Here is a 288358-nt window from a genome sequence, read left to right on the forward strand (position 1 = left end):
CTGAATTCCCTGTCAATTCACTCCTCTGATTCAATTCCATATTAGATTAGTGTATGAACATATGTTCTCACAGTTGACATCGATGATTGTTTGGGAATATTCCCTGGAAAAGGAAATGGCAACCCACTCCAGTATTCTTGCCTGGAAAATTCCATGAACAGAGGAGCCTGGCAGGCTACATGTAGTCCATAGGGTCAAAAAGAGTCGGACACAACTGAGCACACACACACACAGGGTAGAGGGCAAGAGGATTCATAGGACTTGCTGACAAGCATCATACAAGTTCTTTGAGCTGACACGGTCTACTGTTGATTGGTCATCTGACACTATGACAAGCTGCAACAGAGGCATGGTTGCATGGTCTCTGATGAAAACAGCAGGATCCCACCTGAAGGCCAAGTTCTTATATTACTATGCTTATGGTTGAAAGCCACCTTCTTCTTCCATCTCTTAGAAAGCGAGTCATGCCTTTCTTTATACACAGAGTGAAAATGGGATAATGCAAAAGAATGCAGGCATTTACTGAACTTGCACTAGTGACTACAATAACCGGTAGCCTCTTGAGAATATTCAGATCTTCTGGATTAGTGTAAATGATTCAGCTCTAAATAAAATTTCAGCCTGCCAGTGTCAAACTGCTAATACTAAAGTGTTAGTCACTCAGTCGTGTCCAATTCTTTGCAATTCTAGGAACTGTAGCCCTCCAGACTCCTCTGTCCATAGAATTCTCCAAGCAAGAATACTTCAGTAGGTTGCCGTTTCCTTATCCAGAGGATCGTCCCATCCAGGGATTGAACCCAGTTCTCCTGCATAGCAGGTGGATTCTTTACCATCTGAGCCACCAGGGAATGCTAAAGTAGTTATTAAAATAGAACCAAGATACATACCAAATGAGGTGACTGTAACGTGAAATATGTGAAGCTATGGCTCAATCCCTTTTTGAGCATGAAATGAATGTCTTCTACAGATGCAATACATAGAGATCAAGAGGAAACTATCAATAAAGGGTCTATCACTAATAAATTACAAATTATTTCAGAAATAATTTGCAGACCTTTGAAATCAAAGTGTGTAGATTAGTGTGTGAAGTAACAAGGGGATGGGTAAGGAGTCAGTGGCCATGACCAGTGGGCATGGGCATGGGAGTCTGATATCAAGAGAAGGAGAAAACAAACTTTTTACAGGGTGAAGAGATGGAGAAACAATTACTTATAAATGTAAACTCTATGAACTTCAAGTTCTAAAATTCTATAAGAATATGATCATAAAGCAAGTAATAGATTTTAGTCTTCAAATCAACCCTCTCATATCTGTTTTAGGTATGAAAAATTCTGGATGGCTACTTCAATTTACAGTAAAGTTAATGTATACACTTCAGAACTTAAACAAAGCACCATCACTTTTACATGCTAAGAATTTATTGTTTTGCCATAAAATTGGGACTCTGATTTCTTAAGAATTTATTGAAGACATTTTTAAAATCCAACAAATGGTTAAAAGATGTGTCAATAGTCACTCTTGTTTTAATTAGTTTTTTATTTTAGCTGCTATACATTATTACTTTAATTAGAATTTTTACTACTAGTATTCACTTTAATGAATTGGATGTCATTCTTAATGGAAGAAAAGCGGTTTAATATCATCTGAAATTTGGTGGAGACTTTGTAAAGTTAATTTTTCTCCAAAGATGGATCTTAAAAGTGCTTCAACCTCATAAATTTGGAGCCAAAGTCATGTCAGTTTAACCTGAATGCTCAGTGACCCAAGAAGAAGCTTGCTAACAGCTTTATTAGGCAAAGGAATATTGCCGAGTCTAGTAAAATTCTCACTGTCCAATCAAGTCTTCAGCAACTGAGTTCATTCTCATTCTCTTCAACTTCACAGCAGAAAGAATAACCTTGAGATGCAGGTCTCCCGGGGCCTCAGCCTTCTGGATTCAGAGCCCAGCACCGCTGTGAAATTAGCACCATATTTCCATCCTCTGCAGAGGAATTCATGAGTGGCCGGAACTCCCACTCCGTATCACAGGTCACAGTTTGTAATCAAAGGCTGATGTGATTATTTAATTCATGTCTGTTCGTCCAATAGAACATTGGTGCCCACATGGTGGGCACAGGGCTTACTTTGCATACCTCACTGCCCTGCATGGTACCAAGCCCTCACTGGCACATGATGTATGTTTGTTGACTGAAGAAGTGACAATGTATGCTGGGAACAGACTAATGAACTTCATTATGTCTGCCTTACCTTTAATCTAAATGGGGGAAACAAAGAGAGATTTGGTTCTGAGTCTCATTTATACTTTAAGCTTTTCTAGTTATATTCTGTATAATAATTTAGTTAGACTATTTTAGTTTAAAAAGGATGTTTTGACTGATAGTCATTTCGTGTGTTCACCTTTATTTGGTAAACAACATATGAGTGAGTCGCTGTGTAATACACAGGAGGGTTCAGGGTGGCACAGAGCTAAGGGACAATGACAGAGAAGCTGCCCAGGACACAAGGGCCAAGAAGAGCTGAGGGCCTTTAGGAGACCATAGTCTTATAACCAAATTACTTCTACTTTTGGGAGAGTTGCTGTTCAGGATATGACTGTTCACAGTCTGGAGGCTGCCATAGACGCCAACATAGAATCTCTGATCTTCTCTCATCTCCTCGTCCTTCTCTCTCACTATCACCTCCTACACCCAAAGCTGGGGAGGGCTAAGAGATCCATGTTAGAATGACGAGATTATATTTTCCTATTTCCTGCCTTAAGCTTTTGACAGAAAATGTTGACATTTTTCTTTCTCTTTTAGATTGATTTTTTCCCCAGGATAGATTAAATTAGAATCTCCTCCCACCCCATCTTCAATCTTTTAATGCATGTGTGTGTGTGTGTGTGTGTGTGTGTGTGTGTATAGACAGATAGATGTGTGTACTTAGTCGCTCAGTCATGTCCAACCCTTTGGACTGTAGCCCACCAGGCTCCTCTGTCCATGGGAACTCTCTATGCAAGAATACTTGAGTCGATTGCCATGCCTTCCTCCAGGGGAATCTTCCCAACCCAGGTCTCCCACATTGCAGGCAGATTCTTTACCATCTGAGCCACCTAGGAAGCCCAAGAATAATGGAGTGGGTAGCCTTTCCCTTCTTCAGGGGATCTTCCCAACCTAGGAATTGGACCAGGGTCTCCTGCATTACAGGCAGATTCTTTACCAGCTGAACTACCAGATAGAGAAATAGATAGATAGATGATTAGGTTGTTAAGGGCATTAGAACTTTTTTTTTCACTCCAGGGAAACAAAAAATCCAGCGAGGTAGTCAGACAAGCACTGCTCACTCAACCACCACTGATCTAAAGGAGAAGGGCAGCCCACACTGGGTCAGGGATGGGCGGGGGGTGGGGAACGGGGTGGATTGTGAGGCAGGGTCACTCCTTCTGGTTGTCCCAGAAAGGGTTTCCTTTCTCAGTGCTCTTTGGTCAAACTCCAGGGTGCATCTGGCACTGAGTTCTTATGCTGATCCCAGCACCTTCTGCCTACTTTGCCCTTCACTTCCATGTGAAGAATTCCAGGTTCCCAAATTATCCTCTCCGTCCCACTCACCCCCACCCAGTCTCTCTGTACCCAGATCCAGGAAGCCAGGCGCCAGACCTACAATGCTGATACACTGGTAACAGTTGAAGCAATTACACTTTTTATATTATATTTATATTTATAATATATTAATATATGTAACCAGATGCAATGCCATAAGCAGTAATATATTTGTGTTTGAAACCAAATATAATGCCTTAAACAGAGAGAAGTGAATCTCTACAGGTGGCATTTGAAGGAGCACAAGGCAGAAAGATGCCCTGAGCCAGCAAAGGTGGGAGAATATTAAAGGCTAACAATGGTGACAACTGGATTAGGGGCTGTGGTTCCTGGAATACACAAATGCATATAAGCAGGTCAGCTTACTTGGTAATACGGGTAAAACTGGTGAGACAAACAATCAGACATAAGCATTTGGGAAATGATGGAAGCAAGCCAAAAAGAGCTGTTTAGTTGGTGACATTCCCTCCAGTTTGGGTCAGAGGGTCACTGTACAAATACACTGTGTTCACACTCCACCAGCCAAGCGTTCACCACTTGACCCCTCAACCACTGCTCCCTTAAATCTAGGTCACTAAAACAAATTCCTCTCCATGTATGCCTTTTCTGAAAACCTGGATCTTCATGTAGATGGTTTGAACTCTGTTTATCAACCTAAGCTACAGAGAAATGCCTTACTCTCCTGTCCTCTGAGGGCATGTAGACTTAGATTCCTTTTCCCCTTTAGCTTTCCTCAGTGAATTTTCCCAGTAATCCACAAAGAGAAGTAGAAGTCATTTTAAACAATTTTTTTTCAATTTTCATCTCTTGGTGACCTTGAGCCATAAAGTCAATCATTACTATTAAAGAAGCTCTCTATCACTTGCAATTGAGAACAGAACTGAACTTTTTCTCAAAAGCATCTTAACTCTTCAAACCCAGCCAATTTTTACAGCAATCAGAAAAAGCTTTCCCTTGGTCAGGGGAGAGGAACGGGCAAGCCCAGGTGAGGCCACAAGAAGCTAATGATGGGCCAAGCAATGTGGGGAAAAGCGGCGCCACCCTGACACCATGACCCCCAGTGGGTCTCGAGGCCAAATACTGCTATGGCAGCAGCTCTGTACTTCCCCTTTGCTGCCATTCCTCTATCTTACCTCTTCTTCCTCCTTGTCCTTTTCATTCAGAAGAAAAACAGCAGTGATGGCCCATCACACAGGATCTTATCTCCAGTATTTTAGTTTGCTAACTATGTAGGCTGAGCGCCTGGTCAGCATCCTGTGTGTCACATCTATTTCTCTCTCCCTGGTTTGGTCTCCCTGGGCTTCCCCGATGGCTCAGTGGGTAAAGAATCCACCTGAAATTTAGGAGACACAGGAGATCCATGTTCGATCCCTAGGTTGGGAAGATCCCCTGGAGAAGGGCATGGCAACCCACTCTAGTATTCTTGCCTGAAAAAAATCCCATGGAGAGACGAGCCTGGCAGGCTCGAGTCCTGGTGTCCCAAAGAGTTGGACACAACTGAGCCACTAAGCAAACACAAAACCTCAAATCTAATCTAATCTAGTCTTTTCCCTCCCAAATTCCTCATCTTCTCTTCTCCCCAACATGGAGACCTACTTATCCAGAGTCTAATCACATAACCTCCTTGGTTCCTAAGAGGATGAGTCTCATGAGGCCACATCCAATAGTTTTTAATAGTTTCAGAAAATCTGCAAAACAAGGTTGTCTGATGCAAACAGGGAGCAATTTAACGAAGAAATGTGCTTATGGAGACAGAGAAATCAAGAAGCTGTAGCCTTAGGCATCAATACGGGCAGAAGAGAAATCCAACTGTGAGAGCAAATGGCTACTGGAGCATAACCAGTCCACCTGCAGTTGTAAGATATTCAAGAAAGAGCAAGGACAGAAAAGGGGCCACCACCATAGGTCACGCATGCACTCGGTATTTTAAATATGTTAATTCAATTCCATTCCACAAATATTAAGAGCTGACAATGGACCAGGTGCTATGACACATGCCAGAGAAACAAAACATATGTTTGTCTTCAAAGAACCTGTAGCTTAATGGGCAAGAGACTTATTCTATGGGATGAAAAACATTCTGATGGGAGAAATGGATGAAATCAGGATCCCCAGGAGGATTCCTACAGAGCCGAGGTCCTGGAAGCTTCTGTATACCTTAACATCTCAGCTGGGAACTGAAAGCTGAGCAGGAATTACCCAAGCAAGACTGAAAGTTTTGTCTTGGCCACAGTCCTGTGAGATGGGTTCTACTTTCCCAGGAAGATAACCAAGCCTTGCAGGGTTAAATAGTTACTCAATCTCCCAAATCCAGTCAGGGGTGGATAAGGGCTGGGTCCTCAGGACACTCGAAGCCCAAGGCTGGGCTGGATCCTTGTACCACACCACATTTCTCACCGGACCTCACTTCTTTATCTCTTCTAGCCACCTGTCAGGATGAGACTATCTGGCGACAAAGGAAGTGAGGACGATGCTGACCTGTGGGTATCTTATCGCTAAGCAACCAGGTTCCCTGAAACAGCATCCATCCAATCACCTCAGAGTTCCTGAACATTCTCTCTCCCTAGGACAAGTTCAAGTGTTCAAGTAAACATGTTCCTGGAAAAGGGCATGCAGAGGGTTTCCAAAACCAAACAGAAGCTTTATTTGGGGCAGAATTATTCTGAGGCCCTTCAAAGCGAAGTCTTTTGCAAACACTGTAACATCTCCTTTCTTGTAAAAGGAGGTGCACCTGGATTATTGGGAACTGGCTTTTCACATCACAGCAAATCTCAGGAGATCAGAAACTGTTCAGAGACCAAAGGAGAAAAAAAACTCTTAAAATGTTGGCTTTCACTCTGACCTCATTCATAGGCTCAAGATCCCCTGAGAAGAACATAATAAGGTGATTGACGTAAATGCCCACTATTAAGTATATTTATTTAAAACCTGAGTGGCAAAAGGTAAACATTGTAAGATATTAATGAAGAAACAAAATAAATATTTGACTTTTTTATTCAGTGATATCAAGCTTGTTTGGAAACCTCCTTGCCAGATTTGAGCCCAACATCTTGTAGGTCACATGAAAGTCTGCTGAAGTAAAGAAAATTTTCTTTTGATGTGAATGAAGGTCAGAGGCAGGTAGCCTGTACTGGACACACACATGTAGAGAAGTCATCGCCACTGGAAGTCTGTTTGCTGTGCAGGTGACGAAAAGAAACACAGGCTTTACTTTGCACTCAGAGACCAAGATAGAAATAAATATCCTTGCAACCAGTCGAGGCAAGGAAGTCTTCCGAGGATGCTAGCTGAGCCTTCAAGGAGATTCATGTAAGCTGAGGATGTGCACAAAGCTCACATACCTGCTGGCTGGCCTGGATATCTCTGGCAGACACCTGAAAGCCTCATTTTGGTGAGATGCTTTTCTTTCTTAGCTCTCTGCCCTTCTTCACACAGCAAAGTTCAAAAAACCTTCTGTTGGGAGAAGCCTTTCTGGCTGCGGCCTTTTTAACCATTAGTGGGTTGCTACTGGGAGCCTGGCTCCAGGTGAATGCCAACTGATAGCTCTCTTTCTTTTTTAACACCAAAGACATTCACCCTGACCTAGTGCTCATCTCACACTTTTCTATCCCTACCAAAATCATCTCAAGTCGCCTAAAGATTAGTTCCAACTTTCTGAAGTCTAAAAAATATATTCTTTAGTTCTGCCATTCCACCTGAATTTCCCACATTTCCTGGATTCTTGAAGAGATCTGACCTGAATTCATCCCAATATCAGATATGAAAAGTAAGTTTAGTCACTCAGTCATGTCTGACTCTTGGCTCCCCTATGGGCTATAGCACACCATGCTCCTCTGTCCAAAGAATTCTCCAGGCAAGAATACTGGAGTGGATAGCCATTCCCTTCTCCAGGGGATCTTCCCAACCCAGGGATAGAACCGGGTCTCCCACATTGCAGCAGATTCTTTGTTGTTTGAGCCTCCAGGGAAGCCCCCCCACCCAGTATCAGATATCAGTTATTAATTCTCTCTCCCTGCCACTCTCTCTCTCTCATTGCATCCCTCCCCGCCACTGCCAGGGTGAACTTGGAAGTATTAATAAGTCAGAGATAGGTCAATGAGCTAAGAAGTGGGCCTGTAATTTATTACATTGTGAGAGCTCACACTTTATTGTCATAATCTGGGGTTCCCATTGAGTTAAATAGCTTCCTGTTCTCTGCCTTCACCCACTCTCTGCCTTTAGCTCCCAGTACATTCACACCCTAGAGCCCCTGACCAGAGAATACTAAGAACACTGTGTGTCATTTCAGTTCTTACATTTTATCTATAACTTGCTTCTCATGTTCAAAAGGCTGAGATAGTGATTGGAAATAGATCAAGACCTGAGAGGCAGAAGCCACTGGCTCATAACCACTCACTTTGGCCCTGTTGCTTCTTCTAATCTAGGGCAGTGGCCAAGAGTACGAATTCTGGAGCTGCATTATTCAAATTCATATGCCAAAACTGTACTTGCAAGCTTTGAGACCTTGGTCACTTTACCTGTCCTCTGTGCCTCTTTGTCCTCATCTGAAAAACAGGGAAAGAAACAGTGCTAATCTCTCAGGGTTGCTTCCAGGATTAAATGATTTAATAGGTGTGAAGCACTTAGCACCTTGTAAGCCACAAAAACACTAGCAATTGCTACACCAGGCAAGACAGCTCTGATCTTAGCCAGTAAAGGTTGATGCTTTCCAAATTTAAAAAAAGAAAAAAAAGGAGAGAGAATTTAAACAATTTGTTTTTTTAATTTTTCCTTGACACTGCTTCCAAGTGTTTAGCTTAATGTTACAAGGGAGGCCTGGGAGGTATTTTGAGGTAAAACTCATCATAGCATAGCATAGATACAGAAAAGCTTTGCATGATTGAAAGATTTCACAAAGTAAATATAAAGTGAGATGGATCCTCCCTCTGTGGATGTGGAGAAACTCAAAATGAGACAGATTCCTCTGAAATTTCTTTGTGAAGAGATGAATTGTGCAGCTGGATCATAAGCTCTGGTAACCTATAAATAAATCTCTTTCTTCAAATCACGTCGTTGGAAGACAGCTTTTTATGTTGTAGCTTTTCATAGAAATAATTGATGCTGTTATGTTTCTAAAATCCTTCATTCTAAGAAGAGAAGACTTCATCTGTAACTTGCCATCATATTTACATTCTGTCCCTGTCTAGATGGTATTAAATGTCTAGTCACCAGGAAACAATCAGTGCAAATGCAATCTTCAAGCACATGAAGGCACCATGCCTGCTGGACACGGTTAAATGCTGAGTGAATGAATGAAACAGTTTAACAGTAAAGCACTGAGCTGTTGTAGCAGAAAACCTATTTCTCTTGAGAATAATAAGAAATAATTTCCCAGACGATGCTAACCTAAGAGTTACCATTTCCACCCATAAAGCCTAGAAGTTATGGAAAAGCTCGCCCCGCCACAGCCATAGAATAATTTCACAGACATTCACAGACATTTTATAGCAGACATCTGAGCAAAAGTCTCCCATGGCACCAATTTGCATTGCAAAGAGTTGCCTTTGCAACCTTCCCAGGATTTGCTCAGTCAAGTGGTAGGACAACCATGGTCTTGTTAATCAGTAATTCTTTTTTTTCTAAAATAAAGAAAATTAAACTCTGACTTTTCTAAGCTAACGAGTATCTAAAAGCAAAACTCAAGGACCTCTGCTTAGATACGCTTTCCTTTCATCTTCAGTCTCTGCTGTTAACCCTTGGGATGTGGATAACCTATTTCCACATTTTTTATGTCTGAGCCTGACCCTGAAAAGTGTTTCTGCTATTCTGGCTACTGGCTAGGTCAATGGTTTGGCTCAATATATATTTATTACCTTATGATAGGCTCAGTTTCCCTCAAGCTGTCTTATTTGTATCCTCTCTGAGAAAAATTGCCTTTGGCTCTTTTCACCTAAAGACAAAATGTCAGGCCATCTGGCCAACCAAAAAGCCCCACCTTGGACTGGACTCCATAGGGTCAAAGTCTTCAGTGATCAACCTTCTCTTTCCTGTTGCTGACTCCCAGATGTTCTGGTTGAAATACACAGAAACCACACATTGATCCATTTCATTCCAGGACTTATCTTACATTGTTACCTTCCTCTGGTCTTGCAATTCCAATGGTCAGCACTGTCAGCAACAATTATCTTTCTCTAGAGTCTGGGTTCAATACCTGCTTGACCCTTGATAGCATAGGTAAAGGTGCTATTTATCTTGTCTCTGTGGATTTAAAGAAGGAAAAAATTGCTTCAGTTCACAATCTTCTTACAAAGATTATCTGCTCCTTTCTCAGTGGGATTTTTTATTCCCCCATTTCTTTTTACAAAATTTCTCCCTTTACTCTTATCTACCAGTGTAAATGAAAGGCCATCTCTGTCTGTTTCTAAAGACAGTCTGTCTCTAACTGAAGAAAAATCTAATGACACTTTTAATATCCATCAGCATAGTGCAGTCACATCCATTATTATGGATCACACATAAGAAGTTGGAACAGTTTTTGAAAGACATGCTTAGAACCAACCAATAAAAATGGAAGTATCTACAATATTTGACATTTTCCAGCCAAATAATAACTGATTCACAATCAAGAATGAAACAGTTTCTAGTCCATGTTCTGGATAAGCTTCCTGGTTTTTTTTTGTATGATTTTATGCAAGAGTGTAGAAGATCTCAAAAGTCAGAGAAATCTTCTAAAACCAGATGCTATCATCGGCCATTAATGTGCATAGAAGAAACTGAAATCAAATAGATTTTTCTTAGACTTGCAAATCGGACACCTCAAAGTGTACCTGAACTAATTTGAAAAGAGACTAGATTCAGCAACTAAAAGGCTAATGCTGTCTCTAAGATACTCCAACTGCAAATGAATCTTGCCCTTCCATTCCATTTTCCACTATTTTTTTTCCAGTTCTGAGAACCCTTAGGATACCAGTGTCAGTTTTGGAAGCCCAGTACCATGAAGAGTCTAAAGAGGAAAGATAGGTCATTCATTAATAACAGTGACTCTTTAAAAGTCAAATGCTTACTTAAAACATTCCACAAGAATGCAATGGAGTTCTCTTTTACATACTACTAGAAGTTTAATACTTAACCATACCATGGTCCAGTGCTTTCAGATCTGTCTTGCCCTGCAGCATGTACCCAAGCTCCACAAGTTAATGGGTCATACATCTCAATGGATTTTTCTTAGCTCACCCATTTGCTTAGAATTCAGGATCTACTGCCAGCATTTCACTCTTTCACAAAATTAATACAGCGCTATTACGACTTGGTGTACTATGAAAACATCTAGCAATCTTAATTCCACATTCAAACCTTTGAATCCAATAAATTTATCAAAAAGATAAGAAGCAGAGCAAAGGAGAACACTGCGTATAGTTCCAGTTAATCAATTTTAACTGTTTTCCATTTACAGAAATTTAAAGACAGTGACTCAATATAAATTAAAGTATTAGAAGACTAAGAAAGAAATGACCTTTTAATGAAAGCTTGTCTAATTCCAGTGGCTTTGCTAAGTTATCCAATTTAATTCTCCCAACAAAACTGCAAGAAAGGCATTATTATCCTCACTTTACAGATAATGGAATTGAAGCTCAGAAAGGTTACCTGCCCCAACTTACATTTATTAAGTGGATATATAAGCATTAAAAGTTATATATGGAATCAGAATTCAAATCCAGGAACACCCACTAAACACATACTGCCTTCCTAAAATCAATAGATGGTGCCATTATTGGAACCATCAATCAATATTTTCTCTTTCATGTGAATAACAAAGTTAAATATACATTATTGAGAGTGGTCACTCTTAAAGAAGACATTTTCCAAGACCAGTGGTTCCAAATCTGGCTAATCACCTGGAAAGCATTAAAAGTAAATATTTCCTAGGTCCAACTACAGACCTACCGAGTCAGTAGTCTCCATAAACACCAAGTACAAGGCACTTTTTATAAACAGCCAATCAGGGAACTATTGACTCTGATGACAGTAATAATAAAAAAGAAAACCCTACCACCTGGAGACACAACATCAGTTTTTTCAAATTATAGCAGCAACTTTTGTTTCATTTCCTCCCCATGTCATGCACACTTGCTGGGCAGGCTGTGGGGTAAATGTTTTATCCTTAACGAATGTAAGCAGAAATCAAATCTGATGGGGGAGGGAAACTCGAAGGAGCTTCCCGCATTTTCTTAGGTAAATATGAACCACCTAGGAAAATGAAACCAGGTTTCTATAAACAGCATTAAGAATATAAATTTCACTCACGAGATGTTCCTCCTTCTCGCCTTTCTCCAGGATCACTCTTTGGAGAGTTTTAGGAGATGAATTGTCTCGACACAAAACTCATATCCTGATGTCCTAACCCCAGACTTCAGAATGTGACCTTATAGGTTGTTGCAGATGTCATGAGAAGATGAAGTCACACTAGAGCAGGGTGGACCCCTAATCGAATATGACTAGTGTTCTTACAGGAAGGAGAAATTTGGACACACATTCATGTACAGAAAATAACATATGAAGAGGAAGGCAGAGATTGGGGTGATCCAATAAACCAAGGAAATGCCAAAGACTGCCAGCAAACCACAGAAACAAGAGGAGTGGCGTGGAACAGAGACTCCCTCACTGCTTTCAGGAGGAACCGACTCTCGGACACGTTGATATCAGACTTCTTCCCTCCAAAACTATAAGACAATACATTTCTGTTGTTTAAACACCATCCTGTTTGTGGTACTTTGTTATGGCCGCCCTAGCAAACTAAGAGATAGGAAACATCCCCCACCTGATGACTAGATTGCTTTTTAGCATTTTCATCAGAGGAACAAAAAATTCAAAAAATCAATAAATACATTATCAATAGATTTCTGAAAGGCAGTTATGATAGTCATAGCTCTTAGGAGATACAAGTATCTTCCCTATAATGAATTAACTCAGAGAAATTGCTAACTTAGTCTAAATGTGTTTTTTGTTTTTGGTGGCGGAGGATGTTTTGGTGTTTTGAGGAAGAAAATACTAGCCAAAAAAATAATAAAATGGAAAAAAATGTCCTCACCCATCCAACCTTTAGGCTTTTTCTCCCCTCTAATTAGTAGATAAATACCAATTTGTATGACAGTCGTATAATATACAGCAAAGATAATCATGATCCAAAGCTTCATTCCACTTAGCCCCAAATGTTATGTCCTCACACTCCCAGGATTTTAGGATAAGGGGGCTTCACACTGTTTCCATCGTCTCCATGGGGTGTAGAAGTAGCTACTTTTCAATTATACAGTAAACATCATATGATGTCCCAAAGCCCATGTAGATATTGCAGAAAAAACTTGCTCCAAGATACAAATAATTTAAGGAAATAAAGTGAGCCTAACATGTCTTGGTCTTTCAAACAAAATTACTACAGAGTAAGAGCTACAGGGCTTGGTCATGTATTTACCAAGTTCTACCTCAGATAGTTCATGATGCATCCTGGCAGCCACACACCTGTTGTTTTGGTGGATAGGTCCTTTGGACTGGTTTTTCTTCAACTAATAAGCACACTTTCTAGTTTTGAATAAAAGATTTTATAAAACCAGTCATGTATACGTTCTGTGATTGTTCATATTACATAACCTATTTTAAAGGGCACATCTCATGAGTGATTTTTATGATGCAAAGATAAGGTATGTGACCAATTAAAAGTACTTACAAGAGTACAAAGATTATGTCAACATAACTAGTGTTCAGTCAGTTATGTAGTATTTCCAAATATCTGAATATTAGGCCACATATTGACCAAATATACGTGTGTCTTCTCTTAGTGTGACATATCAAGGTTATGCTGTATTTCAAAGGAACCCAGCATGAGTTACTAAATCAAACACACAGTCCATGCAATTCACCATTTGGTCTGAAATGGTGACCTTGAGAGAGGATACATAGGAGCCTGAGAGCTCAGCTGAAAGTCTGAACTCACTCCCCTATCTCCTTCAGCCCAAAGTGCATGGATAGTACTTCATGCTTTACACTTACCTGTGTAATAACAGATCAAGCCTAAATTAGGAGAACATGGAGAGGAAAAAACCAAAGAAATAATCTGGAATTAGGCCACAGATTTCACACGCAGTCGACTGAACAAGTAAAATTTTCCCATGGAGAAACGAAGGCTATGTGTATACAAGTGCAGCTAAATCAAACAGAATTACATTTTTGGGTTTTGGCTGATTCACTACTGCTTATCTACAAAGCCACAGGATGGCAATAGAGTAATTCCTGTTGTGCAACTATTGTCCAAATGGTTTTATGGAAAAAAAAGGGGGGGCCAAGTGCTTTGGTTCTAGTCCAACTTGCCTGAGATCTGGGCATAAGTGCGTTTTAGGGAAGCCCTTGCTCTTTCTGGCTACAAGTATACATAGCCACGGTCTTTCATGATCTGACTCTATCTTTTTAGCCCCCAATGCCACACCGACAATCACCCCACTCCTGTTCCAATCTATGGTCTTCCAAAACTAAAGAAAAACAAATACAAATATTCATTGGAGACCTACCTGAAGCCAAAAACCATTGTTGGTCCCAAAGTTACAAGAGGGAAAGAAACAGAAAGAGATCCCTTTTCCACAGAGCTTACATTCTAACAAACGGACACTGACACTAGACAAATAAACGGATAGTATGTGTGGCAGAGATGGCCTTCTGTCCAGAAATATTTCCACTGGCTGTTGACCCAGACGAAGATTACATTTCCTGGCTTCCCTTTCACCCAGCGGTGTCCATGTGACTAACTCTTGCCAATGTCATGTGAGCAGAACTGATGTCTGGCACTCCCAGAACAGAATTTTTAAGAATCTGGCATGCATTGGAAGGACTGATGCTGAAGTTGAAGCTCCAATACTTTGGCCACCTGATTCAAAGAGCCAACTCTTTGGAAAAGCCCTTGATGCAGGGCAAGATTGAGAGCAGGAGGAAAGAGTGTGACAGAGGATGAGATGGCTTGATGGCATCACTGACTCAATGGACATGAATTTGAGCAGGCTCCAAGAGATGGTGAAGGACAGAAAAGCCTGGTATGCTGCAGTCCATGGGGTCACAAAGAGTCGGACACAACTTAGTGACTGAACAACAACAGTGCCTTCTCCACTTATTATTCTTCTTCTGGTTCCTGTTGGATGCAGAAGACCCTGAAGTTCCAAAGGCAGAGCCCCGGGATAGAAGGATCTGGGTCCCTGCCTCCAACACGAAGGCGACTCTTTTCAGCTTCCTCTGATCCTCCAATTTAAGATTACTGCTTTATCTACTGTGTCCTCATAATGTGTTTTACTCACCTTTCCTATGAAACTTGACACATTGTATCATCATTCTCTATGTACAAGTCTGACCCCCCACAGCATGTGCTCTTGAAGAGATGAGATAATATTCCACTCACCTCCATGTCCCCAGTTTACAGCCAAGAGACTGGCTCCTGATAGTCTAATCACTGCCTCTCCAGGGCGGCAGGCACTCTTGCCTAATCTAATCCATTTTCCAGACTCCAGTCAAAGTAATTTTCTTAAAAGTGTAAATCGGATCATGTTATCCCCCGCTTAAAACCCTTAATAGACTTTCCAATTGCTCTTAAGATAAAGACCAAATTCTTTCCATGGACTCAGCTTGGGCTTTCCTCTTTACCTTCATGGCTCACCAGTCTCCCTTGGCCCTTGACCCTCCAGCTACCTGGCCTCCCTGTCCTTCCAGAGTGCCAGTTTTCTCCTTGAAATCAAACTCTTCTCTTTCCCTCATCTGACACTCTTCCTGACCTTCAGATATGACTTCAAATACCGTCTCCTCTGGGACACCTTCTTTGACCTCAAGCTACTTGGGAACAACTTATGAGAAGTTCTCAAAGGACCCAATCTTTTTTTTCATAGCACTTGTAGCATCTGTAATTACCTAGTCACATGCCTGGTTACTTAGTTAATGTTTGTTCCTATTTAAATCTGGAAAGCCCACAAAGACAGAGACCACTGCATAGCTTTGTCTTTACTGATTCACAATGGCAACCACAGCAGCTGACTCATAAGCGTACTCCATAAATATTTCTTCACTGAATGAATTTCTTAAATTAGTAATTTGATGGTTCAAAAGTTTTACTTAATATTCTGTAAAATATAACCAGTTTGGTTCCTCCATATACTTATATTTCCTGCACAAAAAGAGAACACTAACAAAAAAGAAAACAGAGAAACACACGAAGATATGTGCACACAAAACGAGACTTAATGAGTTTTCATACAGATCTTTAAAATACATAACCATACACATCAGGTTGTGGTTTGTAACTTCAAGCTATCATTAAAAAGAAGAAGATGTATATGTGGCTAAACCAAGGGCTATTTGCTCTTGAACATGAGTTATCAGGATATCTTGCTGCCCTGAATATTTCAGAGTGCACTGTGGGGCTGGAATCGATGCTCATTGAAAATTTCACCAGGACAGTGTTCTTGCCTGGAGAATCCCAGGGACGGGGGAGCCTGGTGGGCTGCCATCTATGGGGTCACACAGAGTCAGACACGACTGAAGTGACTTAGCAGCAGCAGTGAAAGGCAAGTGTGTGCACTTTTGTGTGTGGATTCAACTAAGAATCATTTCTTAAGCCTATCCCACAAAGTGAAAAGTGAACTCTAGCTGTCTACTTGCTATATCTTAATGGAGTTTTTTTGATATAAGTATCCTGGATGTTCATTGGAGGGACTGATGCTAAAGCTGAAACTGCAATACTTTGGCCACCTCATGCGACGAGTTGACTCACTGGAAAAGACTCTGATGCTGGGAAAGGTTGGGGGTGGGAGGAGAAGGGGACGACAGAGAATGAGATGGCTGGATGGCATCACCGACTCTGTGGACATGAGTTTGAGTGAACTCCGGGAGTTGGTGATGGACAGGGAGGCCTGGTGTGCTGTGATTCATGGGGTCGCGGAGAGTCGGACACGACTGAGCGACTGAACTGAACTGAACTGAACTGATTAGTGTGGTAAGGGAAAATATATAGTCTCTTTAGGGAAAACACCCACTTGCTCACTTTTCCTCTCTTACACATTAGAGAAAAAACAAATATAAATGTGCAAAATGGGCAAAATACTAGGCATATATAACTAAGCATGCATATTTCTCTTTTTTAAGTTGGTTTTCAGAAATTCCCTGGCAGATCAGCGGCTGTGATCAGCAGATTACGGCTCTGTGCTCTCACTGCCAAGGGCCTGGGTTCAATCACCGGTTGGGGAACTAAAATCCCACAAGCTCTACAGTGTGGCCCCAAAATAGTAATAATAATTAATTAATTAATTAAAGTTGGTTTTCATTAAGAAAACCAATAATACAAGAATTCCTTACATTATTTTCCTTTTACTAAAAAAAATGTATTTCTAGGATACACTTTGGAGAAGTATTGAGAGTCCCTTGGACTGCAAGGAGATCCAACCAGTCCATTCTAAAGGAGATCAACCCTGGGTGTTCATTGGAAGGACTGATGCTAAAGCTGAAACTCCAATACTTTGGCCACCTCATGCGACGAGTTGACTCACTGGAAAAGAGTCTGATGCTGGGAGGGATTGGGGGTGGGAGGAGGCGGGGACGACAGAGAATGAGATGGCTGGATGGCATCACCGACTCGATGGACATGAGTTTGAGTGAACTCCAGGAGTTGGTGATGGACAGGGAGGCCTGGCGTGCTGTGGTTCATGGGGTCGCAAAGAGTCGGACATGACTGAGCAACTGAACTGAACTGAATAGACAATTTTAAACAAAAGTAAAGATAGTATAATGAACCCCCTGTTTCTACCATCAAACTTCAATAACTGTCACTATTCTACCATTATTCTTTCTTCAGAAGAAATTCAGGAGGGTATCAGTTCAGTTCAGTTCAGTCGCTCAGTCGTGTCCGACTCTCCGCGACCCCATGAATCACAGCACTCCAGGCCTCCCTGTCCATCACCAACTCCCGGAGCTCACTCAAACTCATGTCCACAGAGTCGGTGATGCCATCCAGGAGGGTATAATACACGTCAAATTCAAGTTGTCCACCAGATTTGCCCCAATTGCCTCACCATCTGCACTCTCCACTCCTAGCACTTCTCTGGTCCAACCAGAGATTACTTGCTTTTTGTGATCTAGGGTAAGCTGTACTGCTGTCATCATGGCAAATGGTAGAGAATTTTTCAGTGACCTACTCAAGAGGAGTCCCTAATTAGACCATCTCCTGGAAAAGACTCTGATGCTGGGAAGGATTGGGGGCGGGAGGAGAAGGGGACGACAGAGAATGAGATAGCTGGATGGCATCACCAGCTTGATGGACATGAGTTTGAGTGAACTCCGGGAGTTGGTGTGGGACAGGTAGGCCTGGCGTGCTGTGATTCATGGGGTCGCAAAGAGTTGGACACGATTGAGTGAGCGAACTGAACTGAAAGTAATCCCACTCTTCAGTACTAGGCTCACATCAGAAGCATCCTGAGATGACGCTGACATGAACATACTCAGGATCAATTTTTAGAAATCAATGTGCCACTCGGAATCTGACACAAACATGCTCATGACTCATAATCTCTTTTTGCACAGGCTGCTTTACAAATCCATGCAAAATGCAGTTCAGTCACAGCTATCAAAATTTATAATTAGACTTCTTTTTTATGATGTTGGGTTTGGACTTACACTGGTATACTATTCCTTGTTTTTCTGTTCAAGGAGCAGTCTATTATTTTTATACTTTATCTTGTATTTTAGAAATTACCTTGAACCTGGCTATCATCCTGGTTTTTCAATAGGTTTGAGCCAAGCACATGAAAAATTTGGCTTGACTAAAGGAAGACAGAAATGAATATTTGAGTCATCCACCATTAAAGTAACCTAGGAAATAAACGGATTTTCTGCCTTGATGAAAGAGAGAAGAAAGGTCTTTGGGTCTCATCTTGAACTTGGTCTAGTAATCTTAATAAAATTGTTTCTGCTCTGAACTTGGAGTCCACAGCCACTAATGGCTTTGAACCCTGCACTGTCTCCTAATGAGTGATCTTGCTGGCAGAAACAAAGTTTCAGCTTGCTGCTGAAAGATGGAGTTGCATTCCAAACCCCACCGTCTCCCAGCCTCTCTGCCTCCTGTACTTTAAACATGTCTACAGAGATGACCTGCACTGATTCCCACTTAGACATACCTTCAGTTGGTACTATTATATCAGATTTGCTTATGTACACATGTCCTTACCTATTAGAAAGTATGGATATGATATCTACTCTCTTGAGGTTCTATCCAAATTTTCTACTTTTTAAAATACTTACCACATACAAAGCTGAGCTTTATTACCTCATGATGTCTCCTTGGACTTGACAGATACAGTCAATTCCACCAGCTTCCTAGTCTTGGATAACAGGAAGCTCAGAAAGTCCTAGGTCCTTATAAGGCCCTTCGAATCCCTGCTCATTAATTCCTTCAATTAATGGTAATATATTCAAAGCACTAGATGTTAGTTGTTCTCCACCTGACTTTCCTTCAGTGACAAGGCCTCTTTCCCAAGGACCTTTCTTCCTATAGCTTTCTGAGTAAGGCCTGGCAGTGTCACTTTGTCTAGAAATAATTGACTGTTCCTGTCTCAGATAGCTCTAATTCATCAAGTATAAAGCTCAAGAAATGACACCTGAAGTAGCAGGTGTCCCTCCACCTAGCATCCCCAGGAATGTCATAAACACCCATCTTGCCCTGAAATCGCTCCTCCCAAATGTTCAAATGTCTGCTTGTGCTGTGCTGTGCTGTGCTTAGTCACTCAGTCATGTCTGACTCTTCGTGACCCCATGGACTGTAGTCCACCAGGCTCTTCTGTCCATGGGATTTTCCAGGCAAGAATACTGGAGTGGGTTGCCATGCCCTCCTCCAGGGGATCTTCCCAACCCAGAGATTGAACCCAGGTCTCCCACACTGAAGGCAGATTCTTTACTGTCTCAGCCACCAGAGAAGCTCAAGAATACTGGAGGGGGTAGCCTGTCCCTTCTCCTCAAATGTCTGCTTAGTCTTAGAGAACTCAGGCATGTCCTAAATTTCCCTGAACCTCAGGAAGCAGGCATACATCTTCCCATACCCACAAGACAAGCAGGGTGTGATGAATGAAACAGCCAGTGCAGAGTGTCCCCTGGATTTCAGAGAGGCGGTGAAGCTGCCTTCCTGACAATGACCTTGGTCCGAGTGAGACAGGAGCATCAAAAAAAATTCAAGGCAGATTCTGAGAAGCAACATTCTTTAACCTCTACTCAAGACTGTGAAGGATGCACTAACCACACTAAACTCTGCGCCTAGAATGTGAGTGGAAGACCAGCCTCTAAACCCTCTCCCCTTCTGGGCTTGAACGCTCCCCCAGCCATAGCAGTCATTGTCCCCAAAACTCCCTATGCTCCCTGTTGAGGCATGGAACCGAGCAGCAAAGCAGGTGACAGGTTTTCTAGAGCTGCTAAGCCTGGGCTAAAACAATCTCTGTCACCTTAAGGGCCCTCTCTAGTTCACACACTTAGAAAAACACTGCCAAGTGCACACAGAGCTCTTGGATCATTTTCAATTACTAAGGGAAGGTAACAATAGTTAAAGAAAACTAAAAAATACCCAGGGTGACTGTGAAATCTTTTCCTTCCCCATTCTTTTGGTAATTTGTTCTGATTGCAACCATTTCAAAAGACAAGATTACACACCAGGGAATCAAAAAGATAAAAAAGAGAAAGCTATTCCCTGCTGGAGCCCTATCAGAGCTCAACTTATGTTTGGAAGCAAAGGCAAAGTGTTTTTTCATCCCTAATGAAACCTTGTTAACTATGAACACAGAGCCTGAATGGATCTAGTAAGAGGATCTTTTTGGGTCACAGGGAGGCTGTAAAGGGGGTCATTGGTAGATTTATGAGTCACTGCGTTCATGTTTCTTTCTTATTAAATATTTACTAAAAACTTCTTCATTAAGACATATAAACAAAATGGAAGAATAAAATTGAAATCCATCATCTTTCTCAGGTAGAAAGCTATTTCACTGATATTTATAAGACAGAGACTAAAACATCTGAGTTTTCAAACCTTGTTTCATTTGCCCTAGTTTGCCAATTCTCTTTCACAGTCAGCAACTCCCTTGTCCTACTGGGATCATGTTTTAACAGCAGTATGTAGGTTAAGGGTATGCTATTTTGTTTACAAGAGATAAATTGTTGTTACAATTACTATAGGAAACAGCAGACCAATGAAAAGTGAGCCCTTCTGTGCATTAAAATGATCTGGGTTCCACTTATGGTAAACAGAGACAAAGCCATGGAGCTGGGCACTTCCTCTGGGTTTGGGGAAAAGGGATGGACACAGTTATAGCACTTGACCCACCACAATCTTCTGGACTTGCAGTTTAATTTCCACCTAACTGAACACCTGTGAAGCAAACACAGAGCAAAGCACTGCTTTACAGAACCCTGTTCCAAGAGTAGGCAAGGAAAGAAGCTCAAACACAATAGCTAGGTGCTCTGTGTCATTCATTTTATTCCATGACCCAGCAAGTTCTAGCAGAGCTTCAAAATCCATGTACGATACTGGATAGACTACGTAAGAGAATGCAGTTCAGAGTTGACCTGGAAAATAGGTACCTACATCCAGAGCTACAGCCCCTAAAAGGACTGATAATGAGGAAGATTACAATTCCACCATTCTCTCCCCCAGAGAAATTTATGCTTCGACATTAGACATGAAAAGTAAAGGCTAGAAATGTCCACCCTCTAAGATTCTTTCTAGCTCTATAAGTCTTTGAGTATAGAAATAAGCTTAAGCAGGAGAAATGTTGTCTGGGCCCAGGAAGGCTCCCAATCCACACAGGTGCACCACTGTTTATTTGATTTCTGTCCCATATCTTTTACAGAGTTTAAGCATATAAATGAGATTTAGTTAAGGAGAAACTGGTATGTCTGTTCAACGAGTATGTTTACATAAAGGCATCACTGAGGCTTGAATTTTAAAAATGAAAAATTTTTAAAGTAATTGGAGAGACTTCAGACATCACCCAATCCAGGATTTTTTTGTTTTACAAATGAGAGATCCCGGCCGGACTCAGAAGTCTATTCCTTCCAGGCCTCATTCTCCTGAGAGGCCGAGCTGGAAGCAGATTCCTGGCGCTAAGGCCAGCACTCTTGCCTCTGTGGTGCAGGACGCCCGAGTGACAAATCCCATTTGCCTAATGAGGAAACAGCGCCATCTAGTGGCAATTTGTCCTTTTTCTGGGTGAGCTGCACTTCAGCTCTTATACAAGGGGATGAAAAAGTCTCCCTCTTCTATCGCTGCTGTCCTTGATTGCCCAGGACAATATTTCTAGATCTTTTGCCTTCCCTATGTTTTCCAATAACCAAGAATTTCCCAGTGAACTGACATATATACACTACCATGTATTAATATAAGATAGATAACTAATGTTCTTCAGTTGCTAAGTCGTGCCCAACTCCTTGCAACTCCATGGACTGCAGCACACCAGGCTTCCCTGTCCTTTCCCATCTCCTGGAGCTTGCTCAAACACATGTCCATTGAGTCGATGATGCCATCCAACCGTCTCATCCTCTGCCATCCCCTTCTCCTCCTGCCTTTAATCCTTCCAAGCGTCAAGGTCTTTTCTAATGAGTCGGCTCTTCTCATCAGGTGGCAAAAGTACTGGAGCTTCAGCATCAGCATCAGTGCTTCCAATGAAGATTCAGGGTTGATTTCCTTTAGGATTGGCTAGATAGTTAATAAGAACACACTATATAGCACAGGGAACTCTACTCAGTGCTCTGTAGTGACCTTAATGGAAAGGAAATATAAAAAAGAGTGAATGTATGCATATGTGTGACTGATTTACTTTGCTTTACAGCAAGAAACTGACACAATATTGTAAAGCAACTATGCTCCAATAAAGTGCTCACTTTGACACCACATATACAATGCTCCAATAAAAATTAATTTTTAAAAAGCTACACAAACAAGAAAACACTGGACTTGAGTTTTGAAGGTAGGTAGGCCTTTGGTTTGGGAAGAAAGAGAGGTGGGTGTGGGAACAGCAAGAACAAGGGCCCAGAGTCAAGAAAGTACATGGTATGATAAAGAGTCTACAGTATTCACAAAATGAAAGGTCCAAGAAGACAATGAGAAGTGATGTAGAAAAGCACTTTAGGATTAGAATACAAAGATGCTTAGATGCCATCCTAGAGAATTTGGACTTTATATGCAATAAGATACCATCAGAGTATCTGCTATACACAGCAAAAAGATAGTGTTCTGCTAATCTCCAGGAAATAAAGTACTTTATTCATTCCAGCTATTTTGAAGCTGTCTTCCTCATAAAAAATAAAGAGTTCCCTCACTGAACAGCAGGCTGGTGGAATGGAGACCCTGCACAAGAACTATTTGCCAGTGTTGGGACAGAACTCAGATCTGTTGGCTCCTGATCTATTTCTCTGTAATAAAGACAGCTAAGAGCATGAAGTATTTATCGAAAGGAAAAATAATTTTAAATTAGAAACTTTTGGAGTTTTCTTTCAATTTTGTTCCTCTATAAATTCTCTGAAAAGTACATTTAAATATTCACATTCATCCATTTTAATCACCTCATTCTCATTCAACAAGGGGCCTGCTTTGTAAGTGGGGAAATAACTTGATAAGCATTCTATTTCAAAGCACTCAGAAGAAATAGGCAGAAACCTTTCGGACTACAAGATGTAATAAAGCAGAATAAGGCACTTGTAAATTGCCATAGGCTGAAGAATAAAGGAGTGAGAAAGGGCACCATAAGAAGCATCATAAAAATACAGATGTATAAAGATTTCTAGAAAAGTCCATCAGCTTTGTGAAGACATCAGCCTTATTGGTATAAGAGGAGAAGATAATATACTAGCAGGTGTTACTGAAAGACAGCTTTGGTAACCCTTTCTAACTTGTAAGCTAGAGACCAATGTTTCTTTTCAAGAATTTTCTGTTTTTGAACATGGATTAGTGTTTTCTATTTCTACTTTGCTTACACAGTTAGAGAATCTACCTACCAAATATTGCTTCAAAAGATGCAACTGCTGGTATTTCTGCTTTGAACTACATTCATTCAAATATCAGGTCTTACAAAGCTCTACCCCTTTATCCGTGTCTTTGCCTTAGATAATATAAGATATATGTCTGAGCTGGCATTTCTCTCCCAGTGAATGCCAGACATTTCACATAAAGCTAAAAGCCAAAATCGTATGATACAATGGTTGGTTAATGCCATTATCATAGTTATTTTATGTCAAGACTGACATTCCATTCATCAGGTGAACGACCAATGGGATGGAGAACAAAACGGACAGTCATGCTTCGGGAGCTGCCAGACCACAAAGGGTAATTAGACGTAAACGCAGCTTCACCTTGGCCCAGCTGAACAGTCAGCTTATAGATGCCGGTGTGTCATTTCTAAATTCCCCTCTCAGAAGAATGGCAACAGGGTGGACCACAAGAAGGTGAGAATGACCCAGGGCCGCCGGGAGCTGCCACCAAGACTTCCTACTCTCACACAGCCAGCTCCCTTGGCACTCCGCTCTGCTGGGAGCTGCCTCGAGGCCTGGAGCTTTCAGAAGGTGGATTATGTAGCTGTCAGCCTGAGGCCCTGTTGGCTTACCTCTGTCAGTGTAAACAGAGCCATATGTCCACTGATGCCTCAGCTGGAGAATTTCCTCCCCATATCTAGCCTTCTGTAAAAGAATGCCAACTTTGTGATTATCGTATTAAAAAGCAGAGACATTATTTTGCCAACAAAGATCCGTCTAGTCAAGGCTATGGTTTTTCCTGTGGTCATGTATGGATGTGAGAGTTGGACTGTGAAGAAAGCTGATCGCCAAAGAATTGATGCTTTTGAACTGTGGTGCTGGAGAAGACTCTTGAGAGTCCCTTGGACTGCAAGGAGATCCAACCAGTCCATTCTAAAGGAGATCAATCCTGGGTGTTCATTGGAAGGACTGATGCTGAAGCTGAAACTCCAATACTTTGGCTACCTCATGCGAAGAGTTGACTCATTGGAAAAGACTCTGATGCTGGGAAGGATTGGGGGCAGGAGGAGACGGGGATGACAGAGAGTGAGATGGCTGGATGGCATCACCGACTCGATGGACATGAGTTTGAGTGAACTCCGGGAGTTGGTGATGGACAGGGAGGCCTGACGTGCTATGATTCATGGGGTTGCAAAGAGTCGGACACGACTGAGCGACTGAACTGAACTGAACAATAAAAAATGAAAATTCTAAGCATTCAAAAAAGAGGGCAGAACTGAGGAGATTGAGAGTCTGTGTCTGTGGAGAGCCCTGGCTCCTGATGCCAGCACACCAAAGGCAGAGCCTCCAGACCTCAAGGGGGCCTGTGACAAGGTGGGTGCCACCGCTAAGTAGAATTGCTCGCACTCACTGGGGCCAACATTTGTGAGAAGAAAGAGTTCCCCCAACTCTTTAGACTCTCTCTATACACTGACAACTATGTCTCTCTATGTATAGATAACCCTCTACACATACTCTCACAGGTATAGAGAAAGAGTTCAACTGAACAAATGTAAAAAAACTCAAAGCATAAATGGCCACCAACTCCAAGCCTAGCACTGGGCTATGGAATGATCTAGTTCCCCTCTTATGGAACTTACGGGGACACAAGGCAAAGAGAGCTCGTCAACCCCTGGGTCTGAATCAGTAAGGGGCTCCCAGAAGAACTGGTATTTAAACAGATTAAGAGAAAGAGGTAAAGGAAACCAGAGATCTTAAGGCATAGAAGTAAAGAACTAAAGTTCAGAAACAACTGAATGTCTTTGATCTATGTGGGAAGGACTGCCCCTCTGAAGGGGCTTCCCAGGCAGTTTGGCTCAGTTGCTCAGTCGTGTCCAACTCTTTCACCCCATGGACTGCAGCACGCCAGGCCTCCCTGTCCATCAGCAACTCCTGGAGCTTACTGTAACTCATGTCCATTGAGTCGGTGATGCCATCCAACCATCTCATCCTCCGTTGCCCCCTTCTCCTCCCGCATTCAATCTTTCCAAGCATCAGGGTCTTTTCAAATGAGTCAGTTCTTCCCACAATATGGCCAAAGTATAGGAGTTTCAGCTTCAACATCAGTCCTTCCAATGAATATTCAAGACTGATTTCCTTTAGGATGGACTGGTTGGATCTCCTTGCTGTCCAAGGGACTCTCAAGAATCTTCTCCAACACCATAGTTCAAAAGCATCAATTCTTCAGCACTCAGCTTTCTTTATAGTCCAACTCTCACATCCATACATGACAACTGGAGAAACTATAGCCTTGACTAGACGGACATTTGTGGGCAAAGTAATATCTCTGCATTTTAATATGGTGTCTAGATTGGTCATAACTAGTCTCCCAAGGAGCAAGCATCTTTTAATTTCACGGCTGCAGTCACCATCTACAGTGATTTTGGAGAGCAAAAAATTAAAGTCTGTCACTGGTTTCCATTGTTGCCCCATCTATTTGACATGAAGTGATGGGACCAGATGCCATGATCTTAGTTTTCTGAATGTTGAGCTTTATGCCAACTTTTTCACTCTCCTCTTTCACTTTCATCAAGAGGCTCTTTAGTTCTTCTTCGATTTCTGCCATAAGGTTGGTGTCATCTGCTTGGCCGAGGTTACTGATATTTCTCCCGGCAATCTTGATTCCGGCTTGTGCTTCCTCCAGCCTGGCATTTCTCATGATGTACTCTGCATATAACTTAAAGAAGCAGGGTGACAATATACAGTCTTGACATCCTCCCTTCCTGATTTGCAACCAGTCTGTTGTTTCATGTCCAGTTTTAACTGTTGCTTCATGACCTGCATACAGATTTCTCAGGAGACAGGTAAGGTGATCTGGTATTCCCATCTCTTGAAGAATTTTCCACAGTTTGCTGTGTTCCTCCCAAAAGCTTTGGCATAGTCAATAAAGCAGAAATAGATGTTTTTCTGGAACTCTCTTGCTATTTCAATGATCCAATGGATATTGGCAATTTGATCTCTGGTTCCTCTGCCTTTTCTAAATCCAGCTTGAACATCTGGAAGTTCACAGTTCATGTACTGTTGAAGCCTGGCTTGGAGAATTTTGAGCATTACTTTGCTAACATGTGAGATGAGTGCAATTGTGCAGTAGTTTGAGCAATCCTTGGCATTGACTTTCTTTGGGATTGGAATGAAAACTGACCTTTTCCAGTCCTGTGGCCACTGCTGAGTTTTTCAAATTTGCTGGCATATTGAGTGCAGTTCTTTCACAGCATCATCTTTTAGGATTTGAATAGCTCAACTGGAATTCCATCACCTCTACTAGCTTTTTTTGTAGTGATACCTCCTAAGGCCCACCTGACTTTGCATTCCAGGATGTCTGGCTCTAGGTGACTTAATCACACCATCACGGTTATCTGGGTCATGACGATCTTTTTTGTATAGTTCTTCTGTGTATTCTTGCCACCTCTTCTTAATACTTCTGCTTCTATTAGCATTTCTGTCCTTTATTATGCATATCTTTGCATGAAATGCTCCCTTGGTATCTCTAATATTCTTGAAGAGATCTCTAGTCTTTCCCATTCTATTGTTTTCCTCTATTTCTTTGCATTGATCACTGAGGAAGGCTTTCTTATCTCTCTTTGCTATTCTTTGGAACTCTGCATTCAAATGGGTATATCTTTCCTTTTCTCCTTTGCCTTTCACTTCTCTTCTTTCCACAGCTATTTCCCAGGCCACTGGAGAAGGGCATGGCAACCCACTCCATTATTCTTGCCTGGAGAATCCCATGGATAGAGGACCCTGGTGGGCTACAGTCCAAAGGGTGGAACAGAGTAGGACACAACTGAAGCCAGTTAGCACACACCCCCTTCCAGGAAAGTTGATATCCTCTCTTTCTGCCATGACATGGCCTGTTCAACTTTACAAAACACAGCCTGAGACCCTATTCAAGTCTGACTAGCACATTTCTCAGAGCAGCCTGGAAGGGATACTGCAGTATCTCAGCAATCTGTAAACACTGGCTCACCACCTGAGTTTGTAAATAAGTTTTACAGGAACACAGCCACACCCAACTTTTCATGTATACTCTATGGCTGCTTCTGTTCTCTAGCATCAGAACTGAATAGTTGCAAGAAAGTATGGCCCATAAAGACTAAAATATTTACTCTGGTTCTTTATAGAAAAAGTATGCCAGTGTCTGCAATGGCTCATCCACACTAAATTTGTGAACTAAATTTGTGAACTAATAGTCAGGGATTCCCAAGAAGACCACCACCTTTCAAACTGGGAGCTCACATGCCAAACATTAAGCTTAAGACAGTCAAGGATGAGCAAGAGTTGTATGTTGGCTCTAAGAGACAGACAGCCTGATGAACCCCCTCCATGAGCTAGCATCCACATACCAGTGGAGGCCATTCATATCAGATATGGAAGAGTACATTCCACTCAGCAGAAAAATAGCCTATAACACCAGTGTGATTTCACAATGTCACAGTGTGATTTCAGTGTCACTTCTGACAATGAATCGATTTTCCTTCCTCTACAACGGGAAATGATATTTTGTGAGGGACACGCTTAACTGGAATCCCTGGCATGATAGCTTCAGAAAGGGTGGAAGTGGCCTGGAGACAGAAGCACCACTGATGACAAAAGGTGACAGTATGATAAGATAGCTGGGTCATCAGAGGTATCAAAGAAAAACACAGGCAGCTCATGACAAAACACTGTGCCGTCGTCCTCCTGCAGGCCACTGGTTTCCTCAAGCAAGAAGCAATGGGGTCCATGCTGACCAGGAGCCAGGAAGCTGTCTGACTGACCAGACCTTGGTTGATGACACCACCCAAGTCTCACACTTCAGTGCAGTGGGACACACTGTTTTCCCAGGTTAAGAACTAGGGTATGATCAGGACAGGAGCCAATGGGGTGGGGAAACTGCCAAGGGCTAACGATGAAGAAAGACCCCTTACCCAGCCGAGGCCGGCCAGCCAGCATGGCGATGGGTCCCTACACTGTGTGTTGGAAAGCTGTGGACACTTAGAGCCAGGAAGAAATCCCCTCCCTGTAAGAGAGAAAGGAGCAGGGAATCACCATGTCTGTAGAGGATAGATCAAGAGGGTCAAGTGGGGCCTTTATTCACTAAATATGAGCTTTGGAAAGGCTGCAAAGTCCATGGTGTTGGGCTACTCTCCACATTTTTCTGAGGTCTTTCCAGGGCTTTCCCTGTGGTCCCAGCTTGTACTCAGTTCTTACTTCAAGGCTTGATGCCATGGTAGTGCATCCACACAGCCCCTGATGGAGCCTGTGGATGATACTGTTGGCCTTCTCTTACCAGGTGGAGCCATGGCATTTTGCAGTCCTAGGGAGAAGCTGGCTGCCCGGTAACTGAAGGCACTGGTAAACCCCTGACAGCATGAGTCCCATCCTCATCTCTGGCTGACAGTGGCTGCTATGAGAAAAGCACAGTGGGGACCATGTCCACCCTGTTCCCTTGAGCTTAGAATACTCAGCCATGTGGGGCATCAGCCAGGGTAGCAGCTGGACCCCAGGGAAGGAATGCCATAACAGCCCAGGGGCAACATTCCAGCCACAGTCAAAACACGGGCAGTAAGTTATAATAAATTCATACAAACGGTGATTCAGGGGTTGACTGTCTTCCAAGACAAATAAGGATCTGGATTGTCTGACACAGGCCAGGTGGGGTTAGCAGTGATTTGGGATTGGCCCACAAATTGGGGAGCTGAGGATGACCCTGGGGCAAAATGAACACTAAGCAGATGGTCCACATGAAACGGCAACTGAAATAGACAAGGAAGAAGCATGACCCTTAAATATCTGAGGCCAAAGTTTAGAAAGCAGAGAAGCTAGACAAGTGCTAGAGGAGAGACCTGGGAGAGAGCCCCAGGGCTGCAGTGCACACCCGTGGCCTTCTCTAGAGGTGAATGGGCAGGCTATAGGAGCAGGGCAAATCAGAGACCTGGGTGAACCATGATCTGCTAATCCCACCTGACATCATGAGTGTTAGTGAGTGGCTAAACTACAGTTTACAGATGAGTATGTTGGGCAATGTTGGACAGAGATCTGGGCTGTGAATTGGGCTATCTGAGACCTTTCTCTACTTACCAGAGACAGTGTCTCACTGAAAAATTTCTGAACCCAATCTTAATGGTCGCTGACCTAGAGATTCAGCCTTATTGGTGAAACTTCATAGAAGATGCTGCCAAGAATATCTGAAGGACACCTGTAGTGAGCTGCTTGGGGAAATGTTTTCTCTTATTGACCTGTCAGATTTTCACATCTGTATCTGAGATTCAGATTCTGTTGATGAAAGATTCCATGTACGTTTAGTGGAAGGCTTTGCAGGAGTCAGAACAACTGACCCTGGCTGTGCCACTGATGAGGTCCTCCAACTTCCAATCTGTGGTCACTTCCAAATCTACTATCCTACAATTATTCAGAAATCAAGCAGTATTATTGCGATGAAGCATGCTGGCAAAACACAGATCCATGTGGACTTGTACAATCCCGCTAAAATCAATTATTAATGAAGTCTTTGGCTTGCAGGCTCTGTATACAAGGACTGGTCTGGTGCCCACAATGTAATCATCTGTACCCGTGTACAAATCAAGGCTATTGTGATCAATAAAGCCTTGTTAAACATTACTGAAGGAGTGGACAAACAGCACAGAATTAATAACCTATTACCCATGCTATTGTTTTCCTCTTGATCCAAAATGTCCCTTTTCCCTTGTGCTTGTAATACATGCTTACACTAAACATATTCTGATCCATTTAGCTCTAAAATCCAGCACTATTTATTGATTTATGTAAAAATTCAGAGAGAGAGAGTCATTTCACACTGATTTCCTGATCTTGACTCAGTTTCATAACTGAAATTATAGTGAGAGTTTAGCCAACACGAGTAAATTGGAAAACCTGACATTTTAGTTAAGACCTAGAAATGCTAACTAAGCTGCTTATGAGCTTCTTGTGAAAGCAATTATTTGAGTAAAAACATCATGTATTTCGGTATTTGTTTAGTCAGAAAAATCACCATCAACAAATAGTATAAAAAATTCTCACATTAGGTGTTCTGTATTCAGTCACAGACAGCTGAGGATTAACTTGGATCAGCCTTCGCAGTAGACCCTCATTCATCAGGACTCCTCAATATGAATATGTGGTTATTTTAATGCAGTTAAGATACTGTTAACTTAGCACCACGGGCTCTCTGAATCCGTGGATGCAGAACTCGTGGATAGGGAGAACTGGGTGTATTGCACCATTTTACTCAAGGGATATGAGCATCCTTGAGTATTGGTGTCCATGGGGTATGCTGGAGCTAATCCCCCGTGGATACTGAGGGATAGCTGTCCAACCAAGTGCCCAGCTGATAACAGTAACAGCTAACCAACCTAGAGGGCTTACTTCTATCAGGCCCTGGTCTAACATCTTTACATTATTACCTCATTTAATCCTTATAATAACCCTATGAGAGGCATTCTACTACACTCTACGCATGTGAAAATTGAAAGTATATTGTCTCATAAATAGGAAATCCAGGCAGCCTAGTTCCAGAACCACAAAATTACTCCACGTGCCTCTGTTATGCGCACCTCAACTGTTTTTGTAGGGAGTCCATTATAAGTGAATCTTGGCATAATTAGATATATAGAGAATGTATTCCTTTTTACTACCAGAAGCAGAGGATCTTGATGTTGAAAGGTTCTGCCAAGACTGTCCAGTTCAATCCCTATGGAGTCTGCCAATGCGAGCAGCCACCCTTTCTCTGCTCACTCCCAGAGACAGGGAGTCACCTCACCTTGTAGCAGTCCCCTCACACTTCAGACAGCCTAGACCATTGGAAGGTTTCCTTTCCTTAAGGCCAAATGTACTTTTCTATAAATCCACCTGCTGCACAGAACTCTGCTGTCTGAAGCCAAGGTAGCAACGTATATCCCCTTCTTCTCCCAGTAGGGCTGGCGAACGTCTGGAAGAGTAACTATGCACCAGCCCAGATGGCATCCTTCCTTCCCACCTTCTTGCTCAGCACTCAGGAGCCACTATTTCAAGTTCCAATCATCCTTCGCATTCCACAGTGGGTTTTCTAAGTTTGGGGCAAATTCCATTTGAACTGTGTGTGTGTGTGTGTGTGTGTGTGCTCTGCTGCTGCTGCTGCTAAGTCACTTCTGTCGTGTCCGACTCTGTGTGACCCCATAGACGGAAGCCCACCAGGCTCCCCCGTCCCTGGGATTCTCCAGGCAAGAACACTGGAGTGGGTTACCATTTCCTTCTCCAACGTGTGAAAGTGAAAAGTGAAAGTGAAGTCTCTTAGTCGTGTCCAACCCTTAGCAACCCCACGGACTGCAGCCTACCAGGCTCCTCCATCCATGGGATTTTCTAGGCAAGAGTACTGGAGTGGCTTACCATTGCCTTCTCTGGTGTATGTGCTCAGTTGTAGCCAACTATTTGCAACCCTGTAGACTGTAGCCCGCCAGGCTCCTCTGTCCATGGGATTTTCCAGACAAGTATACTGGGGTGGGTTGCCAATTCTGTAGGGCCTGGCAACAAAGACAGTTGTAAGAAAGCCTGAAGATGCCACAATGATCTCCCTGAGACACACCTGCAGGCCAATAGCACTCCCGACAGTTCACTCCCAACTGGCTTGTAGCCCACCACAAATCCAGAAGGACAATTTTTCCCCATGAAGTTCATAAATCAAATCTTCCCCATTGTATACTTTTTGCTACTTTCTTAAACATAAGTTTCGTATTTAATATTTTTCACTAATGAGTTGTACCCCTCCAAGAGTCCACAGACAGAGAGAAATAGAGATTACCTGGTATTCATTCCACTCCACAGATTATTTCTATGGACAATAAAGAAATTCAAAAGGCCTGTTAATTAGCTCACTAGACATGAGTTATTTTGGAAGAAAAAAGAGGGGAAAAAAGGTGATATTAGCACAGAGTTAAGATAAAATATAAAAATATTTTATACTCTAAAATATATAAAAGCCAAACCAAAAAAAAACTAAAGAGAAAGCTTCAAGAGTGTTCATCCAGGGGTTTCTGCTTCCCTTGATGGAAAAGTTACCAATCAAATGCTACAATTTCGTTTACTGAAGCAAGAGTCAGGCCAAACGTCATAGAGGCTGTTTGTGGCATGTGGAGAATGTCACATGTGACACTGTTTCCATGAACAACAGGTTGAACCTGGGGAAACTTACTAATTGACTGTCAATTTCAGCCAAAATTCTAACCAAAAAGCAAAACAGAACAATAGGCTTTAAGTGAATAAAGGATTCCTTCATCATATCCACAGCACCAGTGACTTTACAGCACCGAAGGAAGAAAATGATTGTTTATATTTTCAGACAATTGTTCTTTATGTTGCATAAACTTTGTTTAAATAATTCATAACCACAGAATCAAGATCCCACACACAAACTCAATAGATTTTATCTGTGCATACCAAAGGGGTTTAAAATATTTGGAGTAGTGTGTTCAAAGATGCTTTTCTTTTTCCTTCCAAATCTCTTCATATTCTTTAGCACAAAACATATTTCAAGTTTAAAAGTCAACAAAGGAAAAATTGAACACAGACTTCAATAAGAAATAAACTGTCTAACATGAAGAACAGCCACCCCCCCCTCCATTTTTTGTTGCAGGATGGACCTGGTTTGTCGCAAACTGGAGAGCAAATGATTATATTGGTTATATTTTGGTGTTAGTGGGTATTGGGCTTCCCAGGTGGCTCAGAGGTTAAAGCGTCTGCCCCCAGTGGGGGAGACCCGGGTTCGATCCCTGGGTCGGGAAGATCCCCTGGCGAAGGAAACAGTAACCCACTCCGGTATTCTTGCCTGGAGAATCCCATGGACGGAGAAGCCTGGTAGGCTACAGTCCACGGGGTCACAAAGAGTCGGACAGGACTGAGCAACGGAACGGAACGGAAGTGGGTATTATTCAATGTTTTGAAATTCAATGAAATGACAGGAAAAGTGAAAGAGACTTTATAGAAAAGATCTTCCTATTGTGTTGCCTGAGGTTATCAAAGACATCTAGGCCTCCCTGTCCTTAGGTCTCCATAACACTTACTATCTCCCCAAACAAAAAGGAAACTGACTCAAATACAGTAGCATTTTCCAAGGACATTTAAAAGTTTTGTGGAAGAATTATAATGAGAATCTATTATTTTCTGACGCCTCACTCCCTTTCTTCAAGGGCATTTTGAATAAGGAGTTAAGAAAGCTTAACATTTCCTTGATATAATAATAAAAGAAATGAGATCACAACCACTGGTTAGCTGGTAATCAGGATGGAGTTGTGGGGCAGGGGAGAGGCAGTTTTTCCCATGTGTCCCACAGTGATATTGACTAAGACATCAATCTCTTTGGCAAAGATGGACAACCTCTGTTTTCTATTTCCCCAGGGCACAAAAGCATCCATATCTATGCCATCCCATTGGTCAAGGAATAAAAGAAAGAAAATGAGATTAGTACTTAACACACATGATTTATTGTAATCAATTTTAATGCTGTACCCCACAAATGGAGGGAGGAAAAAGGAAAACTGTCTTGGTATTATCTAGAGAATTTAATGATCATTATGTGGGAGAAAAGACATGCTAAAAACTCATGGTATTCAACAAAGGGCTATAAGCAGACTTCTTTCATGAATAATCTGTCCATGGACAGACAATAAATATATCTTCCAGTTAAACAGCAGTGTGTTTATGTGTACCTTCTATTTAAGGTTACCCAAGCTTCTGTCCTGTTTTGTTCTATCCATCCTTTCTTCAACTTCTATATCTACTAATTCCACAGGGCTGTGATTTTCATTTTATATACAATTTGAGTATCCAAATACTATCTTAAAGATGCAAATCAGAAGTAGTCTACAAGTTCAACTAGCACAGTCTTATTTTTTTAATGTTTGTGAACCCCCAAATAGTAAAAAAAAAAAAAAAAGTGTATTCTACTCATCTTCTTGTATTTAGCAAACATATCTCCTTGAGATTAATGACCTACAAGAAGTTTTGTTTGCTGTTCACATGAGTTAGCAACCCAGGAAGGAATGACATTGGGGGAGGTTTTGGCAAGGATTTTTAGTACAAAACATAAAAATACACAATGGAAGTCTGAAAATATTTGGAAAAGTCAAAAACAACAGCTTGTGCTAATTCTCAGTTGATTTGTGGCTAGCATTCACTTTTCACCTCTGAGACTGATGGCAAAAGAGCAAGCCAGACCCCGTGCAGCTTTGGCTGCAGATGTTTTATTCTAATTCCATTGTTAAGAGAAACATGGACCATTGTAGGTGTAATGTATGTTTCTTGGGAAACAGAAATCTGTGACAATGAAAACAATCCTATCTGCAGTTAAAAACAATTGGGCTCAATATACTAGATTTATGAACAAGGGTCCCCTGACATGATCTCCATTTTTCAAGATAGAAGCAAACAATAAACAAGAACAAAACAGAACAGAGACTGCAGCCAAGCACTTACATTTAAGAAAACAGATTGTATGAGTTACTGATCTTTAGACTTGAGGTTTCAGAGGTAATTAAAGCTCTTTCCCCAGTGGAAGCCAGTGTTAGGACAAGTAAGGGTGCTGCTGCTGCTTTGGGTGCAGCTGAGAGTTGTCCAGACATCTGCCAGACCAGGCCTTCCTTGTTCCTAGGAGAGGACTCAGTCCATAAGACTCTGAAGAACCTGGGTCAAAGAAACAGAAGCTTGGAGAGTTTGACTCCATCAAAAGGATTTTTTGGAACATATCTCTGATGCCAAAGTGTTTAAATATTTAGAAGGCAATACACGCCAAAAAATGAAATTTTTAAGGGAATGATTTTATTTAATTCAATGACTACATAAAAAGAAAATTCTTTAGCCTACTGTTGTACCCGGATCATTATTTCTCCAAAGTGGGTAGAACTATTTACCCCAAGCTCAATCAATGGCACAAGCCTTCACTTATCTTCTTCTGTATCTCTGTTCAGTGATGGCCTCTCAAATACTCAATCATGAAGTTCTGTCTGTTCTACCCTTGAGGATCCATCAGATCCATCCCTTCTTCGTTCACTCAGCAACTGTCTTAACTCAGTCTCTCATCAGTTCTCTTTCTAAATCTTAGTAATCATTCTAAAAGCCAACAATACTGATGACTTTATTCATCTGCTCAAACTCATCTACTAGCGCTTCAGTGTTATTCAGTAAAGCCCACACTTACTTCTGGAGTACCCCCAAATCTGTCCGGACCTGGACGTTTGCTGCTTCTCCAATTCTCCCCCACTGGGAACCATCACTCCACACCTTGTTCCCCTGCCTCTGTGCCTTTGCACCTATGTGTTTGTTGCTTCAAATGCCCTTCATTCTAAACATTTCCACAACTCTGAAATCATTCCCCATCTTACCTTTTCTGCTTGGCCTCTATGCTTCCTTCAAGATCCAGCTCCTACATCCTCTTGTAAATTCCTCCCTGGTATCCTTAAATGGAGTAGAAACTCCCTTCTTTATACTGCCTTCCTATATTACATAAAACCCTTTTATAGCATATATCTCAACATATTATGATCATCTACTGACATGTATTCATTATACATCTATATTGTGACCTCTTCAAGGATAAGAATTATTTGTATTCACCTTTGAAGTCACAGAATTTAGCTGGGACTTAGTAGCAGTCAAGGCATGCTTGAAGAATGAATGAATGAGGGAGTGAATGATACACGTGCTGGGAAATCCAAGGAGGAAGTTTACCAGGTAAGAGGTGAAGATCTGTGTCAACTCATTTTGGTGAAGCTGATGGGTCTGTTCAGCCCTGACCCTGTTCCCACACTTGATTTGTTCATTTGCGTACTCATTCATTGATTGAACAAACATTGGTAGAGTATCCACCAAGTTTCAGGTACTAGACCAGACACTGTAGGTCATAAATAATAAAACATACTTCTGCTTTCAAAAACTATATTGCCCACAGCAGGCATCAGGTGTGTAAAACATAAGTGCCATCAAGACCTATGGGAGCTACAACAGAAAAGTGGAGCAGGATAGAAGTTGAAAAAGTGCCTGGTGTATCTGACCGGGGCAGGTTTCCTCATGGAAGTGCTTCCTGAGAAGTGCCCTGAGAGGCGAGCATGGGGATGAGGCCGAAGACACAGCCAACAAAAGAAGACAGTTTCTGCAAATATCGGGGAGGTAAAGAAGGGTGATATAATTACGTGAAACGGACAGAATGCAAGGCAAACCCAGACTCTAGAAAGCAACCTGTGAGAAAATTTCAATTCTGTACCTGTGTGACCTTGGGAACACTCCACCTGCTGTCAAGTGAAATAGTGAACACTCCACCTGCTGTCAAGTGAAATAGTGAACACTCCACCTGCTGTCAAGTGAAATAGTGAACACTCCACCTGCTGTCAAGTGAAATAGTATCTACCTGGTAGGAGAGCTGTGAAAATTAAGGCAAATCAAGCGAAAAGCAGGTGAAACAGTTGGCACAGTGTCCGGGGCTTGATGACAAGGATGCTGATTGTTGGTGCTACAGCACAGAAGAACCGAGTAGGATGAGTCTGAACAGCGAGAAAGGCCCAGCTAAGGAGAGTTGCCTACAACATACCACAGAGTGGACCTGAATCCATAGCAGCTGACGGAAAACCATGCAAGAATTTTAAGGAATAAAGTGCTTAATCATCAGCTTTGCATTTTAAGATCTCTTGAGTAGCTGTATGGAGTGAAAGTGAAAGTGTTAGTCGTGTTCCGACTCTTGCGACCCCATGGACTGTAGCCCGCCAGACTCCTCTGTCCATGGAATTCTCCAGGCAAGAATACTTGAGTAGGTTGCCACTTCCTCCTCCAGGGGTCTTCCCAACCTAGGGATCGAACCCAGGTCTCCTGCATTACAGGCATATTCTTAACCATCTGAGCCACCAGGGAAGCCCCCAGCTGTATGAAGACAAAATTAAAAGTAGCACAAGATGACCAGTGAGGGCTGGATTAAGACAATGGTAGGGGGGGATGGTGAAGAGAGGACAGACTATAGAGATGTTATAGATCCAACTAGACTTGGTCACAGACAGTCGATGGGAAAAAAGAAAGATAAAGGGTGGAAAATAACCCTTAGATTTCTGGCTGAAGTAAACAAAGTGGAAGTGCCATTGGCCAGGAAAGGAAGCACAAGAATCAGAACCAAACTGAGGAGGAAATACAAGTTTCACTTTAGATGTCAAGTCTCCCAGGATATGGAAGATCCAAGCGGGGCTGCATGACAGGCTATTTGGTAGATAAATCTGGTGCCAGCTGCCCTTATAGATGAGAAAAGCAATAGCATATTATTAACTGCTACTTGCAGCTACAGAAATAGACATATTCATCTGAAAAAAAGAAAACAAGTAAAAAGCCTAAAGAGAGGAGAAGTTTAGTTTCCCAGTGAGTAAAAGAAGTTTACATTATACTGTATTTTACTAATTATGCATTAGCACAATGTCTAAAAAACAATGTACAGACCTTAATTAAAAATACTTTATTGCTAAAAATTGTTCATCATCATTGGATGCTTCAGCAAATTGTAGTAGTAATGTGAAAAAACCACAGACCACCATACCAATATAATAACAAATGGAGAAGTTTGAAATATTGTGAGAATTACCAAAATGTGACTCAGACACACACTGAGTAAATGCTGTTGAGAAAATAGTGCTGGTAGACTGGCTGGCTGAATAACTGCCACAAATCTTCAATTTATCATTTAAAAATGCAATATTTGCAAAGCACAATGTCACAAAGTATGTCTGTACTTTTATTGCCATTTATATGTCTTAACTATTTTTTCCATTCACTAGAAGATACAGATTTCAGAGACAGGATAAGGTCCCCATGAAATCCAGCCCAACACTATAGAGCCATCAGTTCTGATTTAACTTTATTCATGGAAGATCTCGCTTTGTTGAAACATTTTTTCAGTCAGGCCTAATCAAAGAAGACTCAAGGAATAATTGAAATATTAGTGTCATTGGACCTTACTTGTTTTGTCTCAAATGAAGTTTGTGTCTCCACAATAGTTACCTGATGTGTCCATTCTTAACCAAATCTTTTGTGTCCCAGAGGGGCAAACTTGTTCAGAAAAAAATAGACATAACTTCTGAGATAACATTATTCAAGTACTATATGGTAAATAGCTCTCTTAAGTGTCACAACACACTTTTGAGGTAGGTTCTTTAGGTTCTTATTTTTAATCCTTCATTTTACAGATGAGGAAACTGAGGCTCAGAGAAATTAAATAACTTACCCCAGGTCACACTGCTAGTAAATAGCAAGGTCAGGGCTCTTGAGAGTCCCTTGGACTGCAAGGAGATCCAACCAGTCCATTCTAGAGGAGATCAGTCCTGGGTGTTCATTTGAAGGACTGATGCTGAAACTGAAGCTCCACTACTTTGGCCACCTCATGCGACAAGTTGACTCGCTGGAAAAGAGTCTGATGCTAGGAGGGATTGGGGGTGGGAGGAGATGGGGACGACAGAGAATGAGATGGCTGGATGGCATCACCGACTCGATGGACATGAGTTTGAGTGAACTCCGGGAGTTGGTGATGGACAGGGAGGCCTGGCGTACTGTGATTCATGGGGTCGCAAAGAGTCGGACACGACTGAGCGACTGAACTGAACTGAACTGAACTGAACTGAGTCTTTTGGCATCAGAGTTGCAAATGTAAACTATCAAACTTAATGCTCTGTGTAATATCATTAATGCTCATCGGTTAACAGTCATTTTGCCTTGTGCTCACAATTCCTAACTGTCCCCTCTGTGGCTCTGATCAATTGGTAGGAACAGTAAAAGGATGGAAGAAAGAAGACAGCATGTGAAGTAATGAAATAAATTTCCCAGCCTCCAGCTCCTGGATTTCCAATAAGAACTTGCACAACCCTGTGCGCTTCAAAATGAGGGGTGGTTTATCTCCCAATTTACTTGCTCTTCACATTAGTAACTCACCTAATTTGTAAAATCATTGTTTTAAAGTGGCCACTGCAGATTAAGTCTCCTGAATGAGTCCGAGATAAAACTCAGGCACTCATCTCTAGAGACAGAAGGCAGTTGCAGCCAGGAACAGGTTCAGGATAAACTGGTCAGATGAATTCACATACTTGGAATAGAAAACACATTTGTGCAGCAAGAGAAGAAACAGTCAGTTTTTGTTTCCCTGGAGAGACCTTGAACGACATTGTAGCCTCTGCCTGAACCTGCTGACTGAGGCTGAGATGTATCTGGACCAAACAAATGTAAGCATCACAAACTGCTGGGGCTCTTGATACTGACACGTGCAGTCAGCCGAGCAACCCCGCAGTACATCTTTCTGGAGCCCCTTCTATGCACACAGCACTATGCTCAGAGTTGGGAATTCCATGGTGAACAAAAATAGACAAGAACTTCCCCTTTCTATCATAATCATTTTGTGTCAGAGACAGAAATTTCATTAAATAATCTCACACATGAATGACTAATCCAAATAAGTGCTATGAGGCAAAGAAGCAGGGCTTTGTGAGAAAATGAAACAAATACCCTATGAAAGAATTGACACTTCAATAGAAACATGAACAGAAATAAATCAAAGGACATTGAACTTCCAGGAGGAGGGAACAGCATGTGCAAAAGCCTCATGACAATAAGGCCGCCACTGTCTGAGAAACATTTTTGCACAAATTAGAAAAAAGGTACCACTTCCTCCAGACCTTTGGCCGCAGGTGGAAAATTGTTCTAATTCACTGATTTTGTTAGAACAAGCCTCTTTATTGATCAACTTCCAGAAATCTTGTTTATACAATGCTACATGGTCTGGAATGCCAATGGTACAATTCCTAATATCATAGTAACTAGTCACATTTGGCTACTGAGCACTTAAAATATAGCTAGTCTAAGTCAAGATGAGATGTAAATACAAAATACTCTGGGTTTTGAAGAATCCATGTGAAACTATATAGAGAGAGTACCTCAATTATTTTTATTTGATTACATTCAAATGGTATTATTTGGGCCTACTGGGTTCAATAAACGGAGAAGGCAATGGCAAGCCACTCCAGTACTCTTGCCTAGAAAATCCCATGGATGGAGCAGCCTGGTAGGCTGCAGTCCGTGGGGTCGCTAAGGGTCGGACACGACTGAGCGACTTCACTTTCACTTTTCACTTTCATACATTGGAGAAGGAAATGGCAACCCACTCCAGTGTTCTTGCCTGGAGAATCCCAGGGACGGGGGACCCTGGTGGGCTTCCGTCTATGGGGTCGCACAGAGTCGGACACGACTGAAGTGACGCAGCAGCAGCAGCAGGGTTCAATAAAATATTTGTATTAATTTCACTTGCTTCTTTTAATTTTTTAACATAGCCACAAAAAAATTTAAAATTCCATGTGTGACTCAAGTCTGTGGTTCATGTGGCATTCTTACTGGCAGCTCTGGCAAAGTCTTTGGTGGAGCGGCTTTGTGTACTGCACAACCTGGCAAACCACATCATGTGCCCTGAGTGGCGGGAATGGACCTGTTGAGCATGGGAAATGAAAGGACAACAGGGTCATTGTCACCCAGAGGCCAAAGAGGAGTGTGACACAAGATAAGACAGAGGCCAAATCGTGCCAAACCCTGCCTTCAAAGACTAGAAAGTTCAGTAAGGTTCATCCTTTGCTTCATATTCATGGATGCCTCCCTTGCTATGAAGTTGATCTCAGCAGTACTTCATTTTAAAAGCATTTACTGAGCACCTGTTGTGTCAGGAAGATCTCCCAGAGGAGGAAATGGCAACCCACGCAAGTATTCTTGCCTGGGAAATCCCATAGACAGAGGAGCCTGGTGGACTCCAGCCCCTGGGGTTACGAAGAGTCAGACATGACTGTACACACAGTTGTATGCTGAGCACTGTGATTGGAGTTATAGACGTAAAGGTAAACATTAAAATCTCTACTGACATGGGGCCTACAGTTTGTGGGAGACACAGGCAAGCAAGAAGACCATTCAGGAGTGCGGAAGTCTTGTTTACTGTGCTGAGCCCTGAATGCTACATAACTGGGTGCTGCTGATGAAATGCTGGGCAAGCGAATGTGGAGAATTCATCCAAGGCTGAGGAAAGCATATGCCCAACTGCTCATGTGCTCCACATCCAGAGTGCAGCTCAAGGAAGAGTGTGGCCAAGAGAAACAGACCCTTATCCTGTTCTGGTTCCTGGGGCTCTCTCAGTGTCCACATGGGGATGCTCCCTTTCAAAAGGAGGTGCACAACTCTCTTTAGTATTCTAGATGAGTATAATTTATGCCTATCATTGTATCTTCTAATGAGAGAAGAAATGAAACCAGTGACTTTAGGAATTCAGCAAGAGGAGGCTAGTGAAATTTTCACCTGAGAATACTGAGGACTAGAGTTGGGTAAACCAGAAAGGAAGGATTCTGGAGACCCAAGACCATGGGATGTGGTGTCTGTGTGTTCTCAGTCGCTCAGTCATGTCCAACTCATTGCGACCCCAAGGACTGTAGCTCACCAGGCTCCTCTGTCCATTGGATTTTCCAGGAAGCAAATCCTTGTCCCCAGTGCTATCCCCAAGTGTTTCCACTCATATTAAAAGGAGTCCAGGGACTTTCCTAGTGGTCCAGTGGTTGAGTATCTGCTTTCCAACGCAGGGGACACAGGTTTGATCCCTGGTCAGGGGAACTAGATTCCACATGCCACCAAAACAGACCCTGCACACTGCAACTAAGATTTGATGCACTCAGGGGGAAAAAAACTGAAGAGCAGTAATAATAATAGCGCTGTCAACTATACTAACTATACACCAGACATGAGATTAGATGTATTTGTTTGCTCATTCCATCCTCTTAAAAACCTTATGAAATGGGTAGAATTGTACTTATTTTATAAGTGGGGAAACTGATTCACTGAGAAGTTAATTGATTTGTCTAGTCTGCTGTAGATGGCAGAAAAGATGCAACAAAAAACTTGAATATAGCAGAGAGACAGCTTAGCTGTAATCCCAGAGAGGAGGGCAGTTTGTGTGCTCTTTATGAACCTCTGGCTTTATAAAGCACTGCAGGGGACTGCTTCATTCCATGCCCCCTTCCCCCATACCTGGAGAGGTCTTTCTAAGGGGCCACTTAAAGAGCAGGGAGAGGAATAGTCTATTACTTGGTTCTGATATAGTCTTGGGAGCACTCGAAGTGAGTCTTCACCTGTGAAGCAGAATTGGTTTAACTAGAAAGATGACCAGACTTGAAATTAAACCAATATATTAGATTCTTAGGTTTTAAATTTACTTCTTTAGCAGAATTAATAGTCATACCAGCTCTCTGGAAATGTTTCCTAATCCCTAAAATGAAGGATTAATATTGATTATCCTTAATATTCCTATTACCTCAAACAAAGGCTTCACTTGTGGCTCAGATGGTATAGAATTTGCTTGCAATGCAGGAGATTCGGATTTGATCCCTGGGTCAGAAAGATCCCCTGGAGAAGCAAATGGCTACCCACTCCAATATTCTTGCCTAGAGAATCCTATGGATAGATGAGCTTGTTGACCTACAGTCCACGGGATCGTAAAGAATGAGACACGACTGAATGACTAACACACATTTTTTTTTACCTTAAACAATCTGTAATCCATAACAAACACAACAGAACAAGAGCTGGAAGCTGTGGAACTAACTAGAAAATGGACTCTGGCCTCAGCTTCTTTTTCTCAAATAATGCATCTTTATTATTTTGTCTTTAAATATTATTCAATCTTAAAACATATCTTCATTTTTTTAGAATTTCTCACTAAAAATTAGTGATAAATTATATAGAAAAATTATTTTCAAAAATAAATAAAACTGGTTTAAGAATAAGGAGAATGAGTTCTAGACCAAATTAAGATATTAATTCCTTGTGGAATCCTAAAGAGATACTTTGCATTTCCCTTTGTGTCAAATGGGGACCATATTAGCATCCAAGAGACAGCAAAGGAAGCATGCTCTGAAGCTGGCCAGGACTGGTACAAATACATGACTTCCTGAAGCCTTGTTAATCATTAATGTATCAGACTGAAGTTCCCAGATTTCATATAAGTAAGCACAGTACATACCTTGTACTGTCTCCTGTCTATGTGCTTTGTACTGGTTAGGTCATTGAAACCTCATGCCACCAGTATGGGGTAGGTGGTACGATTGTCCCATTGCATGCAGGAAACAGAAACACAGAGATGCTAAACATATCTGGGCGGGCGACTGCTACAAGACCAGGCAAAACTTCCAACCCAGACAGGGAGTTTTTATCCAAATCTACAAATCTTCGAGCTCTAGGCGCCAAATATCTACTTTCTCTGCTCAGTTGCTCAGTCATGTCTGACTCTTTGTGACCCCATGGACTCTAGCCCTCCAGGGTCCTCTCTCCATGGAATTTTCCAGGCAAGAATACAGGAGTGGGTTGCCATTTTCTTCTAAAAAGGAATCTTCCCAACCCAGGGATTGAACTCCCATCTCCTGTGTCTCCTGCATTGTCAGACAGATTCACTACCACCGCATCACATATCTACATTTTCACTTACTAGAAAAAAAAATACTTCTAAAGATATAGTAAAACACTAAAGTTACATGTTTTAAGTATTCAACAAAATAGAAATAACTAGATCCTTATGTCTAATGTATTATTGACTTAAAATGAGGACCATTCTAAGATATCCAAAGTGACTCATTTTTTTCTTCATTGACAGATCAGTATGCCTGACTTTGAAAGCATAAAATAGCAGGGACTTCCCTGGTGGTCCTGTGGTTAACACTCTGCATTTCCACTGCAGGGGATATGTGTTCAAGCCCTGGTAGGGAAATTAAGATCCCACATGCCACTCAGCAAGTGCAAAAAAAAAAAAAAATGCATAAGTCAGTATGCAAATTTGCTTTAATAGTTATTTCTTACCAAAGACCTAAGTTGGATGTTATTGTGTGCACACATTAACACTCAGAGTCACAAGTTTTGAGACAGTTGACAGTATTGCATCAGAAGCAAGCTCCAAGCTTCCTCCATCTCGCCCATTGGGAGGTCTCTGGAAGAGGACAGACAAGGTGTGTCCACACAGGCCAATCTACAGCAAGTGACGCCTGTGTCCTTTGGGTCTGAACAAACAGAAGCCAGAGGGGGCTGACGTCAGTTCACAAGGTTGGCACGACAGCCAGATGAACTAATCTGTTTGTGCAAATAACCTCTGCTGGAGGCCCCTCGTGCCAACATTCAGACTGGGCCACCCTGGGCTCCTGCACATGCACGTGGCCTCTCTGATTGTCTGCTGTTTCAGTGCCCTGCAGTGACTTTGCTAGAAACCAGGCAGGAGCAAAGCACTGGGATACAGGCTGCAGAGCCAGACTGTCTGGTGGGGAGACTGGCTCTGCCATGCCCCAACTGTGTGACCTTGAACAAGTCACCTGTCCTCCCTGCACCTCCACTGCCCCATCTGCAGAGGGTGGGTGACGACAGCACCGTCTCAGGGCCTGCTGTGAGGATGACATGGGTGACCAGTCGTCGGTCCCCCAGAAGAGAGGCTAGTGCCTAGCAAGCATGAGGTGCAGCTATCACCAGAGCACGGCAGGATCTGCCACCCCCTCGTCACTTTCCACCAACCCTCATCTTAAGATGACACACTGTATGCTTTTTATTGAGACACAATTCACCTAACATACCATTTCAGAGTAGACAATCAGTGTCTGTAGTATATTTGCCATGCTGTGCCATCATCATTCCACCCGATCTGGGATGTTTATCAGCCCAGAAAGAAACCCTCCCCAAAGGGCTGTGTGTTCAGTCGCCTCAGTTGTGTCCGACTCTTTGCGACCCCATGGACTGTAGCCCACCAGGCTCCTCTGTCCATAGCATTTTCCAAGCAAGAGTACTGGACTAGGTTGCCATTTTCTCCTCCAAGGGATCTTCTCAACCCAGGGATTGAACTTGCGTATCCTGTGTCCCCTGCATTGCAGGCGGATTCTTTACCCACTGAGCCACCTCTCCTTAAACCCCTTCCCCATCCCCTCATACCCACAAACCCACTTTCTGTCTCTCTGGATTTGCCTTTTCGTGATATTTCATATAAAAGGAATCTTAAAATATGTGGCCCATTGTGAAGATGACACACTCTAAAAGAAGTCCGTACACTTCAGAAGCAAAATAATAGGATCCCACCAACCTCCCTGCACAAGACAATGTAATGTCAACCACATTTCCTTGTTGTAACAGCCTCTCAGTGGTCTGCCAGGAGGCGGCACAGCTTGATGTGGGCTTTTGAAATGGTTTAAGCTCTGAAGTTCGTTTCCTATTCCACATCACACAACACAGATGCAGAGCAGTGGATCTATTGTTCCAGCCTCCTTTTTCCCTGGTTCCTCTACAAAGATCAGCAGAGTAGCCTAAATTTCACTGCCAATCAATTATCTCGCCTGGCAGGAGACTTCAGACTTCCACAACTGACCGACAGGAGGAGACTGATGACAAAGTTTCTTAAGATGACAAATTCTTCCTTAAACTCACAGAAGCCTAGGCTAAGAAGCCCCCTGGGCTTAAATCACATCAGCAATGTCTCTTGCTTTAAAATATACTGAGGTCGCCCTTTGGCCTGAGAGGTGCTACTTAACTGTCTACAAGGAAGAAAACTCCGACACTGCTCTAGAGAATAATCCAGAATAGCTCATACTGGCTGACTCATACTCATTCCCAGTTTGAGAAGAAAACAAAGGTACATTTTATTCATTTCTCAAATCTCTTTAGATTTTATGGCATATATTGCTGGCAGATGGAGAGGAGGAAGTAGATTAACATACCCAGCCATAACGTCACAGAAAAAGGCAGCATCAACCTCTGGACTCTCTTGGTGGCCAGTGAGCCTCAAAGAGCCGTGAGGAGCAGCCCACCAACCCAGGCATTGAAATCAACTAAGTGGTCTGGTTTGAGGAAAACCCATTAAAGATGTATGTTCATGGAAACCATGCTAAACTACATTTCGATTTTGTAGCTGAGTCTTTGGGACACTTGGGTATAACTTACTGTTAATAATGACTGCATTATGATGATTGCATTGTCCACCCATGGGACTAGATAATTTCATTCAGAACAGCTTAGTAAAAAGAGCTGCGAACCTGGCCCAAAACACCTCAAGCGAATCTCTTTTTAAGTTGCTGTTCATCTCTATTGCTATATCTCTTTCTTTGAAAGGATCTGTGCTTTTGCATATTTTATTGGACTATATAACTTTATTGTTGAATTGACGGAGTTATTTCTATATTCTGGATACGAATCTTCCGGCAAATCCATTAATTGTAAATGCAGTCTCTCAGCCAGTGCTCATCTTCTTATTTCCTTTTTCTTTTTAAAGCTTTTATTGTTGTACTCCTTAACTTTACACAGTGTCATATGTCAAACAGATATCAATAAAGCTGTGGGAAAAAAAGATTTTCAAAAAAGAAAGCATTGTTTGGAGAAACGGGAGGAAAAGTTTTATTGAGTGAGGTATGAAAGCGAAAGACAATTGGGTCTGACTCTTTGGTGACCCCATGGACTGAAACCCACCAGGCTCCTCTGTCCATGGAATTCTCCAGGCAAGAATATTGGAGTGAGTTTCCATTTCCTTCTTCAGGGGATCTTCCCTACCCAGGGATCGAACTCCGGTCTCCTACATTGTAGGAAGATTGTTTACCATCTGAGCCACCGAGGAAGCCCGTTATTGATGTATAACTGGTATACAAAATTTGCACACATTCAATGTACACATCTTGATGAGTTTGGACTTATGCATACTCCCATGATACTTTTCAAGGTACTAAATATCTCCATCACATCCAAAAATGTCCTTGTGTCACTTTGTGAGTAGCTTGGAGTGGGTTGGGTTTTCTGTGGTTCTTTTTGTGTGTGGCTTGGGTTTTTTGTGCAGTAAAAACACTTAAGATGAGCTCTATCCTCTTAACATATTTTAAACTGCAAATCTTACTCTCCTGCATTCAATATCCTTGTGATTTTAGACAACCACTCCTATTTCTTTGTCCTGGACTTCTTCAAATATAAAACAGTGATGACCCCAAGACCTCTCCAGCTCTCAGGATCTGACAAAGTTTCTCTCAGTAATCCAGTAACATGAGAGTGACGCAAAGACACCATCAAGATAGCTCCAGAACTAAGCGCTTTCTCATAGTCAGACTGAATTTCAAGGAAGGAAAGGCAAGTGGAAACTTCTGGCTCACTGAGCTCCTGCTCATCAGTAAGGGGTTTGAGAACTGGATAAAAATTCTGGACCGTCACTGGTCTTCAGTCAAGCAAAGGTATGATTAAAACAGAAAGTATTGTTTTGAATGTCACAATGGGAATAAAGAACACAGGTGTCTTTATCACTCTTGCTTTTAAACTGTGGCTCGTGAAAATGTTCTAACATCTCTTATAGAAAAACCAACATCCTAGTGAAGGTGTTAAGCTCCAAGCTGGCTAACAGTCAAGCAGCAGGAAAGAGCACAGTACATCAGTGGGGGAATAAGCCCCTGAGTAACAGAGTGCTAATTATAATTATATAATACACCCAGTGTTGGGCCCCACTGTTAAGGGTTACTCGCTGCCTTCCCTATTGGATGACCTGGTAAAGACTGCTTTGTTACCGGAGTGGATTCTGCCTTCTATGCCAGCAGCTAAGTATCCCAGTGCCCGTGTGGTTTCTCTGATTACTTGATTTTTCAAGCTGACTGCGATTTCTTTCTTCTAGATCAGTTCTTTTTATCAAAGGACCCAACGATGATCTCTAAACATTCATTCCTTTAAGGTACCAAGGTATCAAAGCAGTGAGATCACATTACACTCTGGCCAGTCTGAAATGAGAGGTCTACTGTATGTACTGTACCTACTTCCGTGGCTGGGAGTTGTCTTGTTTTGTAAATTTTCTAGAACTGAGACTCAAAAATGCACTGTAAAAATTCAGGAACAGATCTGTAAATCACACATATGCTAAAACCACCTTTTGGAATTAAGGCAGCTTGCATTTCCAGTTTATACACAGTTACCTGTATCAATAGAACTCACAAATTAAAAGCACATCCTAATCCATTTGTACTTCTTTTCTAGCCCCAAGATTTTCACATGGTTTTATTTCCCAACCCACTTGAGCCAAACAGGGTAGATCAGCTTTCACTGTAGTCAAAACATTTTGCAGGAGCTGACAAAAAATTATCATGAGGCAGATAAGAGGGTCCACATGATGTCAAAACAAGGTCAAGCAAACTTCAAGTTAAGCACATACGCCTCCTGTTTTGAACATCCCTTCTTGCTAAGTTTAAGAAATACAGTTTTCAGTGCTCTGTGACAGCCCAGAGGGGTGGGATGGGATGGGAGGTGGGAGGGAGGTTCAAGAGAGATGGGACATATGCATCCCTATGATTACTTAATGCCGATTTATGGCAGAAACCAAAACATTGTAAAGCAATTATCCTTCAACTAAAAACAAATAAATCTTTAAAAAGAAACATGGTTTTTAATTTTCTAATTTTTAACTTTTTTTTCTAATTTTCAGTTTTTAATTCTCCTCCTGAAAATTTTTCTAACCTGAATGTCTTCTTTTCTTTGTTTCTGTTTATAAGCTTCTTGCTATTGGAGCAGCCCAGGTGGACCAGGAGAAAATGCAGAACATGATTAGAGTAAAGGGAATGGGGGAGTCAGGGAAGAAAGTCTGCCTGAAGGCAGTCCTTCAACAATACTTACCGATCACCCACCAAATGACACCTTATTTGCCATCTGCAGGGAGGCTGTGGCTACCACTGCTGGAATAACAGCACAAAGGTTCTCCTTGAATCCCCGAAGGACAGGGCTTGTGGGTGGGTGTTACCGTTTACACTGGAGCAGGTGGTGGGATTTTATGTAAACTGGCCTCTGTTTTTCAAAGAATCAAGGTGATCACTTTTTATTAAGTATCAGATGAACACTGTCAACAGTGCCACAGTAAAGGTCAATGGAGGAAAAATGTGAAGCCCCAAATAGCTTTTTATCATGGTATCCATGAATCTGTCATTCTCACTGTTTAGAAATGCCTTGATCAGTATTTTCTGCAGTCCTTGGGGTCTCAAAGAGTCAGACATCACTGAGCAACTGAACTGAACTGATCAGTGTTTTCCCTTCCTGAGAAAAGTTAATTTCAATATTTTAAGAATATTTTCAAGAGAGGCAGCATTTATCACTCGAAACTAGCCTATATACTTGCCTGAAAATTTCTCTGCTGAGGTTGTGGAGGCTATTTCTCCTATTTTCAAAGCAAAGACGGCATTGGAAGATGGACAGCCCAATAGACACCAAATGCAAAATCAGACCGGATCGATCTATTTTGAGCAGGATTTCTCAACCTCAGAACTGTTGTTATTTGTTGTTGTTCAGTCACTAAGTCATATCTGACTCTTCAGTCCCAAGGACTGTAGCAAACCAGTCTTCCCTGTCCTTCACTATCTCCCGAGTTTGCTCAAACATATGTCCACTGAGTCAGTGATACTACACAACCGTCTCATCCTCTGTTACCTCCCTCTCCTCCTGCCTTCAATCTTTCCCAGCATCAGGTCTTTTTCAGTGAGTCACGTGGCCAGAGTATTGGTGCTTCAGCTTCATTTGGGGCCAGACAATATGTTGTTGAAGAGAAATCCCCTGTGCATTGTTAAGCTGTTTAGCAGCATTCCTATCTCTCCTCTAGATGCCAGGAGCAGTCCTCCAGTTGTAACAAACAAATGTCTCCAGACACTGACGAATATTCCCTAGGGGGCAGAATCACCCCTGGGTCACAGCTACTGACTCATCTAGATGAAAAAAGATTGGGGTTTTCTTTGTTGGTTTTTTCTGGGGATGGAAGGAGGGACAGTATGGTGATTAAGTCTGCTAAAGGATCTAAAACGGATTTCTAGCAATCAAAATGACATTCTAAATTATACAAACAAAAGGATGCATAAGTTTGTATAGAAAGCTAGGAGTTTTCAACCTGAAGCCTCTGTTAACACACCTCAGTCTTGTTTGGCAAGCTCCTGAGGAAGCGATTGACTTATCCAAAAGAGTGAAATAAATTGTACATACTCTTTAGAAGATATATTGTTTTCTAGACTAAAGAATCAAGTAAATAATAATTAAAACTAAATTATAAACTAAATAGTCAAGCTGGTGCAACTTTTGCTTCTGATGTTCTAGATCATATTGCAGATAGAAATGAGAAATATTAAAGCATTAATTTCTGAGGTTTCTGCTTTAAGCCCAACAAGTTGATGGCTAGTTTGTGACTTTCTGAGAATCTATACAACTTATACAACTGCGTTTCATTTTGTGGATTACAGATACAATAGATAAGATTCTGTAAGCAAATACGGTGCAAATCAAATGATCTGTTTATATCACCTCTCTCTTCTTCCTTCTTCCCCCACCCCCAAAACACAAGCTCTCACACACATTCTGAACTTTTGTAATCTAAATTGGATTTTCTCTTTGACTAGTCATTTTAACCTATGACAGTAATTTTCTTTATTTAAAAAAAAAAAAATCAGGGAACCTCTTTCTTCCAACAACTTTTAGGCAGAAACTCAACTCATGAAACAAGACACCTCCCTTTCTCTCCCTCTGGAGCTATTCTTGAAGCTTCAGACTGACCTAGGGAAAAAAATTAAATTGGTCAGTTCTTACTTATTATGGACAACGTGGGGCATAATGACATAAGTAAGGTTCATGAGCATTTTAAGGTTATGAACTGCCTTTATATGTGGCAAATTTTCAATCAACCTCAAAAAAAATTTTGTAGTTTCCAAAGACAGACATAGATGAATGTTATAAACGAAGAGCAATTCTCTCAAGTTCTTATAAGAGCAAAAAGTACTGCAGTGAAATTTTTTTTTTTTTTTTTTTTACAAATGCAAAGAAATGAACAGAGGAAAATTTATGCGTCGAACCTGGACTCCAGTGTTCTTGCCGGGAGAATTCCAGGGACGGGGGAGCCTGGTGGGCTTCTGTCTATGGGGTCACACAGAGTCGGACACGACTGAAGTGACTTAGCAGCAGCAGCAGCAGCCTCCAAAATTGGAGAAGGAAGTGGCAATCCACTCCAGTGTCCTTGCCTGGGGAATCCCAGGGACGGGTGAGCCTGGTGGGCTGCCCCCTATGGGGTCGCACAGAGTCGGACACAACTGAAGCGACTTAGCAGCAGTAGAAGCAGCAGCAGCAGCCTCCAAAATAGGCTTCCCTGGTGGCTCAGAAGTTAAAGTGTCTGCCCCCAATGCGGGAGACCCGGGTTCGATTCCTGGGTCGGGAAGATCCCCTGGAGAAGGAAACGGTAACCCACTCCAGTATTCTTGCCTGGAGAATCCCATGGCCGGAGAAGCCTGGCTACAGTCCACGGGGTCGCAAAGAGTCGGACACGACTGAGCGACGGGACGGAATGGAGCCTCCAAAATGACATGAGTCAATTCCTTATAATCAATCAATTTCCTATTGGTCAGTTTCTCTGAAGAACACTGCGTAATACACAGAGAAAACTACAGAACTGTTAACAATTATCACAGGGCCCTATCTGAGCACGAAAGGTCTGTCAGCCTAACCCAGCTCCCAAGAAAGGAGCAAGACTAACAGAATGCATGACAGGTCTCAGCTTCCTAGGTCAGGGAGGCTGGCAGTATTGTGGAAGGAAAAACGACACACGGTCCAGGGTCACCCACATAGCCACAGGGGCAGAGACAGACTCAGGGTTTGTGGGACTTGAATTTTAGATCATGGTGTGTTTTGGAAAAGAGGGAGGAAAGGATGCTTTTTAAGAAACAGAATATGAAATTAGAAAATTTCGGAAATATGTAAATTCAGGAGAACATGTGAACTTCTAACAACATTGGGAAGATTGGACCCTAAAGCTTAAGCTTCGTTTACTTATCGGTAATTTTTACAGTAGTCTTGTAGAGATGTGAGAGTTGGACCATAAAGAAGGCTGAGCACTAAAGATTGCTTTCGAACTGTGGTGCTGGAGAAGACTCTTGAGAGGCCCTTGGTCAGCAAGGAAATCAAACCAGTCAATCCTAAAGGAAATCAACCCTGTATATTCATTGGAAGGACTGATGCTGAAGCTGAAGCTCCAATACTCTGACCACCTGATGAAAAGAGCTGACTCATTGGAAAAGATTCTGAAGCTGGGAAAGATAGAAGGCAAGAGAAGGAAATAACAGAGGATGAGATGGTTGGATGGCATCACTGACTCAATGGACATAAGTTTGAGCAAACTCCAGAAGATAGTGAAGGAAGCCAGGCATGCTGCAGTCCATGGGGTCGCAAAGAGTTGAACATGACTTAGTTGAACAAAACCCAAATCTTCAGCAGAAAACTCAGCTAAATGATCCAGAATCACCCTCTATCTGAAGGTTCTGGTTCAGTGTTCACCCAACTTTAAAAGTGTTGAGACAGAAAAAAAAAAAGACAAACAGAAGGGAGAATGAGGGCTGCTGACAAATTTGACAACTAACTTTTGAAATTATTTCCAGATTGGAAGTAGCAGATGCCCTCCTAAAATAAAAACAATTCAGAAGTAAAAAAGATGCAAGCATTTTACAAAGAAAAAATTCCCTCAGTAAATAAAATATGGTCAGTAGAAACAAATGAAATAGCAGCTGCTTACAATCCTGGCACTGGGTCAGTCTGCAGTCAAATGAATGCTGAGGGTACACGGAGTGAGCGCATCTCAAATCTGAGACAAGGGCACTCAAATTGGCTCACTTCAGAGTTGCTCAAGCAAGCATAACCATTCATGCTGGTGGAGTGTTGATAGATGCAAGCTGCATGGGGAGAGAATGCTAGCTTTTTTTTTTATAAAGCTTGAAATGAAGAGAACGGGTTGGTTTTCTGGAACGTCTTCAGGGCTAATAAATTTCGTGCTTATACAGATGAAAGATAGTTTTACACTGGGAGTTAATTTTGGTGAAAATTGACCATACCTCTTGAAGAAGCAGCAAGCTTCTATCCAAATCTCTAACTTAACACAGGTTACTTAGTGTGAAGGGGAAATCTGCTACAGTCATACAGATTATATGATTACAGATTCCATTTCTTTATTTCAGTCTTCAGAATCTTACTGTGTGAATAAAAAATTCACAACTGCCAAAGCCAGTCTTGATTCTTGACTTTATTCCTCTCAAAGATGAGGTACTCTGAGACAGATAGAAATGACAGCCTGGCTTATTCCGGGGGACCTGTCTCCCCTATCCTGGCTGCTGAGCTAATTCACAGAACTGAAGACCACTGGGTCCTCGGCTCATTTGCTCTCAACTAGCACAACCATAATTACTGAAAGAAGAGCAGGCAAGTCCTACCTCCTCCCCCAGAGAATGTAAAAAACGGCAGTACTCTGTTGGAAAAGGTAATACCATTGAGGAGTGATATGTTTAGCTTTGTTATAAATCTCACTGGGGAACTTCCCTGGTAGTCCAGTGTTTAAGAATCCACTTTCCAATGCAGTTGACACAGGTTTGATCCCTAGTCTGGGAACCTAGATCCCACAGGCCTTGGGGCAACTAAACCCACGTGCCACAACTACTGAGCCGGAATGTCACAACTAGAGGAGCCCACAAGCCACAATGAAGACACATCGGAGTCAAAATTTAGAAACAAATAAATCTCACTGGGATCAACCTAAGTTACAGATGGCTGGCCATGCGTCTGTATTTAGTAAGCATGCTCAGGTATACTTTCGAAGTATACACTATCAGAGAATGTGAGAGAAAAGAACTAGTGTGCACAGCTGGAGCCCAGAAGCCTGAAAGGAAAGAAGACATATACAAATGAAATTTACAGCAGTGATCACAAGGCCAGGAGAAAAGGTGACTTAACTTCCACTAGAATCTCCCCTCGCTTCAGCACTACTACACATCGCCTACTAAAATCAGTCCTTCCCCTGCCTCAGATAACAGGCATGGTGGACTTGTAAAGTGAAGAACTTGCTCATACACAACACAGATTTTCTATACACACATTCACAGATTTTATATACACATTCATGCCTATATATACTACACATATGTGCAAGCATATGCAATTGATTCCCATTATTCATGATAGTTACGTAGCTCAGTCAGTAAAGAATCTGCCTGCAGTGCAGGAGACCCAGGTTCGATTCCTGGGTTGGGAAGATCCCCTGGAGAAGGAAATGGCAACCCACTCCAGTATCCTTGCCTGGAAAATCTCATGGACACAGGAGCCTGGTGGGCTGCAGTCCATGGGGTCGCAAAGTCAGGCACGACTGAGCGACTAACACTTACTTACTTATAATCTATAAAGTCATAGTGAGCAATGAATTAGTGAATACTGAAGCACTGCTCCTGAGGAGAAAGACAAGAGTTTACAGGGTTGGGTTCCCACAAGCCTCAGGTTACATTTCATTGATTGATCAACATAGAACCTTGTTTTATGTGTGTATCTATTTAAAGATGCCTTATTTAATATTTACTGTTGACTCATTAACACTGAACCCACAGCCAACAGCACTATAACTCACAGTTAATTCCATGAAGCTTATCTGACTCATATATCTACTCTGTAAGGCACATTAGCCTTCTTGCACCTTAAAACACTAAACATTTTAGCACTAACATTTCACTGTTTTAAACAGTGAGATCACCAACAAAAAGCACAAAAACATGAAAAATATAGCTGTAAGTAGACCAAGCAAAGGACCCTGAATATAGCATGAGAGCTGAAGCTAGAAGGCAGAATTTGGCCTTGTTCCCTCTCATCGTGCACGATGGGCAAACTTAAATTTGTCAGCATCCTCTGCAGTCCACAATGGAAGCACTGGGAGTGCTGAGCTGGGGATTACAAAGTTTACTGAGTGGGTAAATTCATAAATACAGAGAATCTGCAAATAATGAGGATTAAATATGTATGTGTGTGTGCATCTGTGTGTATCAGTGTCACGACTTTACAGGCTGTGATTCAGTCAATACTTATTGATGCTTACTATTGGGTACACATACATACACTGTGGTAAATGCTTAAAGAATGCAAAAAAATATAATTCACAATAGCTTCCCTCAAAGGAATGCATAGATTATTGGGAAATCAGAGAATTTGCATATAACCAGTAAAGCCAGGAGAGAGCCAGTGTTAACTGAGTGATGGAGATAGTGCATGTTATATAAAAGCTGCTGCTGCTGCTGCTAAGTCACTTCAGTCGTGTCCGACTCTGTGCGACCCCATAGATGGCAGCCCACCAGGCTCCCCCGTCCCTGGGATTCTCCAGGCAAGAACACTGGAATGGGTTGCCATTTCCTTCTTCAATGTATGAAAGTGAAAAGTGAAAGTGAAGTTCGCTATTCAGATTTTATTCCTGTTGTGGATATTTAATGAGTTATTTTCTACATCGTTTAGAAGGAAATAAATTGAGTTTAGACCTGCACTGTCCAACTGTTGTAGACACTAGCCACCGGTGGCGATTAAAATTAAATCAAACTAAATTAAAAATTCAGTCTCATAAGCCACATTTCAAGTGCTTAATAGTGACATGTGACTAGTGGTTACTAAACTGGACAGTATAGATATAGAACACTTCCATCAATGAGGAAAACTCCACTGGACAATGCTGATCTAGATTCTCTTATTTATATGTGTGGAAAACAATGGCAAAAAAAACTCCCATTTACAGTACTAAACTATAGATTACATAGAATATTTTAGGTATAACTTGCGCAACTTGAAAACGAGAGTTTTAAGCTTATCATCTTTTATATGCTAACACTATTGTATGGTAACAGCCCCCAAACACCATAAACATTCCACAAATTCTTCAGATAACAATGATATATGATAGACAGCTATCTTCTGACATTGTGTGCTCAATGAAGATTTATTACATCAAAAATATATTTATTCTATTTTTCTATTTCCCATTTGTGCTCTTTAATTCTCTCGGAGAGGCACTAAAAGTTCACCTGTACTGATAAGCCCTGTAGAACAAAGCAGAAGACAGGAGTCTGATCACAATTCTGTCACTTACTATGTTAACTTTAAAATACAAGAATCAAGAACCTGGATTGGAGCTGTGCTTTCATTCACTTCTGTAGAGCTACACAAGTGCCCCAGAAACTTGCAAATGTCTTCCCACCCACTCTGCATCTCCAGGAACCTTGGTAGCTTCTCCAGCTTAGAGTCCCCCTGCCACCAGCTCTACGGACAGATGGCAGTGGGAGAAAGGGGTTGGGGGGGAGTTTCCCACAAGGTCTGTGGTGTCCAGGATTCAGCCATAAAGTAAAGAATAGATCCTCTCGATTTTCAGAATTCCAAACAGATAAAAGTATTCCATAATATGCCAATTCCCACTTCACATTTTCATTTCCAAATTCTCCCCCCATTCACATTTCAGCTTAGGACGCATTGCTCCTGTCTGAAGAGACAGGGCAAAGAAACAGCTCTGGAAAGTCAACACAACAGTCTACTTTAGCTGTCTTTCTAAATCTTGCACTTGGACCTGTTAACATTTAAGCCTAGAAGATCAAGAACTTGCTGACTTTGTTCTCAAGTACAGTCCTGACGAATTCCCCAAATCTCCCAGCCCCGCTGAGGAATGGTCACAAGAAAAAACAAATATCCAGTTTGATTCTTAAAGTTTATTAACCCAGCACAGACACCAATCTATTTGAAACAATCACATCACTTATCAGTCTTACTTGAACTGGTATATCAGGTTGTTCCAATACCTGAACAATTTCCTACCCATTATCATCAGAAGCCATAAAAGCTATAAAGGAACTAACTTGAATCCAGGTGTGCACATTTGATCAGACCAGCACAAAAAACACACTTATGACCGAGTGGTTCTACTTTGGATACTTCCTTTAACATTACTTTAGTGTTGAATTTCTAAGTTTACATTCAGAGACTGCTTAAAAAGAAAACCAGAAAAATGGAGATTGTATTCCCTGAAACTTGTGATAAATGCTCCTGTCTCCTACTCCCTGCTTTAAAAAATAATCTGACACAACAAGGAATTCATTTTTTTCATAAACTCTGTCATGCAAGAGTTGTTGCCAACCTCAGATAGATTTAATTTTTATAAAGAAAATAGCATAGATTCCATGCTAAATCTGTGTGATTAAATTAAAACATGTTAAGTTAGGGGCTCAGGAGAACTTGCCTCAACTAGTACCATGAATTCAACACACCGTCCTAGAAACAAATGTCTTTCAAAAGAAAGAACAAATAAAAAAATCAGGGAATTTCCTTTCAGTCCAGTGATTATAACTTGGCGCTATCACTGCTGGTGCCCTGGGTTCAATCCCTGGTCAGGGAACTAAAATCCCATAAGCCAAGTGGTGTAGCCAGAAAAAAAAATAATAAACAAAAATTTTTATTGTAAGCATTTATGAATATGCAGTTTTTGTATGGAAAATGCTTTTTAGCACAACCAGCAATTTTCCAGTAACCGAACAAAGCTGCACAACTGCCTGTCCCCACCTAGAACATGAAAGGTGATTTTTATTTAAAAAATATAAGATAGCAAATTAAGTAGGCAAATTTTAAATATGACAGTGCAACTGTTTTACTTTATTGGTTCCTGGTAAGAAATTCCAAGGATGAATTCCATCTCCAGACATGATATTTTGCAGGAAACAGTGGTTTGAGGTTTGATAAGTAGTTGTGGTAATGAGACATTTTGACTCCTCGTATCATTCACTTGTGAATTACAGATGGGCCGAGGTCACATTGAGTGACAGTACTGTCAAAGGAGGTAAAGATGCTGTCTTACCAAAGTGTGATCATGTGTGTGTGCACCTGTGTCCATGCGTGCATACAGCAATAGGCCTCCAAGGACATTTTCATCTGCTTGTTTTGCTCTTAGACTCTGACTACATAGCATTGTTTTCAGGAATACTCAGTCTCTGACTCCTTGGCGACAACTGTGTGACGCAGCAATGTGCTCAGGGCTCCTCCTCCACAGACTCCTGGGGGCAGATATTGTCTCTACGTCTGTGTCATGGAATCTATTATACCTGGCATCCTTTAGATTAGGATCTTAAGGCTTACTATGGATGATTTTCTTTAAAAGAATGGGTAAACCATTCCAATAATAAGGCAGGCCTGATAGGGGACAATTACACCACTTATACAAGTCTCATATTCACTTATGTACATACCTAGTGTATTTATCACATGGAACATAGCATTTTTTACTCTTCTCCTTTTTGGAGGTAAAATTACCTTACGTACAAATATGAAATGAAATAAATAATAATCGCAAGTAAATACAAACAGTTACCATTTTCTCTTATGAATTTTATATATCATGGCAATAAAATTAATAAGTGATTTTAAAATAGCTGAAACATCCACAAAAGTTAAAATTTAGTTGCCTTCTAAATCATATCATTAATGTAATATGTTGTTTTCTTCATTTTTTCTTTTAGTTTTAAACAATTAACAATTTAAAAGAATAAAATTCTATTTTAAAGATATTAATCAAATTCAGAAAACTATGTTCTTCAGGAATTAAATTTGTACTAACCAATCAAAAATATTACATCTTGTAGCTGACATTGCTTCACTGCTTCTAATTTAAATACAAATAAAACAAAATTGCTACTGGAGATCAGTGGAGAAACAAACAAAAGGAGAGAAAGAATTAAATAACTCAAGCTCTGTTTCTGCCTCTTTATAACCTTTGTACTATCATTGTTTATATCAAACCTACCAAGTACTTCGTGAGGATCGCTGGGCTGGAGGAAGCACAAACTGGAATCAAGATTGCCGGGAGAAATATCAATAACCTCAGATATGCAGATGACAGCACCCTTATGGCAGAAAGTAAAGAGGAACTAAAGAGCCTCTTGATGAAAGTGAAAGAGGAGAGTGAAAAAGTTGGCTTAAAGCTCAACATTCAAAAGCTAAGATCATGGCATCCGGTTCCATCTCTTCATGGCAAATAGATGGGGAAACAGTGGAAACAGTGGCTGACTTTATTTTTATGGGCTCCAAAATCACTGCAGATGGTGACTGCAGCCATGAAATTAAAAGATGCTTACTCCTTGGAAGAAAATTTATGACCAACCTAAACAGCATATTAAAAAGCAGAGACATTACTTTGTCAATAAAGGTCTGTTTAGTCGAAGTTATGGTTTTTCCAGTAGTCATGTATGGATGTGAGAGTTGGACTATAAAGAAAGCTGAGTGCCAAAGAATTGATGTTTTTGAACCTGTAGTGTTGGAGAAGACTCTTGAGAGTCCCTTGGACTGCAAGGAGATCAACCCAGTCCATCCTAAAGGAGATCAGTCTTGAGTGTTCATTGGATGGACTGATGTTGAAGCTGAAACTCCAATACTTTGGCCACCTGATGCGAAGGGCTGACTCATTGGAAAAGACCCTGATGCTGGGGAAGATTGAGGGCAGGAGGAGAAGGGGACGACAGAGGATGAGATGGTTGGATGGCATCACCGACTCAATGCATTTGGGTGAACTCCGAGAGTTGGTGATAGACAGGGAAGCCTGGCGTGCCATGGTTCATGCGGTCGCAAAGAGTCAGACATGACAGAGCAACTGATCTGCTTCAGTGCAGGATATGTAGCATCCTAGGACATGGGGATGTGAACTTGTCAGAAACCAGCTAGAACTCCAAACCATTATGAACTCACTATAGAAACACATATTTGTAGCTAAATCCACATGCGTTAGAGCCAGGAAAATAACTGGGAATTCTCTACATTGACTTCTTTGTAAAATACAATGTTTACTAAAGGACAAATAATAATACAAACAAATTTGCACCTAATATGTAATTAAAACTTGGCCATAACTATAAAATTTAGAACTTAAATCAACAACTTTTTTTCAAGATTCATCATTGACATTGCTTAGAATTACTAGCACATGATTGTGACTAAAAGAAAATTAACCTGTAGTCATTTTAATCATTGTTTTTAAGTTCTCTATAGATAATGCACTTCTGTACTGCTACACAGAGGGCTGTCTATTCCTAGCGACCCATCATCAGGACACTACTGACTTCTAATAAAGTATCTAAAACAGCATGTAATTGCAGAAACCCAATTTGCACACACGTTTTAAAATATCAAAATAAATTCCCAAAGTCCTATCCATTCTTCCTTTGGACTTTTGACAATTTCATTTAATGATACAACATGCAGGAGATCGAGGCTGGCACCTATTTCACTTCAAGATTTTTGGTCTTAACTTGAAAATACAGTTAGTTTTCCATAATAACTTTGGTACTCCCTTCATCCCAGGATTTTTCTGAACATTTTTGTAACCTATTTATATTTTTATCATGGTCCATGTTAGGGGTTTATACATATTGTCATTTTAATACTTTCTATTTACTACTTCTATGTATCGTTCTCTTTAAAGTTATTATTTTAAGCTTTAAAGGCTGTCACCTGGGTTCTGGATTCCAAGATTCAGTTATGTTATTTTGGTCATATTTCTAGCATACATTCAGAGAACTTCAAATGAAACTATGCTGGTTGTTCTATTATCTTCAGATAATTTCACCCTCCCACCTCATGTTGCTAATTAAAAATTAAACATAAAACTGGTTTAAGAAAGAAGACAGGTAAACCTTCTTTTTTTTTTTTTCACTTACAAATTTTATTTTTCTCTCAATGATTTAAAATCTTTTCATCTTGATTTTGGGGGAGGGGTGCAGCTAAACTAGACAATTAGTCTTCCTCCTAAAAAAATGCAGTGATGTTCTTATAAATTGGCCTCTCTGATTTTCTTGTCAGCCTGCTTCAAGGAAATCCATGTGTTTAATACACTTGCTCGCAGTCGGGCCCAGATCAAATGGTTATTTAATCCGAATATTTGAGCAGCAAACTGAGCTGATCCTTCTGGAGAAAGGATGGTTGAACAGCCAAGACCACTGGGTAATCGAAGAGAAGACCACACGTCCTGAGCTCCCCAGTCTGGAGTGAGGGGAGGACAGCTGATAACTGGATATGCAGTGTTACCAGACAACACCGGCCCTAAACCATTGCTTCTGCCTGCCACTGCCACAAATAGAGAAGCTTGATTTGCAATAGTAAGCCAGCACATTCAATAATTTAGAGACCATGACACTATACCAGGATCCTGGAACCACGAGGCTGCCTTCATCTGCATTTGAAACCTGCAAGGCTTGAATGGCACTGTACCCTCCATTGGGAGGGTACACAAACACACCTGTGCTTCCTATTTATGTTCACCTGCTAACTAATTAACACTCCCTTTTTGACTTACAATAACTTTCCTGAAAAACTACTTTACTATAATGTTTTAATCTGTTAAATTCCTGCTGTCATATAAATGTGTTCATCCCAATTTGCCTATGGCTGGATAGAAACAGTAGGGTGCTGGAGCTGGCTTCTGCCAGCTTGCTAGAGATGATATTTAGGTGGCATGCATGCATGTTAAGTTCCTTCAGTGTGTCTGACTCTTTGCAACCTCATGGACTATAGCCCGTCAGGCTCCTCTGTCCAAGGGATTCTCCATGCAAGAATACTGGGTTGTCGTGTCCTTCTCCAGGGTACCTTCCCCATGCACAGATCTCTTAAGTTTCCTGCATTCTCAGGCAGGTTCTTTACCATTAGCACCACCTGGGAAGCCTTACTCAGTCATGTCCAACTCTTTGCGACCCCATGGACTGTAGCCTACCAGGCTCCTCGGTCCATGGGATTTTCCAGGCAAGAGTACTGGAGTGGGTTGACATTTGCTTCTCCAGGGTACTGAGATGGCATCTCCTCCCAATTTTTATTCAAGGATGTCACACTGTTGTTTTGAAACTGGCCCTGGCAGAAACATTCACATCACAGAAAATGGCAAATGCCAAAAGTTTGGACTCCCCCCAACAAGACAGCTGGCTTTTAAACATTTCCCAGCACAACTAACTGTTATTACTTCACACAGGTAACTTTATTCTCTTTCCTTCTAGTCTGCCATTTCCTCCTCCAGGGGATCTTCCCACCCCAGGGATCGAACCCAAGTCTCTTATGTCTCCTACTTTGACAAGTGGGTTCTTAACCACTAGCGCCACCTGGGAGACTCCAAAAATGCATGCATATACATGAATGATTAAAAAGGAGCAAGCATTCACTTCGAGATCAGTGAAGATGTCCATCCCCTCTCAATACGGTATGCTGAAGGAAAAAGGACGTCACAGTTCATCAGAATACATGATACTGTTTTAAACATATAATATAAGAGAGAAAATGTGCTCTGACCCATGAGTCTGTATCAGCCAGGGTCTTAGCACTGGCATACTTAAATGCTTACCTGAGAACAATGCAATGGAAAAACTATTTGCTCGAGAGAGATATACATATATTTAGAGCCGATTCACATTATTGTACAGCAGAAACAAACACAACATTGTAAAGCAGTTATCCTCCAGTTAAAAATAAATTTAAAAAAGAAAGCTGTTCGTGGAGGGGTATCTTGTCTTCTTCCGCTCTTTTCCTGGTGCTCTTTTTGTCAGTGGGGTGTGGGTAATAGAACAGTCATAGGCTTTTGAAGACTTTTAACTGTTTTGTTTATTCCTTTTCACTTATAAAAACACTGAACATTCCATTTCAAAGAACCAGTAATCCCATGCTCTCAAATTCTTTCACACCCCTCCACTGGGACTCACAGTCCTTGACTGCTTCAACCAATTGAGAATGACACACGTGATGCTATATGATTTCTGAGGCAAGGCCAGAAAAGGCCATGAAGCTTCCTCCCAGTTCTCAGGATGTCTGCTGAGGGAGGGCGTGGGAGTAGGGGTATCAACCACCAAGTAAGAAGTTCAGCTTCTCCCAGACCACCATACTTAGGTACTTTGGTCAACAGTCCGGCTGAGTTCCTATCTGACAGCCAGCCTCAACAGCCAGACACGTGAGTGAGACATCGTAGATATTCAGCCTCAACCAGCTGTTATGAGGTGAATAGTGTCCCTCCAAAAGGAATGTCAAGTCCTAACCTCTGGAACTTGTGAACGTAACCATATTTGGAAAGATGGTCTTTGCAGACATAGCCAAGTTAAGATGAAGGCATACTGAACCAGAATGGTTCCTCCCATCCAAGTACTAACCAGGCCTGACCCTGCTTAACTTCCAAAACCAGAGGAGATTGGGCATGTTCAGGGTGGCATGGCTGTAGACCAGAGGGGTTCCTAATCTAATAACTGGTGTCTTTACTAGAAGAGGGAAATACGGACACAGTGACAAACAGAAGGAGAAGCCTGCCCTGCAAAGAGACAGACAGGGAGAAGTTCGCCTGACAAGAAGGCAGAGACTGACGAGGTTCATCTGTGCGGCAAAGACTACCGGCAACCGCTGGAGGAATCGGTGAAGAATCTGTCTGCCATGCAAGAGACTGCCTGCAGTGCAAGAGACCAGGTTTCGACCCTTGGGTTGGGAAGATGCCCTGGAGAAGGTGATGGCAACCCACTACAGATTTTTGCCTGGGAAATCCCATGGACAGAGGAGCCTGGTGGGTCATAGCCCATGGGGTTGCAAAAGAGTCGGATATGACTTAGCAACTAAACCACCACAAAAAGCTAGGAAGAGGCAAGGAATAATCCGCTTTTAGAGTCTTCAAGCAGAGTATGGCCCTGCTGACACCTTGATTTTGGACTTCTAGCTCCAAATTGGTGAGCTATAAATCTCTGTCCTTTAAAGCACCTAGTTTTTGATACATGGCTACAGAAACCCTGGAAAACTAAGGCAGTAGCTTTCAGGTGACTGCAGCCAGTTGTTATCTGGCTGAAAACACAGGTGAACCTCCAAGTAAGAAATGCCCAACCAAGACCCTCCCCTGGTGGTCCACTGGTTAAGATGCCACACTCCCAGTGCAGGGGGCAGAAGTTTGATCCCTGGTGTGTGAAGACCCCTCACGCTATGTAGTGTGGCCATAAAAATAAAATTTAAAGAGTTAAAAAAAAGAGTCCCTGCTGATTTCCTGACCTTCCCAATTGTGAGCAAAATGAAATGGTTGTTTTAAGACTTTAAGTTTTGAGGTAATTTGTTACATAGTAATGATAACTGGAACACTTGGATCACTCCCATTCACCCTTCAAGTTTCAACTCAGCTTCCACAGTCTTAGGAAGCCTTCTCTGACCTCCTCCTATCTGAGTTGCATGTCCCTCCTCCAAAATTCCACAGTATCTATGAGTACACACCTTGTTACTCTGCACTGTCCATGGAACCCATATGTCAGTTCAGCTCACTTCATTCGCTCAGTCATGTCCGATTCTTTGCGACCGCGTGAACCACGGCACACCAGGCCTCCCTTTCTTCACCAACTCTCCGAGTTCACCCAAACCTGTGTTCATTGAGTCGGTGATGCCATCTAACCATCTCATCCTCTGTTGTCCCCTTCTCCTCCTGCCCTCAATCTTCCCCAGCATCAGGGTCTTTTCCAATGAGTCAGCTCTTCGCATCAGGTGGCCAAAGTATTGGAGTTTCAGCTTCAACATCAGTCCTACCAATGAACAGCCAGGACTGATCTTTAGGATGGACTGAGTGGATCTCCTTGCAGTCCAAGGGACTCTCAAGAGTCTTCTCCAACACCACAGTTCAAAAGCATCAATTCTGTGGTGCTCAGCTTTCTTTATAGTCCAACTCTCCCATCCATACATGACCAATGGAAAAACGATAACTTTGACTAAACAGACCTTTATTGACAAAGTAATGTCTCTGCTTTTTAATATGCTATCTAGATTGGTCATAACTTTCCTTCCAAAGAGCAAGCATCTTTTAATTTCATGGCTGCGTTCACCATCTGCAGTGATTTTGGAGCCCATAAAAATAAAGTCAGCCACTGTTTCCCCATCTATTTGCCATGAAGTGATGGGACTGGATGCTATGATCTTAGTTTTCTGAATGTTGAGCTTTACCCACCTTGTTACTCTGCATTGTCCCTGGAACCCATATGCCAGCTATCACCCAAAGTCAGTCTTTCCTTTTGCCATACACTCAACTACTTCTTCACATTCACCCAAAACATGAACCTACCCTCTTCATCTCAAAGTTTTAGTAAGGATTTTGTAGAGGAGACAGAAGAGAAAGATGGTAATACATACTCACAGAGCAGATAACTGAAACACTCACCATTAGATATCTGTTTGTTTGTTATGTTTGTTTGTTTAATCTGAAGTTTTCCAGGGGTTCTTTACTGCAGAAGTTCTCAGAATTCATCAGATGTCAATGACACCCTGTAAGGAAAAGAAAGTATTAAGAGTGGTCTCCCAAACTGATGAAATCACAAAACTCTTTTCATGGAGTAGTTTCAAAGGCATGGGCTATTCCTAAACATGATTCAACTATAAACATTCATGGTTATTGTACATTCCTTCCAAATAATATATTATTCTTTCTTCAAAGTTATGGACTCTTTGAAAAAGGAGCACGACCCTGGGCATGTTACTTTGATTTCTTTATCATCATTAAGAAGTCTCAGAATGAGTTTCTGTAGAGATACTTGAAGATTCCCATCACTCTGGCTCATGTTTAATGAGCTTTACAGAGTTTTACAGAACAGCTAAAAAAACTCCCATCTCTGGTGTCCAAAGTCAAGTAGAAAGCCATTTGGGGCACACTGAATACTTAATTTTCTTGCTATTTTTTATTTTTTTGAGTCATAATACTAACAGACTATTAAGTTCATGGCTTCTACATACATGGAACAGAGATGGTCAAATCGAGCCAGAAGTTTTGACGGTGCTGCAAACACCTTCAAATACAGTTCTCTCAGCTCCCAAATGACTGTAAGGGCCAAAGTCTTTGACTGTGTAGATCACAACAAACTGTGGAAAACTCTTCAAGAGATGGTGATACCAGACCACTTTGCCTGCCTCCTGAGAAATCTGTATGCAGGTCAAGAAGCAATAGTTAGAACCAGACATGGAACAACAGACTGGTTCCAAATCGGGAAAGGAATACATCAAGGCTGTATATTGTCACCCTGCTTATTTAACTTATATGCAGAACACATCATGCTAACTGTCGGGCTGGATGAAGTGCAAGCTGAAATCAATATAGCCGGGAGAAATATCAATAACATCAGATATACAGATGACACCACTCTTATGGCAGAAAGTGAAGAGGAACTAAAGAGCCTCTTGATGAAAGTGAAAGAAGAGAGTGAAAAAGTTGGCTTAAAACTAAACGTTCAGAAAACTAAGATCATGGATAGCATCCAGTCCCCTCACTCCACGGCGAATAGATGAAGAAACAATGGAAACAGTGACAGATTTTACTTTCTTGGGCTCCAAAATCACTGCAGATGGTGACTGCAGCCATGAAATTAAAAGATGCTTGCCCTTTGGAAGAAAAGCTATGACCAACCTAACACCATATTAAAAAGCAAAGACATTACTTTGCCAACAAAATTCTGTATAGTCAAAGCTATGGTTTTTCCAGTAGACATGTACGGATGTGAGAGTTGGACTATAAAGAAAGCTGAGCGCTGAAGACTTGATGCTTTTGAACTGTGGTGTTGGAGGAGACTCTTGAAAGTCCCTTGGACTGCAAGGAGATCAAACCCTAAGGGAAATCAGTCCTGAATACTCATTGGAAAGACTGATGTTGAAGCTGAACCTCCAATACTTTGGCCACCTGATGCAAAGAACTGACTGACTGGAAAAGACACTAATGCTGGGAAAGATTGAAGGCAGGAGGAGAAGGGGATGACAGAGGATGAGATGATTGGATGGCAAAACCAACTGGATGGACATGAGTTTAAGCAAGCTCTGGGAGTTGATGATGGACAGGGAAACCTGGCGTGCTGCAGTCCATGGGGTCACAAAGAGTTAGACACACGGAGCGACTGAACTGAACTGAAAGAGTTTTCTTGTGGAGAACAAAGCAGGTGACATCATTTTCTAGCCACTGACAAGCGCGGGTGAATTATGTGTGCAAGCAGCAGGACAGCATGTTTGTGAGCCCAGGGCCTAGGGATGGATGATGCCAAGGACAGAGGAAGGATCCTGATAGGCAACTCACATATCCTGTTATTCAGTGTTGCAGCTCCGCGTGATCCATGATCTCCGTCTGTACAGTTTTCCTTAATCATAAGAGCTTGAAATGCAAGAACTGTGCATACTTGACCTCCTACAGGATCAAAAGAAAACCAAGCACACCCTTTTAATAATTGAAATTTTGCAACTATAAATAAAGATTTTGGCATGCAGTCAACAAAGGCAGGGACAGTCAGGGGGCCTCAGTGTGCAGGCACCGAAAGGCTGAGGGCAGGGCTGGGGCGGGACTGCGCTCAAGGATTGGGCGTGGCTGGGCATGGTTGGGCGTGGCTGGGCGTGGCTGGGGCGGGGCCATGGACGGGAGCCAGCTGCAGGACCTCGGGCTGTGGACGTTGGCCGCTACGGACGTTGGCCTCTGCGGCCCCACAAAATACTTAGGATTTCGAGCTTTTGCTGAACTTGTAAAAGAAGTACTTGGGTAATGGATTAATAAGAACACTGAAATTCCGTGGAAGGTTTCAAATTGGGGAATCTTGAACTTTCATCCTCATCCAGCAGTTCCACTGTTCACGTAACTTCAGACAAATGAAGTCTTCGTTAAGGAAGACAGCTGACCAGTGGTCCAGAGCTGATGCAGGTATCACTGGTGTATCTGCTAGCCTTATGAAGAAAAGGACGACTCACACAAAACATCGGAGCAGTGTGGGACCCAGCTCATTTGTTTCTCAGCCGGAACAGAGTATCATAGGCTGCAGGATTCGCCACGGGTGGAAAGAAGGTAACAGCCCTGCCACCCAGTGGAAAGGAACCATTCTGGACCAGGTGCCTGTAAATCCTTCTTTGTATCTTATAAAATACGATGGATTTGACTGTGTCTATGGACTAGAACTTAATAAAGATGAAAGAATTTGTGCACTTGAAGTCCTCCCTGATAGAGTTGCAACATCTCAAATCTGTAATGCACACCCAGCGGATATGGTGATTAGCAAAGCAATGAAGCACCTGTTTGAAACGGAGGATGGCTCTAAAGATGAGTGGAGGGGAATGATCCTAGCAGGCGTCCCTGTAATGAACACGTGGTTTTATACCACCTATGAAGAAGATCCTATCTTGTATACGTACCAGCTCTTAGATGATTATAAAGAAGGTGACCTTCTCATTATGCCTTATTCTACTGATTCACTTGCAGTACAAAGGGAACGAGGAGAAGTGGTAGATGTCTTGGTGGGCAAACGAGTGGAATGTGCCAAAAAAGATGGCTCTGAAAAGAATGGCATGATCATCCATCAAGTTGAGGTCAAACCGTCTATCTGCTTCATCAAATTTGATGATGATTTCTATATTTATGTCTACAATTTGGTGAAAGCATTCTAGATGTCTTCACGAATTTTGCCAAATTTGTGAAACTATTAAATGTGTCACCTGTAGATGTAAAGGTTTGATTGCTTTCCATTTTAATGAGAGCTTAAATGTCCCTGTGAGCCCACAATTTGCCGGCAGAACTGTATAGATGTATCTGAAAACAGTATTTTTTGTAAAGAACTCTTTCTGCTTAAAAGAAGTCTGTCTATTTGGAGGGGAGTTATAGATAAGTTTGGTAAAAAGTTGAGCTAGGATCATAGTTACATAAAACTATAAGATTTTATCTGCTTTCCCCTTCACTCTTAATATTCTCTTATTGTGCTGTCATAGTGCAAGCATGGTTGGGCGCTTTTGCCTCTTTCTATCTCTACACAGATATACTGTGTGAACACAGTATATACACAGATGCCTCTCTGTATCTGTGTGATACATATATATGTGCAGGCACAGATCTGTGTACACACACATACACACACACTTCATTGGCAGTCCTTTATGGATTGGAGTGGGGGCTAAATAATTTTCTCCAATTCAGCAGGAATTTTTGAAGGAAGTCAGTCATATTTGGTATATGACTGCTGCTTTGTTTAAAATTAAATTTGGGCACAGAAAGCACATCGGGACATTCAGCTTGTTTTGAAAGCCAAAAGTGCAAAGCACCTTTTCAGTCTGGAAATCCAAACAAGAATAAATTGTGAACCATTAATGACCCACATTAGAGTTTAACTGTTAGAAATCTGGGTAAAATGTTGGCTTTGATTCTAAGCTTTGCAAAATGTTTATTTACATTTTTGGTTATATTTTACTCTTTCTGGGGGTTGGGGTCAGAGCCCGGATATTTTAATTTGGTCCACACAGTGTAACGCAGGTGTATTCTGGTCAGTACTTTTCATCCATTATTTGTACAAATCAGTAATTTGGATTTTAGTACATGATTTAAAATTCAATAGTGCATCAGTGGTTTGTGTGTATGTGGTAAGTTCCTGGGAGAACACAAATATTAGAAATGTAACTGCAGTCATGAAATTAAAAGACGCTTACTCCTTGGAAGGAAAGTTATGACCAACCTAGATAGCATATTAAAAAGCAAAGACATTACTTTGCCAACAAAGGTGCATCTAGTCAGGGCTATGGTTTTTCCCGTGGCCATGTATGGATGTGAGAGTTGGACTGTGAAGAAAGCTGGTCACCGAAGAATTGATGCTTTTGAGCTGTGGTGCTAGAGAAGACTCTTGAGAGTCCCTTGGACTGCAAGGAGATCCAACCAGTCCATCCTAAAGGAGATCAGTCCTAGGTGTTCATTGGAAGGACTGATGCTAAAGCTGAAACTGCAATACTTTGGCCACCTCATGCGACGAGTTGACTCACTGGAAAAGACTCTGATGCTGGGAAAGGTTGGGGGAGGGAGGAGAAGGGGATGACAGAGAATGAGATGGCTGGATGGCATCACTGACTAGATGGACATGAGTTTGAGTGAACTCCGGGAGTTGGTGATGGACCGGGAGGCCTGGTGTGCTGTGATTCATGGGGTCGCAGAGTCGGACGCGACTGAGCGACTGAACTGAACTGAACTTTAAGAATAGTTTTGTTGCTTTTTAACACATCCTCTGGGACACTTTTTTATTTTTATTCCTATTTTAGTGATGGTATGATTATGGTCAGAAGGCTTTTTCTCCTGGGCTTGTCCAGACAAAGAGTGTCTGGGCAATTAACAGCAGAAACCCTCTGATATCTTCGTGGCACTGCGCCTTCTTGCTGCCTCTGTGCAGCTGGTGTGGATCTATTCCACAGAGTGGACCCTGCCTTGTCAGGGTCAGTCACCTGCACTGGCTCATGGATGTAACTGACACCAGCCTCCAGCTGCAGGCTCCTTATGTGGCTTATTCTGCAAGGTTGTTTTAACCAAAATAGAACTGCAAAAGTGGTTGGTCTCACAGCAAAATGGCCATCTGTCACTTTGTTTTGGAGGAGTCCTGGCATTTTGAAAGCTAAGAGAAAGGCAGTATGTGGAACCAGTCTCCTGGGGAGATTAGAAATCTGACCTGAGATTTGGTTGGAAGGTGAAATGCCTACATAGGCTGTCAATCAAATATCAGAGGTTCCTACAGCCTCCACTGGAGCTGTTCCTGGTGTTAGAGATTCTGTAGTTTCAAGGCCTGGCTGTGGGTGGTTCGCATGATGCACATTTCTGCCTGCAGGAAAACTGTGTCTTGAGCTTTTGGCTGGTAACCCCTTGCACCCCGTAAATACAGCACCCCATTTTCTGCAGTGTGCCCAGTGCCTCCTGGGTTTCAGCCAGGGGAGAGCTTCTCCACGCAGTGAGAACACAACCCAGGTCTGAGATGCTCCTCCCTGCTTGAACAAGGTCATGCTGCACATCCGTCATCTGCTTTCCTGGTGGCCCTTGTAATAACCCCTCCATGTGAATCTCAAGGCTGAACCTGGCTCCCAGAGCCCAAGTAGACATGTGACCCAGAGAGTGAGTGTCCCGCATTCACTACACAAACAAGATACAGTGACTTCAGGATGGAAAATCAAGTTCTTTGGAAGCACCCAGAAAGTTGGGTCAGTTAGAACATCTCTGTCATCACTGAAGGACTTGAACTGTGGTTTTTCTGCAAATACCTTTAGCAACTTTAATACCTTGTAATTGGCCAGTCTCTCAAATGTGACATGTGATTATTATTATTTTAATCAGTTTCCTTTCTTGCCTTTAGGGTAAAGGAAGAGGAAAGAGGGTGTTGTTTTTCCATTTTTTCCCCCATCTTTTATTCTTTTGGTGGATTAAACCACACTTCCTGATTCCATGACTAACTCTGCTCCACAGCCGAGTATTTCAGGCTTCATTTAGGCTTGTGTTTCAGATCTCCATGCATGGCCTGCCTTTTCCTGATATCTAAACATTGGTTTCTTGTTCTTGGAATCCAATGTGAGTTTCCAACATCATCATCATGGGACTTAACAAAAGACATCTCTGTATAGAAGAATCTCTGTAAAAAATCTATTGGCCTTTCTCATCGACCTGCTAGAGTATTGTTGTGTTGTGTGTGTGCACACCTGTCTGAGATGTCTGGGTGCTCATAAAGCTTCAAAGGAAAACCGTACAAGCAGACCATCCTTTTTTGCATGCTATTCCAAGTAGAATGTTCAATGTTACTAACTAAAATTACATGTTAAGGATATTTAGGGTTTTTTATTTTGCGTTTTGTTTTTCTTTGTTTTCAGTTTTCTATTTGCCTACTGTGCAGTTTTAGTGGTTGTAAGATAAAATGCACTATTGAAGCAAACAGTGCCAACAGAAGGTGGTTTTCCAGTTGTATGTGCCATGAAGTGTTTGAAGGGACTGCAAATTCTGAGAACAATCACAGTCACTTCTCAACCAGATTTCATTCCTATTACTGTTTTACAGTAACTGTAAAATGCCAGGCTGCATGAAGCACAAGCTGGAATCAAGATTGCCAGGAGAAACATCAATAACCTGAGATACACAGTTGACACCACTCTTATGGCAGAAAGCGAAGAACTAAAGAGCCTTTTGATGAAAGTGACAGAGGAGAGGGAAAAAGTTGGCTTAAAGCTCAACTTTCGGAAAACTAGGATCATGGCATCCAGTCCCATCACTTCATGGCAATATGTGGAGATACAACAGAAACAGTGGCTGACTTTATTTTTTGGGGCTCCAAAATCACTGCAAATGGTGACTGCAGCCATGAAATGAAAAGACACTTGTTCCTTGGAAGAAAAGCTATAACCAACCTAGACACCATATTAAAAAACAAAGACATTACTTTACAAACAAAAGTCCATGTAGTCAAAGCTATGGTTTTTCCAGTAGTCTTATATGCATGTGAGAGTTGGACTATAAAGAAAGCTGAGCGCTGAAGAACTGATGCTTTTGAACTGTGGTGTTGGAGAATACTCTTGAGAGTCCCTTGGACTGCAAGGAGATCAAACCCATCAACTCTAAAGGAAATCAGTCCTGAATATTCACTAGAAGGACTGATGCTGAGGCTGAAACTCCAATACTTTGGCCACCTGATGCGAAGAGCTGACTCACTGGAAAAGACCCTGATGCTGGGAAAAATTGAAAGCAGGAGGAGAAGAGGATGACAGAATGAGATGGTTGGATGACATCACCGTCTGAATGGACATGAGTTTGAGCAAGTTCTGGGAGTTGGTGATGCACAAGGAAGTCTGGCGTGCTGCAGTCCATGGTGTCACAAAGAGTCAGACATGACTGAGTGACTGAACTGATTGACTGACTGTTCTACATGCCAAACACCAAAGTGTCTTGAGCTTGAATCTCTGAACACTGTGGACCCGTTAGAAGACTATTTTGATGGTCATAAATTGTAGTGTCTGAAAACATTCTTAAGTTACAAGTCTTTTAAAACATGAAGGTTCTCAAAAATATAGAAACAATGATTATAACAGAAAATAATTATGGCCAATATGCCTGTGTTTTTTTTTGAAATACTGCACTATTTGTGTTTTCCATCATGAGTACAGTTTGCATGAATGTGTGCAGTTTAAGAGGCCTTTGTGCCTGCATTTTGAGATTAGGTAAATGACCTCATCTTTCAAGCTTGAATTTATTTTTATTTTAATTTTAGGCAATGTGTAAATGGTTCCCCGGTCTCTTCATTTAGAAGTATAAGCAATATAAATCTGTTCATTCTGTATGTAACTTTTATAATTATGGTGAAACTCTGTCCTTAAGATGTTTAAAATAAACCCTACATGTGCCAGAAAAAAAAAACGAAAGTTGTAGCATGTATTGTACTCCTTGGTAACAGTGAGGTCACCTGAAGCTTGCCTGTCTTTGGGCTCAAAGCCCTCCTACACTGAAAATATACCATCCTCATTCCTCAACACACTCAGATTTTCTTATACACACACTTTTGTGTAACTGTGGCTCCCCTGTGACTACACTCCCTTGTACACTTCATTCTACCTACTGAGTTTCTAAAATAAAACTAGAAGTCACTTTTGATTCCTTCCCTTCTCTGTCCTTCAGCCTGGGCAGCTGCCACTGGCTGCAGTCTATCTTTTTACCAACCCTGAACACCACCCTCTCCCCTGACACCTCCCACAGATTTCCTGCAGCACTCAGTCCTCTGCATGTGCAAAGACACAGACCCCTTGCCTGTGTCTTCTCTAAAGACACAGACACACCTTCCCGTGGCCTTGTGACTTGGTCATGACAACATCAGTTCAGTCACTCAGTCATGTCTGACTCTTTGCGACCCCATGGATGGCAGCACACCAGCTTCCCTGTCCATCACCAACTTACGGAGCCTGCTCAAAGTCCATCAAGTCAGCAATGCCATCCAACCATCTCATCCTCTGTTTTCCCCTTCTCCTGTTGCCTTCGATCTTTCCCAGCATCAGGGTCTTTTCCAGTGAGTCAGTTCTTTGCATCAGGTGGCCAAATTACTCGGGTTTCAGCCTCAGCATCAGTCCTTCCAATGAATAGTCAGGACCGATTTCCTTTAGGATGAACTGGTTGGATCTCCTTGCAGTCCAAGTGACTCCCAAGAGTCTTCTCCAACACCACAGTTCAAAAGCATCAATTCTTCAGCGCTCAGCTTTCTTTATAGTCCAACTCTCACATCGACAATTGACCATGGGAAACACCATAGCTTTGACTAGATGGACTTTTGTTGGCAAAGTAATGTCTCTGTTTTTTAATATGTTGCCTACGTTGGTCTCCATGACAACACACACGACACACCTTCCCATGGTCTTTGTGACTTGGTCCATGACAACATAGCACCTGGCAAGTCACATTATCATATTAAGTGAAGAGATTGTCATATTAAGTGAAGTAAGTCCAATGGAGAAAGATAAATATCATAGGATATCGCTTATATGTGGAAACTTAAAAAATGATACAAATGAACTTAGTGACAAAACAGACTCAAAAACATAGAAAACAAACTTATGGTTACCATAGGGGAAACAAAAAAGAGGGATAAATTAGGAGTTTGGTATTAAAATATACTCTATGTAGAATAGATGGCAAAGACCTACTGTATAGCACAGGGAGCTACATTCAATTATCTTGTAATAACCTATAATGGAAAAGAATCAGAAAAATAATATTAACTTGTTCACATACATAACTGATTATACATAATTGATTCAGTTTATACATATACATATATATATATAATCTAAATCACTTTAGTGTGTTCCCAAAACTAACATAATATTGTAAACAACCTGTATTTTAATAAAAATATTTTTTAAATGACATGTGTCCTCTAAGATAAGAATTATCACTTCAGATTAATTTGTTTAGTCAACTAGCAGGATTAAGAATGGAACACAGGATAGATGAGTTTTGATGGCTGACCAGGTCAAGTGAGATATATATCATAAAACAAAATCCCTACGGAGAGGCTGGGTCTAAAGGAAAAAAATCATAGAAATAAAACTCAAGGAATTTAGTCTTTGCCTCTAGAATGAGATAAATCACAAGAAAGAAAAGCGAATACTTCATATTTGAGTCAGAAATAGGAGAGGCTGTGTTTCCTGTCTTGGGCCACAGCTCTTATGCTCTGCTTGCATGTAGAGCGATAATTCTCGTTTTAGAAGTGAATTTAATAAAACCATGTGTTTGGGTGTCCTGGAATTTTTCTGACTTTGAGTATGGACTTGTTCCCCAAATCTTCCACGTCCCATCTGCTCTCATGAATGGGCAGTTTCCGTGATGTCAGCAGAGGGGACTCAGGGAGCAGCCTAATGGCTGCTGTGGCTGCTGGATGTGACACAGCGGCTGGTGGAGATTTATCCTCCCTGAGATCTACACGCCGCTGAATTCACCTTTTAATTTATTGCTCGCAGCAAAACAGAATGAAATAAGAGCTAATAAAATAACCCAGTTGGCCAGAAAATGTTCTCCATCCTCTTTCTTCAGAGTGCTCTAGACGAGCGTGAATCACCTCCACATCTGTCAGGCGCAGCGGGTGGGTAGCGATGCTGCGAGTCTCTGGGCTCCCCCTCCAGCCCCTCCGTCCCCCCTCCTGTTTCCTCTCCCCTGCTTCTTTCTGTGCTTTCCTTCCTTTCCTCCCTTCCCTTTCCTGTAGCTCTCCTTCCTTTCTTTCGTCACTTCCTTCCATCCTTCATTCATTCAAAAAAAAGTTGGGCTTACCCCAGGTCAGGTGCTGCAAAGAGAGTAATAAAATTATTGCACAGACTCCTTTTCCCGCTCTCTCTCTCTCACACACACACAGAGACACACACACTCCTATTTGGGTACGCCCGTGGTAACTCCTCGGCATGAAGTGGATATTGACTTTGTCACGTTTCACTTGGTGGTGAGGCATAGCTGATGCATACTAATGGCCTGGGCAGGATGGGACAGCAAAGGGGACTGACAGGAGATCTGGGTTTGCCTCCTGGCTCTGCCTTTGCCTCTGAGTGAGGATCTGGGCCGTAAGATCCTAGATGGTCTTCTCAAGTCCTCTCGGTCTCCTCAGCTGGTTACAAGATCTGAAAGACCTGAAGTGTTTGAGGATAATAATGAGGAAACTGGTCTTTCAAGGTCATAAATGTTGGAGCCTATTATACAGAGTGAAGTAAGCCAGAAAGAAAAACACCAATACAGTATACTAACGCATATATATGGAATTTAGAAAGATGGTAACCTTAACCCTGTATACGAGACAGCAAAAGAGACACAGGTGTATAGAACAGTCTTTTGGACTCTGTGGGAGAGGGCGAGGGTGGGATGATTTTGGAGAATGGCATTGAAACATGTATATTATCATATGTGAAATGAATCATCAGTCCAGGTTCAACGCATGATATAGGATGCTCAGGGCTGATGCACAGGGATGACCCAGAGGGAGGATAAGGGGAGGAGGGAGGTGGGAGGGGGGTTCAAGAAGGGGAACTCATGTACACCTGGGGCAGATTCATGTCAATGTATGGCAAAACCAACCAATATAATATTGTAAAGTAATTAGCCTCCAATAAAAAAATAATAAAAAAAAAAAACCTGACTTTTTGATACCCTTGTTTATCAGGGATTATATAAGAAACGGAAGCAATTCCTATTTCCACTAAGGTTGTTGTTGTTTGGTCACTGAGTCATATCTGACTCTCTTCAAACCAATGGACTGTAGCCCACAAAACTCCTGTCCATGGAATTTCCCAGGCAAGAATATTGGAGTGGGTTGCCATTTCCTTCTCCAGAGGATCTTCCCAACCCAGGGATCAAACCCATGTCACCTGCATTGGCAGGCAGATTCTCTACTGCTGAGCCACCAGGAAAGCCCCTGCATTAAGGGAAAATATTCAAATTGTTTCTTGAGGTCTGGCCTTAGAAGTAGCAATGTCAGTGAGAGGGAGGCTGATGAACCCATCAAAAAAATTTTTCTGCAGAGAAGCAGCGCCACCTGCTGGGATAATATGGTGCTGCATGTGGTAACACAAATCATGAGGAATCCTGGAGTCTGAGGTTTCACTGAATACACAGTCAGGAGCAGTCTTAATCAGAAGCTGAACATTTAAACTTCGACAAGACCATCAGACTGTGGAAAGATTTCTCCACAGGTTAGTTTTAGCCATGTCTTATATAGACTTCCCTGGAGGAGGAAATGGCAACCCACTCCAATATTCTTGCCTGGGAAATCCCATGGACAGAGGAGCCTGGCGGGCTACAGTCCATGGGGTCGCAAAGAATCGGACACAACTGAGTGACTTTCACTTCATTTAGATAAACTTCTGTATCAAACTGTTCCTGCATGCTATACATCTTTCTTTATAAATCAACCTCAATAATAGATCACCGACTCTGTGGACATGAGTTTGAGTGTACTCCGGGAGTTGGTGATGGACAGGGAGGCCTGGCGTGCTGTGATTCATGGGGTCGCGGAGAGTCGGACACGACTGAGCGACTGAACTGAACTGAACTGAACTGAACTGAATAAAGCCACTTAGTCAAAATTGATTATTTTGAGTATATAGCTAGGTTCAAAAGTTTAAAGTGGTCTTTAGTTCAGACTCCATTAATTGATCACCCAACTTGTCAGGTCTCCAAATCTCCATCCAGCTCCAGAATTCCACCACATGAAGAAAACCCCGTGTCTGATGAGTGCAATTTCACACAAGGCATTTGCAATACTGAGGGGTATAAACAGTGTAAGACAGGCTTCCCAGGGGGCTCAGTGTGTGAGGAATGCACCTGCAATGCAGGAGTCACAGGTTTAATCCCTGGGATGGGAAGATCCCCTGGAGGAGGGCATAGCCACCCACTCCAGTATTCTTGCCTGAGAAGCCTATGAACAGAAGAGTCCAGCAGGCTATGGTCCGTGGGGTAGCAAAGAGTCGGACATGGCTGAAGCAACACAGACATGCACAGTGTAATATGCATTCCTGATCCCTCATTGTGGAGAACTGGCATGGAAACACACAAACATAAATAGCAGCTATAAAAAATAAATAATCGGGCTAATCAGCAAACAGCGTAGGCCCCAGAGTGAAAAGGACCTGATTGCTTTCAGAACCAGGGCTGCAGGCAGGGGACCAGAGAGGGTTTCATGGAAAAAAGATTTCTGGAGATACATCTGGAAAAATTGCTAGAATTCAGATTAACATTCAAGGATGATGGGGGGAAATGGAGCAAACATAAAAAAATAGAGGCAGAAAACATGTTAAAATTCTTTATTTTTAAAGAAAATGAAATGCAATGTGCTGATAAACAACAGGAAGATCAACTTAACCTGAGTAAGGCTTTTTAGGAGAATACAGTGAGATAAGGCAGGAAAGGGAAGTTGAGACGTGATTAAATGATTTCATGAATGCAAGAATAAGGAGTCTGAGCTTGTTCCTGTAAGCCAATGAAAAGCACTGAAGATTCCTGGGAAGGAAAATAAAATGATAAGAACTGGGTTTTAAGATGACTCACCTGGCAATCAGACACAGGACAAAATGACACTAAGATGTGAGAAGATGGCCCGAATGCACAAATGAAACATAAGTTAAAAAGAAGGGTTTTCAAGATCACAAAGGTATACACAGAACCCGAAGAGGAATCTGGCTCTGCAATACTTTTCTGAATCAAATCTAAGATAACTTAAAATAATTCTGAATGTTAAACCAAGAGAGGCCCACAATATAGGAAAGATTAAAATAAAAAAAAAAGGATATACACCCCATCTCCACCAAAAAGAAGGTACTTTAGAGGAAAGAAAGTGATCCTGACCCAAAGTCTGAGGGAGGCAATAAAAGTGTTAAGGCCCCAGAGACATCTAGATTAACAAGAATTGAGAAACGAATCCATTAGACATGGTTCCACGATGTAGACAATGCATAAATAATAAATGGGTTAACTGATTGATTCATTGTTTAATATGTGGCTGGAGCTGAAGCTCCAATACTTTGACCACCTGATGTGAAGAGCTGATTCACTGGAAAAGATGCTGATACTGGAAAACATTAAAGGCAAAAGGAGAAAGGGGTGGTAGAGGATTAGATTATTAGATAGCATCACCTGCTCAGTGGGCTTCCCTCGTAGCTCAGTCAATAAAGAATCTTCCTCCAATGCAAGAAACTCGAGTTCGTTTCCTGGGTTGAGAAGATCCCCTGGAGAATGAAATGGTAACCTATGCTAGTATTCTTGCCTGGAGAATGCCATAGACAGAGGAGCCTGGCAGGCTACAGTCCATGGAATTGCAAGAGTTGGACACAACTTAGCGACTAAACCACCACCACTCAGTGGACATGAGTTTGAGCAAACTCCGGGAGATAGTGAAGAACAGGGAAGCCAGCATGCTGGAGTCTATGGGGTCACAGAGAGTCAATTTACCTGTGCATCCATACAGTGGAATATAATTTAACAGAAAAATAAGAGTAAAATATATGTACTGTGACATGGATGAACAGCAAAACCATTATGCTCAATTTTAAAAAAAAACAGATACAACAGACAATATGCTATGTGATTCTATTTCTATGAACTGGAATAGTGTGCTTGAAAGCCCCGCCCCCTCATTCCGTCTCTTTCCCTCTGTCTCTATCACGTTTGTTTCCTCTCCTTTCCCACTTTGGGTTCCATTATAAGAACTCTCTTCTGTCACGCTTTGTATGTACCCTGCCTCTCTTAGGAGACAGAAATGCTTTAGGAAGGGAAAACTGGGGAGGAAAACCCCCAAACCATCAGGCCACCAAAAATGTCGATTTACGATGTTGTTAAAAACAAAATGCAACCAAGTAAAAATTGAAAATGAAATTGGCTTAATTCAACAATTCATGAATGAAGCAGTATCCCATTGAGCAACTGGAACAGCTCTCTGAGAAGCTGTACAAACTGGAACATTTGTAAAGAGAGAAGGGTAGGACAGGGAGCTATTAGAAAAAGAAAGGATTATTTGTGGGCCAGGACTTTTTTGCAGGGAGAAGAAAATGGCAAGGGTTTTAACTTACTAACAAATAGCAAGTAAGAGTTCTGCTCAGAAGTAATCACATTGGACAGAGTAAAGATCTGTTTTTATTGTCTCTGGGGGGATGTCTGTTGCACTTTCTTTCAGTCAAAACTAGTCAGGACTGTGTCTCTTATTTCTCAGGAGCCACAGCATTAGCTAGCAAATCTGGCACAGAAGCCAGTTGGTGTGCTCACGGGAAGGCCTGTGGTAAGACAGGGAGTACACCCAGGGAGTGTTTTAGAATTTTCCATCATTGTAACACATTTACTGTTAATCTGCATGGCCCACCGTGTCCTCTCCCCTCCACCCTGCCCACCACTAATCTTTTTGTTCTTAGAGCTTTGCCTTTTCTGGATATTTCATATAAATAGAATCACATAACATGTCGTCTTTTGTATCTGGCTTTATTTTTTTTAATTGAGCATAATGTTTTTGCTGTTCATCCATGTGACACTACATATATTTTACTCTTTTTTTTCTGTTAAATTGTATTTCACTGTATGGATACACAGGCAAATTGACTCTCTGCAACCCCATAGACTGCAGCATGCTAGTTGCCTGCCAGTTGCCTCTTCTTCCTCTGAGTGGAGGTGGGGAGGTTAATGGAGAAGACTTGCATGACAGATCACCTCATTAGTGCTGACCAGAACATTCCAGATTGGTTGATTAAGATGACGTTCCTGGAGAAGATGGAAGCTGCAATAAGGGCAAATATTAATGTGGTTTTCTCTTTAACAGTGTTCACACTGCTTCATTGCCTTTTTGTTGTTTCCTATGATACCACAACGGAGAAGGCAATGGCAAGCCACTCCAGTACTCTTGCCTAGAAAATCCCATGGATGGAGGAGACTGGTTGGCTGCAGTCCGTGGGGTCGCTAAGGGTCGGACACGACTGAGTGACTTCACTTTCACACATTAGAGAAGGAAATGGCAACCCACTCCAGTGTTCTTGCCTGGAGAATCCCAGGGATGGGGGAGCCTGGTGGGCTGCCATCTATGGGGTCACACAGAGTCGGACACGACTGAAGTGACTTAGCAGCAGCAGCATGATACCACAAACATCTTATGCTGTATTAAAATCCATCTTTTGTTCTAGCAGTAGCTCTCACATCTAGTATTCACTCCACTGTGCTTTTCTGGTTGGAAAAGGATGTGACAGGCTAGGAACCCCCACCCTCATCCTTCATAAGACAATAGCATGAGACTCCCTGGGCCGTACAGAGCAGGGTTGGAAGGGCAGTAATCACAACATTCGTTTTAATGGTTGAGTTGCATTTTATAAATTATGGTTCAACATTCAAAAAACGAAGATCATGGCATCTGGTCCCATCACTTCATGGAAAATAGATGGGCAAACAACAGAAAGAGTGACAGATTTTATCATTTGGGGCTCCAAAATCACTGCAGATGGTGACTGCAGCCATGAAATTAAGACACTTGCTCCTTGAAAGAAAAGCTATGACCAACCTAGACACCATATTAAAAAACAAAGACATTACTTTACCAGCAAAGGTCCATCTAGTCAAAGCTATGGTTTTTCCCATGGTCATGTATGGATGTGAGAGTTGGACTATAAAGAAAGCTGAGTGCCGAAATATTGATGCTTTTGAACTGTTGTGCTGGAGAAGACTCTTGAGAGTCCCTTGGACTGCAAGGAGATCCAATCAGTCAATCCTAAAGGAAATCAGTTCTGAATATTCATTGAAAGGACTGATGCTGAGACTGAAACTCCAGTACTTCGGCCACCTGATGCGAAGAACTGACTCACTGGAAAAGACCCTGATGCTAGGAGAGATTGAAGGTGGGAGGAGAAGGGGATGACAGAGAATGAGATGGTTGGATGGCATCACCGATCGATGGACATGAGTTTGAGCTAGCTCCAGGAGGTTGTGATGGACAAGGAAGCCTGGCATGCTGAAGTCCATGGGATCGTAGAGTCGGACACGACTGAGCGACTGAACTGAACTGAACCAATAGCTTATGTGTAAGTTTTCATTCTTTTAAATAAGGCTGTATGAAGCAGCATGTAGCTAAATCATTGTGCGTATTTAAGGCATTTTCTGAAATAAGCTAACATGTTACGGCTGATTCAAACTTATGCACACATGTATATAGATTGAAAAATTACACTCTAAAAATTTTGTCCCAATTAAACCATAGCAGTAGTATATAAGGAGGCTTGATCCCTTAGTCATCGGATTTTGTTCTTTTTTTCTTTTAATATGCATTAGGCTTATAGACGGCAAGCTGTATTCCTTGTTTAAATTTGCAAATCTATGAATACTCGTGCAGTTGCATAATATTTCTATTTTTATTAGACATGTATGTTGTATGTTGTTCTGCGCTCATTAACTCTTGGTTTTTAAATTCACAGTTCAGTTAAATTCTTTGAGAAGAAAGCCTTAGAACATCAGCTTTCCTGGAGTTCAGGCTCAAAGGAGAGTATGAACCCCAGACCAGCCAGCAAAACAAAGTCCAGGACTGGATTCCAGGCCAGAAGTCTGCAGTTCTGGATCTCTCTCTGCCACTCTCAAACTCTTGACCAGCTCTTGAAGTATAATAGATGGTTTGGATACAGATAGCCCTTGTTCATAATTTCATAATAAAACCTCAAAGAGTTCTCTGTGCTACCTCTGAGGAGACAGACAAGCTCAGAGGTCTTGGAGACTTTAATCAGATCGGTGCTTCCTTATTGAACTAAGAATCTGGCTTGCAACAGACTCTTTGCAAAATAAATTTAAATAACTCTAAACTCTTTAGTGTAAAGTTAACGAGGAGAATGAGACCCAGTTCACCTCTGCTCAGTCCTCAGGGTCCCATTGTCATTAATTAGTAATTCCTATCCTGCTTTCCTTCCTTTCTTCCTTCCCCATGCCCACTCCCTCCTACCTTCCCTTTCTTCACACCCCCTTCCTCCCTCCTTCCTTTCTTCTTTCCTTCCTTCCTTTCTGTCTTCTTGCCTTCCTGCCTTTAGCATGTCCTATTTGGGAACAGGTACAAGGCAGCCAGGAAATTAAAAGACGCTTACTCCTTGGAAGGAAAGTTATGACCAACCTTGATAGTATATTAAAAAGCAGAGACATTACTTTGCCAACCAAGGTCCGTCTAGTCAAGGCTATGGTTTTTCCCGTGGTCATGTATGGATGTGAGAGTTGGACTGTGAAGAAATCTGATTGCCAAAGAATTAATGCTTTTGAACTGTGGTGTTGGAGAAGACTCTTGAGAGTCCCTTGGACTTCGAGGAGATCCAACCAGTCCATTCTAAAGGAGATCAGTCCTGGGTGTTCATTGGAAGGACTGATGCTAAAGCTGAAACTGCAATACTTTGGCCACCTCATGCGACGAGTTGACTCACTGGAAAAGACTCTGATGCTGGGAGGAGAAGGGGACGACGGAGAATGAGATGGCTGGATGGCATCACCGACTCTGTGGACATGAGTTTGAGTGAACTCCGAGAGTTGGTGATGGACAGGGAGGCCTGGCATGCTGTGATTCATGGGGTCGCAGAGAGTCAGACACGACTGAGTGACTGAACTGAACTGAACTGAACAAGGTATTTGGAATTTCAAAACAAAGAAAGTAAGATAATAGACTCTGTTCCAAAGGTATGCATAGAACACACATTCAGGAAATAATTTTTAAGTTGGGTGGGGAGGAGGTTTGAAAGGAAAAGTCTTTAGCTGTTTTGATACATTTGCTTTCCACAGTTTAGTAAAAGGGAGCTTCCCAGAGGAGAGTTATTCATGTTTAAATTTTTGTATGTAGAAAAGGTTGTTTTCAAAAGTTAAGCAGTATAAAGCTGTGTAAAGCAAAGAGTAAAAGTGATCCATGCATGTGCAGGGGGGATAGAAAAGAAGCCAAATGTTTCACTTCCCAGAGTAACAGTGTGAACATGCCCTTGAAGACATGTTTCCATGTCCCTGCACATTTGTGACGTATATGTAACAAAATGCTGCATGAATTTTCTTCGTTAGTCTTGAATGGCTAAAGTTCCAAAGACACACATTGTAAACACAGCACCAAGGAGCTGCCCCGACTCCCTTCAGCCTTCTAAAAGGTTGGCCTAAAAGAGCCCTGACCCTCAGCCCCACATCCATTCTCCAGAAACAGAAGGCAGGCTCATGGAAGGACAAAGGGAGTCATCCAGGTAATGAATGAGATCATATCCAATTAGGGTGGGTTCTTAATCCAATATGACTGGTGTTCTTATGAAAAGAGGAGAAAAGATACAAATACAGGGAAGTAATGGGTTCAGGGCTAGTTACCCAAGGTATGCTGCTCTAGAACGCACATTTCAAGCTGAAAATGATAGAGACCCAGAAGACTCAGGAAAAACCTTTGGAATTTTTCCTCCTTTGGAGGAATCCTAACTGCCTTAAAGAATGTAAGACAGGAGGCCTGTGCCAAGAGGAGCTTCGAGACCCTGTGGACTGTAGCCCACTAGGCTCCCCTGCCCATGGGATTCTCCAGACAAGAATACTGGAATAGGGTTGCCATTTCCTCCTCCAGGGATTGAACCCACATCTCCTGAGTCTCTTACATTTCAGACAGATTCTTTACCCACTGAGCCATCAGGGAAGTCCCCATAGACAACTACGGTAAAGTATTAATGTCAGGTGTGGGGAACAGGGAGGAACCTAGTGAAGCCCATTTGATCCAAGTCCTCTCCGTGCCTCATTGTCTTTGAAGGGCCCACAAACATTCGTTTACATTAACTCTTTTTATCTTCCTGTGAATTACTTTGTGAAAGTGAAAGTGTTAGTTGCTCAGTTCAGTTTAGTTCAGTAGCTCAGTCGTGTCTGATTCCTGCGACCCCATGGACTTCAGCATGCTAGGCTTCCCTGTCCATCATCAACTCCCAGAGCTTACTCAAACCCATGTCCATTGAGTCGGTGATGCCATCCAACCATCTCATCCTCTGTTGTCCCCTTCTCCTCCTGTCTTCAATCTTTCCTAGCATCAGGGTCTTTTCCAAAGTCAGTTCTTCTGACTCTTTCCAGAGTCAGTTCTTAGCGTCAGGTGAACAAAGTATTGTAGTTTCAGCCTCAGCATCAGTCCTTCCAATGAATATTCAGCCCTGATTTCCTTTAGGATTGACTATCTTCTTGCAGTCCAAGGGACTCTCAAGAGTCTTCTCCAACACCATAGTTCAAAAGCATCAATTCTTTGGCACTCAGCTTTCTTTATAGTCCAGCTCTCACAGCCATACATGACTACTGGAAAAACCATACTTTGACTAGACGGATCTTTGTTGGTAAATCTCTGCTTTTTAATATGGTGTCTAGGTTGGTCATAGCTTTTCTTCCAAAGAGCGAGTGTCTTTTAATTTCATGGCTGCAGTCACCATCCGCAGTGATTTTGGAGCCCAGAGACAGTAAAGTCTTTCACTGTTGGTTCCTCAGTTCAGTTCAGTTCAGTTCAGTCGCTCAGTCGTGTCCGACTCTCCGCGACCACATGAACCACAGCACGCCAGGCCTCCCTGTCCATCACCAACTCCCGGAGCTCACTCAAACTCATGTCCATCGAGTCGGTGATGCCATCCAGCCATCTCATTCTCTGTCGTCCCCGTCTCCTCCTGCCCCCAATCCCTCCCAGCATCAGAGTCTTTTCCAGTGAGTCAACTCGTCGCATGAGGTGGCCAAAGTATTGGAGTTTCAGCTTCAGCATCAGTCCTTCCAATGAACACCCAGGATTGATCTCCTTTAGAATAGACTGGTTGGATTTCCTTGCAGTCCAAGGGACTCTCAAGAGTCTTCTCCAGCACCACAGTTCTAAAGCATCAATTCTTCGGAGCTCAGCTTTCTTCACAGTCCAACTCTCACATCCATACATGACCACGGGAAAAACCATAGCCTTGACTAGACGGACCTTGTTTGGAAAAGTAATGTCTCTGCTTTTTAATATGCTATCTAGGCTGGTCATAACTTTCCTTCCAAGGAGCAAGCGTCTTTTAATTTCATGGCTGCAATCAGCATCTGAAGTGATTTTGGAGCTCAAAAAGTAAAGTGTGACACTGTTTCCACTGTTTCATTATAGGGGACTGGAATGCAAAAGTAGGAAGTCAAGAAACACCTGGAGTAACAGGCAAATTTGGCCTTGGAGCACGGAATGAAGCAGGGCAAAGGCTAATAGAGTTTTGTCAAGAGAACGCACTCGTCATAGCAAACACCCTCTTCCAACAATACAAGAGAAGACTCTACACATGGACATCACCAGATGGTCAACACTGAAATCAGATTGATTATATTCTTTGCAGCCAAAGATGGAGAAGCTCTATACAGTTAGCAAAAACAAGACCAGGAGCTGACTGTGGCTCAGATCATGAACTCCTTATTGCCAAATTCAGACTTAAATTGAAGAAAATAGGGAAAACCATTAGATCATTCAGATATGACCTAAATCAAATCCCTTATGATTATACAGTGGAAGTGAGAAATAGATTTAAGGGACTAGATCTGATAAATGGAATGCCTGATGAACTCTGGACGGAGGTTCGTGACATTGTACAGGAGACAGGGACCAAGACCATCCCCATGTTGGTTCCTCAGTCCTGTTCAACTCTTCACGATCTGTAGCCTGCCAGGCTCCCTATCCATGAAATCTTCCAAGCAAGAATACTGGATTGGGTAGCCATTTCTTTCTCCAGGGGATCTACTTCTGTTGCAGGGAGGAAGCAATTCTGATTCCATGTTGGAAACTGTTTCTTTGACTTGCTTTTATTATTATAATTATACTCCATGGCTTCCCTGGAGGACCTTGCCCCTCTGCTGACTGTAAACTGAAGTGCCTTTGTTCAGCTCATGGAGAGAGAGTTTGTCCCTGTCATCTGTAAATAGAAGAGATTAACACACCCCTTCTGAAGGCTGGTCATTCCCTTGGAGATGTTTTGCGAGACTGAAGACCCTTTCACTTTACTTCCCCACTGCATCTCCACCTTTATTCTGCCTTTTAACTTTAGTTCCTATTTGATTTGCTACTTTCTCTCTAATCTATAAAAGAGTCTGGCATCCAGGCCCCAATAAGGTGGTCATTTTGAAGCACTAGTCTGCCATCTTCTCTGTCTGCTGGCTCCCTGATTAAAGTCTCTTCCTTGCCTCAACACCTCGTCTCTCAGATTAACTGGTTTGTCATGTGGCGAGCAGAGCAAGCTTGGACTCAGTAACACTCAGACTCCTTTCTCCTTCGTCCAGAAAATACACTTTGCCTCACCTTGCTGTCATCGAAATTCTTCATAGTTATGCAAATTCTTCATGCATACATAATAAATTTGATTTTATTCCTATTAATCTGCCTTATGCCATTTTTATTGCCAGCAAAAGAACATGGAAGGAAAAGAGGGGAAGTTTGCCCCTCCCCACAAGAGAATGCCACATGGTGACAGAGGCAGAGAGTAGAGGGATACATCTGCCAGTCGAGGATGCCAAGGTGACCAGAAACTAAGAGAAAGTGTGAATAGATTCTCCCCTAGAACTAAGATCATGGCATCTGGTCCCATCGCTTCATGGGAAATAGATGGGGAAACAGTGGAAACAGCGTCAGACTTTATTTTGGGGGGCTCCAAAATCACTGAGGATGCTGATTGCAGCCATGAAATTAAAAGACACTTACTCCTTGGAAGGAAAGTTATGACCAACCTAGATAGCATATTAAAAAGCAAAGACATCACTTTGCCAACAAAGGTCCATCTAGTCAAGACTATGGTTTTTCCAGTGGTCATGTATGGATGTGAAATTTGGACTGAGAAGAAAGCTGAGCTCCAAAGAATTGGTGCTTTTGAACTGTGGTGTTGGAGAAGACTCTTGTGAGTCCCTTGGACTGCAAGGAGATCCAACCAGTCCATTCTAAAGGAGATCAATCCTGGGTGTTCATTGGAAGGACTGATGCTGAAGCTGAAGCTCCAGTACTTTGGCCACCTCATGCTAAGAGTTGACTCACTGGAAAAGAGTCTGATGCTGGGAGGGATTGGGGGCAGGAGGAGACGGGAACGACAGAGAATGAGATGGCTTGATGGCATCACCAACTCGATGGAGGTGGGTTTGAGTGAGCTCCGGGAGTTGGTGATGGACAGGGAGGCCTGGCGTGCTGTGATTCATGGGGTCGCAAAGAGTCGGACACGACTGAGCGACTGAACTGAACTGAACTAGAACTTCACAGAGAACACGGCCCTGATGACACTTTGATTTCAGACTTCTAATAAATCTCTGTTTCTTTAAGCTGCCTCGTTTGTAAGAGCAGGCTTGGAAACCTAACACAGAGGCCAATTGATATGTGGTCAAGAAGGAAAAGAGGGACTTCCTGGTGGTTCACTGGTTAAGACTACATGCTTCTGACACGGGGGGCACAAGTTTGAACCCCGCTCAAGGTACTAAGATCCCACATGCTATAGGGTGTAGCCAAATAAAGTTTAAAAATTAAAAGGACATCAAAGTGTTAGTCACTCAGTCATGTCTGACTCTTTGCGACCTCATGGACTATAGCCCACCAGGCTCCTCTGTCCAACGGATTTTCCAGGCAAGAATACTGGAGTGGATTGCCATTTCCTTCCCCACAGGATCTTCCCAACCCAGGGATCGAACCTGGGTCTCCTGCACTGCAGACAGATTCTTTACTATGTGAGTCACCAGGGAAGTCCCAAAGGACATCAAATCCATTACCAAACTGCACTGTTTGAAAAAAAAAAAAGAAGAAGAAGAAGAAGGCAACAGAGGGATCAAAAGTGACCTAGATATGCCTGGCTTGGACCAGGTATAGAGGCTAGAGGCTACTACTGGGTAGAAGCTAGTGCTATAAGCAGATAGGGTAGGGGGTCCCAGAAAGAGAATCAGGCAGGGCTTTCTTGCCTTAAGAGAAGCCACTTTTGGTGTAAGCCTCTTTGTGATGTAAGCCTCACTGTAACACTTGGCCTTTAACAGGTCTCAGTAATTAGCCATCTAAAAAGCAGAGACATTAATTTGCCAACAGAGGTCTGTCTAGTCAAGGCTATGGTTTTTTCAGTGGTCATGTATGGATGTGAGAGTTGGACTGTGAAGAGAGCTGAGCGCCAAAGAATTGATGCTTTTGAACTGTGGTATTGGAGAAGACTCTTGAGAGTCCCTTGGACTGCAAGGAGATCCAACTAGTCCATCCTAAAGGAGATCAATCCTGGGTGTTCACTGGAAGTACTGATGCTAAAGCTGAAACTCCAATACTTTGGCCACCTCATGCGATGAGTTGACTCACTGGAAAAGACTCTGATGCTGGGAAGGATTGAGGGCAGGAGCAGAAGGGGATGACAGAGGATGAGATGGCTGGATGGCATCACCGACTCAATGGACATGAGTTTGAGTGAACTCCGGGAGTTGGTGATGGACAGGGAGGCCTGGCATGCTGTGATTCATGGGGTCGCAAAGAGTCAGACAGACATGACTGAGAGACTGAACTGAACTGAACTGAACTGAACTTAATAGAATGAAAAAATGCAAGAACAAACTACTGTTTTCAGGCAAGAGAAGTAACAATAGCAAAGATATTTTTGCTACGTTAATCAAAGTCTTTAAAGACCCCCAGTTCTGATTCAATGTTAAAGATCAACTGAAACCTAAGGATGATGGTGCTGACCTTTCCTGACCCTCAGTGACATCAATCAACCTATGCTTGCACCCTGCCGGCCCTTGCCCCAACTCTATGCTGGAATCCCCTCTGCTTACTCCTCATCATGAACAGGCATACACCACGCACTCCCAGTCATGAATGGGCATCTACTCTTAGCTCAAAACGTCCTCCGATTTTGGAGGACACCACTTTGGGAAAGATTCCCAGCATTCTTCTTGCTTGCAGCAAGTAATAAGTCCTTCTTTCTCCCAGTTGATTTCTGGCTTGGCTGTCTTTTGGCTTAATATCCTGCAAGAAGTGAACCCAGATTTCGTCACAGTACCCTTACTGTAGTGATGGATATAGGAGATATACAAGGAGAGGCAGTCAGGTTGGGGCAGGGCATGAGCAATGATTCGGTGTCTGACATGGTTTAAGTCAGAGCCCCACGGTCCACCTATTTAGATATGCCCCGTCTGTGTTCAGAAGGAGAAGCTAAACTGATCACAAAGAGCCTAGAAGAACAGGTAATAATGGGAACTGTCAAAATCATTTGAAAAGCGTCTGTGTTCAAACTGGAAAGCCTTGGTTCAATTAAATTGACAGACTTTGCCTTGTGGTAGAGACACAAATTTCTTGGCAGATTTATACCAAGAACTGATTTGGTGAGTTCTGGGAACTAGCTTTCTTTCCCACCCAACAAGGATCCCTACTTTGAGCTGATAACTCTCTAGAGCTGATGTGGGACCGCGTGGGCTCTATCTGCCTCCAGATGACACAGGCAGCCCAGTGGCCCAGACTGAGTGGGACTCACTGCAGGAGGAGTGGGAGTGGGGGGCGGGGGGACCTGTCCCTGACCGCAGGGACGGCTCTGGCCAGGATGCCTAACGCTCAGAGCCCTGTTTCACAGTGGAAACCACGGTGGGACAACAGATAAAGGAGAGTGAGAACTGAAATCACCTCACAGTCAGTAAAAGCAGTTTTGTTTTGTTTTTTTACAGAGGAGGAAAATCAGACACAGAAAAGTTCAGTGGTTTATTCAAGGTCACCAACAATCAGATTTCCAAGCTGAAGCTGGAAAGCGTTCTTTTCATTACAGCATTTCTAAGGTCTCTTTCAGCCTTTAAAAATGTATGCTTTATAAAGGCAGTTTATAAATAGAATGGGGATGCTAGAAGTTTCTAAATAGCACCACACACCAAACACTGCTATTTAAAAGAGAGAACTAATTGGAATTCATCAATCTCACAATTCAGACGCCTCACATTAATTTTGTGCATTGGAGCAAAACTCAAATGGCAGATCATTTGAATGCAGGTCAGTCAGATAGACTGTATTTTCAGATCTTCCAGAACATTCAAGAGCTCTTTCACCCTTGTGGGATTTTCACTGATCTTCCCTGGGACACAGCAATGGGGCTGGTAAAAAAAAAAAAAATTTCCCCAAGACGTCCCCAGCTCAAAAAGTGAAAACTACTGTGGTGACAGCACACGTTTATAGACAGATAAAGCCATTGTCTAGAAATGGAGAAAAATAGCAACTGATGACTCCCCCGGCTGATGTACTCACTGAAAAGGGGCTTCCCTCAGGTCACAGCAAGCCAGGCTTCCGGAGCTGGACTTGGAGTGAATCAGAGAGATGAAGGGTGGGGTCTCGAGAGGACCAGGCTGAGAGGTTCTCACCTGCCAGCTGCCACCTGCAGATGCAATCACAGACCCAGACTCAGCTGTGGCTGGAAGCCGGCAGCTATAGACCAACAGTGAATCTCCCAGAGAACAGGAGACAGGAAGGCAATACGTCCCTCCTGATCCCATCTCGTTTCCTCTCACTCTTTTCTCCGTCTGGGGTCACCTAAATTTCCCCTCCATCCTTTTCCTTTGTCTCATTCTTATTCTTCCTTCTCTGCCCTTCTTTCCCTTTCTCTTCCCCTTCACCATGCCTCTTTATTCCAGTCTTCTACTGCATCCTCACGCTCAGTCCCTCAGTCATGTCTGACTCTTCGAAAGTCGACGGACTCCTATAGCCCGCCAGGCTCCTCTGTCCATGGAGTTTCCCAGACAAGAATACTGGAGTGGGTTGCCATGCCCTCCTCCAGGGGATCTTTCCAACCCAGGGATCGAACCCATATCTCTTGCATCCCCTGCATTGCCAGGTAGATTCTTTACCACTGCACCATCTGGAAAGCGCATCCTCTACTCCAACGCTGGTCTATTACTGGATGCATAGAAATGAAGTTGCTTTCAATCAATATAAGTCAATAACGTCAATGTCTTAAAAAGACTAGCTTTATGGTAATAAGTGGGACCTGTTCTTCCCTCCTAAAAGGCTCTAGTGACTCCAAGTGATCATGGACAGAGCCACCAAGGGATCAGGGACAACCAGCCCTAGGAGGACAACACACCAAGCTCCAGAAAGAGCATCATCTTGGCTCCCTGGTTGCCTGGATGGCCAAGCATCAAAATCTTCAGAAGTTACTAATATGGATTCCATGCTCCATTCTTAATTGAGATGGTAAACTGGACATATGCAGGAATTACTCCTTCCAACACATAGAATAGGTAGAAATACTGGATTTAAAAAATACATCTATTGTTTTTGTTTAGTAACTAAGTTGTGTCCAGCTCTTTGTGACCCCATGGACTACAGCCTGCCAGACTCCTCTGACCATGGGATTTCCCAGGCAAAAATACTGGAGGGGGTTGACATTCCCTTCATATATATATATATATATAATTTGCTATCTAACATATGTATATGCTGTATAATACAACCAGATTCAAAAGAAAGAAATAAAATCTTGAGAACAAGACCTCTAAGGACATAGCTGTGGAAAGATGTTTGACTCAGGTAATCCTCAGATGCTTTGGGAGGAGTTATGTGTCTCAGAACCATTGCTCTAGAGCTTTAGCCCCAAGCCATTATTCAACAGGTGGCTACAACTGGGCTCCTTGCATAAAGCCAAGAGTGAAAAAGCCAAGTGCCACCCCTGACGAGTGACCAGAAAATTCTACCCCAAAGTGATAAAGCTGCTAGTATTTCTTCCAATCACTTTTGAGGTTGATCAACCCATAACTCTAATAATGGGCCCTCTCTGAAAGTTTTAACCTATGCAGATGACAGAACCAGAAGAATCTTGCAATGAAACCTGCTTTAATTCTGTACTTTGCGTTGCATGGGCTTCCCAGGTGGTTCAGTAGTAAAGAGATGCAGGAAATGTGGGTTCCATCCCTGGGTTGGGAAGATCCCCTGGAGGAGGAAATGGTTACCCACTCCAGTATGGAAAATCCCATGGACAGAGGGGCCTAGTGGGCTACAGTCCATAAGGTCACAAAGAGTCGCAACTGAGCCCAGCACAGCAACATACAGCAGTCAGCAAATAAGCAGTTAGAGAAAGAGGAGCATGGATGTCTAGAGCCGTAGCCTTAGAATATCACCCGGGATCAATCACTCTTTCATTTGCCCAAACTCTGTACCAGACACAGGTCATATGGATCCAACAGGCACCCCTTATTGGATTTTATGGATGTTAATTAAGAGCTTTATTGTTGGCAGGCCATTCAGAGACACTCAGCTGGAAAGAGGCAGCTTCACTGAGGTTGTAAATGTGTCTGAACCTCCCACCGAGACTTAACGGAGCAGCAGCATGGTAGGATGACTCAGGCACATGTTGATTTTGCAGTATATCTGTGAATCCAGATCATCCAGGTCACTGAAATATGAATTTACAATGGGCTTTTCCATCCCCTCAGGTAGCAATGCCTTCGTGGTAGAATTTTATGAGTTCACTACAGACTTTCACAAGAGAAGCCAGTTCCTCTGAGGTAGAACATGGGGTCCTGGTTTCTAACCGCAGATGAGAAGAGGAGGACAAGGAGGTTTGGTGACTTGCTCACCAAGAGCTGGGCTTGGGTCCAGGATTCTGATTCACTACACCAGGTGCCCAGATGGCTTTTCCTTCCAATGACCATGACCTTCTACTATCCTTCTCTTGATACATTGACTTTAGCTATCCCACACTTGTTTTTTATTGTAGTAAAATATACACAGCAAATTTTAACCACTTTTAAATGTGCAGTAAAGTAATATTAAGTACATTTCCACTATTGTTCAACCAACAATACCATCCACCTCCAGAACATTTTTCTCATCCCAAACTGAAACTCTGTACCCATTAAATAATAATCCTCCACTGCCTCCTCTCCAAATCCCTGGTAACCACTGCTCTACTTTCCATCTCTATGAATTTGATGATTCTAGGTACCTCATATAAAATCATACACTGTCCTTTTGCATCTGGCTTATTTCACTTTACATCATGTTTTCAGTTTCATCCATACAGTAGCAATGATCAGAATTTCCATTATTTTTTAAGGCTGAATAATATTCCATTGTATGTATAGACCACATTTTATTTATTAATCTATTTAAGATACCCTGGTAGGATAGGCTGCTGCTGCTGCTGCTAAGTCACTCCAGTCGTGTCCGACTCTGTGTGACCCCATAGACGGCAGCCCACCAGGCTCCCCCGTCCCTGGGATTCTCCAGGCAAGAACACTGGAGTGGGTTGCCATTTCCTTCTCCAGGTAGGATAGGCACCCTACTACTTCCAGCTGTTTGCAGTGCCGCCCCCTTGTGGCCATTGCCACAATGGTGCTCTCACTTCCTACCCCAGCTCTGTAAGGCATCTGGCCCTTCAATGCCCGCCCCACTCTTTGGGGGACATCCAGTGCAGGGTCCTAGTTCTTTCTAGACTTTGACAATTAACCAGGCCATGCCTCAGCCATACCTGATCCTGGCTGAACTATACAGCAAAACCACCTCTCCTTACCACCTGGTCCAAGGTCTTCTCAAGTCCTATACGTAGTAAATAAAATTAGCTATGTGCCAAGAAAATCCCATGAACAAAGGAGCCTCAAAGGTGGAGTCCCAGAGAGCTGAACATGACTGAGCACACACACATGCATGCACACATGCTAAGTAGGATTTGTGAACTCCAATTCAGATGTAAAAAGTAATTCATGATTAGAGAGGAATTTTCCGTTCATTACTTGAGGAGCACTTTTGTCCTCAGTGTATATTTCCTCAGCTGGTCAAGAAACATTCATAAAGAAGCCATCTTCAGCCTGATGAAAGTCACACTGTCCACAGACTGAAAGAGACCAGGAGCCATAAACCGAGTGGCCAGGTCTCACTTCCCCTCCCTGAGGCCCACTGGGATTCCTGTGGGGACAGGCTACCTGGAGCTGCAATGCCTTCCCAACTCTCCCACCCCAGGACTCTCCCACTCCAGGACCGTCAAGGCAGCAGAGAAATGAAAGGCATCAACTCTTCCTGTCTTCCTGATACAGAGCAACCCTGTGCAAAAAAACAGCCAGCCCCAAAGGAGTGCATGTTTCCCCAAACACCTTCAATCACTGCACCAGGAAGGCATTCAGTGGACATCAGCTCATAGGCCAGGTCAATGCCAAGGACAACCAGCCAGGTTGGACTTTCCTTTTTTTTTTCCTGTTCCTGCCCTTGAGCACAACTTGAAGGTACAATGAGTTTCTCCTCATCCGTCCCCATCCCCTGCCAGCAACCAGAACAAAACCACTCAGCCATTTCCTTGAAAACTGCACAGCCTGCAGAAAGGCCAAGTTCAGAAACCGCACCAGGGAACATTAGTTGTCACGCCACCTCACATGCTGTCTCCAGGATCTGTAACCTAATATGAGTCCCCATAATCTTCACATTTCATCTGACTTAGCAATGCTCAGTGACAGATATGCATGTACAGATCACAGGGGAGCCCGTGATGCGAGCTCTGAGCACAGGTTGTTCCGATCCTATCTGAGAAATACCTAAGGGTGGGGGAGGAGGATGGAAGGGAGGCTGTGTGATGATGCAGATCTAAAAGAAATCCCAGAGACTGGCACACATACGAATTACTCTGTAAAACACACCAAAAATAAAAAATGAGAAGAATGAGGTGTTCCCCATCCCCAGTCCTGGATGAGGGGCTCCCTGTGGCATCACGCACATGAATGCAGTTCCCACTGAAGGCCCTCTGTCTGGTGCTATAGAGAGGGCTTCACACTGTTCGTAACAGGAGCCACCCCTACGTCCTCATCTCTGGTGAGCAGACATCACCAGGATGGGAAAACAAATAATTATTATTTTCTTGTTGATGGTGGTGGTCATGCAGCTTGCAGGATCTCAGTTTCCTGGGAACTGAAGCCAGACCATGGCAGTGAAAGCTCAGAATCCTAACCACTAGGCCACCAGGGAACTCCCAAACAATTATCTCCCAACAAAATTAAACTCTGAAGGCAAATGAAGGTGAGCAGGATGTGGTCCCAGAGCCCCCATCCCTGCCCTGCCCCCTACCACAGTTGTAAAGCACAATTCACTAGTATCATTCCTACTGAAGAGGATTTGGGGTTGGGGATAACTAGGTCAACTCTGGATTCTATTTCCCCGTAACCTTAAAGCAGTGGTCCCCAACCTTTTTGGCACCAGGGACCAGTTCGGTGGAAGACAACTTTTCCAAAGATGGAGGAGGGGGCGGATGGTTTTGGGATGATTCAAGCCACATTAGATCTCAGAGGTTGGGGACCCCTGCCTTAAAGCCACCTGCCTATTGTTTCAATACTGCCCAAACCTAGAAAAACAAATCCCCTCCAAGCCAGCCACAGGGCTCCCAGGCACCATCTCAGTGTCAGCATTTTCCATGCATCAAATGGCAGAGACAGCCAAGTGGGACTCAATGACTGAATAAAGCCAAGTAGGACTGGGGCACAGTGGGTCCGTAAATTTGGCCAGCTGCAACACATAACATCATCTCACAGCTCCAACAGAGGGCGATGGGTACAGAAATATTTGCATCTTAAAATCCCACCCTAACATCTTTGAGGTAAACCCTGCTAGAGAAATGGAACAGTCTGCTAACTTAGGCTACAAAGGACTTACGAAGTTGCTAAAAGAAAGGAAGTTTTTTCTTATGAAACATGCACTTTCAGGGATGCAATTATTTAATTCAGGAAATCTCCATTCAGTGAAAAGCATCAGGTCAAGAATAAATATCCAAATGGGAAAACTCCACACCATAAAATAAATATCTAATAGGCAAAGTGAAGGTTAATGAAAGACCAGAAATTCCTAGAGGAAAGGAAATGAGGATGTGAAAGTCATCGTGAACCAAACAGCTCCCTGGAAGACAGCAAGTGTCCCCAAATTAAACAGAGATTCCCAGGACCAGGATGCATTGCTTCAGTTAACCCACCTCCAAGGGCGTGGCTTCTTTTAAGGAAACTCACATTGACCACAATTCACTCACAGTTACCTCAGGCTAAGCAAAGGGATAAGAGAGATGTCTGTTTAGAAGCATCCTCTAAACTCACCAATTCTTGAGGAATGGAATCATCCTAAGGAAAAGGGTAACGGTAATGTTGGAGAAGACTCTTGAGAGTCCCTTGGACTGCAAGGAGATCCAACCAGTCCATTCTAAAGGAGATCAATCCTGGGTTTCATTGGAAGGACTGATGCTAAAGCTGAAACTGCAATACTTTGGCCACGTCATGCGACGAGTTGACTCACTGGAAAAGACTCTGATGCTGGGAAAGGTTGGGGGTGGGAGGAGAAGGGGACGACCGAGAGTGAGATGGCTGGATGGCATCACCGACTCTGTGGACATGAGTTTGAGTGAACTCCGGGAGTTGGTGATGGACAGGGAGGCCTGGCGTGCTGTGATTCATGGGGTCGCGGAGAGTCTGATGCGACTGAGCGACTGAACTGAACTGAACTGAATGCTTTACTAAACTGTCTCCATGCTTGGAAATACATTTCCTTTTCTAGCATTTCAGTGTCCCACCCCTCAGCAAAAACCTGTGCTTTTCCAGATCTTCTTGATGATTTCCCATGAGGAAAGTACCGCCTTGTGACAGTATCTACCTTGCTTTGTATTGTATTTATTTACATGAGTTTGTGTTACTTAATTCTGTTTCTGTTGTTTAGTCATCTTATTTCATTCTCCCTCACTTAAAAGTTCTGTGAAATGAAGGACTCAGAACCTGTTCTTTTTGAGTTCCATTGTATGACCCTACAAATAGCAAGGGTGTTCAAAATATTCTCATTAAATATTGAAAATATAGCACACTAAGAACTAAATCCTTGATGAAATCTCTGTTCTAAGTTATTACTGAAAAGATGCCTTTCAGATACAAAATCTGGAGAAAACTATGAAAAAATGCCTACTTCCATTTCACACTCATGACCTGGACTTCCTTCCACTTTACCATAAGAGACTAATAAAAGTTAGACTTGGTCAAGTCCCTATGGGTAAGTTCAACTCCTTTTTTCATAGATCTTCTTAAAATGATGATTCTACCCACTAGAACCCACTTTTTTCATTTCTATTCTCAAACAAGCCTGGAACCCAGAAGTGCAGAATCTGTACTGCTCCTGCTGCTGCTGCTGCTAAGTCACTTCAGTCATGTCTGACTCTGTGTGACCCCATAGATGGCAGCCCACCAGGCTCCCCCATCCCTGGGATTCTCCAGGCAAGAACATTGGAGTGGGTTGCCATTTCCTTCTCCAATGTGTGAAAGTGAAAAGTGAAAGTGAAGTCGCTCAGTCGTGTCCGACCCTTAGCGACCCCACGGACTGCAGCCTACCAGGCTCCTCCATCCATGAGATTTTCCAGGCAATAGTACTGGAGTGGCTTGCCATTGCCTTCCCCCAAATCTGTACTAGCCTTTGCATTTTACCTTTGCTCAGATGCCATTCTCTGAGTACAAGGGGCCTTGAAAACCCAGTTTAAAAACCCCAACTACTCACAGCATCCACATCCCTTGCCCTCCAACTGGGTATGTTTTTCTCCCAGAATATTCTCATCCAAGCATAAATCCAAATATTTCTTCACATAGCTGTAGTGGGCGTATTTTTCTTTAAGTGATGGAAAATATACAAAATAAAGGAGAGGTACTTCTCTGGTGGTTCAGTGGTTAAGAATCTGCCTTGCAATGCAGGGGACCGGGGTTCCATCCCTGGTCAGGAAACTAAGGACCTACATGCTGCTCCACAACCAGAAAACCTGCACACTGTGACTACTGAGCCTGCCTGACACAAAGATCCTGTGCGCAGCCAAATGAATAAATAAGTAAAACAAAGGGGATCAATATATTCCAGGCTTCCCTGGTGGCTCAGATGATAAAGTATCTGCCTGCAATGCAGGAGACCAGTGTTCGACCCCTGGGTCGGAAAGATCCCCTGGAGTAGGAAATGGCAACCCACTCCAGTGCTCTTGTCTGGAGAATTCCATGGACAGAGGAGCCTGGCAGGCTACAGTCCATGGAGTCGCAAAGAGTCAGACACGACTAAGCACAGTATATGCCATGCCAATGTATACTGCTTTGGTATAGGGATTATTTTGAACTGCAAACAAAATATTTACCAAAAAAGAAACAGAGAAAAAATTCCTGTGTGAAGGTGTCTCCTGCCCTCTCCCAGACCAGAAAGAGAAGAACATTTATCACAGAGACAGAAACAGTACCTAGACGAGTCTGCGTGAACAAACCTTACAAAATAACCCTCAGTTACCGTTCACTTCTGGAGGAGGAAACGGCAACCCACTCTAGTATTCTTGCCTGGAAAATTTCAAGGACAGAGGAGCCTGGGGGGCTACGGTCCCTGAGGTCTCAAAGAGTCGGACATGGCTGAGCAACTGAGCAGGCACACACTGTTAGTGTCCCCCACACATTCACCTTCCAAAAACTCACCTTTCCCGGAAGCCCTGACTCTCTTTCCTTCTTCGCTCAGTCCAACAGAATTGGAGAAGTCCAATTCTTCTCCACAATTTATCACCTTTGTTAAGATGGCATATAAGCCCTTCCCCCCAGGTATAACTCTTTTTAGAGGGCTTCATTTCTTTTCTCTGGAGCCCTCATACTCATAAAATTAAAATTGTGATGCCTTTGCTCTTGTTAAACTTTTGGCAGTTTAATATACAAGCCCCAGGTATAAACCTAAGAATATAGAGGAAAAGATTTTTTTTCCCTATGCTACAGAAATAAGGTGAAAATTTTTATTTCTCATCCATGGATGGAATTCAGAATTTTGCATTTGTCACAATAAAGGAACCATCATAGGAAGAAAGGGTTGAGGGAAGGAAAATAATGGCTTCAGGGTTTTCAGGAGATGAAAGTAGAAGTTGTGAATGACGTGTCCAAACTCTGGCCCCAGGGACTTTTCTGGTCCACACCTCTTCATTGAATGGCCAGATCACCCCACTAAAAGGCTTCGTTTTATAAGGTACAAATTATTGCTTTAGTGAGTTTAACCCAAAACACTTGAGTCAATACATATCTGATTTTAAATTCCCACAAAACTGTAGCTCATGCTGCCAATTTAACATTTTGTCATTAGATTGACTTATCAGTACCTACACTCTTACGTCTTCAAGTACAAAGTGTTTCTTCCTCCTTCAGATCCCACACACACATTTTGGAGAGTATTACAGAAATTCTATGAGTCATTCTAGGAGACCTAAGGCAATGGTGGTACAACCATTGCCTTTCAGCCACACAGTGAAGCCTACGCCCTTCCTGAGTGGTGGTCTAGAGGTTACATTTAATGAACTGTCTGAGTACTATGCACCTGAACAAGCCCTGGGCCAGGCCACGCCTCCTGAGTGGTCTGAGGGCCAGACTCCATTACCCACCACTTGGGCCACAACCCTCTGCCAAGAAACAAGCAGCCTGGCTTCAGATTTTGCATTGTCTGATGGGCCGGACACCTGGTTTCTGTACTCGTGTTTGTGGGATGGACGGACCTACCCAGAAATCAGTCAAGGTTAACCCAACTATTACAAACTCAGTCTCAGCCTCACTGTAAACCATGCATTATTTCTCCAGAACAAAAGACAGTTGATATAGTCGTATAATGATCCTTATTTTTATTAAACTCAGTCTAAGTACAGTAAACTTGTATTCAGTTTCCACGCTGTCAAAGACACTGATCTAGGATCTGCAGGAATAAAGAAAAATCCAGTTTATACTCCGCAGAGAATGAAACAACTTGAAACTCATCTTCAGAGCACTGCATGGAAAACACACAGATGACACTTACATATGTTTCAAAATACATAAATGATGAAAAAAAGGTGAGGGAGGAAAAAGGACTGGGCCACCTTCAGATCCTTCAGAACTTGGAAATTAAATGCTGCCTTCTGTATGCTTGACCTCTAAAGCAATCCACATAGGAGATACACAGCTATCTATAGTTGCCAAGATTTGTCATTTTTCCAAAATGGACTGATGAAGACAGAAGCAGGATTTTCCTGTAATGAAGGAGAGGTGAATGACAGGGTCAGTGCACTGAACAGTCTGGAGTAATCACAGCATTTATTTAGGTTTCTAGGGCTCTGTGGGTACTTGTGTGATGGATAGCAAAGCATAAAGAACAGTCAAAAGGCAGAAATAGTAATGGCTCACCTTATCACACCAGGGGACTGTCATATTCTTTTTAATAAACAATATGGTTAAAAGGTTCACAAGAGTGAGAAGTCTGGCATGGGGCAATGTTTTCACTACTCATCTTTTTTTGACAGTTACAAGAAATCTAGGGAAGGGATTTTCTTGTCTAATTGTTTCTAACCTTAAAGTTCATGGAGTTAGTCTTACTCAAGATTAGGATGCACTCAGAACATCCTGAGGAAAGGGTGCAGTACATTCCCTGCAACCACTGTCCAGGAGATGTAAACTCTCTGGCTTTATTTAGGCCGTCAGAGGAAGGGCAGAGGGCGGAGCGAGTTCGGTCACAGCTCAGGGCAAGTGCTTCATCAGCGCTTTATGTCGCTCCCACCAGGAACAGGGCATGTCCATCCTGATGATGGAACGCAGTCTGACCGCAGACCACTAACTCAGCCCAAGTGCCGGCCAGGGGCCATGGGATCCCGAGGAGTTATAAATAACCCCTTAGAACTGCTTCCTGGTGATTTATTACTACTGAGTATGAGAGTGTATTTCCCTGAAGATACCTGAACTGAATGCAAAAAAAATGGACTCCAGAAGCATGTATTTTGCTGAACTTGAAACATCAGAGAAATGGTTTAAAAATCCAACCCCACCCCACCCCCACCCAAGAGATAAGATGATCATCAAGTTTTTACCTGTCTTGATGATCCTTACATGCTTTGATTTCGCAGGGATGTTGCAGGAAAACCAGATTTCTTCTGTTTAGAGCCTCATCCGTCCCTGCTGTTCATTTCCCAGAGGCAGACCTTGTAATCAGGTAAGCGGACCCCTTGAAAGGCTGCGGGGAGAGCACTCAGTGCCCACTCAGCCACACAGGCAGCAGGCACCTGGTGCTCGGGGCGCCGCCCTTGCTGTCAGACATTGCGCAATATCGTCCAGGGCTCCCCCACCTCACCCCTGCCGCTCATCTGCCCCTGACAGGGGCACCACCCTTGCTTAGAGTCCAGAAAGGGGTCCCCACCCTCCTCCACCATTCCCTATTTCTGAAAAGGAAACACTGAAATGAAGTACTTCTTTTACATAAAAACTCAAACTGTAATTAAGAAACTTCCCCCATCCCCATATCTTATCCTCAGTGGAGACAGAGGCCAGCTGCTTACTATCTGTTGGAGGAAGTCCAAAATACTTATCAGAACTCTCAATTATTTCCATTGTCCTCAGAATACCTCTACATCTCCCTTACTTGTATCTCTGTATGGCCAGTTCCACTGAGAGGCTCTGTTTACCGTTAAGATCTTTGGCAAGTCAGGGAATCCTTCCGTGCCTCAGTTGTCCATGTGGGAGGAGGAGGGAGCTGGACACGGTGAGCTCAAGGTCCCTGGCGACTCTAGCTTGTTATGATTCAGTGACTCCCCCGGTCCTTACTGTTCTAAGGAGTATTTTTCAGTGCTTTGTTGGATACTGTTGAGTCACACTGGGATGGTAATTATATGAGATTGGAGAACAATGATATCTCCTGAAATAAAGCTTGGGTCGAGGAATGTGGATGAGGAGGCAATGAGGTGTGGGATGGGAAAGCTTAATCAGAGCAGGGAGATGGCATATCCAGGGCCAACAGACAAGAATAGGGCCAATTCCAGACGCTTGATGAATGGCCAGCTGCAGTCAGAAATACGACTCTTCCCAGAAGAGCTACCTAGCGTTTGTTTGGCAGAAGTCACAGAGTACTGACGCCAGTGGTTTGCACAAGGCCTCTGAGTGAGTCCGTGCTGATGGTGGCACTGACAAGTGTGGCAACAGAAACTGACAATGTAAATGCTTGGGACCGTTAGACTAATGAACACCGGGACACATTCCAGAGGCTTGCTTTAGACACACATGAACATAATGTCTTCCTCAAAGTACACCCTGAAACAGGTCATCCGCAAAGCCTGCTATGAGGGGCTCATCAATGAGACATTCTGGGGTGGATCCACCCACTGTTAATGGGGGTCACAGGAAGCTGCAGACACCTCCAAGAAAAGGATTAAGCAAATTGTCAGGAGTGAAGCAAATCCAAAAGAAAGGACCACAAGCTTTGGAGATTTCTTTTAAAAGTCTGGGCTCTGGCTTAAGGGAACATTCACTACGGAAGGCCAGAAGGGCCTCTCATCCTCTGTGTTTGTAGGAGGAAAAGGACGGATTAGATGGGAAGAGGGTTCTCCTGGGTCTGCCTCTCTTGAACGTTGTGCTGGGCAGACAGGCAGCACTCAGGGCACTGGAGGACATCTTCCAAGCTTAATTTAGTTAAGTTTCCAAAATAGTTTGACTTTAAAAATTGAAAACCAGTAACAGATATTGAGATATTCAAAATGTTATTCAGTGGCTGAGTCATGTCCGACTCTGCAGCCCCGTAGATTGTAGCATGCCGGTCTTTCTTCCCTGTCTTCACTATCTCCTGGAGTTTGCTCAACTTATGTCCACTGAGTCAGTGATGCTGTCTAACCCTCTCATCCTCTGCCACTCTCTTCTCCTTGTGCCTTCTTATATATTCAAAATATATAAATATTAATTTTAGTATTAAGTAGTGCATAGGGAGAAGGCACTGGCACCCCACTCCAGTACTCTTGTCTGGAAAATCCCATGGACAGAGGAGCCTGGTAGGCTGCAGTCCATGGGGTCGCTAAGAGTCGGACACGACTGAGCGACTTCACTTTCACTTGTCACTTTCATGCATTGGAGAAGGCACTGGCACCCCACTCCAGTACTCTTGCCTGGAAAATCCCATGGACGGAGGAGCCTGGTGGGCTACCGTCTATGGGGTCGCACAGAGTTGGACACGACTGAAACAACTTAGCAGCAGCAGCAGCAGCAGTGCATAAGGCCCATAAAGATAGAAATTTCCATCCAAAAAAAGATGGAAAATGGATTCTTTTTACGCTTACCCCTTCAATTTTTCCAAATCATGTCACATTTCAGTTTGCCTTGTCTTATCATGCTATCTAAATAGTTTTTTGTTTCTTTTATTCTAATGGATAGAATAGCCTACATGTACTTTTTTACATGTCTAAGATCGTCCAGATTATTAAACATATTTTTAATCAATGTTCTCCGTCACTATCTCCTGTCTTCCCTGTTCTAATTTGGGCCAGCTGCTTTCTAGGCCTGATTAGCAACTGATGACTTGAAATGTCTTTCCATTTTATTCCTCAGACACTTCTGTTCATTGCATTCAGTTTTCTTTTTCTATATCCCCAAATCATTCCAGGAGGAGGACGTAGGAGAAAATTTCTGAGTCCTTGGATAACTTACTTTGCCTTAATTCTAAAGCAACAGTTTGCTGGCTATTAAATGAGGCTCAAACAATTTTCCCTGAGAACTTTGAAGTCTTGTTCCACTGCCTTCTCAGTTCAGTTCAGTTCAGTTCAGTCACTCAGTCGTGTCCGACTCTCCGCGACCCCAAATCACAGCACGCCAGGCCTCCCTGTCCATCACCAACTCCCGGAGTACACTCAAACTCATGTCCACAGAGTCGGTGATGCCATCCAGCCATCTCATTCCCGGTCGTCCCCTTCTCCTCCCGCCCCCAACCTTTCCCAGCATCAGAGTCTTTTCCAGTGAGTCAACTCGTCGCATGAGGTGGCCAAAGTATTGCAGTTTCAGCTTCAGCATCAGTCCTTCCAATGAACACCCAGGATTGATCTCCTCTAGAATGGACTGCTTGGATCTCCTTGCAGTATAAGGGACTCTCAAGAGTCTTCTCCAACACCACAGTTCAAAAGCATCGATTCTTCAGCGTTCAGCTTTCTTCACAATCCAACTCTCACATCCATACATGACCACGGGAAAAACCATTGCCTTGACTAGACGGACCTTGGTTGGCAAAGTAATGTCTGTGCTTTTTAATATACTATCAAGATTGGTCATAATTTTCCTTCCAAGGAGCAAGCGTCTTTTAATTTCATGGCTGCAATCAGCCTTCTAGCATCAATAATATTAATGTAAAGTATGATGACAGTCTTCTAGGGCTTTTTTTTTTTTTTTACTTTGTGTGGCTTTTTTTTTTTTTGGTAGGTATCCTGGTAATCTTTCCACAAGCTTTATATTAGGAATTTCAGATTTTCAACAGACTAGTGCTCGGCACTTGGTGAATATTTTCCATCTGAAAATCTTTTTTTTAGTTCAGGGAAATTATCTTTTCTAATTTATTTCATTACTCATTTTTGCTCTCTGAGTGTGGATTAGTTACATATTGATAAGTTTCTAGATCTATCTGCCATCTCAGCTTTTGGATATTTTCCTTTTCAGTCATTCTGTACATTCTGAGCTATTTTCTCAGTTTTATCTTCCAGAGACTAATTTAGTTTTCAGTCAAACCAGTGATTCAATTCTACTGATTTTTAAAATGTGTTTGGGGAATGTTTAATTTGTCACAGCTTCTTTCCTGTTTTCTGCCTGCTCTTTTTTCATAGCAGACTATTCTTTTATGTGAATCCACTGTTGTCTCAGACCTCTCTGAAGATGCTAATTCAATTTTTTTTGCTCATCTTCCTTTTGTGTTTCTCCTGTGGTCCGTCACTTTTCACACATCTTGATATTTCTCTTTTACCAAATATTTGATTATCCCTGATTGGTCAGTAATATTTTTTAATAAAAAAAAAGCATGCTGGCTAATTATTATAGGTAATTGGCAAAGTTATTCTTTGCAGTTTGGAAGGACAGTTTACCCATGAAACTCATCACTGAATGGGAGACTAACTTTACATGTCTGTGTGTGAGGGGATCAGAGACAGGCTTCTTTTTAGGGTATGTGGACAGTCCAGCTTGTATCCTCATAACTATGAAAGTGACGAGGACTTCACCGTAGGAAGTGAAATTCTTTGGTGGATTTCACTGCTAGGTGGGGTTGCCTTTTCTTCTGCCTCCTCTGAGTTGCAAGCAAAGGGCCCGAGTTATCTCAGGCTCTGTTCCAACATCTCCATTGATTTTTATTTCAGTTCTGAGCAAACCCACCCCCCCACCCATACACACACACACACTCACAAAGGCAGCACTCCACTCAGGTGGAACTCTGTAGTGGGGTAGGCACAGACACAAATGGTACCCTTAGCTGGTATGAGATGGCTGGAGAAGGATAAGGTCTTAAAACAAAACTCACCCACTTGGGACAGAACTGATGAGGAAAGGTCTAACGGGTGCTAAGACATTGTATCTAATGGTTTGAAGAACTGAGAATCAAGGCAGTGGTGAGTTGAGGGAGAACAGCCTTTGGTCAAATCTGCATCCGTGAGACTGACATGTGAGCCCAGGGGAGCTTCTAGAGACCACGAGAGACACAGAAGCAGGGAGATGGTCCCCAGGATGTCTGTTGGCAGGAAGCAGGCACCTCCACAAGGCAGGATCCAGATCCTGGACAGGGCTGACTCCAAATTCCAGAAAGGACAGATTCCTGGACAGAAAACCAGCATGTTGGGAGATGGGTATTCAGGCACCAGGAGCTAAGAGCTTCAGTTGTGAGAATTTGGACTGAAGATAGGGCTTGGGTATTAGAAATAATGATGAAGCTTGGGGCAGATCAACTACAAGAGTGAAGATGTACATTCTTAGACGCTGGAGCTACCGAATTTCTTCCTGCTGACGCTCAGAATTGGTCTTAGACTTACCTGATCAAGGTCAAGGGACCCTAGCCAGGGAAGAGGGAAAGCGAGGAAAGGAGAGAGGGTAGAAGGTAGAAGCTAAGAACCAGGTATAATCTGACACTATCACATGACCTCAGAGGGACTTATAACTTTCAGCACTTGTAAACAAGCCAACACATGCTAAATCCTATACAAAATGATAAAATTATTCTGTACCCCTGCCCCAGTCACCCATACATCATGCAACCAATACACAGGGATCCCAGGAAGACCTTGTTCTATCTTGTGACTCATTCTGGGCACCCTCTGTGCATAGCCAGGCACTGGACTGTGAACGGAGACTTCAGAGGGGAGGAACGTCTGCTGTGATCTTTGGCAACTCCCGTCCCACCAGGAAGAGAGACAGGTGAACAGATAGTTTTGGTCAGTGTGGGAAGGACCATACCAGAACTTGGGAAAGGGCTGGCTGCATAGATAGGGTTGCATGGCTGAATGGAGTAAGGCAGGAGAGAGGAGGGAGAGGCAAAGCAGGAGGGAGATACAGAGGGGAGATCCAACATGATGTGTTCTACAAACCACTGAAGTGTGACGTGTTAGTTGCTCAGTTGTGTTCAAGTCTTTCTGACCCCATGAACTGTAGCCCACCAGGCTCTTCTGTCCATGGGATTCCCCAGGCAAGAATACTGGAGTCGGTTGACATTTACTTCTTCGGGGGTCTCCCCAACCCAGGGATCAAACCCAAGTTTCCTGCATTCCAGGCAGATTCTTTACCATCTGAGCCACCAGGGAAGCCCTAAGAAATTCATTTTTCTGAAACACCCAAAATAAGCATGAAATGGTCAGAGATCATAGGGTATGGAGTCTGAGAGCCCTGGATTCAAGTCCTTCCTTTCCCCACATCATTTGTGGGACCTCAAATGTGCTACTTAATGTCTGTAAATCTCAGATTTCTCCTCTGAACATTGGGAGATTCAGGAAAAAAGAGCTAATACTTGGTAAAAAGTATACGCTCCTAAGAAAATGAAGATGAAAATAAAGGGCAATTCATGAAGAAGGTGACTGCTTGCTAAAATTGTTGAACATTTATTGTTTCCTTTAAGATTAGTAAAGTTTTTAAACTTTTTATTTTATACTAGGGTATAGTTAACAATTCTGTGATAGCTACAGGTAGACAGCAAAGAGACTCAGCCATACGGTATTTGAAAATTTTAAGTTTCCTGAGATACATACACTTTGAATTGGAATTGATTAGACTCCATAGTAGGAAAATATCAAACTCTTCTTGTTCTGAGTTTCTTCCAAAAGTAGTCATTATTTCATTTTTCTTTGTCCTCATAAAGATATATTTAGTAGGACCTCCCATATATGATTACTCTGACAAATCCTACATAAATTACATCATCAACATTCAAAGCACCCTTGCATAATGAGGTACAGTCGATTACTAATGAGCCATGCCAGTGGCTGATGGATGGAGAGACCATTTCTGCAATCTCCCCATAGTTAGAGATTACGGTGATGTGTTTCTCTTTGGCTTTGTAGATTTTTTTTTTCACCATATACTTGCAAATAAAAAAAAGAAACAAATGATCTGTGAATCAAAATGATGAAAAAATACAATGAAAACACAACCTAGGAGGAGCCCAGGGTTTGTGTGGCTTCCTTTGTATGCCTTCCTATTCGGAGATCTTCTCTTCTTGGACTCCTCACTGAAAAGAGCAAGCATCTTTTCACCAGTCAGTAAAAATACTGAGTAGAGAGGATAAGCTATAGAGAGAATCTTCTGCTGAGTCAAGACTTGGCTGAAATTTATGCAGGGATTTCTTTTCACCATGCTGGACAACTGATTCTCTGCAGCCAGGCATCAGCTTCTGCACTGGCCGAGGTCAGTGTTTAACAGTGATGGTTTTGACTTCAGTGAAGAATTCGTAAGAATCTTTGGCTCCTTCTCTGCCCACCCCAGAACGCTTCATCCCCCCGAAAGGTAGGTTCAGTTCTCTAATAAGCCAGCAGTTGGTCCAGACCAAGCCTGACTGTAACTTTTTGGCCACCCGGTGGACTCGCCCCAGGTTGCCTGACCACACGGTAGCAGCCAGCCCATATTTAACACTGTTGGCTCTTTGAATCACTTCCTCTTCACTATCAAAGGGGACGACACACGTCACTGGACCAAATATCTCTTCCTTCATGCAGCAGGACTCATCCTTAACATCTGTTATCACCGTGGGAAGCATGAAGTACCCTGCCTGATTCCTGGGGGGAAGGTTCAATTTATCCACTCCCTCACCACACAGAATTTGAGCCCCTTCCATGCGAGCTTTCTTGATGTAACTTCTGACCTGGGCAGATAAAAAACATAGTAACAACTTATCGTTTGTCTTCACATAGCACAGAGAAAATTCAATATTTTTCAAGCACCTGGGAAAGACATATTGGAGTTGGAAATGGCAACCCACTCCAGTATTCTTGTTGGAGAATCCCATGGATGAAGGAGGCTGGCAGGCTACAGTCCATGGGGTGGCAAAGAGTCGGACACAACTGAGCATGTATGCACAGGAAAGACATATAAGGTTATTCCCCCCACAAAATCTAAGGCTGATTATACTTTCACTCAGTTGCTAAGCCTGAGGGCAGACATGCTGTAACCATCATCCGGCCAGTCAGCCCTCACAGGTAAGAGAAGGAGAGTTGTTTGTTTAATGTCTAAGAGCCAGGCATGTGGATAAGTGCTTTTAACACATTGCATATAATTCTCTCAAAACTCTATTAGCCTCATGTTACTGTCCTCTATTTGCTGATGACATAAGTGAATCTCCGAAAGGGTACATAGTTCATATGGCTGATAAACCACAAAGATAGAATTCTCTTTCTCCTACTCTCTTGCCCCTTTGGAAGCAGCACACTCACATCAATTAAAAGATGCCAAGAGGTAGCATTCTGAGTGGACAGGATATGTGCAAGTGAGTCTCCAGAGGCCTGGCTGGAGGCAGAGCCAGGACTTTCAGCAGCAATTCAAACAGTGCAAGGAGCGCTCTGCCTTCAGATGATCATGTCTAAGCAAAATTACACAATTCTCGCTTCGAAGCTTTTAGGGTAATAAAATGTGAAGGGAAGTGTCGGTTTTCAAATTGCGAATTCATCGAATTTAGCATATAAGGTGACTCACATGAAACTGAATTTCTTTTCTAGAGAAAATATCCCCAGATGACACAATGATATCTACACTCTTAGCTCAGAAAAACAACCTTGTAACTGATAAAGGTGATACAAAATGGAATGAAATATTCCTCTAAGAACTTTCCTTGAGAGGAGAGAGCAGAGAATCGTCAGCACTTAGTAATTTTGGACATAAAAACCAAAGCCTGGAGGTTGGAAGAGTGGGCTTAGGAGCCCAGCAGTGCTCCGATCTCAGGTCCTTTCCAGCTGAGGGATTCAAATGCTCTAGGCCTCGGTTTCCTCATCAGAAAAATGGGATTGACTGCGCCACCTCTTTCAGAGGTTCTTGCAAAGACTAAATAAGATAATACATGTGAAGTCCTTAGCATGATATCTGACACACAGGAAAACTTCTGAAGGTCAGATGCTGCTGTTGGTGTTGATGGCGATGGTGATGATGACAGTATAATGCATAATCTGGCATTCACAAGCTGTGAGACTTGTCAGTTTTCTTAACTGACAAAGGAAGACAGGAAGCTGGGTTGGGGGAGAATGAAAGCGTGCATATGCATGACTGAGTCCCTGCACTGTTCACCTGAAGCTGTCACAACATTGCTAATTGGCTCTGCTGCTGCTGCTAAGTCACTTCATTCGTGTCCGACTCTGCGCGACCCCATAGACAGCAGCCCACCAGGCTCCCCCGTCCCTGGGATTCTCCAGGCAAGAACACTGGAGTGGGCTGCCATTTCCTTCTCCAATGCGTGAAAGCGAAGTCGCTCAGTCGTGTCCGACTCTAATTGGCTATACCTCAATACAAAATGTTTTTGGTAAAAAAAATAGTAATAAAAGAGTGGACCTTAGTTAGACCCAAAGCTTGGCCTTCCTGGGGGATAAACCCATGAACTTCCTCTCTGCTTCCTCCAGCCTCACTGTCAACATCCAGCATTCTCTCTAGTTACTTGCATCTTGGGGAGGCTGGCCTAGAGCCAGATTCTCCAGACAGTCAAGTAGGTGAGGATTCCAGAGAGTAAAAAGAAAAACAAAAACAAAAGCAACCTAATGAAACAGACAAGGGAGACATTTCTGCATCCCCTCAGGATAAAATCACCTGCCATTTCCGTGCCTCCCCTGCCGTCACTGGGAACCGGGGAAGCCACACCTGCACCTAGGGCCCTCTGCCATTACAGAACGTCCATCACATGCCCCAGCTGGGTTCTTCCGTCACCGCATCCCCATCTGTTGTGACGACCCCGCAGAAGTAGGACGGACACAAAGATCCCGCGGCTAAGTTGGTTTGGAGAAGACAGAGGCCCACCGCAGAGGAGGAGGGCTGGAGCGCCAAGACGGCAGCCTCCTCTCCTTGACTCGCAGCCCCCACAGCTTCCTGGTGAAAGGCGAGGACACACGACCACCGGTGGAGCGTGTCTGCTGCCGCCTTGATCCCAGACTAAGGTTTGGCAGACTGAACTGAGAAGAATCACAGCCTGAAAAAGACACACTTACGCTTCCCGAGCTGCTTCCGCTGGCTCCCTCCCAAAGGGCAGAGACACACAGGGTCCCCTCACAAGACTTGAGCTGTTAAGGCCCCCCCTCCAAGTCTTCGTGTGGTGAGAGATCCAGAGGGTAAAACTGTGACTCCTGGTATCCAGGCACACATGTTCTGGGCGGAGTAGTGAGGCTGGCAGGTGTCCAGGGACCCTCTGAACCTCAGCAGGATGGTTCTGAGACTTTAAGTGTGTCGGGGGGTGACTACAAGCAGAACTGAGAGATCTGCCAGTGGAACCACAGAACAAGGGGAAGCCCACAGCTACCTGCACTTTCGTGTGCAGTAGGATAATGGAAATACCATCTGTATTATTCTTCCCTAAGATATAAAAATAAATGGCTGATGATAAATACTATTTTTAAGTTTTTAACTGTGAAAAAAAATTTTAACACTGCAGTATCTTCCAGTAGAACCTCAGAACTTTCTGAGGTGTCTGTGTGTGTGTGTGTGCAGTCACTCAGTCATGTCCGATTCTTTGCAACCCCATGAGGCACCCTCTTTTCAAGACAGATGTCTTAAAAGGGCAGTGTGTTTGAGCTTAGCACAACCAGACTTTAAGTGGCCTCCTCTTGACTGTCTTGTCATCATGAGGCTTCATCTAAAGGGCACCACAGGGTCAGACTCTGATGCTGGGAAAGACTGAGGGCAGGAGGAGAAGGCGGAAACAGGATGAGATGGTTGGATGGCATCAGTGACTCAATGGACATGAGTTTGAGCAAGCTCCAGGAGATGGTGAAGGACAGAGAAGCCTGGTGCGCTGCAGTCCATGGGGTCTCAAAGAGTCAGACACACAGCTGAGTGACTGAACAGCACAACAGCAGGGTCAGAAGCTGACTTTGTTTACTCTTCTCCTCTGAATGGAACCAGGGCTCAGTAGATAAAGGTCCTGTTGCCCACGTGGGGTAGAGTAGCTCACACAGCCTGAGGCTGCTTGTTGTTGGAGAGCAGAGATGCCTGGAGGAGAGCCTGTGGTGGAGTTCAGGAGGGTGCGGTGGGGTGGGGAGCTAAGGAGAGGGCAGGCCCCTTTGAGCCAGCAGGAATATGCTGAGCATCACAAATATTGCAGTAATGCTCACAGGAGCTACAATACAGGGAAACCCAGCAAGTCTGTATTTGGTCCAAGTTCACTATACGGGGCAAAAGGGAGAAATAATCAGAATATGACCAAGAAAAGTCTTAACTACCAATAGAAGTCTGTGAATGGTGTCAGTTTCTCTCACACACAAAAGACAGTTTGTATGTGCACACACAGAGGGGCTACACATCATTCTCCTGCGACAGGAAAGTCAAATACTTTGATTTGCTTCACTGACGTACCTCCCCTCACTGGAGAACTTAATGACTCTGACAGTGCCTAGGATAGAAAAACAGTTTCTCTGCTGAGTTGATGAAGAGAGCTTTGAGTCTCTGGTGAGTTAGTGAATTGCACAGGGGACCTTAGATGGTGCCATAGCCTGAGCTTCCCTGGTGGCTCAGACAGTAAAGAATCCACCTGCAATGTGGAAGACCTGGGTTCGATCTCTAGGTTGGGAAGATCCCCTCGAGGAGGGCATGGTAACCCACTCCAGTATTCCTGCCTGGAGAATCCCATGGAGAGAGCAACCTGGTGGGCTACAGTCCATGGAGGTGCAAAGAGTCAGACACGACTAAGCGACTAAGCACAGACAGCAGATCAGTTAAGTCACTCAGTGGTGTCCAACCCGTTGCGACCCCATGGACTGCAGCACGCCAGGCTTCCCTATCCATCACCAACTCCCAGAGCCTACCCAAACGCATATCCATTGAGTCAGTGATGTCATCCAGCCATCTCATCCTCTGTCATCCCTTTCTCCTCCCACCTTCAATCTTTCCCAGAATCAGGGTCTTTTCAAATGAGTCAGTTCTTCGCAGCAGGTGGCCAAAGTATTAGATTTCCTTTAGAATGGACTGGTTGGATCTCCTTGTAGTCCAAGGGACTCTCAAGAGTCTTCTCCAACACCACAGTTCAAAAGCATCAATTCTTCAGAGCTCAGATTTCTTTATAGTCCAACTCTCACATCCATACATGACTACTGAAAAAACAAAAGCTTTGACTAGACGGACCTTTGTTGGCAAAGTAACGTCTCTGCTTTTTAATAGGCTGTTGAGGTAGTCATAACTTCTTTTCCAAGGAGCAAGCGTCTTTTAATTTCACATGGCCTGAGCTTAATGAAAGATGCTCCTGGAAAGGTAACTTTTCTCCACAGGAAGCATTTGGAAAGAGGCAAAAGATATTTTTCACCACTTATTTGCATGCACGGATTTACAGCATGGATCCCTGAGTTCAGAACCGTCAGATGAGAGAGAACCAGGGCGCCTCTTACACCAGGTGACACCTCGCTTCACAGATGGGAACATCCATAGCTGTGGATCCCCCAGGGGCACTCTGGGGACTGCTACCTATGTGCCTGCCAATCGTGCAGGTGAATCTGACTGGAGGAAGACACAGCCATGCTGGCTGGCCTCACTTTAAATCAATGACCATATGCCTTGTTAGTGTGACCACAAGTGATCACAGTTCCGGGGGGAGCCCTTAGGGCTGCCCCGCTGACAATACTGTCACTTCAAGTCCATTTCTCTCTCTCCTGATCTCCTTGAAGACTATCTCAGAACTTTTCCTCCTCCTTGAAACCTTCAGCACCATCTCCCCTCCTCACTTTGCTTCCTACTTTACTAAGAAAACAAAAGAAACGAGAAGAGACAGGGAAGACTGACACTGCATGTTCCTACCTGTGGGATTCTGTGCTTCACAGTATGGTGAAAGTCAAAGTTCAAATGTAGGAAGTCCGCTGAATCTACGTAAAGGCTCCGTCCCTCACTGCTTAACCCATGGGGGCACACTACCATTACCCTTGGTGGGTCTTAGTTACCATAGCTCAAAATGAGATCTTTTAACTCCAAAATTCTATTACTTATTGTGGGAGTTTTATCAGGAAATGAAAATGATCTTAAAGACCCAAATTCCACAAAGCACCCAGAGAACACCTTCTTCAATGGCTTCTCCCACGAAGACCCCACAAGTCACCCCACCAGCTAAAGTCCACATTGTTCAGACTGGATTCGTACTTGCAGAATCCCGTTTGCTATTACCCAGAGGCAGAACCTTACTGCCTGAGAACTGACTGGGAACATTTACCTGTGGAAATCCCTGCCACCGTCAGCCCACAACATTCTCGTCAGCTGACCTTTATGCTTTGAAATTTGCTTTCCTCACTCTACTGACTGGCTCCATGGAAGTCAGACTCCCTGCTGGCTTCTCGAGTTTATTTATGTCATGCTAGTGCTGCTTTAACTTGACTACATTTGTGTATCTATCTTTAACATTTTCAACTTGGTACCCAGAGACAATTTCCCACAGATCATAATTTTTAAAAAAAGAACAGGGTAGTAATTTAACAGTATTTCAAAGATGGTGCTATGCCTTGGCACTGAGTTTCTCTCCCCATAAGAATTCTTTCTGGACTCACAGATTTAAGAGGACAAATTTATGGTTGCCAAGGGGAAGGACCAGGGAAAGGGATAGTTAGGGAGTTTGGGATGAGCATGTACACTCTGCTGTATTTAAAATGGATAATCAACAGCGACCTGCTGTATAGATGGCCAACTCTTTGTGGCTACCCCAGGGACTGCAGCCTGCAGGCTTCTCTGTCCATGGGATTTTACAGGCAAGAATACTGTAATGGGTTGCCATTTTCTCCTCCAGGGGATCTTCCTGACCCAGGAATCAAACCTGGGTTTCCCGCACTGCAGGCAGATTCCTTACCATCTGAACCACCAGGGAAACCCCGCATAGTACATGGAATATGGCTATATTTAAAATGGAAAACTAACGAGGCCTTTCTGTATAGCACAGGGAACTCTGCTCAATGTCATATGGCAGCCTGGATGGGAATGAGTTTGGGGGAGAATGGATACATGTATACGTATGGCTGAGTCACTTTGCTGTTCAACTGAAACTGTCACAACTTTGTTAATTGACTATACCCCAATACAAAATTTAAAAAAAATTTTTTTTAAGAATTATTTCTGAAACTTACACAGAGGGTTTTACTTACTTTCTCCAGATGAGCTTTACTGATCAGAGCGCCCATGTCAGCCGATGGGTCAGAAGGAATACCAACTTTCCACATTCTGGTCGCCTCTACAAACCTCTTTAAAAATTCACTATAGATGCTCTTCTGGACAAAGATTCTGCTGGTAGAGAGGCAGATTTCACCCTGCCAAGAATGACTCATGAGGACAAGACAGGGGGCTCCACTGCATGGACAGATCACCCTGCACTTCTGAGTGTCTGTCACATACCCGGCACTGGTCTAGACAATGGAAAACAGCAGTAAACAAAACAAAGTCCCACCACGTGGAATACATTGTCTTGTGGGAAGACAGGCAATAACGCAATAAAGCTCAATAAATAATACACCTTCAGGCCATGACCCAAACAATACAAGAAAACTAAGCTGAGGATAAGAGTAGAAACTAGTGGGGAGGGAGAACTTTTCCTCCCTTTTATTAAAGGGAGTCCTGGATGACACTCGTGAACAGGGAATGTTTGAATTGACCCTTGATTGATGTGAAGGAGCCACATGGACAGGGGTGCAGAATTCTCAGCAGTAAGTGAGAAACGAGCTTGAAGTGTGTGAGGAAAGCAAGGAAGGTGAGTGGGGCTGAGGGTGGGGGCTGGAGGCAGGGATGGGAGTCAGAGTAACACAGGAGATAAAGGCAGGTGAGGAGCGAGGCAACATCATGCAGAATCTTATAGGCTCACAGGCTCACAAGGAGCTTGCATTTTATCCTCAGTATCATGAAAGGATCATGGACAGCTTTAAGCAGCAGGAAGATGTGGTCAGGATTTACATTTTTAAATGATCATTCTGGCAGCTGTGTGGAGAATAGAATTGGAGAGAATGAGAGTGTGTTAGGAGAGCTTTTCAGACATCCAGGTAAGGGGGGGGTACCTTGGACCACGTGGAATCAGTGGAGATGAGGAAAGCAGTAGGAGTCCACTGAGGTCAACAGACTCTTAAAGGGGCAGGGGACTCCAAAAATGTAAAGAAACTGGCAAATATGCTCCAAAGAAGGTTCAGGATATACCTTCAAGATAGAACCAACAGGACCTATTGCTGGATAATGAGGTATAAGGAAAAGAGGAGGTTAGAACAAGGATGAGTCCCAGATCTTGGGCCCAAGCACACCGTGGATGGTAGTCTCTTCTTCAGAAAGGTAAACACAAGGCAGGGAGAGCAGAGACAGTGCAGGGAACAGAGAGGGAGGGAAATCGGAAGTTCTGCTTTGTACAGGTGAAGTTTCAGATGAAACTGCACATCCAAACAGAGACACAGCGTTCCAGGGAGAGGCACTAACAGGTTTCTGAGTGAAAAGTCAGGCTTCCTATTATTTGAGCCCAACATGTGATAGTTTACAAACCACATTCTGGACTTGTCAGTATTGTGTATGTATGATTGCACCTGTACACATAAACAAATATTTTCATCACATTGATATTGGATCTTCACAACAATTCTTCCAATGATCAGGAAATACAAAGTTGCTTGAGGCTCCTCCATGATTCTAAGGTAAGAAACCTGCTCGAGACTGATTCAAGTATTTATTTCTAAGTGTGTGAATGCATTTGAGGTGCTTTTGGGTAGGGGCAGAAAATAAGGTTTCCAAGAGATAGGACTCTTGGACAAGCAAGAAAAGACTGGGAAAAGTATAAATAAAGGAATGGAGAAGCCAGAAAGCAATCATTTTGCCCATAGCTGGTGGCCCATAAAAGTTCTGAGGGCAAGAGGAGAAGAGGGCGACAGAGGATGAGAGGCTTGGATGGCATCACTGACCCAATGGACGTGAGTCTGAGCAAACTCCAGGAGATAGTGAAGGACAGGGAGGTCCATGGGGTCACAAAGAGTGGGACCTGACTGAGCAATGAAGAACTGAAGAGCTTGCTAAACAGGAGCTGTGATGCCACAACGCCTCCAAGTGACATTAAGATCGAAGAGATAGGCAAAACACTAACACAATGTAACCATTCTCCTTTCACTGAAATAGCCCTGCATTGACCTGCTCGCCCTGGTTTTCACTGTGATGCAACAGATGCAGCTTGACAAGGCTGCTGAGTTAAAACCAAGTGAAAAAACAAAGGGGGAGAAAATAAACAGGACATACCTGGTTGGCAAAGCTGGACCTGACAGTTGTCGGAATGCACTCGTCCAGGTTGGCATCCTCAAAGATGATGGCAGGATTCTTGCCCCCCAGCTCCAGCGAGAGCTTCTTGCAGTGGGGGGCACTCAGCTGTGTGATGCGCTCAGCGGTGGGCTGGCTCCCAGTGAAGGAGATGAGGGGCACCTCTGGGTGGGACACCAGGGCCTCGCCTACCCGGGGCCCCGTTCCAAACACAATATTTACCACGCCTGGTGGAACACCTGGATGGGAAGCAGTACCGGTTACAGCCATTCTTCTCAGCATGTCAAGGGCTTCAGGCTACTTAGAGATTCTCCTTCAAAGTGTTTTGTTTGTTTTGTTTTGGGGGTGGTTTTTTGTTTTTTTGGCAAAATGATTGCTGTCAATGTTGTGTGAGTTTCTGTAGCTTGAATGGGGGTGGGAAGGGACATTAATGGTTGTCTCTGCTGCTGCTGCTAAGTCACTTCAGTCGTGTCCGACTCTGTGTGACCCCATAGATGGCAGCCCACCAGGCTCCACCGTCCCTGGGATTCTCCAGGCAAGAACACTGGAGTGGGTTGCCATTTCCTTCTCCAATGTGTGAAAGTGAAAAGGGAAAGTAAAGTCGCTCAGTCGTGTCCGACTCAGCGATCCCATGGACTGCAGCCTACCAGGCTCCTCCATCCATGGGATTTTCCAGGCAAGAGTACTGGAGTGGCTTGCCATTGCCTTCTCCGAATGGTTGTCTCTAGTCAATAGCAAAGCAGAGACGACAGCATAATCTCTGCCTGTATTATGCCCCAGGTGGAATTTCTCTGGGTGCTTTGCCCTAGAAAATGCAGGGTTAAACGTCCTATGTGATTCATTCCAGAGTACTGACTAAACCTCAGGGGCTGAGGATGCAGAGATACCCTCAGGCAGGTCAGGCTCTGTGGGAGAGGAGAGCAAAGGCTAAGTACAGGGAGTATCCACACTGCAGAAGCCAGAGAAGAAAGCGGCTCCCTCCCTAGGAAAGAGAGGGAGGGTCCCCCGGGGAAGGTGACTTTTGAGTTGAAGGTCCTATTCCCCATGATCGGGATGCACCATCACCCTCTAAGACTGAGTGTCCAAGAACACCCCAAGTAGGTGCTCCAGGCTTTTCTATTACAAAAACTTACTGCCCTATATCTGCATGTATTCATTATGTGTTTTATGGATCTACCTGTTCATTACACATCCACCACTAGAAGGGCACCAGCCAAGGGCAGACATGGGTCTGTGTTTTGCCCTCTGTTGTATCCCTTGTGCCATGGCCTACTTTGCCAGATAGAATGAATACTCAATTTTTTAAAAAAATCTTTTTTGGCCATGCTTATCGGTATATGGGATCTTAGTTCCCCAAACAGGGATCAAAGTTGGCACCCACTGCATTTGAAATGCAGGGTTTTAACCACCGGACCGCCAGGGAAATCCTTGGAAATATATTTTTAATGCATCACATTTAAAAGAGATCAATGAGAAAAGATTTAATGCTACATATATATGTTATTAAAATAATTTTAGTAATAATAAAAATAAAAATGTAAAGAGATAATACCAGTAAATGCTCACATTTATTGGGTACTCACTGTGAATCAACTGTAACTCTAAATGGGTTACACCCTTTAGATCTCCCAATAGCTCCGTGAGGTACATCATATTAACATCCTCACATCACTCGTGAGAATGTTGAGGCAAAGTGAGGTTAAATAAGAGCTTCCCAGGTGGTGCTAGTGGTAAAGACCCTACCTGCCAATGCAGGAGACATAAGAGACTCGGGTTTGATCCTGGGGTTAAGTAACAGCCAATAGAAGGCAAAACTAGGTGTTGGTTAGTAAGTAACTGTTAAGTCAATGAATGCATGAACATTTACAGTATCCAATTCAGAAAAAGTTCTTGACTTTGGGAAGATTTGCTGCTGCTGCTGCTAAGTCGCTTCAGTCGTGTCCAACTCTGTGCAACCCCATGGACGGCAGCCCACCAGGCTCCCCCGTCCTTGGGATTCTCCAGGCAAGAACACTGGAATGGGTTGCCATTTCCTTCTCCAATGCATGAAAGTGAAAAGTGAAAGTGAAGTCGCTTAGTCGTGTCCGACTCTTCCCGACCCCTTGGACGGCAGCCCACCAGGCTCCTCCATCCATGGGATTTTCCAGGCAAGAGTACTGGAGTGGGGTGCCATCGCCTTCTCCATTGGGAATATTTAAGTGTTCAAAAAAAAAAAAAATCTATGTGCAATCAATTGCGTCCAGGAAACTCTTAGGGTTTGCCTGGAGGTAGCTGAGTATATTCCCTGTGTTTGCAGGTTTGAACAACAGGAAATGCAGAAATGCTCTTTTGTAAGGTAACTGCTGTCTCGCTCCTAACATCATTCCCTTGCTCCAAGTTAGACATACTCTCTTGGATTAAAATCATCTCTTCAAGAATATGCTCTTAAGGTATACATGATAAGTTCTCACTGATGATCCATGATCATCGAGAACCCCTTCCCACAGAGCACAGCCTTCACCAGATCACCTTGAGGCCCTACCCAGGTGAGCCCCTAAGGAGACAGGGGTCTGGCAGAGTTGCCCTCTAATGGCCCCACCTCTGCATTCAGCCTGCACACTTGTTTGAAACCCAGCTCAAGTGCATCCTGGATCATAGACACCACATGAGAGCAGCTGGGCTGTGGGTTGGGCCAAAGGAGGTTTGAGGGAGAGGTCCTCCCAGCTGATGATAGGGGCAAATGAGGACAAAGTTTCCCATCATTCACGTCCTCGTGAGTCCTGCATCTCCATCACTATTGAGCTTGTGGATATTTGCCTGGTATTCAAATGGAGAGTTGAGGGTCAGAGAATGTGGACTGTTGGGCTTTATGAATCCTGAAGGCAAAAAAATGGCTCAAATCACGTCTAATGCTTATTTTAGCATTTTTTTTAAAGGGTGAGAGAAAACATAGAAATACCACATATTTATCATCACAGGAAAATGAGCTCATTTCAGCAGGCAGAATGCCTTCTACACAACGGAATTTACATTTTGATTACATTCCCTTGAACTCCAATGTTAATAAATTGAGTTATGTATCTAGTGGCTTGTATTTCTCAAAACCATTTTGCCATTTGATCCAGACATTAATAAAATTTTTCTACAGACATTCACCCTTTATCCTGAAGAGATTCTGGTTATAAGAGAGGGAAAACAGTTTAACTGGCAAATAATAAATCACTAAAACTCAGAGTAGGTAGCTAAGAAACAGCAAAGCAAAGGGAAGCCTGCCAGTGCCAGGATATGGCTGGATGGTGACAAGGAAAATTTTAAGCTTAAATAGAGCAGAACAAAAATCAATAGGAAGGGCCAGAAATCTACCACCAGTGGCCACTTCAAGAATGAGGGCAAACATTTGGTGCACCCAAGACAAAAACAAATATTCTAAGACTTGCAAAGAGGTATTCATGGTATACTTCAAAACATCTTAAATGATTTTTTATTTCAAAGGAAGTTCATCTTCCAAGTCTGTTTGAATGCTCAGGACTAGAGGAGCTAGATCTTGCAATATCCAGACTACATTAGCAGGTGGGTTTAGCTTTCTGACACAGCTGGAAGTTTCTCTTAGAGAGGTCTAAACAGAATCAAGTAAATGAGATTGACACCCCTATCCCAGTGGAGAAACTGAGGGCTCATGTCAGGTGCGACTGGGTCATCACACTCTCAGTGTTATTGGAGGAGGAGACTTTAGCCAAACCAGCCCAGAGGGGGAGGCAGCGAAGGACCATCTTGGTATAACAGGTTTATTCACCCATAGTAATAAGAGTGCAATGCTGTGCAAATAAATGGAAACATTAAACTCTCGTGCAGACTGGGTTCTGGGTTATTTGAAAGGGCAGGGTGGTTAGACAAGAGCAATCCTCAAAGATCAAGACATAGCTGATTTTAGGACAGAGAGGTGTCCAGGATGCGGTTCTGTGGTCCCTCCCCAGCTCCTCATGCATCCTCCCAACACAGGATGAAGCAGAGCAGAGGGTCCCTTCTGTCTCACACCAAAGAACCAGCAGGCAAGAGACAGGGAAGAAACCCCTTGGACCTTTGCAGATACTAGAGACTGTTTTGCAAAGAAAGGGATAGAACACGGTCACCTTTGTAAGGAAAGGATGACACATTCTGGGACGCAAAGGAGGTAAGGATGTCCACTTCATCCTTACCAGTTTGGTAAGGATGTTTCCAGAGGTCCAGAGCAGCCATTGACGTCAACCCAGAGACCTAGGCTGGACAACCTCTTTCCTCCATAGGATACGAGGGAGTTAACCGCGGTCACAAGGTCCCATGCACTTTCCTAAATAAGCACCGTTTAACTTGTCATCTATACCCTGGAGTAAGGAACTGGCTTAGCTATCCTGGAAGCCAACATGTATGTTTTTACTTTGAGAGAAAAGGAGTTTAGGAGAGAGAGGTTTTTAGCAACCGCCCCCTCTATGGTCGTGAGTGAGTGGGGAAGCATCTTCTCTGGGGGCTGGAAGGAAGCGAGCACAGCAGAGACTGACGGGCCCGAAAGAAAGACCCCCACCAGAGACATGAGCTCAGGCCCTCACAGTGAGGGGCTTCCTCCTGGGTTACAAGCTAGAGCCTCCTGCCTGTGACCTTCCAACCCTGGCACGGTGTCAGCTCAACACTCCAGAATGAAGCCAGAAACACGCATGGCCATTAAACCATCAGCAAGAGAAAGACGAGGAGCCATAGTGCATCATCATCTGTGAGGTAGTGGGTTCCAATGCAGGGAAACTAATGGGTTTCTATTCAATTCTCTTGAAAACGGGCTGTTTGTCTCAGGCATTCTGTTCCTATGCAAATCAGAGTGGTATCTAGCAATATTTTCTTTTCATCAAGATCCACTCGTGGTGCCAAGGCAGGATTTAGATTGATGATTGGAGACACTGTCTGGGGAAGGCTGGTGTCGGAGTTGGTCGGGCTCTTGCAGCCAGCCGCTGTGCCGCTGTCCTTTGCTCTGGGTGCTGTCCGTGGAGCCCCGCCGGGAGGACTGTCCCGCAGCAGTGCGTTCTGGGCAAGGATAAAGGAAGCCCGTGGATCCGCTCAGAAGAGGGGATTTCTCAGAAGAGGTTGAGAAGACAAATAACCAAAGATGTCCCTGGGATCTGCCAAGCAGATTTCTATTCAAAATAACTTTTCAGATGTCAGTGGCCACAGACATTGAGAACAAATGTATGGACACCAAGAGGGGAAGGGAGGGTGGGATAAATTAGGAGATTGGTATTGACACATATACACTCAGTCACGCCTGACTGTTTGTGACCCCATGGACTGAAGCCTGCCAGGCTCCTCAGTCCACGGGGATTCTCCAGGTACAAAAACTGGAAAGTATTACCATTTCCTTCTCCAATATATATACTACTATGTATAAAACAGATAACTAATGAGAACCTCAGCACAAGGAGCTCTATTCAATGCTCTGTGGTGACCTAAATGGGGAGCAACTCTAAAAAAGAGATGTATGTATATGAATATCTGATTCACTTTTCTGTACAGTAGAAACTAACATAACATTGTAAAGCAACTATACTCCAATAAATATTTTTTTCATTATTTTAAAAATGTCAGTGACCCTACAGTGGCTGAAGCCTATAAAACATACATCCCGAAAGCCAATCATGTGCCTCTCCTCTGACACCCTAACACTGATTACCTGCTTTCTCCAGGAGTCTGCACATCATCCACGCGGTCACGGAAGTCAGCTCGCTGGGCTTAGCTATCACTGTGTTGCCAGCAGCGATCGCTGGAGCGATCTTCCAGGTCAGCAGATAGAGGGGCAGATTCCAGGGACTGATCAGAGCAGCTAACAGAGGAGAACAGAAGCATCGCCAGCAATGACATACCCTTCAAAGCAGATGGGCCAGACATGCTTTGCTAATGAAAACTCCTTCATGCTACACCAAATGTCAGCTTGCCCTTCCAAAATCCCAATCGTTTGTAGAATTTCAATGCTTCAAAAAATTCCACAAAAGAATTTCCAATCTTTTGTAGAATTTCTGTAGAATTTCAGAGAAATAAGTCTAAAATATATTACAAGCAGCCATACCTTTAAAACTATAATCAATACAGCTTACTCTTTTCTTGATGACTTTCAATTATATTTATGAACAACAACAATGTAAGTACCAAGGCTATGCGGTCACCTCTCCCTAAACAGTCTCAGAATGTGATCAGTTTTGAGGTTTGTAGACTGATCTTTGTACTGTCTCAACAATCTTTTTTATCTTTAAATGGTCTAGGCACTATTCTAAATTTTTCCACCTGTTTTTCTAATTGGTTGTGGATTGAGACATAAGATCTTAAATTGTTCACAATTATTTGTAATAAATAAGAGCAAATAGGTTCTGAGATGTGAAATCCATTTTACCTAACCCAGGGAATTTTTTAATAAATAAATTATCTCTAGGTTCTCACCTGTATCCTAACCAGATAGGTTTGCTGGCTAAGCAACATCTATAACATTTAAAATGTGTCTTCATGCAAGAAGCCATTCAGACTTCCGACCACAAAATGCATAAAAATAAAACCCACGTTATGAATAAGTAAATGGAGTCACTTTATTCTATACTCTACTCTCAAACCTGAGCTATGACAGTAAACATGCTTTATATATTATTAAATTTCCCACTGAAAATTCTGCTCTTCAGGGAGTAAGAGAATATTTTTGCAGCATAATGTTAGTACACTTCTTAGAAGGAGACTAAAGTTTTGTTATACTGTCTTGAAAATGTTATTTCCGAAGGGTTCAGATAATCAAAGTGGCAAAATGTCCCATTTTCTTTTCTTTGACTTATCCTCTTTTATCCTATCATAAAATGGAACTAGTAAAATATGGACAGTTGATGGTTTTTTCTCGGAGGAAATAGTGACATCTAGTGGACATGTTGAGTCATTGCATATATTTCTGATGTGCAGGAACCACAGAAATAAGAGAAGTATCACTAGATAATACAGTCAAGGCTTATTTATCACAGTACCAGGCACTGTTCCAAGTGTTCTACATCTATTAATTTATATAATTCACATACAACATATACAGACAAAATTAAACTATTCTCCCAGTTTCCAGATAACAAAACTGAAGCACACAAAAGTAACACTTACCCCACTATGACATTAACCGCACTACTTTCCTGAAAGTTTTTTTTAATTACAAGGAACAAAAAGTCCTGGCTTATGAATTTATTCTCAGTGTCATTCCTTTCCCTGTGATTCCTCAAGAACAATGTAGGGATAAGTAGGGAATCTGACACAAACAAAATAAACTAGATTTAGATTTTTAAGGTCAATTGTATTTCAGATAAAGCAGAAGTTTCTTTTTTTAAAGTCTGTTCCTTTAGATCACTTCTACAGGGCTGACCAAGCATCTCTACGTACTACTATGGTCCAGTTGTCATTGCACAGCACCTACCGATGCCCACGGGGGCCCGCACTGTGTAGTGCAGATAGCCCAGGTGGTCCATCTGCGTGCATTCAGACGTGTGGTGCAGGATGGAGGAGGCAAAGAACCGGAAGTTCTGCACAGCCCGGGGGATGTCCATGGTTCTCGCCAGGGTTATGGTTTTCCCTGTAAGAAGTCAACAGCAGAAGGCACTGTCAGTGTACTTCACCTCGAACTTGGAGGAGACACTACCGCACACATATCCCAGCTCCCTCTGAAGTAGCTTCTGTTCCTTCTAGCCTGGGATGGGCATTGCTTGATTACAGAGGGTGTTGATCATGGTTTCATAAGACTATGAAATAGTTAGATGTGAGATGATAAGATGAAGCAGAGTGGTTAGAATTGAGTCAAATAATCTTTGCTTATTAGACTGAACGAGTCATCATTCCAGATGCTACCACTTCACCCGAACCAGCTCTTTCAATTCAGAATCACCAAGCTTTGGACATGCTGCAGAGGGTTTGGAATAATCAGTGTTAAGACAGCTGTGTTTGCACATGATCAAAAAACATGCGATGATATTAACTCCTCAGCACACAGTGGCGCCATTAAGATGAGCATGTGACCACTGATGGGAACCAGCAGAGGCTGCTGTGTGGCCCTTGCTCACCATCATGGGCCCCCCGCACTTCCTAGACACACACTTACCTGAAATGTCCCTTAGTTATCTTTAGTGATGCTGGGAGACTCTGCCATGTCAGGAAGCATTTTCTACTTAAGGGTTTGGGGTCAAGCCATTTTCTAACATTAGGCCACTTTATAGCACACATATACATATATACGTACATACATACAGGGCTTCCCAGGTGGCACTAGTGGTAAAGAACCTGCCTGCCAATGCAGGAGGCTTAAAGAGACGCACGTTTGATCCCTGGGTTTGGAAGATCCCCTGGAGGAGGGCACAGCCACCTACTCCAGTACTCATGCCTGGAGAATCCCATGGACGGAGGAGTCTGGTGGGCTATGGTCTATATGGTTGCAGAGTCAAACACAACTGAAGCAACTTAGCAGCAGCAGCATACATATTCATATATATACATATACATACACGTATATCCTAACCTATCTTTACAGAGATTTACGGACATTCACTCCATTACGATGACCTCTGGGAAGCAGTTTTAAAAACTGGGAAATTGTGTTGGGAGTGGAACAGTGACTGATATATTGGAAATCTTTCTACATTACTTGACTGTGTGCCTTTCAAATTATCTTCGCTTTTAGGAAACAAACTTTGGTTACCAAAGGGAAAAGGAGGGGAAAGAGATAAATTAGGAGGTTGGATAACACACACACACTATGTATATAAAACAGATCACCAACAAAGACCTACTGTGGAGCACAGGGGACTATACTCAATATCTTGTAATAACCTATAAAGGGAAAGAATCTGAAAAAGAATATATATATATATATACACAGAGAGAGAGAGAGAGACTCTTCAGAGTCCCTTGGACTACAAGGAGATCAAACCAGTCAATCCAAAAGGAAATCAGTCCTGAATATTCATTGGAAGGACGGATGCTGAGGCTGAAGCTCCAGTACTTTTGCCACCTGATGTGAAGAGTCGACTCTTTAGAAAAGACCCTGATGCTGGGAAAGAGTAAAGGCAGGAGGAGAAGGGGATCATAGAGGAGGAGACGGTTGGATGGCATCACCAACTCATTGGCCATGAGTTTTGAGCAAGCTCCAGGAGATGGTGAAGGACAGGGAAGTCTGGTGTGCTGCAGTTCATGGGGTTGCAAGGAGTCAGATATGACTGAGCAGCTGAACAACTAATACACACACACACACACACACACACATATAGGATTCCCTGGCGGCTCAGAGGGTAGATTCTGCCTGCAATGGGTTCCATCCCTGGGTCGGGAAGATCCCCTGGTTCGGGAGGAGGGCATGGCAACCTACTCCAATATTCTTGCCTGGAGAATTTCATGCACAGAGGAGCATGGCAGGCTACAGTCCATGGGGTTGCAAAGAGTCAGACATGAATGAGCAACCAACACACACACATACACATATAAGACAATTTGAAGAGCAGTCACACATTTATATGAATGTGTATGTAGATGGATATAACTGAATCACTGTGCTGTACACCTGAAACCAACACAAAATTTTAAATCAACTATACTTCAATTTTTGTTTGTTTTGTTTCAACTTTTTATTTTACATTGGAGTAAAGCCAACAAAGGTCTGTCTAGTCAAGGCTATGGTTTTTCCCGTGGTCATGTATGGATGTGAGAGTTGGAGTGTGAAGAAAGCTGAGCGCTGAAGAATTGATGCTTTTGAACTGTGGTGCTGGAGAAGATTCTTGAGAGTCCCTTGGACTGCAAGGAGATCCAACCAGTCCATTCTAAAGGAGATCAGTCCTGGGTGTTCATTGGAAGGGCTGATGCTAAAGCTGAAGCTCCAATACTTTGGCCACCTCATGCGAAGAGCTGACTCACTGGAAAAGACTCTGATGCTGGGAGGGATTGGGGGCAGGAGGAGAAGGGGACGACAGAGAATGAGATGGCCGGATGGCATCACCAGCTCGATGGATATGAGTTTGAGTGAACTCCAGGAGTCGGTGATGGACAGGGAGGCCTGGCGTGCTGTGATTCATGGGGTCACAAAGAGTCGCACACGACTGAGCAACTGAACTGAACTGAAAGCCAATTGATGATGTTGTGATAGTTTCAGGAGAACAGCAGAGCAATTCAGACCATACATATACATGTATCCACTCTCATCCAGGCTGTAACATAACATTGAGCAGAGTTCCCTGTGCTATACAGTAGGTCCTTGTTGGTTATCCATTTTAAACGTAGCAGTGCAACTATACTTCAATTAAAAATATATAATAAAAAACAAATGAATAATGCAGCTTAAAAAAAAAAGAGACAAAAATTGTTTTTTGGTTTGAAACTCTCTACTTAGAACTGGTGGAGGGGTGCACTCTCAGCCTTCTTGTTCTACCTCTCTCCCCAAATCCATGCCCTTTGCCATAACATCTTTGTAGTTCCTTCTACCAACAGTGTGTTTATTTCCCTGCCTCTTGAACTTGGGTTCAGCCTTGACTTGCTCTGACCATCAGAATGAGGCAGAAGTGGGCCAGTTGCAAGCCTCAGCCTTCAGAGGCCTTGGCTGGTCCGGTTTTCCAAGCTTTACCGCTGCCATGAGAAGCACTGGGTGGGCGGGCCTGATGGGCCCATAAGGGGTCAGTTGATGAAAGAGTCCTGAGTTCTGTTCATATGATTAAGAGGCAACAGATCAATTGACAACTTGGAAGGAGGGTGTGAATGGCCAGCATCTGAGTAAGCGCATTTCCACACAGGACAGGGCAATAAACTTGGCTCCACTAGAGAGCGGGCAGGAGAAAGAGGGAAGAAGCTGGCACAGACCCCTCTCACCTTGGTCCTTGGACTCGGCCTGGGCCAGCTCCTCCAGGGACTGTTCCAGCAAGTCTGCCAGCCGCTGCAGCACCTGTGAGCGCTCCTGGGGGCTCTGGGAGGACCAGCCCGGAAAAGCTGCTCTGGCAGCCTCCACCGCAGCTTCAACCTTGCAGGAGCAAACAGAAGAGGGTCACCTTACCCTGTTGCTCTTGAGCAGCAGAAGCTAAGAGCTTCTAGTAGTCACATACAGATGTGAGAGTTGGATCCTAAAGAAGGCTGAGCACCAAAGAATTGATGCTTTCAAATTGTGGTGCTAGAGAAGACTCTTAAGAGTCCCCTGGACAGGAAGGAGATCAAACCAGTCAATCCTAAAGGAAATCAACCCTGAATATTCATTGGAAGGACTGATGTTGAAGCTCCAATACTTTGGCCACCTGATGCGAAGAACTGATTCATTGGAAAAGACCCTGATGCTGGGAAAGATTGAGGGCAGGAGGAGAAGGGGATGACAGAGAAGGAGATGGTTGGATGGTATTACCTATAGTGAAGGACAGGGAAGCCTGGCATGCTGCAGTTCATGGGGTCACAAAGAGTCACACACGACTGAGCAACTGAACAACCGCTCGAGGGTTGGATGAGTCCAGAATCCAGGTCTGTATGTATCTCAGTTTTTTTCTGCCTACTTCCAAATATTTGACACTCTTCAGTGCTGAGTTGCCCATGAAGTGTTGTTTACTTAACCAGCAAAGCAGGGCACCACAAAAAAACCCCCAAATTCTCCATTTCAATCAAGTTATCCAGAATGTGGTGATAATCGAAAGAAGCTATTTCAATAGCTGGTATACATTTTCAGTAATTTCAAAATACAAAAGTTTTTGAATATCATATGAGAGAGGAAACTTAAGGGTGTACTGAATCTCTAAACTCTTAAAGATGTTTTGACATACTTGATAAAGTCTAAAAGTTTGAAGTCACATCCCAGATTGTCATTCTGACTTGGAATGACTAGTCATATTGGTTATGTATTGACTATTTTTTATATATAAAGGAAGGCGCTAAATGCTTTGCACAAATTATTTCATTAAACCCCCTTTAAAGTTCTATAACATGAGTATTGTTGAGCTCATTTTACAGATGAACAAACTGAAGTGCAGAGAGCTCAAGTAACTTGCCAGAGGTCACACAGCGAATAAGTGGCAGAATCAAGATGTAAACCCAGGTCTTTGTAGTTCCCAAGACCACAGCTGGCCTGCTATGGCATAACCACAGTCCCTGCCTCTGCCTGGCTCCTCCCAGTGGAAGGGTCCTCTGTTGGAGAAGAATTTGAACAGATGGCTTGGGGACTGGGTTTTAGAGTTAAACCCAAAGCAAACAATGAATGGGAAGATATGAGCAAGGCCAGTCCATGCAGGCGGAATGAATTATCAGGGCATCTTCTGCCCTTCAGGGCTTCCCTGATGGTTCAGTCAGTAAAGAGTCCACCTGCAACACAGGAGACCGCTTGCGATGCAAAAGATCTGAGTTCGATCCCTGGGTCTGAAAGATCCCCTGGAGAAGGGAATGGCAACCCACTCCAGTATTCTTGCCTGGAGAATCCCATGGACAGAGGATCCTGGCGGGCTACAGTCCATGGAGTCACAAGAGTTGGACACGACTGAGCAACTAAACCACTGCTGCCTTTCTCCTCTCTTAAAATTGATTGAGAGGTCATTATACAACTTGTGACTGTTGTTATCATTCACATTTTGCTTCCCTGGGTTTTTGTTCCAATCCTGTGTATGTTATAAACGCAAGTTTATTTCTGTAAAATTTTCAAAAATAACGCTTCGTGAAATTCTGAGTGAAGAAAAATCTTTTAGTGAATTTTAGACAGATACTTTGTCTGACTGTGTCTCAGAAGATGACAGTTCTTCAGAATGTAGTTCTGATTCAGATGATGTAAATATTAGGCCAAGAAAAAGACAAATATCCTTGTGATCCAACATTCACTCACCTAACAAATCGCCAGCCATAGGCATTGTGTGTGTGTGCTCAGTTGTGTCCAACTCTTTGCAACCCTGTGGCCTGTATCCCACCAGACTCCTCTGTCCATGGGGTTTTCCAGCAAGAATACTGGAGTGGGTTGCCATGTTCTACTCCAGGGGATCTTCCCGACTCAGGGTTTGAACCTGCGTCTCTTGCCTTTTCTGCATTGAAAGGTGGATTCTTTACCACTGAGTCACCTGGGAAGCCCACAGCCATAGGCATTAGGTTCTGTAAAAATCCCCGGTCAATAATGTGTTAATCAATACCTAAGCAATTCACCGACTCTATGGACATGAGTTTGAGTGAACTCCTGGAGTTGGTGATGGACAGGGAGGCCTGGCGTGCTGTGATTCATGGGGTCGCAGAGAGTTGGACATGACTGAGTGACTGAACTGAACTGAACTGAAACAATGGCCCTTCCAGAGACGGTAAATCCAGAGCCTGTGCATCACCCCTCTCCTCTCTCACTTGCATGGCACTTATAATCACTCACAATTTCTTCCACCAGGGGACACAATCTCAGTCTCAGAATCTTTTCCCACAGTCTTCCAGCCATCTCAGCATCTTTCTTGCATTTCCTTCTCCACGGTATCTTCCCAACCCAGGGATCAAACCCACATCTCTTGCATTGGAAGGCCCCTTCTTTACCACTGAGCCACCAGGGAAGCCATTCTTGCATCACCTGATGTGACAATTCAGTTGCCCTCCCGCTCCAAATCTGATCTACATGCCTTCCTGTTTTCTTTACGTAAACAAGGTCACTTTCAGATAAGCTAAAGGTATAAAAAATGATTCTCATTTTAATTACGAATTTCTGGGAATTGGGTGGTTTCACCTCAAAAACCAAATCTCAAATCTCCACCAGGAGCTGTAGCCTCAGGGACACTCTACTGCCAGCCAAAAAGAAGAGAGTCAATGTCAAATCTAGTCTTCCTCCAGTTGTCCATGTAAAACTCTGATCTTTTTGAAAAGCACAAAATTCAAGTCCAGTCCTATTTTCTGAGCTGTCTTCAGTCACATGTCCTATGTCTATTTAATATAGAACACGCATTAATTCACTATATACAATAATAACAGCAAAAGCTAATACTTGGAAAGCTTTTACCGATGCTAGACACAAGGGCTCTACATATGTCAGTCTGTTTAATCTTCAGAACAACACTGAAGATGTTATTATTATCCCCATTTTATAGATAAAGAGACTGAAGCACGGGGAGGTTCAGCTCTAAGTTCAGACCATACATAGTAAGTGGCGCTGCTGATCTTTGAAGCCAGGCAGTCAGATCCCAATCTGTGCTTATGACTGCAACACTACAGTGCAAATGCTACCATAGTGTGTGCCTGTGTGTGCGATCGCTGACATAAGCACGTTGTCATCCGTAAAATAAGGATGATGATACTGTCTCATTTATAGGTGTTACAATGCTGACTTGGGACAATTTTTGTTCCATGGCTTAGTGAATGCACAGTTTAAGGCAAACGCTGAAAGAACACGAGCCCCATTGGCAGCATCGTGGCACTTTTTGTGAGTGACTTTTGGGGGACACTGGGCTTGTAGCTTGCACGACAACTATATTCTTTGAGCCAGAAAAACATGAGATTTGTGGGCTCAGATGCAATGCTTGCAAGCTAGATTACTGGGAAATCCAAAATATACATTCCTCTACTAACAGGTGTTCTGATCCCTCTCCCTCTCATCTGAAAGGGCTGAGAAATTAGCTGCAGAAAAGATTTCACCTGAATTCAATGTACTTGTCATTTTTAACTTTATTTCAGAAAGGACTCAGAGAGAACTGGAAAACACAAAGCTGGCTTCTCCCCATGTAATCCCAGGTCATTTGAAACAGATAAAACTGTGGGTTACAGTTTAACCAACAAACTAGTCAATATTTGCAAACTTTAATCCAGAAGTCTAAAGGTTTTTTTCTTAATATAAGACAGATTTACAATATTATTAACAATAGAGAAAAAATATCTTAACCCTTTTTAAAAAAACGCCTTGCATATATTACTTATTTGTTAATATATATATAAAGACTACATTTATCTTTGAAATAATCTAATTCTTTGTGCTTTACAAAATAAATTAAAATCTATTAGGCTTTAGATGAGTATACGTTCATCAGCCACATTTATCACCTCAAATATATTTATTTTCTCAATGCAATAAGATACTAATCAAATATATTTTAAATATCTTACAAAACTCTTGAATAATATTAATTGTTACATCAATGAAAAAAAGTTTTAACGTGTGTGTGTTTCCTTTGAGTAAGAAAAAGTAATGTTAAATTTAACTCCAAAAATATGTAGGAATTTGATTTTGCATTTCATCATTCAAATGATCGGTTTTTACTTTATTAGATAATTTGAAGACATGAAGATTTACTAGAGGATAAGTAATCCCTGGGTTTAAAAATTTTGTTTATTTTAGTGAAGTAACACATTTTCTGGAAATCCATGAATATAGTGGCAAATTCAGGCAAACCTGATCGAGAAAGGGAACACTTAGTAATATGATAATTCTTACAAATACTACTTTTTACTAGCAGCCACTGAGGAATGTCTGAGGGTTGTGGCTGTGTGTGAGGTTATCTAGATTATTAGTCCCTTCTGCATATGATCACCTGAGATTTGTTCTATATATCATATATACCCAGCTACAAAATAAAGCTTAGAACTAAAAATCTTCCTTCGGCTAACATTTAGCATTCCCCTTTGCTCCTCGAAAATTAAGTACCATAAGTCACCGCCAGGCGAAGAAGATTTCAGTCTCCAGCTGAATGTACTCACCTCTTCTTTCCCACTGTCAGGCACATGGCAGTACACTTCCCCTGTGGAGGGATCATAGGAATCTAGGTATGAGCTACAAGGTAAAAATTTTCCACCTATGAAGTTTTCCAGCATCAAAAGACCTCCTTCTGCAGCCATAGTAAAGATTTCGCCTGCCCTTCCCCTTGGCTTCGCTGGGTGAGGTTACTGCCCCCGACTCCCTGACTCCTGAGTTAGTCTCCTCCTCCCCTCCGGCCCCAGTGCCTCATCTGCCAATCACTGAAAGTGGGCGGCGACCTTACAGTCAGAGTATTTCAGTCTCCAAGCTTTGAATGAAGAGTTCCCGAATATGTCACAGCTGACCGGGATATTATGACAAGTGGATAATAAAAATTTATTAAAGTAGCATCAGCTATGGGTTCATGATCCTTCAAAATGGCCAAAAGGCATCTGTGTGTATCATGTTACTGGGTGCCATACCGATAGTGCCAGGCCCTGAGGTAGGTCGTTTACATGAAGTTACTCATCTGTTCCACACAACCTATAGAAAGCAAATGTCCCCTCTTTTGTAGAATAGTCAGCTTCATAGAAGTGAAGTCCAAAATGGCATAGTTAGTCAGGGTAAACAGTCATTTTGTCTCCAAGTTTCCTGCTTTTCCCTCAAGTGCATCCGTCACTGCCTTCACCATCAGAGGTGGTTGAGGGCAGACTCTCTCTTTCCACCACCCACCATCTTCTACCTCAACTGTCTTGTCGCTCCACTGTCCATTCTGAAACCAGGGTGGTCGCTGCAGCGACAACCTCCCCGACGTGCTATGAGGATGATGACATCAGCCAAAACTATGCGTGATGTGTATAACACAACCGGGATTCATGTCCATGATGCAAGGATTTCTGCAAATAGGCAAGAGAGGTGAGCAACCCCATAGACAAGATAAACAAAGCACAGTGTGAAAGTGTTAGGCTCTCAGTTGTGTCCAAATCCTTATGACCCTGTGGACTGTAGCCTGCCAGGCTCCTCTGTCCATGGAATTCTCCAGGCAAGAATACTGGAGTGGGTTGCCATTTCCTTCTCCAGGGGATCTTCCTGACCCAGGGATCAAACCCAGGTCTCCTGCATTTCAGGCAGATCCTTCACCTTCTGAGCCACCAGAGAAGCCCCAAGCAAAGGAAAGGAAAAAGCAATTCACAGCAAAGGGAACAGAGCAGGCTAATGAGGGTATGAAAAGATGCTACATGTCACTGTTAAGCAGTGAATGTGAGACTAAGAGGAGCTATGCTGCCAAGCCGACTGGAGAACAGTTTCTTTTTTATTTTTTTAATATGGCATTTTTCTTACTCATTTGATTTTTGGCTGCACTGGGTCTTTGTCGCTGCATGCAGGCTTTCTCTGGTTGCAGCGCATTGGCTTCTGGCATCACTGGCTTCTCTTAATGTGGAGCACAGGCTCTAGGCACACGTGCTAAGGTAGTTGCAGCTCTCAGCCTCAGTTCCTCCATGGCATGTGGAATCTTCCACGACCAGGGATCGAGCCCATGTCCCCTGCATTGGCAGGCAGATTCTTATTCATTGTAGTACAAGGGAAGCCCCAAAACAGTTTCTTTTTATGTTGAAGTATAGTTGCGTTACAACATTGTGTTAGTTTCAGATGTATACTCTTTTTAAGATTCTTTTCCCTTATAGTTTATTATAAGATACTGAATATAGTTCCCTGTGCTACACAGCATGACCTTGCTGCTTATCTATTTTATATATGCTGCTAAGTAGCTTCAGTTGTTTCTGACTCTTTGCGACCCTATGGACCATGGACCACCCCTCTTGTATATGGGATTCTCTAGGCAAGAATACTGGAGTGGGTTGCCATGCCCTCCTCCAGGGGATCTTCCCAACCCAGGGATGGAACCTGTATCTCTCGCATCTCCTGCATTGGCAGGCAGGTTCTTTACCACTAGCGCCACGTGGGAAGCCCATTATGATCACATTGCCAACATCCGCTGGATCATTGAAAAAGCAAGAGAGTTCCAGAAAAACATCTATTTCTGCTTTATTGACTATGCCAAAGCCTTTGATCACAATAATCTCTGGAAAATTCTGAGACGGGAATACCAGACCACCTGACCTGACTCTTGAGAAATCTGTATGCAGGTCAGGAAGCAACAGTTAGAACTGAACACGGAACAACAGACTGGTTCCAAATAGGAAAAGGAGTATGTCAAAGCTGTATATTGTCACCCTGCTTATTTAACTTATATGCAGAGTATATCATGAGAAACACTGGGCTGGATAAAGCACAAGCTAGATTCAAGATTGCCGGGAGAAATATCAATAACCTTAGATATGCAGATGACACTACCCTTATGGCAGAAAGTAAAGAAGAACTAAAGACACTGAAATCATAATCACAAAAAACTAGTTGATCTGATCATATGGACCACAGCCCTGTCTAACTCAATGAAACCAAGCCATGCCGTGTGGGGCCACCCAAGACGGATGGGTCATGGTCGAGAGGTCTGACAGAATGTGGTCCACTGGAGAAGGGAATGGCAAACCACTTCAGTATACTTGCCTTGAGAACCCCATGAACAATATCAAAAGGCAAAATGATAGGATACTGAATGAGGAATTCCCTAGGTCGGTAGGTGCCCAGTATGCTACTGGAGCTCAGTGGAGAAATAACTCCAGAAAGAATGAAGGGATGGAACCAAAGCGAAACAAATACCCAGTTGTGGATGTGACTGGTGATAGAAGCAAGGTCCGATGCTGTAAAGAGCAATATTGCATAGGAACCTGGAATGTTAGGTCCATGAATCAAGGCAAATTGGAAGTGGTCAAACAGGAGATGGCAAGAGTGAACGTCGACATTCTAGGAATCAGTGAATTAAAATGGACTGGAATGGGTGAATTTAACTCAGATGACCATTATATCTACTACTGTGGGCAGGAATACCTTAGAAGAAATGGAGTAGCCATCATGGTCAACAAAAGAGTCCGAAATGCAGTACTTGGATGCAATCTTAAAAACGACAGAATGATTTCTGTTCGTTTCCAAGGCAAACTATTCAATATTACAGTAATCCAAGTCTATGCCCCAACCAGTAATGCTGAAGAAGCCGAAGTTGAACGATTCTATGAAGACCTACAAGACCTTTTAGAACTAACACCCAAAAAAGATGTCCTTTTCATTATAGGGGACTGGAATGCAAAAGTAGGAAGTCAAGAAACACCTGGAGTAACAGGCAAATTTGGCCTTGGAGCATGGAATGAACCAGGGCAAAGGCTAATAGTTTTGCCAAGAGAACGCACTGGTCATAGCAAATACCCTCTTCCAACAACACAAGAGAAGACTCTACACATGGACATCACCAGATGGTCAACACCGAAATCAGACTAATTATATTCTTTGCAGCCAAAGATGGAGAAGCTCTATACAGTTAGCAAAAACAAGACCAGGAGCTGACTGTGGCTCAGATCATGAACTCCTTATTGCCAAATTCAGACTTAAATTGAAGAAAGTAGGGAAAACCACTAGACCATTCAGATATGACCTAAATCAAATCCCTTATGATTATACAGTGGAAGTAAGAAATAGATTTAAGGGACTAGATCTGATAGATAGAGTGCCTGATGAACTCTGGATGGAGGTTCGTGACATTGTACAGGAGACAGGGACCAAGACCATCCCCATGGAAAAGAAATGCAAAAGAGCAAAATGGCTGTCTGAGGAGGCCTTACAAATAGCTGTGAAAAGAAGAGAAGCGAAAAGCAAAGGAGAAAAGGAACGATATAAGCATCTGAATGCAGAGTTCCAAAGAATAGCAAGGAGAGATAAGAAAGCCTTCCTCAGCGAGCAATGCAAAGAAATGGAGGAAAACAACAGAATAGGAAAAACAAGAGATCTTTTCAAGAAAATTAGAGATATCAAGGGAACATTTCATACAAAGATGGGCTCGATAAAGGACAGAAATGGTATGGACCTAACAGAAGCAGAAGATATTAAGAAAAGGTGGCAGGAATACACAGAAGAACTGTACAAAAAAGATCTTCATGACCAAGATAATCACGAAGGTGTGATCACTCACCTGGAACCAGACATCTTGGAATGTGAAGTCAAGTGGGCCTTAGAAAGCATCATGACGGACAAAGCTAGTGGAGGTGATGGAATTGCAATTGAGCTATTTCAAATCCTGAGAGATGATGATGTGAAAGTGCTGCACTCAATATGCCAGCAAATTTGGAAAACTCAGCAATGGCCACAGGACTGGAAAAGGTCAGTCTTCATTCCAATCCCAAAGAAAGAGAATGCCAAAGAATGCTCCAACTACCGCACAATTGCACTCATCTCACACGCTAGTAAAGTCATGCTCAAAATTCTCCAAGCGAGGCTTCAGCAATATGTGAATCGTGAACTTCCAGATGTTCAAGCAGGTTTTAGAAAAGGCAGAGGCACCAGAGATCAAATTGCCAACATCCGCTGGATCATGGAGAAGGCAAGAGAGTTCCAGAGAAACATCTATTTCTGCTTCATTGGCTATGCCAAAGCCTTTGACTGTGTGGATCACAATAAACTGTGGAACATTCTGGAAGATATGGGAATACCAGACCACCTGACCTGCCTCTTGAGAAACCTGTATGCAGGTCAGGAAGCAATAATCAGAACTGGACATGGAACAACAGACTGGTTCCAAATAGGAAAAGGAGTACGTCAAGGTTGTATATTGTCACCCTGCTTATTTAACTTATATGCAGAGTACATCATGAGGAACGCTGGGCTGGAAGAAGCACAAGCTGGAATCAAGATTGCCGGGAGAAATACCAATAACCTCAGATATGCAGATGACACCACCCTTATGGCAGAAAGTGAAGAGGAACTCAATGGCCTCTTGATGAAAGTGAAAGAGGAGAGTGAAAAGGTTGGCTTGAAGCTCAACATTCAGAAAACAAAGATCATGGCATCTGGTCCTATCACTTCATGGGAAATAGATGGGGAAACAGTGGAAACAGTGTCAGACTTTATTTTTTTGGGCTCCAAAATCACTGCAGATGCTGATTGCAGCCATGAAATTAAAAGACGCTTACTCCTTGGAAGGAAAGTTATGACCAACCTAGATAGCATATTAAAAAGCAGAGGCATTACTTTGCCAACCAAGGTCCGTCTAGTCAAGGCTATGGTTTTTCCCGTGGTCATGTATGGATGTGAGAGTTGGACTGTGAAGAAAGCTGATCGCCGAAGAATTGATGCTTTTGAAATGTGGTGCTAGAGAAGACTCTCGGCCCTTGGACTGCAAGGAGATCCAACCAGTCCATTCTAAAGGAGATCAATCCTGGGTGTTCATTGGAAGGACTGATGCTAAAGCTGAAACTCCAATATTTTGGCCACCTCATGCAACGTGTTGACTCACTGGAAAAGAGTCTGATGCTAGGAGGGATTGAGGGTAGGAGGAGAAGGGGACGACAGAGAATGAGATGGCTGGATGGCATCACCAACTAGATGGACATGAGTTTGAGTGAACTCTGGGAGTTGGTGATGGACAGGGAGGCCTGGCGTGCTGTGGTTCATGGGGTTTTTTTTGTTTTGTGAGTCTGTTTGTAAAAAACTCATTTGTATCACTTTTTTAGATTTCACATATGAGTGATATTTGTCTTTGGCTGTCTTATTTAATACTCCACTCAGTATGATAATCTCTAGGTCCATCCATATTGCTGCAAAGGGCATTACTTCATTCTTTTCTGTGGTGGAGTGATATTCCATCATGTATGCATACCACATCTTTATTCATTCATCAGTCAATGGGCATTTAGGTTGTTTCCACGTTTTGGTTTTTGTAAATAGTGTTACCATATTTATTTCATTTATTTCACTATTAAGTGGTTTCAATATAAGAGAAGTGGGATCTTCTGAACGCTAAAAGCTGACCTGGCACTCACAGCTGGGCCATGGTGTTCTCCTATTGGACACTGATAATTCTTAAATCTCTGACATCAGACAAGGTTATTCTGTGCTCCTGATGAAGTGAGTTAACTAACACTAGACACGCCTGAGCAGGTTAACATCGCCCTCTTGCGGCTAACATGGATGACTGCTGCTGCTTTACCTCGTTCCTTTCTTCTACTTCCCAGATGAAAGTTGATCAATGCAGAATTACTCCCCACTTTCTGACAGTGCCCAACCCAGAAGAAACCACTGCTCACTTGAGCCTTCCCTCCTAATTACCTACATGTGCTCAATTCTTTACACCTTCTCATTGTGAAGTACCTAGACTCCACGGCGTGTGGTCTCTGTGGTAAGTGTCAATAAAATAATTTTGACTGTAGTTGTGTCCTGTGGCCTTTGATGGCATCGATAAATGATAGGCTAATGCTTACTAAGGAGTTGTCCACCATAATATCCCCAGTCTAAGTTGTGAGCTACCTCTTTATGAGCTCAGCATTTTAAACCCTGCCTCCCCAATCCCTCACCCCTCTCCCAGGACATCTTTTGGGATTCTTACCCCAACCCATAAATAATGTCATAGCTGAATAATCAATGTGTGGGTTAGGTCCCTTTAAGTTTTATGTATTTAGCTTCTGTGTCCTTTTGTATTTTGGAATTTAGTGGTGCAGAAAAATCTAAGGCTAATTTTTTGTTTCTTTGAAGATGAATTTTTTGAAAATTTTGTATTGTTCCCAAGGCTTGTTTAATCTGGTTGTAATTCTTTTGTGATGTTTTACATAAAATATGGTGCAATCTTGGGTTTTCCTGTTCACTTATTTCATTTTCACTTATCTGCATTCTAGGAGTGGTTTTCAAGGACAACTTCTGTACTATCAATTTTCCTGCAACTGTTTATCTATTTTACAGCCTTCACTGAATATTTAAATTTTGCTATTATGATTTAGGCTCCATGTAGTCTCTTCTAACCTGTCCTGATCCTTTTCTCAACGCATCAATATTTCCTTACATTTTATAGACACCGTGTACCAGTCATTGAAAGAAAACTTTCGGGTCCTGCAATCCACCTGAAAGGTTTTTGTCTGCATGTGCTCAGTTACTACAGATTTTAACTGCAGGTCTGTTATATATTAAACATTATTTCTGAGCCATCTTTAAATAAACAGAAATATACCCAAGCCCAGAATTGGAAAGTAAGTCAAGGCTATGGTTTTTCCTGTGGTCATGTATGGATGTGAGAGTTGGACTGTGAAGAAAGCTGATCACCGAAGAATTGATGCTTTTGAACTGTGGTGTTGGAGAAGACTCTTGAGAGTCCCTTGGACTGCAAGGAGATCCAACCAGTCCATTCTAGAGGAGATCAATCCAGGGTGTTCATTGGAAGGATTTATGCTAAAGCTGAAACTCCAATACTTTGGCCACCTCATGCGACGAGTTGCCTCACTGGAAAAGACTCTGATGCTGGGAGCGATTGAGGGTAGTAGGAGACGGGGACGACAGAGAATGAGGTGGCTGGATGGCATCACCGACTCGATGGACATGAGTTTGAGTGAACTCTGGGAGTTGGTGATGGACAGGGAGGCCTGGCGTGATGTGGTTCATGGGGTCGCCAAGAGTCGGACACGACTGAGCGACTGAACTGAACTGAACTGAATGTGTCAGTTACCCACACCATCTCACAGTCCACCTGAGAGCTAGGAGAATCCCCAGCGGCCAGTTGATTGCTAATTACCTTTCTGAAATGCAAGTACATTTGAATCTTCCAGGCTCAAGAGGGTCAACCCAGTTCAGGAAAGACATCAAATGTGGGCTGTCGTTCACCAGACAAGACGGCAGACAAAAGCAGCTTTAAAGTTTGCTTCTAACAAATTTTCTTTTTTCTTCACTATAAAAAATAGCCCCTTCACACACAGCATTGTAATAGAAATAAAAGCTTGTAATCCTCTGACAATACAGATGCAAAGAAACAAGAATCACTGATAAGACTACCACCAGGAATAATTCTTTCATTAATTTAACAATTGCACGTAAGAAGGACCACACCTGTTGCTGAAACAGAATCAGAAGGAAAACAGATCTCTTTCCTCTTGGAACTTACATTTCAGTGGAAGGAGAAAACAATAACTAATCATAAAATCAATATACAATTGAACGCTGAAAGTATCCCAAGGAGAGAGACAGGGCCCATGGAAGCAGTATTATTAGTAACTCATCTTCCTTACACTGGTCAAAGGCCAGGGGCTCCCTGGGAAAGGAGCAATGAGCTGAAACACAGGATCAGGACCTAAGGTTCCAGTGCTCTGATTATTATCACATATGGTTACATGGTTCATCTCAGCCCTAGTGAGTCTGTATTTTTTCCTTTTAAAAGTTTTGAACACCTTTGGAATTTCAAAGAACCACGTTGTAAATTACTTGATCCGTTCTACTTTCGCTCTGCCAGCAAGATCCTAGGCCCTCTAAGAAGGGCTTTAATATCCTCAACGAGGGTCATTGCTGACCTCCTCGTCTTGCCACTTGGACCATCCCTCGTGTCAGTGCCGTTCTGTTGACTTGTGCCAGCTGTGGCCCCACTGTTAAGATTCTCACTGGTGTGGCTCTTGCTCCTGGAGGTGGGTGGGTTCTAAAGGATGGTTCTGTGTCGGTGGGATCTGAAGTTGCTGCTGTGTCTAAAAGCTGCCCTCTTGGATGATTTTGCCAATGCAAAACAGGACCTGTCTCCCTCCACTAATTCTGATCTGGTTGGAGATTGTGGTTTACAGGTTGGATTACTTTAACACAAGAGGCTCTTATGTTAAGTACAATCTTAAGTCAATGCTAATGGGCTTCCCTCTTCACCTAGTCCCTCCTGCATTGTCTTTAGGATGCATTTCTCCTACATGTCTTTATACGTTAATTCTCACTTGCAGTTTGTAGTACGAAGAGCCCCTGGCTGAACTGTCAGCCCCACAAAGACCCAAGCTGCAGAACTTTCTTCTGTGCCTGGAATGTGGCAAACTCACACTAGGGAGGAAAGAAGGAATGTTTTTGTATTTACAGAGTTCTCTGGATGTTTTAGAGGGAAGGTGGAAAACAGTGACCCAGTAATTTTTATTGAGTCTTCTTATCTAGAAGCTTTTTATAATTCTGGACTGTTGCTGAAGCTCCAATACTTTGGCCACCTGATGTGAAGAGCTTCCTCAATGGAAAGGACCCTGATGTTGGGAAAGCCTGAGGGCAGAAGGCAGTGGCAGAGGACGAGAGTTAGATAGCGTGACCAACTGAATGGACATGAAATGAGCAAACTCTGGGAGAGAGTGGAGAACAGAGGAGCCTGGCGTGCTACAGTCCACGAGGTTGCAAAGAATCAGACACGACTTAGTAACTGAACAAGACCATAATCTTGACTAACTCCTACACACTGACGTTTGTAATTTTATATTTTAAAATGTTTAAAGCTATATTTCTATCAAAAATCTTGGTTATAAAATGAAGAGCCTGACTAATGATCACAACTCCAAAAAAAGTATGCATGAGAGACAGAAAAGAAATACATCAAAACATTAGCAGTAGTATTTAGGCAATACTACTATGGGTGAATTTTATTCTTCCTTCTACTTTTCTGTATTTTCCAGATTTTCCAGAGTGAATGATTATGAAGGAGGAAACAGACAGAACAGGCTCCATCTTGAAAGCAGGACCCAGCTTGGGCCGGACTGTGGACTTGGAGCTATATGCCCAGTATCTATGGAAACGACATACCAACTGGAAAACCAGGCCCCCTGGATGGAAGAACCCCAGGGCTCATACCTAGACTCTCCATTGCCTAAAAGAATACCCTAATTATCTGTGTAACCGAATAGAATCATAAGTTCTATTATGCTTATTGGGGTATGACCACAGGCCTATTGATAATTGTCCACTGTTAAGGCACATGAATCACGGGTTAACTCTGATTGTATCTTTCTCTTCCTTTGTTCAGACTAGTTTCAGGGAATTTGGGGAGGTGGGTTTGGGCACGTGCACTTAGGGAATATAAGGTTTTCATAAGAACTGGTTGGGGTCCTTGGCTAAGAGGAGACTCTGCCTTCGCCAGTGTAATAAACTGCACTCCACTATCTGTATTGTCCTTCTGAGTGAGTTTCTTTCAGGAACACGTGGCTACAACAATTACATTTTAGCAATGGTTAAAATTAATAGTTTGTGTATTCACGGGAGAAAAAAAGGACTATGTCCAAAAGTTGTGTTCTAAACCAATATTTGAGTTTCTAAAATTCAAGAATGAACGTGTGGAAAAACATTATCAAGTCAAACTGCGGATCCGAAATCTTTTCGAGCTAGGTTACCAAACAGGCAACTGATCCAGTGGAGACACATGAAGAGCTGAGATAAGAGTACAAAGCCACCTGTATGAAGAAACAGAGTGACCATAAACAGGAAGAAGCAGCAGAGACAAGAAGGACCTGAAGCAAAATGACCCAAAATGAACATGCTGTATGTATGGGTAAGTCTCGGGGGAAGGATTTCAGAACAAACCAAGCTTGGGCATGCTTGCTGGACACCCTCTCATTTAACCGTAACCTCTCACAGTGGGTCCTCTTAATATCATCGCCCCCTCAACAACAATTCATATAAACATAAGGTAAACAAAAGGATCACTCTATCACAATTGAATGAAGAAATAAACTCATTTCTACTACTGCTACGATTACTTGTTTTATGCTAAATTTTTACTTAAAATTCTTAATGCTATACTATCGTGCCCTTATATATGATACACAGCAGATGTCTGTTTTTGCATCCCACCCCTCCCCCTGCTCCCCAATCCATTTCCCCTCCCTCACAGCATCCTGAATTTCCTTCCATCCCTTCCACAATCCTCAGCTATGTGCTTTGGGAGAGATTTACATCATATCCAAAGGATGCTCCAAGGAAAGAAATTAAACATAATTACAGTCAATGGTAAGATGTTTTTAGACCTTCTGGAAAAGACATGTTTTAGCCTGTCTGTGTGCCTGATGGAGGGTCCGAGGATCTAAATGTGGAACCCCAGGGGTTCCGTATGGATTCTGAGGGTAAAACCCACACTGGAAAAGGGAGAGAACAGATAAGTTTTTGTATGACTCTGTGACTCAAGCAAGGCCAGGGCTGAAAGCCAGGGCTACTGCTGAAAAACCAGGGCTCTGCTAGTCTTTCTTTTTTGCTTAATTCACTTAAAGTTAGGTTTCCATCAGATTATCCATAGCGTGCTTAATCACTCAGTTGTGTCTGTCTCTTTGCGACCCTTTGGACTGTAGCTTGCCAGGTTACTCTGTCCATGGGATTTTTCAGGCAAGAATACTGGAGTGGGTAGAAATTTCCTTCTCTAGGGGACCCTTCCAACCAAAGGATCGAACCCATGTCTCCAGTGTCTCCTACATTGCAGGCAGATGCTTTACCTGATGAGCCATTCTGTCAGATATATCTGTTAAATTTCTGATTAACATAGTGTATAAACAAAACACTTTCTTGCCTTAGTTTACTCTGGTGACAGCTACACATATATTTTTCAGTTAAAAAATGTGCTCATCTTGTGATGGTCCACCAAGCAGCACATTTATGGTCTGTACATCTTACCAGACTTACTCTTCAATTAAGAATAAATGCTATTGAATATGGTAAGCCATCAATATACAAATTACATCATTTCCCAGTAAAAAAAAAAAAATTCTATCATATGGTCCATAAGATCAGGGTCTCAGGCTCAGCTGAGGACAAAATCTACTCCAAAGCAATTGTACCCAGGAGGGAGTTCAACGAATACTTGCTCACTAAATATATCTTGGTGTCTGCTCAAACTTCAAAAGAAAAACATGACTGTTACTTATAGGGGACTTATAATCTATAAAGTATACGAGATGAAGTCATCATACATGGAATTATGGAAGTGAGAATGGGAAAAATAAATTTATGGTTAGAAATGGATGCGATTAAATTTGCTCTGTTAGGATAAAAAGCAAGAATTCACATGAAAGAGTTGGGAAACTCGTTGTCGAAAAAGATCCCATAAAACCCAAGTCCTACTTGAAAATATCATATACATCAATGAAACCACAACACATTTTGTTGTTATGCTCAAACTAAGACAATTTATTAGCTAGCTTTACATCTTAAATATTATCTCTGTTACCAAAGTAACAATTTCCACTAATTCCAAACTAAGCTTTCAAATGGTTGCTTGCTGAAGGAAGAATACTCTTATGCTCAACACCAAATACCTTAATTATAACCTTCAACAAATCTTTTCTTAGAGTTAACTAAAAAACTATTCAGTTCAAATATTAACTACCTCAATAATCCATTTTAGCTATTTTTCCTTAAAAAATGTGTGCTATAGAGTTGAAATCAAGAGAAAACTGTAAACACTTGTAGTTTGGCTGGAAGTAGGAGTTCACTTCATGATGATTGAATGTCTTCTAACATATTTCTGATAGCTTCCATAAAGCTCAGTAAGGTAAATCCATTACTAATATATCAAAGGAAAAAGCTAGGTTTTAAAATCAAAGTGCAGTATTAGCCTTTCTTTGTCAGTTGACAACTTGAAATTTTTGTAGGGCTGATGAATACTTCTTTGCAGTTGATCATAGCTTTAATTTTCTCTCACTTCAAAAAAATTATCAATTGCACATTGTTGCTTTAACTGAGTAACTGGATTCTTTCAAAACGGAGGTTAGCTATCTCATTACGTTTAGAAACATGGTAGAAATTCTGACCCATCAATCTTTTATCTGTAAAAGAAAAAAAAAAAGTATTTGCTATAATTTAACCAGTCACATTACACAAAAGGAACCACCAACAACAAACAAAAGGAAAATGGCAGTGGAGTAGTCATTATATCAGATAGAACTTTTTGTTTTTCCCGCAACTTCTCCCCTTTCCTAGTCATGTTATTTGAGATTTTGTATAATCTCTCCATTATTTTCCACAAGAAATGCATCTTATTTTTAGAATGCTCTTTTATAAAGAATGGTTTGACATACTAAATGCAAGGCTAACAACAAAGATATTAGGTGACATTTACTGAATTCTTTCTAAATGCCAATCACTGTGCCAAGTGCTTTATACAGATCATTTCATTTCACAACTCCAGAAAGTAGATTCTATTACCCTGTTTTCATAGATGGATCAAAGACAGGAGAAATGCTATGCTTCTGCAGCTAGGAATTAGTGGAGCAATAACTCAAACTTGGGCTTATGTTTAACTCCAGAGCCTTCTATACGACACAGGTATGTATAATTGAATTTTGATGCAACATGAAGCCCATGTCAAAAGTATCCATCCAGTTAAATGAAGTGTGTAATTTTTATGCAGAAAACAATCATATGAAGCAATGAAGCCCCTTTTAAAAATACATGCATACCTCAGAGATATTCTGGGTTTGACCCAAACCACTTCAATAAAGTGAGAATCACAATAAAGTGAGTCATAGGAATTTTTTTTGGTTTCCCACTGCATAGAAAAGTTACATTTATACTATGCAATAGTCTATTAAGAGTGTAACAGCATTATGTTTAAAAAACCATGTACATACTTTAACTTAAAAACACTTCATTGCTAAAAATTGCTAATCATCATCTGAGCCTTGGGTGAGTCACAATTTTTTTTGTAACAGCAACATCAAAGATTACTGATCACAAACACCCATAACAAATATAATGCGAGTGGGTTGTCACTGTCGTGTCCAACTCTTTGTGATTCCATGGACTGTAGCCCACTAGGCTCCTCTGTCCATGGAATTCTCCAGGCAAGAATACTGGACTGGGTAGCCATTTCCTTCTCCAAGGATCTTCCCAACACAGGGATTGAATTCAGGTCTCCTGCATTAAGGCAGATTCTTTACCATCTGAGCCATCAGGGAAGCTCAACAAAGATAACAAATAATGCAAAATTCTGAAACATCTCAAGAATTACCAAAATGTGAAACAGAGACATGAAGTGAGCAAATGCTGTTGGGAAAATGGCGCCTACAGACTTGCTTGAGGCAAAGTTGCCATAAACCTTTATTTCTAAAGAATGCAATATCTGCAAAGTATAATAAAATGAGGCATGCTCGTATTCATAAAATCTATGTTAACATATCATACTGCAGAAGAAAATTAAAGTTAATGAAATTCTGGTTCATTTCTGGCTATCTTCTCCAAAACTCAGCTGCACCTTACCTTATCCTTACAGATTAGGTATGTTTCAGAAACACTAATGGTATGTTAACTGAACTTTCTGAATGAATGCATTAAGAGCTAGTTATTTAAAGAAAAGAAGTAACGAGGGTACTTCTGTTAAACAAAACTAGTACTCCCAATTCATTGACTCTTAAAGTCTATATTTTCATGATTTGTATTGCATACTTACAGATCTATTTTTCAATGGATTTCATTTAATTCTGAGCAATATTACTGGTGGAGAAGATAATCTGGAAGTCTTATTATGAGAAGATCTAAGACCAAACATTTTCTTCTCATCATTCTTTTAACTTTTTAATATAATTTTTAAAATGCTGTTCTAATATCATAACTGTTCCTCTTAAGCCATAAAATCCCAGGAATCATTCTTAAAAAGTAGAAAAAGAAAAGACATAATAACCATGGACACATAAGAAGTCACTTTAAAATACCTCAGTCACTACACCAGCAGCTATAGTAGAACCACTGTAGCGCAGCATGAATCTCCCCAGCTCTTTAAAGTCTTTGTACAGCTCAAGAGCCACTGGTCTTTGTGTCTGTAGCTCCACTAATGCATTCTGGCCTTTGGTCAACAATCTATCATGAAAAACAAAATAAAAGAAACCAATGGATATCTAATAGAGGTAAAAAATGTAATTAAAACCTGCAAAATAAACATTCCACATTCCATCTATAAATTGACTTAGTTTTTCAAAAAACTTAAAAAGAAAAAAGGGATTTTCTTTAAATGAAAATATATGCTTTTAAATTTGGGGTGGTCAGTTGAAAGAAATGAGAAGAGTAGTTCTAGATTTAAGAAATATTAGCTAGTTCATACATGTGTATGCATATATATATACACACATACATACATATACACACATTCTTTTTTAAACAATCCTTCAAATACAACTGGACCCCTTCAAGGATCCTATAATCTAAAATACTCAGGACCTCTGCACAAAAAGTCTTCTCTTTCATTCCCTCATGAAATTAAAGAAAATGATGCATTTGCACTAAAAGTGGAATGCCATATCCTATGTCTTCCCCAGTAAAGTCCTCATTGGTAGATTATGTGTTAGAAAGTTACCTTTAAAGAGGACACTTTCTTAGTGCCAACACACTACCTGTGCGTTCTCCCTCCTTCCCGCCTCTCTCTTTTCTCACCTGGGAACAGCGGTTCTTTGGAACAGAGGTTCAAGATAAAAACACGTAAGATCTTCCCACAACATGCTGTTTGTAGGAAATGAAGGTAGACGAGACATGGGCCTGACCGTAAACAACTCCACACAAATAAGCAAACAAATAAAAATCCTTGTGCATGAGCCCCACCAGCTTACTAAAAGAAGTAGAACCCAAAGAGGAAATTCTGAAACATTCTCTAATTCAATTTTGATGTATTCTAGAAGGCTAGAGGACAGCAATCAAAAACTCCCCTTCTGAAAGACTGCTTTAGGGACAGAAAGATAGAATAAACCAAGGTTTCCAAAAAAGTACGCCAAAAATTCTAAATACTGGTTTTGGGCAATTTCAGCTTAAGGTCCCATTTGTTAGGAAGGGAATATTTAACATATTCATAATTTGCAGTTAAGTTTGGTTCTAAAAAGTCTGACTCCATCCCATATAAATCAATTGAGTCTACAACGTGCCTGAAGTGGAAGCAAAGCAGAAAGGCTAAATGATGTTGGTGCAAAACAGAAGAACAAAGTTACAGATACGGTGATTGGAAAAACTAGCATGATAATATATTAAGACCTAGCGTCAGCATCACTGAGCTAGGACTCTGCAGCAGGAGCAGGGAGAGGAAAATTCAGGATTAGATCTGATGAGTCAGTATCAGATTGAGAACTTTCCAAATCACTTATATCTCAGTCCAACAGCCTGGTTCCTGCCAAAAAAATACAATTTATGTGAACAAACTGACTGGATTAGAATCTTGAGCCTGCCACTTGCTAGCTTTGTGATCTTGAACACATTATCTGAAAAATGGGAAACATAATAATACTTGATTCATATTGCAGTTGAGAATGTAAACCACACAAAAGCACTTATGACAGAACCAAGAAAATAGTGGTCCTCGAGAAACATCAGTCATGATTAGTTCTATGACAAGTCTCAGTACGTTATGGCAGGCAGGCACTCATGCTAGAAGCTAGAGACTCAGGTTAAAAATAAAGAACTATCTTTAAAAGAGGGGTTAAGTAGCCTCCTTTTTCTAATTAACGGAGAAACAAACATGGGTGTTAGAGTAGTGTGAAGTTCTGTCTTCTACTTGCAACCAACCCTAAATTAACCCTCTAACCACCTCGGCCTCTTACACAGGTGCAAATGAGGAGGAATACCCCAGGACTTAAAAAAGGGGATTTTGGGTGGGATTCCCCATAGGCTGAAGTGAGGAAAACCCCAATGTTGAAGCAGCCAAGCCAAACTGTGGTCAGTCTTTAGTTGAATTAGAGTAAGAAACTCAAGGTTCTCAGGAAGCACTTCTTCTGAAAAATCCCAAGCCTATCCCAGCCAAAGGGGAATTGTCCACACGCAGGTCTAGATACTAACTGTAATCAGAGGGGACCGACTTGTGATCACTTCAGTCCAAGGCACCAAGTGACTTTAAGGAGGAAAAAAGGATACTTCCCAGGTGGGAATAAAATAGTGTGTAGTCACTCTCTCCTTGAGGTATTCTTAGCACAGGGCATGATTCTCACGAGGGGGTAACAAGACAGTAGAGAACAATCAGTTGGAATTTGGGACAAGTGGCTAGGCATAAATCAAACTCATCTTCAAAAACGTAAGACTGATTTTTTAAAATGCCTTCATTTTTACATCATTGGTATCTACGGCTTGATAGTTAAATAAAAACTTATATTTACATTTTTATTTACAATTCACACCCATCACTATCACATGTAACAGAAATTATATCAATCATTCCTACCTAAAATAGGAGCTTAAATATTTGTTTTTGTGTTTTCATCCAGTCCTTTAAAAAAATGATTTCTGGAACAAGTTAAAATAGACTTATCATAAAGAGAATTCACTTATCACAAATAGAAATATTATACAAATGAATTCATCTATAAGAAATGTACTTATATTGTGCTCATTATTTACGCATTAAAATACTTACTTAGGCTTTTTCTTTGTGACTTCACCAGTGCTTTTGTTTAAGACACTAATCAATCTTTTAATAACAGCAGGTTCACTGACGGTTTGGTAGTGTAACAGCACCTAAAAAGAATCGTAACACAAAAATGTTGTTGGCTGCAGCATCTCTGGCCTTCTACTCTGGCACTCACACTGCATCACATCAGCCTTGGAACTACTGCCTGGAGTTGCGGGATCTCCAGCTGCTTCCTTGAAGCCCCACCACTCTCATCAGGCTGCCCCTTAACTCACGAGGGGTAAGGTCATGGGAAGCAGTTCCAATCGCTCCTCCACCACTACTGTGGAAACCTGGGTAAAATACATAACCTTCCTCACATGGTTATGATGAGAATGCAATAACACCAGAGACAGTGCCTGGCACAGTAGATGTTCAGCAAATGTGAACTATTTCATCATAAAAACAAGGGAAGGGAAACCGTAACACTAGCAGTAATGAATATTATTCATTGTTGGATAATGAGACTAAAGTATTTTGTTTAGACAGGCTTTGAAGTCAGGCAGACCTGAATTTGAATCCTTACTCCACGCTTTCTAGGCATGTGAGCTGGGACAAGTCCTGTAATAACCCTTCTCACCCCTCCACCCCCAATATCCCCAGCCTCAGGTCCCTTGTCACTAAGTGAGGAAAACCAGACAATGCTATTTCAAAGTGGTGCCCAATACATGGTAAAGCTGAAGTTAACTGATGACCTTATATATTAGCTATCATTTCTCATTTTTCACACGTAAGGAAATTAGTATCAAATAGGTTAAGCAACAATAATGGTGCCAAAACCACTAAAAGAGAAAGAAGTCTTTTCAACAAATAGAGCTGGGAAAATGGGATATCAAGATTCAACAGAATGAAGATGAAGCTTTATACCATATACAAAAATTAACTCAAAATGGTGCAAAGACCTAAAAAAAGGACTAGAACTATGAGACTCTTAGAAGAAAACAGAAGGGGAATCTTCTTAGTGTTGAATTTGGCAATGACTTTTTGGCTATGACACCAAAAGTAAAGCAAAAAAAGAAAAAGAATGTTAATAAACTGGACATCAGCAAAGTTTAAGGTTTTTGTGCATCAAAGGATATAAGAGTAAAAAGTAAACCCACAGAATGGAAAAGGGCTGTTTTGATTTTAAAAAATAAATAGCTCTTAGGCAGACACTGAAATGAACAGATTTCAGTGCCAGAAAAGATAAATTAGCCACCCACTCCACACAAAATGTTATCCTCTATCTATAGCGTACATTTCTATTGGTTCTGCAATTGTATTTGGTAATGATTTTTTCTCACCAACTGTTCTTTTAATTTTTAAAATACTGTCGTTGGTCAAATTTCTTAATTGGTGTGATTTACAAAAAGTGGACATTTTTAAGTTCTGAGAGAAAGCTTGTAGAGGTCAAAATAACACTGTGATGATGCTAATGAAACCACCAACATGAAAAATATTTCCCCAGTTGGTACTCTTTGTCATCAGTATCCTATTAAACATATTTACAAAGGCAAAAAAAAAAAAAAAAAGAATGGAAGAGGGTATCTGCAAATGATACACTGACATAGAATAAAAATCTAAAATATATTTTTAAAAAATGAAAAGATGCTCAACATCAATAGCCATTCAGTTCATTTCAGTTCAGTCACTCAGTCGTGTCCGACTCTTTGCGACCCCATGAATCACAGCACGCCAGGCCACCCTGTCCATCACCAACTCCCGGAGTTCACTCAAACTCATGTCCATTGAGTCGGTGATGCCATACAGCCATCTCATTCTCTGTCGTTCCCGTCTCCTCCCACCCCCAATCCCTCCTAGCACCAGACTCTTTTCCAGTGAGTCAACTCGTCGCATGAAAAGACAAATCAAACACCACAATGATACATCCCTTCAAAATCATTAGTTTACCTATTATAAACAACAAACAAAAATTCATCCCCCCCACACACAAGAAAGGAAAATAAATGTTGACGAGGCAGAGGAGAAATCAGAACCCCTGTGTACTGCTGGTAGGAATGCAAAATTGGTATAGCTGCTGTGGAAAAGTTTAGTGGCGCCTCAAGAGTTAAACACAGAATTTCCACATGATCAAGCAATTCCACTCCTAGATATATACCCAAAAGAACTGAAAGCAGGGGCTCAAACAGATACTTGTATGCCAATGTTCACAGAAGCATCATTTACATCTGTCAAAAGATGGAAACAGCCCAAACATCCATCAACAGATGAATGGATAAACAAAAAGTGGTATATACTTCCAATTAAATATTATTCAGTCTTAAAACTCTGATACATGCTACAGCATGGATGAACCTCAAAAGCATGTTAAGTGAAACAAGTCAGACACAAAAGGACAAATATTGTATAATTCCACTTACAGGAGGGATGTAGAACAGGCAAATTCACAGAGAAACAAAGTAGAACTGTGGTTACCAGAGGATGAGAGAAAGTATAATAGCAGCAGTGACTGTTTAATGGGTACAGAGTCTGAGATAAGGAAAAAGTTCTGGGGGTGGATAATGTCGATGGTTACACAACAAGGTGAATGTACTCTAATGACACTGAAGTGTATTAAAAATGGTTAAAATGGTAAATTTCCCATTAAAAATATTTTATCACAAAAAATAAAATCAAACATGAAATTTAAAGTCTAATCCATTCATCTGTTTTTTTCCTTCTTAAATATATAGAGTTTATCATATAAACAAGAGAAACAAAAAATATGTATTAAAGAACTAGTCCCTAAACAGTGATATATTAATTGCTCAGACAGCCTTTTCTTGGTTAAACTTTTAAAAATTGTGAGTCTCTTCCCAGAGAAAATGGATTAAATGACAAAACGTGACCACTGTTTTCTGAGACAAATTTCATTCTGGTATTTGTGAATCAACATATGTGAGTGGAATCTCATAAAGCGGCACCGAAAAACGTTTAATTCATAAAAGAAACTACAGTACACAGGAAGACAGTATTACTATTCAAAGTAATTACTGACTTTCTGACCTCTCTGCCTCTCCATTGGCAAAGATTATTGCTGCATGAGTAAAAACACAGTAACCAACCTCTCCAGCCTCTCCTCACTGGACATGCTGCTTTCTAAGAATGAGTGCAAGTCATTCATAGCAATTTCTTTCCTATCAACATGTGAATTCTGAATATTTAAAAATCAAGTATTTGGAAAGAAACTTGCCTATTTTTTTTTTAGCATGGGTGAAATGAAATATGATTATAAAACTAAAATGCTTAAATGATACCTTACAAATATACTTTCATAAGATCAAATTTACAAAGAAATCATTATAAAGAATTATAGCAAAGCATATATTTATTTCAAAGGTGCAGAGGTATAAAATAAATTTAAATGAGCTAAATAAATTTATCCCCAATCTTTAAAATACTATCACTAATTTAAATAAAGTTTAAAGGTCAATTACTATTACTGCCTTACTTTTATTTCAGAGATGCATCAAATGGAGAAAATGATCTATCTATATTTTCAAAGGCAAGTCATTTAATTCCACGGAGAAACATTTTTTATTGTCGTGGAGAACCTGTACTATATAAGCTGATCAAGAAAAGAAAGATAAGTCTAGCGGGAAAAATGCCCATTTGTTAAACAGCAAAAGCAAGGCACCAAACTATAAACAGAGTATGGTCTCAAATATCTGAAAAAAAAATTACACATAAAACAAAGACCTTTCCTGGATAAGTAACAATACAGTATACTGATCCATGGTTTTTTATATATATACATACACACACACACACACACACACACACACGAGTGAGTGAGTGAGTGAAAGTCACTCAGTCATGTCTGATTCTTTGCGACCCCATGGAAACCCTATATATACATATACACACATATATAGATCCATCTATACATATACAGATCCATATATACATAATTTATAGATCCATCAATATAACTTATAGATCCACAGTAAGATCTGATTTTGGAGAAGGAAATGGCAACCTACTCCAGTATTCTTGCCTGGAGAATCCCATGGACAGAGCAGCCTGACAGGCTACAGTCCATGGGGTCGCAAGAGTTGGACACGACTTAGCGACTAAACCACTACCACCATCCCTCTTTCCATAAACGTATATGTTCAAATGGTGCTAGTCAATGATGACCTGCAAACCAACCTCACAGCCTAAGCACAAAGTTTACCTTATGTCAAGTATCCCCAGAATATACAAGGTACCAACGTACACAAAAAAATACTCTGAAATGTAGAGTATTTATAGGTTATGCAATTATAGAATGTTATTGTTTTTCTGTGTTTTCCAAAATTTAAAAAAACAAAGACACAATCTAAGAAGTAATCTTTCAGTTCAGTTCAGTTCAGTCTCTCAGTCGTGTCCGACTCTCCGTGACCCCATGAATCACAGCACGCCAGGCCTCTCTGTCCATCACCAACTCCCAGAGTTCACTCATAATCATGTCCACAGAGTCGGTGATGCCATCCAGCCATCTCCTTCTCTGTGGTCCCCTTCTCCTTCCGCCCCCAACCTTTCCCAGCATCAGAGTCTTTTCCAGTGAGTCAACTCGTCGCATGAGGTGGCCAAAGTATTGCAGTTTCAGCTTTAGCAAGTAATCTTTAGAATGCAGCAAAAAAAGTATCTACCAATTTCCTTAAATGAATTTTTTTTACTATCATCAGTTTGTATCCTATTGATTATTAAATTTCTTCTCACTGCCTCTTTGAAAATAAATGCCAGACTTATGGATCAAAATAAAAAGCAAAACATGATTTTCAGATTCTAATTTCATGTTTTTCTGGATTAGAGTAATACAATGGTAGTTGAAAATAACAACAGCATCATCAGTTATAAAGACAGTTACCACTTCTTAGGACAAAGTTACAGTGAATTTATAAAAACAGTAACAAACATTTTGAAACTTACGGGAAATCCTTTAGTGATAGGAATTTCAATATTGAAGATGAGGATTCGGGCTCTGAAACGAGTGCAAACTTTAATGGGTTCTTTGGGGACACAAAATATGCAGCCAACACTGTAACAACAAAAAAACAAAACAAAAAAAGGACAGTAGGTAGTTGGGGGAATAATTAATACACATCGAACACCTCTAAAACCATTTACAAAGTAAACCAACCAAGTAAATTATGGACTTTTAAATATTCCCTTCTAGGTTAAAGCATGGCTTTACACCATCATTAACCTTATATCATTTTCACAGATTACAGTTTTCCCTCAAAGAACATGTCAGGTATACATGCTGACGTGTATTAATTTAAATTTTAGTAGGTTTTACTTATTCTTATACTTCCACAAGTGCCCATTTTTGGTAAAAGGAGATTCAGAATTAACACTCATTCTTTCATTTGAGCTGGTGAACTGCAAGCTTTACGTGTTGAGAGGTTCTATATCCAAAACAATGGTTGCTTAAACTCATTTTGTCACTCACTTGATTTTGATGATATCCATTCCAACCAACGTAAGACTAACATGATCTCCTGCTGCCGCCCAGTCGACAGGTTCATCGTGCAGAGTGATTCCTGGAAATGAGTAAGAACTAAAGCATACAGTGAAACACCTCAATATCAAACCATAACAACCAAAGGAGTCTGGCTGATCTGTACCTCATCAGTCACTACTCATCATTTTCAATATGAATGGATTGACAGTGAGAAGTGTTAACTGTGAGCGTTGAGGAAAACACACTTCCTCCAGACTTGACTCTTCTGGACCACCACCCTAAACATAGAGTGACTTGTATTTGTCCATAAAAGGCTGATTTCTACTTATTTAACAAAAATTTTAAAAACTCATTTACACAACTAGTATACTCATTACATAGGCCCCACTGTAATACTTCTCTTATTCTCTTACATTAATGGATGCATGCATAAAAGTACAGTTCCAATTATTTTTAATAACATAAAAGATGAGACTGAGGGAGATGCTTAACAGTATTTTATTCTCTTGAGCACTGCTTTAATTAGACAACCACGTCAACAATCTCCTGTGTTCTCTGAGTAACCTACAGGGCGTCAATACTCAGATGGCGCCCTTAGCACGCCCCTTCACTATTCCCAGCTCAAGAGAAGTGCTTCTCAGACAGAGATCCACAGCAATAAATAGTTATATGAAAAGGAGATTCATAGTGTAAAAAAATTTTTTAATGATCCTAGTTGTTGCTATATGCCTTTATTACCTAGGGAAAATCCTGGAGTACAAATGCAAAGGGCAATAATACTCAGGCATTTAAATAAAGGCTTTTAAAAAGTTGTTCATATTTTCTGATTCTGTGGGGTAATTCTTTTCCATTATAACTTGAGTCTTCTGAGTAAAATAGTATGTAGGCCGAGTACTGGGGAATAGTTCTTGATTGACATGTTTTTAGTAAATTACAATTCACCCATCTATTCCTCAAAGTACTTACCTTTCCCATGTAGCATCCTGTTAAGTGAGTTTCTTTGAGACTCTCTGAGAGTTCAAGGAGAACTTTAAGGGCTCTGAGACAACCTAAAGCTTTATTCAAAATTTCATGTAGGTGTACATCTGCATTAATTTGAGAAGAGGGGCCATAACTTTCATCAAGGTATCAAAGAGGTCCTGACTCCAAAAATGTTAACAATTATGATATTTTTAAATGTTGGTTACAATTTAAACTAATTAAATTTAGTTTTTTTCATGTAAATTTAAAATGACCATATGTGATTTTCAGTTTGAAATGTGGAATTGAAATCAGGAGCTACTCACACAGACTAAAGATTGCCTTCAGCTTAGGATTTAAGAGTTTTCATACTAGAAATTCAATTATAAAATTTTCTCATGATAATATATAATCTGCTTCCTTCCCCTCAACATGTTATGCTGTTCTATACCATGATATTTACTTTCTTAAGAACATTTTTCATTGGAGTAAGTTCTTTTTTAACACTGTAAGTGAAAATGTAATTTAGAATTTCCATTTGTTAGTAGCAGATTCAGTCAGTTCTCTTTTTTAGGATATTACTAGTTAGTGAGCCACAGCTGTACCTAAAGTGTCCAGACAGAAGGTGCATTAAACAATCAAGTAAATCAAGCAAAAGCATTAGAGTGAGAAATTGGGTGAGAAGGGTGATTCTTACAAAGTGAAGTGGTGAGACATGGCTTCCCTTTAAGAACCACTGGATTAAAGATAAGTGGTTGGAATTTTTCTGGTGGGGTAGAAAGAGGATGGAAAGAGCCAAAGAACATGGAAGTCTCAGAAGTGACCAAATTATAATTTTGGAGTTCACAAAGGAGCCAATCTGTAAGGTCCATGACCATGGTTTATGATCATGGTTTGAATTCATGTCTAAATGATTATGTAAAAAATTTTCCTATTCTTAAAAAGCTCCTTAACATATAAAGAAATCAGTACTTCAAAAGTATTTCAGCTCTTGATCACTTTAAGAGACAAAAGCAGAGATTTAAACTTGCAAATAAAAGGATGATGAAAAATGATTCCTTTTTAAAAAGTGTAAAATAACTTTGGCTTTCACTCCCTTATTAATCTTTAAATTTAGATTAAACTCTGTTACCTAGCAGATATTCTTTAATTTCTTCTAATCCTTAAGGAAGCAGTTTTTAAAGTAAATAGAGCAATTCAAAAAATATACATTTGAATTCATAAGCTAGTTGGGTACAACTCTGGTTATAAACTATAAATAAGAGTAACAGAAGGACATGACTCAGCAACTGAACAACAACAAACAGAAGGAAAAGTAGAAAAATTTTTAAAAATTTTAACATTACCAGTAGGTTATAATTAGCTAAAAATTGTTACAAATATTTACAATTTAAAGATCTTCAGTTTAATGTTGAAGTCAGAGATTTAGTTGGAAGCTAGAGTAAGGTAAGAACAGAATTATAAACTTAAAAACAGAATTCAAAAAAGAAGAATATGTACATATGGTCAAGTGATTCGAAGAAAGAAACAGTTTCTAGCTATCATGAAAGGTCATGCGTGCAAAAACAATAATTGTGGCATTTAAAACTAGCTCAATTTCTCTTTTCAACATCAGGATTCTCTGCATTTGCATCTTATTTTCCTACTTAGGTCTTCCTGTAAAAAAATTCTGGGGGCATAAACATGATATAGGTTGATAACATAGTAATTCTGAAATACACATTTCAAAACAAGAGACTGTAGCAGTCTGCTTTGCCACTGACTGTTCAGTGCCAGGATGGGGTCAGACTTAATTTCTGCTACTGAATACTATTTTAAATGTATCTGACAGGTGTCTATACATCTGGTTCAGTTCTATCCAGGCTTCTCGATTCAATGTTAAGAAAAAAGAAAAATGCTACCACAGTAAGAATGTTATATGTACATTTATACACACATAGTCACAACTGAAAAAAATCGTTTAATGTTTTCACATTTTTATCTTCAACAGTTAGTATCATTTTGACAGTCAGTTACAATTTCAGTAAGAGGTTATTTACTCTGGAGTTAATAACTAAACTACTTTTAAAAATCTGCTGTCTCAATATAAGGGTTGTTTAACAAAAGAATTTTGCAGAGGAATACCTTTTGCAGTACAAGTTTCATTAGGAGGCATTGCTAGTAGTCGGTCACCAGTTTGGATATAACCAGCTTCAATTTTACCAGTTACACAAAATCCAGATCCTTGATCTGCAAAACATGCCAAAATTTTGTTATGGTTTACTTAACAGTATCATCTGCTGCTTAACACTGCTAGCTATACTTATTTCCCTGTATGATGTGCTAAGTCACTTCAGTTGTGTCTGCTTCCTTGTGACCCTACGAACTGTAGCCCACCTGGCTCCTCAGTCCATGGGATTCTTCTCCAGGCAAGAATACTGGAGTGGGTTGCCACGCCCTCCTCCGGGAGATCTTCCTGACCCAAGGTTCGAACCCGCCTCTCTTACGTCTCCTGTATTGGCAGGTGGGTTCTTTACCACTAGTGCCACCATTTCCTACTAGTTATATGAAAGCAATAGTTCAATGAACATAAAACAATGATTGAGTCAGAATTTTTAATGTATCTACTAAATATGACACACCACATTCTATTTTCTTATAAATAAAAATATTTATATTAGAAAAAGTAGGAATTCCTTCTTCAAATATTTATTCATGCTTACTAAATACCAGGCATTGTGCTAAGCTCTGGGAATAAAGAGATGAAAATATAAGCCTCTACCTAGAAGGAGTTTACACCAGTGAAGAGAAAGGCAAAAACAATTACACTGTCCCAAGACAAAAGTTATTTATAATGTGCAACAGAAACAAAACAAGGTGCATCAAAGAATCCATGATAATGGGCAGTGACTACACTTTAGCCAGGCACTTAGAAGAGAAAGAGTCAGGAGTTTACCGGGCAGCCTGTATGCATGTGCAAAGGCATAGTCATAAACGAATGTGGGGTGGGCCAAGACCCAGGTGTCATTTATATGGAATTCGTATGCGACCATAGGAATAATGAGGGAAAGCCAAGAGAGGAAGCAAAGGATGCAGACACGGAACAAATAATACTGGTGTCTCATAAATCATCCTTAGGGTTTGAATTTCATCCTCAGTTAAGTAACTGGAAACTAGTAAAGAATTGTGAAATGGAGAAGTGACTTGATGGTATTTCTGTGTCAGAGTGGAGAGGTTGACTGAAATGCATATGTTGACTGCAAAAAGAGAAGAAGCTCAAGAATTTGAGAATAAGGGATGAAAGATCTAGAGTGATAAGGTAAGTGGGGAATAATGGCAAAAATAAGAGAAATCTGAGATGATGTGTATTAACCATGAGACAGAAAATTAAAGAATAAGATTCATTCTACCCTTGGTGAATTTGAAGTGTCTGCAGGGCAGACAGGTGAAGAAGATGCGTTCAAGGGGATCCCAACCATACCAAATCCACGAGAGTGGAACCCTGGGAGCACACTCCCTGTGGAGATGCCCAGCAGCAGTTAGCAGATGTATCTGCAGGGTGAGAACAGGTTTGGGTTGAAGATTTGGGGTGCCTCAAGATGTAGGAGATAGAAGAAATCATGGATGTTGGTCAAAAGAAGCGTGTAGAGTAAGAGAAGTGAAGTGACAGAACACAAGTTAAAGGACAAAGAAAGAGGAGGCCAGAGGAGACAGAGGTGAAACAGTGGAGCAGGAGAAAGTGGGTCACGGAAAAACCAAGGGGGAAAAGTTTCAGGGTGGATGTGGCTAGCAGCCTCAGAAGAAAGGCCAAATTCAAGTAAGATGAAAGTAAGACAGAACTGAAAACTGCATACTAACGTTGGCAACCAAGAAGTCATTTGATAATCTCAGTGGGAACACTGAGGAGAGCAATGCAGGCAGAAGCCAGGAAGCAGCCTGAAGAAAGAAGAGGAGGTAAAAAAAGTAAGTCAGCAAATACTGTTAGTCAAAAAAAAGAATTACGCACATCTTATTTGTAAAATAGATAATAGTAGCATTTTGAAAAGCATTACCATAATTTCTCTTCTACTAGAATGCTGGAAGATGATAATAAATTTCAATTTCATTGAATGATTTTTGTGAAGCACCTTCATTTATTAAACATTTATTAAGTATGTGTTATGTGCCAACCACTGAGCTAGGTCCTGCAAATATTGAAATAAAAGTGACAGTACTTGCTCTCGAGAAGTTCACAATCTAAAGGAAATAAACAGCATAGAAACAGGTATAACACTGCATGAAAAATGCAATGAGAGCACAGAGGACACCTTAGGGTATGTGTGTGGGTGACCTCACTTTTCACCTCCAAATTATCAATTTATTGCTACTCAGTTCCAAATCTACTCTTTACTGTCCACTTTGTGGTAACGAAAATTTGGGGAATAGCTGACATCTTTACCATGCTGATTATTCCAAAACATTAAGTACATTATATTCTTTTATTTATTAAGACCCTTTTATTTCATTTCCATGTTTTTTTTTATGTAAGGCTTTGTAAACATTAAATTAGATGTATTCTTAGATATTTAATACAATATCTCCTCTAACACCTCTTCTAAGTTTGTCCTTCCTTGGGTTCACTTCATCAGTCCTAGGGTGCCATATAGTCCCTGGTATCTTATAGTCACTTTTTTTTATCATATTAATAATTCTCTATATTAAACTTCCTATTTTACCTATGTGTCATATCTATTTCCTGACTGAAACTGCTACATATGGGTAGGAAATGAAAAAGTGAAGAGAGAGAAGAGCACAAGATGGGTAGACACAGTGGCAATAAAAACCCTACATGACTAAGAAACACTGATCCAGTTTGGCTGAAGGATACAGAAACTAAAGGAATCTAATGGGAGAAAAAACAAAACTACAAGACTAGAAAGATAAAAGACTAGGTTTTTTTTTTTACACTTGGAAGATGAGTAAAACATAAAAGTCACAGTGAAAGTCATTCAGTCATGTCTGACTCTTTGCAAGCCCATGGACTATACAGTCCATGGAATTCTCCAGGCCAGAATAATAGAGTGGGCAGCCTTTCCCTTCTCCAGGGGATCTTCCCAAAGCAGGGATTGAACCCAAGTCTCCCGCACTGCAGGCAGATTCTTTACCAGCTGAGCCACAAGGGAAGCCTGAGTAAGATATGAGGAAATGGTAAGTAAACTGAAGATTTTTCTGGGCGGGGGCATTAAGTAACTAGAATTATGTATCACCAGGGACGGGGGAGCCTGGTGGGCTTCCGTCTATGGGGTCACAGAGTCAGACACGACTGAAGTCACTTAGCAGCAGCAGCAGCATAAAGAAGGGAGAATCTGAAGACAACATAATAATTTTGTCCAACAACAGAGGTCAAGACAGAACGAAAAGGCAGGCGCCATACTGAAAAAGGCCAATAGAGGTAGCACTTACCTTTGAAAACATCAGATACACATAATCTAAAAGGCTTATCTATAGATCTTTGAGGAGGCTTGAAGGAATCTGGGAAAAAATGGTAAAAATAGAAAAGTTTAATTTAAAAGTAATTTTTGGTTCATGTCCAATGAGTCCACTATACTCCTAAGTCTCCTAGAAAATATTTTTAATACTAACAGCAAATTGACCGTGATTCATATAATACTTTGTAGTTTATGAAATTGTTTTCACACGTTTCTTATTTAATGTCACAACAGTCTGTGAGGTAGGTGGAGTAGGCATTAATTAAACAAGAAAAATTTGGCACCAATTTGAATATTCATATGATTCTAAAACTGGTAATCTCACTCCTGAGTGTAAACGCTATCCATTTTCACATAAATCACTGTCCTCTATAAAGAACTCTAAATAATAATTAGTATCAAGTTTACAATATATTAAAATTAATGTGGTAGTAGTCTTACCAATTTGTTCTAATAAACATAGTCCTTTATACCATTTTGTAAGTTCACTTGATTGAGATCTTGTGATTAGATTTTCACCACTGAGACCACTTGTAGGGATAAAAGCTACATCACTTTCCTATAAAAAAGGATTAAACACATGAAACTCAACACAACATTGTTTCTCTTTTTGTTTGGCTGTGCCATAGGCATGTGGGATCTTACTTTCACAACCAAGGATTGAACCCATGTCCCCTGCACTGGAAGCAAAGAGTTCTAACCACCAGATAGCCAGAGAATTCCCAATACAACATTATTTTTTAAAAGCTAAAAGGTTCACTATTACCATAACTGTACCAAGTTTGCAAAACCAACAATGTACTTTTCAAAAAGTAACTTAAATCATAGAACTACTGCCCTGATGTTATCTGATCCAACAGTTTCCAACCTTTTTTATTTTGTGGGAAACTTACAAGTCTGTTCCAAAACACTCAAGCATTTTCACCTAGTAACATAGGTATATTTCATACTTCTGCTGGAGAAATTTCTCTCTACTAATTTCTACACTCCTCGGTGACCTCCCTAAACCTATACATCTAATAAGTGGAGAAAAAGTCTTCTACTTATACTAAATCCAAGCCAATTCATGCAATTTTCTAAAACAAAGTAATCCAAAGAACATAAGATACATATAATACCAGGGAGAAATAAAAACAAAAAGAATTAAACATACTGAACACACAAGAATACCAAAGTAATTTTTTCTCTCATATCAGTAAGATGAAACTTAAGAAACGTAACCAAAGAAATTTAAAATGATCTTACCTTAAAACCTGCTTGCTTAAGAAAGTGGCCAAGTTTTCCAGTAATCTCTTGAAACCTTTCTTGTTGCCAATTAACCTGACAAAGATCCAATTTATTTTTAAAACTGTGCTCAAGACCATGCTATATATAAAAATTTTTAATTTCTGAAATAAAATATACATAATTAAGACTATGAATTATAATTATAAAATCTATGAAAATATGAAAGCTATTTAAAATTAAAGCTCAGAATGTCAGATATTACTATTAAAATGATCTAAAAGTAGCTTTTCCTACAACAGAAAGCCTGGAAACAAACACCAAAACACAGAATTTTTTGTGTATGCTAATTTTGTTTTTGTTGTTCAGTTGCTAAGTCATGTCCAACTCTGTAACTCATGGACTGCAGCCCAACAGGCTCCTCTGTCCATGAGATATTCTAGGCAAGAATACTGGAGTGGGCTGCCTCTAAAAGTGAATTCAAAAGTGAGGAGAAAAAGTGAGATACTCATTAAATTTGTACTTGGACCAACTGCTTGACCAACTGAAATCATATAAAATTATTGACACCTACTCAAGTCAACTAGACTTCTTAGTATATGTATACATATACATATACTAAGACTTCTTAGTATATGCAATGTTCATATGTGATATGAATTCTAGATAACTATTCCCATGCTATAGTATTCAGGGGTAAATGTAAAAATGACTATAACTTGCAAGTTACATGGAAAGTCATGTCAAAATAAGAAGGATTAATGGATGGATACAGGGGTAGACAGACAAAATGAGATCAAGCAAGTGGAAGAACACTATGTAGGAGGTATAATTTGGGTGTCTACTGTAAAATTCTTCCAACTTTGCTTTATGTCTGAATATTTTCATACTAAAATGTTGGGAGAAAAATAAAAGGTATATGTAATGATGATACCACAAAAGAACCATGTAGAAGATTTAGGGGAATATGCATTTGATCCCAGGATAAGAAAATACCTAAGCATAAAGAAAGAAATTAAAAAGAAATGATAATGTCTTTAACAAATAAATTATGCTTACAAATTACTCAGTTTTAAAACTTTAAAAAAATCATACAAATTGTGAGATTATTTGTTCTAGTTCTGTGAAAAATATTGTTGGTAGCTTGATAGGGATTGCATTGAATGTATAAATTACTTTGGGTAGTATACTCATTTTTACAATATTTATTCTTCCAATCCACGAACACGGTATATTTCTCCATCTATTCATGTCCTCTTTGATTACTTTCACTAGTGTTTTATAGTTTTCTATGTACAAGTCTTTTGTTTCCTTAGGTAGATATATTCCTAAGTATTTAATTGTTTTCATTGCAACAGTGAATGGAATAGTTTCCTTAATTTCTCTTTCTATTTTCTCATTATTAGTGTATAGGAATGCAAGGGATTTCTGTGTGTTGTTTTATATCCTGCAACTTTGCTGTAATCATTGATTAGCTCTAGTAGTTTTCTGGTAGAGTCTTTAGGGTTTTCTGTGTAGAGGATCATGTCATCAGCGAACAGTGAAAGCTTTACTTCTTCTTTTCCAATTTGTATTCCTTTTATGTCTTTTTCTGCTCTGATTGCTGTGGCCAAAACTTCCAGAACTATGTTGAATAGTAGTGGTGAGAGTGGGCACCCTTGTCTTGTTCCTGACTTTAGGGGAAATGCTTTCAGTTTTTCACCATTGAGGATAATGTTTGCTGTGGGTTTGTCATATATAGCTTTTATTATGTTGAGGTATGTCCCTTCAATTCCCACTTTCTGGAGAGTTTTTATCAAAAATGGATGTTGAATTTTGTCGAAGGCTTTCTCTGCATCTATTGAGATAATCATATGATTTTTATTTTTCAGTTTGTTAATGTGGTGTATTACGTTGATTGATTTGCGGATATTGAAGAATCCTTGCATTCCTGGGATAAAGCCCACTTGGTCATGATGTATGATCTTCTTAATGTGTTGTTGGATTCTGATTGCTAGAATTTTGTTAAGGATTTTTGCATCTATGTTCATCAGTGATATTGGCCTATAGTTTTCTTTTTTTGTGGGGTCTTTACCAGGTTTTGGGATTAGGGTGATGGTGGCCTCATAGAATGAGTTTGGAAGTTTCCCTTCCTCAGCTATTTTCTGGAAGAGTTTGAGTAGAATAGGTGTTAGCTCTTCTCTAAATTTTTGGTAGAATTCAGCTGTGAAGCCGTCTGGACCTGGGCTTTTGTTTGCTGGGAGATTTTTGATTACAGTTTCAATTTCCGTGCTTGTGATGGGTTTGTTCAGATTTTCTATTTCTTCTTGGTTCAGTTTTAGAAAGTTGTACTTTTCTAGGAATTTGTCCATTTCTTCCAGGTTATTCATTTTATTGCCATATAATTGCTGATAGTATTCTCTAATAATCCTTTGTATTTCTGTGTTGTCAGTTGTGATCTCTCCATTTTCATTTCTAATTTTATTGATTTGGTTCTTCTCCCTTTGTTTCTTGATGAGTCTGGCTAGTGGTTTGTCAATTTTATTCACCTTCTCAAAACTCACAGAACTAGAACAAATAATCTCACAATTTGTATGGAAATACAAAAAACCTCGAATAGCCAAAGCAATCTTGAGGAAGAAGAATGGAACTGGGGGAATTAACCTGCCGGACTTCAGGCTCTATTACAAAGCCACAGTCATCAAGACAGTATGGTACTGGCATAAAGACAGAAATATAGATCAATGGAACAAAATAGAAAGCCCAGAGATAAACCCACGCTCCTATGGACACCTTATCTTCGACAAAGGAGGCAAGAATATAAAATGGAGAAAAGACAGTCTCTTTAACAAGTGGTGCTGGGAAAACTGGTCAGCCACTTGTAAAAGAATGAAACTAGAATACTTCCTAACACCATACACCAAAATAAACTCAAAATGGATTAAAGATCTAAATGTAAGACCAGAAACTATAAAACTCCTAGAGGAGAACGTAGGCAAAACACTCTCCGACATAAATCACAGCAGGATCCTCCAAGACCCACCTCCCAGAATATTGGAAATAAAAGCAAAAATAAACAAATGGGACCTAATTAAAATCAAAAGCTTCTGCACAGCAAAGGAAACTCTAAGCAAGGTGAGAAGACAGCCTTCAGAATGGGAGACAATAATAGCAAATGAAGCAACTGATAAAGGATTAATCTCCAAATTATACAAGCAGCTCCTGCAGCTTAATTCCAGAAAACTAAGTGACCCAATCAAAAAATGGGCCAAAGAACTAAACAGACATTTCTCCAAAGAAGACATAAAGATGGCTAATAAACACATGAAAAAATGCTCAACATCCCTCATCATCAGAGAAATGCAAATCAAAACCACAATGAGATACCATTTCACACCAGTCAGAATGGCTGCTATCCAAAAGTCTACATGCAATAAGTGCTGGAGAGGGTGTGGAGAGAAGGGAACCCTCTTCCACTGTTGGTGGGAATGCAAACTAGTGCAGCCACTATGGAGAACAGTGTGGAGATTCCTCAGAAAACTGGAAATAGAACTGCCATATGATCCAGCGATCGCACTCCTGGGCATACACACCGAGGAAACCAGAATTGAAAGAGACACATGTACTCCAATGTTCATTGCAGCACTGTTTATAATAGCCAGGACATGGAAGCAACCTAGATGTCCATCTGCAGATGAATGGATAAGAAAGCTTTGGTACATATACACAATGGAGTATTTCTCAGCCATCAAAAAGAATGCATTTGAATCGGTTTTAATGAGGTGGATGAAATTGGAGCCAATTATACAGAGTGAGGTAAGCCAGAAAGAAGAACATCAATACCGTATATTAACGCATATATATGGAATTTAGAAAGATGGTAACCTGAACCCTGTATAAGAGACTGCAAAAGAGACATAGGCATTTAGAACAGTCTTTGGGACTCTGTGGGAGAGGGTGAAGGTGGAATGACTGGAGAGAATGGAGTTGTGGCATGTATGTTATCATAAGTGACCAGTCCAGGTTCGACGCATAAATTTTCCTCTGTTCATTTCTTTGCATTTGTGCTTTTTTAATAAAATTCTTTTTTAGAAATAAAAAAAATAAATAAATAAAACTTTAAAAAAATCAAATTATATAAATTCAAAAATACAAATGATAAATAAATACTCAAAGAATGTGTGTCCATGTGTGTGTGCTAAGTCACTTCAGTCATATCCAACTTTTTGCAACTATGAGGACTATAGCCCGCCACGCTCCTCTGTCCATGGGATTCCCCAGGCAAGAAAACTGGAGTGAGCTGCCATGCCCTCCTCCAGGGGATCTTCCAGACCCAGGGATCAAACTCACATCTCCTATGTCTCCTGCATGGACAGGCGGGTTCTTTAGCACTAGCACCACCTGGGAACCCCTTCTGAGCATGTACAGCAAGACTTAAAAAACATATATATCCTTAGGTCCAGAAATTTCCACAGAATAAACTACTTGTAAATACACTTACAAAACTAAAAATATTCCAAAGTAGGGGGCTGTCTGAATAAAATATATCTTTAAAATATACTAGAATAAAGCTGTAAAAACCTCTTTACATAAAAATTATTAGTTACTTAGAAACAAAAACAAGAATATCGCCAATTTTTTGAAAAAAGTAGATAATGAAGAAGACTAGAACCCAATGTTATAAAGAAAAAGATTTTTATGTGCAAAAATAAACTGAATGGAAGTACAAAATGAAAAGTTAAAAATCTGCAGGAGGGGGAGGCTGGAAATATAGTTTATTTCAGGTTTTCCTCATACCAGAATAAATAAGCATTTTTATAATTAAAAATGATTTTAAGATTTAAAAGTTAATTCTGAAAGTAAAAAATTATCTTCTTGCTTAATACTACTAATACCTCATTTAATATCAGCATCATGTATTTATTCTTCAAAATATGACAACTGGGCTAAGAAAATGTATACTAGTCACATCTGAGGTCACGAAAATGGCAGAACATCATCTTAATCAGCATCTAAAATGACCACTCAAAAAGCTTTTAAATACCTGATCCATTTTATTGACTGCAACTGCGAGTTGGGTCACTCCAAGAGAACGAACCAAGAGGCCATGCTCTCGTGTTTGTCCCCCAGTCTCAAATCCAGCTTCAAACTCTCCCCTGCTTGCGTCTACAACTAAAACAGCTACATCTGCCTAAAAAATGAAAAAAAAAAATCTAAGCTAGAAACAATGTCACAGCATTTTAATTCAAAGGACAGACTAGTGAAGTAATTGTGTAGGTCAGATTTTAAAGGAAGACTCTAACTTGACACCAAACACAAGCAAATCAAAGGATGGATTAAAATTTTAAACAGAAGAAAGTACTAGCATGTGGTCCAAAAAATGACGACATAAAGAATAAAACCTTCCCATATTTGATATAACAATTATGATAACTAGGCAAAGGAAGAAAAACATAAAGGTAAAAACTAAGTAAACAGGGACAAATAATTGTGTTAGGAACTTTCCATATTTTCTAATAATCATCTATTACAGAAGAAATCAATGTTCCATATGTCTAATGCTATTTTCATTGTTTTAATTATTTAAGTTATTATCTTTGAATTTTTTTTTCAGTATCCTTATTAAGAATCATGTACATTTACAAACTACAATTGTTTTTTAATCCCATTAAGACCACAGGGGGAAAACTCCCAAGGTTCCCTATTTCTGCATAAATAAGCTCTTTAAAAAGATACAGGACTCGAATACGAATATAGATGTAACAAAAAGGCTTATGTTGAAATAGTCACTCTAATTTATTAATAAATGAAATACAAAGCTACGCTTTATCAAGCCCCTACCATTATTTTTACTAAAGAAACTCGTGGCTTTTATACATTTGCTACTTTGTAATAAATTAGAATTCTAAGGTTTATAAAGTACCAATAAATAGACAAGGAAAAATATAGTATTTCTCTATTTTTTTCAAATTTTTTAAAAGATTAGAACTTTAGTATTTTAAGCTATAATCCTAGAATTATAACCTCAGCATCAGGAAATTTTATTTACATTCACTGTACTTTGGTTAAGAATATCTGGTACCTGGGCTGCTCCTGTAATCATATTTGGAATGAAATCCTTATGGCCTGGAGCATCCATTAATGTAATAACTTTGGTTTTGGTCTCAAACTTTGTCATACCAACATCCATTGTTACCCCCCTTAAAGAAAACACAAAATGGTTAGAACAACTATAGAAATATAGTTATAACAACTATAGAAATAATCAAGTTTTAGAGATTAAGTTATTTAATAATATAGGAAAAATAACAGTCTAAATTCTCAAGTAATAGTGAGAATTCTATTATACAGTCTGTTATTCTGGATAATTAGGCTATCTGCAATTTCTGCTGCTATGGAGAAGGAAATGGCAACCCACTCCAGTGATCTTGCCTGGAGAATCCCAGGGACGGGGGAGCCTGGTAGGCTGCCGTCTATGGGGTCGCACAGAGTCGGACACGACTGAAGCGACTTAGCAGTAGTAGCAGCAGCATGGCTTCAAAACAAGGTTGTGGACACAACAAGAGCTTAGTCGAAATGATTGATGTTTCCCATTTTCTTTCTTTTTTTTTTTTTCAGTAAGAAGCAGTATAAATTGTGAAGGAAGAAAGAAATATAGGGACATCTCTGGAGTGGAAAACAAATATTGCACAGGAGAAAAGATAAAAATGAAGAATGAGGTACTGTCAAGAGGAACTTTTCCTTATCTTCTTACATTTATGTTTCATTAATTATAGAAATAAACTTGTGAAACTTTCATTTGCAAGGCTGGTCAGCATGTTACACATTTATCAAACGAGAAACGTAACAAAGGAGATGCACAATTTCTTAAAAACTGAGAGAGACGAAGAGCAGAGGTTTTGCATCCCATGTAATCTTCTTGGAGTCCAACACAGTACTCTTCTTAGTCACAAAAACAGAGTCAGATTATAAGAAAGTCCAAGAGTGTCTACAAAAGTAGCAAGTCTTTCTAAACTTTGGGAGTTTAGAAAGTGAAATCAAGTGGGCAACAAATTAGGTAATTATTCGTCCTGGTTTGCCCTGAAAAATCCAGAATAAGGAATAAACACTCTTTTACTACCAGTATCCCAACAATTATGCTGGTAAATTACATGTTCATCGTAGCAGTAAGGTAACTGTGGGTCTCCTTAGTCACATTATTCTAGTTTAATCTGAAACCATGGGCCATTTAAGCTTGTAAAAACAATACTTAATTCTCTTTAATAATCCCCAAATAATTATCTGAGAATAGTGATGAACCAGGACTGAGCCTAAGCTCCTCCTTGGATCACTGACCGTACGCTTTGGACCTATCTTTACTCTGCACGTGTAACCAAAAGAATATGAAAACGTCACTCAGGCTACTAATTTCTGTTCAACACGTGAGCAGAACAGAGGATTTACAAGCATTTAACATGGTGGGATATGCAATTCACTGCATTTTCAAAATGTTACTAAGGAATACAGTGGTAAGTTAAAACTCCCGTTATGTATATGGTAGCTTCTACAATCTACAGGAGGATGGAATGTTCTAAATATTGTAGCATGCTGAGCAACAGAGACTCACCAGCAGCGAAAGTATAACAGCCAACCAGCAGGTTTATTATTTAAAAACATTAAAATTATTAATTATTCTAAGAAAGAGAAAAATTATTACCTCACTTGTCTGCTCAACTCACATATGAAATAAATTAAAAAAAGCCACTTCTCACTTAAATGATACAATTCTCAATCTCTCTACCTACTTGATAGATGGTATAAAGAAAACTAAAAAGCTATATATACACATCAATAATCTACTTGATATGCTGACAGGTAAAAATTATTTAGTCTCCTAATGCAGATATCATACAAAATTCCACTGTTTTCCAATATTCATTTTCCAAAAATCTGTAACTGTCCAACTATTTTTTCTAAGTTGAAAAACAAGCTTGTGATACTGCAAGAATAAAAAAGACACAAGAAAAAACAAAACAAAATTCAAACCCCTATGATGTAAAATCCTGCTTATCAGAAGAGGTAAAGAATATTGTGACCAGTTTTATTGAAAATTATCTTATATATTATAATGTAGATTACCCAATACTCCAAGAAAATAAACACAATACTCTCTAATCATATTCAAAATGAAGACATCACAGGACACAGAGTAATTTCTTAGTTGATTTATGACTTTCAGAAGGCTGTAGAGTATTACTTTGAGATGGTAGGTATAACTGCCATTTCACTTAATTATAAGGTATCCTCTTTCTTTCCAGACAAGGGTGCCATTGGGTCCCCCATCCTTTAACAGTTCTAACATGAAATATATTACCACTCTAAAAAACCTCAAAAGAAATACTTTGATCAGAGGGATATGAATGGCTATATTCTCCTAGAATCTTCCCAAAAGTTAGCACTGAACACAGTTACACATTAGGAGTAATCCACTGGATTAGATCTGCATAGCAGGAGATAGGTTTAGCTACTTGTTTGTTGACTGTGTCTCATAAAAATATAGTAGAGAAAGTATAAAGATGAATTAAATCTTGTAACTGAATTTACTATTTATTTTGATTTCAGACAGAAGATAGTATACTACAAAAAGTTATTTTTCCTTTATAAACTGATATTATAATAACTCTACATATACATAGAATATATATATAAAACACTCCATATACTAATTTTAAATTAAGAGTCTTTCTCATAATGTTAATTCAAAATCAAGAAAATTTGACATATACTCAGGGAACTGACAAGCAAAACTTCTATACAGAATAATTAACTAAGAGATTTTACTGCCTTTTTTTTTATAAACATACTTTTAAACTATTTCCATAGAATTTAAAGGAGAAAAACATTGTATGTAGACTACAACCAAAACTACAATAAAAATAACTGATAACTGAAAGTTTTCTAAAAATAGTATCTAAAATATTTCATGATTTGTTTCATGCATACTCAACACATATTACACAATTATTTAAAAGACTATATACAATTTCACAATGAAAATTTTATATATAATGACTACCTTTCCCTTTCTTCGCCAGTCTCATCCAAGACCCATGCATACGCAAACGAAGCTTTGCCAGCCTTTTTAGACTCTTGTTCATACTTATGCATAGTTCTTTTGTTTACGTCACCCAGAAGATAAAGCAAATGTCCCATCAGAGTACTTTTCCCAGCATCAACATGACCTAAGGAAAATTGATTCAAGATTTAATACTAGGTACATTTTCCAGATGTTGTTCACATTGAGGCATAGCATGAATCTGTAATTCAATAGTTTAGAGCGATAAACACCAATTTTTATCAAATAATAGTTTGCCAAGTAAGTTGTTAAAATGGAGAAAAAAGAGCATACCTGTTTATAGGGGAGAAAGTTTCCTTGATATCTGGAAATCAAAATGATCAACAAGAAATGCCATTTTCCAATATTCACAAAATGAAAAGGCCACAACCAAGTCTAATGACTTCTTTGGCAACTTGGCATTATTTCACCCCAAGTGACCTTGACAACTCAGCATTACGGTACAATGCCCTCTTGCTTCATGTCTATTTACACCTACACAGAAACTCAGAGTAGAGTGTATTCCTATGTTGCCACTAGACAATTATTGGGCTCAAGCAGCTGACTGACAATCCAGAGGAACAAAAGGCATTACCAATGACCACTAGGTTGAGGAGCTGCTTTCCTCCTTGCCGCTTCTCCAGTTCCGCTTTGATATCTATTTGTTGCCTCAGCTTGCTAGACTTTTTCACTGGCGTTGGTGTTGAACTCTGCTCTTCTGATGCTTGAATGGTGTGGGATGGAAGAGCTGATTTAGAAGCACTCTCAAGTACATCAGAAGAAACAAGGTTGGCATCTTCACTAGAATGTCCTTTCTGAGGTGTGTGGAAACTATGACCGTTTTCTTCAGCGGTTACTCTACAGAAGGCAGAGACAGGAACAAAGAATATTTAAACTGAGTCTGGTGACTACCCTTGAAGAGCTGCTGCTTTCCTAGAGGTGCTAGGATATTTCTTGGGAGTGTTGGCAGAGAAATCACATGCTGATATAAAGAATAATCCAAGATCAAGCTCTGAGCCTTTGGAATGGGAGCACTGATTCCAAGACCCTGGACTACCAGAGAACTAACCCTAAGGAGTATCAAATAGTGAGAACTCACAAAAAGGAAACCACTTGAATACAAGACCCGGCATCAATCAACTACCAGTAGCACCTTGAAATCATTCCCCCTAAGATCAGGAACAAGACAAGGGTGTCTATTTTTGCCACTATTATTCAACATTGTTCTGGAAGTCCTAGCTATGGCAATCAGAAAAGAAAAAGAAATAAAAGGAATCCAGACTGAAAAAGAAGTAAAGTTGTCACTGTCCGCAGATGACATAATACTGTACATGGAAAACCCTGAAGATAGTATCAGAAAATTACGAGAGCTAATCAGTGAATTTAGCAAAACTGCAGGATACAAAATCAATACACAGAAATCACTTGCATTTCTATATACTAACATGAAAACTCAGAAAGAGAAATTAAGGAATCAATCCCATTCACCACTGCAACAAAAAGAATTAAATATCCAGGAATAAACTTACCTAAGGAAACAAAAGAACTGTACACAAGAAATTATAAGACACTGATGAAAGAAATCCAAGATGACGTAAACAGATTGAGAGATATTCCATGTTCCTGGGTAGGAAGAATCAATACTGTGAAAATGACTATACTACCAAACACAATCTACAGATTCAATGCGATCCCTATCAAATTACCAATGGCATTTTTCACAGAACTGGAACTAAAAATTTCACAATTCATATGGAAATACAAAAGACCCCAAAGAGCCAAAGCAGTCTTGAGAAAGAGAATGGAGCTGGAGGAATCAACCTTCCTGACTTCAGATTATACTATAAAGCTACAGTCATCAAGACAGCATGGTACTGTCACAATAACAGAAATATTGACCAATGAAACAAGATAAAAAGCCCATAAATAAACCCATGCACCTATGGGTACCTTATTTTTGATAAAGGAGGGAAGTATATTAAATGGGGCAAAGACAGCCTCTTCAATAAATGGTGCTTGGAAAACTGGACAGCTACATGTAAAAAATGAAATTAGAACACTTCCTAACATCATACACAAAGATAAACTCAAAATGGATGAAAGACCTAGATGTAAGACCAGAAACTATAAATCTCTTAGAGGAAAACATAGGCAGAATACTCGATGACACAAATCAAAGTAAGATCCTCTATGACCCACCTCCTAGAGTAATGAAAATAAAAACAAAAGTAAACAAGTAGGATCTGATTAAACTTAAAAGCTTTTGCACAGCAAAGGAAACTATAAGCAAGGTAAAAAGACAACACTCAGAATGGGAGAAAATTAATAGCAAATGAAACAACTGACAAAGGATTCATTTCCAAAATATACAAGTAGCTCATACAACTCAATGCCAGAAAAACAAACAACCCAATCAAAAAGTGGGAAAAAGACCTAAACAGACATTTCTCCAAAGAAGACATACAGATGGCTAACAAATACATGGAAAGATACTCAACATTGCTCATTATTAGAAAAATGCACATCAAAACTACAATAAGATATCACCTTACACTGGTCAGAATGGCCATCATCGAAAGGTCTACAAACAATAAATGCTGGAGACGGTGTGGAGAAAAGGGATTGCTCTTGCATGGTTGGGAATGTAACTGATACAGCCACTATGGAAGATGGTATGGAGATTCCTTAAAAAACTAGGAATAGAACGACCATAGGACCCAGCAATCCCATTCCTAGGCACATACCCTGAGGAAACCAGGGTTGAAAAAGACACATGTATCCCACTGTTCATTGCAGCACTATTTACAATAGCTAGAACATGGAAGCAATTTAGACGTCTACTGACAGATGAATGGATAAAGAAGCTGTGGTACACAATGTAATATTACTCAGCCATAAAAAAGGAACACATTTGAGTCAGTTCTGATGAGGTGGATGAACCTAGAACCTGTTATACAGAATGAAGTGAGTCAGAAAGAAAGAAAAGTATCGTATTCTAACGCACATATACGGAATCTAGAAATCTGGTTCTGAAGGATTTCTTTACAGGGCAGCAATGGAGAGACAGACACAGAGAACAGGCTTATGGACGCGGGGAGAGGGGAGCAGAGGGTGAGATGTATGGCGAGAGTAACATGGAACCTTCCATTACCATATGTGAAATAGAGAGCCAACGGAAATTTGCTGTATGGCTCAGGAAACTCAAACAGGGGCTGTTTCAACCTAGAGTGGTGGGATGGGGAGGGAGATGGGAGAGAGGTTCAAAAGCGAGGGGATATATATATGTATACCTATGACTGATTCATGTTGAGGTTTGACAGAAAACAACAAAATTCTGTAAAGCAATTATCCTTCAATAAAAAAATAAATTTAAAAAAAAAGAACATTTAAACCAATTTGACTGACATCCTATAATGTCAGAAAGGCAGAGACATCTCTTTACATTCCTTACATCTGCAGACTGAAAAATGATCTCCACTAAGTGGCTAGAGTCTGTTAAGGTGGAAATGATAAGCAGTTAGACCCAAACCACACAAATACAGACTTCAAAGATTCCAGGAGAAAAACAGACTACTAAAAATTAAGATAAGAAGAAAATATCCCATAAAGTAACTGAAATTCAATGTCTAAGCCCATAGCTTAGCCATATAGTCCTATCAAAACAGGTGGCATAAAGGAGATATTTTGTAAAAATTGGTACCAAATGTGTTCCAGCAGATAAATTTGTATTAAAAAAAATTAGCTTTATCAGTTTTTAATCCCTAACTCCTTCCTCTAACAGCACAGAGACTTACAATCTTTTTTTGCTCAAACACTGTCCTTAAAGGAAGCATCTCTAAATGTCTACATTTTTATTACTTTTGGCAAAGGAGTTTTAATTCATTAATTCAATACATACTTGATTCACTAAAAACTGTAATATACACTAGTCACTGATGCTGAGAAGAAAAGATATAGAAATGAAAAAGTTATCAACTGATCCCAAAAGTTTACAATCTAGTGAGGAACTCAGATATGTAAAACAGAAGTAAGACCATCTGGCTTATTTCCTCCTTGACAATGACAGTGCCTCCAAAAGTAAACACTGATCTTACTTAGTTCTTCATTAGCTCTTTGACTGTCCTCCATGGAAATCATACCAGTGCTATCCTGTGGATAGCTATGAAAGATGTAATCAAACCGACTATGATGTGCCTTCCCTTCCCTTCAATTACACAAATAAAGAGACTTAGGACAAAGAACAGGTTAAACTGCAAGTTATTAGAATTAAACCAATTATACCAATCTTAATGTGGAGCTGGCAGACAAGAATTACATACAGAAAGAAGTTTACAAACATCACTTAAGGACTGTAGTGTGACGGAGATGTGCAAGAACAGTAAATCTCTTTTCTTCCTGCCCAGAGTAACAAAAACAGATTCACTGTTCTCTCTCTTGAATTTTTTAAATGCTCAACACTGATTCTCATGCCACACCTCAGGAAAGAATCACATTAGTTATACTTTCAACTTCATTAAAAGCCTCTTATCCACTCCTGTTTTATTTTGCTTTAGCAAATCTCCACTAACCAACTTGAGCGCTCACTGTTTAGACAGATTAGCTTCATCTCGAACTACAGGGAAAAAATTTAAGGATGTGGAAACTGTTCCCACTCTTAAGAGTCCAACAAACCAAGCTAAGTAAATCAAATTTAAATTGAAATTTTCAAACATTTATTTGAATGTCCACAACTAGTTCTATAAAACAAAAACATGACAACTCTTTATTTAGAGGAGTAAAGAAAAAAAAAAAAAACCTACAAATTACAGTCAAAGTATTCAACCAGAATAACTAGTCATAGACTCTGGTTCTAATCAGACCTGGGAAAAAAATCACAGTCTCTGGCTTCAAATCTTTCTGTTTTTAGTGAGGCTTTTCTTCAAAGGAAAACTCACGGAAACGCCAACACAGAAAATAGACAAAAGCAGAACAGCTACGACTGACACAGTGGGCTGAGGGCTGAAGATGGGCTCACCCACAAATTAGGCCCTACTCAGGACAGGAAGAGCATCATTGGGCTTCCCTGGTGGCTCAGAGGTTAAAGCGTCTGCCTCCAATGCGGGAGACCCGGGTTCGATCCCTGGGTCGGGAAGATCCCCTGGAGAAGGAAACGGTAACCCACTCCAGTATTCTTGCCTGGAGAATCCCATGGACGGAGAAGCCTGGTAGGCTACAGTCCACGGGGTCGCAGAGTCGGACACGACTGAGCGACCGAACCGAACGGAACATGAAAGATTTGCTTTTCTCTAACTTTTACAATGTTCTCTTCAAGTAAGTTTTAGGAAAACTGCATTTTAATTCACTAACCCGTGCAGTGTTAGAGGAAAGTGCCAAAGTAGCAAGAAAAGCATTCTAGGTAAGTCTGTACTTAGTAAAAACTACTTCATATTATAAAGTAAAAATCAATGTATTAAGATTTTGAAAAATCTCTTAAGATGAGGTAAAGTAACTATTACAAGTTCAGAGCTATAATTACTGACTGAAAAAAAGAAAGTATGGAAGAATAAGTTTGTGAATATTTTTTCAGGTGCTTTATCATATAATTGTGTAACCTTATCTATTACTATAAAATGACTGGTCTGCTTTTTTAAACCATCTTTCCAAAATTGGGAGTATTTCCACATTTATCGAAAGGCTTCATGTTTCTTTGTGAGTTCTTTAAATGATACTGGAAAGTTAATAATTTAGATTGAAGAGGTTAACCACAGAGTTATTTGTTCTCTACACAACATTCTAATGATTTTACCTCACTGCATTTTCGAGAGAGATATTTACTATCTTTACTAATAGTGAAGAAAAAGTTTGCTCTTTCACTTTATTCTAAGAAATGCATTACCCTTTTTTAATAAGCAGTCACTGGGAATCACATTATATAGAAACCTATGATGCTGAAATCTTGACTCAAAGGTGTTTATTTCTCTGTGCTTTCTTGAGACTAAATGAAAACAACAGCCTAAGTATTATCCTTACTATAAATTTCCCCAAAAAATCCTATAAAAGTATTTGATACAAATATAGCTTGGCCCTTGAGCAATATTTATGCATTTCTGAGTATTTTCCATCTGTACCTGTAGACCTTTCACATTCTGATGACTTCTCCTACAGAGCCACATCAAAATACTGGCTCACAGGTCTGCTGTTTACTATTTCCAGGTGTGTTTTTTTTCCAATGTATTTCCCCAAGGACTGTGACCGATAAATATTTAAACAACTATTCTATGAAAAGAAAATAATGATTAACATTAATGGTCCCTGTCCTCATGAAGCAAATAGTCTTATAAATTCTGAAAAGTTTGTATTATACTTATAAAGCATAAAGGTAGTATTCTAAGAATTACTACTTGAATTAAGCATTTTTTCCTGTTCATTAATTATTATATTAATACTTTTAATTAATAATTTAACAATAATTTTAATTAATTATTGAGTATTACTGTTATAAATACTCACAAACATAACTATGTATTTACTTCTAATATAAAGTACCCCATGGGCTGTAATATATAGACAAATATATATAGACAAGTCTAGAATCAAGCCCATTTTCTCATTCCTTTGTACTAGGCTTATTTGCATGTTGCTTTCTAAGCCTCTAAAACCTTTTGCATAAGATTTTAAAATCCTAAGAACAAGGAACTGCATATTCTATTTATTTTTTCCTTGCTCAATGGAAATAATTCCATAATAGGATTAAATGGCACTCAAGACAGGAGAATAAAAAGGTATTTATGATTCTGACAACCCAAGCCTAATTCAGAGAGAAAAGACATACACTAAGCTTTTTGTTACTGAATCAGGATGCAAAATTATTTTAATGAGCTAAAGGTACTCAAACTAAAAACTAACGTTTTCATTCATCCATTCATTCAACTAACATATACTGAATGCCTACTATATCCTAGATATGGAGTTCTTTCCCTCACTAAATTTGAAATCTAATGAATAAATCTGGGTTCTATAAAAATAAATAAAATGAACGAAATAATCATTAACATTCCTCCCAACACTCATGGATATTTCTATTAACTTACATTAAGAAATGCTGTAAAGGAGAAAAAAATGGCTGCTGAGTTTGTATTTCCTGAAATTGAAATATATATATATTGTTTATATTTAATAATAGTGTTTCATGTCTAACTGGTAGACAAAACATATATAAAGTTATGACTGCTGTTATGTCTCAAGCAACCCACTTTCCTCATCTATAGAAACTCTTGAGAGAATTCTAAAGACTGTGAAAAGAAAGAATAAATGAGTAATACCTAACTATGACTTATTATCGTTTCTCATTAGGTATCTGCAAGTCTCGGAATGCTTTATATTTTGTCTTTGTTATACTGATCCATTTTATTCAGTATCAAAGTCTAAAAGAGTTTAAAGATAATAGTAAAAAAATTTAATTAATGATTGCATGATTCACCAGCTACATTTAATTACCAAACACTGCTTGTTTATGCCATCTAGTGGATAAGGATGCCCTACCTCACAGTGCTAGATTTCACAAAATCATAGGCTTTTTACATTAAAGTAGCTATACTTAATTTGTATGAGTAAATTGACAATGAGGTAGATTAACATACACAGATAAGTTTAGAATCAAGCCTAATTTCTCATCCCCTTTTCTTTGCATTATGCCATACTGAGGTCCTATTGTACTTCAATGATTATATTATGCAAAATTGAAATAGATTCTTTCAGTCTAACAAGGAGACAATACTCATTTCAAAAAAACGAGGAAGAGTTAAAAACCTTACCTGGGCACTTCAAATCCCATAGTTTGCTTCTTTCCAGATACAGTCATCTTAGTAACTTTTGGCACAATTTCAGATTCACTTTGAGATGACTGGGAATCTATTGATTTTCCTAATTAAAGAGCAAAATATAAAAAGCTCATTAATTCAAGTTGATTCCTAGAAACATTTATTATATATTAAATACATATTATGACAATTTTCACAGAATCACATCTTTAAACATATTTTTTTCTCTGAAAAAAATTCAGTGAAATATTAAAATGCTGAAAGAAATTCTTCTGTCACCCTGTTCTGGGAAATCCCCTCCTGTCAGGACTCTTCTATGCTTAACCCTCCACCAAATCTCTTCCTAATTTTGAACTGACTCTTAAGTTTCAATATTAAGAGGTCACAAGGTGGTTTCTGCACTGAGCCTCGTTCTGACATTATACCTAGACCCTCTATCTCTCTCTCCTACCACGCCCTTTCACAATACTAAAATTGTTCAGTCAGTTAGCAGATGGTGAAACTATTTTTAATCATGATACCTACAAACTGATGAGCAAGTTGAGAGTCTGCTGAATTGCACTAGACTCTGCATATATTCTACTTGGTCATAATACTAGACTTAGTAAGATACTTGATTTGTTGTTCAGTCACTCAGTCGGGTCCGACTCTTTGCAACCCCATGGACTGCAGCACACAAGTATAGATACTTGATATCTATATAGAATATGGGGGAAGAGGTCAAAATTCAAAAGTTAAGAACACGAAGGAAGATAAAATTATGAGCTAGGGCAAAGTAAGACTTCTGTGCATCTGAACCTTTAATATATATATTTAATTCATGGAACTCTAGAATGAACTTTTATTATTTTCAGTAACAGTACCATCAGGATTTTGTCCACATAAAACTATGGAAACTGCACTGCAGAACTGGTAAGTGTATATACAGAAATTATGTTAAAAAATTAGAAAAGTTAAATTAATGTATATAATTCATTCAAAACATTTGTTATCTGCCTACTGTATGCCAAGCATTATGCTGGAAATATAATGGTGAACAAAAGCAGACATAATCCTTGTACTGAGAAAGCTTATAGTCTAGTGAAGACAATGTACTAACTGATCACAAAAATATAAGTAAAATTAAAACTGTCACTAGTGTTATAATCCATATACGATTTGGTGACAAGGCACATGAAAACAAGAGTTAAGATGCAAAAAAAATGAATAGGAATAAACTACAAAGAAGAGCATTTCAAACAGAGCAGCTTGTATATAAAGGCCCTACTGTAGGAGGCAGCGTGGCCTTCAGAGAGTGAAAGTAGAGGGGAGAGGGAGCAGAATTAAATGGAGCTGAAGAAGGAGGCGATGGTCAGGCAAGGCAGGACCTTTAAGTCATAGCAAGGTTCCCAACGTTTGTTCTAACACAACTGGAAGCCCAGAAAATGATGTAAGAACGTGAGGGGGAAGGGAAATAGAGGAAAAGATAAAATAAATGGTCACTCTCAAAGGAGAAGTCTGGGCTGGAGTATGTGTTTGTGACTCATCAGCACATAATTAGTTGCTGAAGGCACTGACATAAGTGAGAACACCACAGCAAAGAATACTGAGGAAGAAAACAAGTGGTCTGAGGACAAAGCCTTGGAAGAAGTGCAACCTTTAATCATTATAACAGTGGACAGTAAGAAAGAGGACAAGGCCTGCAAAAAGGTGACAGAGGAAGGCTGGGGTAGATGATGCCCAAAGCTAAGGAGATTTGGCATCACCAGAGTCTGAGGCTGCTGTTCAATCGAGTGAGATGAATGAAAACATTCACGAGTGACGCGAGCCCGTTAGATAAAGGTCATTAGTAGAGTTAGCAAGAATCCTTTGAGAGACATGAGGGCAGGAAACGTTAGAATGGGTTAAAAAGAAAATGAAGGTGAGAAAACAGAAGTAGCTGCAAATGCATGTCCACTATCTCTTATGCATGATTCCAAAGTCCAAAAGCTCTAAAAAAAAATCAAGGTTTTTTAACTCGTTTGGAAGGAAAACCTGACCTGGACTGAAGTGAAGCTTTTTGCAGCCCTTACTTACTCCACTTAGAGTGAAAAGCCACTACTGCAGTGCAGAAATAACAATTTGATGATCATAGGGTGCTGCCCCAAATCCCATCGGGGTATCACACCACAGGTGTTAATGCTTTCTAAAATCCAAAAACTTCTGATTTCTGAGTCAAATCTGGTCCCAAGGACTTAGATAAGCAATTGTGTAGATATATGGACCAATAACTCTTAAAAAAAATCTGACTGGCAACGGGAGGAACGTGGTAGAATGGTAGCAAAAATGTTATATGGGATCATCTGATGGAGAAAGTAAAACTGAGAAGGCCTGGTTCAAAGTCAGGAAGAAAAAAGATCATGTCAGGTGTTTTAGAATTTCTGACAATGCAGAAAGGGATGGGACATAAAGCACAGGTAGAAACTGAACTAAATAGGAGAAAGGCACTTTTACTACAACAGAAACCAGGTTGTTATGTTGAGAAGCTAGAAGATGAAAACTCCTAATAGTTCCTATTTTCTCCACAACATAGCAACTAGTTATCTGGTGAGACTGACGGTGACTGAGAAAAGTTAAAAGACTGATGAAGTAAATAAGGCTTTCAATAATTTTTGCACAAAGAATGAGTTGAACACACACCAAAATAGGGGAACTGTTGGAGAGTACTGAGATTTACAGTATTTAAGGTTGAGATTTGCCCATTTAAGATCTGCAATAATGAATGTGCAGTGGAATCCATCTGTCTGTCCATAGGACTTTTTCTAGCAATGTTCAGTCATTCAGGAAGAGGCACAGAGAAGATACTGACTGTGTCATTCAGAGGTAGGTTTCTACTCAACAGATACAAAAAACGGGCAAAAAAAAAAGGTGGTTGAAGATAATGGCAACAAAAAGGGGGAGTTACTGAAATTATAAATCACGAACTCTAAGCTGGATTAAACAAAATGATAAAGGAAGAATGCTGATGCACCAAAAGTTGGGGTCCAAAGGTCAAGAAAAGTTCATGACGTAACAAATACAACGAAGTGGTTGTGGTCAGAAAGGGACAAGTGATTTCATGATTTAAGGGGGGAGGAAGTTGAAGGGAGGGAATTCATCAGTGAATTGCTGATGAAAGGTGAAGGTCACTGGAAATGAGCTGGTCAAGGAATTGCCAAGTTCAGAGCACCGGACTTGTTTTCCCACACGGATGCACAAGCTATGATCATGAAGAGCTCAGGACATAGAATAAAACTGTAAGTGAGCTGCCAAAGTCTTAGTGATCAAGGAACAGTAAATGACAGCAGTGAAGACAAACAAAAGGCTGCTTAGGGCAAAAGACAGAAGCTTCAAAGGAGCCAAGATTTAAAGGGGAAAAGAGAGAGTGAAGGAATATGGTTCGAAATGGCAGAAAAGAAAATAAAGCTGACTTTCTAGACCTTGGAGTTTTAGAGGATATACATGAACTAAGCAAGGAAGTGGAAAAAACACTAGGAAAATAGGTTGAGAATTCTGGAGGGGTTTGATTTCCATGATAAAAGCAGTTTCAAAATTCTAGCAAAGGTAGAAAGGGGTGACTGAATGAAAAGGGAGGAAACTGACAGCATGATGATGATGATGATGATGATGGGGGTAGGGCGGTGGATGAGGGAGTGTGGTCTGTGTAGGTGGGGAGAACACCCTGACTGATAAAGAGGCATGGCAGATTTTGGACTCTGTCAAAATAGAGGAAAAGACTCAGAAAGCATAAAAATGTCTCAATGCAAGTAATACAAGATTAATTCCCACTTCTCCTGCCTTTTTTTTTCCTGATTATAAAACACTTATTAAGGTATACTTTAGGGAATATAGTGAATATAAAACTTAAGATAATTAAAACTAATTTTAATACCTTTTATTTTGTCACCTATACATTTAGTACATTGAAATACTTTAATGGTGACTTTTATAAAAAATTAGCTGGGTCACAAAATGAAATAAAAGGTCTTTAAGCTCCAGTATTCTTGCCTGGAAAATCCCATGGATGGAGGAGCCTGGTAGGCTGCAGTCCGTGGGGTCGCTAAGGGTCGGACACGACTGAGCAACTTCACTTTCACTTTTCACTTTCACACATTGGAAAAGGAAATGGCAACCCACTCCAGTGTTCTTGCCTGGAGAATCCCAGGGACGGGGGAGCCTGGTGGGCTTTCGTCTATGGGGTCACACAGAGTCGGACACGACTGAAGTGACTTAGCAGCAGCAGCAGCAGCAAGCATAAAGAAAAGTCACAATATGAACTCATTTCTGGCTGTGCTTAGTCGCTCAGTCGTGTCCAAGTCTTTGCGACCCCATGGACTGGACCCCGCCAGACTCTTCTATCCACAGGGATTCTCCAGGTAAGAATACTGGAGTGGGTTGCCATGCCTTCCTCCAGGGGATCTTCCCAACCCAGGGATCGAACCCAGGTCTCCTGCATTGCCCGTAGATTCTTTACCATCTGAGCCACCAGGGCTATTTCTGGGAATGCAGTAATATTTTTCATTTCTGGCGATTTCTATCTACACAATATCAAACCTCAAACCAAAGATGCAGTATTTCAAAAATTTGGTTATGTAAATGAGTCTTATTTAGAAAAAAACAAACAAACAAACAAACAGGAATCTGAATATCAACCATTAAAGCAATGATTTATAAACCTTTATATTTCGGTCAGATACCCCTTCGAAAAAGCTAATGAGAATAGTGGAACACTTCTGACAGAAAAATAAACAGCACACAAAATTCTGCATGCTATTTCAGCAGGTTCAGTAATTCCAACCCTAGAACTCTCCCCTTGAGAGAGAACCTTGCTTCAGTCTATTCTGGAAATACGCTAATTCAATTTGATGTTATCCGCAGTCGATAAAAGCATATGCTCAATACATTTTCTATTAAGCTGTTATTAACAGCAGTGTGATGTGGTTCCATTTATCCAACCACATTACACAATCCCCTTCATAACTAGCATCAAGCTGATAACAGGTAAAATCTACTGACACAGGTCAGAAATGAACTAATAACTAAAATAACCAGTCATGGATCAATAAGAGATACATATATCCATCACATATAAATGTAAAATGTTTAATGTATTCCCTCATCTTCCCCAACCAACTAGAAATTCATTTTCTGTATAACAACCTCAAGAAATTGAGCATTACATTTTCAAGAAGTCCCAAAATAATGGCAGCATGGAATCAGTCCTGGATGGAAAAAAGGAGCTTGGATTCTGTACTGCTCTGCCACAAATTAAGTGTTGTCTACCTTACAGCTTAAACAGTTTGTTTCAATTCACTAGCTTCAGTTTTCCCATCTACACAATGAAGTAAATTAAAAGGTTTCTAGTTCTGTGAATGTGTCTATCATTCCCAAACCATTAAGATATCCCTTAAATCAAAGAGCCCTTAGGAGGTAAAGAAAAATGTACCACTCCAAAAAAAATTATCAAAGTCCTCCCCCACGTCATGTAAAACCCACCCACCACCAAATCATGTTCACCAAAAAGAAACATATTCTGAAGACTCATATATTAGTGATTAGTGTTTGGTCTCTAGCAGGATGAAGAACTGACCACCTTTTAGATTCTTCTTTTCGATGAAAATAACAGCTATCCAGTTAATCAAGTCCAACCTGCTTGTTACATAGACCAAAAAAAAAAAAAAAAAAAGTCCCCAAAACAAAAACAAGGAACAAAGAAGTGACCACCTTAGTGGCAGGGTCTGTACTTAATCAGCCCACCTACTTGTCCAGTTCACTTTTCTCATACTCAAGCTATCTCTAAAGCAAAGCTTTCTTCTGTTCCTAGTGGTTACCCCTTGCTGGGCTGCTTCCTCCAGAACTTGACTGCTTCCACTTCCTTCCTGGGGGCTAAAATCTAAGTAGAAAAAACTATTTAGATCTGTCTCTTGAACAAGCAACTACCCCGGTCTCTTGTCCTGAAGACTTTTTTCAATGTATATTCCTTTGTAAAGGATTCAAAGCTAAATCCCCCTAGCTCTACGCAACTGTTAACAGCCTTGCTAAACTTACTGAAACTTTCCATTTACCTATCCACAAGATCTACCCTCTTCTGATTCATTTCTTTGGTCTTTAAAACACAATCAGTATTAGAATACTACACCTCTTTGAGGGTAGGAACTGCCTTATACACCTGTCCACATAGTACCCAGCATATGACACAGTGCTCTGCTCACAACCAGCATTCAAGAAAAAGAGTTTAATGATAAACCCTTGAGAGTTTAAAATTTCAAACCATGAGTTCATCCTGATTGTTTCTGCAAGTTATCTTAGTTCTCTTCTTCAGGCAATAACCTCAGTTTACTTTCTACCTACCTCTTGCACTTAATACCAACAACCTCCTAATGTTTAGAGATCTGGGCTCTAGAAGCCAGTCTGACTCTTGCTATGGGAACTCATGCAGGCTCTTCTGCCAGGGGTTGTATATGCTCTTTTACCTTCACAACAACCATGCAAAGTGAGTATAATTATTCCTACTTTAGAGAAACTAAGGTTCAAAACAGCTTCTTTGTCAAGATTATACAACCTTGGGCAGTGACACAGTTAGATTAAAAAATACATATGTATCACATGGTGATTAAAGAGCTTTTACACTATTCTGAGACAATTATAAAAGCTGTGGAGATTAAGTTGCAGAAAGAGCAAGCAACATAATTCTAAGTATGCATCTGAGTAATTAGGAACAACTTAACAAATGAAATGAGATTTGACCTGAACCTGGAAAATAGCATGAGAAAAGTCATTTTTAAGTGTTAATGGGGCAAAAGTTCTGAAAAAGAATGGGCAGTGACAAAAGACATTTTTAAAGACGATATAACACTGAAGCTTTGAAGGAAACAGTTCTTTGAAAAAAAAAAAATCTTTCATAGATTTATTTTCAAGGGCTATTTTCTCATTCAATAAGTAAAGACTAAAACAAATATTAAATATATTAAATTAGGGAGGATAATTACTGTTTAAAATGGGAAAAGCTAAATTAAGAAGAAGTAAAACAAAAACCATAAAAACTTCTATGTAATAATGATTTCTCCATAAAATATGCTGCCATGTCTTATCTGTTTATAATTCCTTAACTTTTCCCTAGCCATTAATAGGGCATCCTCTTCTTCATTCTTAGGACGCTTTAAACTCTATAGGTATCTTCCACCTTGCAGTAATCAATTCTAGAACGTCTAGCATGGCTAGAAATCTAAGGCTCTGCCACCAGAAAATTCATGAACTTGAGCCTAGACTGAGTCATCAAATACTCCAAAGACTGAGCTTATCCCATGGGCAAAATAAGGATATCACTACCTAAACCCTCTGCTGCTGCTAAATCGCTTTAGTCGTGTCCGACTCTGTGCGACCCTACAGACGGCAGCCCACCAGGCTCCCCCATCCCTGGGATTCTCCAGGCAAGAACACTGGAGTGGGTTGCCATTTCCTTCTCCAATGCATGAAAGTTAAAAGTGAAAGTGAAGTCGCTCAGTCATGTCTGACTCTTCGAGACCCCATGGACTGCAGCCTACCAGGCTCCGCCGCCCATGGGATTTTCCAGGCAAGAGTACTGGAGTGGGGTGCCATCACCTTCTCCGACCTAAACCCTCTACCTGACAACAATTTTGTAATAAATATTGTATTGGTAAAAGCACACCAACTATTTTAAAATACTGTCAACTAAAAAAAAAATTGTCAGATCTTATTCTTTGGAATTATCTCATCATTGTTCATAGAACATCCTTGCCAGAAAACTTCTAAATCAAAAATAACTGCTGAAATTCGTGGTCAATACATATTTACTGTCAATTATCTTTAGTTTCACTGGATACTGCTGTAGCCATTAACCTCTTTTATTTTTTTAAGTAATTTTAGCCAATTATAGGATCAAAAAGTGCTGGAATAAACATGTACCTAGTCATAAACAGGAATACAAAAATTATACCTCAACTTGGCTTGAACCTAGTGTTTTTTTTTTAATTTGTTTAAGTGTCTTCCCAGGTGGTGCCGTTGGTGAAGAACCCACCTGCCAATGCAGGAGACATAACAGACCTGGGTTCAATCCCTGGGTCAGGACGATCCCCTGGAGGATTGTATGGCAACTGACTCCAGGATTCTTGCCTAGAGAACCCCAAGAACAGAGGAGCCTGAATAGCTACAGACCATAGGATTGCAAAGAGTCAGACACGACTGAAGTGACTTAGCACATAGCACACACAAATAAGTCTAAAGAGTACATTAAAAAAAAAATGATATGGTATTACAAAATCCAATGGGACTACTGTGGGGGGGAAACATACTAAAGTAATGTTCACCTGAAAGAGTAATGTGAGAGAATGACCAATAAAATTTTTTAAATTAAGGATAATGATAGTTGAGTGGAACTACCAGATATCAATCATAAAGCTGAAATAATTAAAATGTGGTAATGGCACAAAACAGCCTGATGAATTAGAATAAAGCATCTGCAAATGAACCAACAGAAATATATTTATGTTCCAGATACATAAAAATAAGAATTAAATGTATGGAAAAATACATAGGAATATATAGGTTACAGGGGGCTTCACTCATGGCTCAGCAGTAAAGAATCCAACTGCCAATGCAGGAGACACAGGTTCGATCCCTGGGTCAGTAAGATCCCCTGTAGAAGGAAATGGAAACACGCTCCAGCATTTTTGCCTGGAAAAATCCCATGGATAGTGGAGACTGGTGGACTATAGTCCATGGAGTCACAAGTCGGACATGACTTAAGTGACTCAACAACAAAAATACAGGTTATACACAGTCTTCTAAAAAAGTAGGAATTCAACATATGCAAAGAAATGTTTGAAATCAGCAGGAAGAGAATGGGTTATATTCAATACTGTATTGGGAATACTGGCTATCCATTTGGGAAAAAGACCCTATCATAGGTTTGCTGCTGCTGCTGCTGCTAAGTCACTTCAGTCGTGTCCGACTCTGTGTGACCCCATAGACGGAAGCCCACCAGGCTCCCCCGTCCCTGGGATTCTCCAGGCAAGAACACTGGAGTGGGTTGCCATTTCCTTCTCCAATGTGTGAAAGTGAAAAGTGAAAGTGAAGTTGCTCAGTCGTGTCCGACCCTTAGCGACCCCATGGACTGCCGTCTACCAGGCTCCTCCATCCATGGGATTTTCTAGGCAAGAGTACTGGAGTGGCTTGCCATTGCCTTCTCCGATCGTAGGTTTACAGGGTATCATATATAAAATTCCTTCATGACTAAAGATATGAACATAAAGAAAATATAGAAATATATTTAATTTTCAAGTAAGGAAGCCTGACAAATTTTACATAAAAATTTTAAAATATTTCCAATTAAAGATACCACAAGCAAACATAGTGTATGTGAGGAAATACACAAAAGGGGTTAATATACATAAAGAGCTCCTACAAACCAATAACAGACCAGTTCAAAATACACAGCTCAAAGAAAGGTGTGGCAGAGGAAATGGAGTAGGGAGGGATGAGCAGAAGGGAGAGGAAGACTGAAAAGAGGAGATGGTAAAAGAAGCGGGGCGTGGGGCTAAAGGGAGCAGAGGAATAAGCAGGATTTCTACTTTATTAGCATCCAGCACTGCAAAGGAAAATGGGAAAAGAGCACTATCTGACACCACTGGCAAGAGTACAGCCTTGGCAGGGTTATTCGATAAAAATTAAAAAGTCTACTATATACACTGTATTTCTGGAAATGTGTCCTACAGAAATACTAACACTACTGTGCAAACAACATATGAATAAGATTATTTACTGTGGTGCTGTTTGTAATGGCAAAAAGATTGCAGATGTACCTCAATGATGCATCCAAACAAAGAAAAAAATTTGCTTCAGAAAAAACAGTAAACCTACATGTACGGAAAGAAAACCATGACACATTAAATGGGAAAAGGAATTGCAATATTATACAGCAAAGATGCTATATCATTATGCTATTGGCATTAAAATGTCTACAAGAATGTAAGTGAACTTTTCAAGTGATTACTTCGAGAGACTGATATTAGGAAAGAGGAAGGACTTTTCATCTCAAAATTTATATACATCTATGCTACAATGACTACATATACTTTTTATAATTAAAAATGTTTAAGTGAAAAGCATATATATTAAAACATCAAAACATTAAAAACTCATTTCTATTCTTCAGAGATGCGCTTGATTTTTATTTCATGTTTTGAAACAAAGGTTCTAAGTTCACCCAATCAATCATCCAATGATTACTTTATATTTAGAATGCTCTAGTAAGGCTGAAAGTAACCTTCTAAAGAGTTTTGTCTTTTTGTGTTAAGTAATCCCTTGTTAGGTTCCAAGGCTTCCTGACAGCAAGGACTGAATCTTTTGAATTTTTCTATTTCTACAACTGAAGTATTTGATACAATGCACATCATTTATACATGTTTGCTGAATGCTGAACTGAACAAACAAAATCATTTCCTAGTAAATTCCTAAAGGAATGAAGGTGAAAACTAAAGGGAATTATAAATGGGGCATCTTTGAACATGGAATCTTTTAATGGGGAAAAAAAATCATGGTAAAATCTATCCTACACTCTTAAATTTTCTAAAGCAGGATTTCTCACTCTTAACTACTGACACCTTGGACAGGATATTTTTTTTGTTGAAGGTGAAGCCATGTATTACAGGATGCTTAACAGCATCCCCCAAATGTCTACAGAGCCAAAGGTCTGCTGTGGGTCAAAAACACCTCCAGTTGAGTACTGCTCTAAAGAGTTATTAGCAAAAGAATTAAATACTTATGATACACCCAATAATTATTCCATGTCAAAATCCTCCAGTCAACTCTCACTTGAGAGTATAGTAAAGGAGGTAAGTCTACCTGCTGCCAGGTATTCTGGGTTGAATCCAGGCCCTGAAACTTTACTGACTGACTTCAAGTGAATCACTTCACTTCTCTCTGTGCCTAGTTTCCTTGTCTATAAAGTGATAACAATATTAAAACCTACCTAATAGATTGATGGACAGGGAGGCCTGGCGTGCTGTGATTCATGGGTTCGCGGAGAGTCGGACACGACTGAGCGACTGAACTGAACTGAACTGAATAGATTAGGAGAATTTAATGAAGTGTTAAGAGCATGTGAAGTGTTTAGAGCAATACCTGGCATATATTAAGTACTCGATGACTCATACCACACTGAATCTATAGACACAAATTAATCTCTAACAATCATATATTAATTCATGACAGAGAGGAGGGAAATGGGTGATTCTCTCTGCTAGGTACTAGAATAAAGAGATCAAAGACATGATACTTAGGTGGCTCTAGTGTCTAGAACCTGCCTGCTAATGCAGGTAGATGTAAGAGAGATGAGTTTGATCCTTGTGTTGGCAAGATCCCCTGGAGGAGGGCATGGCAGCCCACTCCAGTGGGTCCACAGGGTCGCAAAAAGTCGGACACAACTGAAGTGACTTAGCATGCACACATACATAGCCTCAAGAAACTTTATGTCTAACAGAGATACCACACAAACATTCTTACAATATGAACTGCTATAAAACAGACACAAAGACAATGCATAGGAAAGGTCCTAACCCACTACACTGGAAGAATTAGACAAGTTTCCTTCAAAAGATTCCTAGTGAATCTTGGAGGGAAAAATAAGGAATAGGGACTCAGAACCTGACACAATGCATACAACTGACAGCAGATCAGCATGGTTGGGAAATAGGAGATTAACTGAGTGAGAAGGACAGATAAATTGGCAACTCATTAAGACCACATGTAACATTTATGTATTTAACTTGATTTTGAAATGTAAGAGCCACTAAAAGAATTTCAACATTGGTAAGACATACCCTATTGTGAATTAAAATGAATTGTGGAGGAAAGACTGAGGAAGAGCAGTTAGAAAACTGATTGTACTGACATACATAAGAAATTCTATTAACTGACCTAAGAATGATGGAGATGGAGAATGGGTTATTTAAAAGCTATTAGTGTTGGAGAAGACTCTTGAGAGTCCCTTATACTGCAAGGAGATCCAACCAGTCCATTCTAAAGGAGATCAATCCTGGATGTTCATTGGAGGGACTGATGCTAAAGCTGAAGCTGCAATACTTTGGCCACCTCATGCGACGAGTTGACTCACTGGAAAAGACTCTGATGCTGGGAAAGGTTGGGGGCGGGAGAAGAAGGGGACGACGGAGAATGAGATGGCTGGATGGCATCACCGACTCTGTGGACATGAGTTTGAGTGTACTCTGGGAGTTGGTGATGGACAGGGAGGCCTGGTGTGCTGTGATTCATGGGGTCGCGGAGAGTCAGACACGACTGAGCGACTGAACTGAACTGAACTGAACTGAACCAGATAAAATTAGGGACATGTGCTGCCTGAATATATGTAAGAAAGTAAGAGAAAGAACAGCTGCCAAATTTTCTAGCAAGGAAAAGCAGATTGCTATGTCATTACCAAATAAATATATTACAGAGAACTAAAAGAAGTCTACTAGTCAGGATCTTGCTTCTTTTGGATGGTCTCTTATTCAAGTGCAAAATTAAGAGCAGTCCATTCAGGAACTGTTGCCTCCTAAATAGAGAGATTGTCTATTTCATGTTTTTTTTTAAATACTGCTTAGACACCATCTCAGGTCTTTAGAGTTTTTCCAAGTTAAACTGTAATATGTACTTGGCATTGGAGACACAAAGATGATTAAAAGTCTCTGTTTTCAGGTAGTTTTCATTCTAGATGTGATGGACCTGTAAAATGACAAGGCTGACAGAAAATATAAACAAAGAAATTAAGAGAATACTGCAGGTGATCACAAGTGCTATGACTATAGCTAACGAGTACCACAGCACATGAAATAAACAAGAGGGGACAAGCATGAAAGATAATACATTAACAAAATATGGCGATGAATTAAATGCTAGGGAGGCAGAAAACACAGATGTTAGTCCCTATGACTCTAAATTAGATATGAATAGAGAACACACTGGATCTGATATTTTCTTTCAAAACAAATAGAAATTGGATAGAAAGCTCGATAATCAAGTTTGCAAAGCCGAATGAGAGCGCTATTAACACACAAGTAACTTGAGACCTGGGAATGGATGAAATAACTTACAGAAAATGAAATGAGAAGGCAATGAAGGTCCAATGACTGTACACTAATAAAGGGAGAAAATAAGCACTCACATTCCTTGTACAGTCCTTACATGAATTGAGGTTCATACAATCATGCAGATTTGCTGGCTGTATTATTAGAGATCATTTGGTGCTGTTCATTATTTTATAGATGAAAACTTAAGTGGATTTCGAAAGATCATAAGCCTGATAAATGAATTTTTTTTCTCCAGGGTATTTCAGAGGTACCCTCTCCTTTCCACCCTGTTTCTGATTGCACATCCTCAGAACTTCATGGAAGTACATTTCCCAAGGTAACCAAATCAGACCTGTTTTGAAGTTAAAAAGTATACAAAATTTGCAAGCCAAGCATCTCTATAAAATCTTAATGCTCTGTCTAGATTACAATTTTCTGATTTTAGTTATCTACTTAGATACTTCTGATCATGTTAAATTAGTCATTCTGATTTCATTTAATATTTGCATTTCAAAATATAATTTAGAGCCTAGACGTTAAATCACTCTCAGCTTAACACAGACATTTCCAATTAGTAGAATTTTAATTTTCAGTGGGAAACTAGAAGGGTATGCTAGTCTGCCTCTAATAACAAACATCTGGATACAATCTTCTTAACTTTTTGCTTATGCTCATTTTAGGTGGGGAATGGGATATTTAGGGTCTAAAACATACATTATAGCATAATGCTATCAAATTTAGGTCACACACAATAATCCCAAATTCTTAAAAATGATAATTCCAGACCAAAATAATATGACTTGAAATAAAAAACCTTTATTGTAAATCTTCATGTAGCATAAATCGTTTCTCATCTATCAATCAGTATAAGTATGTGCCTTACCTCTCCAACTCCAGAAAGATATTTAAAAAATTTTTTTCCACAAGAGCAAGTCCAGTGGCCTAATATATACTAAGCACTCGAATATGCACTAAGATTACATAATCTTATATATGGAAAGAAGTAATAGGTTCCCTGACTCAGTGATTCTCAGCTTGTGAGAAGGTAGGTGCAAGCACATCCTTGCCCTCTTCCCCTTTGAAAAGCATGGTCACTGACAGGTACCGATCCTGACAAGAAAGTGGTACATCTCAGGTGTCCTGGGGCAAAAAAAAAATTACTGTGAATGATTTGTCTAGTGTAAAACTGATTTTATAGATGAAGAAGTGAGGTTACAATCTGTCCAACCCTAGTTAACATTCTTTGCAGATTATATCAATCTACCTTTTGTTGACTGGTTTCAGGTTCATAACTAAAAATGTGTGAAGATGTCTCAAGTCAGGAAATTAGTTCAGATGACCTTTTACTGTGGCCCTCATACTATTTTTAAAAATAACTACTTAACCTGTTCAGTGAGAATCTCTTCCCCACATATATATATAATTAAACGTCTAAAATGTTTGAACATTTTAATACTATTAGCCACATCAAATAGGATACTAGGTAATGAAAAACTGTTCTCTAGGAAGTAATATTCTTAAATTCAATTAAAAACAACTAAGGTTTGTTTGTTTCATATAAAATCTATAACTAAACATGAGAGGTATTACCAGGGACATTTTAAGAAAATAAGCTTATTTATCTGCTGATTGTGTTAAGTAATTTCAAATTTAAACAGGACCTATAAAGATGTGAAAACACTGTAACATTAATTTGTTTTAAATTTTATAATTTTTAATAAATATTTTTAAAGTATTCTCTGACTCAAACTGGGATTAAAAATTGACTCCACTTTTAAAGATGTGTGCAAGTAGATAGAAAATGAAGACAGGGAAAACAGCATACAAAAATTGTATGTAAACTTGTATGTACAAACCTTACTAACATAAAGAATAAAAATGCATAAGGAAAATCCTAAAAGGATGTGGCGAAACACAAGATTTTGTCTTTGGGTAAGAAAATCATAAGTGACTTCTTCCCCTTTTACTACATTAAATGTTTAGGAAAATAAGTTAATAGAGATTTGAGAAACTTTAAAAGGAAGAAATTATTTTTTTCATATTTATATGGTTAAGACAGAAATTTACAATTTAAAACCATTCAAATCAAAACATCTAGAGTTTAAAAATGTATATATTTTAGGTTTTTTTTAAACTGAGGTTTTCCAGGTAAATACATTTTTTTGCCATGAATCATGACAGTTCCAGTAAGTGTTTCAATACAGAAACACATGCAAAAAAAAAGATTTTCAAAGAAACAGAGTTAAATTTTCAATGAAAAATTACTTCAAACAGAAAATCACTTCATTGAATCGGAGTACACATATAAATTCTAGTTACTAGATATACATTTAGAAAGCACAACTAAGCTACAGAGAATAAACCACATTCTTCAATATTACAACCACACTGTGATTTGTTAAGTATAAATTATTTTTTCATTTTAAGATATCCTTCATATAGCATAACCTGCCTCAACAAATCCATCACTCTGTATCCATCTCCTATGATACAGAAGAAAAAAATGTTTTATCCTAAAAACTATTCATTGGGATCAGCTTTCAATTTTCTATAAATATCATTGAGCCAGCAATCTTAAAAATTAAAAACTTTTGATAAATAGATTTCAACTTTATATGAGGCTGGATTATATGCTTTGAAGTAGTATCCACAAAATTTTACAATCTACGTAATTAATTTAAATTATATTAGGAGCAATAAGAGTTCTACCCACTGGAAGAGAAAATGGCAACCCACTCCAGTATTCTTGCCTGGAACATCACTGTACAGTACAGGGAACTATACTCAATATCTTATAATAATCAACAAGGAAAAAGAATCTGAAAATGAATATATATATACATATGTATATATAAAACTGAATTGCTTTGCTGTACACCTGAAACCAATGCAACACTGTAAATTAACTAAAATTTTTTTTAAAAGATACACAATGAGTCATAACCATCTCCAAACATCATCCAAAAGTGGGGTAGTCATTCCTGAATAACTTAAGAAAACTTGGTAAAATTCAGTATTATCCAATATCCAGAAATAACTCCATAATAACAAATGTAATGAACTTTCAAGCAATTAGCAAAGGAAAGGAAAGGGAAACTAATACTGTTTTAAGAAACTGCTACATGGAACAAGCTGGGTTAAAGATGAATCATCTTAATACTTCAAGACAGAATATTTTTACCATTTCAAAGAAAAATTCAAGTCTCAGAGAAATCCAGTAATTTTACTAAGGACATGCAGATAGCAAATGAAAGAGCTAGGTTACAAAACAGTATTAATCTAATTCATCCTTTTCTGCTATATCACATGCTACCAATCAGAGCATACAATCTGATGTATCTTTTAAATTCTAATGAAAATCTGAAAGAAAATACAAGTTTGACTATTTTTTTACACTTCAAACAGAGACAAATTTTAGAGGAATTTAGTCTTAAACTCATATAATTTTCCTGAAAGAAAACAAAATATCTACAACTTAGGCTTGATTTGTTTTTAAACCAAGACTGCAACCTGTTTAAACAGAATCATAATAAGTTTTTAAAATTTTCTGTAGAAAGAGACCATAAATAAAGAAAATGAAAAGATTGGAAACATTTACAATGTATATGCTAACAAAAGATTAATATCTGTAACATAAAAATATTTTAACTAATAAGAAAAAGACAACCTAATTAAAAATGGGTAAAATATACAAAACTAGCAATTCACAGAACAAGTTTAATGGCAAGTGAATATATGAAAACATATTCAACTTGATTAATGAAGCAATGAGACATTAATTTCTTACCTGTTAGACTGTCCAAAATCAAGATAAATCATGACACTAACTGCTGGGGGGGATGAACCATAATATCACTCATACAGCAAAGGCTGTATCTACTGGAAAACAAGCAGTGTACTTTTAAACCCAGCAATTCCACCACAGGGATCTATCTCACAGAATGAAGAGCCCCAGTTTTTAAGGACATGTACACAGATGTTCTATAAGCAAAATAGTTCACAGAAACAAAAACTGGAAATAAAATTAATATCCTTCAGTATGTGATATACTGACTAAATGATAGCACAGCCATCCCACAGAATATGACGTAATTACCAAAACAGAATGGGCTTCCCTGGTGGCTTAGTGGTAAAGAATCCACCTGCTGATGCAGGAGACCCAGGTTTGATCCCTGGGTAGGGAAGAAATCCTGGAGAAGGAAATGTCAACCCACTCTAGTATTATTGCCTAGGAAATCCCAAGGACAAACAAGCTTGAACGGCTACAGTCTATGGAGTCACAAAAGAGTCTGACATGACTTGGCAACTAAACAATAACAACAAAAAAGACTACATTGGAAATACTCCAGTTAACAGTGTATTAAAAGGAAAATGAAAATTATAGTACTTCTTTTCTTTTTATAATAGTAATGAAAAATCCCACTATGTATATATGTTTATTTATATATATGATTATGTGAAAATAAAGAAATACATGGAAGAATTTATATCAGGCTGTTAAAAATGGCTAAGAGAGAAGATAAGTCATCTCCCAAAAAGGGCTTACATAAAAAGTAAGGGCTTTACATAAAGTCATGAATGACTTTAAAAAACCAAAAAACTCAGTGGAAGTAATAAGTCCCTAATGAATTAGACTTTAATATATAATCACTTTTTAAGGTGCTTGTTCCTTAGACAGTAGTAAGAAAACACTTTATTTCTTTGAACCAAGTTCAACTATCACTTGTTGAGCATTCTCTATGTGCCAGACACTGTGCCAATTTTATCACATGGGTTATTTTACTTATGAGTGTATGCTCAGTCATGTCTGACTCTTTGAGGCCCAAAGCACTGTGGCCTGCCAGGCTCCTCTGCCTGTGGAACTCTACTGGAGCAGAGTGCCATTTCCTACTCCAGGGGATCTTCCCGAACCAAGGATTGAACCTGCATCTCTTGCATCTCCTCCACCGGCAGGCAGATTCTCTACCACTGGCACCACCTGAACTTCTAAAGTTAGGTACTGTCGTCTCATGAATGACAGTGAAGTGCAAGTGTTAGTCACTCAGTCGTGTCCGACTCTTTGTGACCCCATGGACTGTAGCCCGCCAGGCTCCTCTGGAATTCTCCAGGCAAGAATACTGAAGTTCCTTCTCCAGGGGATGATCCTGACTCAGGGATCAAACTCAGCTCTCCTGCATTGCAGGCAGATTCTTTACCATCTGAGTCAACAGGGAATAAATGACATTTTAGACACTGCCAACCTATAAAACTGCACAATGCATCATGGATATAATTTTTAGGGACACAAAAATGACTCTCATCACAACTCCCCCCTCGCACAAAAGGAATAATCTCTCTTATCTACTCTATAAATGAATGAAAACATCAGTAAGAATATAAAATCCTTCCTTTATACAATAATGCTATCAATACTATTATGATTAATAATTAAATGAAAGAAATAAATTAGTATAATCTTCCTGAAAGTAACTTCACAATATGTACTAACAGCACCGAAACTGTCTATACCTTTTTATCCAGCAATATTGCTCTTAAAAAACCTTTTATAAAATAATTGAAAAAAAAAATGTACAAAATGTTTACTGAAGCATTTTTGGTAAAATTACATTGAAAAACTTAAGTCCTACAACAGGTGTTTAGTTAGATAAAATAATAATATGCAACCTAAATTTATTGGCATACCAACAAAGGTCTGAGTGGTTGCTAGGGACTTGAGAAGGGGGAAATGTAGAGTTGTTAAGAGAGTACTGAGTTTCAGTTTATAAGATGGAAAAGTTATGGAGACTGGTGGCATAACAATGTGAATATACTTAACACGACTGCACTATATGCTTAAAAACAGTGAATAAATTTCACGCTATCTATATTTTACCACAATTGAAAACAGAATTTACCAAAGTAAAAAAAAATTTTTTAAGTCTAGAGTACGTGATTAAGTTAAATGGGTTAAAAAATGAAGTGGTCCCATTTTTTAAAAAAAGAACTAATATTTCCTATATGAAGAAAAACATACACAAACTACAAAAGAGGCCTTTAGTATATTAGAAGCATTTTATTTTGAATTTTGGCTCCACCATTTACTAGTTTTATGGTCCTGGGTAAGGTGTTTACCCATTTTCAGCCTCAGAGACTCCTGGTGACACTAGGATTAAAAAAAAATTCCTACTTGACATGATTTATTAAATATTGAATACATTAAATATGATAAGTGAATAAGTATAGAGAGTTTAGTACAATATTTGGTGTGTAGTGTTTTTCCAGTGGTCATGTATGGATGAGAGAGTTGGACTATAAAGAAAGCTGAGCGACGAAGAATTGATGCTTTTGAACTGTGGTGCTGGAGAAGACTCTTTAGAGTCCCTTGGACTACAAGGAGATCCAACCAGTCCATTCTAAAGCAGATCAGTCCTGGGTGTTCATTGGAAGGACTGATGTTGAGACTGAAACTCTAATACTTTGGCCACCTGATGCGAAGAGCTGACTCATTGGAAAAGACCCTGATATTGGGAAAGATTGAGAGCAGAAGGAGAAGGGGAAGACAGACGATGAGATGATTGGATGGCATCACTGACTCAATGGACATGGGTTTGGGTGGACTCCGGGAGTTGGTGATGGACAGGGAGGCCTGGCGTGCTGCGGTTCATGGGGTCACAAAGAGTTGGACACAACTGAGCGACTGAACTGAACTGAAGTGTTCATCAATCTTGCCTACCATTACTGTATAAATGTATCAAAATACGAATAGTTTTGAATTCTGAATAAAGAGATTAAATATCCACTGGCTCATCTGGATTTTCTAGTTTTACTCAATAAACACTATCATTTATTATTTAAGCATGTGCTTAAAGATGGCACCAAGCTATTAAAAAAATAAAATCCTTCAGGATTTTTAAATCAAACAGAAATATTGATTTGCTTAAGTAAGAAATCAAAGACAACACAGTGACTTAAAATTTAATGAACTACAAAAGGACTTCATATTATATGACCACTAATTTACAAGGATTTAGAAACTGATACCAATTCTCTATATAGCTATGCCAAATCTCTAAGTAATATAGTAGAAAAAATAGTTGAAAATAATTTTGAAATACCTCACTAATGATAAAGCTGACTCCCCCAACAAGAGATTTAATTTTATCCTCAAGTTACACAAAGAACCACAAAACAAGATTAAGTTTACAATATAAAAACTTGTTGCAAGTAATATACAACGAAAAGTGCGTTCAACTAACACAATACTGTAAATTAACTATACTTCAATTTTAAATAAATCAAAATTTTAAAAAAAATTTTAAAGGATGTCCAAGTCCGAAAGAACTCAATTTGAGTTACAATTTGCCTCTTAATAGCAAATTATTTATTTCATATGAGCCTCAGTTTCTTCCACCTACCTCACAGATTCTTATAAAAACCAAATAAAATATATACAAAGCCTGACACAAAGTTTACCTTCAATGCATTAATTCACTTCCCTAACTCCCCTTGCGGAGAAGGCAATGGCAAGCCACTCCAGTACTCTTGCCTAGAAAATCCCATGGATGGAGGAGCCTGGTGGGCTGCAGTCCATGGGGTTGCTAGGGGTCGGACACGACTGAGCGACTTCACTTTCACTTTTCACTTTCACACATTGGAGAAGGAAATGGCAACCCACTCCAGTGTTCTTGCCTGGAGAATCCCAGGGACGGGGGAGCCTGGTGGGCTTCCATCTATGGGGTCACACAGAGTCGGACACGACTGAAGTGACTTAGCAGCAGCAGCAACTCCCCTTGAGAAGTAGTAGCATCCAGAACAGAACACTTTTGTACATAGCCAAGAAAAAGAAGAGCCAACACGTTCAGAGGGAAAATACCTTGGCTATATTTGGTGCTTCTATTAAATCAGACTTAGCTCCTGAGGGGCTACTATAAAATTCCAGAGAAAAGTCTGGGGTATAAATCTATGTCCCCAATGGCTACCGTATTTTTCTGACAAAAAGTGAACATGCAATAAATGCTAGCTAAATTGAACTGTATTTATCAGTTCCCATTCTAATCCATCCTAATCCCTAGCTAAATACTTAGCAATTCTTTCACCCAAAAAAATATTTAAAAGGATTTATAATGGTCTTGGAATGAAACAAGAAAGTATATACAAACATATGCAATCTGATTACAATTTCTACGGTTTAAAAAAAGCAAGGTAATTAGGATGAAAAGAAAACTCTATTTAACATTCATGCAATTCTTACATGGTACTGGCTATACGAAGAAGACAGGCTGTTTTGAGAGTCTAAAGCAAATTATTTTTAAATTAAGCAATTAGTGCTTCAGTTTTTCCAGTGTAGGTGTATACACAAAGAGAATCTTAAGACATATCTGAGAACATTCTGAACTACTTAAGTTTTTTAACTGAAATAAACCACTTCCTTTCAAAAGCCCACATAATTTTAAAGCAGAAAGCCAATTAGTTCTGAAGCTTTCTGTGCAAGTATAAAATTCTTCTAACTGCTTCAATAAAATTACTCAGTGACAGAAAAATTAATGAGAAGACTTTTCAAAGAAAAATATATTTAAAGAGGAAATCAAAAAATTCCAGCTAAATATAACTCCCTATAAAAAGATTAAAGCAAAATAAAAAATATATTTAAGAACATTAGTGAAAAGTTCATATAGATTCAGGACTGTTCATAACATGCTGTATTAATAATTTTTCTTTGTAAGGTACATTTTCAAGTTAATCATAGTCTTTACTTCAAAGATAAAAATCTCATAATATATTTGACCTGAGAAGGGAGAATAAAGAGGTTACATATCCTCCTAAAAATTCAATATCACTATTACGTCTATTTAGTTACTCAGGTTATGCTGAAGAAAGAGGCAAATACAGTGCAGTAAGTTAAAAAAAAAAAAAAGGTCTTGTTGCAAGTGTTTACAGCTCTGCTTTATCTGTAATTTCTTGTAATCTCCTCTAGGGAACAATCTGCCAGTGAGAAGTAAGACTAGACTATGATAATCATCACCTGAGTACAGTTACAAATAATACTTTACAGGTATTCAAATAGTAGTATACACTATAGTAGACACCCACTATATGACATTTGTTTAAGAGACTATTAATACTACAAAACTAGCAAAACAATGCCGGCAAATTAACTATGCTGCTGCTGCTGCTAAGTCACTTTAGTCGTGTCCGACTCTGTGTGACCCCATAGATGGAAGCCCACCAGGCTCCCCCATCCCTGGGATTCTCCAGGCAAGAACACTGGAGTGGGTTGCCATTTCCTTCTCCAATGTGTGAAAGTGAAAAGTGAAAGTGAAGTCGCTCAGTCGTGTCCGACCCTTAGTGACCCCACAGACTGCAGCCTACCAGGCTCCTCCATCCATGGGATTTCCTATCCTCATGTAAAATTAGGCTCTGTTTTGTAAATGAAAACTTCACTTGAAAGGTAAAACTAAATTCAAAAGGGAAAGGAAAATGATGCATAATAGGTTTCTAAACAGTATGAGCAAACCAATTCTACTCAAGACAAAATTTAGTATTCAAGTATATTTCTCCAAATAAGGAAATCAAATATATCTCTCCAAAGCTTCCAACACTTGTCAACAATGACTTTTCTCGAAGCTATGATTAATGCAATAGACATACCAATTCTAAGAACCATTCAGTTCAGTTCAATGCAGTTCAGTTGCTCAGTCGTGTCCGACTCTCCGCGACCCCATGAATCACAGCATGCCAGGCCTCCCTGTCCATCACCAACTCCCGGAGCTCACTCAAACTCACGTCCACAGAGTCGGTGATGCCATCCAGCCATCTCATTCTCTGTCGTCCCCTTCTCCTCCCACCCCCAACCTTTCCCAGCATCAGAGTCTTTTCCAGTGAGTCAACTCGTCACATGCATGAGGTGGCCAAAGTATTGGAGTTTCAGCTTTACCATCAGTCCTTCCAATGAACACCCATGATTGATCTCCTTTAGAATGGACTGGTTGGATCTCCTTGCAGTACAAGGGACTCTCAAGAGTCTTCTCCAACACCACAGTTCAAAAGCATCAATTCTTCGGCGATCAGCTTTCTTCACAGTCCAACTCTCACATCCATACATGACCACGGGAAAAACCATTGCCTTGACTAGACGGACCTTGGCTGGCAAAGTAATGTCTCTGCTTTTTAATATACTATCAAGGTTGGTCATAACTTTCCTTCCAAGGATCAAGCGTCTTTTAATTTCATGGCTGCAATCAGCATCTGCAGTGATTTTGGAGCCCAAAAAAACAAAGTCTGACACTGTTTCCACTGTTTTTCCATCTATTTCCCATGAAGTGATGGGACCAGATGCCATGATCTTTGTTTTCTGAATGGTGAGCTTCAAGTCAAACTTTTCACTCTCCTCTTTCACTTTCATCAAGAGGCTTTTGAGTTCCTCTTCACTTTCTGCCCTAAGGGTAGTGTCATCTGCATATCTGAGGTTATTGATATTTCTCCTAGCAATCTTGATTCCAGCTTGTGCTTCTTCCAGCCCAGCGTTCCTCATGATGTACTCTGCGTATAAGTTAAATAAGCAAGGTGACAATATACAGCCTTGACGTACTCCTTTTCCTATTTGGAACCAGTCTGTTGTCCCATGTACAGTTCTGACTGTTGCTTCCTGACCTGCATACAAGTTTCTCAAGAGGCAGGTCAGGTGGTCTGGTATTCCCATCTCTTTCAGAATTTTCCACAGTTTATTGTGATCCACACAGTCAAAGGCTTTGGCATAGTCAATGAAGCAGAAATAGATGTTTACAAAGTGCTAAATGTATTTTTTTGGCCACACCACATGGCATGCACGCTCTTACGTCTGTGACCAGGAATCAAACCTATGCCCATGCAGTGGAAATGTGGAGTCTTAACCACTGCTCGGCCAGGGAAGTCCCTAAAATGTTAAATTTAAATTATGTGTGATTGCTTTCTCCATATTTGTGGACCAACTACTTTTTCTTTAATGTTTACTTTTTTTTTAGATCAAGTATTTTTCTAAAAGAATCTAAATAAACCCAGTGTTAGAAAAAGCCTCAACAGCAATCAAAAGAGTTAAAATGCTTCATTTTACAAAGAAGCATTCATTCTGTCGAAAACTTTCTCTTCCAAGTTGGGTGACTAATTATAAAATTTTAGGGCATAAATAGTAAGATTCTTCTGCCCAGAATTTTCCTTTCAAGCAATAATATGTGCATTTCAATTAGTTTTATAGTTTTGGTAGTGAATCCCTCCCCTCCTGGGAGGTTTAAGGTGACAAAGAAACTATCAATAGAAAACAGATTGTCCCATGATTTTAATCCCTAAATATATATTCCTTTAGCAGTTCACCCACACAAATGTATAGCAAAACTACATGATAACCTAGTCTAAGGTTATTGATACTTGCTGTAACGGTTCAGTATTACATATGTTTATAAAATGAACTCAAATGTTATCTAAGTTAAGGCGACACATAAATATTTAATACATCACCTTAGAAATTGAAGAGTTCTAACTTATTACAGGATAAAAGGTTAATTTTCACATAGATATTAAGTTCTCATTCCAAAATTCTAAGAATACAAATACAATGAGGAATTTCCCTGTTAGCAGAGTGGTTAAGAATCCACCTTTCAATGCAAGGGATATGGGTTTGATCCCTGATTGGGCAACTAAGTCCATCATACTCAATGATACAACCACTGAGCCCGAGCACGCTAGAGCTCAAGTGCTACAACTAGAGAAGGTGCCACAACAAAGTGCCCGCATACCTCCAATGGCCCAGTGCAGCCAAAACATATGTGTGAGTATATATACTCCCAAATAAGCGTAATAAAAAAAAAAATTTCTCCTAGACTTCAGTGGTATGTCACCACAAAGACAGGATGCTATGGTCAGGGGAATTATTACACCTAAGCATCTAAGCTTTTGGAACAAGGTCTGTCGTATCACATACCCGAAAAGAAATTATTCACAAGCTTCTCAAGTTATCTAGCTTCACAGTGTTTGGGGCATTTAATCTAATCAAGTGTTGCTGGGAAGACTGTTGTTATTTAGTTGCTAAGTCTGACTCTTCTGAGACCCCATGGACTGTGGCCCAGCAGGCTCCTCTGTCTATAGGATTTCCCAGGCAAGAATACTGGAGTGGGTTTGCTGGAAAGATATATCCAGTTAAAAAGACAAAGTAAAGATGTTTCTATCTCACTTTTCCCCTTAAAAAAAACATACTCTACACACACACACACACACACACACACACTAAAAGAAAAGATGATAAAAACAAACAGAAGAAAAAAGTAAAAAATAAGCCAGCATACTCTACACACACACACACACACACACACACACACACACACACACTAAAAGAAACAGAAGAAAAAAGTAAAAAGTAAGCCAGCAGAGCTTACAAGAAATACAGATTGAAAAAATCAAAACAAACAAAAAACACAACTACTTTCAGAAATTTAAAAAGCCATGCTAGAAGTATATATGATAGAAAACTGTAGAGCAATGTCTGCAAGACCCTCCAGAAAAAAAAGACAAACCAAGGACTATTATTTACAACGCAGATATAGGTCACAGAATCATTTTCATATATTCAACAATTTGGGGAAAATTTCAAATGTATATTTTGGGGATAGGGGAAGGTGAGAGATGGAAAAGATGTCAAACAAGTGAATAACAGAGGCCTAACACGAGAAACCAATCAAGCTTAATATAACTACAGTTGGTTAAAAACTAAGGAAAATTTGAGTACACAATCTAAGGAAAGTGTTAAAATTTTTGGCACTACATTAAATAATATGACTAAAATCATCAGGAGACAGAGAGAAGAGGTCAAGTATGAAAAAATATAACTGATGAGCTCAACTTTTAAAGTGGGGACTCATCAAAGAACTGATTAAAGTTAGCAATTCCATTCACAAGGTTTAAAAAAGAGGTATAAAGACAAATACTTCCTGTAAAAACTTAAAATATTAATAAAAATTATAAGAAAGAGAAGGTGAAATATGTGTGTCAATTTCTTCATCTTTCATGAGAGATCAGCACATATACTGTTTAAAGTTGACAAATTTTTTAAAAATGGTAACATGTTATTGTTCTGTAAAATTTGAAAAGTAACAGAAATATATTTTGGATTAGTCAGACAGAATTTACATTACTGACATTAGCCTATGAAATAACTATAAAACTACATTGGACCACAAAGAAAAACTGAATAAACTTCAAAAAGTAAAATGTACCAACCACATTCTCTGATGACAGAACAATGAAATCAAAAATTATAACAAAAATGGCAAATAAAAATTCCACAGGAAACTGGGATTTAAGAAAAAAAAGAACACTTTGATTTTTGGCTTAAAAAGAAAATCAAAATTAAAATGGGAATTAGCCAGAAAATAACAATAGCTCTAAAAGAACACAGAAAATAGTAACTAAAAGAATCCACGTTACAGCAAATACAGTTTTCATAAGAAAAACAGTAGCTACAAAGACAACAGTTAAGTAAGAGAGAATGGGAACAATGCATATCAACTTCAAGGCAGTGGGGACAAACAAGAAAAGTGCAGAACTCAGATTCCAATCTAACAATATATTTCTTAGAACGAAGACAAACAAATACCAGAAATGTGTAATGCAAAATGCTATCTTCTGTTGAATCTAAATGGCAAGTTCATAAGTACTTGATACATTATTTTCTGTCTGACATTTCATAAATGACTACTACTATTACTACTAGACAATGTTTGCTACAACGCAAAGCAAAATCATCTGTCAACCAGATGAAATGGATCATTTACTCAGAAAATTAAAACTTCCCAAGCTGACCTTAGAATATTGAGAAAGATAATTCCTATCATAAAACAAATAATTTCACTGCCCTTCAAATTATAAAAAGAAAGAAAATTCTAAATTCTCTAAAAATCTATCGTAAGAGAAACCAAAACGTGACAAAGACAAACACGTATGCACAACTGAAAATTAATTTTATGAATAGACAAAACAATTTTAAATAAAATATTTCCAAACAAAATCCATTCCATTAAAAAAAAAAATACACCACAACCAATTAGGAATGTTCCAATATTACAAGACTAGGCCAATACTAGAAACTCCATTTAATAATGTAATGTTTAGTGCCTAATGAAGACAGTTTATTTTTTTATCACCTTTGACTGTGTGGATCACAACAAACTGTGGAAAATTCTTAAAGAGATGGAAATATCAGACCACCTTACCTGCCTCCTGTATGCAGGTCAAGGGGCAACAGTTGGAACTGGACATGAAACAATGGACTGGTTCAAAACTGGGAAAGGAGTATGTCAAGGCTCTATATTGTCACCCTTATTTAATTCTATGCAGAGTATATCATGTGGAATGCCAGGCTGGATAAATCACAAGCTGGAATCATATTGCTGGGAGAAATTTCAGCAACCTCAGATATGCAGATGATACCATCCTATGGCAGAAAGCAAAGAGGAACTAAAGAGCCTCTTGATGAAGGTGAAAGAGGAGAGTGAAAAAGCTGGCTTTTAGAAGTCAGCATTCAAAAAAGGAATATCACAGCACCTGGTCCAATCACTTCTTGGCAAATAGATGGGAAAAAAATGGAAACTGGGACAGACTTTATTTTCTTGGGTTCCAAAATCACTGCGGATGGTGACTGTGCCATGAAATTAAAAAACACTTGCTCCTTGGAAGAAAAGCTGTAACAAACTAAGACAATGTATTAAAAAGCAGAGACTTCACTTTGCCAATAGAGGTCCATATAGTGAAATGGCAACCCACTCCAGTACTCTTGCCTGGAAAATTCCATGGATGGAGGAGCCTGGTAGGCTACAGTCCATGAGGTCGCAAAGAGTCGGGCACGACTAAGCGACTTCACCTTCACCTTCACAGTCTCTCCAGGAGTCATGTACTGATATGAAAGTTGGACCATGAAGAAAGCTGAGCACCCAAGAATTGATGTCTTCGAACTGTGGTGCTGGAGAAGACTCTCAAGAGTTCCTTGGACAGCAAGGAGACTAAACCAGTGAATCCTGAAAGAAATCAACCTTGAATATTTATTGGAAGGACTGATGTTGAAGTTGAATCTCCAATACTTTGGTTTGATGATGTGAAGAGCCAATTCACTGGAAAAGACCCTGATGCTGGAAAAGACTGAAGGCAGGAGGAGAAGGGGACAACAGAGGGTGAGATGGTTGGATGGCATCACTGACTCAATGGACATGAGTTTAAGCAAACTCTGAGAGATGGTGATGGACAGGGAAACCTGGCATGCTGCAGTCCATGGGGTGACAAAGAGTAGGACATGACTTAGCAAATGAACAACACTAAATGAAAAAGAAGACTGAAAAACAAGACAGGCTATAAGATATTTAAAAATTAACAGTAATAAAAAGCTACAGTAATTGAAAATTTGATACTGGCACAGAACAAGACAAAGACATAGAATAGCAAAGAGTCTCAAAAAAGGCAAGGCAGATGGAGAGAGGAAAATTTAGCATATGTCAAAGATGTCATTTCAAATCAGGTTAAAAAAGAAAACGGACGTGTAATACAACAAAAAATAACTGAAAAATTGACCTCTCGAAAAAGATGTTGGAAACTGTGTTTCTTCCTTACCCCCTGTAGCAGCCAAATCAAAAACTCAATTTTTTTTTAAAAAAGAGAGAGAACCTGCTAAACACAGAGAAGAGGCAATTTTTTTTAATTATCTTGTAGTAAAGTAGAACTTTCAAACAAAAACCCATAAAAGATTAGTAAACTTTAATATACTTTACTTTTTAATACTTTATTAATATAAAATTATTCTATATTATGAATATCAAATTATAATTTATTTTAATATAGTTTATTAATTTACTTTATAAATTTTAATATAAATTAGAAATTTTAATACAAAATTTTAATATTGATTTTATATATATAAAATCAACAATTTGTCTTATAAATGATCTAAAAGATGACAAAGAAAAAATATTTTCCATGCACATAACAAAAGGATTTTCTTAGAAATTAAATATAAAAATCAAATACATTAAATACACACACACATATATTGCTAGAAGTCATCATGAAAGATAGCCAGCAGAAAAATCATCAAAGATTAGGAATAGGTAGTTCTAAGAAATACAAATAGATTCAAACGTGTGACAAAGTAGTCAGGTTCACTCATTTAAGACATAGAAACAAATGAAAAAAATAATTTCCAATTATCAGGTTGGCATAATACCCAAAAGAGCAATAATCCTATCTGTGAGAATTTGAACAAAACGCACTCATAAACTTGTGTGGGAAGGAAATCAGCACAGGTTCTATTAAGGACAATTAGACAATATCTATCAAAAATTTTAAAGTACATACTTATGGGCATAGAAAATCAACCAGTAGAAACATAGGATGTTCATTCAGGAGTCAACAGTGATAGCAAGTTAAAATGTTAACAGGGGCTATTTAATGCATAAACATATGGAATTCTACACAGCTTTTAAAAAGAATGAGACTGATGTCTATATGCTGGTAAGGAAAAACCTGCAATACACTTAGCATGCTAAGTGATACAGATACTGAAGTGTTACAGTATCCTCCCATTTGTATAATGATATGTATACAAATTTGATATGTCTAACACACAGTTTCCAGAGAAATATAAAATACTTTTGTACAGATTTGCTTTACAGCTTCCTCTAGGGAATAAGATGTGGGACAGTATTTAAGAGTGAAATTTACTTTTTACTTGAAATTCTTTCCTACATGTATGTGCCAGATATATTCTAAGCTGGGAATATAGAAATAAAGACCTTACATTCATAGAAGTTGCACTGTGGTGGGGGGAGTAGGGGGATTACAAAGAAGAGGAGGAAAATAAAACTGTGCGCACTCACAGTGACAGATGATGTAAGGGGTGTGAGGAATAATAAAGCAGGGTTACCAGAGAAAGGGGCTAAATGTATGGCAGAGGTTATGATTTTACATGAGGTGGTAATAAAAAGGAATATAGTGAATTACAGGTACACAAGACAGTTCCCCTATCCCAGGATTAGGAGTAAAGTGATACATAAACTACAGCCTCAAGAGCTAATTGCCAGGAGCAGAAATGGAGGGGAAAGGGCAAAGCACTATAGAAGCAGAGGAAACTCAGGTAGGTGTTCTTGGGTGGATTTGGGTAGTGGGTAACACAAAGAGAAACCAGATGACAAAAGGTCTTACAATAAAATAAAGGGTTTAAACAGGGCAACAGAAAATTAGAACTACATTTTGGAAAAGTCACTCTACCTGTATTGTAGAAAGTGTCTGAGAGAAAATTAACTGAGAAGTAAAGAAGCCAGTTAAATATTTTAGGAATTCTGCCCAAAGCTAATAGTCTTTAAGAGAAAAAACAGTAATAAGAACAAAGAATATGGATCAAAAAATCGACAATCAATCCATACTTGAGGATTCCACATTCATGGATTCAGCTTGTCGCTAAAAACCATGACTTTCAGCACTTTTGCAGTCTCTTGTGGACAGTGTAGAACAGTAAAAAATTTTAGTAGCCCAACATGCATGTTCCCAACTGAGGTCAAATAAGATGCATTCTGCCTTCTTGTTTCAGGTCTCATAAAGCAACATCCTTTTTCATGACCTCTTAAATGCCACATTTTTCACCCTGTGATATTAGTTGGTGATTTTGCTATTTAAAATGGTCCCCAAGAGTAGTCTGAAGCACTGTCTAGTGTTAAGCGCAAAGTAGCTGTGATGCACCTTACAAATTAAAAGGTGCATGTTAGATAATGTTAGTGTTAGGCATTAAGTTATAGTGCTACTAGCTATAAGTTCAATTTCAATGTATCAATAATATATGAATAATATATGTTAAATAAAGTGTCTTTAAACATACATAAAACAAGGTCATGTATTGATGGCCTGACAAAAATGTTGCGACCAGAGGATCACAGGAACCTAACCTCGTATTTCTCATGGGAGCAATGGTTCAGTTTTTGCTAAGACAGTGTCTGCCTATTTCATTCAGTGTTCACTCATTTATGACTTTAGAAAACGTAACCACCACAACCAACAACAATCAACTGTATATGTACACACATATAATTACTTATTCGTAAAGAAGAAATAATAGGACTGGAATCAATTACAGGGCTTCCCAGGGGCCTCAGTGGTAAATAATCTGCCTGCTAAGGCAGGACACTTGGATTCGATCTCTGGGTCAGGAAAATCCCCCAGAAAAGGAAATGGCAACCCACTCCAGTATTCTTGCCTGGAAAATCACATGGACAGAAGAGCCTGGCAAGCTATACAGTCCATGGGGGTCACAAAAGATTTGGACATGATTTAGCAACTAAACAACAACAATCAATTATACGAAGTAAACGAGGGAGCAAAATCAATGATGATGCGACCTAGGTTTCTGGCTTAAGCAACTGGGAAGATACTGATATTGCGAATAAAGAGAGGAAACAGGAGGAGGTCGCAGGAAGACAAAGATGTCAGCTTCAGAGAGTGTAATGCCATGCATGCCATACACACTGCAATAAACATAACTGTGTTTAAGTACCCATTTTCCCATCCCATTTGAGAATCACATCTTTGATCATCTCCAGCTATGTCCTATAACTAGGATACTTTCCTTTAAGTCATGTAAACCAGGCATGTCAACATCAGAAATGTGTACTTTATCAAATGTTTTATTTTCCACTGCCATCTTTGCAATTATATTATCCATATTCACCATAATCTATACTTTAAGAATGTTTCTATGTGAGTCCTCAAAAGTAAAAATATAAATTCTATCTTTTGGAAAATAAGAATTCTAAATGACAAATATCTTCAAAGAAAGTCTGCACAACCAGTTAGTGCATTTTTCAACTTGTTTACAGAAATCTTTATCATAAATTATTAAAATATCACTCTGAAATATTAAGCTTATATAAAAAATCCTAATGGATAAATTGTGATATTTTCACACCTGATTTTAGAAAACCCCAGAATTATAATTTATTTCAATGTGGCTTTTACAAAAATGTATACATACATTCAAAATGTGACAAATCTTTTGCATCCTAGAAATTAAAATTACAATATACAACTGCATACACTGAGCTTTATATAATTACAAAAGCAAATGAATAAAGTATTCATATCAATCCCTCCCTATCTAGTCAGCATTACCTTCATTTATAAAAGTAATAGAAAACAATTTCTAGGCTACTACTAAACTGATTTTACAAGTAAATATGCACCAAACAGAAACTTGATACACAGTTATTCCTCAGTGTATAACTGTGTACTTGCTAATTTGCAATGGTCCACATATTTAAAAGCACTAGACTAGTTTTACCCTTGGTATGGCAATTAATAGTATGATCTCCCACTGACCACAAGAAATTAAATACAGTACACTGGGAACAGTTATTACCATTTATATGAGGGGGAAAAAGGCTGAAAGAAAAGTTCAATAAAGACTCAAAGCTAAGCGTGGGGTGGGAGGGGGGAAGAGGTTAGAATACCAGTTCAGTAGCTAGGAAATAGGAAAAAGAACTAAGAAAGAAATGATAAGCAAAGTGTTCTGTACAGAAGTGATACCTTGTTCTTTGCAATTAATGGGAAGAACCATAACCAAAAAGACCAACCAAATGCAAGACAGAAAAACATCTGTGAACAGCTCTTTTAAAAAATCAAAAAAAGTGAAGAGGAAAAATGGTCATTTTAAACATCTTGTATTTTGTATCGTTTAGAATATAATTACAACATTATTTCTATTCTTAAAAGTGTACTATTAATATTTGAGCATAACACAAATAAAAATGGCTCTGCACTTCAAAGTCGACATCTGAACTGGAAAATAGACCAAAAACACTTAGCATACCTGAGCTACCAAGACAGCAGTCAATCAATAAACAGCAGCTGGTGCAGAAGATGCACTTAGTGCAAGCAACTATCCTCACTAGGAAAATATCCATGAATAAGCAGGCACTAGTTTCTTTACCAAAGGCCAGTGGCCAAAGGCAGAAGGGACAGTGGGTCTTCTTGGTTCCTCTCTCTGAATCTCAGAGACTGTGACACTTCCTTAGTCAATGGGGCAAGTGCCTGTCAGGTATGTGCCTGACAGACCAGTAGCCATCACAACAGAAATACGGAGACTTATTTAAAAATTGTTATCTTCCCTATCACCTTGTAATATAGAATATTTTTCCCCTAAAATCATAATATCATAAATAGTAGTCACAATCCTGATCATCCAACAAAGGGAGATCTAGTTCACTCTACAAGATCTACTATATGGCTTTAAAAGTATTGTATTTCCACTTGAAAATTAGTTTGTTATAAAAGATAATATAACAGTAATGCTGTCCGATTTCAATATGGATTAAATATGTATTTGTGGATTTATGTGCAAAGGGACCACTTGGGCAGCATTTAATCTATCAAGAATTATTGTTGGTTCTAAACAAACACTTATAATACAATTCACTTCTAAACTGGAGACTGCCTACAGTATATAAATCTAGTTGATGAGTCACAGACAGTTCAAAATTACTAAAATATCCAATTAAAGTTCAAGACTAGAAAAACAAAATCAGCAGTTGGGGTAATTCAAACTTCAAAACTGATCACAAAATATAACTTGTAATTTACATGATCTAAGCATCAGTAGGATACGCACTGAAATCTGCAGTTAGAAACAAGAAGTAAAGATGTCACAAAGTGTTTAGTCAAGAACAAGGACATAAGGCTGGCTGAAGCTTTCCCACCAAAACACTGGGTATAAAATCATCACATACAACTAAAAATATTGGGATATTGGGATGTCATTCTGAAAATAAACAGAAACAAGAAATATTTTTAAAAATTATCAAACGCAGACTAAAGTAGTAGTCAGAGAAAAATACTTTTTAAGGGGAAAATATAGCTATTTTGTTCTCATTAAGAAACAACATTTTATAGACTACTTTTTTCCTGCAAGAAATAACTAATAACATTATCTTCTAACAAAAAAGGTGCTAATTCCTAATTAGCAATATTCCTTGGTATTCCTAGTTACTAGAAAATACAAATTAAAAATTCAAGTTGTCCAGGTGTTATTCCTAGCATTAGTAATTCCTTTCATTCTACTAATTTCTTTAAGTGAGCAATTCTCAAGTAGAAGTAACCCATCAGAATTAACTGGGGACCATCCTGAAAATACACATTTCCAAATGTCATCCCTCAGAAATGACTTGCCATGTCTGGAGTGAAGTCACAATGGCTATGTTTTGAAAAAAAATTTCCCCAGTGATTCTGACTGTTAGTTGAGGACGACTGCTTTAAGAGATGAATTACCTACTTGTTCTACTCACTAGACGAGATCTTACTAGGTCAACTACTGCTGAAACTTTGTCATTATAGCACACAGAGCTGTCAGTAGCAAAGAGGAAAACTCCACATTTCATTACTTATAGTAAAAAGAGGAAAAAAAGGAAAGAGATCTGGTAAGATTACTCAAGGAACATGCAACCATACTTGAAAAGACTTTCTACATATTTATTTTAAAGTGTTCATTTAGGACAAATGGTTTTGAAAATGTATAAAAATAAATTATGTATTAATCCATCTTCAATATGTACATGGTCCCTTAAAAGGATTTATATTTTATTATCATGAAAAACGTATTTCAACAACCTCCACAGTATTCTTAAAAGTTAGGAATTTTAAGATTTTCTAATAGAAAAGTTTTAGTATTCACTGGCAGAAAAATAATGAAACTTGGAATGATTTCATTAATATTTCAAAATATAATACTGTCTTGGCTATGCTATGCCATATATCACAAGAAAAATCTTCATCACTAAACTATACTAATCCCAAGAGGTGGCATTTTCATTTAAGAACAAAGCACAAAAATATTTTATAAAAGAAAATGTCTCATCATAAAAACTTTCAAAGCTGAATGCTTTAAACAAAAATTGCTGAGGTTTGATTTCACAATATCAAGTTACCATAAGCACTTTGTAAACATATTCCTAATACAGGCTATAAACTTAAAGCCAGTTATCACTAAAAGAAGATATAGTAAAAAGAAATTTCAGTGCAAAAGCATATAACTAAATTTATCAACTGACTTGAGACAATTTTAATATAAAGATCACAACTTAAATCCCATAATATAAAGCAACCCTATAAAAGCTTAAAATTAAATTAATTTAAAAGAAAAACCTCTACAACAGTTAGCAAGTTTTCCTTTTGTTACTATTCTCTAGTAAAAGCTTTCTTTTGATTAGCTTTCACAATGTCATCAGGAGATGCTGATTTGAAGTCAAATGGTGTTATTGCTATAAGAGGACTTATTTCTTTGTCTTTTACATCTTGAACTTGTCTACTATAAAGAAAAGTCTTATAGAGATCAAAGGTGCGTCGCTTGCAGCTTTTCAGTGGGTAACGAAGACACAGGGTTGAAGCGAAAGCTGAAGGTCTGGCAGCAAGGGCCTTGGTCCAAGAGAGAGAAAAAGGTGGTTTCCTAGGCAGAGAGCTTTTACTGTTTTTCTTATTATCCTTAGCAGAATTGGAATTTTTCCCTAATTTTGAAATTAGAACTTTAGTTTCTGGTATTGGAGCAACTGACTGGTCTGCTACAGGTTTGGGAACAAAATCTGGGGCTTTTATGAGGACACTAAGATCAATATTCGAGTCTATTCCAGGTGACCTCATTTCAGATAAACTGAGCATACAGGAATCTTTCTTAATCTGAGGGTTGTCTATGTCAATCGTTTCTGCAATCAAATCAGAAAGTGACAAATTCTCAAGGTCTCTTGTCGGAGAAGCTTTCTGAAATGCCAAAGATGATAGAGATCCTGTTAACTCTGATATTCCAGTTGAAGACTGATACCGATCTGCTAGTTGTGACAAGGGAAAAGATCCCAAACTGAGATCTGTGAAACTGGCAGATGGTTGGTGACAAAAATCAGGTAAAGTAAAGCACTGGCTTGGATTGTTTTTCCTGTGTTCCTGAAACAGTTCAGCTAGCGATGGACTTTCACACTGAGAAAACTGCAAGTTGTCATTCTTTAATATGCAATTCTTGTTGCTTTGTTCAACTGAAGAAACAATTCCAACTTCAGTCGTTTTACTAGCATTTAAATTATCAAGAGCCATATTTTTCAATGAGTTGGTTAAGGGCAAAGGATTATTTAAACTTCCTAAATTGTTCTGTACTGGAATGTTTTGCAAATCACGTACTGAATCATTTTGAATAAATAATGAGTTATTAGGTGCTGTGTTTTTTATCATTAAGGATTTTAAATCGGATATGCCTTTGAAGGCAGAATCATCTTTGGAAATACACTCAGACACATGAGGTCTTAACAAATCACCATCTAGATTCTTTGAAGGTAGACTCTCCATACTATCTGTGGGTGGTAATCTGACTGATGGCTGACTTTTATAAGAATCTCTTGGCATATTATCAGTTAGGTCAGCTAGGGACAGCTCTTTTGTTAACTTACATGATTCTAGTTTCTTTTCACTTTTAGGTCTGTCAAGTTTCTTTTTTTTATGGAGCAAAGAGTGACTTGGTATAACCGAGGAATTATGATATAATCCATATTTTGCTACTGGGCCAGAAAAATCAAAGGATTTGCTGCTGCAATCCAAATGGTTTGTAGACTGAGGACAAGAGCTGTGAACATTATCAGCTGAAACTTCAGAGGAAGATAATAAGACTCCTTACCTTACAAGAGCCATTAATTTTCAGATGAATGGGTTGACATATGCAGAAGACAGTCACAGCAACCAAAAGGAAACATGAAATGAGGCATTTAATTACTAAATGTTTCTTTTGATTATGACATGAATAAAGTGATACTTGATCATTATTTAATAAAAAGTGAACATTCTAAAAAAAAAAAAAGGATTTTACCTTCCTTTAACCATCTTAAGTGACCTTCATACTTTGTTCACTGATATATACAAAGGTAATCACCAAGTTAGTAAATGTGCTAATATTTACAAACTTATGTGAGATTTTAAGTTATTCATAATCGGAATTTCTCAAATTCAAAACATCTAAAAGAATCAATGGAGAGAACTAGGTTCATCTATTTTATGTATTAAAAACAGGTAAATAAATAATACCATGTAACTTCTACTGTGATCTGGGGTAACCTATTATATAGTTGTCACATTATAGACTTATTCTCATACTATTGGTCAGTTAACAAATCACCATGCTTCTACTGACAAATATTATACCAGTTAAGATAATTAGTTCCTTTCTCATGTGGCCTAAGTTATAAATTTAACCTCAAATTCTAAACATTTAAAATTAAAGATCTGGCTATGAAATGAAAGAGTAGTAGAATTATAATACTTAGGATATTTAAGTAAAACTAAATTATATTCATAAAATGCTATAAGCATAGGAGGGATTTTTTGACCCTGTCTGGCTATTAATTCCCATCTCCCAACCCTTTTAGTTTAAAAAAAAAACACCACCAATAATTTAAAAGATCTTCAAGACACTAACAAGAAGCAAAAAGTGTCTTGTCTTGCTTTTTAATTTCCCTTATATTCTGTCAGTTGCAAAAATAAGCAGGGAAAGATCAAGAAACAGGCTTTAACAGACTGAAGAGAACACAGCCAATCAGCTTAAAAATTCACAAACTGCAAAATCAATTGATAACAATCAAGAATTATTGTAACAAGTAAAAATTTCTGCCCATCCTTTCTTAACAGCTCGATCAAAATCAAAGCCTCTTTTAAAGCATTAACTGTAAAACTAAAAGAGAACAAGTAACAGCATACCTTTTGCTATCTTTCCTGTAGATATTGCTCCCTCACTCCTGACTTTCAAATTCTGCACTTTATCTTGCTCCAGAACCACTGACAAAGCCTTCTGCACATCAAACTTGTTCTTCAGAACTGCTTCAATCAATATGTCATCTGGCACAGCATCTCCAAGTACCTCTCTCATGTGATCAAGGCATGAATAAAGACGAGCTAGAACAGACAACAATAATTAAAAGCTATACTCAGTGGTGTCATGAAAGATCCCTGAATCTTCAAAACTGAAACAAAGGATTTGAAATTACAGTAGGATGTTCACTTCTTGAAATCTGCCTTGGCAAAAATTACAATGATTATATTTTTATCCACAATATACCCAGCTTCCCTGATTAGAGGAACAATTTCAATAATCACTATAATAAATGTCTTCACAGTAATACTGATTAACGCTTGAAAGAAGTGTCAATTGTGAATGTGCCTGCAATGCAGGAGACGCAGATTTGATCCTTGGGTCAGGAAGACCCCCTGGAGGAGTGCGTGGCAACTCACTCCAGTATTCTTGCCTGGAAAACCCCATGGACAGAGAAGCATGACAGGCTACAGTCCATAGGTAAGCAGAGTCAAACATGACAGAAGCAACTGAGTATGTACCCACACACAACACAAAGTCCATTTAAGTCAATGAGGATGATGAGGTCCATACCAAGATATTTCACATGTGTAGAAAGGGTTAATTTTGAAAATATTTCTAACTTACTAGTGAATGGACAAGATAACCTGGTACAAAAATGCCATAAAAATTAGGAAATCAAGTAGATTAACGAGGAAAATGAACATTCATTTTAAACACAAACATTTAAATCTGGGTGACTAAAATCTTTAAGGATGTTTATTTTCTGATGACTATTTTATAAAAATTACTAATAATATTCAATAATAATGGAAGTTCCATGGGAGCAAAGGCTTTATATCCCTAGATCTTAAAATAGTATGTGAGACTATTGAATAAAAATGCATGAATATATTAACTTATATTTGTACAGCAGTTGACAATTTTCAAAACACTTTACTTATATATATATATATCTTCTGTAATCCTCAGAGTAACTCTGTGACTTAGATATATCAAACTGCAAGTCATAAGGAGGACTGAAAATCATGGCAGGACTTAGTTTAGCAGTAATAAAAATGAAACTCAAGTTTTCAGATTCCCTAATCCATGAAATCAGTCCACAGAATGCATTTTACATTACATTTTACATGCTTACATATTGAACAAGGAATCTAACGGCAATATCTTTTCCCCAAGTATATAATACTTTCTCCATTGCTCTTTTTTAATTATTAAAAGTAAATTCTTCATATATTTGGGTAATTCTGCTTTGCTTTAGTCCAAAATTAATTTTAGGCTAATAAGCTAAACTTGAAAAAAAACATGAATTACTAAAACTGGAACAGAATACTTAGTATATAGCTAGCATCATGGTCTATTCTAATTAATTATAGCAACTGTTGTCCACACATACACAAAGGGTAGAGATATGAAGTCAGGCTATGTTGGTTCATATCCAAATGCCACTTACTAAGCAGTTCAACTACCCCCCAACTACCCCCAAGTGACTTGGTGTCTCATTTTCCTCCCCTATAAAATGAGGACAATAGCTGGCCTATCTCATAAGGCTGTCATGAAGATTAAATGTGCTAATACATGAACAGCACTTAGAACAGTACCCAGAAAGCAATTAGTAGAGGCTACTTACAATCACTACTATTGTTACCATGCAACTTTTTTCATGCAATTATTAATACTTACATATGTCACGTGGGAATGATTAACTTTCATTCTCAAACATAACTCTGAATTTCATACCTCCTTAATCATTCTGAGGCACAGCAGAGAAAAGTATAAGACTTCTACTTTATTCCTACCTTCCCCCCCCTACAATGACAACTGTACACATTCTTTGAAAATATAATCAAACTATGGAGGAATTTATATAGCAGTTCCTCTATGAACTTTTATCCCACTTGTCAAATGTATCTGCAAAGTTGATATGGAAATTTTTAATTCTCTGTGTTTCCCTTTCTGCTTTCTAATTTTGTCTGTCTGTGCTTTCTCTCCATTTTTCTTGGTTTGGGTAGCAGCTGACATATATTGTACCGATTTATGCAAAGATCAACTCTCAGATTTATATACTTCCCTCCTTCCTGTTTTCAAATTGTTATAAATTTTCAATTTAAAAATATTCATAGAACAAAGCCAGAGAAAGAGTACACTCCAGAGAAGGAGTAAACAAGCTGAGCCCTGCTCAGTACCAACATATAGCACTACTTTTATACCTGGTGATTTCGGTTCTACAACACTATTCATCAACCTATGACTGGAGAAGTATGTCTGAAACAATGTTTGAAATTTATTTATAAAAGGCAAAAGCCAAAATATAAAATATCTTTGTTAAAATGTTTAAGAGAACCAAATGAAGCAAACTTGTTAAAAAGAAGCAAACTCAGAACCAAACCCATTACCATTTACAAGTTCTATCTTGACATTTAATTTACATGACTGTGACTAATCAGGACATTTGTATACTGTTACTGACTCACTGGAAAAGACTCTGATGCTGGGAGGGATTGGGGCAGGAGGAGAAGGGGACGACAGAGAATGAGATGGTTGGATGGCATCACCGACTCGATGGACATGAGTTTGAGTGAACTCCGGGAGTTGGTGATGGACAGGGAGGCCTGGCGTGCTGTGATTCATGGGGTCGCAGAGTCGGACACGACTGAGCGACTGAACTGAACTGACTCTGAACTTATTATTTTTAATAAAAAACCAGTCTTTTGGAAACTAACATTTTGCAAGGAAATGAGCTTCTGTAATCTAACCATAAGCTCTACACAGAGCTTATAAAATAATAAATACCGATAAAAGAAAACAAATCACGGAAGTTTCTCTCCTAAGGAGATTTCAATCACAAATTCCAGTTACTGAATAACAGCTAGACAATCAATTTTTCAACCATATAGTTAACCATATAGTCTTCACAAAACATAATTAACAAAATGTAAATTTTCCTTGAAGGTACAAGATATAATGGTAATTCATGCCATTACTACCCACGATTAATATTATGAACAATAAAACTGATAAATAACTGGTAAATTTCAGTAAATTATTAATAATTTTCAGATAAGAAACAGACTAATTCTTACTATACCTTGATCAATTCCACTTAGCTGATGATTCACAAGAGAACTGGAGAATTCTTTCAAATCTTCGTAATCATATTCTTCTACAGGTTCAACAGCTGAAGGTTTGTCACGTCGTGAGTAAATAAACTGAGCAGCTAGAATATAAAATGATGGAAGAATGCTGTGCTATGACCATTTCCCATTAACTTTTTTTTTTAACAACACAAAGTAAAAATTAAAGATTCTGACCTCCTACCTAAAGTCATTTGCCCACAGTCATAATAATGAATGAAAAGAGAAAAAAACTAAGACAAAACATATCATACCCCAAATTCTGCCCAAATGTCCTTACTAACCATTTGCTAATCTCTTCTAATTGTCTTCATTCTTTTATTCTATCTCATAAACACTGAGCTTACTTTCTCCACAGTTCTCAAAAATTATCTTTCCTAATATCTCATGCTTGCCTACTACTCTAGCTTCCCCGGAATTTTCTTTTCTATGGTACGAATATTTTAAAACTCATATCAAATTTGCTAATTTGCATAATTAAGAATACTAAAAACAGACTAGTTCAATTTTCACTTTCCAGGAAATACTAATTTTGCTTGAACCCAAGAGCTGACCAAAATCATAGGCCTTAACTTTTAAACAACTTATACTTCAATCATGGAGAAGGAAATGGCAACCCACTCCAGTGTTCTTGCCTGGAGAATCCCAGGGACGGGGGAGCCTGGTGGGCTTCCGTCTATGGGGTCACACAGAGTCGGACACGACTGAAGTGACTTAGCAGCAGCAGCAGCAGCATACTTCAATCATACACTGACACTGTATGTTAGTGCCACATACCTAACTTTCAGACAGAAGTCTGTGCTACTCTGCATACTGGCAGTATCATTACTCAACACATAACTGCGCATTATATATTTCATTAAGAGGCAGAAAGACAAAATATCAAAGTGACAACATATGTTTGAATACCATACACAAAAATACAAGGGACCAAAGGAGAAAAGCATCAAGCATGCCCAAAGTGTTCACTCTGCCACATCAACTGGATGCCCACCGAACTCAGTTTTTGAAGAGTTTGTTCACAATTATGAAGGAATAAAATTAAAGTATTAAGTTTAAGAAGGATAAAAACATCAATACAGCATTCTAAAGGCAAGGTGTCATCAGAGATTTTATATTATTTAGCTTTCTGGAAGAGCACATAACATGCATCTCTATTGCTCAGCATTCCCACATTTGACTTCTGGGCATGTTTTCAGGAAAGCACTACCCATAAATGTAAGGGAATCTAACTACATTCAAAATTTATAGATTATGCATATATAGAAATAGAAAATACTACGGCTTAGTGTAACACCTACACTCAGAAAGCTATGGTGTAAGTGCTATTTATTCATAGTATAAGTCAACGATGGCCTTACAGATTAGCAGGAAAGGCAAAGAAAGAAAAGGTAATGACATATTTTTAAAAGCCAAATAAGTAGTACAGATGACAAGTGTGACAGAAGCACAAAAGATTAAGTGATCATTGAAGACTGGAGCACTTACAATAAAGAAGAACAGAATAAGAGAAATACAGAGCAGCTGAGAGAATTTTATCTATTCTGCTATAATGCATGTTTCCTTAACATATACTAGTTTATACCAAATGGTCAACAGGGGAATGATGAGGGTATAACATTCAAGATGCTTTGGTTCATGAGATTCTCCCCACCCCCAACACTTTGTAAGGCAAATACAAAGTTCAACCACAGAGCATCATACTATAATTGTAACTATACTGTAAAGTTAGATAGCCCCACACTTGTCCTCTTGGCTCAGTTTGGCCATGTGTCCTTTTCTGTGCCTGCTTCCTGCTTGGCTCTCTAAGACCTGTCAGCATTTTGCCTTTGCAACATTACTCATTAGTTTCAACTCTTCCTACACCTTTATCAAGCTTTCACCTTGCAGACATGTAACAAAATGTAAACATTTATCAAAAATATTTTGTTAAATGTAAAAAAATACATTTTGTTAAATTTAAACATTTAACAAAAACAGTTCCTTGAATATAACTTTATTTGGAAATTAACATAACTTTCTAAATATGCAAGTATTTTTATTAGATGATTTTTGGTTTTATTAATGCTCAAAATTCTCCAAGTCAGGCTTCAGCAATAGGTGAACCATGAACTTCCAGATGTTCAAGCTGGTTTTAGAAAAGGCAGAGGAACCAGAGATCAAATTGCCAACATCCGCTGGATCATGGAGAAAGCAAGAGAGTTCCAGACAAACATCTATTTCTGCTTTATTGATTATGCCAAAGCCTTTGACTGTGTGGATAACAATAAACTGGAAAACTCTTCAAGAGACGGGAATACCAGACTACCTGACCTGCCTCTTGAGAAACCTGTATGCAGGTCAGGAAGCAACACTTAGAACTGGACATGAAAAAAAAAAAAAGAACTGGACATGGAACAACAGACTGGTTCCAAACAGGAAAAGGAGTATGTCAAGGCTGTACATTGTCACCTTGCTTATTTAACTTATATTCAGAGTACATCGTGAGGAACGCTGGGCTGGAAGCACAAGCTAGAATCAAGATTTCTGGGAGAAATATCAATAACCTCAGATATGCAGATGACACCACCCTTATGGCAGAAAGTGAAGAGGAACTCAAAAGCCTCTTGATGAAAGTGAAAGAGGAGAGTGAAAAAGTTGGCTTAAAGCTCAACATTCAGAAAACAAAGATCATGGCATCTGGTCCCATCACTTCATGGGAAATAGATGGGGAAACAGTGGAAACAGTGTCAGACTTCATCCTTTTGGGTTCCAAAATCACTGCAGATGGTGACTGCAGCCATGAAACTAAAAGACACTTACTCCCTGGAAGGAAAGTTATGACCAACCTAGATACCATATTAAAAAGCAGAGACATTACTTTGCCAACAAAGGTCCGTCTAGTCAAGGCTATGGTTTTACCAGTGGTCACGTATGGATGTGAGAGTTGGACTGTGAAGAAAGCTGATCGCTGAAGAATTGATGCTTTTGAACTGTGGTGCTGGAGAAGACTCTTGAGAGTCCCTCGGACTGCAAGGAAATCCAACCAGTCCATTCTAAAAGAGATCAATCCTGGGTGTTCATTGGAAGGACTTATGCTAAAGCTGAAACTCCAATACTTTGGCCACCTCATGCAACGAGTTGACTCACTGGAAAAGAGTCTGATGCTGGGAGGGATTGGGGGTGGGAGGAGACGGGGACGGCAGAGAATGAGATGGCTGAATGGCATCACCGACTCGATGGACATGGGTTTGAGTGAACTCCGGGCGTTGGTGATGGACAGGGAGGCCTGGCGTGCTGTGATTCATGGGGTCACAAAGAGTCGGACACGACTGAGCGACTGAACTGAACTGATAGGCTGAGTGCTCTGTCATAACCCTGTTCTTTCCCACAGGCTTTGTTATCTTTTAATATACAAATTTGAGGACTGCAGTTTTTCAAGAATGCACATATTATGCTGTATATATATCACCATTTCCCCCATCCTGCACAAGGAAAATATAATACTGCCATTATAAAGTCAGCATGGTTAAATGATAGGAAAAATATCCTATTTCACAGATTTTCTAAGATGATCACTGTTTCACATTAAAAAAAAATCTCAGAATGAGGGATATGTCTTACAATCAAGTGGTATCTTAGTATTATATAATACTTAGATTGACAGCTGATTTTTTTAAGTGGTATGTAAAATAATAGTATGTCTTACAATCCATGGGATTTCAGAAACAATAAAATGTGGTAGTATTAAAAAATGTAAACCAGGCCATTTTGTGCTCGATGATATTCAAATTATTTTCCTGGCTGTAAACTGTATTCAGTTTAGCCTAACGGTAACAAATATACTTTCCCCAACTTCCTCTCATAGCTCTGAACTGTAAGGAAAAACCTTAGACAAATCAAAAATTAAGTGAGAGAAGAAATCAGATACTTCCATCAACAATTTTCACTTAGAAAATATCGACAAAGAAAATGGAAGTTGTCAAAATCCAGGCTTCCACTCTACCTCCAAGGAGCTATTCTTCCTGGAAGGTTTTCTTATACCCTCCCAAACATAAATCCAACTCACAAATCTATACTGTGGCCACTGTTTTAGAAGAAAATGATGGCTGGATTTGCTGAAGCGTGGGGAGAGAGAGTGTGCAGGAAAATTCCCCAGGAACAATAGCTACTGGGAATAAAGAAGCATCCAGACCTCTGAAAGTGAAATGAGAGTCAAAAGGCAAAAAAAAACAAAAGTGAGAAAAAAGCAATGGAGAAAAAAGGACAAATATAAAATGCTTTTCTATTCTAAAAATTTAAATCACAAACTTTGACAGAAACGCTTTCTGAAAACTTGAACACCATAATGACTTGCAAATTTTTCATGTCTTCTGATAAACATAAAAATTCAGAGAATTCAAAACCTTGACTCCTGTAACTGCCTAACACTGTTTCCTAAATAGAAAATAAAAATCGTGTGAGGCACTCATTAAAGATACAGCTTTCTAGGCTTCTTCCCCTGGAGATTCTGGTTAAGTGGTGCTAGAATGGGGCAGGGAATCTGTATTTTTATGATACAATTACTCAGCTGATTGGTATCATCAGAGAAGATAGGAAACAGCCTAGAAGTCTCCCCTTTCATCCACTTTGCTTACCGTCATCAGTTAATTTCCTAAAACGTGACCCTCTTAACTCAAAAACTTCCAATAAACTGACATTCAGTTCAGTTCAGTTCAGTTGCTCAGTTGTGTCCGACTCTCCACGACCCCATGAATCACAGCACGCCAGGCCTCCCTGTCCATCACCAACTCCCAGAGTTCACTCAAACTCATGTCCACAGAGTCGGTGATGCCATCCAGTCATCTCATTCTCTGTCGTCCCCTTCTCCTCCCGCCCCCAACCTTTTACACAGCTAAAATTAAAAACTGCCTTCCACAATCTGGCTATTCCTTCCCAAGCCCACTGTGTGTTCCAACTGCATTCATCATGTGAGTCTTCCCAAACGCGACTCACTTAAGAGACCACTGCTCAAGCACTGTTGTTTCCTTTCTCTAAGATGCCACTCTTACTCCCAAATTTAGCAGTTTCAATTCCATCTCCCTCCAGAAACCCTTCCCGTCTTCTTCAGGCAGGACTATCTCTTTACCCACCATATTATCAATTGAAGGGAATTTTTAACAAGCTTCTTTACAAGTTAACTGATGCTCAGTAAAGGTTCTGAGTTGGAATGGACTGAATAAGGACATCTACTGTTAAAGTAATCATACAAGGAGGTCATGAGACTGAAGTGGCTCTAACGCCTTGGCTGCAAAGAGAAAACCAATCCAGAGTCAATTCCTGTAAAGGCCTCAGAATTAAGAGCATCCAATCATAAAAAGCCAATTATTCTCTCACAAATAATGTGTTTTAAGCAATAAGCCTATCAAATAATTTCCTTGCTTTGCTTCATGTCTTCTCTATAAAAACCATGCCCCAACTTCTGTTGATGGAGTGCTCCTAACCACTTCCCATTTGGAGCTGATTCAAACTGATGTTTGCTCAAATAATCTCTGAAAAAAAAATTGTTAGTATGCCTCAGTATCTTTTAACACTTCTAATTATATTAGTTGAAACAAGATTAATAACTGTAAAGTTCTATTTATAGGCTCTTTTTGCTATCCCATTTTTGCTCTTTTTGCAGCTCCCTGACTGTGAAGAAAGCTGAGTGCTGAAGAATTGATGCTTTTGAACTGTGGTGCTGGAGAAGACTCTTGAGAGTCCCTTGGACTGCAAGGAGATCCAACCAGTCCATTCTAAAGGAGATCAATCCTGGGTGTTCATTGGAAGGACTGATGCTAAAGATGAAACTCCAATACTTTGGCCACCTCATGTGACGAGCTGACTCACTGGAAAAGACTCTGATGCTGGGAAAGGTTGGGGGCGGGAGGAGAAGGGGATGACAGAGAATGAGATGGATGGATGGCATCACCGACTCGATGGACATGAGTTTGAGTGAACTCCGGGAGTTGGTGATGGACAGGGAGGCCTGGCATGCTGTGATTCATGGGGTCGCAAAGAGTCGGACACGACTGAGCGACTGAACTGAACTGAACGTTAAGTTAAGTATTCAGCATCAAAGCAATATTCAGTCAATCTTTCTAAAGAAAAAAAAAGTTATAACATTTAGAAATCACCTTACCATCAAGAAAACTGTATTTAGTAGAATTTTTTAAAACACATGATAAATTTTAGAGACATCCCTATTAATTGATAAAGTCATTCAGTTGCCAGAATTCATTAGACCATGAATACAATCATTTCTTCAATGAATGACATTAGCTGATTCTTTAAGAACAGAAAGTATCCTTCTAAAACTATTCCTTTTTTAATTGAAAATTTCTGGGAAGAATACACCACTAAAGAGGAATATTAAGTGTCTGATCTGATATTACTGATATTTTATACATGTTTTAGAAAATTTTAAAAACCTAAACCATGAGCTTTTGTTAAAAATACCAGTTTGTCACAGAAGAAAGTCAAAACTATTTAATTATCTCCTGCTCTAATAAAGTCGATTTCACTTCCTGGAGCATACAAAGGTAACTCTCAAATAGTCAGACTGTCCTGAATATGAACCATACACAATACACATATCAAGAGCTGTGAGAGATAAGGGATAAACTATGACCTCAAGAAAGGTAGGTCACAAAAGCAAATCTCAGAAAAACACCTTCAGAATGCCTGACCCTTGTGTACTAATGGCTCGTTACTCAAGATTAAGCATGATTTAGTTAAACAAGCCTAGATAAACGAATGCATTAATCTGCAATATGAAGGTGTTTTTCAGTAGTTTCTCCCTCCATGAAGCTTTCCTGTGCAAGTCATAGTCAACCAACTTCCAAGTCCAGTAGTCTGTAGCTCCTGTAATATCTCTTTAATCTATTTCCAAATCCACTGCTATCACCTCTATCCTAAACAGTTTTCAAAGCAGTACCTGTGCCCCACTGAATATGGACGGCGCCAAGAATTACTTTTCTAACAAATTCTCAAGTGATGCAAATGGCACATGGACCACATTTTGAGAACACTGTCCTGAGATATTTCTTCTAGATTAGTATAATAGTCTCCTAACTATTCTAAGTACACCCACTTAGGTACCACCTTTAATCCAGTCTCTACTGCATATATTAAAAAAAAAAAAACACCTCAAATCTAATTACCACACCCATATTATCATCAGTCTCATGAACATGCCATGATCTTTACTTCATTCATAGTACTAACTGGTGCTAACAGACACTACTTCATCACCTAGTCAACTGATTATGATGAACTGTAGGCACCCCAAAGGTTAACCCACAGAGTTGTTTTTTTTTTAACACACTGCAAATGACAAGTGCTTGTGAGGTTCCTCAGAAAAACTGAAATTTCTCTCATCCCTAATCTCAACAAAATATGGCTTTTTGAATCACTGAATAATAAGCTTAAAAGAAATGCTGGTTAAGCCACCTCTCCACCTCTAAGCCAGTCTGCTTTGTGATGCTGAGGCTGAAGGCTCTGCAAAGCACATTTCTTCAGACAGCTGGTTCCCTTTTAGGTCAGCCAACAGGAAGATAATAAAAGGAGACTAGGCCAGAAAAGGAACACACATGTTCCTTTCTTTTTTGCTTCTTATCTAGTTACCATTACCCCAGCAACATTTCATCTTGCCAAAATCATTTGTTCCAGTAATCATAATCAATATCAGTTTTTCCAAAACTCTCAGAACCAACTTCAGCCATGAACAGACTGCTGGATAGAATGCCCTCTTTAAAAGGCTGAACCTCAGCTTCCCAGTGTCCCTTCAGAGACACCAGTACCAACCACACAACATTCCCCTTCTCAGGTCTGAGCCCCAGCTCCACAGTCCCTTCTCTTAACTTCAATGGCAAAGCAACAAGGCAGGATCTTCCTGTCACACCCCTAGGTCCTAGCTCAAGGAGCCCCCCAACAAGGTTCTACAAGGTTGGCTCCAACCCTGTCTGCTGATTCCCCTAGGAACTAGAAATGATAAATGCTTCCTGAAGTTATTACCTCCATGATATTTTGGTTTGCACTTTGTGTTCTCTAATACCTAGTTAACTTTTTATATTAAAATCTCTGGCAAAATAACCAGTGCAATTTCTATCTCCTAACAAAATCGTGACTGATAACGGTGTAACACTGAAGAAAGAGAGGAAGGGCTCTGATTAGTCAGGCTAAATGAGCAAAGTACTCATAAAGAGCTAGATGCACTACAGAGTACTAAGTAACAGGACAAAAGATGTAAGGCAGAGTAGGGGTGCTAAGACAACTTCCAAGGCACCTATGCCTTTATAAAAAAGAAGAAATTCTAAAAAGTCAGAAGGGACATATTTAGTCTTCAGAAACTATGAAGAGGCTCTTAAAGCAGGGAAAGGTATACAAGACAGTTCAACAGACTTTACGGTATTAAAGACAAGGCAGACTGATGGAAATTTTAATTACTATATTAAATCTTCAACTTGTGGAAAATGAGTTCTATGAGTTTATTTATGCTGTACATAACTATATTTAATTGGACCCACTTTTATGGCATAGTAAAATTCAGCAGAGCATTTTAACCAGTTTTTATAGAGTAGGAAAAAATTTGAAGATAAATGCACCGTTAGGAGGATTAGTAAGAAAAAGGTCTGGATCAAAGACACTGTCTCTGCCGCCAACACAGGAAATGTTTTCATATGATTGCAAAGAAGTTTTTCAGCAAATGAGACAAAAGATGTAGCTCTGATGTGGAATCCTACAGGAATTTGAACTCTAAATCATTTTGTGGCTCCATCACAACTTTGAACTATGTACTGGGTTTATTTACAGTAGATAAAACACTGTATGAAGGGAAGTCTGTGCATAACTTCCATGTTTTAATATTCAAGATTTTCCTGGGGATATAAAACTAACTGCTCTCTGTCTTTACAAGTTTAGATTTTCATTACTGACTAAATTATCGTTTTAGTCAATTTAGATTAATTGCATACTGCAAAGAATACTGGAAAACCACAGTTTTGAGTTTTCTTCAAACTGTATAAAGCTAAATGAAGGAATCAAAACTTTAAATTCTATTCATAAGTAATGAAATTATTTTATATACCTTTAAAGTTAACAGCAGCAGCAGTAAAGTTAACAATTATCTTTCTAAATGGTACATATTATAGTCTTCTGGAACACACTAGTTCTAGAATGACAATAATACTTACTTTTTTTAAATACTCAAATAATGAAAATCAATTTTATTTTTAAACTCACCTGTTGATGGCGAAATACAATAATCATCCTCTACAGATTGGCCATAGAGGTCATCATCTTCAAAATCTAAAATAAAAATATAAGAGATAAAAGTATTTACAAGTTTGTTTTCTATTCTTAGTTATTATTGAGGAAGCATCTGAATTCTCTCCAAAATAAATTATTGTTCACCTAAATTAAAGGAACTTACAATGTCTACTTTTCAAAAAAAAAATTCCAAAAATTGTACCAAAAGTTGGTATTTACTGACTTTACATATTTAAAAGACATACGTGTTTTTAGATTTTTAATTGACAAAAATCTGAAATAAGCCACCCATCCATTTTTCTCACCAAGTGCCTGCTCTAGGCAAAGCATTTATTTTTCATACAACTGACTAGCGCAGGGTATACAATCAGACCACAAAGGCAATTTCCCTTCAAGTAAAGCTAGGCAATGTACAAAACTAGCTTATCCTAAACTCCTCTCTGCTCTAGCTAATTGGTCTTTTTTCCTACTGATTAGAATATGGTCTTTGCCTAGCTTTTCCTAAGGCTGTTTCTTTCTCCCGGTTAAGGCTCCAGTTCAAACATCATCTATTTGTAGAAGTCTTTCCTGACCACTCCAGGTAAAGCAGCAAGCCTCTCCCCCACTGCTTTTATTCCCTAGCACTCTCCTTTAATTGAATGTCTTCAAAGCACCATACCTGGTTCACTCCATGAGACTATAAGCTCCTTCAGGGCAACACTCTCTAGACAACAACCTGACACAGGTCTGACATAAATTAATACTTGCTTTATTATAAATTAATGAATCAAACAATCTAGTAACTAAAAGTCCATAATGAACATAAATATGTTTCAGTTCAGTTCAGTCGCTCAGTCATGTCCAACTCTTTGCTAAGTGTATTTAGTCACTCAGCAAATACTAACACTGTGACAGGGGCTATTAGAGACATTTGGGGTACAAGACTGAGTGACAGGTACATTCCCAGATCTCTACAAACCTAAAATCTAAGAGGAAGACAGACAAGAAACCGGGTGATTACAAACAAGTGTTTGACACATGATAAAAAAAATGACTCTGGAACACACATAAGAACTAACACAGGATTGGGAGCAGGGTGGCTAGGGAAAGATCCCCAGGAATATCATGTTGTGAACCAATTCTGAAGGATAGTTAGCTAATTTCTGAGGGTACTCATGTAGCAGAAGCAAGAACTGCATGTTCAAAGGCTGAGACCAAATACTTATGACAAATAAAAATTACATAAATGTTATTATTCAATAAAAACAATTCAATAGACTTAATAATTTATTAAATTATTAAACAATAATCACCATTGTTAATAAAAATTATTAGCAAATTAATGAGAAGCCAGTCACAAAACACTTGGATATTAAAGAAAACAATTTCTTTTTATATTGGGTCAGTTTTTATTACACTGAAATAGACCCTGAAATTGTTACAATGATCAAAAGATAAAGAGAACCCTCTCGTATGATCTCTGTAAAGTGGCTCTTTTCCTCAACAATATTCTGGAGTATTTACTGCATAAAAAGCACTGTGCCGGCTACTGGAGTAAATATAAAGTATAGGCTTTGCCTTCTTGGGATTTTTATTAATTAATGGGTGAGACTAGAGATCTCTTCAAGAAAATTAGAGATACCAAGGGAACTTTTCATCCAAAGATGGGCACAATTAAAGACAGAAATGGTATGGACCTAACAGAAGCAGAAGATATTAGGAAGAGGTGGCAAGAATACACATAACCACACAAAAAAAATCTTCATGACCAAGATAACCACGATGGTGTTATCTTGTTCCAGACATCCTGGAATGAAGTCAAGTGGGCCTTAGGAAGCATCACTAGGAACAAAGCTAGAGGAAGTGATGGAATTCCAGTTGAGCTATTACAAATCCTCAGATGATGGTGTAAAGTGCTGCACTCAATATGCCAGCAAATTTGGAAAACTCAGCAGTGGCCATAGGACTGGAAAAGGTCAGTTTTCATTCCAGTCCCAAAGAAGGGCAATGCCAAAGAATGTTCAAACTACTGCACAATTGCACTCATCTCACACGCTAGCAAAGGAATGCTCAAAATTCTCCAAGTCAGGCTTCAACAGTAGGTGAACAGTGAATTTCCAGATGTTCATGCTGGATAGATAGAAGGCAGAGGAACCAGAGATCAAACTGCCAACATACTTTGGATCATAGAAAAAGCAAGGGAATTCCAGAAAAACATCTATTTCGGCTTTACTGACTATTCCAAAACGTTTGATGGTGTATATCACAACAAATTGTGGGAAATTCTCAAAGAGATGAGAATACCAGACCAGCTGACGTGTCTCCTGAGAAATCTGCATGCAAGTCAAGAAGCAGAAGTTAGAACTGGACATGGGACAACAGACTGGTTTCAAACTGGGAAAGGAGGACATCAAGGCTGTATATCGTCACCCTGCTTAAACTGATATGCAGAGAACATCAAGCGAAATGCCAGGCTGGATGTAGCACAAACTGGAATCAAGATTGCTGGAAGACACATCAATAACCTCAGATATGCAGATGACATCACCTTTATGGCAGAAAGTGAAGAGGAACTAAAGAGCCTCTTGATGAAAGTGAAAGAGGATAGTGAAAAAGCTGGCTTAAAACTCAACATTCAAAAAACTAAGATCAGGGCATCCATCTGGTTCCATCACTTCGTGGCAAATAGATGGGGAAACAATGGAAACAGTGAGAGACTTTATTTTCTGGGCTCCCAAATCACTGCAGATGGTGACTGCAGCCATGAAATTAAAAGACTTGCTTGCTCCTTGTAAGAAAAGCTATGACCAACCTAGACAGCATATTAAGAAGCAGAGACATTACTTTGCCAACAAAAGTCCATCTAGTCAAAGCTATGGTTTTTCCAGTAGTTATGTATGGATGTGAGAGTTGGATTATAAAGAAAGCTGAGCACTGAAGAATTGATGCTTTTGAACTATGGTGTTGGAGAAGACTCCTGAGAGTTCCTTGGACTGCAAGGAGATCAAATCAGTCCATCCTAAAGGAAATCAGTCCTGAAACTCCAACACTTTAGCCACCTGATTTGAAGAACTGACTCATTGTAAAAGACCCTGATGCTGGGAAAGACTGAAGGCAGGAGGAGAAGGGAATGACACAGGATGAGATGGTTGGATGGCATCACCAACTCGATGGACATGAGTCTGAGCAAGCTCCAGGGGCTGGTGATGGACAGGGAAGCCTGGCGTGCTGCAGTCCATGGGGTCGCAAAGAGTTGGATACAACTGAGTGACTGAACTGACCGAGGCAGTCATGTAAAGCACTACCCATATGACAGAGAAGAACAAAATCAAAGTCAAGTAGAGGAACCAATAAGTTTGGGAGCACAAAATATCTGTAATGAAGTTACAGTACTTTAGAGAATTCTTAAATTATTATATGAGAAAAGGGAAAGCTTAACAGGAAAGACAAGAAATAAACCAGACACTTAAAATAAGTAGAACTTTTACAAACAAAAAAGGGGATGAACCTCTGATGCTATAGGAACAGCTTGGTTATGATGTCAACAACTGTTCCAAATAATCTGACAACCTGACCGCCTGATCTGGGGTCACTAAGGTGAGAAGACACTTGGCACTCACTCCCTCCAGTCAAGCACTTCTCCTTCAGGATGCCTTCCTTCACACAGAAGTTCTGCTGAATTCCTCCCATTCATTCTCAACAGTGTAATAACTTAAGTAGCTCCCACAGCACTTCATCAGCACGTTCTGTAGCATTTCATAATCATCTGCTACTTGTGTATTTTCCCCTTTAGACTCTTTCAAACGTCTTACTGTTGGTCCCCAAAACTCTCTAACAGTTCTCTAAGTGCTCAGTTAATGTTGATTGAGGACACGATATCTACTGAAGAAATGAGCAACTGAACGACCTAGAGGGGTGGAATGGGGGGAAGGGAGAGAGGCTCAGGAGGGAGAGAATATACATAATGACTGACTGGCATTGTCATACGACAGAAACCAACACAACAGTTCAGTTCAGTCGCTCAGTCATGTCCAACTCTTTGCGACCCCATGAACCGCAGCACACCAGGCCTCCCTGTCCATCACCAACTCCCGGAGTTCACTCAAACTCATGTCCACCGAGTCGGTGATGCCATCCAGCCATCTCATTCTCTGTCGTCCCCTTCTCCTCCTGCCCCTAATCCCTCCCAGCAATAGAGTCTTTTCCAGTGAGTCAACTCTTCGCATGAGGTGGCCAAAGTATTGGAGTTTCAGCTTCAACATCAGTCCTTCCAATGAACACCTAGGACTGATCTCTTATATATAAAATGACTGATTGGCATTGTTGTACAATAGAAACCAACACAACACTGTAAAGCAATTTTTCACCAATTAAAAAAATTGTAAAAAGAAATGAATAAGTAGTATTTAGGCCTATTCATGTCTTTTACAACGTATTTGCAAAAATATCTCCCAGGCTAAAGTCATTTCTCGGACTTCCCCGGTGGCTCAGAAGGTAAGGCATCTATCTGCCTACAATGCGGGAGACCTGGGTTCGATCCTTGGGTAGATCTCCTGGAGAAGGAAATGGCAACCCACTCCAGTACTCTTGCCTGGAAAATTCTGTGGATGGAGGAGCCTGGTAGGCTTCAGTTCACGGGGTCGCAAAGAGTGGACACGACTGAGTGACTTCACTTTCACTTTCAAAGTCACTTCTCAGGTAACAGTGCTCCACAGGCAATACTTAACATCCACTGCAATATTTTAAAAGACTTAAATTAAGTGATCCCCAGGAACCTAACATGTGCCAGGTTGACTGGATCACTGTCTGGAAATGTAGCACAGGGTATTAGCTTCCCTCCACTACGATTAGCATAGTGATGTTCTAGAATAATTTGCTGGGAATGTTAATAACAATCGCCAATATACTAAGCATGCTTCACACTCTGTACTCAGCAAAGTGACTGATCTTGATTCATTTGCATTCCTTCATATTTATAATTTTAGCTTGTATGATGCTAGGTGATGCAGGTAACTATCCACTGCCTAGAAATGTTTGTCCCAAACTAATTAACTTTTTAAACTCCTGGACAACATTCACATTTTTCCCCCTTTACTTCACTTCTAAAATCAGCAAGTCCTTTCCAAAGCCCCCTTTCTCCTAATGCTACTTTCCCCCCTAAAGTACATTTATATTGAGCATGACCAACCAAGAATTAAATACACGCGTCAAAATCTGATCAACTTACTCTTTGGGCCTTTTTAATAAGTATTTTCTTCGCCCATCTCCTAAGTTTTCAATTTAATTTGAAAAGCATAGAAAATAAGTTAGCTAACTCAAGCCAGATTCTGCACTATGTGTGTATGAACAAACACACAAGATTTACCAAGTAAACCTGACAGTTACAGCAGAAAAGCTGAACATAAGTCAATCAGGGTTCTCCAAATACAGTCTCATGGGCACTTCTGAAACAAGGGTCGAGAGGAGCTACATAAAGCCGTGTAACCGACCTGGAAGGAAACAATGGGAGTGGTGATGATGCTTACGTGTGTAAATATCACCGAATCCCAGCCTCTTCAAATGTCCTTCCCAAAGGAGGCCCAGCAGCACCTCCCCCGCCCCAAATGAAATCAATCCCAGAGGACAAAAATCACGACTTAAAAGAACGCCATGTAACAACGCCATTCGCTAGCACTCAGACGTCCTGCAACTTTCCCCAAACAAGGCTCCTCTGAACTCCAGCCTGGCACCACAAACGAGAAACTTACATATGGAAGGTGGTGCCAACCGTCTGCGAGCCCGGCTGGAACGGTGAAGATAACGTCCTGGCATGATCCTGCCACTTACCTTCATCGTAGTTATAGCCTCGGACATTCCGATGCCGGGCCATGACAGCGGAGAGGGCGTTTGCCACAGCCCCTTACAAACTACCGGCTCAGATACTGGTAACGCGCCAACTGCGGCCCGAAGTACACCTATACGCCATCTTGGCTTCCCGCAGGCCTCAGGCCCTGCGCATGCGCTGCGTCTTATCTGAGTACGGCAACCTCTCAGGGTCAGCCGCCTTCTGGAGGACGCGTGCGTACAACTGGAACTCAAGGGAGGGGTAGGTTTCGGCGTGGCCCCGCCCACAGATAGCTTGATTGACGGGACTTTCGAAAGGGAAGAATTCCACCACGGATGGTTTGTTGTTTTGAACCGAATTTTTCCCCCGGGATGCTTTGACCTACATCAGCGTTCCCAATTATTTTCCTAATTTGGCTTCTGATAATCTAGTGAAAGATGACTGTGCTCAATAAGAGCAGGGACCTTGTCTTATCCAACTTTCATCTTTGGGGCCTATTTAGGCTCTGTTAGGAGTTAACAAACTTTCGGTTTGGTATAAGAATTAGTTAAAATTTTAAAGACGAAAAAGACTCTTATTAAACGGCTGTATTTTCATTGATAACCTAGCCATGATAGGTCACCATGCATTTGTATATGTAATTCGTGTTTTCATGTATATACCCAAGTCTGCATTAATACTTCTGATGACAACTATATGGCTTTAGCTATGGCTGGAAAGGATTATCATCAGTGTCATAAAGGATTTATTGACCGTTCATTAAACATAGTAACATGCTGAGAGTATTCAATATAGATTTAAGACACAGCACTGGCCTTAAATGGTGATGAATGTTACTAATGAACAAATCTACAACCTATTATTAAATGTCATTTCTTAGATCACAAAGTGAAGGATGCTATGTAAAAAACCAACCTCTTGATTATACTGAAGAACTACACTTAGTTTTTGAACTGGTGCTATTTTACATTAAATTATAGAAATAAAAAGCTTACTTTCAAATTTTTATTATCCATAATTGAAAGAGAAAATAATGATACAAATTCAATACAGATTTGAAACTGGCTTGAATGGTATTTTTACATGTGTTTGAAAGTGTCAACTGTTTATTTTTACACAAAAGTAGTTTCTAATTTTATATGACTTAGCAAGGAGATCCAACCAGTCCATTCTAAAGGTGATCAGTCCTGGGTGTTCATTGGAAGGACTGATGCTGAAGCTCCAATACTTTGGCCACCTCATGCAAAGAGTTGACTCACTGGAAAACACTCTGATGCTGGGAGGGATTGGGGGCAGGAGGAGAAGGGGAAGACAGAGAATGAGATGGCTGGATGGCATCACCGACTCGATGGAGGTGAGTTTGAGTGAACTCCGGGAGTTGGTGACGGACAGGGAGGCCTGGCATGCTGTGATTCATGGGGTCGCAAAGAGTCGGAAACAACTGAGCGACTGAACTGAACTGAACTGAAGTGCTTTCTTTATTTTACACTTAAGTTCAGTTACTCAGTCATGTCCAAATCTTTGCGACCCCATGAACCGCAGCACCCCAGGCCTCCCTATCCATCACCAACTCCCAGAGTCCAGCCAAACCCATGTCCATCGAGTCGGTGATGCCATCCAACCATCTCATCCTCTGTCGTCCCCTTCTCCTCCTGCCCTCAATCTTTCCCAGCATCAAGGTCTTTTCCAGTGAGTCAGCTCTTCGCATCAGGTGGCCAAAGTATTGGAGTTTCAGCCTCAACATCAGTCCCTGCAATGAACACCCAGGACTGATCTCCTTGAGGATGGACTGGTTGGATCTCCTTGCAGTCCAAGGGACTCTCAAGAGTCTTCTCCAAAACCACAGTTCAAATGCATCAATGCTTCGCGCTCAGCTTTCTTAACAGTCCAACTCTCACATCCATACATGACCACGGGAAAAACCATAGCCTTGACTAAACTTGACTTTGTTGGCAAAGTAATGTCTCTGCTTTTTAATATGCTGTCTAGGTTGGTCATAACTTTCCTTCCAAGGAGTAAGCGTCTTTTAACTTCATGGCTCCAATCACCATCTGCAGTGATTTTGGAGCCCAGAAAAATAAAGTCAGCCACTGTTTCCACTGTTTCCCCATCTATTTGCCATGAAGTGATGGTACCAGATGCCACGATCTTAGTTTTCTGGATGTTGAGCTTGAAGGCAACTTTCTCACTCTCCTCTTTTACTTTCATCAAGAGGCTTTTGAGCTCCTCTTCATTTTCTGCCATAAGGATGGTGTCATCTGCATATCTGAGGTTATTTATATTTCTCCCAGCAATCTTGATTCCAGCTTGTGCTTCCTCCAGCCCAGTGTTTCTCATGATATACAGCCTTGACGTACTCCTTTTCCTGTTTGGAACCAGTCTGTTGTTCCATGTTCAGTTCTAACTGTAGCTTACTGACCCGCATACAGATTTCTCAAGAGGCAGGTCAGGTGGTCTGTTATTCCCATGTCTTTCAGAATTTTCCACAGTTTATTGTGATCCACACAATCAAAGGCTTTGGCGTAGTCAATAAAGCAGAAATAGATGTTTTTCTGGAACTCTCTTGCTTTCTCCATGATCCAGCGGATTTTGGTAAGTTGATCTCTGATTCCTCTGCCTTTTCTAAAACCAGCCTGAACATCTGGAAGTTCACGGTTCACGTATTGCTGAAGCGTGACTTGGAGAATTTTAAGCATTACTTCACTAGTGTGTGAGGTGAGTGCAATTGTGCGGTAGTTTGAGAATTATTTGGCATTGCCTTTCTTTGGGATTGGAATGAAAACTGACCTTTTCCAGTCCTATGGCCACTGCTGAGTTTTCCAAATTTGCTGGCATATTGAGTGCAGCACTTTCACAGCATCATCTTTCAGGATTTGAAATAGCTCAACTGGAATTCCATCACCTCCACTAGCTTTGTTCGTAGTGATGCTCTCTAAGGCCCACTTGACTTCACATTCCAGGATGTCTGGCTCTAGGTGAGTGATCACACCATCATGATTATCTGGGTCGTGAAGATCTTTTTTGTACACTTTTAGGTAATGTTTATGTTGTAGCTGTTTCTTCATCTGTAAAATGGAGATAGTGATAGCATATAACTTAGGCGGATTCTTTACCAGCTGAGTCACCAGAGAAACATCTAAACAAAGTTGTGAATAATAATTTACACATAGAATGAATAGTAATTCCACATAGAAGGATTTCACACAGAGGAGACCAAGGATTTGGGCTATGGGTTGTAAATTATTGGGAAGTGATAAGTTTTGGAAGAAGGGAGGGGCTACAAAACCATTGAAAGATAGGAGATGTTTCAGTAAGTTTATGCAATCCATTTCAGCATCAGCTCCTGGTATAGGAAGGACTCTTTTATCATAAGCAAATTTTATGATGTGCTTTTAGGTGGAAAGGAAAAAGTCTGAGAGCCTTTCTTGGTGTTTCTCAATTACTTCAACTCAAAATAATCAATATACCAAAGAATATTTTCGGGTGACATGCTCTGAACTCCTCTGGGACTCAGTAAATGCTAGTTCTCTACACCATTCATTGAAATACTTTATATCTGCTTCTCCAGCACCCTAATGTCTGGCAGTTTGAATGTTTGCTAAATAAAATAATTAATTTTAAAAGACATTTATAATATCTTTGTATTATATTTATATAATAACTATAGCTATATAAAGCAAGAGAGTTCCAGAAAAACAGCTATTTCTGCTTCATTGACTATGCCAAAGCCTTTGACTGTGTGGATCACAATAAACTGTGGAACATTCTGAAAGAGATGGGAATACCAGACCACCTGACCTGCCTCTTGATAAACCTGTATGCAGGTCAGGAAGCAAAAGTTAGAACTGGACCTAGAACAACAGACTGGTTCCAAATAGGAAAAGGAGTACATCAAGGTTATATATTGTCACCCTGCTTATTTAACTTATATGCAGAGTACATCATGAGGAACGCTGGGCTGGAGGAAACACAAGCTGGAATCAAGATTGCAGGGAGAAATATCAGTACCCTCAGATATGCAGATGACACCACCCTTATGGCAGAAAGTGAAGAGGAACTAAGAAGCCTCTTGAAACTGAAAGAGGAGAGTGAAAAGGTTGGCTTGAAGCTCAACATTCATAAAACAAAGATCATGGCATCTGGTCCCATCACTTCATGGGAAATAGATGGGGAAACAGTGGAAACAGTGTCAGACTTTATTTTTGGGGGCTCCAAAATCACTGCAGATGCTGATTGTAGCCGTGAAGTTAAAAGACGCTTACTCCTTGGAAGGAAAGTTATGACCAACCTAGATAGCATATTAAAAAGCAGAGACATTACTTTGCCAACCAAGGTCTGTCTAGTCAAGGCTATGGTTTTTCCAGTGGTCATGTATGGATGTGAAGTTGGACTGTGAAGAAAGCTGATCACCGAAGAATTGATGCTTTTGAACTGTGGTGCTGGAGAAGACTCTTGAAGTCCCTTGGACTGCAAGGAGATCCAACCAGTCCATTCTAAAGGAGATCAATCCTGGGTGTTCACTGGAAGGACTGATGCTAAAGCTGAAATTCCAATACTTTGGCACCTCATGCGACGAGTTGACTCACTGGAAAAGACTCTGATGCTGGGAAGGATTGGGGGCAGGAGGAGAAGGGGACAACAGAGAATGAGATGGCTGGATGGCATCACCGACTCGATGAACATGAGTTTGGGTGAGCTCCAGGAGTTGGTGATGGACAGGGAGGCCTGGCGTGCTGTGATTCATGGGGTCGCAAAGAGTGGACACAACTGAGCGACTGAACTGAACTGAACTGATAGCTATATATATTATATAAAAAGTAGCTATATAAATATAGCTATATGTTATTAATTATATAATAATTTATAGCTATGAGAAATTTTAAAAATACCACAAACTATACAAATGATTTAATATCAATTTTTTTAAATTAAAAGTGAAAGTAGCATAATTACATCATGAAGTTTTTAGTACCTTTATTGAAGAATTGTTGACAAGGAATAAACTGCTTTTTTTTTGTTTTTGGCTTCACTTTGCAGCTTGCAGTTTCTTAGGATTCATTTGGCAATATGTCAGTATTTCCTGGAGTTCAGTTTGTTTTCTGTTATCTATTCTAAACTGATAATTTTAAACTTCAATTTAAAATTTTCCCATGTTACTGAAACAACACTGCTCTTGACAGCTACTGAAATACTTAATAGGAATTTTGGAAAATACATTATGATGACTTCTGTACTCTATAATTGTTTTTTTTTTGGTTTTTTTTGGTCTACATCTTGAAATGGTTGGCATGATCTTAGTTCCTCCACACAGATTAAGCCCATTTCTCTTGCAGTGGAAAGTGCAGAGTCCTAACCAATGGACACCCAGAGAATTCCTCATAATTCTTAAAATGAAATAAAGGAATTGATCTTAATCATTAAGAAAGGAACAGCTGGAAAAGAGGGAGAATCATTGTAATTCTGACAGTCGACACAGCATATGAGAAAAGTTCTAGAGTTTTCTAATTAAATGCCTATACTCCAAACAATATAATGAGATATGTAGGTAGAGGATCTGTTTGGGGGGTCCTTTGCAGTTCTGTGATTATGATTATACGTTAATAATGTACATGTATAGTCTGTTGTTTCTTAATATCTGTAATACCATAGACAAATGACTTAATTTTCTTCCTGAGCTTCTAAATTAGTTCTATAACCCTCTGTCTGACCTAATAATATTCTTACACTGCTCTTTGGAATTTCCTCTGACTACCTTCATGTGTAATTCCTCTTTCTTTCTTTCTGTCTGTCTGCCCATCTCTCTCTCTTTTTAAAAAATCATTTAGCTGAGTGAAAACTGGCAAGATCCAATGAATAGGTTCTTAATCAAGATAGAGTTTTGCCCTCAAAGGGCTTGAGGCTGTCCAGGGGTTCCATATTCCACAGAAGCACTGACAGCGTAACTAAACAAACAAGAAGGGATTCAAGGAAGCTGAAACAGATCTTCAAAGGAATTCGGTAGGTGCTTTTTAGATTTCTGTGTGGTATTATAAAGCTTAATGCAGAACATATCAAAACTTTGAAAAGTCAATGGTAAGGTCATGAACTTCATAAGGCAGAATGACTCTACAAGAACAAACTAAAAGTCAAAGTGTTCTATATTTAGATTTGAACTACACTTGATAGGGAATACCAGAAAAGTAATAATGCCCGGGCAAAACCTTCTTCCTACACAGACGTATTCTTTCATCCACCAATCCTGGGCTGTCAAGCACTTTGTCATGAAATACAATAATAAATATGGTTCAGGAATTCTTTATAAGATTCACTTTTTCAAGGTTCATGTTAGTCTAAGTGTTCTAGAAATAACTAATCCTCCAGTTTAAAGTCTTTCAACGGAGTCACATTGCTTACAAAATAAGCTTGAATCCTTGGAAAGACATCAGCATCCTTTGTAATTTCACTGCTGGTTGATTTCATGCCTCACCAGATACCACTCCACCACCCTGCCTGAGGCAATGTATGCCACAGTTCCTACTTTTAGTGTTTCAAACTCTTCCTGCCCCAGGACATTTGCACATACTATCCTTTCTGCTAGAATTCCCTTCAATCTTCATGTCCCCTTTTCTTACTCAGGAGAGTCACAGTAGCATCACACATACTGTTATGCCTTCCCTGACTCTGACGAAATAAGCATCCCTACCTTGGACATTCAGAGTACACTTTGGTTGTTTCTGCTATAATATATGTTAATGATATCCTAATTGCTTATGTTCTAGATATAGATTCCTTAACAGCAGAACATCCTTTAGCTTATTTTGTATCTCCAGCATCCAATATAGTAGCTAATACAAAACTCGAATAAATAATATATATTTTGTTGAATGAATTTGTAACATGTAAAATATATTTGTAAGGTAGAAGAATTTCATAGCTTTGGAGACATTACTATCAATAGGATTCTGGAAAAGGAAACTGTTGGCAAGATGAGAAAGAGAGAATGGGTAATATGGAAATATAGGCTGTGAATAGAAATTTCTACATTACAAATCTTTGTTTTTGTATACCTCCAAAAAAACAAAACATTTGTTCACACAAAAAGTTGTACACAAATGTTCACAGCAGCATTATTCATGATAGTCACAAGTCAGGATCAACTCAAAGTTAATTAGCTGATGAATGATTTTTTTTAAAGTGGTAAATTCATAGAATATTATTTGACAATAAAAAGAATAAATACTAATGATATGCTACCACATGAATGAATCTTAGAAACATTAAACGAAAGAAGTCAGTAGCAAATCAAATATTGCATGACTCCATTTTTATGAAATGTCCAACAGAGCAAATCTAAAGGCAGAAAGTAGGTTAAGGACTGCATAGGGCTAGAAAAGTTGGGGGCAAATGGGGAGTGACTGTTAATGGGCAGTGGGAGTGATAGAAATGTTCTAAAATTGATTGTGGTGATGGTTACACATCTCTGAAAATACACCAAAAATCAAAATTGTAAAAATTGTACACTTTAAATGAATAAGATGTGTGATATGTTAATTTTATATCAATAAAGCTAGTTTCTTTGCAGAGTCTCTTTCAGGGAAATCCAGGATCTTTCACATATTTAGACAATTTGAAGATGAGAATTTCATCCTGTTGAGAAACATGGGTGCAGTAAGAAGTTTCTACAACTTCTCAGCAGAGAAAGTGAAAATATTTAGCACGGTGACAATTACTACAGTGGTTAAGAGCTTCCTGCGTGAAAAGCCTTGTTCTTCCATTTATCAACTATGCAATCTTGGGTCAATTGCTTGTCCTCTGATGCCATATTAACTATGCTGTAAGATGGTAAATAAAACTTGAACAACCTTAAAGGACAGTAAGGATTTAAATGTCCTAATGCCTAGAGAATCCCAGGGAAGGGGGAGCCTGGTGGGCTTCCGTCTATGGGGTCACACAGAGTCGGACACGACTGAAGTGACTTAGCAGCAGCAGCAGTAGCAGCAATTCAAGATAACACCTGAAACAGCCCCTGATACATAGAAAGCATCCGAAAAATTCTCCTAAGACCCCCACTGACTTCCATCGCAGTGGATGGAGCACATCCGGCCCTTGAATGTTATGTTGATCCCCATTGAGACGGGATTGGTCTGATTTCGTGCCTTGGTGCTGACATCTATCACACTGACACCCTTGAACTTTTCCACTGTCTCCAATGATATTGTCCCCATGAGGCTTTCGCATCTTTACTTCCAGGCCTCTTGGTCCATCAGAATATTTAGTACTTTCTTGCCCTTTGGCAAGGCTGATGATTCTCAAATGTTTTCTCAGCTCTGTGCTGTAGCAAGACAACCTCAGGATTTTTTTTAGGGATTTCTCTGGTGGTCCAGTCATTAAGACTTCACCTGCAAATGGAGGGGGTGCAAGTTTGATCCCTTGTCAGGTAGCTGAGATCCCACATGCCTCTTAGCCAAAAATCAAGACATAGAATATACACAATCTTGTAACAAATTCAATAGCCTTTTTAAATGTTCCACATTAAAAAAAAAATGTTTACACAACAGTGATCACTCCCTTAGCATTTAAACAAATTTTATCTGAAACTATTTTGTAGTTACACATATTCGATGGTTAATATGTGTACTTCATTGCCTTATGACAGAGGTGATGCTTTTAATTAGACCTAGAAGTCTACAGCAAAGCATAAGTACATTGAACAAAGCTGGAAAATGCCAACAAATCATAATTTAAAGTAGATTTTCAAGAAATCTGAACTCACCAAACTATAAAAAGATTCATATTTATATTTCATGATTCCAGGCACATACTAGAATTTAAAAATATTTGTTGAAAAAATTATATGAATAGAAAGATTGAATTGTATTTCTATTCTCTCTACAGAAAATATTACAAAATTATTGTCATGGGAAGAGATGATCAAACTGCAGTCAGGTAAAAATGTAGGAAAAAGTAATATGAAAGTGTGATAGGCAATTCATAGATTACTAAGTTATTTTTATGGATTTTATCATCATAAAATTGTGGTATTTGTCAGCTTTTTAAATGTATTTGTCATCTTTTGAGATTCTTTTTTTCAATATAAATACATACTTATTTTTCAAAATAATTTTGAAATCATTTATTTCTTTTCCTAGAGAAGAACTCTAAAACTGAATAAGCTACAGTTTAGTTCAGTCGCTCAGTCATGGCAGACTCTTTGTGACCCCATGAATCACAGTACGCCAGGCCTCCCTGTCCATCACCAACTCCCAGAGTTCACTCAAACTCACGTCCATCTACAGACCTTACCAAACTTGAGTCTACTTTGATAAGCAAAGTCAAGGATAGATAAGCTGATTAATATGCTAATTTCCTCCATTTTATGCCTCTTTTTCAAGCATTGATTAACAATTGCAGCTTCAAAGTCTACAGATTCTTAGAAAAGGAATAAGTAGAGCCGAGGGGAAGATAACCAAGTGAGTAAAGAAAGATCATTTGGTTTGATTGTTGCATTGTCTGGAAAAGCATAACCAAGGGGAATGTATTAGTTCTTATTGGAAATCTGAGGAAAGTTGGATAAGAAAGATCAGTTCAGTTCAGTTCAGTTCAGTCTCTCAGTCGTGTCCGACTCTTTGGGACCCCATGAATCACAGCACGCCAGGCCTCCCTGTCCATCACCAACTCCCGGAATTCACTCAAACTCATGTCCATCGAGTCGGTGATGCCATCCAGCCATCTCATTCTCTGTTGTCCCCTTCTCCTCCTACCCCCAATCCTTCCCAGCATCAGAATCTTTTCCAGTGAGTCAACTCTTCACATGAGGTGGCCAAAATATTGGAGTTTCAGCTTTAGCATCAGCCCTTCCAATGAACACCCAGGATGGATCTCCCTTAGAAGGGACTGGTTGGATCTCCTTGCAGTCCAAGGGACTCTCAAGAGTCTTCTCCAACACCACAGTTCAAAAGCATCGATTCTTCAGCGTTCAGCTTTCTTCACAATCCAACTCTCACATCCATACATGACCACGGGAAAAACCATTGCCTTGACTAGACAGACCTTGGTTGGCAAAGTAATGTCTCTGCTTTTTAATATGCTATCTAGGTTGGTCATAACTTTCCTTCCAAGGAGTAAGCGTCTTTTAATTTCATGGTTGCAATCAGCATCCACAGTGATTTTGGAGCCCCCAAAAATAACGTCTGACACTGTTTCCACTGTTTCCCCATCTATTTCCCATGAAGTGATGGGACCAGATGCCATGATCTTTGTTTTCTGAATGTTGAGCTTCAAGCCAAACTTTTCACTCTCCTCTTTCACTTTCATCAAGAGGCTTTTGAGTTCCTCTTCACTTTCTGCCATAAGGGTGGTGTCATCTGCATATCTGAGGTGATTGATATTTCTCCCAGCAATCTTGATTCCAGCTTGTGCTTCCTCCAGCCCAGCGTTCCTCATGATGTACTCTGCATATAAGTTAAATAAGCAGGGTGATAATATACAGCCTTGACGTACTCCTTTTCCTATTTGGAACCAGTCTGTTGTTCCATGTCCAGTTCTGTTGCTTCCTGGCCTGCATACAGGTTTCTCAAGAGGCAGGTCAGGTGGTCTGGTATTCCCATCTCTTTCAGAATTTTCCACAGTTTATTGTGATCCACACAGTCAAAGGCTTTGGCATAGTCAATGAAGCAGAAATAGATGTTTTTCTGGAACTCTTTTGCTTTCTCCTTGATCCAGTGGATGCTGGCAATTTGATCTCTGGTGCCTCTGCCTTTTCTAAAACCTGCTTAAACATCTGGGAGTTAACAGTTCACATATTGCTAAAGCCTGGCTTGGAGAATTTTGAGCATGACTTTACTAGTGTGTGAGATGAGTGCAATTGTGCAGTAGTTTGAGCATTCTTTGGCATTGCCTTTCTTTGGGATTGGAATGAAGACTGACCTTTTCCAGTCCTGTGGCCACTGCTGAGTTTTCCAAATTTGCTGGCATATTGAGTGCAGCACTTTCACAGCATCATCTTTCAAGATTTGAAATAGCTCAACTGGAATTCCATCACCTCCACTAGGTTTGTTCGTAGTGATACTTTCTAAGGCCCACTTGACTTCACATTCCAAGATGTCTGGCTCTAGGTCAGTGATCACGTTATCTTGATTATCTTGGTCGTGAAGATCTTTTTTGTACAGATAAGAATGATAGCTGGTTGAAAATACTTCACTGAGAAGGTGAAATACTTATCTGTCCGTTCTGGTCTCAATTGAGGCTTTCTGAACATACATTGTTAATGCACACATAACTTCTTGGATCTACAGCCTGTTCACTTCCATGTATCATCTTGAATGCTGCCTATGTACATTTGGTTTAAGGACATATAAAATTCCTTCTGTCCATAGTTCATCAGGTACTCTGTCTATCAGATCTAGTCCCTTAAATCTATTTCTCACTTCTACTGTACAATTGTTAGGGATTTGATCTAGGTCATACCGGAATGGTATAGTGGTTTTCCCTGCTTTCTTCAATTTAAGTCTGAATTGGGCAATAAGGAGTTCATGATCTGAGCCACAGTCAGCTCCTGGTCTTGTTTTTGCTGACTGTATAGAGCTTCTCCATTTTTGGCTGCAAAGAATATAATCAATCTGATTTTGGTGTTGACCATCTGGTGATGTCCATGTGTAGTCTTCTACTGTGTTGTTGGAAGAGGGTATTTGCCATTACCAGTGCATTCTCTTGACAGAACACTTTAACCTTTATCCTGCTTTATTCTGTACTCCAAGGCCAAATTTGCCTGTTACTCCAGGTGTTTCTTGACTTCCTACTTTTGCACTCCAGTCCCCTATAATGAAAAAGACATCTTTTTGGGGTGTTAGTTCTAGAAGGTCTTGTTGCTGGGAGAAATATCAATAACCTCAGATATGCAGATGACACCACCCTTATGGCAGAAAGGGAAGAAGAACTAAAGAGCCTCTTGATGAAAGTGAAAGAGGAGAGTGGAAAAGTTGGTTTAAAGCTCAACATTCAGAAAACTAAGATCATGGCATCCTGTCCCATCACTTCATGGCAAATAGATGGGGAAACAGTAGAAACAGTGGCTGACTTTATTTTCTTGGGCTCCATAATCACTGCAGATGGTGATTGCAGCCATGAAATAAAAAGACGTTTACTCCTTGGAAGAAAAGTTATGATCACCTAGACAGCATATTAAAAAGCAGAGACATTACTTTGCCAACAAAGGTCCGTCTAGTCAAGGCTATGGTTTTTCCAGGGGTCATATACGGATATGAGAGCTGGACTATAAAGAAAGCTGAGTGCTGAAGAACTTATGCTTTTGAACTGTGGTGTTGGATAAGACTCTTGGGAGTCCCTTGGACTGCAAGGAGATCCAACCAGTCCATCCTAAAGGAAGTCAGTCCTAAATGTTTATTGGAAGGACTGATGTTGAAGCTGAAACTCCAATACTTTGGCCACCTGATGTGAAGAACTGACTCACTGGAAAGACCCTGATGCTGGGAAAGATTGAGAGCAGGAGAAGAAGGGGGACCACAGAGGATGAGATGGTTGGATGGCATCACTGACTCAATGGACATGAGTTTGAGTGAACTCCGGGAGTTGGTGATGGACAGGGAGGCCTGGCATGCTGCAATCCATGGGATCACAAAGAGTCGGACACAACTGAGTGACTGAACTGAACTGAACAATTCCTTAGCTGTGGGAAAGGTGTGTATCCACAAAATGCTCCAAGGCACCAACATAAAATTAATAACAAATCAAAAGGCAAAATATTTTTAAATCCCAAGGGAAAATTCAGAGCAAAAAAACTTTGCAAATCAAATTTAAAAGCGTAAAAAGCATAAACATAAAAGGTGGGGTCTGAAAAGGTAAAATGGGCTCTCATTAGAAATCATTTAGAACAGTGAACTGTTTGAGGAATTTCCCCATCCTTGCCTTGTCATGCTCTGTTTTCTTTGAAAAGGCAGAAGGTGAGGTATGGTGTCAGTGCGTTGTTAAGGAATCTAAATCTGGAAAAACTCTGAGAAGACAAGAGTAAAATAATTTAAATAAAAACCATTCAAACCATTTGGGATACTTATTCTTAGGAGGGGCAAGTTAGAAAATCATAAGGAAAACGTTATGTGTGTAAGGCTGCAGGTGATTATCATCTTGGAAAACTGGGCTATGGGACAGTGACACAGCAGTATTGCCTTTATATTGGGCCACTGATTTTGCACACTATCCCATAAAAATCTGTTAGCAGTTTTGAAAAAATTACACTGAGAAGTCGCTTGTACTGATTAACTTTTTATGTAATTTGGTTGACCAAAGATAATTTAGGAGACTTTTAGCTCCTAATTTTTACTTCAACCAGGAAAGGTTTCAATGTGATTAGTCATTTTCTCCTTTTTTTTCCTTATATACTAATTTTTGTTTCTAGGGTATAATTTAAATAAGCAAGAGTTACTTTGACTCTGGTTGAAATGTACATAATTACACTGATATGACTGAGTTTATAGCAATGTTTGTGTTTAGATAAATAATTGAATAGGCATTAATTCTTTTCAAGTAGAACGCTGAGCAACAATTAGCCCTAATGGTTTCCCATCACCACTGTGGTAGATTATACTTTCCTAAAACGTCTACACCAGTATATTCCATCCAACTACTTTCCTTACTATGGAATGTTGGCACTCCTCCACTGAGAGATAGGGGGCTAAATAACCCATTTAAAACTGGGTAGACCTGTGACTACAGTGAAAGCAACATTACATGTCTTTTCTCCCCTGCCATAAGAGTAGACACAGCTTCCACCTTATCCTCTTGGGATGCTTATTCTTGGACCTTGGCCACTTACTGTATTGCTGTTGTTCAGTTGCTCAGTTGTGTCTGACTCTTTGCAGTCCCATGGAATGCAACATGCCAGGCTTCCCTGTTCTTCAGCATCTCCCAGAGTTTGCTCAAACTCATGTCCATTGAGTCAATGATGCCATCCAGCCATCTCATTCTCTGTCGTCCCCTTCTCCTCCTGCCTTCAATCTTTCCAAAGCAACAGGGTCTTTTCTAATAAGTCCACACTTCGCATCAGTTCACCAAAGTACTTCAGCTTTAGCATCAGTCCATCCAATGAATATTCAGGATTGATTTCCTTAAGATTGACTGGTTTGACCTCTTTGCAGTCCAAGGGACTCTCAAGAGTCTTCTCCAACACCACAGTTCAAAAGCATCAATTCTTCACCACTCAACCTTCTTTATGGTCTAACTTTCACATCCATACATGACTACTGGAAAAACCATAGCTTTAGCTATACAGACCCTTTGTTGGCAAAGTAATGTCTCTGCTTTTTAATATGCTGTCTAGAATTGTTAAAAATTTTTTCCAAGGAGCAAGTGTATTTTAATTTAATGGTTGCAGTCACCATCTGCAGTGATTTTGGAGTCCAAGAAAATAAAGTCTGTCACTGTTTCCATTGCTTCCCCATCTATTTGCCATGAAGCAATGGGACTGGATCCCATGAACTTAGTTTTTTGAATGTTGAGTTTTAAATCAACTTTTTCACTCTCCTTTTTCACCTTCATCAAGAGACTCTCTAGTTCCTTATTGTAAAGACGTCAAATAGCCACATGGAAAGACCATGTGTCTAAGTTTCAACATCAGCCTTAGCTGAAGTCTCAGATGACAGCCAGCATCCACAACCATGAGGTTCCAGATGATCCTGGTCCCGTCTTCCAGATGCCCAAATTGATGCTGAATGGGACAGAGAAAACCTATCCTCACCAATCCTATTCATATGGCAGATTTCTGAACAAAACTAAATGATATCTTTGTTTTGAGCCAATAAATTTTGAGATGATTTGATATGTAGCAACAGATAACCAGCAGCAGCAACAGATAACCAGAATAATTATCAACCCAAAACTATTTCACTGGGAGATAACAATAAATGCTTCGATGTTTTAAGAAAGACTCGCATGTACCTGCTGCTGCTGCTACTGCTGCTAAGTCACTTCAGTCGTGTCTGACTCTGTGTGACCCCATAGACGGAAGCCCACCAGGCTCCCCCGTCCCTGGGATTCTCCAGGCAAGAACACTGGAGTGGGTTACGGACTGATAATTCATAAAAATGTTAATGACAAAATTAATGTTCAACACTATAAATTATGATAAATTGTATGACAAATAATAAAAGTTTAGATGGTCTGTTTTAAATAAGGTTTGGGTTTAATAAGCACCTTTTAAATAAGGTGTTTGGGGTTGATTTTTCTTATTTTTTTCTTGGTCACTAGCCACAATTCTGAAAACTGCTTCCTAGGTATTCTATGAATAATCACAAAAGATCTCTTTATTCTGTTTCACTGATATTTTATACTAAAATTACTCAGGAAGGCTAGTGTAACAAGGCCTCAGTTTTCTAATTTTAAAATATATATGATGAAATTCTGTAGTCTCCACTCTTTAATGTGTTACCCAACACATTAATTGCCTGAAAGGTATTAAGGAACAAATGTTTTATTCATTGGTGTATGTGTATTAAAAAAAAAAAAAAACTCAACAAAGAAACATTTGATAAAATGTCCCCTTCCCAAGTAATAATGTGAGTCATTTATGATTTTTAAAAAATATTATTATGTTATTACATTTTAATTATAATTGATTCAGGCTTAAAGACTTTTTATTCCTTAAGTCATTTTCTGAGTAGCAAAAGAAAAAGAGGGCAAGAAATTAAGCAAGGTGCCACTCTCCATGTCACTAAAGTAGTCTTAGTTTCAATACCACACCATTCTCTAAAAGAAGTTTAAAATTTTAGTAAAATCTTTAAGAATAAATTGTTCCCCTCCAGGTGTTTTAGACCAGGCAAAATGTTAGGCAACGTTTTTCTCACACTCAGAACATATTAGTGTACACATATCTGTTTTAATGTACTGGAAAGTATAGGTAAGTCATAGCCATTGATGGTATAAACAAAAAAACAATAAAAAGCTTAAGAGGAAAATGATATTGGAAATTATAATTTTTAAAAACTGTTATTTGGCTGGCAAGGCCAACAGGAAGAGCCAAACATAGACTGAGCTTTATATTGGCCCCTCTTTCTTCTCAGCCCTGGATCCAGGGGTTTAACTTGATGGATTCTGGACTGCTTGTACATAGACTTTGCCTTCTGGCTGGCTCTTTCTATTTCAGGTAAAGAACTTTTTGAGAGTGTACTAATGTCCAAGGAGGGAGTAGTCCCAGGGGAGAGATATTTTAAAGTAGTTTTTGCACTTTACAATAGGCATCCTAGAAAGGTGGTAAGTGGGGAATGTTGAAAGAATCTAGATTGTTATGAGCTATGGTCGGACTGAATTCTGGAGTCCTTCATGTCACAGCAAATTTACAGCATTTAACTTGTGTATCAGAGAAACTAAGTATAGTGGATCATTTATCAATAGAAGCCGTGGCTAGAGAAAACTTTGTCAAGGAGAAATGCATGGAAAGACTCCTTTGCAAAGTAGCGCAAGAGAAAAAATAACTGTCACGTAGGAGCTCTGGGTCTTGTCCAGCTCACTAATCAAGAGTAACTGTGAGTCTTATGCTAACTCACTTTACCCTTGTTTGTTTTAAACAGATTTTACTACATGACCTCTAAGTTTCCTTCCAGTTTTACATTTCCATGATTTTTGATTAACAATACCAGAATCTATTTTCTTTTTGGCCACACTTCATGGCTTGCGGGATCTTAGTTCCCTGACCAGGGATCAAACCCAGGCCCCGGCAGTGAAAGCACGAAGTCCTAACCACCACAGAATTCCCAACATCTGTCATTCTGCCATCTTTGAATGTAAAAGAAGGAAGTACATATAGTGTTCTTCACTAGATCTGATAATAAGAGCAAGAGTCTAGCTTTAATGCTGATATGATCGGTTCCCTCCTTAAGGAACTCCTTATAGATTATAGCATATTATAGCTGTATTATAGATGCTGACTTCCACGTGTAGAAAGCTGTTTGAAACGTCTCATCCTGACATCTACCTTGATGATTATATCATTTTTATGGCCTCAACATGTGACTTGCAGCATCTCAGTTCCCTGACCAAGGATTCAATCTGGGCCAGGGCAGTGAAAGTTCAGAATCCTTTTTTAGAGAATTAGAACAAATAATTTCACAATTTGTATGTAAATACAAAAAACCTCAAATAGCCAAAGCAACCTTGAGAAAGAAGAATGGAACTGGAGGAATCAACCTGCCTAACTTCAGGCTATGCTACAAAGCAACAGTCAGTCATCAAGACAGTATGGTGCTGGCACAAAGACAGAAACATAGATCAATGGAACAAAATAGAAAGCCCAGAGGTTAATCTATGCACCTATGGACACCTTATTTTTGACAAAGGAGGCAAGAATATACAATGGAGAAAGGACAATCTTTTTAACAAGTGGTGCTGGGAAAACTGGTCAACCACTTGTAAAGAATGAAACTAGAGCACTTTCTAACACCATACACAAAAATAAACTCTGAATGGATTAAAGATCTAAATGTAAGACCAGAAACTATAAAACTCCTAGAGGAGAACATAGGCAAAACACTCTGACGTAAATCATAGCAGGATCCTCTATGACCCACCTCCCAGAGTAATGGAAATAAAAGCAAAAATAAACAAATGGGACCTAATTAAACTTAAAAACTTTTGCACAATGAAGGACACTATAAGCAAGGTGAAAAGACAGCCTTCAGAACAGAAAAAAATAATATCAAATGAAGCAACTGACAAAGAATTAATCTTAAAAATATACAAGCAACTCCTGCAGCTCAAATCCAGAAAAATAAACAACCCAATCAAAAAATGGGCCAAAGAACTAAACTGACATTTCTCCAAAGAAGTCATACAGATGGCTAACAAACACATGAAAAGATGCTCAACATCACTCATTATCAGAGAAATGCAAATCAAAACCACCATGAGGTACCATCTCACACCGGTCAGAATGGCTGCTTTCCAAATGTCTACAAACAATAAATGCTGGAGAGGGTGTGGAGAAAAAGGAACCCTCTCACACTGTTGGTAGGAATGCAAACTAGTATAGCCACTATGGAGAACAGTGTGGAGATTCCTTAAAAAACTGGAAATAGAACTGCCATATGACCCAGCAATCCCACTGCTGGGCATACACACTGAGGAAACCAGAATTGAAAGAGACACGTGTACCCCAGTATTCATTGCAGCCCTGTTTATAATAGCCAGGACGTGGAAGCAACCTAGATGTCCATCAGCACATGAATGGATAAGAAAGCTGTGGTACATATACACAATGGAATATTACTCAGCTATTAAAAAGAATACATTTGAATCAGCTCTAATGAGGTGGATGAAACTGGAGCCTATTTTACAGAGTAAGTAAGTCAGAAAGAAAAACACCAATACGGTATATTAACGCATATATATGGAATTTAGAAGATGGTAACGATGACCCTATATGCGAGACAGTAGAAGAGACACAGATGTAAAGAACAGACTTTTAGACTCTGTGGGAGAAGGCGAGGGTGGGATGATTTGAGAGAATAGCATTGAAACATGTCTATTATCATATGTGAAATAGATCGTCAGTCCAGGTTCGATGCATGAGACAGGGTGCTCAGGGCTGGTGCACATGTCCCTGAGGGATGGGATGGGAAGGAGGTGGGAGGGTCAGGATGGGGAACACATGTACACCCATGGCTGATTCATGTGAATGTATGGCAAAAACCACCGCAATATTGTAAAGTAATTAGCCTCCAATTAAAATTAAAGAAAAAAAGAAAGTTCAGAATCCTAACCAACAGGCCACCAGAGAATTCCCTGATAATGATTTTAGAATTAAAAAATTTGCCCATTTCTCTCTGCCTTTTATATGTGTTATACAAATACAATGTAAGAAACAGTATAGTCTCTGTTCTAAAATTGCTTATAAGCAATGTATACCAATTTGGACATTAGACAGAATACTAAAATTATGGTAAATAATCAAATAATTGTAAATATTGAAATAAATCCTTTTCAGAAGTCAGTGAAAGGGAACCATGGGAATAGGATGACTTTGCCTGGAGGGCATAAAGACTGAGAGAGAAAGAGAGAGACAGAGACAAACAGTCACAGACACACAGACACACACAGACACACACACACACACACAGAGTTCTACCAAGATAATGTAAGAGAATGAATACCACACCATAAGAAAAAAAATGATTAAATAGCTTGGAACTGATTAGCCTAGAGAAGAGGAGACCAAAGGAAGATATAAATGCTATTATAAAATATATTAAGAACTTCCCTGTGGGTAATGGAATCAATTTATTTTGGGTTTCCCTAGAAGGGTAGACTTCACAAGGAGGAAAGTTTCAGTTGAATGCAGACAATTTTTTTGGATTAATTCTCTTTTCTAATTTTTAATTTTATATTGGAGTATAGCCAATCAACAATGCTATAATAGTTTCAGGTGCACAGCAAAGTGGCCTAGCCATATGTATACATGTATCCGATAAGGACAATTTAAACAGTTTTTCAGGAATAGAATGAAATGCTTTAAGAGATAGTGAATTTCCTATTGTAGAGAATATCCTATTGGAAAAATTATAAAATATTTCTTCATATTGGAAGAGATTGCACTAGTTGTCTTTTCAAAAGCTCATGCAACTCTGGTTTGTGATTCAATTTTTAATCAAATAGTAAGCTAAAGCAAGAAATATTTTAAGCGAATAATAGAGACTCAAAGAAAGTAATAGAGATGTAAATGGGGAATTAAATAGAAGAGAAACTACAGAATAAGAAAAAACAGAATCAGTAAAGAAATTTAGCCAGACATACATCACCGACTCGATGGACATGAGTTTGAGTGAACTCTGGGAGTTGGTGATGGACAGGGAGGCCTGGCGTGCTGTGATTCATGGGGTCGCAAAGAGTCGGACATGACTGAGCGACTGAACTGAGCTGAACTGAACTGAATAAAGCATTTTGACCTTCAGGAAGATGATTGGGACCTTGAACCAAAATTGCAACTGGAAGTTGACAGATTAACCAGAAGAGAAAGGGGAAGAATCAGAAAGTGGATGTGATGTTTTAGAGGAAGGCTGTTAAGAGTCAGTGCTAAAGGTACTTCAGGCACTCAAATAACTTTGAAAATGTAACTATTTAGTGGGAAAATTCTAAATGGACTCAATTCTTGACCATATATTTTTGCATAACATTGCAATACATACCCAAGGGTTATGTGGGAGGGCGTAGTGGGAGGTGAGAAGTTGGAAGAAATGGATAGAAAAGGAGATGTGAAGAATTTGTGTGGAGGTGAGGGAGAGAACTTTCCAAAGGCCCACAGATATACATATGGTTTTATTTTTCCACCAAGCAAAAGAGAGTTATTTTCTGAAAAATAAGTAAAATCTAAGCCACCTACACATTTTTATTTGTTAAAGATTACATACTACTTCAAGAGGAAGATGTGCTCACATCTCCACATCCTGGTCAAACTCCAAGTCAAATCATTTCATTTTCTTTACCTGAACCCTCTGCTGCTTACTTGAGGGAAGGCATACTTCACTTCCTTAAACGCTCATAAAACATGTCTGGAGTTTTTCACAGCATTATACTATAAGGTGGAATGTGACCCTTAGATTTCTAAAAGTCCATAAATTCTTTATATCCCTTAGAAAACACTCATTAGATTTAGGTTGTCAACATTTTTTTCCCAGCAAAAACATTTTGGATCTTTATTTAGTTACATATGTCTTTATTATGTTAGTAATATAAATTTTGAAGGACTGATGCTGTCAGAGGATGAGATGGTTGGATGGCATCACTGACTCACTGGACATGAGTTTGAGCAAACTCCAGGATATAATGATGGACAGGGAAATCTGGTGTGCTGCAGTCCATGGGGTCACAAAGAGTCAGACATGACTTAGCAACTGAACAACAACATTATATGTTTATGGAACATCATGGTTAGGAATATAATGTAATATGATTATTTTCATATAGCAAGATGATATATTTTCTAAAATTACATGATAAAAAGCAACTTTCAACTTTTTTTGTATTTTTTCATGGTTTTCTTTGGAAGGTTTTTTATATTTGCCATAGAAATGCAAGAAAGCATCAACTTCTGCTTGCTTCTTCACTTTACCTCTCAGTTGTCAGCTTTTCTGAATTCTCTTTCATATTAAGGCAAGACCTAACTTGGTTTGGTTATTGGAAAATCCTAGCATTAGAGGAGGGTGGAAACTTGGCCCAAATTCAATATACTTTCATGATAACACTCTTTCAGCTTCGTTTTGGTGGATTAATCTGATAACCAGAAATAAAGGAACTACTTAACAATATGACAGCTTACTATCTAGTTTGTTTCACATGTCTGAAGTGTAAAATTCCATCACCCATTGCTAGGATAAATGTCATATCTTGAAAAGACTAATCTTGTTCAACGGATGCACTTTTAAAATGCATAAATCTACTTGAAAACCAATCTGATAACAAAGACATGCCTGCAGAAGGATGATTCAGTTGTATCAATGTACTTGTCACTTAGAACTCACCCTTAGAAAAAATTATGTGATGGGGTTGGGTGGGTGTTAAAAGCATGCAAAGTCTTGATAATAGGAAAACATTAGCCACAGGATGAAAAGAAGAAACATTTAAGTTCCAGGCAAAAAAAAAATTGTCTAAGAAGGTTTTTTAGACTTTATTACATGAGCACAAAGAGACAAACTCTCAATTTGCCTAAAAAATTAGTAAATCTTTAGAAAGGTTTTATTTACTTTGGCCATTTAAAATTGAGCTTAAACATATTGTCCTGACTCATTCTTAAATTATATGTTTGAAATTGGGAGTAAAATTCTTCTTTGCTTCAAACATTACAGTCAGTTTTGAATTCTAGTAAGAGGGAAACTCTCTCAGAAAATATTCTCAATCTCCCCACCATTGCCCAGTTTCCCCTATTTTCTTGTCACTGAATCTTTATTTGTAAATTTATTATAATTTTATTTGTAGAAGCCATTGACCAAGTCCAATAGCCTATAATCAAAGATAAAGATTGTTTTCTATATAGTCACTAATAATTTAATAGGGCACTTTATTTTAACTATGTACAATTTCACATGAGAAACTGTTCCTCTAAAATTTAATTAAGCAGTTTAAACTAGAATCACTTTTAAAATTTCACAAAATCCAGCCCTAAAAAGTCACATTTTCCTAATAATTTCAATCCCCCCTCAACCTCAGAAATCATATCTGTGCATGCATAGTCAAATAAGACTATTATTATTTGATGTATTCATCAGGGTTCTCTTTTATTCTCAGAAATTTTTTAAAAAAATTTATAGAAAATTATGATCTCTATTTTTACTTTGTGAATGGATAATTAATTGCTCATCATCTGTTTGACTTCATTTTACCATTTTACTATGATACTAGGTGGCAGGAATATAAGTTATCTTTTCTTCCTTGCCTTCCTTCATGCCTTCCTTCTTTATTTTCTTCTTTCTTATTACTTACCCTAGTTAAGAACTTGGGGGTTTAACTAAAGCACTTGATTTTTTTGCTTTTCAATATTTTTGTTTTGTTGGTTATTATGTGTTCATGCTTGTTTCTTTAGTCTAATTAGAAATTTGATTATATATCTGTGGAAAATTCATGTTCTTCTTATTATATTTAGAGAGTAACATCTCACTCTAACATTTTTAAGAATTTTATTAGAGAAGTTCACATGCAGAATAATACAGCTGTCTATTTCTATGTTCATTTAAAGTGTAAACATAAAAAATATTCAATGAATTAGATGCAATGTTTTTTAAATTGTATTTTAGAAAATTGAGCAAATAATATTGATATTTTATATTTGAGTTTTTTAGGTAAAGCCAAAACATCTGATTTCCCCTTTGAGACCTTAAACCTCTAAATTCTTTCATGAACCCTAAAATACTAGCGTCTTGGAAGATCCCATGTGCTGAGGAGCAGCTGAGCCCATGCACCCACAACTAGTGAACCCATGCTCTAGAGCCCGTGAGCCACAACTACTAAAGCCCTCAGGCAACTGTGCTCCGCAACAAGAGAAGCCACAACAGTGAGAAATCAAAGTACTGCAACAAAGAGTAGACCATACTCACTGCAACTAGAGAAAGTCCATCTTCACACAGCAACGAAAACCAAGTCAAAAATAGATAAAGTAAAAATTATAAAAAAATAAAACAGCAGTTTTATTATATTACTTGCTTAATGTCTATCTTTAGACATTTAACACAGGAAACATCCTGATTTTTTTTCTCTTGCTGCTGCTGCTACTGCTAAGTTGCTTCAGTTGTGTCCGACTCTGTGCAACCCCATAGACTGCAGCCCAAAAGGCTTCCCCGTCCCTGGGATTCTCCAGGCAAGAACACTGGAGTGGGTTGCCATTTCCTTCTCCAATGCATGAAGGTAAGAGTACTGGAGTGGGTTTTCTCTTGCTACTATATCCTTAACACCCTATACTTTTTCAGGCTCATAAGTACACAATAAATACTTTTTGAGTAAACAAATGAGTGAAAAGATGCAGCTCAACACTCCTAAAGAAAAAAGTGTTAATTTAACAAATTGGTTGAGTAAAATAAAAATATTTTTAAAGGAAAGATTAAAACAAGATAGTATTATGACCTCAGTGCTATAACTGTGCTGTTCAGAGTTCATATGCACTTTCAAGTCTTTCCACAATATGTTACAGTTAAGTTCTACAACTCCATGTTTACTACTTTCTGATTCTTAGTTTTAGACTGTAGAGTTGTCAAATTATCTTGAAAAGTGTATGTTCACATATAATTTTTGCTAAATGAAAGTTCGTAATGAAATAATAATGTACATTTCTGTATATTTATTCAAGATCAAAAAATCTAGTTTTTTATTTTTTATACCATGGAATGCCTCTTGTCCTAGTGAACGTAATACATTGATTTCCTAATACTGTCAGAAATCCAGTTGAGGTCACTAATATTTAAAAGCAATTGTCAAAACTATGTGTACCAATTATGAAGCAATTATCTTTCAGCTTCAAATCCACCCTTTCTACTCTATTTTCTGATACTGGGCTGAGACTCTGCAAAGCACATTTCTCCCTGGCCGTCTGGCTCCCTGCTGGGCTCAGCCAATAGATGTTAGAGGAAGGCAGCAAGGTTGGGGCTGAAAAAAGGGCTTGCTCCTTCCTGTTTGCTTCCTGTTTCATTGGTGTTGTCTCAGCAGAAGTCTCTCAAATTGGCAGAGGCAATGATTCCTGTCTCCATCTCCTGTCAGCCTCAAGGTGTCCCCACATTGGTACAGCCAGGGGCCAGTCAGGAAAACAGAAATGACACCAAATTAATGAAATGAAAGATTGAATATATATTTGTTGTTTTTCAGTCACTAAGTGGTGTCTAACTCTGCAACCCCATGGACTGCAGCACACCAGGCCTCCCTGTCCTTCACTATCTCTCAGAGTTTGCCAAAACTCATGTCCATTGAATTGGTGATGCCATCCAACCTAGAAAATTGAAAAAGCAGAAAGAAGACACTGAGATAAAACAGATAAGCACCCCCAGGAAGTAGTTGCCACCCAAAGGCTAAAAGAAAGAAGTGGTAGTTCTCAGAACCTAAATGCCTAGAGGAAGGACCCTGCAGAGCCTCTGAGGAGAGCCTTGCCTGGTTGGTGCTGAAACCCAGAGGAAGGGGTTCATGGAGCTGGGAGTTGGCCATGAAGGTTGGGCTGCTATCTGTTTGGCTGAAAATATAGAGAAAAATATCTCAGTTTGAGCCTAGACTGTGTCCACTATTGTGATTCAAAAATATCTAGGCATTTTTACTGAGCTTTTGAGGTTGGCCTAAGAGAAATTATTTCAGTTGATATATTTATTTGTTAGTTTGCTTTTTTTCCCCTCTATTTCTTTGTTTTGGCTCAAGGAAGAGGAAATAGTTTTTAATAATCAAGTGGCCAGTGAGAAAGATTGGAAAATAAAGAGTATGCATGCATTCAATTCTCAGCTTGGTCTCTTTGACAAATATGGAATCCTCTAAGGAGAGAAGGAGAAACTGTAAATAGGATTAAGAGAGCATATTCATGAAGTCCTTGTAAAATGCAAGGCACTAGGGATACCTCTTAGATTTCCCCATGGCAGAGTGTATCACAAACTGCAGGCAAGGAGTTCTTTGCCTCCCAATTTCTGGCAAAAGCACAGTGCCACAGTGGTGTGATAAGAGCTAAATTGCATATGGTGAAGATCAGCACATAGTGGTGTCACTGCAATGCTGAAAATCAGAAAATGCAGGGGTCACAGTTAAAGATAGAACTCAGAAGGGAAGTTCTTCCACAAATGTTAGATTCTTCCCTCATTATTCTCTACTATACAAAGAGATTTTGAAGTAACATTTTGATTTCTCAAAGAGGCATTCTTTAGAGAGCTATTGGCTTTTTCAGCTTAAAGCACAAACTCTTGTATGAGGTTCAGAAACCTTTGTAGAATCCTACTGATAATACATATAGCTGGTGTGAAATTTTGATTTCAGTTCAAGTGTGCCAATTAAATTAGACATTACTAATTATGCAAATTAGAAACACAAATCACAAATATTTATGCTAATTTAGTACCATGCTTGAATTTATGATATGTTTTGTTTTGAGGAGGGCATTCTCCCTCTTATCTCTCATATAAAGAACCCCAAGAGTCAGTAGCTTCAATGCATTAAATATGTGTCTTGCTATGAAAAGTAGCATGCTAAAATGTTTGAAAAAAACATGAAAGCTGTGCCACAAATTCTAATAATGAGTTTCCTTTCAGCTCAGTCACTCAGTCGTGTCCGTCTCTCTGCGACCCCATGAATCACAGCACGCTAGGCCTCCCTGTCCATCACCAACTCCTGGAGTTTACTCAAACTCATGTCCATCGAGTTGGTGATGCCATCTAGCCATCTCATTCTCTGTCATCCCCTTCTCCTCCTGCCCCCAATCCCTCCCAGCATCAGTCTTTTCCAGTGAGTCAACTCTTCGCATGAGGTGGCCAAAGTATTGGAGTTTCAGCCTTAGCATCAGTCCTTCCAATGAACACCCAGGACTGATGTCCTTTAGAGCTTCCTTTAGAACCCTTTAATCTTAGATTAGATGAAGTAAGCCTTTATAGATGCTTTTCACAGTCTTTTCAGAATTTTTGTTAATTTGAAGAATATTAAACATTAAATTATGCTTTGGGGTATACACAAAAAGACATCAAATGCAACAGAACATTTTAAAACATTCTGAAACATCACCACTCCATATGCTGAAAGGTATATTGCAGAATTACAGTGAATTGTTGGGGGTGTGTTTCACTATAGCACTTTTTATACAAACAATGATATATAAGTAGACAATCTGTTCAAGACTTCTGCCGACCCAGTTATTTACTAAGTCTAATGTAAACATGACACATTTACTTCTGTGAACAGCAAGTATTTTGCTACAGAAAGAAGGTGTTTGTAAGCATTGCCACATGGTCCTTGAGATGTCTGAGTATGGTAAGACAAGCATTTTTTAAAAATTAGAACACAAAGGCAATGTATAGACTAAAAAGAAGCAGTTTTCATTTTTGCTATTTAAAAACATTTTAAGAATTTGTACACTGCTTTCAACTTAAGACACAGAAGGTATACAGTATAAAAAGCAATTCATTTTTTTACATAATAAAAAATCCCTGACTGAGGTTGAAAGTATACCTCAACCCCCATGTATACATACATGTGTATACACACACACACAGACCCTCAGCAAAGGATAGAAGATTAACTAGTTGAAGTCATTGAAGGAAATCACTGACTAATTTCCAACTTATCACTAAGCTACCCAGAGACTTTGGTGGCCACATAAAGTAAAATATATAAACCTTATAGAATTAGTTTGGAAAGTGATTCAACAAACAGACAGCAGTAGCAAAAACAATAAATCCTTGGATTTCTAGATTTCCACAGTTGCTTTATTATATTATCTTGAATGTCCATTTTCAACATCAAGATTATAATACACACAAAGAAACAGGAAAGTATGGCTCATACATAGGAAAAAAGTGGCAAATGAAAACTGTCACTGAGGAACCACAGACACTGCCTTTCCTAGACAAAGACTTAAATCAGCTATTGTATGTATGTTTAAAGAACTAAAGGACTAATACTAAAAGATTACAGAAAAGTATGAGAAAGATGTTTTATCAAATAGATAATATTAACAAAGAAGTAGAAATTATAAAAAATAAACCAAAAGTTTATTCTGGAACTGAAAAGTACAATAACTAATAAAAATTCTGCCAGAAAGGCTCAATGTCAAATTTGAATGGACAGAAGAAAAAGCAAAAGAATCAAAGAAGAATCAGTGGACTTGAAGATAAATAGATTGAGATTATCCAGCCTAAAGAACAGAGAGGATGAGCGAATGAAAAAAATAAACAGAACCTCAGAGACCTGTGTGATGACATCAGTTTCACCAAGATAAATAAAATGGCAGCCCCAGAAGGAAAGGAGACAGAAAAAGAAGCAGGAGGAATATTTGAGCAAATGATTGTTAAAAACTTTCCAAATTTGATGTAAAACAATCTGCACATTCAAAAAACTCAGTAAATCCCAAATATGATAAACTCAAAGATATCAAAATCTAGACAAATCATTGTCAAACTGTAGAAAAACAGAAATAATCTTGAAAAAGAAAAGCAAGAGAAATGTGACTCAACATTTATAAAATATCCTCAATAACTATTACATTCTGACCACTAATTGGAATCTAATAAGGCCAGAAGGCAGTGTAAGAATATTTTCAAAGTGTTGTAACAAAAACATTCAACCAAGAATTTTACATCCAGTTAAACTATACTTCTAAAATGAAGAGAAAATGAAGACATTACAAAATAAACAAAGTCCAAAAAATATTATAGGTAGACCCTCAAGCTGAAATTAACAATGGCAAGCCACTCCAGTACTCTTGCCTAGAAAATCCCATGGATGGAGGAGCCTGGTAGGCCGCAGTCCGTGGGGTCACTACGAGTCAAACACGACTGAGCGACTTCACTTTCACTTTTCACTTTCACACATTGGAGAAGGAAATGGCAACCCTCTCCAGTGTTCTTGCCTGGAGAATCCCAGGGGCGGGGGAGCCTGGTGGGCTGCCGTCTATGGGGTTGCACTGAGTCGGACACAACTGAAGTGACTTAGCAGCAGCAGCAGACAATAATTGAATCCACATGAAGAAGTAAAAGTACCAGTAATGAAAACTATATGGTTCAATAAAGAAGATTATATACGTGCATTTTTTGGTGATTCTTTTTTTCTCCTATTTGATTTAAAAAGTAACTGTATAAACAACAATCATATAAATGTATTGATGGGTTTATAATCTCTAAAGATGTAATTTGAAAGACAATAGTAACACAATGGAGAGGGAGGAAACAGAGCAATACTGGAGCAAAATTTTTGCATACTATTGAAATTGTTACTCTTAATACAAATAGATGGTTTTAAAACTTACATGCTAACAATAATCCCAAGAAAACCACTAAGAAAATAATAAATACTATATATGCATATAGGAAACCCAGGTTCAATCCCTGGGTTGGGAAGTTCCCCTAGAGAAGGGAATGGCTACCCACTCTAGTATTCTTGCCTGGAGAATTCCATGGACAGAGGAGCCTGACGGGTTATAGATCATGGGGTTGCAAAGAGTCAGACACAACTGAGCAAATAACACTTCCACTTCACTTTTTATGCTATATATAGTACACTCACTATATGTGTACACTCACTATATGTGTACACTTACAATAGGGAATTAAAATCTTACATAAGACTCTACCAATTTAACACAAAAGCAGGTGATTATTATTAAATTCCATTCAACTATTTTGCTTAATGTGGAAAAATTAAACCACTGAGTTCTTATTTATCAAGATGACCATAAAATTCATCATTGAAATCAAAGTAGGTTTAAGAGTGACAGAAGATATTATTAATAATTGTGTAAGGACGAAAGGGCATAAATAGGAACTGTCTCTGGCTAACTAGTATGTAAGATCACCCTATTTTCTACTTTCAAGAGAAATGTTTAGGTATTTTAAACAATCAGTTTAATTGTCCTGTATCAAACATCATTTGATATTCATGTTTGATTACTAACTTATAAGGCAAATTGGATGCTATTTTAACATTCTAGTGATCTGGTTATGAGAAATTACTTTTAGTGATTTAAATATGGCTACTACCACCAAATAAATATTTTGCTTGGGGCTGTACTGGTTATAGATCAGTTTGAGAAAATACTTTTCTAAGTTTTCATTATACAGGTCTTGCAATAGATACAGCTAAACTTACCCCTAAGTAAGACTGTTATTGTAATCTGCTGTTTTCAAATTGTTTACTGCTAATATAAAGGTATAGAATTGATTTTGTATATTGACCTTTTTATTCTACAACCATGATAAATTCACTTACTAGTTCTGGTAGTTTTTAATAGATTCATCTTACTCTGTCATACAAGGCTAAAATTTTAAAATATTAATGCTTGCTACTGGTAGGATGTATCCATTAGAAAAATGGTATTTGAAAAAGCAATTATTAGCACCTTTTCGGAAAGCATTTTGATAATATCTATTAAAATTTAAAATAAAATATACATATATTTTTAGCTCAGCAATCTCAAAGATGTACTGCTGCTGCTAAGTCACTTCAGTTGTGTCCGACTCTGTGTGACCCCATAGACGGAAGCCCATCAGGCTCCCCCATCCCTGGGATTCTCCAGGCAAGAACACTGGAGTGGGTTGCCATTTCCTTCTCCACAAAGATGTACAAAGATATGTAAAAAAGATGTTGATTACAGCTCTCATTTATAGTGATAGGAAATTAAGTAGATGTAACCAATAGGTGAGTGGTTAAGTGGTGGCATATCCACCCCTTTCTTAAAAATTTAGGCTAGCTTAAATGAGTTTCTCAGACAAATGGGGAAAACCTATTTCATCAAAGGACTGCATAATACTCCAGTAATATTTCATTTCCACATCCAGTTATGTATGTACTGAAAACTTTTAAAGATCTATTACTATTCAGTGAAATCTTTCTCTTTCTGAAACCTTGCCTTGCTGTGAGAAGATATATTCACAGGTATTTATTTCTTTTGAGTTAGCATAATGGACAAACAATTTTTTATTCAATTGCCAGTGAATATTCCCGTAAACGTATTCAGTAGAACTTACTCAAATACAGGAATATGTTTTGACCTATTGTTAACTTAAAAAAAAAAACAAAAAAACTTGTATTTATCACTCCTCTATCATTAATTACTTAATTACTTAATTTTTAATTACTTAAAAAGGAAACAAAGCAAAGTTGATTCTGATAGATCATATGACCATGATTTCCACATACCCCCATGTACCGCATTCTTTTATGCACACTTTTAGTGTTCCCATGCAATCTGAATTCATTTATCATATCACTGTGTATCATATTAAATGTCCGTTTTTATTGCTCCATAGACTTTATTGCCTTTTGAAGAAATAAACAAATACTTTTCAAATAAAAGTAAAAGAAGTAAAATTAAGAGGTGTTATGTTCAGGTCTTCTGCAAGGTCATCAACAGCAGAACATGGTTATCTTCCCAAGGCTTGACATATGAGAGACAGATTTACAGCAGGTTCTTGGAATAACTACTATCTGGACAACCTAGCAGAGAAAATAAAATAAAAGACATGAAGAAACTCAAAAATAAGCCATTTTTGCAAAGTCATTAACTGCAGAGAATATGGTGTGTGCTCTTATGAAGAAATTATTTGAAACATCCAATGAAGGGAGGAAGCCAGAACCAGTGGCAAATGTTTCAAAGTGGGGCTGAGAGAGGGTCACACAGAATGGATTGGGGAAAACAGGCTGACTATTTCTTTTTCTGTGTTTTAAAGATCTATAATTATAATGAAATCCCTTTTGCTTTTTTCTTTACCTAATATCCCCTTGCCTGAAATGTCCTTATTCTGCTATAGTATCCTGAATTTCTCCAGTTAAACTCAGCTCTCAGAAATATTATACTGCCTCATGTATAATGCCACAAACCAAAGAATGCATATAAAAATAAACTGAAAATTAATGCTAAGTACATTTTTTAGAGATAAATTATGTGGTCAGAAGTCCTAGACTACAACATACTCTTATAAGAGCTCAAAATTGTTAGAACTATCTGTGTGGCTAATAGCCAAGGAAACTTCAGTCTAAACACCAAAAATATTAGCTTGGTTCCTGCTATGAAGGAAATATACAGTAATAATTTTATTGAGTGTTTTCTATCTTTTGATTAGTGTAGCCAACTAATTTCAATAAATGTAATGGCTAAGAATGAATATTTCCTTCAATATTTTGCAGATTTTATTTATAGCTGTTCAACCTTTCGTTTATTCAGAGGGAAGATCCTAAATAAATATTTACTGAAAATCAATACGTTTTATCTATGATGTAACAACCATGAAAACATCCTAATTAGAAGAAGTATTTATAGTATTAGTCAAATTGGGAAACTACAGTTTGATGAAGAGTGGTAAAAATAAGTGAATGAATAAGTGGACGAATAGATAGATAGACAGCAGTGTCTGAAATTCAGTCTTCACTCTAACCAGCCTTCTGAGAGTAGAATGTTTGTTGCAAATTTAAAGCACAGTCTCCAAAAACAAGACCAAAATTAATGAAAACTCTTGTAAACTTAGTGGAGATAATACAATCATCAAAATAAGTAGAAGTAAAATCACTTTAACTCAAGTGAAGTGAAAGTCACTCAGTCGTGTCTGACTCTTTGTGATTACATGGACTATACAGTCCATGGAATTCTCCAGTCCAGAATACTAGAGTGGGTAGCCTTTCCTTTTTCCAGGAGATCTTCCCAACCCAGAGACCGAACCCAAGTCTCCCTCATTGCAGACAGATTCTTTGCCAGCTGAGCCACAAGGGAAACCCAAGAATACTGGAGTGGATAGCCTATCCCTTCTCCAGCGGATCTTCCCGACTCAAGAATCAAACCAGGATCTTCTGCATTGCAGGCGGATTCTTTATCAACTGAGGTATCAGGGAAGCCCCTAACTCAAATATGCCTTTTACTAAAATTTCTTTATTTTTTAAATCTTTTGCCTTATTATAACTCTGGGCTCCCTGTGGCTCAGCTGGTAAACAATCTGTCTTCAAAGCTGGAAACCTGGGTTCAATCCCTGGGTTGGGAAGATCCCCTGGAGAAGGGAAAGGCTACTTAGGGGCTTCCCTGGTGGCACAGAGGTTAACGCGTCTGCCTCCAATGCAGGAGACCCGGGTTCGGTCCCTGGGTCGGGAAGATCCCCTAGAGAAGGAAATGGTAACCCACTCCAGTATTCTTGCCTGGAGAATCCCATGGATGGAGAAGCCTGGTAGGCTACAGTCCACGGGGTCGCAAAGAGTCGGACACGACTGAGCGACTGAACAGAACAGAACCCACTCCATTATTCTGATTTGGAGAATTCCATGGACTGTACAGTCCATGTGGTCGCAAAGAATCGGACACAACTAAGCAACTTTCACTTTCACTTATAACTCAAAATATAATGAGCCACATATAAACAAAACACGAGACAGTAAGCTATCAAATGCCTTTTTTGTGACCCTTTTATTTTGTACTGGGGTACAGCCAATTAACAATGTTGTGATAGTTTCAGGTGAACAGTGATAAAAACTCCATGTAGGAAATATTTTGCCAAGAAAACCCTTGGAAAGAATAAGAATCTATGTGATGGACTTTGGGTTGTCAAAGCAAAAATTGTCCAGGATAAAGAAGAGGTGGAGCATGATGTTTACAATCCATTTTTTAAAACTGTGACACTGGTATATATTTTTCACAAACAGATTAAGCCAGGCTTTAAAATTGCTTCCAGTTAAGCTCTTGGCTTAGGCCTGGGGCTTAATTTCAGTAGATCTGCTTTATGCTTCCTTGGGACCTTCAGGGGAGCTTAGCACATACCCAGAGGAGGGTGTCTGGTGTGATTTGACATCCCTGGCTCACCTCTTGCTGAAGTTACCCATAACTACAGACAGACCGAAGTGCTGCTGTGCACTAAGGACGATCTGATCAAAGTCACCTAATTCAGGCTGATGCCTTAATGTGTCCTGTGTATGCAATCATATGGTAGAAAGACAGCTTCAGCTGCTTTCACTTTACTTTCGCAGAGGTAGTTCTCTTAATGCATTTTCTTTTTCTGTTATGTAACAATTTCCTCTGGGTTTGCTGGGTTCTAAATATATTTTTATTTTGGTAAAGTTTCTGAACTTTGTGTTTCTAATATTACAAACCTTGTGTCTGTTACTACTGTTGTGGTTCTACACTCTGGACTTGAATGTCTTAAAGATAATCACAGTCAGTCAATATCAGTGGCTCTGTTTAAAATATGTCATCAGCAGGAGCTCAGAACAGGTAACTTTCACGTGAACATCCTAGACTCTCATTTTTATACTTAAAAGATGTCTTTTTTTTTTAATGTCATCTGTTTTTACTTAATTTCAGCAGCATTTGAAAGAGATAGGAAGTTTAATACAAATCCTATCACTTGAATAGTATGGTTATTTCAGTGCTAAGACTAGAAAAAAATTAGTCTGATATTTGGAGACAGCACTAAATAATTTATTGAAAATTCTTATGCATAAAGACTAGAGTATGGGTAAAAAAGAAATAAAATAGTTTGAGCATAGTAGAAAGAGTGTAGGCTTTAGAGCCACACATAGACATGAAACCCTAGGTAAGTGCATCTATATATATATAATATATTATATATATTATAATTATATTTTATTTCTTTCAGCAAAAAGTTCTGACATCCCACATACAATTGCATTCCACACTTAAGTTCCACTGCTTTAATATAATAATGATTATGTGGTTGTGTGTGTGTGTGTGTGTGTGTGTCTGTGACTGCTTTTCCTTAAGGGAATTTTACCTCTATAAGCCGTGTGGCAAAGGGACAAAACAGAACATGAGTCACCGTGCTCATGGAAACAAGCAGCCAGACATGAAGACAGACGGCGTCACAACAACTCAAGAAGCTGGCAGTTTTTGGACTTCTAAAGTAGAATAAATTTTTTTTTTTTTTTAGCTAGGCAAACCACAGCTACTTGTGTGGTTGGTGTGTACCTAAAGGCCATGCCTCTCCTATCATATGATCTCACACAGAGCTGGGGTGCTTCCAGCAAGCAGGTGCCAACGGTCCCTGAAAGCCAGTTTTTTAAAAGAGACCAAAGAAGGGTCAGAAAGACACCTCCAGCTGTTGTCCCAGAGTGGCACGCTTTTAAAATCAACAGAAATCCAAGTTTCCCAGGAAATTGGTATCAAGGTTGAACAGAAATTCCAGTATGCAAACAGGCAATTTCTCTTTATTGAGCACCTCCTGTGAACTGTGCACCTTTCCATCTTTGTCTATTTAAATCCCACTGTTTCAGTCTCAGTGAATCATCATTTAGTAAGGACTTTCCTTCTTTCCCTGAAGAGGTCAAATCCTTCTTTTATACATGCTGGAAATGCTATTTATCTCACCTTCACAGCTCTTACCACAGCTGAATTTTACATTTACATTCTCTCGGGTTAACATCAATTTCTTCCAACAGTTGTAAAAACCATGAGAGCAAGGGACTGTCCCTGACTTGAGTTGCCTCCACAGTGTGTAACAGGCACTCGATATAAATTTGTTAACAATTGCAGATATATCTGTTGCCTGTAGTCTTGCACACTCTTAAGGGAATAGCTCAGTTGACCCGGCGTGGGGTCAGTTGGGATAACGCAAGTAAAAATTGAGGAACTCTGTGTGTTTCTTCCTTTGGGAGACAGAAATCACCCACACGAGTGGTGAGCTGATAAACCAGCTCCAAATAAGTAAATAAACAAACAAACCTGAATTGCATTGTTTGCCAATTTCCACAATATAAAGAATCCTACCATATGCAGTTTCATGTTACCAACATGAAGTCATAGAAGTTGAGCAGGGAAGAAATGAACACAAGCAGTTCTCATGAGCCAGTTTGAACCAGTTCTGGTCTACTGCCTCACACCCAAGGACACTCTTGATATTCTTAAATATTGCACTGTTGCTTTGGTTTATTACATCTATAGATGAAAGAGCAACCTACAACCCTTTGTCCTCTGGTACCATGCAATTAGAGAGCTTATGAAATACAGTCACATGCAAATGATTCACCAAGAAAAGTCAACACCAATGGGAATGAAATGTCAATTTTTTTTCTTTTGAACTTTTTGTGTCGGGGTATAGCCAATTAACAATGCTGTGATAGTTTCAGGTGAACAGTGAAGGGACTCAGCCATGCATATACCTGTATTCAATCTCCCCCCAAACCCCTCTCCCATCCAGGCTGCCACATTAACGTTGAGCAGAGCTCAAAGTGCTATACAATAGGTCCTTGCTATTTTATCCAATTTAAATATAGCAATGTGTACATAACTATCCCAAACTTCCTAACTACCCTTCCCCCCACCCCCAGTAACCATAAATCAATTTTCTAAGTCTATGAGTCTCTGTTTTGTAAGTAAGTTCATTTGTATCATTTCTTTTTCGATTCCTCATACAAGGGATGTCATACACAATTTCTCCTTCTCTATCTGACTTACTCCACTCAGTATGACATTCATACTCAGTGCTGTTGCAAACGGAGAAGGCAATGGCAAGCCGCTCCAGTACTATTGCCTAGAAAATCCCATGGATGGAGGAGCCTGGTAGGCTGCAGTCCGTGGGGTCGCTAAGGGTCGGACACGACTGAGCGACTTTACTTTCACTTTTCACTTTCCTGCATTGGAGAAGGAAATGGCAACCCACTCCAGTGTTCTTGCCTGGAGAATCCCAGGGACGGGGGAGCCTGGTGGGCTGCCGTCTATGGGGTCGCACAGAGTCGGACACGACTGAAGTGACTTAGCAATCTAATACAAGCAAAGTAATGTTTCCTCTATAAACAGGCTTTGTTGCTGCTGCTGCTGCTGCTGCTAAGTCGTTTCAGTCGTATCCGACTCTGTGCGACCCCATAGACGGCAGCCCACCAGGCTCCCCCATTCCTGGGATTCTCCAGGTAAGAACACTGGAGTGGGTTGCCATTTCCTTCTCCAATAAACAGGCTTTGTTAGGGCCCCAATAAAAGGGAGCAGAAGTATTGAAAGAGAAATTGGAAATTTACATAAACAGATTCTCTTTTTCACACTCCTTATTTACTTATGCACAGTTGAACCAGCTAATTCTCCTTAGGTTTTGGCAGCGCCTAATATTTTAATTTTCAGTCACATATTTATGCTAACATTTATTGAGCAATCACATGTGTTGAGAAAATCTATAAGGATTTAGATCCAAATTATGGTTCATTTTAATTACTTGCAGCCCTCACACAAATATGACTGAAAATTGACATTGATTTTTGCTAAATAAAAGTCCAGGAGCCAATTATCTATATAACTATTGCTTTCTTAAAAGCAGTTGCCTTGCCTATGTATCATGATATTTCTAAAATCTACCAGAGCCATTGGAGCTTTCAATAGCCTCCACATTAGCAGGACTGGAGGAGGATTGATTGCTGTGGTCAATATCATGTAGAGCCAAGTCCAGACTGCCAGGAACAAATAAAGCCTAGCTCGCAGTGATGGGATATATGCCTCCCGGACAAACTCAGGATTAGATGTGATATGTTGACACATGTTGAAGCCTCTAGAACAGTTTTGGCACAGGTAGGTACTGTGCCATTACTGTGTTAATTAAATCTTCCATTTAATTAACATTAAACCTAAATATATGAAACAAGACCTCTGTAAAAGATTTTAAGGTTGAGAACATATTTTATAACAGGCACAACACTGAAGCAGTAAAGGGGGTGATATGACAATAGAGTCTTTGATGTTGATAGAAAGTCAAACTGGAAAATATTCATCCTTCAGAAGCTCAAATCCACCCACACTGGAAATTGTCACTAACGTACTCTTACCCAGGAATAACACATATTCTGACTGATAAAGCTTGTCTTGTTCTTTCACTTTTAAATAGAAAGAGGGCAAGAAGCAAAGAGAGGACAACTTTCAGTTCTAACAAAGCCTGTTTGATATACATTTGGAACTTAACAGGGCAAGAAATGCTGAACTAATTCAGACCCTAAAACAGTGAGAATCTACATGGCTCAGACTTTACACAGTCTAGAAAATCATTACTCTTCTGATATTCTAAATCTCTACAAGGACCATCTCTTGGCATTGCATTATTTTATATCCATTCTGATGGATTAGACAACTTCCCTTTCACCTAGTTGCATTGCTTGACTTGTGATAAAATCTCCTGGACATATCTCAATAATAAAGTGTAATATGGTTGCATATTCCTTGTGATAATTTCCATTTTGGGGTCCTGTAAAATACTGGTTGTTACTTTGCAAGAAAATATGAAGCTCGGTCATTTCTCAAAAGACAAATTTTTGCTTTACCCAATGTAATAAGCAGAATAATGACCATGGACATCCAAGTCCTAATTCCTGAAAGCTGTGAGTATATTAGATTACATGGGAACAAAGGGGACTTCACAGATGTAAAGATTAAGAAGTAAAAATGTAAAGATTAAGGGTAAGGACCTTGAGATTGGGAGATTATCCTGGATCATCTAGGCAGATCTGACCAAATTACGTGAGTCTTTAGAAGCAGAGATTTCCCAGCTAAGGTCAGTCTCAGAGGGAGATGTGAAAATAGAAGAAGTGTTAGAGAGGTGTGATTTGAGGAGTTAACCTGCTGTTGCTGGCGTTGAAGATGGAGGAGGAGATCCAGGAGCCAAGGAAAGCAAGCAGTCCAGGAGACCTGGAAATAGATTCTATCCTAGAGTTTCCAGAAAGGAATGCAGCCCAACCAACATCTTCATTTCAGCCTGGTGAAACCTGTGTCAGACTTACAGAATCATAAGATAATAAATATCTATTGTTTTAAGCTATGAAATTCATGTAAATTTGTTATAGAAGTAATAGAAAACTAATATGAAAAGTGAAAAGTGGAAGTGGAAGTCACTCGGTCGTGTCTGACTCTTCGCGACTACATGGACTATACAGTCCTTGGAATTCTCTGGGCCAGAATTCTGGAGTGAGTAGCCTTTCCCTTCTCCAGGGGATCTTCCCAATCCAGGGATTGAACCCTGATCTCCCATAGAGCAGGCAGATTCTTTACCAGCTGAGCCACAAGGGAAGTCCAAGAATACTGGAGTGGGTAGCCTATCCTTTCTCCAGCAAATCTTCCTGACCCAGGAATCAAATCAGGGTCTCTTGCATTGCAGGTGGATTCTTTACCAACTGAGCTATCAGGGAAGCCCAGAAAATTAATACAGCAAATATCAAAGGTATGCCCCACTGCTCTGTTTACATGCCTTTTTTGTACAGTTACCTTCGCTTTCAATGGCAAATAATTGTATACTCTTTTAAAAGACATCTTTTATAACAATTAAACTCAGTACATGTAGTATCAACATGCATGTAATTAAACTGAATTGACCGTAGTATAAGTGGCTATGACAAGTTCATGCAAGCTCAGGTAAGAACAACTACATTACAACTGCCACCTCATTGATAAGGACTATATGATTGTTCCAGTTTCAAAAATGCTAAAATATGAACAAACAGAATCTATACAGTGTGGAAGTTAAGGATTATGCTTTCCAGGTCTTCATATCCCCACTACTCCCACCACCAACTCCCTAGGCTCACAGGCACTACTTGCCTAGGGCCTGGAGACCCTGGCTTAACCTCTCAATTTCCTCTTTTGTAGACAGGAAAAATGATATCCATTCCATAGGTTCATCATAAAGATGAAGGGTGAAATGACATTGTAAATGTGGAGAGCTGTGGACATTACAGAATAGCGTGCAGAAGACCAAGATGTTCTGTCTACTTGTCACCAGGCCAGACCCCTTCACACCCTCTTTTCCTTTGTCTTCTCAATTCATGTCCATTAGGCCCTCAGATCTTTCCATCTCTCTTTTCCTTTTTCACCGCCCATTCCACATGCTAATACTTAATTATTTTAATAGCCTCCTAATTGTTCTAACTCAAGTTGCTATTTCTTTTTTGTTTTTTTTAAGTCAGTTTTACAAAAACAAAATCTTTATCTCTGTTGTTCTTGAAGGCAATTCCAAACTTTCAATGATTTGAAATTTTGACTAAAAGAGCACAAACCCTTTAGCCTGACCTGCAGGGTGCCTATAAATATCACTTTCCATCAAAACACATTATATACCCAGCATGTCTTTATTAAGAGTGTTCTCCTGGCCCTTCTTTCCTTCTCTATGCATATCTAGGTTCTAAGATTTCTAAGATTTTATGAGAATTGCGCTGAAGATACAGCTCTGTCATGAAATTCTATTAGCCAACCCAGGCCTTGACTGCCCTCTCTGATCCTTCATATCATGTGCCAGATGCCTCTGAATTTTCTGACATATCCAGCACCATGCCCTAAATCATGTAAGATGGCAGCTGTTAATGGTCATGAAAATCCTCCAGACTTTTATTGCACCTTGATTTGTTATGTTTACAAGCTGGAATCAAGATTGCTGGGAGAAATATCAATAACCTCAGATATGCAGATGACACTACCCTTATGGCAGAAAGTGAAGAGGAACTCAAAAGCCTCTTGATGAAAGTGAAAGAGGAGAGTGAAAAGGTTGGCTTGAAGCTCAACATTCAGAAAACAAAGATCATGGCATCTGGTCCCATCACTTCATGGGAAATAGATGGAAAAACAGTGGAAACAGTGTCAGACTTTATTTTTTTGGGCTTCAAAATCACTGCAGATGCTGACTGCAGCCATGAAATTAAAAGACGCTTGCTCCTTGGAAGGAAAGTTATGACCAACCTTGATAGTATATTAAAAAGCAGAGACATTACTTTGCCAACCAAGGTCCGTCTAGTCAAGGCAATGGTTTTTCCCGTGGTCATGTATGGATGTGAGAGTTGGACTGTGAAGAAAGCTGATTGCCGAAGAATCGATGCTTTTGAACTGTGGTGTTGGAGAAGACTCTTGAGAGTCCCTTATACTGCAAGGAGATCCAACCAGTCCATTCTAAAGGAGAGCAATCCTGGGTGTTCATTGGAGGGACTGATGCTAAAGCTGAAACTGCAATACTTTGGCCACCTCATGCGACGAGTTGACTCACTGGAAAAGACTCTGATGCTGGGAAAGGTTGGGGGCGGGAGGAGAAGGGGACGACGGAGAATGAGATGGCTGGATGCCATCACCCGACTCTGTGGACATGAGTTTGAGTGTACTCCGGGAGTTGGTGATGGACAGGGAGGCCTGGCGTGCTGTGATTCATGGGGTCGCGGAGAGTCGGACACAACTGAGCGACTGAACTGAACTGAACTGAACTGAACCCCTGTATTGGCAATTTACTGATGTATTTCACTTTGTCTGAAACAACTTTTCCTCATAGGTAACTAAATCCTGCCCACTTGTCAAGGGCCAACTCAAATTTTCCTCCTCTCCTAAGAAATTTACTGCTCTAGCTCACGCCATATACACTATTTGTACAACTGAGTTTGTTCTGTGCTGTGTCTCTACTTATCCAGTTGATGCATGTAACTCATGGTTTTTCTTCCAACCAAATTTTATGCTCTTTAAGACAGAAACCTTTATCACACTTTTTGGATATTAACATTCCATCCCTGCCTCTTATTTGCTGTGTGACCTTGCAAAAGTCACTCAGTCTCTAAAAGCCTCATTTGTAAACTGGAGAAAATGTATGAGAAGGGACCTATCAAAGTGTCTTACACATAGTAAGTCCTCATTAAATGTTTATTGTTTGCATAATGTTGGTTTATAGGCTTCTATCCTACTCCATTCCCCGCCATGCTGTCCACATATACATAAAGCTACTCATTAGACTAATTATTTCATCCCTAAACTGGTGTAAGTCTAATCTTTGGGATGGTTTGTTGCTCACCACAATGACCACAACTAATGACATGCTATCAAGAAGATAGACACTCCGAGAGGTCGGGGCTTTGTTAGTGAGATATGGACGAAAAACACTGTCATCTTTTGATCCTGAACCTTATATTTTCCATCTATAATAACATCTGTCTTTTTTACAAGAGTTTTATGAGGTTCAAATGAGATAAATATGTGAAACTGTTTTACACGTTCTATAAAGTACTATTAACATACATTATTATTCCAATGTCCTTATTGATAATTTTATTTTATTCAAATTGCTTTCCCAAGTACAATAAAAGAGGTTACAAGATGCAAACTATTATACACAGGATGAAAAAACAAGGTCCTACTGTAGAGCACAGGAAACTATATTCAATACCCTGTGATAAATCATAATAGGAAAGAATATGAAAATGAATATAAATATATGTATAACTGAGTCACTTTGCCGTAGAGTAGAAATTAAATCAACTATACTTAAATAAAATTTAAAAAAATTTCTTTAATTTAAAGAGGCTCCAAACCATCCTCAATGATCATTCATTTATCCATTCATTCTCTTTGTCAACAAATATTTACTGATGTCCTATTATGGACAGGATAACTGTGCTATAGTCACAAGGAGAGGGCACAAAGAAGTAATATATCCACCCTCAAAAAACTTCATATTATCTTTTTTTTCCTTCTCACCTTTCACCTTAAACCATCCTGTTTATCAACTGAACATTTTATGTATCTGCACATGAGACAGGATGGGGTGAAGAAAGAAGCTGAGTAGGTGACACTGAAGGGGACTCATCGTATGATCAACTCTGTTGTACCATGTGAACCACAAGAACTGTATTTATAGTGTAGTGAATCTTCTAGAGATGAAAAGTCTCAACCCCAGAAAGCAGTGTCAAATTATGAAAAATCCGGAGGCAGGAGAAAACCACCAAAGGGTATTCTTAAAAAAAAAAAAACAAGTCTACCTACTAAAGACTCTGATCACATATCATTATGACTCATAGTAAAATGGTCCTTGGTGATTCACTGCTACTTATTTTTTTTTTAAGCATGATAATTATCTTTACTGCTTAAATTAAGCTTTTCTTATTTCCAAAAACAATTTTTTAAACCCTTGAGGCTTTGTTGGAGTTTTATTCCATTGTTTAATGTAAATACGATTAAATACTCTGAGTCTTTCAAGTCTAACATAAGAATTGGTCATACTTTTGTAATATAGGATTATTCTGAGTTTCTATTCTAGATCATTTTTTTTAAAGAATAAAAGATTTTTTCTAATTGCAAGTTAGCTATAAAGTAGAAGCTTTAAAGCTATACTATAATATAAATATATAATATAAAATGCTATTTTAATCTATTCCAAACAGTGAGCATTTCAAGATAAGCAAAGGAAGACAGAAACAGAGGTAGGGAAAAGTCTATGATCTATTTCACTGGCTATACTTAGACAAGTATTAACCTATTTCAAAACCTATATCACTTCATAGTAAATGAGTTTTGACATGTGCATGATTATGGTTATATTTTAAGTGAAAATAGCCTGGCCCGAGGCTGAGACTCTTCCGAGATACTAACCACTTCAGATATTCTCACTACTACATTTGTTCCTTAATGAGTGAATTCATCTGATAGGTAGATTGGATGCAACTGAACTCTCAATTAAGTGATTCAGTTTATCTTTTTAATGCCTGATAATTTATGAATAAAGAAATAACCTGAAATACTCTAAGAATATCAAAAGCATATCTTCCAAAGACCAGCTCATCTGCTAAATATGGTCAGTCATTGTTCTTTGCTATTCTTTGAATTGCAATGAAGTCATAGAAAAATAAACCAAACTAAGAAAGGAAGTGTGCATTTCTGCATATGCAGTTTAACAATCTCAGCTGTTCTTTGCCAAGAATTTCTTTAATTAATTAATACTGATATTAATTTACATCATGTGCTTAAATTAACCAAGTCACTTACTGCTCTGTTTCTTCATTTTTGTTTAAATAACTCTCCTATTATTTATGAAGTTGGACTGTCTTTTCTGACTTTATCAATGTATGAATATTATATTCTTGAATATAATATTCAATTATATATTGAATATATATTCAGTGTATAAATATATATATTATACATATATACCTGCCAATAGGCAAGGATACATATTCAGAATTTTGTATGAAATCATAAACTCTTTAAAAGGCTAGTGTTCAAGCCTATTGAAATACTAAAACAGGACTTATATCTGATACCTCCGCACAAAATTCTGTGAAATTTTAGAAAAACATCTATTCACAATGTCTGGCATGTCTGGAACATATTTAAACGAAGCAGTACCTCAAACACTTAGGAACTGCGGTGTTGTGAGTGTTCATTCTAGATTTGACCCTAATTATGATTTTTAGTCAGATTTTTATCTTCTCTTAAACCTCTGTATTAAAGAAAGCAACTAAGAAGACAAATGACTGATCCATAGCAGTAATAACTACACATTTTGATATAATTTTTTTTCAGATTTCTTTTATTATTTAATCTAGCCAATAAACTGGTGAATTTAGTGGTATTACTGATCTTATTTTTCAGATACGATACTCAAGCAGAGGACCAGGTAGTAGAAAACCATCAGATCAGATCAGATCAGATCAGTTGCTCAGTCGTGTCCGACTCTGCATAGTTCAGTTCAATGTATGCATATATACATACAGGGCCATTGCTCAGAATTGTGAATGTGGCTTGAAGAAATTATAAATTTGAAGAAGTAAACCAGTAGTTTATCAGTGAATAGTATCAACATTATATGATTAGCCACAATAAAATACATATTAGTACTTCATTTTTTTTTCATATTAGTACTTTAGTAAGTACCAAACACTAGTCTAAGCACATTACATATAACTCTCTTAATCCTCCTAAACAAATTTCAGGTAGGTATTATTACGGTTCTCATTTTACGGATAAAAAAAATCTGGGACACAGTGAAGTCCAGGGTCCACACAGATAGTAAGTGAAGACCTGGGATCTAAACCCAGCACTCTGGATTTTAAATTTCTACAGAGGAAGGATCATTTTCAAAACTCATGTGCTCCTGCCTTAAAGAATGTAGTAGATTGTATTTAGAAGTATTTATTAAGTATTTGCTGAATAGAATTATGACAGTAGTGAAAGTGTTTTGGTCAGGGGAATTTAGTGGGTCTTTCTTTGTAAGCCACTGCTTCTAAAGTAAACCAAAGTACTGCCTTTAATAGGTTTTTATTGGGGGAATCAGGACTTTAGTGAATGAAACAAGCTGGAAATATCGTCACATCTTTTTCTGCAACTGGGAAGTTGGCTAATAGCTGGCTTTCTGAACCTGAGTCTCTTCAACAGTAAAAATAAGAATACTTAATATCCTGAGAAAGAGGTTGTAAAAATTAGATAATAAAGTGCTGTGGAAACTAGTATGTAGTTATAAAGAGGTTAATAATAATGCCTGTAATTATTGTTATTTTTCTCATTAGCTCCAAAGCACACTCTAGCTGAAGAACCAAATGGAACTAGAAGCTGGGTCTTCAGACTTTTAATCTAGCTTGCCCAGACACTCATTGTTATTCTTCATCTCTGTAGTTATTAGTGACAAATTAATTTATTTTTACATTCACCTAACTTCACCATCATGTTTTCAGGGCAAACCATTTTTAAGTTCTTTTTTAAGCCTGATTGGGAAAATAATTTTGTGACGTTGCAGGAGAACAAAGCAATTTGGTCTTTCCGATTAAGGAGTTCTACTGACACTACATCAGGATTAAATTCACCCTAGAAAGCAGATGTTACTATATCAAAACCACAAAATGTTATCAGGGCGGTTCCCTCAGAAGAGGCTTACTGGCAAAAACTTCTGACATTTACTATCCAAAAATTTAACATTTTTCTCCTTATAAGAGTTAATGGTAGACAATTTAGAAAGTACAAATGAAAAAAAAGAATAAAATAAAAATTTTCAGAAATGCCATCACTGAGAAAAGCACAGGCCTATTAGGGCAGAGTGCATGCAATATTTATATAATTTGCATGTAACTTCTACAATAGATATTCTTCATGTCGTTAAATAGTCTTTTATAATATCACCTTAAAAGGCTATGTGGAATTCTATTCCATTGATACACAGTAATTTATTTAACTATACATATGATTGCTTATAATTTATTCACTATTATAAGCACTCTAGCTATAAAAATTCCTGTGCACTGATACAGTTCCATTATTAGGATAAAATTCTGGAAGTGAAATCACCTGGTCAAAGTTTTAAATACTTTGAATTTTCACCAAAGTACTTCCATCAATGAATAAACCTTGCCCAAAACAAAAAACATCACTAAACACAATTTTTGTCTGTTGTTGCTTTTCTTTAAATGATAAGTTTGCCAGGTTTTTAAGCCCCTGTATTTTTTTGGTTACTCCTAATATCCAATTTTTAAAGTATATTTGTCCGTCTTTTATACTCCCTTGTGAAATGCCTGTTCATGTTCTTTGTCACTTTCATATTGGATATTTTTATTATCTATTTCTGTGAACTCTCTATGCAGTAATCCTTTGTTATAGATGCAGCAATAGATTCATCAGTCTCTTTTGATTTTGAATCTTTGATGTTTTTACAAAAAAAACTCAAGGTTTTCACTCTTATGTAATTTAATCTGTTAACTTTGGCATCAAACTTAGAAATTTTCACTCTATACAGAGATTGTAAGAATATTAGCAGTTATTCTCTGGCATTGAAAGGTTTTGGTTTTAACATTTAGGGACACAATATCTCTGGCATCTGTTTTTAGACATTACTTGAGTTAGGAATACACATTTACATAAAGACTCCTGCATCAAAGGATAGGTATAATATTTATTTCGTATTTTCTGCCTCAAATGACTAGCTATTTGTTACAACATCATTTATTGAATAATTTTGCTTTTCCTTATTGATTTGAAATGCCACTTTGTTCACATGCTACACTCTTGTTTCCGTTTGTGTGTGTTGTATGGATCCAGCGTCTCTGCAGCAGATTGCAAACATGCTATCAGCTCCATGCCACAGAGACAGAACATAGTCAAGACGTGTTCTTCTAGGGTCACTTTCAGTCCTGTGATTCCAAGTTGTTGTTTTCTTTAATTTCCCCAAATTATGCTATCTGTTTAATAGTAGTCATAATTTCATTACAATTTTTCACTAGTATTTATATAACACTTGTTTGATTTAAAATAACATGGCTTTCAGAATTAATCAACACTGATTAGCATTGTGTTGGTGTGCATCACATAGGAATTTTCATTTTGGAGGGTTTATTTTAAGATTTCCAGGAAAATATTGTAGAATAAAGCAGGATCACAGAATCTTCCAAGTTCCCCAAGAAAAGTGAATAAACTTGGACTACAGAATTTGAAAAGGGGTGAATAGCAGGGAAAATTGTTTGATGGGGCATAGTATGACAATTATAGCTTCCAACTCTTCCCCAGATATAATCCATAAGGAGAAAAATGATGAGCTCTACATTTTTACAGAGTAGGCTTAAGGAGCCTCCTGTTAGCTATGTTAGCTTGTTAGCTAAAATTAACTTAGAAGTTTGTCTTAGGCAGAAGGCCAGTAGTACTTACCATCTTATAGGTGCTGGGCTGTCTTGGAGTGGTATGCCAAAGCCCATGGATGAGATATACCTCTGGCTAACTGGAGTGGGCCATAAGACAGGACGTGTAACACCCCAGGAAGACTGCAGAGCAAGATTTCCCAGCATGGGCTGCACCAGGCCAGGAGTCCAGGTTAAACTCACTTTCTTTCCCTTCTTTAATCTCTGCTGTTACATTACAGAGAAAGCAAATTGAAAGAATAAAACTGCTGTGATACATTAGCCCAGAGGGGAAAGAACAATTAGGCCCCAGAGATAAGTGGGAAGAGAATTAGGGAGGACACACCCACACTTCATTATGGAAGACAGAGTGTTTGAACTAAGCCTTCTAAATAAATCTGGACAAAAGCAAAGTCACAGCAAGTAGAAAAATACACTAGAGGAAGGAAGGAAGAAAAAGAAAGATATAATTCAGCAAATTTTTCTCTAAAATGGGGAAAAACCAATTTAACAGTTCAAATGGACACGTTGTTTACTAGGAAAGATTGATACTGATTGCCAGCATTGGGCATATACTGGTCAAGTTATTGAGTCTCAACATCAAAGAGAGAATTCTTCGAAACCCAAGCAGACAGAAAAGTGAAGCTATCTACAGGTGAGAGGGTGGGTATGTATCAGTGAGGCCCCATTGTTGTTGTTGTTCAGCCACTCAGTCACGTCTGACTCTTTGCGACCCCTTGGACTGGAGCACACCAGGCTTCCCTGTCCTTTGCCATCTCCCAGAGCTTGCTCAAACTCGTGTCCATTGAGTCAGTGATGCCACCCAACCATCTCATCCTCTGTCGTCCCCTTCTCCTCCTGCCTTCACTCTTTCCCAGCATCAGGGTCTTTTCTAATATCTTCATAGCAAAATTCAATACTGTAAGACAGCAAAGCAATGCTTACGGTGCTCTGGAGACATTACTTTCCAACAAAGGTCCATCTAATCAAGGCTATGGTTTTTCCAGTGGTCATGTATGGATGTGAGTTGGAAGAAAGCTGAGTGCAGAAGAATTGATGCTTTTGAACTGTGGTGTTGGAGAAGGCTCTTGAGAGTCCCTTGGACTGCAAGGAGATCCAACCAGTCCATCCTAAAGATCAGTCCTGGATGTTCATTGGAAGGACCGATGTTGAAGCTGAAACTCCAATACTTTGGCCACCTGATGCAAAGAGCTGATTTGAAAAGACCCTGATGCTGGGAAAGATTGAGGGCAGGAGGAAAAGGGGACGACAGAGGATGAGACGGTTGGATGGCATCACCGACTCAATGGACATGGGTTTGGGTGGACTCTGGGAGTTGGTGATGGACAGGGAGGCCTGGCGTGCTATGGTTCATGGGGTTGCAAAGAGTCGGACATGACTGAGCGACTGAACTGAACTGAAAGGAGAAAAAATATGACTCAAGAATATTGTTCCCTGCCAAGTAGACATTCAGGTGCACAGGTGCATACATTCTTCAGTGTGAAAGCATTCAGGGAAAAGAACTCTTCTTGAAAAACGCTTTTAACAATGAAAGCTAACCAACTTGGACGGGACTCAAAACTAAAGTTTCAGCAAAAGAGACTGTAGGGGAAAAGACTGATGATGGTCATTAAATCTGTTTAAATTAATAAATTAAGACTAAAAAATTTGGGAGACTATATTTTCAGAATAGAATATAAATACTATAAATTCTAACAAAGTGAAAATAGTATAAGCAACAAAAATTGCAAGACTGGAGTGAAATAGGTGAAAGTGTAAGAGTACTAATCACCTTTCTTTCATTGCATGGAGTCAATCCATACATTGTCTAAAATTGAAACATGTAGCTTAAAAATAAAATTCCATCCTCTTTTCTTAACCAATGTCTTCCTGAGATTAAAAAGAAACATTTCTCTTAATTTCAGTAATTCTTTCAGTTTCATTTTCATTTTTTCTTGCATTATATTTGCAGTCCATGGCGTCACAAGGAGTCGGACTCAACTGAGTGACTTCACTTTCTTTCTTTCTATAGTTCCTTTTGGAGAAGGAAATGGCAACTCACTCCAGTGTTCTTGCCTGGAGAGTCCCATGAATGGAGGGGCCGGGTGAGCTGCAGTCTATGGGATTGCAGAGAGTCGGACACTACTGGGCAACTAACACACACATTTGTTGTTGTTTCACTAAGTTGTGTCCAACTCTTTGTGACCTCATGGATTGTAGCCCACCAGACTTCTCTGTCCATGGGATTTCCCAGGCAAGAATACTGGACTGGGCTGCCATTTACTTCTCCAGGGGATCTTCCCGACCCAGGGATCGAACCCATGTCTCTTGCATTGTGGGTAAATTTTTTACTGCTGAGCCATCAGGGAAGCCACTGCATTATATTTATGTCAAATGAAATATAACATTTCTATTTTAAAATTAGTGTGCATAATATAATTTCATTCTTGTTAAATTGCTTACCTATGTTCTATATTTCAGCCCAAACAATTGCGAATACATTTATCCACTCATTCAACCGTCTTAAATAATGCAGACATATCTGAAATGACATCACCATGATGTGAGGAGATGATGAGACTTGCCGCTTTACGTTTGGTAATTTCTCCTTTGTCTAAAATTCATATGCCTATCTTATCATTTTTTAAAAAACCTAGTAAAGTCACTACCTTTTTCTGATTAAATGATTTCTTTTCTTTTTCTGTTAAAATATACATAAAACAAAATCCATTGTTTCAACCATGCCTAAGTGTCCAGCTTTGTGGTATTAATTACATTCACAATGTTGTGCAACCATAAACATCACCCATACCCAGAATTTTTCATCATTCCAAATGGAAACTTTGAGCACATTAAACAATTAACTCCCTATTCTGCACTCCTCCTGCCCATAGTAACCACTATTTTCCTTTCTGTCTCTCTGAATTTGCCTATTCTAGGTCCCTCTTTTAAGGGGAATCATACAGTATTTGTCCTTTTATATCAGGCTTATTTCACTTAGCATAATGTTTTCAAAGTTCATCCATGTTGTAGCATATGTCAACTTCATTCCTTTTTGTTTTTTCATCACTGTTGTGTTGGAGGAATTCTTTATATATTCTGGATATTAATCCCTACATGGATTGCAAATGTTTTCTCTAAACTGGGTTGCCTTTTTACTCTGTTGGGTCCTTCGATGGATAAAACTTTGCAATTTTGATGATATCCAATTTATCTATTTTTTTTTCCTTGTAGCCTATGTTTTTGGTGTCTTATCTAAGAAATCATTGGCAATGCAGTGTCATGAAGTTTTTCCCTATTTTCTTCTAGGAGTTTTATGTTTTATCTCTCATGTTTAGACCTGTCATCTATGTTTAGCTAGTTGTATGAGACATAAGGTAAGAGTCCAACATCATTCTTTTGCATGTATAGTCATTACTTTTTAATAAATGCTATCATCCAGCAATATAGCTTCTGACTTTGAAGGCTCACTCAGGAGAAAGTACAATGAGAACCTAAGTGCCCTGATGTACCTTCCTGACATAGTGACCCAGAGCTGCTGCTGAGCTAGTCTTCCCATTGCTCCCACTCATCACTTCCTGAAGCTGCTACAGACTGGTACAAGAGCTGCTTTTTCTTTTTTAAACATCTAGAGGCACCTGTTCTTTGAAGTGGGTGTCAGCTGCAAATGTAACACCCATCATCACATGACATCTGTTTTTAGTTAGTGGAAAATGCTACAATATTTTACTCTCTTGCCACTCTGCTTGAAAATCCACAAACCAAATTTCCTATACGGGATCATTGTTTTTTTCTCAAACATGTTTCTCTTTTACATATCAAAAGACGTCTTTTTTAGTATTTAAGTGTACCATTTAAAATCTTCAGTGTTTTAGCTGGAAATAAACAAAATAGTATATCTTAAAAAATAACATCTTATATGCCAGTTGTCAGATTGGAAATACCAAAAATTCTTGGCAAAACTGAAATGTCAGATAAATGATCAATTAAAAAGTCACTACAGCAAATAAGGCACATTCCACAAAAACAGAATATAACAGGTCAATGAAGATGAAAAATGCGACTTTTTTGTAACTGTTCCATCATGGTTTTTTCTAGTTTGTATCAATTTTATTTTTTTCTCTGAATAAATCAAACTGTAAACTAAGAATACATATCACATCCATCCAAAAATGTCTTAATGATTTATATCAAATCATATCATGAAATATTGCTAGATCATTTATTTCTGCTTCTAAGACAGCTATAATTATCTGAAATAAGAAACAAGCACTCTTAAAGTAGACGATAGTAAGAATCAGTGATTTTTAGTGACCTACCATCTAGCACTATAGTATCTATTTCTTTTGTTCCAAATTCTTTATATTCTATGCATCTTCCTCAACTGCAATGAGAAAATATGACATGCCTTAGGTTGGCTAGATTATTTGTGGGACCCAGTACAAAATGAAAAAGGAAGGCTCCTTGATCAAATATATATATATATATATTATTAAGAATTTCAAGACAGCAACAACAGAGCATTAAGCTAAGTCAAAGTCATTCACAGAGTCGGACACAACTTAGTGACTGAACAAAAACAACAAGGGTCATTCTGAACGTGAGGCCCTGTGCAACTCCCCAGGTTTCACATGAGAAGTTAGTGTTGAGTATCCATGTTTCTGTATTCAGCTTTATAGATTTCTGAAGACTCAGTTGCAGAAACTGATTTCTAGATGTTGCCAAGAGTTCATTTTCATTTTTTTTCATATACTAACCATCTTATCTCCTCCCTAGGTTGTAGTAGCCCCATCCCTTGGTTGCTGAACAAACTTTCCACCTTCTACATGGTTTCTACAAAACTACACTGCACCGTCTCCTCTTCAGCCTTTTTACTAAACGTGTATCCAGAATCCACTGAACTGAGTAGTTCATTCAACAATAACAAAATCTTTATTAGATTGGTTTGGGTGGCCCCAAACAGATCCTGAGATGAGAGTTTGAGACAAAATGTTTACTTGAGAGGTGCAAGTCGGTAGGGGACTGGAGAACTGGTACTGAGAAGAGATGGTCGTTGT

General features: G+C 39.7%; 2 protein-coding genes and 1 pseudogene across 6 annotated transcripts; 1 reads left to right on the forward strand and 2 right to left on the reverse strand.

The window, feature by feature from the left end:
- The first annotated feature begins 68087 nt into the window (after positions 1–68087).
- On the forward strand, positions 68088–68876 carry LOC129561015 (spindlin-1 pseudogene; annotated as a pseudogene).
- A 39753-nt stretch (positions 68877–108629) lies between these two features.
- On the reverse strand, positions 108630–133629 carry ALDH8A1 (aldehyde dehydrogenase 8 family member A1). The gene is made up of 7 exons (XM_055433661.2): positions 133492–133629; positions 128692–128839; positions 125267–125422; positions 123509–123658; positions 117820–118076; positions 115710–115871; positions 108630–109273 (listed from the first exon to the last, which is right to left on the reverse strand). Exons 1-7 carry the CDS (start codon positions 133627–133629, stop codon positions 108821–108823), a joined length of 1464 nt encoding a protein of 487 aa, XP_055289636.2. The 3' UTR covers positions 108630–108820.
- Positions 133630–145797: 12168 nt separating this feature from the next.
- HBS1L (HBS1 like translational GTPase) lies at positions 145798–237011 on the reverse strand. 5 transcript variants are annotated; one of them, XM_055432837.2, is made up of 18 exons: positions 236819–236989; positions 230987–231052; positions 221701–221829; positions 218501–218695; positions 180660–180756; positions 173462–173724; positions 172828–172993; positions 169855–169972; positions 168817–168963; positions 163815–163889; positions 163011–163128; positions 162544–162612; positions 159247–159351; positions 156151–156241; positions 155628–155736; positions 150702–150802; positions 148030–148174; positions 145798–146145 (listed from the first exon to the last, which is right to left on the reverse strand). In XM_055432837.2, the coding sequence occupies exons 1-18, from the start codon at positions 236859–236861 to the stop codon at positions 146134–146136; spliced, it is 2049 nt and encodes a 682-aa protein (XP_055288812.1). In that variant the 5' UTR covers positions 236862–236989; the 3' UTR covers positions 145798–146133. The 5 variants fall into 5 exon arrangements, with proteins under 5 accessions (XP_055288812.1, XP_055288811.1, XP_088696896.1 ...); XM_055432836.2 differs by having other exon boundaries at positions 180660–180768; positions 236819–236988; XM_088840770.1 differs by lacking the exons at positions 218501–218695; positions 221701–221829; positions 230987–231052; positions 236819–236989 and adding an exon at positions 217428–217451 and having other exon boundaries at positions 180660–180768.
- Positions 237012–288358: the final 51347 nt, after the last annotated feature.

This window comes from Moschus berezovskii, chromosome 10 (assembly GCF_049115385.1).
Source record: "Moschus berezovskii isolate FMDL1 chromosome 10, NW_MosBer_1.0, whole genome shotgun sequence".
Classification (NCBI taxonomy): Eukaryota; Metazoa; Chordata; class Mammalia; order Artiodactyla; family Moschidae; genus Moschus; species Moschus berezovskii.

Bases quoted from the DNA above. Each gene is read 5' to 3' on its own strand.
- ALDH8A1 (XM_055433661.2), bottom strand. From the start codon at position 133,629: ATGGCTGCAGAAGGAGGTCTTTTGATGCTGGAAAACTTCATAGGTGGA. The intron at 123,659-125,266 runs GTAGGTGCTGTG...CTCCTCTGTTAG, and splicing joins GCGGGCCCCCGTGGGCATCG to CTGCTCTGATCAGTCCCTGG. The intron at 109,274-115,709 runs GTAAGTAAAACC...TTATCTGCCCAG, and splicing joins GTAAAGCTCATCTGGAGAAA to GTCAGAAGTTACATCAAGAA.
- HBS1L (XM_055432836.2), bottom strand. From the start codon at position 236,861: ATGGCCCGGCATCGGAATGTCCGAGGCTATAACTACGATGAAG. The intron at 218,696-221,700 runs GTATAGTAAGAA...TGTCTGTTCTAG, and splicing joins GCTAAGTGGAATTGATCAAG to CTCGTCTTTATTCATGCCTT. The intron at 173,725-180,659 runs GTAAGGTTTTTA...TGCCTTCTGTAG, and splicing joins ATGGGATTTGAAGTGCCCAG to AGTAACCGCTGAAGAAAACG.